General features: G+C 50.3%; 7 protein-coding genes, 1 long non-coding RNA gene and 1 pseudogene across 23 annotated transcripts; 7 read left to right on the top strand and 2 right to left on the bottom strand.

The window, feature by feature from the left end:
* Positions 1-7,722: 7,722 nt before the first annotated feature.
* Positions 7,723-28,673, top strand: WNT9B (Wnt family member 9B). Its single transcript, XM_059048988.2, has 4 exons — positions 7,723-8,222; positions 24,407-24,663; positions 26,144-26,409; positions 27,279-28,673. The coding sequence occupies exons 1-4, from the start codon at positions 7,723-7,725 to the stop codon at positions 27,750-27,752; spliced, it is 1,497 nt and encodes a 498-aa protein (XP_058904971.1). The 3' UTR covers positions 27,753-28,673.
* A 31,338-nt stretch (positions 28,674-60,011) lies between these two features.
* On the top strand, positions 60,012-78,531 carry GOSR2 (golgi SNAP receptor complex member 2). 5 transcript variants are annotated; one of them, XM_059048797.2, is made up of 6 exons: positions 60,012-60,125; positions 69,309-69,373; positions 70,998-71,106; positions 72,106-72,238; positions 74,701-74,841; positions 78,219-78,531. In XM_059048797.2, exons 1-6 carry the CDS (start codon positions 60,097-60,099, stop codon positions 78,378-78,380), a joined length of 639 nt encoding a protein of 212 aa, XP_058904780.1. In that variant the 5' UTR covers positions 60,012-60,096; the 3' UTR covers positions 78,381-78,531. The 5 variants fall into 5 exon arrangements, with proteins under 5 accessions (XP_058904780.1, XP_058904782.1, XP_066876645.1 ...); XM_067020544.1 differs by having other exon boundaries at positions 60,027-60,125; positions 71,001-71,106; XM_067020545.1 differs by having other exon boundaries at positions 60,044-60,125; positions 67,839-69,373.
* A 21,743-nt stretch (positions 78,532-100,274) lies between these two features.
* Positions 100,275-101,775, bottom strand: LOC136793151 (uncharacterized). Its single transcript, XR_010838033.1, has 3 exons — positions 101,668-101,775; positions 100,593-100,696; positions 100,275-100,436 (listed from the first exon to the last, which is right to left on the bottom strand). It is a non-coding gene; the product is annotated as an uncharacterized lncRNA (long non-coding RNA).
* A 2,833-nt stretch (positions 101,776-104,608) lies between these two features.
* Positions 104,609-105,767, bottom strand: RPRML (reprimo like). The gene has a single exon (XM_059048806.2). It carries the CDS (start codon positions 105,486-105,488, stop codon positions 105,120-105,122), a length of 369 nt encoding a protein of 122 aa, XP_058904789.1. The 5' UTR covers positions 105,489-105,767; the 3' UTR covers positions 104,609-105,119.
* A 15,648-nt stretch (positions 105,768-121,415) lies between these two features.
* Positions 121,416-121,592, top strand: LOC131747078 (NADH dehydrogenase [ubiquinone] 1 beta subcomplex subunit 1 pseudogene; annotated as a pseudogene).
* An 8,333-nt stretch (positions 121,593-129,925) lies between these two features.
* On the top strand, positions 129,926-133,507 carry LYZL6 (lysozyme like 6). The gene is made up of 4 exons (XM_059048810.2): positions 129,926-130,064; positions 131,310-131,468; positions 132,375-132,450; positions 133,438-133,507. Exons 1-4 carry the CDS (start codon positions 129,926-129,928, stop codon positions 133,505-133,507), a joined length of 444 nt encoding a protein of 147 aa, XP_058904793.1.
* A 1,134-nt stretch (positions 133,508-134,641) lies between these two features.
* LOC131746968 (RAD52 motif-containing protein 1-like) lies at positions 134,642-136,867 on the top strand. 2 transcript variants are annotated; one of them, XM_067020437.1, is made up of 3 exons: positions 134,642-134,774; positions 135,156-135,335; positions 136,092-136,867. In XM_067020437.1, exons 1-3 carry the CDS (start codon positions 134,679-134,681, stop codon positions 136,131-136,133), a joined length of 318 nt encoding a protein of 105 aa, XP_066876538.1. In that variant the 5' UTR covers positions 134,642-134,678; the 3' UTR covers positions 136,134-136,867. The 2 variants fall into 2 exon arrangements, with proteins under 2 accessions (XP_066876538.1, XP_058904790.2); XM_059048807.2 differs by having other exon boundaries at positions 134,650-134,774; positions 136,098-136,867.
* A 1,654-nt stretch (positions 136,868-138,521) lies between these two features.
* Positions 138,522-190,184, top strand: PLEKHM1 (pleckstrin homology and RUN domain containing M1). Of its 9 annotated transcripts, none has more exons than XM_067021138.1 (13): positions 138,522-138,650; positions 141,371-141,532; positions 145,279-145,367; positions 147,872-148,256; positions 150,028-150,654; positions 158,889-159,294; positions 171,237-171,498; positions 174,864-175,787; positions 178,375-178,520; positions 181,701-181,894; positions 186,454-186,517; positions 187,027-187,184; positions 187,945-190,184. In XM_067021138.1, exons 4-13 carry the CDS (start codon positions 147,925-147,927, stop codon positions 188,054-188,056), a joined length of 3,225 nt encoding a protein of 1,074 aa, XP_066877239.1. In that variant the 5' UTR covers positions 138,522-138,650; positions 141,371-141,532; positions 145,279-145,367; positions 147,872-147,924; the 3' UTR covers positions 188,057-190,184. The 9 variants fall into 9 exon arrangements, 6 of the variants coding, with proteins under 6 accessions (XP_066877239.1, XP_058904710.1, XP_066877238.1 ...); XM_059048727.2 differs by having other exon boundaries at positions 138,535-138,650; positions 148,009-148,256; XR_010838166.1 differs by lacking the exon at positions 138,522-138,650 and having other exon boundaries at positions 141,112-141,532; positions 148,009-148,256; positions 174,864-176,469.
* Positions 190,185-191,610: 1,426 nt separating this feature from the next.
* ARHGAP27 (Rho GTPase activating protein 27) lies at positions 191,611-222,527 on the top strand. 3 transcript variants are annotated; one of them, XM_067020882.1, is made up of 19 exons: positions 191,611-191,696; positions 191,885-191,994; positions 192,881-193,072; positions 194,358-195,032; positions 212,963-213,370; positions 213,617-213,799; positions 214,018-214,098; positions 214,172-214,255; positions 214,642-214,709; positions 215,015-215,105; positions 215,632-215,736; positions 218,327-218,425; positions 219,394-219,499; positions 219,654-219,776; positions 219,850-219,948; positions 220,139-220,216; positions 220,303-220,437; positions 220,595-220,700; positions 220,806-222,527. In XM_067020882.1, the coding sequence occupies exons 4-19, from the start codon at positions 194,376-194,378 to the stop codon at positions 220,981-220,983; spliced, it is 2,601 nt and encodes an 866-aa protein (XP_066876983.1). In that variant the 5' UTR covers positions 191,611-191,696; positions 191,885-191,994; positions 192,881-193,072; positions 194,358-194,375; the 3' UTR covers positions 220,984-222,527. The 3 variants fall into 3 exon arrangements, with proteins under 3 accessions (XP_066876983.1, XP_066876982.1, XP_066876984.1); XM_067020881.1 differs by lacking the exon at positions 191,611-191,696 and having other exon boundaries at positions 191,883-191,994; positions 192,952-193,072; XM_067020883.1 differs by lacking the exons at positions 191,611-191,696; positions 191,885-191,994; positions 192,881-193,072; positions 194,358-195,032 and adding an exon at positions 208,081-208,228.
* The last annotated feature ends 59,900 nt before the right edge of the window (positions 222,528-282,427 follow it).

Below are 282,427 nucleotides of genomic sequence, written 5' to 3'. Positions count from 1 at the left end.
CCGCACTGCTCCTTCCCACCCCGCTTTCTGGGATTAGCTGGCAGGGAGGTTCCTGGAATCCAGGTTTGGGGGCCGGTCACTTCCCTTTTCTGTGCCTCTGTTTTCTGGGTTATGGGAAAAAGAGACGAGTTCTATGGGTGGGAAAGACTTCCAACCACACTAGGTGTCCAGGACAAGTAGATGTCCTGCCATTTCACACTCCATGATCTTTCCCAGGACCGGGGATGCTGCTTTTACTGCCCACCAGAGCCTCCCCGCCCCCGCCGTCAGGATTACAGTTTGCTTTAAACTTTTACTCGAAGTCCTTTTATGCAAAGGTAGAAATGACTTCTGGATTCTGTATGGCGGTGGCACAATGAGTAATGCTCAACAGATAGTTGCGGAATGACTGGGGTTTTGAAATCATCTAGACCGGAGCTGTGAGAAAGTCAGACAGGAGCTGCCTCTTCTGAATGACACTGGAAGGTGCCCACGTTCATCCTAACATTTCTCACCACTGTTGTGTGAGGGAGACAGACGGGGAGTGTTATATCTATTTTATGGATGAGGAAACCGAGGTCACAGGACAAGGTTAAGTTAGGACCCAGGGTTCTCTCCGCTCAACTGCAGGTGTCCATCCCGTTGTAGTCAGCGACCCCTATTGGAGACATGTGGTATTACATCCAGGTCATAGTGGACACAATGCCTGATCATGAGGAGACATGTAGGCACAACCTGGGTGCAAAATCCAGAGAAGGAGAGACAGGAGTAGACTTTGACATTGGAGCTGGGGGCTAAAACTGAGATTCCAGAGTCAATAACACTGAGTGACAAGGTTCAGCAAGTCTCAAAGGCATTTCCTATTTCCTATTCTAAAGTCCCCAACACCCTTTCAATCTACTTCTCACTCCAAAGGTGAACTCAGAATAGCAAAGGGATGCTCCACAGGACCATCTCTTAGAACTATAATGACAACCAGTGGTAAAGCTTGATTCCTTCTCAAACATTTATGTGGCAAATCAGGATGGATTGTACCATTTGGCAAAATGAAGAAAGATGGACTGAAAAAAAGTCACTCTGCAAGATCCTGCTCAAATATCACTACATCTCAGTATTGTCCCAGGCATACCTTCCCTGCAACAGTGAATGGCTTGTCCTCTTGCCTGGGTTCGCATCTCATTTGGCACTTTCTTCTCTTTGCTGCAGTTCGGTGGTGAAACACATACTGGCTCCCTGGTTTCTAATCCCAAGCTTACTAGCTGGGCAGTTACTTAACCTCCCTGTGCCTCAGTTTCTTCATCTGTAAAATGTTCTGAGGGTAAAATGAGTTAATATTCCTATAGGACTTATAACAATGCTTGACACTTAGTAAGTACTCAATAACGGCTTATACTGATATAGAAATGTCAAAATGCTATATGTACTTATGGACATGTGTCTTTCCCAACAAACTCTGTGCTCCTCAAGGACAGGACTTGGTTCATCATCTCTTATTCCCAGGGCTTAACATCAGATGGTCAAAGTTTGTTAAATTGAATAGTATGTAATCATACTTTCTATGAAAAGGAAATTTTGTAGTAAAATGGAATTAGTCACTCTGTGTGTGTGTGTGTGTGTGTGTGTGCACTTGTGTGTGAGGAGTTAAGCCTGAGTTTACTGTTTCCCAGAGATAAATTAAGATTTGAGCCTCTCCCCAGTTTCAAGAAAGACCTCTGGCTGGGCCATTGAACGCACACATTGAGTTTAGGAAAACATGCTGTGGTCCAACTGTCTACTAGTAAGACTTTGTTAGTGAACACGTCCTGCAAACTAATGTGTACCTGTGGTTGTGCATATGTGACCTGGAGAAGGTGGTCTGTGATGGACACCTTCTAGAACTAACGCAAGGGATCGCATCTCTCCAGGCACCAGCTGAACGTTCTGAACAAGATGGGAACGCTTTCCTCTCACCCTTCCCTTTCAGAAGAAAGAAGTTACTCAGATGAAAACATACTATACAAAAAGAATATGTGAAGTGTGCCTCTGTTCAGAGTCGAATCTTCAGAATGTTATTGATAGTAAATTCTGGATGATTTCTCATTTCTATTTCCTAAGAAAGTTGTTTTTCTTGCCCTCCTCCTACCCTTCCTTCCTTCCTTGTTGTCTTTCTTTTGAGCCATGTTAGTAGCCGTGGCTTGTCCGGAACCCCCTTCTGTTATAAAACACCCAAAAGTAGAGTCTTTCATTAGAGCTTTGCCAGTGGGATGGCTCTGGAGTGGATTCTCAGCAGTCGAAGGCAGAAAGTATGCTGCTCGGTGCTGCTTGCCCGGCCATCTCACTGTGTTCTAATGCTTCTGGAAGTGGGAACCCAGGGGATGAGTATGTATATTCATGGTGAGCCCAGTGCCCAGGCAGAGCACAGGCATATATGTCACCTGACGGTTCTGAGTTCACTTATGGGGACAATGGAGCAGGCTGTTTGAAATTGGGATTGTCCATCCATATTGCCACTTCTCTACCTGCCTCTGCATTCAGTCTTCCTTGGTCAAGCTCAAAGATGCTGTTGTGGGACTTCTCTGGTGGTCCAGTGGTTAAGACTCCATGCTCCCAATGCAGGGGGCACGGATTCTATCCTTGGTCAGGGAACTAAAATCCTGTTGAATCAAGGCTGGAGAGGGGCCTGAGGCAGGGGCAGAGGCGCAAGGAAGCGTCATACCACCTTCCGTACAACACAATCTCCACTCAGAGCATAGTTCAGGAGCAAAGAAGGCTAGGAAGGGAGGAAGGAAGAGAGGTAAGAAGGGCTCGAATTGGAATTTCCATGGGTGAGGTGTGCCCTGCCAGCTATAGCACAAGCTCCCCAAGAGAGGACAGGAACCCTTCCTATAGAAGAATAGGTGGATGGATGCCATAGGAGAACGTCCAGGAATACCTTCTCAGTTCCCCTCCCAAATATTTTTCCTGCCAATGCTTAAAGTTCTACCATTAGAGATTTATTCTTGTGCCTTTGTCCCCTCCCCCTTTAAAAAAAAATTCATTATAAATGTTAAATATGCTTGCGATAGAAAATTGGAAAATACAAAGAGGATAAAAACATTTTTAACACACACTTGCAACCTCCAAGGCACCCACAAAAAAATAATATCTTCGTATCCTTCTCTCCCATCTTTTTGGCTGTTTTCAAGCATAGTTGTGTCTCCCACGTGTGGAATTCTGTGACCCACTTTCCCCACTTAGTTTCAGTCCTATTTCAGTCTGATGTTCTGGAAAGATCAAGTACCCAGCCACCAAGTGCCGATCAGTTCCATAATGCTGAGGAAGTTACTTACCTTTCTGAACTTCAGTGTCCTGTCTGTAAAGGGGGGGACAGTGATGCCCCATGTGATACCTCATGGCCCCCTGGAGCTAAAACAGAGAGAGAGTGAGAGTTAAGGCCAGTTCAAATGGGCTGGGGTAGGACAGATGGGAGTGGTCAGAACAGAACTGGTTACAATGAGGCCTTAGCACAGAAAGCTAGGTCACAGGGAGTGGGGGAGCCCAGGCAGAGGGACAAGTGAGCGCACCCACACCAGTCTGGTTGGGTCCTCCCCAGGACCAGCTCCCCTGAGCAGCCATGCCTCGGGCTTGGCTTGGGCACTGGTGCCTTCCCTCCGAGCCACTCGGTATCTCTTGCCCCACTTCCTGTTGGGTCGAGTCCATTTCCGGTGCAGCCCTGAGGGTGATTAGAGAGAGATAGCCAGCCTGGAATCCCTCATCTCCACTTGCTCACAGCCTGGTGGTGAGCACAGAGGATTGTGTGAGTTCCGGGCTCTGCCTGGGGCCTGGGCTTGACTTTGGAGCTCTGGGGGGCCTGGGGCCAGACAAGGATGAATGGCTCCTGGGGGTCTGCTTCAGGCAGGGTGGCCTGGTCTGGGGGCAGGTCTGGGGGGAGGATGAAGAGGCCTGGAGCTGGATTTGATACAGCCTACACAAGCCTTTCAGATCACTCATTTGTGACCTCCATGGTGTGTGTGTATGTGCGCTTGCGTGCGCAGGGGGCCAGGAGAACTCCATCCCCAAGCCGTGGCTGCCTTGGGCTGGTTCTTGGAGACAGGTAGCTGCATGTGGATGTGTAAGAATGCTTCTCTTGCATACCTGTGTGAACGTGTAGGTCCGGGAGCAGCTGTGGGTCTGCCTAGGAATTTAGACAGCCACGGGGGAGGTATGGGGGAGTCTGTGTGTCACTGAATGCCTGGACTTGTGTTGTAGAGTGTCAAGGTGTGTGTGTGTGTGTGTGTGTGTGTGTGTGTGTGATGGAGCATGTGTGTCTGGGCATGGGAGGGGGTGTTTCTGTGAGCATGCATTGTGTCAGAATAACACTTTCTATCTCTGCAGCCCCATAAAAAGGCCATAGTACAAGGCCTTAAGTTACAAAGGCCATAAGTTACAAGCTGACGACAACACACATTACCTGAGTACATACTAAGGGCTAGGCCCTGTGTCAGGCCCTGGAGATACAGAAAGAAGTAAAACTCCCCCTCCACCCCCGCACCCCACCCCCCATTGAGGAGCTCACAGGGCAAAGGGGGAGGTGTGAGGAACAAATCATTACGGCCCAGGCTGTAAGTCCTGAGGGCTGATCCTTGTCTCCTCCTCAGGGGTCCCACAATATCACAACTGTGGAGATAATCTGTTTTCACCATCATCTCTTCCTCCAGACTAGAGCCCCTTAATGATGATTGGCACTTAGGAGGTACATGATGCTCTGTAAGGATGAATTATGCAAAGGCCACTGTGAGTCAGGCTATGCCTGGGTGGCCCTCAGCCAGCCGTGGCCAATCATGAGTGACAAGCAGTGTGACAGACCCACTGGGGCTGGGCTTAACTCTTGCCTCCACTACTTACAGCTGGGTCACAAGCACCAGCTACTTAATCTTCCTGAGCTTCAGTTAACTCATCTGTGCAATGGGAATAATGATTGCCCTAACCTCTCAGGAGGCTTGAGGCTTCAGTGAGACATGCTGGATCCAAGGGTGGGGTTCACACCATTGGCTGGTGGAGGCTCAAGAACTTCCTTCTGAGTTTGGGATGAGCAGATGCAAACTATTACATAGAGAATGGATACACAACAAGGTCCTATTGTATAGCATGGGGAACTATTTCAATATCCTGTAATAAACCATAATGGAAAAGAATATGCAAGAGAATGTATATATACATATAACTGAATCACTCTGCTGTACAGTAGAAATTAACACAACATTGTAAATCAACTATACTTAAAATAAAAATTTTTTAAAAAAACTTCCTTCTGGATATTTCCATGTGTATCTCATCATCCAACCACTAATGTCCCCGGTGAATCTTTGTTTTCTCCAATTTCCCTGCATCACAGCTTTAACTGGCAGATGTCAACATGTAACTTTTATGAAACGTTGAAACTGTGTCACTTTGGGAGAATGTGCCTCCCCCTCCTCGCCCCCGCACTCCAGGCATGTGCATGCCTGTGTGTACTTGTGTGTACGGTGGGTGCCCATGGGCGTGAGGACAGGAGCGGCAGCTGGAGCTCCCTCCTCACCTGCCCGAACTCAGGTGCCCATTGGGGTGGCTGGCGCCTGGTGGGGGCTCTTTCACCTCTCTGACTCACACTGGTCCAGCTTGGCCTCCCCTCCTCTGAGCCTCGCTGAGCCTGGTTCAAGGTCTTACTAGTGGTGTGCTGGAGCTGGTTTGGACTGGCTTGTGGAGCCACCTGTGCAAATCTCTTCCTAACTCCTTAGATCAAGGATGATGCCACATTGGTAGCTTGAAATCAGCCACGGTGGCAATATTTGCAGCACGGGAATCTGCAAATGATATAAATCAGACTCCCACCCACCCCGCAATGCAGCACACCACTGATCATACCTGCAGTTATAACAACCCCTGATATTGAGTGCCAGCACCTGCTAGGCATTTGGCATCACTGTTGTTTTTGTTTGTTTGTTTTTTGGCTGCACCGCGCTGCTTGCAGGATCTTAGTTCCCTGACCAGGGATTGAATCTGCGCCCTTGGCAGTGAAAGCATGGAGTCCTAACCACTGGACCTCCAGGGAATTCTCATGGCATCACTCTTATTTGTATAAAAATCCTGTGAGATATTTATCGTCATCCCCATTTCATATCTGAGGTTCATAATTTACATGATTTGAATTGAGGTCTCTGCCCACCACACTGGACCGTGTGCCTCAATAAACAGAATCATGAGATGCAATATCGCTGGCAGAATTGTTAAAGATCATTCATTAGCTAACCACTCCCCTCATTGGACAGGGGAACTGAGCCCAGAGAGGCTCACTATGGCTGGGGGCTTCCTCTGTTAATATTGCAGCTCCCGGGCTTCCCTGGTGGCGCAGTGGTTGGGAGTCCGCTTGCCGATGCAGCAGGGGACATGGGTTCGTGCCCCGGTCCGGGAAGATCCCACATGCCGCGGAGCGGCTGGGCCCGTGAGCCATGGCCGCTGGGCCTGCGCGTCCGGAGCCTGTGCTCCGCAACGGGAGAGGCCACAGCAGTGAGAGGCCTGCGTACCGCAAAAACAAACAAACAAACAAACAAACAAATATTGCAGCTCCCGTCTTCCCACCAGTCTCCCAGAGACTTTGTGTCCACAAAGCCAAGGTCACTGTCACCTGATGTTCTGCATGCATGGTTGATTTTTTGGAAACTTTACATGCAGATCTTGACATTCAGTGCAAATTCCATTTTGTTTCGCTTGATTTGACCCAGTGTTCAAGACTCTCAAAAACATATTAAATCTTGCTTTTGGGCCATTTGTTGTATGTCTGCCTCCTAGATGGGTGCCACTCACTGCCTTGATCACTGCACCTTCGCTGCAGGAATTGGGGTTAAACTTTAAAAAAGAATAAGCAAGACAGAGCTTTGTGGCCCAACACTGGACATCTCCACACTGTCTGACAGAAGTTCTGGCGTCTACACTCTTTGGAAAGCAGGTTCCTCTCCCACCCCCATCCTGGCTCTGCCTGCCCCCACTGACCAGAGGTTCTGGATTTTTGTTCCATGAACATCAGCAAATGCTCACTGAGACGTCCTCCCTGACAGACAGTCTCCTGTTTAGAAACGGGACTCCCTTCTCCTCACTCCGCTCTGACCAAGGGACTCCCCCCCCCCCCCCCCCGCCGCCCCAGGACTCCCTTTGCCGTTAGACGTGCATTTCTCCTGCTCTGGAAGAGCGGCTCTGCATCCACAGCCGGCCCTGCCTTCGGAGTCGTGGCGCCTGGGCAGAGGAACCGCACCGGCCCGGCTAGAGAGCTGACGAGACACCACTTCTGACAAGACTCCAGGCGCCTCCCTCCTTCTACGCCCCCTTGTTCTTTGGGGGAAGGTATCGTGCGTGTGTCTCCACCCCGCCCGGAGGGGCAAAAACTCCCTGGTCCCCGACTCGTACCCCATCCTCGCCTCTCCAGGCGCAGGGCCTTCACGTTTCAGCCGCCGCGTCCCCAGGCCCGCACCACGTCAGGTGAGCTCTCACCTGAGGAGGGTGGGCGCGGGCGCTGGGGGCGGGGCGGGGGCGGACCCGGGGCGGTGGCCCCACCCGCGAAGGGGCGGGGCAAGCCGGTGGGGCCAATGAGGCGGGGGGCTCGCCGCCTGCGGGGGTGCGCCGCCAGCGCCGCTCGGGTCTCCTCGCCCGCTCCGCCCCTCCCGGGTTTAAAGCCCCGCGGGCGGCTGGTGGCGGCGCTGCTAGCGCTGAGCGGCGCGAGGAGATGCGACAGGGCGCCGCGCCGCCGGCATCATGCGCCCCCCGCCCGCGCTGGCCCTGGCCGCGCTCTGCCTGCTGGCCCTGCCCGCCGCCGCCGCCGCCGCCTACTTCGGGTCAGTGCCCGCCGCGCCCCGGCCCGCCTGCCTTCCCCTCCTCCCGCTGCAGCAAGGCCAACTTTTCCCTTCCGCTGGCCCTGGCCCCGGCGAGATCTCGAACTCAGACTTTAGCCCCGGTGGTACCCAGCCCCATCTCGGGGTCGGAGTTCGCTCCCAGAGCTCCTTCTCTGGCTTCCCCGACTCGGACCCGGATCGCACCTTCTGGCGTCCGAGCTCTGGTCCCCTTCACCGCCGCTTTTCTCACCCTGTCCTGTCCGAGACCTCATCCCGTCCCCTCGGCCGGGTCTCAGACCCCCACCCAAGCTCCCGGACTCTGCAGGCGTTTCGGACCTTGTCGCCGTCCTCCCCGGGGCTCCCTGTCCCTGCCTGTCCAAGGCGTCCCTCCCGCGCTCGGATGCCCTCTCGGATCCTCACTCGGTGCCCTGTCCTCCCCCATCCTGGGCTCTGTCCAGCCACCCGTCCTTGCCTGGGGCTCCCTCCCGACTCTCTGCCTTCGCCCCGCAGAGCGGAGACCCGGAGGGCTAGCTGGCTGGGTGGGGTGGGTTGTTACCGAGGCCGGGGGAGGGGATCGCGTTGATCCAAGAGGGATAGGGGGAACCTGCGGACCGTGGGGAGTGTCAGCTGGAGAGCGGGAGGGAACCGTCCGTGGGGGAAACCCAACCAAATCTCAGACCCGGCGTCGAGTGACTTCTCAGGAGAATGACGAAGAGAGTAAGAGGGGAGTCGCTATACACGATTGGAAAAGGAGGGTCAGAGTTGGGGGTGACAACTGGGGAGAGAATGGGTAGGAGTGGGCAGTGTTTGGAGAGCAAGTAACAGGGCAATTGTCCCTCCTTCTCTGACCCTGAATTTCAGGGACTTGGGGTGGGAGATGGGGTCGTGGGTGTGAAGGGACTTGCTTGACCTCCACCCAAAGCCTGTTCTAAATATGTACAGTCTCTTACTTTAAATCATGGCACTTTTTGTGATCATCACCCCAAATCAAGGTGAGGTTTACAGTCTGACCCCAGCAAAGGCAAAAAACAAACAAACAAAAACCAAAAAACATAAACCACCAAGCAAGTGGCCTGCCAGAGACTGCTCTTAAGGACCTGACAGGGAGGGGGCAAATAAGGGTCTGAGAGGTCCTGCACAGGCTGGAATAAGGGCTGTGGGCTAATTTCCAGGTCATGACCCCTGGTTAAAACATGCCTTGGCTGTGGGCAGTGGCCGCCCCTGAAATATACAGCGGGTGCCGTCAGCCCAGACCCTAGCTCAGGGCTCAGCTTGCTGGTGACCTGGGAAGATCACTTAGTCTCTGGCTTCATTGTCCCCTTTTGTACAGAGAAGGGGCTACACTTGATATGACTGAACCTCTGTATCCACTTCAAGAGTACTGTGCATTCATGTTCGTTTCCCAATGATTTCAGTCTTGAAAAGGCACTGCTCCTGCCTCAGCAGACAGGATAAAATGGTTATAGGGCACAGACTCTGGGCTCAATCCCCAATCCATCTGCTTGCTAGCTGTGTTCTCTTGGCCAAGTCACTTAACCTTTCTGTACCTCAGTTTCTTATCCGTAAAATGAGGATAATGGTGGTTATTTCATATGAGGATCATGTGAGTTAGTACATGTAAAGCACTTAGAACAGGGTCTGGCACATAGTACCTGCTCAACTAAGGTTACCAATTGTTAAGGAGATACAGTGTCTTGATATTCCAGCCCCAGCAGGGGTTTCTGAGCTGGAATGGAGAGTGGGAACAGGAGAGGGGTGTGGACAAATGGTGCCTGCATCCTCTTGGATATCAGCTCATTTTCACAATCCTTGTGTTTGCTTGGGTTTGGAGGTTGAGGATGGGGCCAGGGCCAGATGAGATGGGAGGAGAGGGGCTCCAGGAAGCCGGAACCACCCAGGCTGGTGTGGTTGGAAGGGAAAGGAGTCTGGCAGTGCACAGGGTTAGAATTTGAGGGCCGTGAGCAAGGGGGAAGTCTTGGAAAAGAAAAGGGAGATGGTGGATCAGGCATGGGTTGGGGCTGAGAGGGAACCTCTTCCAAGTCGTGAGCCCCCCTGGACAGAGCTGGCAAAATACACTCAAGCCACCACCACCCCAGTCTGGAGAGGAGGAAAAGTGTTCAGAGAATAAGCTAAAACTGGGGCTTTGTGCTGTTCTATGTTTGGTCCCAGAGAACAGACAGGATGCAGCCTGAATTCTCACTGAGGAAGCCCTGTCATGACCCAGTTAGGCCAGGTTTTCCATCGTACTATCTGAATTCGCTCTCTGGAAGGAATCTATAACCCTGTAGTGAGAACGTGAGGCAATGTGCTTCTCACCTCTCTAGGTCATTTGCATCTGAAGTTTCATTTCTGATTATAAGATCAAGTGTTTTGGCATCCTTATAAAAGAAAATTCAGACATCAGGAGAGCAGGTGAGGCCAATCTTCTTGGGGTTTTTAAAATCATAGAATCAGATTTTAGAGTTGGAAGTGACCCCCAAAGTTTCTCTGGTTTAACTTCCTGCTTCAAGCAGGTCATGTATTATTATTCCTATTTCTCAGATGAAGGAACCATCATCCCCAAATCAGTGAGCCAGCAACTGCTTCTGGTGCTTTTACTTGAGCCTAGCACCTAATTCTGGTCATGCCTATAATAACATAACTAGTATTGCAGTTTACAAATAAGTTTCTTGTTCAGCCCCTCTGCCATCTGATCCTCAGACCCATTCTTGAGGTATACAGGATGGGTGTAAATAGTTCCCAAAAGGAAACTGAGGGTCAGAAAGTTTCAGTGACTCATGCTATGTCGCACAGCAAGCTAGTGGGAGAGGCAGGATAGAAACCAGGTCCTGCCGCCAATCTGGACTCTTTGTTCTACAGAGAGTATTAGCCACCAGGGCTGATACTGTGTGGTCACCCAGGGGAGCTGCAGCTGCAAAGGAGCTGCAGAGGGTGAGGAGGTAGAGGGTTGCCCCCTCCCCTACTTGGTTAAATCTGTCAGATTCTTGGCTGTAGTGGGATGGGTGAGGTCACAAAATTCTCCTCTGTCCTCAGCAGTGAGATGGGATGCACTGAGCCCTGCTCGGGTATAAGGTGGGCTCCCAGAGGATGGCACAATGACAGTGGGATGGAAGGTGGACCAGGTCTGTCCTGGCTCTGGACCACTCTCAGTGTTGTCCACGATCGAGTCACTTGCCTTCAAGGTCTTTAGCATCTGGAGGTCCTAATGTTCTCTAACCAGCTGGTCCTGGCTTGGAAGTCTAGGATTACTCAAAAGCTCATGTTTTGGCTCAAATGGCTTGGGAATTCTGCAAATATTAAGTTCTGTGGTGTTTTATAAATGGACACTCACTGTATGATGTGATGAGCTGGGTATATGTTAGGCCTTGTCATTCAGTCCAGTCTTTAAGTCATCTCAGTGAATTTTGTATCTAGAAATAGTTCCTGTGGATGCAGCTTTTGAAATTGTAGTTGACTTTGGTGGTGCTTTTTAAATGTGTGACCTCTGCCCTGTTTGGGTTTCTTTCCTATCTAGGATGGTACAGATCCGTTTATGAAAGCACAGGCTTTTGAGTCATCTAGAACTTTGTTTGAATCCTGGTTTTGCCTCTTGCTAGCTGTGTGACTCCAGGCACATGTCTTAACCTGTCTGAGATTTGGGTGATGATAATACCCATCCTAAAGGCTGGTGTGAGGCTTAATTCAGACAATGAATGAAAGGGCCTGGTAGAGTGCCTGGCACATACTAAGTGCTCAGTACAGGCTCACTCTTGGTGGTTGCTAGGGTTCTAATCATCTTCTTGGGTTGTGGGAATGTCATCATTGTGAAGAAGCAAAGCACAGCCTTAACTTTTTTTTCCAAATCAACATTACATGCAATAAAATGCATGTATTCTAAGTGTACGGTTTGGGTTTTAACAAATGTATACCCTGTGTAACCACCACCACATTGCTATATGGAACAGTGCCATCATCCCAAAGGATCCCTTGTGCTCCTTTGCAGTCAACACTCTCCCACCAGCCCCCCGTCACCACTTCCCCACTTTCTGTCACTTTAGTTTTGCCCACTGTAGAATTTCATATAAATGGAATCATATGGTATATAGCCTTTTGTGTATGAATTCTTTTGCTCAAAATAATGTTTTTGAGATTCATCCATGTTGTTGCATGTATCAGTAGCACATTCCTTTTTTCCTGCTGAGTAGTATTCCACTGTATGGATGTACCACAATTTGTTTATTCATTCACCAGTTGATGGACATTTGGATCGTTTCCAGTTTGGGGCTATTCCAAATAAAGCTGCCATGAACATTCATGTACATCCCTTTTTGTGGACATATGTTTTTATTCCTCTTGAATACATACCTAGGACTGGATCTTTGGATCATATGGTCATTTGAATGTCTTTTTCATTGGGTTATTTGTCTTATTGAGTTTTAAGGGTTCTTTACATGTGTTGGATATAAGTCCTTTGTCAGAAAGTATTGGCAATATTTTTTCCCTGTCTGTAGCTTGCCTTTTCATTTTCTTATTGTTATCTTATGAAGAACAGAAGATTTTAATTGTGATGAAGTACAACTTTTGAACTTTTTCTTGTATGGTTTGTGCTTTTTGTGTGTCTCATCCAAGAAATCTCTGCCTATTAGCGGCTACAAAGATTTCCTCCTATGTTTTCTTCTAGAAACTTCATAGTTTTAGCTTTTACACTTGGCTCTATGATTCTTTTGGGGTTAATTTGTGTGGATGGTGTGAGGTAAGGGTTGAAGTTTGTTTTCCATGTAGATATCCACTTGTTCCAGCACCATTTGTCAAAAAGATGATCCTTTTTTCATCGTCATCTTTGTTGCAAATTAATTGACCCAATATATGAGGGCTTATTTCTGGACTCTCTGTTCTAGTCCATAAGTGTATTTTTAGGCCAATACCACAGTCTTGATTACTGTAGCTGTATGATAAGTCTTGAAACCAAGTACTATAAGTTCTGTCCTTTTTCAAAATTGTTTTGTCTACTCTAGATCCTTTGTATTTCCACATAAATTTTAGTATCAACTTGTCAATATCTGCAGGAAGGACTGCTGGGATTTTGAATGGGATTGAATTGCATTTATAAATTAATTTATAGATGATTGGCATTCTAACAATATTGAGCCTTCAGGTTTATAAACTGCCATCATCTCTCTTTTGGGGGCTTTTAAGATTTCTTTCAGCAGTGTTTTGTAATTTTCAGTGTATAGGTCCTGCAAACATTTAAAAAATTATTCCTAAGTGTTTTATGTATTTGGATTTTTTTAGAAACAGTTTTAGGAATTGACTGGGTCCTGAGAAAAACACGGTTGCAGGGAAGAAAGGGTAAAAGAAATTTTACTGCTTTGGGGTGGTAGATTGCAAGCCAAACATCACTGATAAGAATCATTGTATTGGGGGAAGGAATTTAGGCTAGCTTGTCTCTGGGCTCTGCTGTAACCCGTGAGGAGCTGGGTTCTAGAGCTGGGGTCAAACCAGCCTCCTCAATGGATGGTGGTGGAGTTTCTGAGGCTGAGTGAGGAGGAAACAGAAGAGAGAGAAGCAAGGGGTCGGGGGGACACCTGGGCTGGAATCTCCTAAGGAAGAGAGGTCCTGGTGCCTTTAGGCTTGTGTGCTCGGTAGAAGTTGGGCTCAGGAGGAGGTGGGCCAGGTGCTGTGAAGGAGACCCTCACCCTGCCATCAGCCTGAGCAGGATGGGAGCCAGACTAATGCCCTGCTGTAGTATAAGGAGCGTTGGACTTGGAGTCACACAGATCGAGTTCAAATCCTCCAGCCAACCACTTACCAACTGTGACTCAGAGCAAGTCAGTTAACTGCTCTGACCTCCATTTTGCCATCTATAAAATGGGCTAATCCTTACCTTATAGGGTCACTATGAGGGTTTTATGTATATAAAAGTGTGGAAATGCTCTTCACATGTATGGAGCCCAGGAAATCTAGTGGCCAGTCTTAGAGCATCCCAGGTTAAGGAGTATCTTTTTGACATCTGTTCCTTCCTCTCTTCATCTTTATCCCAGTCATTATATAATCTGAATCCTTCCTATTCTCAGCCCTTTATGTGCATAATCTCATTTAACCATTGTGACATCCCAGGAGGTAGACGCTGGTGGGATTATCCTCATTTACAGGTGAGTGGGGGGTGCGTGGAGGGAAGCTCAGAGAGGCCAAGTGCCTTGCCCACAGTCACAGAGCCAGTGGCGGGCAGCACCTAGATTTGAATTCTAGTCTGTCAGAACCCGGAGCCAACCTCTTCATCCCTGCCTCCTGAGCCTGCTGACTATCAGCTGAGGCCTGCCTTCCCCTGGGCAGCTCTGACCCTCTGAGCCCTCCACCCCGTAGCCTACATCTCTCACCTGGCATACGTCGTAGGTATCTCTCGCACTGCATGTCTTCAACTCTTGGTTCGTTACCTAATTTTTATGTGCTCACGTCTCCAATTCGTGCATAGCGCCCTTTAAGTGGAAGTCTTGGGGCCCGGTTGTTGGTTGACTCCACCCACGGTCCCTAGCATTGCTTCCTGGTCCACAGTGAGTGCCGGGGTGGGCAGTCCCCTCTCCCTTTTGCTGAGCCTTCCTCACCCCCAGAACCTGCCTCTCTGCCCCATGATGTTTGCTCTTTCTGCATGGCCCTCTCAGGCACATGCTGCTTGGCCATGACCTGGCCTCTGTCAGCACAGGAATGGGAAGCAAAGCAGAGAGCAGGCACGAGCCCTCATCAGACTCCGGAAGTCAACCACACCTGGCCTTCCGTGGGAATCCTGGGGCAGCAGAGATGAGCTGGGGGTGGGGCAGACACCTCGAGCCCAGACCCTCTCACTGGAGAGACCGAAGAGAGGATGAAGAGTCTCAACGAGCCCAGAGAAAATCGAACCACCATGTTCAGTCTGTCTTGGAAATTCCAAAGAGACTAGTTTTAGGGCAAGAGCAGAGAAGGTCTGCTTTCCCCATAGTGACAATCCCTTTGAGGCCAGATGTGTTTCAGATTTCAGGAGTTTTCCAATTTTAGCAAGATAATACAATACGCAGACCACGTATAACGTAATATCCCTAGCAAGGTACAGGGCAGCCCCCAGTAATCAGACACAATTACTTTTGCAGAAAAACATCTACATGTTGGGATAAACATAGACCATAAATATTCTCACTTTGGTTCAGGTCAAGTCTTGCTGCCATGAGTTCACCACAACTGCACCCCAAAATTGTAGTTGTTGGAGATTTCTGGAGTCCGGAATCGTGGATAAAATTGTGTGAACCTGTCACGTGTCATCACGAGAGGTTGGGTTGATTGAGTTTTAAAGAAAGACCTGGGCGAAGTTCTCACTGTGTATCAAAGGGAGGCTCTGGCTGCACAAGCACAGCTTGTCCCCAGAAACTGGGGCTCAGAGGGAAGCAGCCTGGCTCTCCCCATCCCCATAGGGCTGAGCTGGTCGGAGGAGTCAGGGTCTGACTGACCGAGGCCAGACTGCCCGGAGATCTGGGTCAGTCCAGATCCCAGTTTGAGGGCTGGGGCAGGCATGGCCACAGGGAAGCTTCTCCAGAGCCACACCCCTCCAGAGCCACGCCCTTCCAGAGACTTCGAGGCTTGAGCTTGGGACGGTTTGGTGGTGAGGATGGGGGATATTAGGTAACCCCTGCAGCCTGGGAGTGAGACGGCAGGGAGGCCAGTGGTTTGGACCTGGGGATGGAGGGGACTGAGGGAGAGCCTGGAGCTATACTCTGCCTGGCGTTAACACCTGAGGGATGTAGGCAGTCAGCAGATGCCTGGGCTGGGGCTGGGGGTGCCTCAGGGGATGAGAAACCAGGACCTCTGCCAAGGGGGGTTACAGCCTACTTGGAGAGACTGTCTATACGGCCCTGAGGAGGAAGAAAATAAGTGAACCGTGCAGAACTAATGGTACTACATCCGAAAAACTGGGAGAAGACAAAGAAGCTGGATGGTTAGAGTGGGATGGGCCTGGCAAGTAAGGAGGACTTCCTGGAAGAGGCAGACAAGCATCTTAGGCTACTAGAGCTGGACAGGGCCTCAGGATCACCTTTCCCATTCCCTGCATTTTTGAGTCACGTGTTGAAAAAGGCTGTGGTTATAAGAGTCTAGGGGATCCATGAGGGCTTTTAGACTGGGAAAGGCAACCCAGGCAGCAATTACAGCATGAAGAAAGGCATGGAGGTTGGACTGAGTTAGCCATGGCAGGAAGACAAGGAGGAGCCTGGCCTGGCATGAGGGGAGGGGCCCTTTGCTACAGCCCTGGCTGGCTCTGCATCCAGGAGAGTCCGAGGTGGGAAGCTGTTCTGGCCCTGCTCTGGAGGACCCTGCTGTATTCCCAAGGAAGGCATTTATAATTCCATCCGTACCCTGGGGCTGTCCTGACCACTCGGGGCCCTCACTAGGCATGTTCAGGGAGTGGCTCCTTGACCAGGCTGGAGGTTCCTGCTATCCTTAGGGCTGAGGGGAGGGGTGGGGAGGGGCATGAGCCATCCCTGGGACCTGCAGGGGGACAAATGGAATCTGCAGCATGGGACCTCTCCTCCTAGAGCCTATGTAAACAATGGAATTGTCCACATCACAGGGTGATCACACACAAGGCATTCACCAGGGGCCAGGCCCTCCAGGGCCCACAGCCCAGCCTGAGCCTGCCTCTCCACAGGGATAATGGTGACCACCCAAGAGCCTGCCAAGCTGGTTAGCTGTTCAACTTACCATGGTTAAAAAAACGTGGCCAAAGTTGGCCAGCCCACGAGCCAGGATCCCATGGTCGGGGCAGAGCCGGGTGTGGGTGTTGGTTGCCCCAAGATGATACAGCCTCAGCGACTACTTGCCTTTCCCTGCCGTCCCCATGCTGTGTCCCCGAAACGACTCCTCCCCTGGGTCAGGGCTGGGCCTGTGAACCCAAGAAGCTGGGGAAGCTTATCTTAAGCCTTGCACCCCCCCTTCTCTCCTCCCCTTCCTTTCCTCACCCCAGACTTCCCCTTTCTCTCTTCTCTTCTTGATCCCAGACTCTCTTCTTTGAGCTTCCTCTGTCTAGCAAAGTTATGTTCTCAGGTACTGGCATTATATATCAGACTCTCACACTTCAATACGAATTGGCAGGCCACTGCTCCAGGCTTTATTTCTGACTCTTGGCTGAAAAGAAACTGAGTTTTAGACCATGGTCCTCTCTCCCTTCAGCTGCTCAGGGGGCCAGAGGAGTCCTGACCAGTCTTCCTTCCCTTCAATCCTACCAGTCTTGCATTCCGATCACCCTAGACATTTACTATGGTGAAGGCTGCTTTTGCTTCCCTGAAGTGTTACATTAAAACTGAAAGCAGAGACCGCCAATTTTGATGGAAGCAATCGGGAGACCCGGGGTGCAGTCCCAGCCCTGCCACTAAACTCAGTGGATCATCTTGGACGGAAATCTTACATGAACTTGCAGGGCACCCGACGGCTCAAAGCAGAGACTTGCATACTTGGCAAACCTCTTGCCTTCCTGCCTGCACTGCAGAAGCCTCTGGGGTACCTCCCAGAAGCCATCAGGGCAAAACATCTGGACTGGGTGATCCTGAAGGTTTTCCCCAGCCCTAGAATATAATGATTCAAGTGGTGTACATTTGGACCCAGCCAGGGAAGTGGGGGAGATGCTTACCATCCCAGACTTGTGAAGGGGAGGGATTCCTTTGCACAGGAGTGATTTTGGTACCCTCCATGGCCACTGTGCCACCTGATCCATCCATGCCAGGGACAAAGACTTCTCCTCCTCAGCTTCAGCCTGAGCCTGAGTGGAGTGACAGGGAGACAGGAGGAGGAAGGGGGAAGCATTTCCTCCACAGATGTTGCACCAGCCAGGCTCTAAATGCCCGAGATTGTTGAGATGCAAAGCAAGCTTTTGGGGCGGCCTGCTCGCTGCCCACTTAGCTCCTGAGCCCCCGTCTCCAAGATGATGCCATCCTCAGCCCAGTCGGGTGGCTGCAAAACAGGAAGTGGAGCTGTTCTCAGAGAGATAAAGCCCACAGCTGGGCCAGTCTCTTTTCTCTCTGAGCCAGGGGTGGGCTGGTGGGGGGCGGGGAGGTGTGCTGATTCAGTCCTCAAGGTGGGTTCTGAGGCTAAGAGGTGGGGAGGAGAGGAAGGCTGAGACCCAGACAGGGATATAGTGAGCAGTTTGGTTTGTTTTGGTCTTCTGTGGCCTGAAGCTGATGCTCAATGTTGATATTTAAATAAAAGAGTGCGTGAAAGGATGGGGGAGGAGGAGTTGGAGGAAAAGTGGGAAACGGTACCTGCCAAATTTGCCATTAAAGGCTACTCACTAAGGACATCCTCACAGAGGAGGTGTGAGGTGACGGTGAGTCTTGTCAAGGAGAGAGGAGTCTGAAGAATGGAGAGAGGAATGTGCTTCTCAGCAGTGTAAACCTCGGGGCCCCTCAGATGACGGGAGGAGGGGAGAGGAGCCAGGGGTGTGGAGGGGGTCCCCATCTCTGAAGAAGGACTGCCCGGAGCCGTGTGCCTTCTTTTCCTGGGCCAGGCACTGTCCTCACTAACTCTCCCCTGCTGGGAAGAGGTGGGGACTGGAGAGGGCAGGTGGGGGTGGGGAGTGTAAGTGTCAGTGTGAGTGTGTGTGTGTGTGTGTGTGTGTGTATGTGTGTGTGTGTACAGGGATTTAGTGAGGGCGGGAGAGGTGGGCTGAGATATTTGAGATGAAAGCACAAAAGGTGCACTTACCATGCAAATGGCCCTGCAGCGGAGGAAGCCTGTTATCAGAGCATCTAATAGGGTTTTGCGGGGCCAAGGCCAATGCTCCAGGCAGGGCAAGGCTTTCCTGGTTCCCAGGTAGCTGCCTGCAGTTGGCACCAGCCCTGGTGCCAGGAACAGCTCCTGGTCCCTCCAGCTAAGTGTCCAGACAGGCTGGCATTACCTGGTGTCCTGGGAACCGCCAGTCTTGTCCTGTGCCACCCACCTGCTCACCCACCCACATCCCGGGGGCGGTCTCCTCTGGAACCATCAGACCCTCTCGAGCAGAAACAGGGATGGGGGTGGGGGTGGGGGTGGGAGAACAGAGCCTGGGCACCCCCAGGTGATGGGAAGTGCTCTACACCTGCCGGGCCTTCTCCAGAGAGCTCCCAAGAGCTTCCTTCAGCCCCCTCTCCACCCCGGGCCTCCCACTACAGGCAGGAGGGGACTGGCTGAGGTCAGGTTCTTACCCAGATGGTGTTAGGAGATCTGATCCGGGTCCCTGAGCAGCTATTGTTCCTCTGGGACTTGGGCTGGTTCAGAGCCTTCTCCTTCCCTGCCCCTTGGGGTCTGGGGAGAGTTTGCAGTGCTCTGAATCCAGCCAAGTTCCCTCCAGACTGTGAGCTCCTTGAGGTTATGAGTGTGTGTCCCAGCACCCAGCACAGCACCTGGCATGTAGTAGATGCTTAAGAATGACACTTACCTGGAGCTTACCGTGTGCCAGATACTGTTCTAAGAGCTCTACAGATGTTAATTCATTTAATCCTCACAGTAACCATGTGAAATAGGTCTTGTGATTATCTGCATTTCACAGATCAGGCACAGAGAGGTGAAGTGCCTTGCCCAAGGTAGAACAGCTAGTAAGAGGCAGAGATGGGATTTGAACTGAGGCAGTCTGGCTCCAGTCATGCTCTCCTACTAGTTAAGGTGTATTTGTTAGATAGAATGAGCTCAGGGGGTGAGTGGACATCTCTGGGGTCACCAGCGAGTGAGGGAAGACCTGGGACCAGACTACCCAGGCCAGAACAGCCTTGGGGGCCTGAGGTCCTTTGGTCCCCACACTCTAGCAAGTGGCAGGTGATCATTCCAGGGTGAACTCTAGTTCTTCTCAGGGGTTCATTGGTCCCTGGGGTCCTGTTGACCAAAGCAGTCTCCTGGGAGGCTTCCCCAAAGCCTGGGAGAACCTACTTTTGTTTCCTTCAAGGTCATCCCAGATGGGGCAGCTTTAGCCAAAACCGTGAATGGGGTGAGCCTTGCATAGGGTGAAAGAAGGCATGGGCGGGAAAGACCAGACATGGACAGAGGGGGTCTGGGGGGGGTGGGATGTGAGATGAAGTCTGGAGGGGCACCCTTGACTTTTCCCACTTTGGAGGGAGATGAGGTGGCCTGGGAAGTGGCTGGGGAGGCTCTGGGGTCAAAGCCAAAGGCATCTCATTGTGTGAGGGTGGGGGCTTCCAGTGTTATCGACCTGGGCCATGGGCTGAGGGTGCAAAGGACAGAGGGGCACAGGCTGGGGGCAAAGAAGGGAGGAGAACAGAGCCGGTCACGTGGGGTGGTTGCTTTCCTAATGCGACAAAAGAGGCTGGAAGTCAACCCGGGAGAGCCTGACAGGAAACAGGAATGGGAGAGATAGATCAGCTGGGCCAAAGCAGGTGCAACCGATGGGGAAGGGTTGGTCCCAGGTGGCTCAGGGGCACTTGAGTCAGGCAGGGGCCTGAAGGCGCTCTTATCCCTCAGCCCAGAAGGGTAATCAGCAAGTTTGCAGATTATTTGTCCTCTGCTCTTCAGTCCAGAACACTGCTCGCTTGCTTGACTGATAGCATCCGAGCTGACCATGGGGAGGTGTCTTCATTAAAACCCCAGATTTTGTCTGGATTCCTTAGACTCAACAAAGCTCACTCGATCTTCTCTGGTTGTACATCTTACCCTCAAGCTGCAACTAACCTGTGGAGATTTTTGCAGAAGGGCTTGGTGGGTGGGGTTCTCAGGCTTGGAGTGCCAGATAGAATGATTTCTTCAATGGGAACTGACCATGCCCATGGACCCCGGAACAGATTGGAACCTGCAACACCTAGAATTCTTCTGAGGTCCAAGAAGAAACCGTCTCTAGCAAATGCCATGGCATCCATAGGGCATGTGTCAGAGCATTTACTAGCACTGTTTAAGGAAATCAGTTGAGGTATTTTCTAAGTTTGATGTCCTGGCACTATTTCTTCAAAGAAAAAATGGTCCCAAACTGCAACATAGAAAACAAGTAAAAGGGAAACTGGGTCCTGGTATGTCTCTCAGTTGTCTTCCTAAGTCCTATGGGGGTCCCTGAGGCAGTGTGAAGGGGCCTTTTTTGAGAGCAGCCCTGGGCAGACCAGGGCCCAGTATGGCCTGAAGCTCCTGTGCGGTTGGCTGCCTTTCCTGACCATTAATCGCTACTAAGTGTCATTACTGCTAATAAAATTAACCGACTTTATACTGGACTCCTGGGGCCATCAATCACAGGGTCTATTACACGAAATTAAAAAAACAGTGGCCTGTTGATGGGGGAAAAAGTGTTTGCCGAGCCTGGCTCACAAGTGCAGCATAGGGTGTGCTGGTACTCCACAGCTGTCAGAAGGTGTTGATCAGGGACGGCATCCTTAATTAGACAAACTAACTCTCAGCCTTGACATTGTTCTACAGATAGGAGTGTCTCAAGTAAGAACAGAGATGACCACAGGGAGACTCTGGGGCCAGGGGCTGAAAAGCTCCCCAAATTCTCCCTCCCATTTTCACCTCTGTTCCTCCCTATGGGTTTGGTTCATTCTTTTTCTCTCTCTTTGGACCAGCTTTCTATCTCTTGAGTTACAAGCCCAAAGAAAGAGAAAACAACTGTATGCTCTCTTAAGTCAAAGAAAGAGAGAAAGCAAATGTATCCTCTCTTAAGTCAAATTCCAAATTCCCAGAGAAAGAACTGATTGGCCCAGCCTGGGTCATGTGATCCTCAGTGGTCCAATCAGCAGGCCAGAGCAGCAAGATCATATGGTATAAAATGGCTGACAGGGTAATCATGTAGATAGAAGGAACAGGTAGGCAGCCAACCCAACAGGTGTCTGAAAGAGTAATTTAAAGGGCTTAGTAATAAGCACTCAAAATGTGGTAGATAAGGGAATCCCCTGGTGGTCCAGTGGTTAAGACTCGGCACTTTCACTGCTGGGCCTGGGGTCAATCTCTGGTCAGGGGATTAAGACCCCACAAGCCACGTGGCATGGCCAAAAAAAAAACCTGTGGTAGATAATATTATATAATAGAATATAAATTATATGTTATATAATATAGCTATAATGATATAAAAATAATAGCTATTGTTCTTATAATGGAATTTGACACAGGCCTTGAAGGATCTGCAGTCCTGTTGGCCAAAGTTCCCATCATTCCCTGCTCATTCTCTCATCTGTTAATCACTACTACAAGGGAGGTCCCAACTTCTGAAACACAAGAACTGTGTGAACAGAAGTTGCCCCTCACACCAGCCCCTGGTGTGGGGAGGAAGACATTTGACGGGCTAGATGGCTGCTGCGCCCTTTGCTCCTGCAGCCCCCAAGCTGCCCTCCACACCGGAAGCCAGTCAAGGTGGGGTCTCCTGGGCTGGAGTTGACATTGGGTTCTGCTCTGGACCTGCCAAGGGTCAAGCTCTAAGGGTTTCCTGCCAGACTGCAGGGAGGGGTTTGGGTGTAGACCTGGTGGACTGGAAATTTACCCATTTTCCCCCAGATTAATGATTAACGGGTCCCTGCCCTCACCCTGTCTGGGAGGGGAGCCCAGGGCCAGGCTGGGCCAGGAGGAGCCCGATAGCATCTGTCTCTGCTCGGGGGGTTTCCGAGATTTGCTCCACACTGGGTTGGCTGCACCTGATGGATTTGGGATCTACGGGCACTTTCTGGGGGCACCTGGGACCTGGCCAGGACCCATACCCTCCCTGGGGTAGATGGGGAAGGTGTGGCATCCAGCCAGATGTCCTGGCTGGGGCAGGTGGCTCCAAACAGGAGAGCCGTGCCCTTGGCTCTGTGGGATGTGGGCCTCTCTGACCACTCAGGGCTTGGCCACAGGGCTTGCCTTGGCTGGTGGCACTTGAGCACTATGGGGTGCAGCCCAGACCTGGCCACACAAGTGACAAGTGCCACATTCAAGCAGGAGCTTTAAGAGCCATCGCCTGGTTCCACCTTTGATCTTTTACCATGGCCACAAGGCCAGCAAATTCCAGAAAGGGGCTGCTTCCTCCAGCCTGGGTGCCAGAATGATGTATATTTCACCCACTCCGAGGGCCACCAGGGTACAGGATAGCATATATTTTGAACTGGGAGAAACATCTCATGGACCGCTTCTGGGTGGAGGGAAGGTGAGCTCGATTTGTAGTCCCCACCTTGGGACTTCCCTGGCAGTCCAGTGGTTAAGACTCCGAGCTTCCACTGCAGAGGGCATGGGTTCAATCCCTGGTTGGGGAACTAAGATGTCGCGGGGCACAGCCAAAAAAAAAAAAAAAAAAAATCACTGTAGTTCCTACTTTGCTGCTGATCTGCTGTAAGACTCAAGTTAGTTACTGCCTCTTTGTAAAACCTTTGTTTCCTTATCTGTACAAAGGGAAGACTCTGCCCAGGTTAGAGAGTAAAGCGTCTTGCAAGAACAAGGAGTTTTGAGAAGCTCCAGCTAGCAGGAAGGTGAAACAGCAAGTCCCAGGCCCTGTGGTTAGTAACTTTTCAAATAATCCTCCCAGCAGCCCCAGGAGGTAGCGAGGATCACACTTTCCACTTTCCAGAGGAGAAAATCAGTGCTTCTAGGTTACATAACTAGGACGTGACGGGCCACTGGAACATGGCAGCCTGACTTCAGCATCCATACACTTCAGATATAGTAGAGCAAAGAGTCTGGAGCTGGCGGCCTGATGAAAATATACCTCCTTCATCTTCATCCACCTGTCAGTCCATCCACCCATCCTTCCTTCTTTCCTTCATCTCTCCATCCTTCCACCTTTGCATCCATTCAGGTATTCCCTAAGTATCTTTTTGTAACAGGCATGGAGTGGCCAGATGGTTAAAGATCTCTCTGGGGATTATGGAAACAAGTTAGGTTGGCGTGGCATTACTTGGGCAGCAACCTAATGTAAGGGAGAGAGGGGTACCAGGGAAATTGCCTGGACGTCTTTTTTTTGTATGTGTGGTACGCGGGTCTCTCACTGTTGTGGCCTCTACCGTTGCGGAGCACAGGCTCCGGATGCGCAGGCTCAGTGGCCATGGCTCACGGGCCCAGCCGCTCCGCGGCATGTGGGATCTTCCCGGACCGGGGCACGAACCCATATCCCCTGCATCGGCAGGCGGATTCTCAACCACTGCGCCACCAGGGAAGCCCTGGACGTCTTCTTAATGTCAACACCCCTCTGCCTGCCCCTCTTAGGAACATGCAAGCCAGGCAGCAGCCAATGCTATGTGCAATATTTCCCAAACTGCCCTGATCCTCAAAGCTGCCCAGGGAATGTGGAAAATATACAGATTCCCAGGTCCTATTCCAGACCAAGAGAAGCAGAATTGCTAAGTATAGATCCTGGGCATCTGTATTTTTCATAAGCACCTCAGATGATTTTTCTGGTTGGGCAAGTTTGGGAAATAAGGTGGGTAAGAAGAGCAGAGACTTTGGCTTCTGGAAAACTTGAGTTTGAGATCTTGCACTAGCTCTTGTTATAAGCAGCTTGGTTTCCTACTCTGTAAAATGGGGGCATGACCCCATGGGGCCAGCCTCCCTCCCAAAAGGGCAAATAATGAAGCCCCCAGGAAGGCCCTTCCACTCACCTGCCCCACATTCTTAGGGACTGTCATCCTTCCTCCTCCCCTGTCACGACCCAAGGGTCACTGGTCTCCCTTCTCTCTTGCCCCCTCTAGCCTGACCGGGCGGGAGGTCCTGACACCCTTCCCGGGTCTGGGCACCGCCCCTGCCCCAGCACAGGGTGGGGCCCACCTGAAGCAGTGTGACCTCCTGAAGCTGTCCCGCCGGCAGAAGCAGCTCTGCCGGCGGGAGCCAGGCCTGGCTGAGACCCTGCAGGATGCCGCACACCTCAGCCTGCTCGAGTGCCAGTTTCAGTTCCGGCATGAGCGCTGGAACTGCAGCCTAGAGGGGAGGACGGGGCTGCTCAAGAGAGGTAGGGAGGAGGGCTGGGAGGAGGAGGGCTGGGGAGGAGGGGGCTGCCTTTCCCACTCCAACGTTCCCAAGACCACGTTGCCCTTACAAACCCAGCACAGTCCTGAGTAAGAAGGGTCCTGGAGTTAATGAGGCCTAGCTTTGCCCTGTTTGGTGGGGGCAGGGGAGCAAGGAGGACACAAGAGAGGAAAGGAGGAGCACAACCCATTCCTGGAAGAGCCCACAGATGAGCTGGGTGGTCCTCCAGTCCCTTCCCTCAGCCTCCTACACACACACACACACACACACACACGTCCCCCAGTCCCTTCCCTCAGCCTCCTACACACACACACACACACACACACACACACACACACACTCACAAAGGTATGAGAGCAGATAAGGACGGATGGCAGTTAATAGTTGGCCAAGTGACATGACACAGGCCAACAACAGACTTCATTTGTTCATTCGCTCACCTGTTTCTTTGTTGATCACAAGCATCAGTCCATCCTTCCCTCCCTCCCTTCCATTCCCACGCTACCTCCCTCCCTCCCTGCCCACCCCATGTCTCCACTTGGCTATCATTTCACTAAGCATCCGGTGAGGCTCTCAGTGAGCCAGGCACTGTGCTGGATGCTGGAGATACGGAGCCGAACAAGACCCCATCTTCCCTCAGAAAGCATTCGGCCCAAGTGGGGAAAAAGGTCATCCTGTGACTATCACCAAGCATCAATGGGCTCTTGACAAAAAAAGGGAGCGATGGCGGATCAGAGCAGCCCACCCCCTTTTAGGCAACTGTCCCCCGTGGCTGGGAGGGTCTGAGCAGAGCTGATGCCCCCCCCACCTCAGTGTCACAAGCACCCCAGGTATATCAGAGAGCAGGTAGAAGGTAGCGAGCTCACAGGGGAGGCCAGCTCTGGGCTGCACCCCGTACTGCAAGCATTGTGATTGTCCTGGAAGTAAGTGGGTGGATGGTTGGTTTGGGGCCAGTCAGACAGGAGACCCGAGGTCACACAAGTCATTGGATCTACTCCCCAGTAGGTAGCAGAGGGTGACATTGAGAGGCATCAGGAAGCACAGGAAGCACATTTCAGAGGATCAGGGGCTCAGAAACGGGTTGGTCCAACTTGCTCACACATCAGCTTGGAGTCAAGATCAGTGGTTTACCCCAGCTTCACCACTCGCCAGATGCCCAGGTCACTTTTCTCCGCATCTGTGTTCTCACCTGTTTAGTAGAAGGAGCAGCCCCTGTCCTGCTGCCCTTAGAACCTGGGCACACACTCCCTCGGGAAGTGGAAGTTCCGTTTAAACAGCAACTTGCATCCTGAGTTTAAGGGGCAGGTGACAGGGAGGCTGCCCTGAGCTGTGCCCTCAGGTTCACAGGCCCTTCATCCTGCTTGCCACTGTGGCCCCACCACCCACTCTGTCCTCAGAGGGCAGCAGACAGCCCCTGAGCCCGCTCTCCTCCTCCCTCCCGATCTCCCCGGGGCCCGGCCCAGGTTTCAAGGAGACGGCCTTCCTGTACGCGGTGTCTTCGGCTGCCCTCACGCACACTCTGGCCCGGGCCTGCAGCGCCGGGCGCATGGAGCGCTGCACCTGTGATGACTCTCCAGGCCTGGAGAGCCGGCAGGCCTGGCAGTGGGGCGTGTGCGGCGACAACCTCAAGTACAGCACCAAGTTCCTGAACAACTTCCTGGGGCCCAAGAGAGGAAGCAAAGACCTGCGGGCCCGGGTGGACGCCCACAACACCCACGTGGGCATCAAGGTGAGCGCGTTCCCTGGTGACCCAAGCCCTTCCCGGCCAGAGTGCAGGGCCGGGGAGCAAGGTCTCTAGGAGGCCATTATCTGCCCTGCCCCCTATCACACACACAGAGCCGGCCCAGGATGAACCTCATCCTTGCAACCAACATTCCTTGGGCATCCATTCCGGACCATTACCAGGTACCAGGAAGTAGGGAAGGATCCTGGGCATTACTGTCAGCTGGGCAGCCGGTGGGAGCCTGGCTCAGGATGGGGCCTGGGTGAGGCAGAAACGCGTTTGGAGAAGGGTCTCCATTCCAAGCGCTGGCCTTCCTGGAGGTCCTAGGAGCCAATGTAGTTTGAAAACTGATCTGGTACAACCCCTGTCCCTTCTCCATTTTACAGATGGGAAGACAGAGGAGGCCCAGAGAGGGGAAGGAACTTGGCTGAGGTCACACGATCGTGGGAGGCCTGGAGGGTAAAAAGTATCTAGGTCTATTGGGAAAGCTGGGAGAGGCTAGGGCTCCATTGCTTTAAGAAATTGAGTTGTGTTCTGTTTCCTTATCACTGAGTTTGTGTAAACCAGGGCTGCTGTGTTCGGTTGTGCAAGCTGTCTGCTCCATAAGGACTTCGGGCCAGGGGAGGAGCTGGGGCTAAGGTCCGGCCCACACCGCTCTCACCAAGATGTGAGGACCGTCTCTGCCCGGAGCAAGGGGCGCCTATTGCTAGTTTTCACTAAGGTGCCACGTGGGCCAGCTAGAGTCTTACCTGCCCCCCATGTGGACCTTCCCCTGGCTCTTTCCCATCCTCTTGCGGCTCCCCGGCCAGAGTTGGTGCTCTAGGGTCTGTGGGCCTGGGTCTCTGACCACGCCTCCCTTCTGCCTCTCCTCGCAGGCCGTGAAGAGTGGCCTCAGGACCACGTGTAAGTGCCACGGCGTGTCGGGCTCCTGCGCCGTGCGCACCTGCTGGAAGCAGCTCTCCCCATTCCGCGAGACAGGCCAGGTGTTGAAGCTGCGCCACGACTCCGCCGTCAAGGTGTCCAGTGCCACCAACGAGGCCTTGGGCCGCCTGGAGCTGTGGGCACCGGCCAGAGCAGGCAGCTCCACCAAGGGCCCGGCCCCACGGCCTGGGGACCTGGTCTACATGGAGGACTCACCCAGTTTCTGCCGGCCCAGCAAGTACTCGCCCGGCACAGCGGGCAGGGTGTGCTCCCGGGAGGCCAGCTGCAGCAGCCTATGCTGCGGGCGGGGCTATGACACCCAGAGCCGCCTGGTGGCCTTCTCCTGCCACTGCCAGGTGCAGTGGTGTTGCTACGTGGAGTGCCAGCAGTGCGTGCAGGAGGAGCTTGTGTACACCTGTAAGCATTAGGCCCACTGCCCAGTGTGCCAGCTGGCCTCTGCCAGGACCTCGCATGGCACCGGGCCACCTTGAGGCCTCCCAGCTGTCCAGCCAGCCACCCTGGGCAGGTGACGCAGCGTGCGTGCGCTCACCCACGTGCGTGCCAGTGCGTGTGTGCTCCTCTCCCCACTGGGTCCCATCAGCCGCCCCTCCCTCAACTCGAAAGGTGGGAGCCCCACCCCTGAACCCAAGGGTCCCCAGCCTTGTTGAGGACTTGGAGCGGGAGGGCAGAGTGGAAGGATGTGGAGGGAAATAAGGGAGGCCAACAGGAGGGCAGGACTGAGGTTTTGGAGAGGAGGGGGGTACATCCTGCCATCTCGATTCCTGGGATTAGTGGTCTAAAGCCAGCAAGATGTTGGGAGGTGAGCTTCAGGGCCAAGAAGGCTCAGGGAGGCAGGGTCAGTGAGAAGCAAAGGCTGGAGTCTGCCTGGGATGGGTCAGGCCAGCGGTAAGTGTGACCGGGGTCCACTTATGCTGTGAGGCCCCAGTGTAGCTGGCATTCGTGATACACAAGACTTGGTTTACGAGTTCTGATTTGGTTACGTTTGTACACTCACAGCTACTCATCTAATTAAGATTTTTACCAGGGCTAGCGTTATAGGCGTGGGAAAGTTTTTGCTAAGCCTGGCTCCTTGAGGGACCCCTTCATTTACTAATGGTCCCCCATTTTGGCTCTTACCTGAGGAAGAGAAATGACTGCTAATTCCCTCTGATCCCGTGGACCTTTCCATTGCTGAGGCCCTGAGAGGGAGGAGAGAGAAGCTGGTACATACACACGGGTGCACACAGGCACCCCCCCCTACACACATGCATGCACAGCCCTTGGACCTGCCAGGCTGAGGGCTCTCATTCAGTGACACACACCTCTCTGGTTCAGGATCAAGACCTTACAGGGCTCACTTTGCTGGAAGCTGTGTGCTTTCCCAGAGCAGAGCCCGATGCCAGCTGGGAGGAAGTGACCTCCTTTGGGATGCCCTTGGCTGCTTTGCTGGCCCTGCCGCGCCCTCTGTCAGCTTCCTCTCTCCCGGAACCCAGAGTTGCTGACCCTTTGCTGAGACAGGAAACTCTTCAGAATCAGCCGAATGCTGAGAAACCGTCTGTGCAAACCCCAGGAAGAAGCCCCCGGGGCTCCCTGTGATCTCTAAGGGTGAGGAGAAGCTGCCCCGTCTTCGGTGGATCAGGCAGCCTCCGGAGGGATGCTGGAAGGATCTTTGGCTGCAGAGGCTCTGATGAGAAGCCAGATTGACCTGAGGCCCCTCCCGAGAGTGACTTTGCTGACCCAAGCAGCTGGCCCACATCTTGGCAGGAAGAGAAAAAGGACAGAGGGCTGTTTCCCTAGTTTCTTCCGCTTCCCAACAGCAAGGAGACTTTCTCTCTGCCAGCCCTCTCCATCCTCCTCCTCTGAGCCCCCAACTCTGCCTCCACCCTGGCTCAGCCCTAAGCATAAGGCAGCAGGAAGAGGGCTCCCAGTCCACCAACCTGCCATCTGCGTGCCTGGCTGGCAGTGCCAGGGTGGCAGGAAGATAAAGGGTAGCCTCTGAGGGACTGTGGCCACAGTCGGCCACTAACACTGACCAGGCCAAGGGCACGGGTCAGGCTCTGAGGGCCCCTCGGCCTGTGAGGTCTTCCCTGTGCAGCCCTCTCCCCTCTTCTACTTCTTTGTTCCCACTCCTTTCTCTTCCAATTGCCCCCAAAGGTCCACCTCAGCCCGGCTGGGGCCCCTGGGACCAGTAACCACTGACCTCTCCTTCTACAGCTTTAAGGGAAACACTCACAGGGTATTTTTTTTTTTTTTTTTGTCTACCTCGCATATATAGTTTTTAGGGCAAAAGAGAATAATTTATATAGCTAAGATATATGAGAAAATATTTATGTTATTTATATAGTTTCTATATTTTATGGGCAGCTGCTCTGGGGCTTGTGTATTCTGCTGGAAGCCGTCTATCTGGGGAGATGCAGCTGCCCTGACTGGGGCGCCCACCCGGCTGGACACCAGGTGGCCGGGGAGAATGTCTTGTGGGCTCCGTGCCCCTTGACCGGGTCCGTCCCAGAGCTAGTGAGCAGCATCCCCTCTGCACAAGAGCTCTGATGGGTTTCATCCGGATCCTCCTTGTAAAGTCGTTGTAAATTCTCTGCTCTTCTGGGTCCCAGGCCCCTTCCTCTGCTCTGGCAAAACCTGCCTTGCTCATGGTAATGATGATGACAAGGACGACCACACTTTGCATTTGTAAAGCACTTTTGATCTTTGGAAACACTTTTGTCCCTTTAATCTCACTTGATTTCCCCATTATCCCTGTGAGGTAGGTGCGGCTACATAACTGTGCCCATTTTACAGATGCGGCCCAGAGATGGAGGGCTGTGTTCAAAGTCACACCGAAGAGGTTCTTTCGGTGAATATTTACTGAACTTTAACGTGGGCCAGATTATGGGAGCTGACTTACCCAGAGCCTGGGAGCCCCGAGTCTGGATCCACCCTGAGTCCAAGAACCCAGGGATCCGGCTGCTTTCCTGGCTGTGTGCGACCCTGCCTTTTGGATCTCGGCAGCGTGTCAGCATTTCCTGTGTCTCAGGCGCTGGGACTGCCTGAGAGGCCTGGAGAGTTGAGGATCCCGTAGCGGCCACTCCAGGGGCCCCACCACCGGCCCCTCCCTCCTGCCTACACCGCCTGAGAGGGTTGGGTTACAACACAGGGCCCCTCCCAGCCCACAGATGGGCTTTGTTTGCTCTCATCTGTGTTTTTCTTTTAAAAATGATTTGTTTTCAATTGGCTTTCTGGCTTCTCTTGTAAAATCAGCTGCACTGGCAAATTGGTCCTGCATTCCCACCTTGGCCACGGCCAGCTAGAGAGAGGGACCCCTATCAGACAGGATGCACGGGGGCTCCCCAGTTTGCCGGGTGCCTCCCACCTCACTCGTGCATGCTGCTGCCTGGTGGTGGTGGGCACATCGTGTCTGCCCCTGGTCCAGATAAGCCCAGTTTCCCTGGTGTCCTCCACTGGCTGACAGAGAGACAGAGACACCCATGCCAGCCCTGAAGATTATTTCTTGCTTCCCAGAATTTCCTTTCTCAACAACCATGAACTTCAAACGCTTTTGTCTCAGCACATCTTAGAATCACAACCAGCGCTATCGTATATCGAGCACCTGTTCTGTTCGTCCATTCAGTCAGCGATGGTTTAGGGAGCTCCTACTGAGGGCCAGCCGCCACCCCGGGTGCTGGGGTGCAGCAGTGAAGGAGACCAGGCCCCTGCCTCGTGGGGCTGCCACTCTAGCGGGAGAGAGAGAGACAATAAACCAATAAACCACGTGTCAGCTATTTGTACCTATTTTGTCTCGCTTTATTGCAATAACCTTGCGTATTGGACACGACCACGCCCATCTCAGGGTCAAGGAAACGGAGGCTATGAGGTGTGAAGGCTCCCGAATGCCACTAGCAAGCAATGGTCTCAGGCTTAGAACACAGAGCTGCTGGCCTCCAACGTATGAGTTCTTGCCTCCCCTCAGATGTATGTAGCACGGGGCTGGGTCATCCCATTCTATGGATTCTGGGGAAGCTGAGGCCCAGAAGAAGGAGGTGACCCATCCAAGGTTATATACCAGGTTGGACCAGGCCAGAGCCTGTGTCCGCTCCTGGAGATGACAAGTATTTTTAGTGCCCGCATCCTATGGCCAGCCATGCAGGTTGGGGTTGGGGCAAGTTAAGGCAGAGCAGGAGCCTTCAGGGACTTACGGTTCCGTAGGAGAAATGAGACACATGGCCGTGCAATGGTTCTGGTCATTTACTTGTCAGCCTCAGAGTCCCTCCCTGGCCACTGCCCTCCCAGCATGCTTTGGGAAATTCAAGTGCATGTCCCCAACCAGCTGCTGCTCCTGGGGGTCTGATGGGGGAGGAGGCCTCTTTTTGGAGCAAAGGTGAAACCTTTTTGGAGAAACCTTTTCCCTGCCCTGCCCTGGCTCTTCAGCCTACTGGGATCCACACGGGGTCCCCAGGGAGGCAGGCAGAAGCAGATCCGCAGTCCAACAATGAGGGCACCTGCAATTCCACCTGCGTGCCTGTTCTGACGTGTTCCTTCTACCCTGTGTTCCTGGGCCCGGAGACAGGCTGGTTCTGAGCAGTGATGGAGGTGTTCACATGGAGCATATATATATATATATATATATATATATATATATATATATATATATACACCTATGTAGATGGGGGGTGGGGGAGAGAGAGAGAGGGAAATACATGTATATTTTGTTGATCCATTTGTGAGAACACTGCGGACACCAAGACACAAATGATTTATCACCAATCTCCTAAGAACCAGAACATTCTCCAAAAGAATCACAAGGCTGTCATCACATCTGAGAGATTTAACATTGACACAATATTATCTAGTACACACTCCTTATTCAAACTTTCCTAATTGTCCCTCAAAATATCCTTCATAGCTTTTTATTCCTGATCCAGGATCCACTCAAGAATCGGGCATTGAATGTGCTGTCATGTCTCTCTAGCCCCCTCTAATCTAGAAGAGTCTCCTTGCCTTCTTTGTTTTCACGACATTGATGTTTTAAAGAGTTCAGGCTGGCTGTCCTGTAGAATGTCTCTCAACTGAGATTTGTCTGATTGTTTCCTTATGATTAGATTTTGGTTAAACATTTTGGCAAGAGGTCTACTTGGTGGTGTGCACCCTTCTCTGTGCATGCTGTCAGGGGCTACCGTTTGTCAACCTTACTGGTGATGCTGAATTTCATCACTTGGTTTAGGTGGTTTCCCCCAGATCTCTCTCATGTAAAGTTATCTTTTTCCCTTTGTAGTTCATGACTCATCTGTAGGGTGATGCTTGGAGACTCTGGGACCATCCCGTTACCCAGCAACGCTTTACCCACTAGTTTCAGCATCCATTGGTGATCCTTGTCCAAATCAATTGCAAATGGTGATTTTTTTATTCCATAATTCCTTGCCTGTTTTTCAGTTGGTATTCTTCTGTAAAGAAGAGCTTTTCTTTCTCTGTTACCACCATACCATTCCTTTTAATTTTCACAATCACCCTGCAGGGTAAGAATTGCTACCCCCATTTTACAAATGAGGAAATGGAGGTTCTGGGAGCTTGAAACATTCACTGAGTGAGTGGCAGAGCTGAGGTTCAAACTCAGGCCTTTTTCATGCCTGAGCTCATTCCCACTGCCTTCTAGAATCTTCTCCAATTCCTGGGTTTCTTCTCTGATGACTTAGCTCTGAGCAGGGGGGAGAAGCCGTGCCTTCTCCTGATGGAATTCCTGTAGCAGGTGGGGAAGGCATTTAGAGTAGCACTGGTGGGGGGTCGGGAAGGGAGATTTCCATTCTTGCAATCACGAGACAGCCTTGATCCAGCCTCCCTGACCTGCCTTCCACCTTAGAGGCTCAGCAGTGCCTCAGCCTCCCTCTTTGCTGCCCCTGTGGGCCCCTCACCCCTGCCAGCCCCGCTCTGTCCTTGCTGGGTTCCCGGCGCTGTGGAACATGACTGTGGTGACCCCAAGTCCTGGAGCTCCTCAGATTGGCGCAAGGTTGATGACTGCTCAATGACTCCTAAAGACACGTGGAATGATCCCCTATGCCCGATTTCCATTGGGGAGATATGGTCACCGTCTGGCCAGCAAGCATATCCTGCCTAAGCTCTGCTCTAGAAGAAAGGCCAGAGGGTTGACCTGTGATCGGAGTGGGGACATTCTGGAGGGAGAGTGACAGCGGCGTCCCCAGCCTACCCCGACCCTCCCCTTTCACTTATTTTATATATTTTTTAAAAAGTTTATTTACTTTAGTTTTGGCTGCGTTGGGTCTTAGCCGCTGCACGCGGGCTTTCTCTAGCTGTGGCGAGCGAGGGCTACTCTTCGTTGCGGTGCGTGAGCTTCTCATCGCGGTGGCTTCTCTTGCTGTGGAGCACGGGCTCTAGGCGCGTGGGCTTCAGAAGTTGTGGCTCGAGGGCTCAGTAGTTGTGGCTCGCGGGCTCTAGAGGGCAGGCTCTGTAGTTGTGGCACCCGGGCTTAGTTGCTCCAAGGCATGTGAGAATCTTCTCGGATGATGGATCGAACCCGTGTTCCCTGCATTGGCAGGCGGACTGTTAACCACTGTACCACCAGGGAAGCCCCGATCCTCCCCTTTCATTTCCCACTCTTTACTTACACATCTCACACCTGGTCCCTTCATGGAAACGCTCACTCGGCGAACACTGACTGGCCACCTAAACAGTGTGCCAGGCACGTGCCGGGGTGCCGTGGTGACAAGACTTCGGCCCGGCCTTCAGGGAGTCACAGACAAAGAGACAGACAAGGAATGAGATCCCTAGTGGTTAAGCACTGTGACAGGCGCCCGACTACACCGAAACCCTTGCTCCATCTCCCTGTATTATCTCATTTAACTGATATGGCAACCCTAGGGGTACATACAGCCACGACCCCATTTTATAGAGGAGGAAACTAAAGCTCAGAGAGGCTTCCTGAGATGCCCAAAGCCCTACAATAAATAGCAGGGCTGAAAATTAAACGGCCTCTTCATGCATCCTCTCCCACAGTGTAGAGCACAGTTTGTGTGCAAAGGCCTGGACGCCAGGGAGCAGGCGGCATGGGGGAATTGCAAGGATTCTGCCTGGCCGGTGACATCTTCCTCCCTTTCCCTCGGGCCGCCTGCTTCTCATCTTCCTCTCCTTCCCTCTCCCTCTCTCTCCTCCCTGCATACCTGCAGAGCTGAGGCTGACAGCCTCTTGGGTGTCTTATCCCCTCTACTCCCATCCGTCCTCGAGTCCCCAGGGGCTGTGGGGCCCACATTCCTCCCTGGCTCTCTCGGGCCCATTAGAGTGTTTACGCTGGAGCCATCCCAGGGGAGCAGAGCCCGGGCACTCCCACCCCGCCCCCCACCACGGAGAGCAGACAGTTGCGTGGTGGTGGCTGGTCAGAGCCGCAGGAGAAGCTGACCCAGCGTCCGAATTCCTGCCCCCCTGTCCGAACAAATCCCGGGCAGCCAACGGTAGCCCCTGGGGTCCCCGCACCCCTTCCCGTGCAGCCCCTCCCCTGGCTGACAGGCCCTAATCTCAGCTGTCTTCGTGCAGCCAGCCCTCCAAGCCTTGGGGTCACCTGACGCCGACACATTTTAATTCAGAAGCTGATTTCTGCTTGTTGGCAACATGTCATTTCTGAAATTGCTTTCTCTGCCCAGAGGCAGGAGATGTCAGAGCTGTGCAGGTGTTACAGTGGTGCCGCCCCCCACCCCGCACCCAACCCCCCCAAGTTCAGGAAGGATTAAGGGGCGTGGGGGGCACACATTAGATCCTCAAGCTCTGCTTCTCATATTTCCCCAATGGCCAGGGGGGCCAGGGATGGGGGATGATGGGAACAGCCTCTGCTTTCCTCTCTGCTCAAAGACAGAGGCCCAGACTTGGGAGAATGAAGTTGCTACCGCTGCTGATACCGACAATATCAACAGCAGATCATTCTGAGCATGTGCTATACAGCAGCCAGGCACCCTGCAAAGTGCTTCTCATGCACTGTCATATCTGAATCTCATGACTACCCTCCAAGTCGGCGTCGTCCCTACTTTACAGCTGAGAAAATGGAGGCTCGGAGAGGTTAGATCACTTCCCTGAGGTCACACAACAAGCACGTAGCAGAGCTCAGACTCAAACCCAGTGAGGGCGACAGCTGGACTGGGATTTGGAGGTCTGGGAAGAGATGGGCCACAGAGCCGGGGAGGACTTGGGGCCTGATTTCTCCTTTGCCTGCTTCATGCCTTGACCTAAATATCTTCAGTGAAATTTGCCTGCTCCCCTAACTTCCCCACTCCTGCAGCCCCCCAAAGAGTGATTTGCTCCTTCTTTAAATTTTCGTAGCATTTTGCATATACCTGTATCTTGGTTAGCAATTATCACAACACTGGCATCCTTCGTTTTATTGGATGCATGAAGGAAAAGATGAACAAATGAATTTATGACTCTTGCTCTCTGTCCTGTCGCCCCTTCTCCATTTCCCTCCCCAGCGGCACCTTACCATAGGAGGCTTCCTGGAACCGTGTCCCTCCCTGACACACTGGCTCCTCTCTAGCCATGCTCCCTGCCTTTGGCTCTTCTCCCTTTCCTTCCCCTCACTCCCTCTTTCCTCCCCTACCCAATCCCCAGAATCCCTGGCTGCCTCAACCACCAGGAACAAGGCCATGCAGAAGCCTGAAGCTGGAGTTTCCACAAGATGCGGGCTGCTTGCTGAATCCCCAGGCAGGGGATGAGCTAATCTAGCTGGAAAGCAGCCTACTGGTCCCCTGGTAAAGATGGTGCGTGGGCCAACCCACCTTCCCCAACGTGGCCCTCACCACTCAGCTCTACCTGCTTCCCCGGGATGAATTTCTCCCTCCTGCCTCTCCCTCCAGCTCTTCAGAGGACCAATGGCTGTGCGTGCTTGACCCTTAACCGGGGCCAGAGCTAGGAGCATGGCCTGATTGGCTGACGAGGAGAAAACTGTCCTGACCCACATCATGCATTTGTTGCCTTGGTATCAAATATTAGCTTTAATCAAAGGACTTTCACAGCTATCATTTTATTTAGTGCTGGCATAAAACAGCATCAGCTGGAAGGGGTAAAGACAGAGAAGACATAAAAGATCCATAGAACTTCAGACCTAATGGGTCCCTTCCCGTTTTACAGAAGAGGAGGCTGAGACCCACAGCAGCAATAGTATCTTGGGGCTACAACTGGGGCCAGGATCGGGCAGGACCAGGGAGACTTCTGAAGTATGACGATGCTCTGTTTCCTGAAACATGGCTCTTTGTTCTGTGATAACTTATCGAGGGGTACTATTTCTGTTCCAATTAAAAAATTAAACTCAAAAAATGAAATCATTTCACAGGACGGTCAAAAGTCCAAGAAGAAGGGACAGGTGGCCTCTAAAAGTCAGATAAACAGGGAATTTCCTGGCGGTCCAGTGGTTAGGACTCCGTGCTCTCACTGCTGAGAGCCCGGCTTCAACCTCTGATCTGGGAACTAAAATCCCATAAGCTGCACAGTGAGGCCAAAAAAAAAAAAAAGTCAGATAAACAGACTCCGTGGATGAGCACTGTCTCGGGAGTTACAGCCAAGCAGCCAAGGCAACTTTCTTCTCTGAGCCTCATTCATGAAAACAAAGCAAAACAACCAAAAAGTCTGTATAGATATCTCTCGGAGAGAGAGAGATTATATACATAGAACTTCTACTATATGCCAGGCACTGTGCCGGGCCCTGGGAACGAAGCAGTTAACAAGACAGGCCTAGTCCCTGCTCCTAAAGGACAGAAGACAGATAAACAAGTCATCACTGTTCGGTGTGATGAAACTGACAGCCCTGGGCCTCAGGTGGCTGAACTCAGTGGCTGGGGAAGAGGGGCAGGAGAGCAGGACGAGTTTCCACTGTATCCCTTGCTGTGGCTTTTGGATTTCGAATCATGTGAATGCATTGCTTACCCCCAAATAAATAAAATGTAAAATGGAATAAAAATAAAGTGTAATGAGGGTTAACAAAGGGTAAGTACAGGCTGCTGATGGGACCCCCGAGTCGGAGATTTGAGCAGACCTGGCCAAGGGCAAGTGAGACAAGGCTTCCCAGAGGAGTGATAGCCCAGCTCCAGCCTGAAGCTTGATGGGGTCTTGGCCAGGTGAGGAGTTTGAGAGGGAGGGGGATGCAGGTGTCAGCGGGAAGGTTATGGCATGGGGTGATAAAAACAAACTTGCAGGGTCATTAGGAGCATTAGGGGGTGTCTCTAGAAAGTGACTGGCACACAGGATGTGCTCAATGCATGGTAGCCACTGCTATTATTATTCCCCAATTATAGTTGCTGCCGTTGGCAGGGGCTAGGGAGAGGGGGCCCTCATGCTGCCACTGACTCGGACATATTCCTGGGCATCTAGGGGTCCCATAGTGGCAGGAACTCCTGGCACTGCTGCAGCATGTTACGGTTTACGTGCATCCAGCCCTGGGGCAGGAAGGCAGAGAGAAGGCCTAAACTGAGGGCACATTGTGCAGGGGGAGGCCTTGGCCCTTCTAGAATCTGCCCCGCCTAAGACACAGCACCCAAACAAGCCCAGACTGTCTGACGCAGGGGACAGCTGCCCAGGTTGTTTCATTTCACGTCACGGACCAAGAAACTTCCCCAGGCTGGGAAGAGAAGGGACAGAATCCCCTCCCAGCCTCAGGCTCAAGGCGGTGCATAGCATAGCAAATGAGAACCAGTGCTGTGAGCACGAGTAACACATGAACTCCACATTCCCACAGCCACCCTCCCAGGAGCGAGGTACTGAGATTACTACCCCCATTTTCCAGATAAGGACGCTGAGGCGTGCAAGGGTTAAGGAACCTTCATGAGGTCACATGATCAGGCTTTGATACACACACACACACACACACACACACACACACACACACACACGCCCCCCCCCCACGTCCCCAGGCAACCTCTTAGCCCCTTACAGGCCCTGAAGCAGAGCTCCCATATGTCAAATGTTCTCTGCTTGTCTGCTTAGTGTGTCCCTGCAACAGGAAGAAGACCATTTCCTCCAACTCAGTAAGCCCACTAAGCGTAACTGAAACCTTCTTTGTGTCCTGGATGTAGAACCCATGATGACACCAACAAAATTATGAACATCTGACTTCTAGGGAGGCCGGATGGTCAGGAGCTGACTCCATCTAGATGCAGGATGGCGGGGTGGGGGCGGGGGTGGTACACTGCTCACTTAGAGGTGATGGTGTTCCCTTCAGAATCAGGCCCCGTGGGGCAGGACAGCCTCAGCCCAACAGGAAGTGCGTCTCTCAGGAGGGGGCTCAGCATGTCTCCCCAGGTGGCTGGGGGCCAGAGAGGAGGAGCCTTGACCCCAGGGAAGCCATTGCCGGTGACCATGTCCCCTCTCTCCGTAGTAGAAAGTGGGAGTCACATCTTAACCCACTGCTTCGACATGGCCTTGTCAGAGTTCAGCCAACTGTCACTGGTCATGGCCTCCAGCCCCTGGTTGGCTACATGGACCTCTGACCTCTGACTCCTAAGGACTAATGAAGACCTCTGACCTCTGTGTTCCTGGTCCCTCCTCTCCCTGGCACTCACTTGGCCCGCATCATTCAGGCCTAGGTGGTGGTTATGAGTGCATGTCCTTTCTTCTGTTGCAGATCCTGGACAGAAGGGTCCCACACAGCTAGCATCTCACTGACTCCTGAGTTAGGCCTTTGACTTTTGACCTTTAGACGGAAGAAGAAGGCCTCTGTGAGCAGCCAGACCCCAGCCTTGCAATTAGGATGGGTGTTCTTTATTGATGGACCTCTCTGTTCCATAATTTTTACACTGTAAAAACAGGGCAGTGATACTAACACCTACATCGTGAGGATTACAATCATTAACATGAGAGCTTGGAACGAGTCTGGCTCATTGCAGTTCTAAAGAAGCAATAGCTGCTATTATTATTATTATTATCATCACCATTGCTATTGTTATAAGACTGCCCCCCGGTCTCCTGGGTAGCCGCTCTCACACCACCTCAGCCCTGCCGGAGTCTCCATCCCTGAGGTCCTGCCTGTGGCTGCTCTCTGTCTTTTGTCCCCGTTCCTCCCCCTCCTCCTCTCTCCCCTTCCCTCCCTGCTATCCCGTTGCTCCCGTTGCTCCTGCAGCCCTCCGTTGGCTAATAATACTACTGTCAATTCAGATTAGAGCCCGTTACGTTCCTTCATCTCAGCTTAACATTTTTTGTGGTTTCCCAGCTCTGCCTTAAGTGCTGCACTAGAGGCAAGGGCTGCCCAGCTGGAGGAAGCTTTGGGAGGAAGAATGCAGGTCTGTGAGTTCCCCAGGTGGGCTTTCCTGGATTCCTGCTGATCAGAGATGCGGCTGGAGTTGGCTGGGGTGGCGGGGTGGACACCAGGAGGAGCGACCCCGCTGTGGGCTGCGCTCAGGACACCAGCGAACTGGACGTCTTAGAATCTTGGCCTCATCGCCCCAGGGTAGACTCCCAGCCCAGTGTCCCGTGACAGATAGAACCACACTGAGGACTGTGTCTTGGTCACTCAGTCTGAGACGTGTCCCAGAGTTGTGAAATTCTGCACCTGGGAGGTTCCCAGCAAAACCCCTGGGCCCGGCCCTCACTCTGGGGTCCAGCTCCTTGGGCCACTGGTGTGGCTTCTCTGCTCAGACCTTCTCAGACCTCACCACAGCCTGCCTTCCTCAGGCCCAAGCTCCAGGGATCTGACCGGCCACAGGAAACACTAGGGAGGCTCCCGGGAAGTGACGAAAGTGGGCGCAGAGGAACGGGAGGGGGCTACGCACGAGGCGGGGGAGAGGACAAAAAACCACTTTGGTGAGCGCTTTCAGAGCCTGCAGTCTGGCCGTGGCCCTTAGTTCCCACAACCGCCCCCTGGGGTCGACACTCCTGTCACGGCCGTACAGGTGAGGAAACCGAGGCACAGAGATAGGAAGTGACTTGCTCAAGGTCACACAGCTAGAAGGGGAAAAGCAGAACGGGAACTCAGGTTGGTCGGTCTCCACTGCAGAGCATCTGACGAGGAGAGACAGAAGCAGGGCCCCCAGTGGAGTCCGGGGCTCTCTCTGGCTAGCCCCAGCCCCTAGCAGATCTGGGTGCAGGGCCCTGACCTTCCATGTCTGGGTTGTCCCTGCTCTGTGACTCAGGTGTGACATGTTCATGATCACAGCTGGCTTTTGTGTAGGGCGTTCCCACTTACACAGTACCTTCCATGGCTCTTCTTCCTTTGTTGACCACCCCCCCCCACCTCAACCGTAGTTCACAGGGTAGATAGAGACTTATCATCCCCTTTTGCAGATGAGGAAAGCGAGGCTCAGAGAGGTGAAGATCACCTTGCCAAGGTCACGGGTGGAAGGTGACTGAACCAGAGCTCAACCCAGTGTGCAGAGTGGAGACGCTGCACTCTGATTTCCCCACCCTCTGCAGAGTTCCCAGCTATGCTGCCGCAAGAGCTGGGAGGCTTCCTGGGGGTACCCGAGCGAGGGTGAGATCTCGTCTGGGGCCCTCAAACCTTCTCCTGACCCAGTCCATCAGTTCAGTGGGGAGGACATCAGCTTGCCTGTAGAGAACACCAGGGGGAAAATTGCCAGGAAATATCTCCCATTCCAGTCACCCCAACAGCCTTCCCACTGGAAACGTCCTCACAGGTGGCCCCGTCTCGCCCTGCCACCAGGTCCCAGCCCTTCTTTGTGCTCTGCTCCCATGGGCCAGAGGATCACTCTCTGCAGGGGTTTCAGGGACCCCAGAGCTTTCTTGGCTCTAAATGAAATGGTCTCTGTTTGTAGTGAAGGTTAATTCCAGTCCTCAGAGTTTCTTGGTAGGTGGACATTTCACACCCCTGCTTGAAAACCTTGGCTGTTTATCTCCAGGTGAGCTCCTCAGCCCTTCCCCGCCCTCCCGGTCCACGCTTCTGGGCCCTGTTCAAAGTGCCCCACGCCCCGTTCAGCTGGGCCACCCCACCTCTCCCTGAATGTGGCCCATTTTCCCACCTCTGTGCCTTTGCCATCCAGTCCTGCTGAGAGTGACACTCCTCTGTGTCCACCTGACTCAGTCCTGCTCAGCCTTAAAGACTCAATTATAAACGTCCAACGCTCCCCAGAGTGAATCACTCTCTCCTCTGAGCCCCCCTGCCGCCCACTATCAGACTGTTTTTTCTTTTCCATTTGCACCAATCACCCTTCATTGTGGGCAACTGTGTGTCCACCTCTCTCTTTCTCTCCCCCACTGGACCGTGAGCTTCTCGTAAACAAGGCCTGACTCTCATTCATCTCAATTCCTGAAAAAGTTCTCCCCCTTCTTCCTTCCTTCTTCTCTCCCTCTCTCTTCCCCTCTGTCCTTCGATACATATTTTTCAGTCTTGCCATGTGCCAAGCCAGGAGCTGGGGTTCAGAGGTGAACAAAAAGACACAGTCCTAGTAGTCATGGAGTTTACAATTTAGTGGAGGATGTAGCTAGATAATCAAATACTCATACAATTAATCAAAAGATTGATTAGCGCTGCGGTAAGTGGTCTGTCGAAGATGCATGCAGGGTTACATGGGCCAGGACTACCTGAGCTTTCTTAAGAAGCACCTGATGGTGAAGAGCCGGTTGCTACCTTCAAATCTTTCCTAGCAATCCAGCATCCTGTTGGTTTGACTCAGAACATCCGTGTGGCCCGTGTAGTTTCAGCGTGTGGTCCTTTATGAACCCCAGATCCTTTCTATTTATTCTTGCTCATTCATTCCCCTCACCTGGCATTTCTAGGGGATCTACTAGCCCTGTCTAGACTAGGTCAGTGGGACAGTGTATGGGAAATGCTGGGAAGGCCAGGGCCTCTTTGACTTGGACCCGTCTTTACCTACACATCATTTGTGGGATTTGCTCACCATGGGTAGTGGTGAGAACAGCATCAAATTCGAAGTTGAGGTTAGAAGCCCGAAGAAATCAAACTGGAGAGGCTCTGGCTTCTAGAGGCTGGGAGAAGAGAAAGAAGCAAGGAGACTAATTCATTCTCCTGGGCAAGGGCATCTCCACAGAGCCCAGTTGGCCAAACAGGGCTGTGGATCCCTAGTGGGGCCAGATAATGGACATGATGCTTCCAGGGTCTCCGTGGGGGCGGAGATGGCTCAGTGGACATCTTTGTCAAGACACACATAGTGAAGACTAGCACAGCTGGATGGGCACAGCTGGCTGCCTCGACACCACCTGCCTATGGCACTCAGCAACCCGCTCCCCACTCGTGCCTTGGTTTGTCCTGGTGACTCCAGACCATGGTTCTCACCTACACCCATTCTTCACGGCCAGTGCATTGGCTCCGAAGATTTGCAGAATGCTCCAAATGATCTTTATGCTTCTTAGGTGCAAACTTTTTATCATCCACACAAGCAACAAATTGCTCATTGAACACCCATGGTGTTCAAAACACTGTTGGGTTCAGTGGTGTAATGAAGTCACCCTGGCCTTGATTACTCTAAGCTAATAATAACCCCAGTTCCCTTAGCCTCGATACTTTAGGTATAAAGAGGAGAATTAACGACGTAGCCCCCATCCTCAAGGGACTTACAACCCCATGGGACTAACCACATGGCTGCCTGATTGCTGAGTCCCTTTGCTTCTCTGGGCCTTGGGCTCCGCTCTGTAATAACAAGGAGCGTCAGACTCCCTGACCCTGAGTCCTTGCCAGGCCTCATATAATTCCAATGTAGGTTCTACACTTAAGGTCACTGGGTGATGTGCAGGAATCATTTAAGTCCCCCTAAGACAGGTGCCAGGAAACCTACCAATTGGATAATTAGGCTTGCCCCGACCCCTCATCCCTTGAGGAAGCAGATGTGGACCTCAGCTGCACTCCCCGCAGGGGCGGAAGCGCCGGGGCGCCGCGGGGGTCCCCTGGTGGAATGTGGCCATGGTGGGTGCTGGAACAGAGGACTCGGCTGACAGATCTAAGGCTGCCGCCTGCCACCAGGTCTCCATAGGGCGGCCTCCCTCCTGTGGAATGACGAGCCCCGCTCCCCCCCTACCTGGCGTTTAATCTTTAATGCAGCCCCAGCTGCCCTCGGGCAGGACCCATCAACCCACCCGCTCTGATAAAAGCGATAATTAGCTCTTTTTCAAGTTTTCACTTCTCCCCCGCCTTCCACTCTGATGTGTGAGCATTGGGAGAATTCCAGCTAATGGGCCTGCCCTCAGCCAATTCTCGGGCCCATGCAGGCCGGAATGCGCGGGGTCATTAGCCGGGCCTCCCGGGCAGGGGCCTGCGCTCGGACGTGCTCGCCTGCCCGCTCTGGGGCGTCCCAGCCACCCGGGAGAGCGCCCGGCCTCGGCAGAACAGACCTGCCCAGACCTGCTGGATCCCACCTTCCTCAGCAGCAGCCCCTTCCTGTACCTCGACAGAGCCCACTGGGTGGTAGCCTCAGGCTCCCACGGGGCCAGGCCGAGAGGACACGGGGCCATCCGTCCCCAGGCATTGCCCCGCTTCCAGGGCAGGGAGCCCAGCCTGGGTTCAGTCGCCGGTCAGTGCGGAGGCTGCTGGCTGGGATCCCCCCGGCTCCGCCCCGTCAGTGGCTTATAATAACTAACTTGTGCGCGGGGCCTGTCCCTTACGAAGTGCTTCCAGATCGCTCGGCTCAGAAGCGGCCGCGGCCGAGGGCTTAACCATGCAGGCTCAGGAGCTGCACCCCAGGAGCGTGGGGCGATTCTGGCCAAGCTCCTTTTCTCTTCTTCTCCAACCAGCCCAGGTTAATGCCCACAGACTCGTTGGTCACCTCGTGCCAGAGGCTGCCAGCACCTAGAGCCATGGGGCCTCCGTCACTAATGCCACAGGGGCACCAGCACCCAGATTGCCCAGGGCTACTAACATCTAGAGCCACCACCCCCTAGGGTCATAAACAGGGCCACCGATGCCTAGAATCAGAGGTTACCATTAGCCGGGGCCACCTTCACCTAGAAACCCAAGGCTAACTTTGCCTGGTGCTGTTGACACCTGGAGCCACTTAGACCCACAGGACACAGGCACCTGGAGCCCCAGAAGGGCTCACCCAGGGCGGCCGTAAACTAGACCTTTAGAGTCACCATGCTGAGTCACCAGTGTGTCCCCCATCCTTGGACACACACTGGACTGAGGAACCTTGTAGTAAGCTCCTGCTGGCACTTAGTGAATGGTTTTCCTCAGATAGGCTCTGGGAATATTTCCCTTTACTGACTCTGCTCGGCAATGAAATATCCCAGCACTCCTGGGCCACTTCTTCCACTGCCTGAACTGGAGGGCTCCTCGCTTACCTGGGTCCTGGATTCTCTCTGTGAACTTTCCAGAGGGAAAAAAGAGGTGGCATGCGTCACATAGGTGGATCCTGCACATCCAGTGTCCATCCGTGAGTGGGGCCTGTTCAGCAAGGGAGAGAGTGCATGGGCTCCTAACGTGGTCCCCTCTTTTTCCAGAAAGTACTTTGGGGAGTAGGATCAAAGGACTTCCTGGAGGAGGCAGCATTAATGCCCCAGAGACAGAGCAGTCCATTATCGGGGACTGGTCACTGGGACCAGGACCTCTCTAAATCATACCCTCTCCATCCCACCCACCCCAGGGCCAGCCCTTCTCCACACTTTTCAGCCCTGGACAGTGTTGTGACCTTGCTGAGATACCCCAGGGAAGATGTGGGAAAGGACTTTTCTCTTTCTACCTCCCCACCCTCCCCCAGCCAACAAATACACAGCTTCAAAATATCACAAATGTACACAGAAAAAGTTTCAAGCTCTTAACTGAAATCTCAGTGATATTGATTTTAATGTACATTTTAATCCCACTCCTAGGCATATATCCAGAGAAAACCATAATTCAGAAGGACGCATGCACCCCAATATTCATTGCATCACTATTCACAATAGCCAGGCCACAGAAACAACCTAAATGTCCATCAACAGAGGAATGGATAAAGAAGATGTGGTACATATATGCAATGGAATATTACTCAGCCATAAAAAGGAATGAAATAATGCCATTGCAGAGACGTGGATGGACCTAGAGATTGTCATATAGAGTGAAGTAAGTCAGAAAGAGAAAAACAAATACCGTTTGTTTGTGGAATCTAGAAAAATGGTACAGGTGAACTTATTGGCAAAGGCAAAATAGAGACACAGATATAGAGAACAAACTTATGGTTACCAAGGTGGGGGGAGAGAGAGGTGGGATAAATTGGGGGATTGGGCTTGACGTAGATACACGACTATGTATAAAATAGGTAACTAATGAAACCCTACTGTACAGCACAGGGAACCCTACTCAATGATCTGTGGTGGCCTAAATGGGAAGGAAACCTAAAAAAAGAGTGAATATATGTATATGTATAGCTGATTCACTTTGCTGTACAGCAGAAACTAACACCACATTGTAAAGCGATTAGACTCCAATAAAAATTAATTTAAAAAAATAAAAAATTTAATTGTACATTTGAAATAATTCCCATGTGGTGCCTTGGCCTGCTATCCCAAGTGTTTCCACTGCCAAGTTCAAGGGTTTCCCAGGAAGTGGGGTACTCAGCTTCTCTCCTCCCACTCTGGCCATGGTCCGTGCCCATGGCTGTTCTCATGAAACCTGGCCTCATCTCTGGTCCACCAGGACCTTCAGCCACCGTATGGTGTATGAGCAGGGCACAGGTGAGAACTACGTGGGAAACAGGATTGGGGGAGAGTTTAGTGATTAGGGCAAAGAGGAAAGTAAGAAGGCAGGTGAAGTGGAGAGACAACCAAACAAAAATAAAAGTCATGTTGGGGGTTCTTGCCTTGTAGAACCTCAAAATTCAGGAGGCTCTAGTCAACCATATATTTCAACGGTAATAACAAGAGCACCTAGCATCCCTCATGCATTGTAACCCTCCTACACTGCTGGTGGGAACATAAAATGGTGCAGCTGCTTTGGAAAACACTCTGAATATTCCTCAAAATGTTAAACATAGGGCTATCATATGACTCAGCAATTACACTCCTGGGTGTTTACCCAAGAGAACTGAAACATATGTCTATGCAGAAACTTATATAGGAATGTTCTTAGCAGCATTATTCATAAGAGTGGAAAGCTGGAAACAACTCAGAATCCACCAACTGGTGAATGGATAAATGCATGTGGTCATTAGGCCATCAAAAAAAGAAGTACCAGGACTTCCCTGGTGGTGCAGTGGTAAAGAATCCGCCTGCCAATGCAGGGGACATGGGTTCAATCCCTAGTCCGGGAAGATCCCACGGGCTGCGGAGCAACTAAGCCCGTGCGCCACAACTACTGAGCCTGCCCTCTAGAGCCTGTGCGCCGCAACAAGAGAAGCCACAACGAGAAGCCCGCGCGTTGCAACAAATAGTAGCCCCCACTCGCCGCAACTAGAGAAGAGCCCGTGCGCAGCAACAAAGACCCAATGCAGTCAAAAATAAATACATAAATAAATTTATTTTTTTAAAAAGTACCAATGCGTGCTATAACATGGTGAGCCTTGAAAATATCCTACTGAATAGAAGAAACCAGTCACAAAACACCACCTATTGAATGATTCCATTTATATGAAATGGATAGGACAGAAAAATCCATAGTGGCAGAAAATAGAGTCGTGGTTGCCTAGGACTAGGGAGAGGAGGGAATGGCAATGATTGCTAATGTACAACCTCAATTCCACCTTCTACTCGTTCAAGGATCTTGAACAAGTCCCTTGACCTTCATGAGACTCAGAGTTCTCATCTGTAAAATGGGCACACTGATCTGTGTGTTACACACACAGCACAGTGCCTGGAGTGTGTAGGCATCATTATCATTAGAGGTGCTTCCTTCACACCGTCCTCCCATCATTTTCTATTTCTCAAGCCTCCTGAAGAGCAATCACCCTTAGAGGAGAAGGAGAAGCATTTACGAGAAAGTTTTCCACCTGCCTCTCTCTGTCAGCTCACTCCTGCGTGATCAGCATTGCAGGGTGGGGAGACTATAGTTGCAGCTAATCTCTATCAGGCACTTTGGAAGGAGGTTTACATTTCTTCTTTGTTGTTGTTGTTGTTTTTCATTTCAGCCCAGAAAAGTGGCCTGGGCTGGAACATCATTAATGAATTCATTGTTGACCACTATCTACAGGCCAAGCTCTGTGTTCCAGGATAGGGTTGGGACCGAGACGGTCCAGGGTCTGGCCCTCACAGGGCTTCTATTCTAGTGGGGTGGTGGTGGTCGATAATAAAGAAGTAAATCTATAAAGAACGCATTTTCTGATCAGCTATAATGCAATTAAAGTAAATCAAACACCTTGTCTAGGTGTTCAAGGAAGATTTCTCTGAAAAGCTGGCTTCTGAGCTAAGATAGGAGGAGGGCATTTGAGGTAGAGAGAACAAGCCTGGCACATTTAAAGAACAGCAAGAAGGCCAGGGTGGCTGTAGCTAAGGCAGCAAGTGAGAGTGAGCAAGGGAAGGTCCCAGGGCAGGCAAAGGTCCTGTTACACACAGTGAGCAAGTCTGCATCAGGGACTTGATTTTTGTATTTAGTGTGCTTGGCTGCCACATAAAGGTTCTCTTAGACTTCCTGTGACAGGGAACCGAAAGGGAACAGTAGCATCCCAAGGACCATATCTAGTATGGCGTCTCTTTATGCTTATGGCAATGAGGTAAGGGTTGAGTCATTCACAACAGATCTTTGGGTTTTCTCCGCAATGTCCAGCTGCCATGCACTGTCTCTGGGCTGGATGGAGCAAAATATTTTACCACTGAGATTCCTTTTGGTGCTTTCTACAGACGCAACTGGATAAGCAGCCTCCCTCCCTGACTGCTGTCCCATAAGCATCTTCCTTCTGGATGGGCCACATAGAGCACATGAGGTTAGGTGTCGTTTTTCCTTTGCTTTAGATCAAGTCCAGTCTTTGGCTGTGAGTTGTTTATGAAGAAATGGAGGTTCAAATATGCTGACTTGTGCAAACCTTGTCAGAAATGAATGGTGGTGTCTCTACTGGGGATGGGGCAATGCACCAGAACAGGCATGTTCCCCATGTAGATGTAGGATTTAGAGTAATTCAGTGGACACCTAGATTTTTTGTGTGTGTGTGTGTGTGTGTGCGCGCGCACGCGCGTGTGTGTTGTAAGACTGAGATGGGGAGAAAGAACGCCATGGCAGGAAGTTTTCACATGGCCAAGTTTTAACAACAAACAAAGAGCAGTTTGTGGCCAAGCAGTCAGTCTAGAGGGAAAAACAAACAGATCAGGGTGCTGAGAAAGGCAGGGATGGGTTTCCCAAGCTGCTCATGGGGTGGGGGAAGAAACACAAAACGCTGGGATTTTTCTTCTGGTTACCAACAGGTACTATGAGTAGCCAGCTTCTCCTTATTCTCGGTAAAGAGAACCCCAGTTCTGGTGGGATAGCCATCCTCCCTAAGGAAGGGATCTCCACTTCAGGGGTAAACCCTGATTCACCTAAGCCTGGTGTGGTCATCCCTTTTCAGAGACTAACTTGAGTTTGGGCAGGTGAAGAAATGCCAGACAATGAGAGTTGAAGGCAATTTCTGCTGGGGTTTGTGGGAAAGGTCTCCTCTCTCTTAAAAAGGGATGCAAGAAGAAACTGTTCCTCTTACACTTCAGTAGTTTACAGTATTGGCCTGCAGTACATGGACGTCTGGCAGCCACTTTGACACCATGAGGTGAGCTGGCAGGCACTTGGAGGGTAGGCAGGTGGAAAATTTTTTAAAAATCTAAGCTCTCAGTGACACCATTGAGTCCCTAAATTGACCAATCACAGAGCCCCCTTCCTCTGGCCCTCTTGCCATGTGAGATGAGTTTTCCTTGTTGTTTGAGCCATTTCAGGCAGGGATCCCAGGTACTTCTATCCTAATCAATGTTGTCTTCCTCATTGGAAAACAATTTGAAAGTAAGGACCATGGCTACCTCTCTTCTGGATCTCCAGCACCCAACGCGAAACCTGGCTTATTGTGGGTGCTGAACAGAGGGGTGGATGGATAGACAGACGGATGGATAGAGCTCACCATCTCCCACAGCATCTTTGTTCTAGCATTTGCTCTTCTAGTTTGCATTTTATCCTTGATCAAGTTCAAAGAGCCCTGAAGAAGCATAAAGTCTCAAACTCGGGAGACCTGCATGAAGCCTCCACGTGATCACAGGACTGAGCTGTGCCTGGGCCTGCGAGGAAAACCATGATCTTCCCAGCAAAGATCTCAGAAAGAGCCCCTTGCCCAGAACTGCCTCTCCCCTGGAGACAAGGCACTCATGTCTCCTTGGGGGTCCCCTCCCAGTGTGCAGAGCAGGAAATGGCCACCCCTACCACAAAGGAACCAGCTCTGGAATCTTGGAGCTGGTCTCTATGTGTCCCAAAGCCTCTGTTGCTACATTGGATAAAGGGGAACCACAGTGGTCCTAGTGAGATGACCTTCTTAGATAGCCTGCATCCCAGCATCCAAAGGTCCCCTGTGAAGATGATGCTTGGCATAGCCCACCCCCAGCCAGAGTGGGTAGCAATAAGAAGACAATTTTCTCTTTCTGCTGAGTCATGAGCTGATCCCTTTTGGACACGTTACACACGTATGAGAGAGCAAGCTCTGGTGCAGGGTGACGTCTGTGACTATGGGAGAGAAGGAAATCCACAGTCCTATCTAAGGATTGACCCATGACCTTGACCTCTTGGGCAATGAACACTGACAGCTAAGCCATCACTCCCAACGGCCCATTTTGCATCCGGACAGTGGGGCCTTGCAGCCTGGGACAGCGCAGAGGAATGTCAAGCAGACGGCCAAGTCGACAACTGGTTGCTTCATCCTGCAGCCCCGGGACTGTGCGTATGTGTGTGTGGCGAGTGGGGCATTGTGTGCCTGTGAGTGTGTGCCCAGCCCTGCAGACCAGGGTCCTCTGAGGGGACTGCCCCAGTGTGAAGGAAAGACCCCGCCCAGCAATGACGAAGTGGCTAGGACATCTTTCCACAGCATCTGGGAGGAATGGGCAGGGCCGGATGTGGGCCACTGACCTTCTCCCTTCCTCCTAGAGAGGAAGCTCCTCCTGCAGCCACCTTTGTGCTGACCACTGGGCGGTTACCAGTGTGTCCCCTGCCTGACGGTCTCTTCCTGAGCCGTGAGAAGCAGTTTGTCTAGCCCAGCCCAGCCCCCACTCGCGAGAAAGCCAGCACAGGGAAGGAGCTGCAGGCCCTGGCTTCTGACCAGTGCTCTTGGGTGGGGTGGGAGGCAAGGACCAGTGGCCAAGCCAAGGCATTCACCCGGCTTCTTCTGGAGCTCAACTCCTTCCCCATCCTATAAGAAAATAGATACAGGGTCAGAAGGGACTTCCCTGAACAGGACGGTTTCTGCAAAAGGCCTGCACGGGGGCCAGCAGATGATTGGTGAGTATCTCTGGGCAGGGAAGGTGGTCAATAAATTTCATTTGACAGAACACTCCTGTAGTTTGTATCATGTGCCCTTTATAATTCTTACCTTATTTAAACCCCACAACAACCCTAGGAGGAAGGTGCCATCATTATGCCCATTTTACAAATGAGGAGGCTGAGGCACAGAGAAGTTAAGCCACTGGCCTGAGATTGCCCAGCTAGTAAGTGGCAGAGACCGGATTTGAACTCAGGCTGCAGAGTTATGCTCTAAACTGATATGCAACCCTACCTCCCAAAGGTATAAAAATAAGAGCACTGCCTGAACACCATGTGTATACTGGGCGCTATCACGGGGTCCTGCCTGGAGCCCACCATTCGGGAGCCCAGCATATAACTATGTCACAGTTACACTGAAGTTAGGGGCAATTAGTGTGATTGGAGCTATATTGTGAAGGTATCAAGGGAAGTAGGAGGGCGGGAGACAAGGATGAATTCCACCTGATGGCAGTACCCACTATGTATTGTGCCAGGTACTTTCAAATACGTGATTTCATTGAATCCTTGCAAAAACCTCATAAGGAAAATGAAGGTCAGAGTAGTCAAGTGACTTATTCAAAGATGCACAGCTAGCCACTGGGCCAAGCCATATCTCTCAGATAGCAAGGCCAGATGTCTTTCCACTATACTAGGAATATACTAGGAGCACACCAATTAAGGAAATGGAGCTCAGAGAATTCAAGTAGCCTGCCAAGGTCAAAGGGCAGCAAGGGGCTGAGTCAGGATTCAAACACAGGCCTTTCTGATGCCTCAATGAGCAACTGCCAAGACTTGGGGCTCTTCTTGGCCCTGTTGTAGTCAGGACTGCAGTCCCCCATTCAGGGCTCCCTTGGGAGGGAAGGAGGGACGGGAAGTCCATGCTCTTGTCCTACCTGGCAGGGAGGGCCTGGCCGTGGACGTGAGCCCTCAGCACATCTGAGGCCGGCTGACCCTTGGTGCTTCAGGGGGGCGAACCAGGTGCAGGTATTAGACCGGGTGGGGAGGAGGACAAGCGGTCCTCTGCTCTTATCTGAGGGACCCTTCCCACTCTCCAGCCCTAGCTCTTGGCATAAACAAGCTTTTGGAGACCCCCCCAGTGCAAGCCAACTCTCCTGATTTTAGAAAAAGAAAAAATAGTCAAGATTGCCTCTCAATTTGTGTGCTATTTTCTTAAAAGCAGGGGCAGACAAAAAGGCCCCACCAATTTCTATTTTGCCCTGGGCCCCTAACCACAGCTCCAGCTGCCGGGTGGCGTATAGGAGATTTGTCCCTGCACAGTGAGTAAGCAGGACGGGGCGGGGCCGGGGGGCGGCCCAGCCTGGGTTGCCGACCCCCTAATCCCCCACCAATGGAATGTGCTTGATTCCGGGAGGCTAAGGTTTGGGGGGTTGGGGTGCTGCAGAAGGTCCCTTTAAAAAGCCAAATGTTCAGGCAGGCCTGTGGCCCTACTGTTTGACGGTTCTTGATGGATGAGCCCAGGACCCTCCTGTCGAGCCTCCTCGTCCCCCCCTCCTCACGTGCCCCCTCACTCTGTGAGGTCTGGCTTGTGCAAGGAAGCCTGTCAGTGTTGGGACACGTTGGCCGCATGGCCTGCAGCAGGACGGAGTCCTCTGAGGGATGCCTGCTGTCTGGCCCTCGCCTCAGAGGGCTCCTCTAGCCCCAGGCCTCGGGCTTTTGGGTGCTTCCCTTTCAAAGCTGCAAAATTATCGCCATTAATGCAGCTTGTCTCCTGGAGCGCACTGAAAGTAGGGTGAGGAGGCCCTGGCTACTGAAGATCCGGGCTTGATCTGGCTCTTTGGGGCCGGCGTGGTGGCTGTTGGGTGGGGGTTTTGCCCACGCCTTGCGTGGGCTATTACCACCACCCTGGGACGGCGGGCAGCTCAGCTGTGGACCTCTGTGGCGATGTGGCTCCTGCCCGGGTCCCGCTGAAGGGACCGTATTGGAAGCCTGACAGGGCTGGGAGCAGGGCGAGCAGCAAGCTAAGCACCTGAGCTCAGCCCCTGCGCCACCCCGAGAGTGAGTTCCTCCTTAAAGTTTGTGCCCTGGGTACCTGGCTTGCCTCATCCCGCCCTGAAGCCCCCTTCGCCTCCAACAGGAAGCCTGCCTTGACTGCCTTCATACCCTAACTCGGAGACTCTTTGGATCTAAGCGGACCACAGAGGAGCGCACATGGAGGGGCTCTTCAGTCTGGAGAACTGGGGACACAATCTGTGCATCAGCATGTGCCGGGCCTGGGATGCCAGGCTGGGAAGGGGTGAGTTGGGTAGAGGAAGAACTACCCAAGTCAGCTCTCGGCGCTCAGAAGCCTGCAGTCTCCTAAGGAAGCCAAAGGGTATCCCCTAGATCAGCACTGTCCAATAGAAACATAGCACAGGCTACAAATGTGGGCTACGTATTTAATTTTAAATAGTCTAGAAGTCGCAATGAAGAAGGAAAAAGAAACAGGTCAAGTTCATTTTAAAAATATATTTTCGGGACTTCCCTGGCAGTCCAGTGGTTAAGACTCCACATTTCCACTGCAGGGGATGCGGGTTTGATCCCTGGTCAGGGAACTAAGATCCCGCATGCTGTGTGGTGTGGCACAGCCAAAAAAAAAAGGAATAATATATTTTATTTAACCCAAGACATCCAAAAATGTATCATTTCAACATGAATCAATGTAAAAAGTATTGAGGTATTTGACGTTATTTTGTACTAAGCTTTTGAAAGCCGGTGGATATCTTACACTTACAACACAAGCCGATCTGCACGGGCCACACTTCACGTGCCCAATAGCCACGTGTGGCTAACAGCTAGCGAGTGTGTTGCACAGGGCAGCCCTAGACCAGGTGGCTTAGGCTACAGCACCTTCATTTCAAGGGAAGAAAAAAACAGACAGGCCGCACCAAGGTATGGCAGGTTTAGGGGCTTTGGAGAGGGGCTTAGAGATTCCTTCTTGGAAACTTTTCGGTCTGGGTGGGCCTACTCCACCTCCTGGCAGATTAAAGGCTATTTCGATGGGAGAGCCTGGTTCCCAGGCCTGTACTTCCGGAATCCCTGCCTGCGGACCTTGACCTGTGTGTGTCACCCAAGAGATAGTGTGAGGTAGGGAGCTGAGCCCTGCACTGGAGTCAGGACATGCAGGTTCCAACCCCAGCTGGGCTTTGAACTCTGTGTGATATGGACAGGTCACACCCCTCTTGGGGCCTCAGTTTTTCTCTAGGAAGATGAGCAGGCTGAATGGTCATCAGTTCATTGGTTATCAAGGGCACGGAAGGAAAATTCCTCAATACTCCTGCTTCCCACCAGAATCCCTGAGTACTTATTGAATGGTGGAGATGAAAGGGGATGACACAGAGGCTCCTGTATGCTCAGGGCAAGCCCTATGGGCTGTAGAATAGAGGGCTTCTAGGTTGGTACTCTTGGCCAGGTCCCACAAAGTTGCCACCAGCCAAAACCAATCCCCGCCTCCATATTGGCCTGCCATGGCTCAAATCAACTCATGGATGTACAATGATCCCTCCAGTAAGCCAGATCCTCAAAGCAGCACTGCTCAAGGGGCTCACGTGGCAGGTTAACACTCTCTCCTGACTTGTAGATGGATGGAGTCCTGAGGACATCCTCTTAAGCTCACTGCCTCTCTGGCCTAGATTTGTTGAGCAGATTCTTTGAAAGACACAGACAGGTCTTTGTCCTCAAGAAGCTGATGATCTAATGTGGAGACTGGTTATACGTGGAAAGCCAACATGCCTAGGAAGTGAATGCTAAGGAACCGAGAATGATAAAGACAAGAGGGTGGAGAGGGTGTGACAGGATGGGTGGTAAGGAAGCCAGCTGGAGGAGGGGTTGGGATCTGAGCCAACTTGGAAGGGGGGACAAATCTCTACAAGGAGCCGACCCAGGCCCACAGGTATGAGAACACAGTGCGTTTAGACACCTCAGGTGGGATCTGTGACTCAAGCCCATGGTGGGGCAGGGGAGCAGAGGCTCCAGCTTTGGGAGTGGGAAGTAAGCCAGTTCTGGAAAGGTGAGTTTCAGGCCAAGGAAGCAGTAGCAGGGAGACACTGATGGTTCCTGAGCAGGAGACATGCATAAGGTGGTTATGCATGTGAATCTGAAGGCAGTATTCCTGGAGAGGCAGGTGGGTGAGGAGGTGAAAACTAGAGGCAACAAATTCACTCAGGAGGTCCCATGACAATCACTGTGAAATTAGCACTCAAATCACTTGCAAAGCCCTTCTCATTTAATCCTCCTTCAACCTGGTGAAATACTGAGAGTGGATATTAGTGTCCCCATCTGACAGAAAAAGAAACTGAGGCTCAGAGGAATTGATTGATTTGGCCAAAGGGACCAAGTTGGAAAATCAAACTCAGGATCCCTGTATCACACTCTGAACTCTTTCTATCCCATGCTCAGGGGTCCAGGAAAATGGGGGCCCTAAAGGAGGAGACAGAGATGACCATGGAAGGCTCCCTGGAGGGGTGAAGTATATTCAGAGAAAAGCTGAACTCACTTGATCTAAGCATCCCTTGGAAGTCTTCACACTTAAACACTGATGTGGTGCATCTGGTCCAACTGATGCTGAAGTGCCCAGACTGGGAGTCAGCAAGGCCTGAACAGCTGGTCACTCACCCACTGTTTACTGTGGACACTTAACCTCTCTGAACCTCAGTTTTCTCATCTCTAGATTAACACACCTGCCACACAGGGGGTCGTAAGGAATGAATGAGATCATTAGAGCCCAGAGAGACGGAGCTCTCAGTCAGTCCCTCAAGTCTAAATTAAGCCAACCCACTGCTCCATGCGCTGACACCCAAGCCTCCTTCTCTCCTACAATTAAGAGAAGAGCACCACTCTCCCCTACAACGGCCCCGGCCTCCTGCTACCTCTGCCTTCCTCAGACTAACTCTTTCCACAGACGCCCCCACATATGCCCTGCTCCAGGTGGCCTCAAAGAGCAGGGGCCCCAGAAGGCATTTCTTCAGTCTGGCAGAGGGCTTCCTAGAAACTGTGCTGAGCCCCACAAATGCCTAATGACCATGGAAATCACTCAGCAAGGGGAAAGGCAGACCTCTGCCCTGGCTCCGCTCACAGGTGATGGGGTTAATCGGGAATTCTCTTTCCCTCCCTCAGGGCTGCTGGTGGGGGTCCAGCTCCCCGATGACCTGGGGACACATTAGTCAGTGATAAGTGGGGCTTTCCAGCCCCTTTTATCCTGTTTACAATACACGGGCTCTCCTCGGACCAAACCCTGCTCCCCCGACCTTGCTCCTGGCTGTTATGGCTACATGAGACAATTTGCTGATGGACTCTCTGTGGAGGGCAGCTTCCCTGGAGTCCTCTCCCCACCTCCCGCAGCACCCGGGGCAACATCTCCTCCACCTGGCGGGTCCTGGAAGGGGCCCCAGATGCCTCTTGTGTTCAGCTCATTGCAGCCTCTGAATTCAGAAATGTCATCCTTTCTGTCTGCTCAGCTTTAATCGAAGGGGTTAGGGAGAAAACCCAGAGGCGGTGAGATTATGTTTCTCTGACTTTGGGGGCGGGGGCGACTAGGGTTTTGCTGCTGTCCAAAGCAGAAGCGATCAGGGGTGTTCTATTTATCTGTGCAGGGCCCTCGGAGTCAAAAAGGCAGGATGACAGAGCAGCTACCTGGAGGGCGGTGTGTGTGTGACTGCAGCCTGGACCTAGTTCCCCTCTCCCACGGTCAGCTTAGGCAAGCACGTTAATCTCTGAAGCTCAGGATGCTTGTCTAGAAAACCAGGATGGTGATGCCTGTCCCGCCTCTGACCGGGTGGTTATGAGCACAGAATGAGAAACTGTTGTGAAATCGCTTAAAGAGGAGACATTTTGTTTATCACTCTGTACTGATTTCAAGTGACAAGCCTTTCAACAAGGATGGCACTTCTGATGCAGGCAGTTTATAATTGCCTAAAAGTCAACTTTCAAATAATTCTGGGCTTCTGAAATGGCAGGCAGGTGGAATACTTAGGAGAGTGAGTTGATTAAATGGAGTCCATTTCAAGGCAACAAGATATTTAACGAGCACCTACCTTATACCAGTCACTGAACTGGATGCTAGGAAGATACAGGGATGAGAGACACACCTCCTGCCCTTGGGCTGGTGGACAGAGAATTGGGATACTTGTGATAAGTGCTGAGAAGCTGCACCAGGTGCCAGAGGAGCACAGGGGAGGAGTTCAGATCCAGCCTAGGTGTCAGAGGCCCTCCCCAAGGGACGTGAAGCCAGAGCTGAGACTTGAATGAGTTCATCGGGCTTGAGGTAGAGGGAAGGGTGTTTGAAGCACAGGGAACAGTGCATGCAAAGGCCAGAGGACACAAAGGCCCTTGAGAGAAGAACTCCAATTACTCTAGTTAGGATGGGGTAAGTGGCCAGAGATGGATGTGGCCAGTAAGGAGAGCTCTGTCTGCCAAGATAAGAATTTGTTACTGTGTTCTTTAGGCACCAGGGAGCTATCAAAAGGCTCAACATTGAAGAGAATGATTGGAAAGAGGAGGGAGTAGTTGAGGAATGATGAGGGCTTCTCTCTTAGGTTTGGTAGGGGAAGTGGGACATATTCACAGCTGGCACCAATTGTGCAAGGTGTGCACGAGCACTGACACAGGTGGGGTAGACAATAGGGGGCGGGGGGCTTAGGAGGCAACAGGATCAGAAGGTGCCCTGGGACAGGGGTAGACACCAGGGCAGGGGCAGTAGAGGGAGCAGTGATGGCTTGGTAGAAGGGGTAACAGAATTGTTCTATTCCATCTGACTGGGTTGACCAGAGAGACACAACAGATGAATGGCTTCAGAGAGAATTAAGTTCCTCAAATTGGACACATCAAAAATACTCTTCAGGGACTTCCCTTGTGGCGCAGTGGTTGAGAGTCTACCTGCCAATGTGGGGGACATGGGTTCGAGCCCTGGTCCGGGAGGATCCCACATGCCGCGGTGTGGCTGGGCCTGTGGGCCACGGCTACTGAGCCTGTGCTCCGGAGCCCACGAGCCACAGCTGCTGAGCCCACGTGCCACGGCTGCTGAAGCCCGCGTGCCTGGAGCCTGTGCTCCGCAGCAGGAGAGGCCAACACAATGAGAGGCGCGCGCACTGCAGCGAGAAGTAGCCCCCGCTCGCCACAACTAGAGAAAGCCTGTATGCAGCAACGAAGACCCAACACAGCCAAAAATAAAAATAAATAAATATTAAAAAATACTCTTCAGAGTATTGAAGTTTATCATGCCACAAAGGGAAGAAACAGGTAGAATACGGATTAGTTTACCAAATCCTGGAACAGTTGAACTTTGGGACACCTCTTAAAGTTCAGATAAATGGAGAGGGCATAAAGTCATCATATTGATTTTCCTGAAATCAGTGGAAACTTGATTCCATTACCCAAGGCTCAAAGCCCTCCAGATGTTCCACAAGGTGGAGGCAAAGCATCTTTCCTGTTTGTGTATATTCCTCTACTGCAGAAACCCTCTGCTCTAGCCAAGAGGAACCACACAGACTGCCTGGGACTACCTACAGCTTCTGAAAATTTCTCTCTCTGCTTGCCAAGAACTCTCTGTGCCTGCAACTCCATACATCTTAATCCTTCTTGTACTTCAAGGTTTAGCTGAAATCTCATCTCTTCTGGAAAGCCTTCCTTCATCACCAAATTGAAAGGGATCTCTTCCTTCCCTACGTTATGACAGAAACTAATTGTCTTTACTACTCATTACACATTCATACATTGTCTTGCACTGTCACCTTTTCATAATCCCTGTACCCTGTCTCTCTAACTAGCTGATAAGCTTTTTGAGGTCAGGTATCTATTGCTGCAAAATGAACTACCCCAAAATTTAGTGGCTTAAAATATCACCCACTTTACTGTATCTCTTGATTTCCTGGACAGGAATTCAGGCACAAGCTCAGTTGGGCAATTCTTTTGTTCCATGTGGAGTCTACAGAGGTCACTTGGTGGGAGTCAGCTGACGGATGGACTAGTATTGAGGGTACAAGATGGCTTCACTTACAAGTCTAGTGCCTTGGCTGGAAGAGTGGGCTCAGCTGGACATGTTGACTAGAACACATATAGACATGGCCTTTCCAGCATGATGGCTTCAAGGTAGTCAAACTTCTTCCAAGGTGACTCAGGATCACCAGAGTGAGTGCTCCTTTAGAGGGCTGAGAAGAAGCTGCAAGCCTTCTTATGACTTGGCCTTGGAAATCCTAGAATTTCACTTTTGCTACATTCTGTTGCTCAAGCAAGTCACTAAGGCCAGCTCAGATTTTAAAAGAATGGAATTAGACTCCACCTTTTAATCGGAACAGTAGCAAAGAATACGAAACCATCTTTATTCTACCACACAAGATTGTCCTAAGACCTAGGCAAGCAAAGTCCCTGGCCCAGGTCCCGGGCCTCAGGGTGTCCCATGCTTTGGAGTGCTATTTTAAATTTTTTCTAAGTCCTCCTTAAGTAGCTGGGATCATTCTAGTCTGTTTCTCTAGGGCTGTGTCTTACTTGTATTCCTCCCCCCAGTATCTGTGCCTGGTAATAGTAAGTACTCATTAATAAATATTAAAATAAGTGTGAAAATAATGTTAGGGAAAGAAGGTACATGGGTGGACAGTCCCTTGGGGCACAAAACTGGGTGGGATCCAGGATACAGGAAAATAGAAGTATCAACTTGTCGAAGAGGAACATCTCCTCCCTTGGGAGGAACGGTAGATAAGCCTGGGAGGATGGAAACGGATTAGGTCTACGTGGAGAGGTAAGTGTCCAAATCCTTCAAGTGCTAACTCAAATGCCACCTCCTACGTTGTCTTTCCTGAATCTCTCACCAGAGCAGACTCCAGCTCGCTCAACCTCTTCAGACTTTCAACCTCTTCAGACTTTCTACCTTGTAGATGTTTATTTGTACACACATCTTATTTCCTTCCCTAAACCAAGACCTCTTTGAGGGCAAGAAGAACCGATTTCCTCCACAGCACATGTGATACATGGTAACCACTCATTCACTCTGGGTTTATCAGATGGATAAATGGGGTGGGGGACAAGACAGGAGATGCTTGCACCAGAGACTCCAGCGAAGAGCGAAATCTTCAGACCCACAACTAACCAGTTTGAAGCGAAGCCAAGCAGGTATCCTCGCAGACTTCCTCCCGCAAAGATGAACTGCCGGCCTCCAAATTTTCTCTGAGGACCCCACGTCGGTACCTTGCGACTGCCCTTACCAATGCCTGACTCAATGCTGGAGACAGCCTCCGGCCAAAACCTATACTTCCTCGTCCCCCATCTGAGGCAGAACCTCTGACTACACTTAGCCTTCTTCTCCAGTCCCCTTTACTCGTTTCCCTTCTCCTTTCTAGCAGTCACCACCAGTAGGGCGCGCGTTGGGGCAGCCCTAGCCGGCAGGAAAGGGAGGGTCCTTAGACCGGAAGCCGGAAGCCGGAAGGGGAGCTGTGAGGACGTGTTCCCTGGAAGCCAGCGCGGGACCTGGCGGGGCCGGCAACATGGAGCCGCTGTACCAGCAAACGCACAAGTGAGTACGAGTCGGGCACGGGCTGAGGCAAAGCCGGGCTGGGGCAAAGCCATGCTGGGCGAGGCCTGCTCCCGGGCTTGGGTCTCGGGCGTCCGCCATTATGGAGGCCGAGTCCTTCCGCCCGGGCGCTGCAGCGGGGAGCAGCTTGGAAGTGCTCAGTCTTTGGCGGGATGCCTAGGTAGTGGCGGCCGGAGGGTCCGACCTGGTGCCCGAGGACATTGGGCCGAATGCCTCCGGGGGTCTTGGAGGCCATGACTGCCCGCTGGGTAGACTAGGTGAAGGGAAAGTCGCACTTTGTCCAGCACCTGCCAACTCTCTGGTCCGATTTGGTAGAGCTGGTGGGGACTCAGGGCCCCGGCACAGAGGAGTTTACTGGTTAGTTGGAAAGTCAGGACGTGTACGAGAAAAGGTCTAACGTGTGGCACAATGAGGTGGAAGGTAAATGAGCAGCACCAAAAGGATCTCCTTAAGTAATTTAGAAGGATCCATCACTGGGATAAGGTCGTCAGAAAAAGTTTAATTAATAGCTCACAGCTCCTAATTGATGTTAGTCCCTACTCTTTATTGACTCAAAACTTGTTGCTTCTACACTGTGATTTTTTTCTTTTATTCTGATTTTGGTTTATACTAAAGACCGTATTTTTATGATACAAAGAAATTGCTTAGATAGCATTCAGTATTATTACGGTACTTGTTATTCATATCTGGTTACAGGTTACCTTTAAGAAAATTGAATTTTGGTTTAGCTTCTCATAACTTAAATTCCTTGGTAGTGTCCTTTATTCATATTGTCTTGCATTTTTGGAACTTGCTGAAATGTGTAATTGAATATGGAAATAAGATCATACCTATCGTATTTGGGGGGATGACTTATCTTTTATGATTTATCTTTTATTGTGGTCAACCATGCATAACAAAAATTTACCATTTTAAAGTTAACCATTTAATTTTTAATTATTACCAGTATCCTTTAGTTTGCCATTTAAAATTATAATCATTTCTTTTTTTATATTTTATGTATGTATGTATGTATGTACGGCTGCATTGGGTCCTCGTTGCTGCACGCGGGCTTTCTCTAGTTGCGGTGAGTGGGGGTTACTCTTCGTTGTGGTGTGCAGGCTTCTCCTTGCGGTGGCTTCTTTTTGTTGCGGAGCTCCGGCTTTAGGCACGCGGGCTTCAGTAGTTGTGGCTCGGGGGCTCTAGAGCGCAGGCTCAGTAGTTGTGGCACATGGGCTTAGTTGCTCCGCAGCATGTGAGATCTTCCCCAACCAAGGCTCAAACCCGTGTCCCCTGCATTGGCAGGCGGATTCTTAACCACTGCGCCACCAGAGAAGTCCCTATAATCATTTCTAAGTGTACAGTTCAGTGACATCAAGTACATTCACAGTGTCGTGTAACCATCAACATTATCCATTTCAAGAACTTTTTCATTATCCCAGTCAGAAACTCATGTACCCATTAAGCAGTACCTCCCCATTCTTCCCCAATTCCCTGGTAACCTGTTCTGCTTTCTCTTTCTGAATTTGCCGATTCTATATATCTCATATAAGTCGAATGATATAATATTTGTTCTTTTGTGTCTGGCTTACTTCACATAGCATAATGTTTCCAAGGTTCATGTATGTTATAGCGTGTATCAGAACATCGTTCCTTTTTATGGCTGAATAATATTTTGTGGACACGCACACACATACACACCACATTTCGTTATCCATTCATCTATTGACACTTGGTTTTTTTCCACCTTCTGGCTGTTGTGAATAATACTGCTGAGAGCACTGGTGTACAAATATCTGTTTGAGTCTCTGTTTTCAATTTTTTTGGAGTGTATGCCTATACCTGTCTTATTCTAACAACTTTCAAATTTATGCTGTAGTTTTGTGCTGATGAAAACACTTAAAATCACACCTCAAGGGCCTGGGAAAGAAAGAAAATGGGGACCCACCTCTCCAATGAATTCACAACAAAAGCAATACTTTGGAGCATTTAGGATAAGAGGAAGATGATCCCGTTATTGTTTCATTTTCTAAGTTTATGTTTCATTTTTATTTATGTTTCATTAAGTTACTGTTTCATTTTCTACTTTTCTTTCTTTTTACTTTATTGATTAAGTGTTTGGTTTGGGTGGGTCAAAATGTAGAGCCTACTTTGTAATAGTATTGAAATGACAGAATTGGTCTTACACTGGGGAGCCCTATTCTCATATAATTATAGGAAGGAACTTTAAAAACTAGATCTGGGAATCAGTTGGAAAAGGAATGAAACAGGAAATTATGCTCATGTTACTAAGAAAGGGCAGATCTTTTACAATAATAAGGCTCAATGGACTGAGCAGTGCTTTGAAGTTGATCTGTGATGTAGTCTCATCTGGTTAGTTAATTTGGTTAAAGGATGTTGCTAAGGAGGCCACGACCCAGTTTATTTTTAAGAATAATTTTGTTCACAGAGTCTCAGACTACCTGTTATCATTGCAGCAGGTAGCTGATCACACAGTAAACTAGGAAGCTCAATTCTATGTAAACTTAGAGGAGCAATACTCAACGGCGCCCCAAACAAAGATTTGTGGAGTGTAGATGCCTCCAATGATTTACCCTCAAACTCTGGAGACCCTTAGAGTCTATAGCAGAGCTCGCCAGCTTTTTCTGTCAAGAGCCAAACAGTAAATATTTCAGGCCTTACAGGCCGTACGGTCTCTGTAGCAGCTGTTCAACTCTGCTATTATAGTGGGCAAGCAGCTGTAAGACAATATGTAAGCAAATGGATGTGACTGTATTCCAATAAAACTTTATTACAAAAACAGACAAGGGGCAAGATCTGGCCAACCGCTGCTAGGCCTTCTACTATGCAGTCGTTCATTCATTCAGCGAATATCTATTGAGCACCTGCTCCGTGTCAGGCACCATTCCCGGTGCTGACTGTACAGCCCTGCCCTTAGGGAGTTTACCTTGTTTCACGCTGCAGTATATTCTGATCTGCCTCCTTTCCCGTCAAGGACTGAACCAGGACTGGGGATTCTGGTTCTAGACCGCTTCACCTTGTTTTCCTCATCTGTAAAATGAAGGTTTGGGGCTGATTAAACTGTAAGGCTCCTTTCAGCTCCATAATACTGGTGATTGAGTGTCTTTAAAAGGAAACACACAGAATCCTGTGCTCATCAGCAGTTAACTTTTACAATTGCAGAAATTAATGATGCAGCTGAATTGACACAACAGTAACTGAACGTATTAATTTTACTGGAACTCTGAACCCAATTTGTAGTTATCTCTTGCCACGTCCCTGAAAGTACAGTGAAATTAGATCAGCATTTTAGAGTGTGTATCTTGAAAACGCCTGAACTACCCGAACAATTAATGAAAAGAAAAAAAGATGAAAAACAGGTTAAACATTTTGCACTAAAATAATGCTGTGTTAGGATGAACTTTATAGAGGAGCTAATAGCCAGGCTTCTATTTTTGAGATCCCAGTGCTTGGAAAGGTGCCCATATTTGTCCAGGATCATTCAGTGCCCTGGACCTTATTATCACTAGAGATTCTGATTCAATAGGTTTGGAGCACAAGAAGCTCTATTTTTAACAAGCTCTCCAGGTGATTTTGATGAACAGCTGGGTTTAAAGACTGCTACCTTATCTCAAAACCAGCTTTTCCTTTTTTTGATTTTCCCTTCTGATGAGAGGCTAAATATAGTAGCGGCAAAGTGGGTGAGTGAAAATGCCCAGATGGTTCCCACTACTTTTAAGCAAAGCTGAGTAAAAACAACAAACTTCTGTATGGTGCTGTATGGGTTACACAGCAGTTTCGTATTGCATTTGGATCTACGCTTTAAATAATTATGATTATCGGTACCCCGTTTTACAGTTGAGAACACCGAGGCACCAAGGAATTAGATGACTTGTTCAGTGTCCCTCAGCTACTGCACAGTGGCACTAGAACTTCAACTCCGATCTTTTAACTCCAAAACCCTCTTTCCTGCTTAAGTTGGTCAGAGGCAGCATGGGTGCAAAGTGGGTGTATATGATGGGAGTGGGGTAGTTCCATGGACTTTTAAAAAACAGTTCTGTTTAAAAATTCTTCCTAGATCTTCTACAGACTTTTGTTTGTTTGTTTTAATCAGCAACAGTGACCCTTGCTTATTTGGCACTAGGTCTCTGCTTGGTTATGTTTTCACCCAAGCCCACCATGGACCCCATGCTAGGCAGAGCTAGGACTTCTGATTTCTAGCGTCCACACTCCCAAGTCACGCTTGTGTAGCAGCTGTTCCGTATTGGCTTCAAATGTGTGTCCCTATTCCCAGTTCAGTATAAAACAGATCTGCCACTCGGCATGGCAGTTCCCACCATGCCATTCGTGCTTGCTTTGTTGTTTTGCATTTATTTCCTCTTGGGCAGGACATGTAGAGATTGTATCGCTTTATTGGCTCTAACTTTTTCAGTTCATTCAAAGCAAATAGAGATTGGATGGAAAAAGTCAGTAACATTTCCCTGCAATTTAAAGTTTATCCATTGTAGCTTAGAAAACAGTAAAAGCCAGCTGAAGAGTGGTTATAGGGTTTTGTGGGTATGGGCATCATCTCTCCCGCTGTCATCATAGAATTTCAGAATTGAAAGCGACTGGCAAGATCTTCCATTCCAACTCACTTTGGTTGGGAAGACCCTTTATAAAACTCAAGGTAGTTCCTGTACTCTGTGTTTAAACATGCCAGAGCTCTTTTTTTTTCCCCTCTTCTTGAAGAGAGAGTTCGTAATTGTTCTCATTTTTCCTGGAGTTGAGCTGAAATCTGTCATCTTGAAATTTGTACTTTTGGTTCTGGGGCTCCCTTAAGGAGCAGCAACAGAGAACAAGGCCACTCCTCTTTCTGTATGTCATCTCCAGATACTTGAAGAGCCCCAGCTGCCCCATTTCAGTTTAGTTTTTTCCTTTTCTTTTCTCAGAGGATCATTATCACTAGCTCTTTTGACCATTCCTCTTCATAACTTGACTTCTAAACTCTTTTCCAGCCATCCTGTTCATCTTCCATTGGGAGAAACCTTTATCTGGTAGGGTTCCTTTAGCAGATGGCTCCCAGAATTGAATGCCATTCTATATTGTGCATTTGACTTTTTTTTTTTAACCTCAAGTCAAAATGTGTGGTTTTTTTTCTTTAACATCTTTATTGGAGTATAATTGCTTTACAGTGATGTGTTAGTTTCTGCTTTATAACAAAGTGAATCAGCTGTACATATATATATATATATATATATATATATATATATATATATATCCCTATATCTCCTCCCTCTTGCTTCTCCCTCCCACCCTCCCTATCCCACCCCTCTAGGGGGTCACAAAGCACCGAGCTGATCTCCCTGTGCTGTGTGGCTGCTTCCCACTAGCTATCTGTTTTACACAAAATGTGTTTTATCCCTGACAAATTCATCTTACTACTTTAGCCTAAATGAAAAATGGTAATATTTGTTTTGTGGTACAATAGCCTAAGCACTCACTAGAGCACAGAATCATGTGCAAATTTCATAATAAAACGTTGATTATTTATTTATTTATTTATTTTTGGCTGTGTTGGGTCTTCGTTTCTGTGTGAGGGCTTTCTCTAGTTGCGGCGAATAGGGGCCACTCTTCATCGCGGTGCACGGGCCTCTCACTGTCGTGGCCTCTCTTGTTGCAGAGACAGGCTCCAGATGCGCAGGCTCAGTAGCTATGGCTCACGGGCCCAGCTGCTCCACGGCATGTGGGATCCTCCCAGACCAGGGCCCGAACCCGTGTCCCCTGCACTGGCAGGCAGACTCTCAACCATTGTGCCACCAGGGAAGCCCTCAAAAGTTGATTTTTAAAAAACACTGAGCATAACACAGAGCCAAAGGCCGTCCTTTGGTGGAACCTGGAAGTCTTCCCAGGATCCCTTGGGGACCATGGTTTTGCCTGCTATGAGTCCCTCATCCTTAAAGTTTAAAATATTTGTCAGTCGGGCTTCCCTGGTGGCGCAGTGGTTGAGAATCCGCCTGCCGATGCAGGGGATACGGGTTCGTGCCCCGGTCCGGGAGGATCCCACGTGCCGCGGAGCGGCTGGGCCCGTGAGCCATGGCCGCTGAGCCTGTGCGTCCGGAGCCTGTGCTCCGCAACGGGAGAGACCACAACAGTGAGAGGTCCGTGTACCACCAAAAAAAAAAAAAAAATTGTCAATCTAATGGGAGAAATATGATGTCATTATTTATTATTTTTTAAAATAAATTTATTTATTTTGTTTATTTTTTATGGCGTTGGGTCTGTGTTGCTGCGTGCGGGCTTTTCTCTAATTGTGTTAGGGCCACTCTTCTTTGCGGTGCACGGGTTTCTCATTGCAGTGGCTTCTCTTGTTGCAGAGCGCGGGCTTCAGTAGTTGTGGCACACGGGCTTAGTTGCTCTGTGGCATGTGGGATCTTCCTGGACCAGGGCTCGAAGCCATGTCCCCTGTATTGGCAGGCGGATTCTTAACCACTGCACCACCATGATGTCATTGTTTTAAATTTGCATTTTCCTGATTACTAGAAGAGTGTCTCTTCATATATTTATTGGCCATTTGGGTTTCCTTTTCTGTCAGTTGCCCTTTGCCCATTTAAAAAATTGCTTTGTTTGACTTTTCCTATTGATTTGTAGTAGTTCCTCATACATCTGAACACTTCAGATTATACTACAAGGCCACAATAATCAAGACAGTATGGTACTGGCACAAAAACAGACATATAGATCAATGGAACAGGATAGAAAGCCCAGAGATAAACCCACACACATATGGGTCACCTTATATTTGATAAAGGAGGGAAGGATATACAGTGGAGAAAAGACAGCCTCTTCAATAAGTGGTGCTGGGAAAACTGGACAGCTACCTGTAAAAGTATGAAATTAGAACACTCCCTAACACCACACACAAAAATAAACTCAAAATGGGTTAAAGACCTAAATGTAAGGCCAGACACTATCAAACTCTTAGAGGAAGACATAGGCAGAACACTCTATGACTATTCCCTTGTTATCTGCTGCAGGTATCTTCCAGTCTCTGCCTGTCTTTTTTTTTGTAAATTGTGCCTTTGGTGTAAAAAAGTTTTTGTTTTTTTTTGTTTTTTTTTTTCTTTTTTTTTTTTTTTTTTTTTTTTTTTTGCGGTACGCAGGCCTCTCACTGTTGTGGCCTCTCCCATTGCGGAGCACAGGCTCCGGACGCACAGGCTCAGTGGCCATGGCTCACGGGCCTAGCTGCTCCGCGGCATGTGGGATCTTCCCAGACCGGGGCACGAACCCGCGTCCCCTGCATTGGAAGGCGGACTCTCAACCACTGCGCCACCAGGGAAGCCCAAAGTTTTTGTTTTAATGTAGCCAGATCTATCAGTCTTTTCTTTTGTGGTTTGTGGGGTTTTGGGGGTAGTTTTGGTTTTTGTCTTGTTTAAGAAATCCTTCTCTAATCTGAAGTCATAATATGCATGCCTATATTTTCTTCAGAAAGTTCTAAAGCCTCACTTTTTACATTTAGGCTTTAAACCATCTTGAGTTTATCTTTGTGTACTATTACATGAGGTGTCTTTTTTCCATATGGATAATGAGCTGAGCCATCAGCACTTATTGTTGTCCATTCTTTTCCCACTGCCATTAGAAATTCACCTCACTGCCCACATCTAGGCTTTCAGGGAAGTCCTAGTTCTCTTTTCCATCTCAGCATTGCCATCCAGTCCTCTCTGGCTGTTTTCACAGTTGCCCTGATCCAGATGTTGGTTTCTTCAAGCTGCCTTTCTACATCTGCCTCCATATCTCCACGTGGCTCCATTCTGAGGCGTCGAGACTTGCCTTCCTGAAGTAGCAGGCTCTAGGAGTGATTTCCTGCTGCCCCTCAGGACCATGGGTCTTGCCCAGGAGCACTCTGAGAGTCGTTAGAGAGCTGCTCTTGCTTCTGGAGCCATGGGTCATGTTTAGAGGCCACAGGGACACCCTGGAAAAGACCAGAGGCAAGTTCAAATGAAATTTGGGCTCCTGGCTCGCATTGGTAAATTTGGGGTCACAGTTTGTGGTGCTCATGGTGGAGGATGGTTGGTGATGATGGAAGAGCTCACAGGCCCCTCTCATGTGGCTCTCACGTGGGGAGACCAGAAGCACCAGGAGGCGGTTGTTGGGGTAGGATAAACAGTATCCCCAGGACTGATCACAGAAGATGGCTCGGAAAGGCTCAGCGGGTAGGTGACCTCTCCCAATCCCCGGGGAACCTCCAAAAGATGCTCTGGGGCCCGATGTCCGGGAGCATGCCAGAGGTTCTGGGTGCAGTGTTGGCGTTTCCAAATGAGATGACAGTCGCCTCGTATTGCCAGGGAAAGATGTTGACCAAACAGGAGATCCGTATCTTTCAGGGCCTTCCTCCAACTAATCACCTCATCCCCTGCTCCCCTCTGACCCCAACCCTCAGGCAGGCCAGCCTGCTGGTAACCCACGTGACGTGCCTTGCAGGCCTTTTTGCACATCATTTTCTCCACATCTTCCTTCACCAAATCATGTCTGTCTTCTTCAAAATGATGTTGAGAACTCCCTTCACCCACAAAGCTGTCCCCAGCTCACTCTTCTGTTCATTGCCTTTGCTTAGCACTGCTGCCAGTAGCTCCTCAGCTTTCTTTTTGTTTACACTTCTATGTGTTAGTGTTCTCGTAAATCTTCTTGGGACTTTACATGTCTATCTGGCCTGTCCTTCCTAATTACACTGTTTCTCAAGGACAAGGATTATATCTCTTTTGCCCTTTGGCTCTTCCTAGTACAGACCAGTGCTGAGCACATTGGGTCAAAGAACAGAGAGTGGGATTGGCTGGGTCCAGATCGAGGTTTATCGCTTGGTGTGTGACCTTGAACAAGTTACATAACCTTTCTGGGCTTCGGTTGTCTTATTTACAAAATGAGGATGATAATAGTACTTTCCTCATAGGGTTATTGACTTTGCAGAATGTCTCAGATGCGGTAAGTGTTCACTAAATGCTGCTGGTCAGCATTATTATTAATATTAAGGTTAAAATATTAGAAACCGTGCCAAAACATGTGACCTGAAGTGCCACATACAAACTTTACAGTTCAGCGATACTGTCAATTTAAATCAGTTAGATGTTGGCATTAGAAAAATTGTCTTTCCTGACCGAAGCGCTGTTGATTACTCCTGTCTCACTCATTTCCTCCCTCTTCCTTTGATAGGCAGGTCCACGAGATCCAGTCTCACATGGGGCGCCTGGAGACAGCCGACAAGCAGTCTGTGCACTGTGAGTAATTAACTATGGAGACCAGAGTCCTTTCTCTGATGACACGGTGCTAATGGGCTGGGTTTCCTGACTGCGTTTCTGCCTCAGGGGCAGAATGATTCAGTGTGGAATGAGTTCTGTTGTTAGGGTGGACAGAAAAACCCCATGGCAAAGTCACTGATTTCCCTGATTGTGCCGTTTGGAATCCCACAGGTCTTATCCCCCATTACCCCTCCACTCAACCTGACATGGCCCTATGGGAATGGAAGTCCTTTCCTCCATCTGTCTTAATCTCATTACCTAGTCCGTAGAGGAATGTGGTCCATAAAAATTCAGAGATGTTTAACTGGAATTGGCCATTTCTTCTGAGCTGAGAACTGTGGCTTTTTAGGCGGATTATTCAGAAACGATGAGCAGTATTAATTGGTTTAGTTCCCACACCGTGATCTCCTTTTAGAAGAGTGCTGCTTTCTGTGTTTTCGTTTCTTCTCTGTTGTAAGAAAAGGTCATTTTTCTGAGTCGGTTACACAGGCATTGCTGACCCCCCACCCACTGCAGATGCGGTCCCCTCCTCTCACTCCTCGGCTGGCGCCGTGCCCATTTCTCCTGTTCTCTCGCGTCCGCTTTCTGCAGCCCCGAAAGCACCTCGTCTCTTGGTCCTGTGCCCCACCTGTTCTGAGCCATGCTTGTTAGCTGTGGGCTACCCTAGGAAGGTGACATTTCTGTCTCTACTATCGTTTCTTTTTTGGGCAAGAGGCAATCTGGATGCCTTTTTCTGCACACAGTTTAGCTGCTTCTGTCTGTTGACTTTGTTTGCCTTCCCAGCAATCTCACTGGTATATGATTAGAAGTGGAAAAGTGGTCATTTTGACTGTTTATTGAAAGGGATAAGGTAAATGACTGTATTTATCATATCGCTACCTCTGTGGATTCTTTCCTGTTGATATTCGGTCTATTCTGGGGACTCCAACATCAGTCTGCCCATTCTTAAGGGAACTCTTCCCTATGTTTCACATACTGAATCTTTCCCTTTGTGCCTTTTTTTTTTTTTTTTTTTTTTTATTAACCTCATTATGTTCTGTAGGGAGTTCAGTTGGCAGTCTTTCTACGAGATATTTATAACCCATATCTGAAAATAATCTCAAATGAAAAGAGGCCTCACTTTGTATCAGAAAATACTACATTTTGCTTAAAATATTTATTTGGACAATCTTTAAATGTTCATTTTATTTTCTAAAGGCAGGAAATTTATTTCTACAGATGTATCTTCAGCTTTTTAAAAAATTGGCATTGTTATGGCATTAACAGCTATATATATATATTTTTGAAACAACGTTTACAGTCACTTAGTATAATTTGAATTTTTTCCCCATCATCATTAGTGTATGCATTTTCTCCTTTTGAAATACATATTTTTGAGTTCATTTGATATAGAAAAAGATATGTTTGATTTATTCCAATTTAAGTTCACTATTATTATTATTATTCCAGCAATTATTCTTTGACTTTGTTTGCCTTCCCAGCAGTCTCATTGGTATATGATTAGAAATGGAAAAGAGGTCATTTTGACTGTTTATCAAAAAGAATAAGGTAAATGACTATTTATTATTTTTCCAGTAATTATTCTTTTTTCTCTTTTGTGCAGTAGTAGAAAATGAAATCCAAGCAAGCATAGACCAGATATTCAGCCATCTAGAGCGTCTGGAGATCTTGTCCAGCAAGGAGCCTCCTAACAAAAGACAGAATGCCAAACTGTGAGTACTCTGACACCTATCATGGCAGGCCTTTCTCCCAGGGGAGGCCATCACATATTCTGAAGATCCCATGTATACATTGAAAAACTGAGACTATGCAAAGATAAAGTCCCTTAAAGAGCACAATTCTGTTTGAGTGATACCCCCTTAGAATAAAAAGCCTGTGTTGTACAACACGGGGAATAGAGCCAATGTTTTATGATGACTGTGAATGGAGTATAACCTTTAAAACTTGTGAATCGCCATATTGTATACCTGTAACTTATATCATATTGTATATCAACTATACTTCAATTTAAAAAAAAAAAGGAATAAAAATCCTGTCAGGTTAGTGGCTTAGTGGCTCAGAGGCCTCATGTCTCCTTTTCTCGTTGGTGTCATTTAGAAATTTTGCCCCCAGTACTGTTTTTCTGACCAGACCCATGGCTACTTGAAACCTAATGCTACTGGGGAGTTTCACTCTGCTCTTTGGTTCCCGCTACATTCTTGGGTTGAAATATCTTGCTCTTAATCACTCCAGTCGGTGTATTTATAATAAAATACTGATCTAATGTTTGATACACCCCCATGAAATTAAAATGAAATCACCCTCACCATCTCTACCCCAGCCCCTGCTCCCAAAAGTTTTATGAAACTTAACTTTACTCCAAAGATGCCCTTGGGCTTCTTCCAGGAGAGCGATATAATCCCTAGAAGGTCAGGAAGAGGTCATCCAACCTGCTTCCTGTCACCTGTTCCCTGTCATGCATCCAGAATCAGAGACCAGCAGATATTTAAGTAAAGCTGCTGGAATCTCATGTGCTACGACCCTGCTCTACCCACAAGCTCCTTCTTTACTTTCAACATCATTGATCAAAATCAGATTATTTGTGGGGGGTGGATGGCATGGAGTGGTGTAGGGGGAGGTAAGGAAGTGTCTTCTTTCCTGAAGACAAAGCCTGGCTACCTCCAATCATGTTGCTCTGGACTCCTGGAATTTAATCTATCTGTCAATTCTAGTCGTGTTGACCAGTTAAAGTATGATGTCCAGCACCTGCAGACTGCTCTCCAAAACTTCCAGCATCGGCGATACACAAGGGAGCAGCAGGAAAGACAGCGAGAAGAGCTTCTGTCCCGCACCTTCACCACTAATGTAAGCCAGGCGCCTGGGTGGGATCTGCAGGAACTCGACAGCTTGTGGGAGCTGCAGCTCAAGGCTCTGAGCGGCGGTCTTTTAGGGGGTGTCTGAAGCAGACTGATCAGACAGGAGGAGAGCAACCGGAAGTGACGGCAGACTTTGTGCGTTACCACAGAGACTAGACCTAAGCAGGGAGTCTCTCTCTGTCACAAAAACCTGAAGAGGAAGCAGTTAAGTTGAGGGAACGAGCAGAGGTGAAAATTACCTGGTTTGACTGGTCTGATGCAGAGAAGTGGACGTTCACATGGTGGAAATGTTTTCCTGATCAGATCGAGACAGATGATTAGAACTTAGGCTATTTGCAGTGAGGGCAGCGTTTCAAAGCTGCCTTCAGGCAGTTGCCATTGTGGGGGGGTTGTGGTGTGTGTGTGTGTGTGTGTGTGTGTGTGTGTGTGTGTGTGTGTGCGCGCGCGCGCGCGCGCACCCCTAGTCTGAACGGCAGTTCGGAGGGATTTGTTAACATATTTCATTTTAGCGGGATTGCTTGACTCGAGCCTGTTTGAAAGTGGCCTGTTGGTTTGCATGTTCGATTTCTTAGAACACCCTTGTCCCTGTCCTTTGGTCTCAAGAGGATCATTTCCCACACATGGCTGTAGAACATACTGGCCTTTGTCGTGTCCTGCATAATGTATTCCACCAAATTAGGTGGGTCTTGGGAGGGGGAGAGTTGTTTGTTTGTTTTGTTTGTTTTTACAGAGAGTTTCATTTTCTAAAGAGATCTTAGCTTTCTAAGCCTATCATCAGAATTCAGATCAGCTCCCACTTTGCAGATGTTTAACTCTCTTTACTGTGTCCACACTTGGAGTAATGTCCCCAGGTGCTTCAGAATGTGCCTATGTAGTTTGGTTTCTCTAGCTCAAGCAGTCAGGTAACTGTGATTAACACTTCAGAAGTTCAATGAACATGTGTTGGTGGTATAATGGTAAGCAGAGCTGCCTTTCAAAAGAGTAGAGAACTGTACGACACACGAAAAGGTGGTGTATCGGCTTTTGCTAGCTGTGGCATTGGTTATTCCAGCCTTTTTAGGCCATGGATGGTGGCTCAGAATTATTTTGTTTCTTACCAACCTAGTGTGATGCTGTGTATACAGTGGGCCCTTAATAAAAACTGACTGGCCGAATGAACTTCTTCCCGGTCTTTCTACGATCGGGAGGTATAATACATTTTTCTGAGAGGTAACAGCCCGTCAGCTATACCTTTTCAGATGGGGGAGGGTAAGAAAGATTTGTATATAAAAGGCATTCAATAAATATTTGTCAAATAAATGAAAAGAAGTCTCTAGTTGATTTAAACACTGGAGTCTTGACCCACCGAGGATCAGCTTAGGCAGAATGCTATTTAAGGTACCGAGGGTAAAGCGTGTTTAAATTAAAAACCATGACTCCTACCTCTGAGAAGCTCCCATGTTAGCAGGATGGGGGGACGTATACCTGAATGATTGTGAACTTGAGTAGCCAAGAAAAGGTGCTTTAACCTCTTCATGATGATGGAAAGTGGTAAAAGTGGTACTGCTTGGCAGAAGAGTTTGTAATGGTCAGGAGGCGGGAGAGAAGACAGTGCTGTGGCTGGTCGTGCCCTGCTTCTGTGTCCTTCCCACTTGTGGTGTAAAAGTGGAGCCCTGGGATGGCTCTTGCTGTTTCTCCCTGCAGGATGGTTGAGAGGGCAGGCTCTGCAGCCAGCACTGGGATTCGTGCCCCGCTGGACGTCTTACCAGCTCTGTGTACTCTTGAACAAGTCATTCCACCTCTCTGGGTTTCCGTTTCTTCATCTAAAACAGGGATAATATCATAACTACTGCGTAAGGGTAGAGTGAGGATTAAGTGAGCTTAGGGTAAAGAGCATGCAAAGTGGAAAGCACTTGATCAGTATTAGTTTTTTCTCCCTTCATTTCTTTATAGACTTTTCTTCCCTGCTCAGGTGGATAGACCCATCCTGAACACCGTTAGGCCTTTAATAGAAAACAGTCTCTTCTCTCCTTAGTCATTCTGTCTAATTGGAGGGATAAGCTGTAGATAAAATAGCTGGAGGACAAAAGCAAACCTTTAACACTGCACTGAGGGAAAGCCAAGTAAAGGAACATTTGGAATAAGCTGGGTTAGGAAGGAGTCAGAGAAAGCCTTTAGGAGAAGCCCAGCAAGGTCTTAAGAGAATGATATGGAGGCAGGGATGAACAAGGCTTGAGTGGCGGAACCCACTTGCAGAGTTATAAGTCTGAGAATTCCTCTTCCTCTGAGTGAACAGAGGCCACCCCAGATCTTTGCTTTTCCTTCTCTGTTAAGTTCCTCTGATTCTCGCACCATTCCCTCTGGCTGTTTTTCCGACTTGACCTTGGCCAGGAGGCAGAGCGGTCAGATGTGGTGGGACCCCAGGAGCTGACCAGCAAGCAAAGTAATCAAGTGCCTGCGTTTCTTTCACAGGACTCTGACACCACCATACCAATGGATGAATCACTGCAGTTTAACTCCTCCCTCCAGAAAATTCATCACGGCATGGATGACCTCATTGGAGGCGGGCACAGTATTCTGGAGGGACTGAGGGCCCAGAGACTGACCTTGAAGGTGGGGGCCCTTTGGGGGGACAGGGAGAAGGCCTTTTGTTTTGGCTTTATCCAAAAGTGTGGGACATGCGTTTACCTTTTGATCGCATACCCCTAAATTGTGATACTGTGATAGTGAGACAGAGCCTTTGAGTTTGGGTTCCTTTCTGTTGGAATTGAATTATTATGAGTCCAAAAGGAGCCAAATTCCCTTTGCCAGTAGGTGTTTCTTGTGTTTGCAATGAACCGTAATGTGACATCTCTTGGTATCCAGGTCTTTTTCCATTTCCTGAACTTAATGCTAAGTGACTGCCGCAATGAGAGGAAGCAATAATGGACTGGGAAATTCTGTTACAGAATCCGCTCTCACAAGAAGGAAGACGCGGCTGTACTTGGCCTCTCGCTCTCTCTCGGTTTTCCTGTGGGGCGCACCCCCCCACACACACACTGCCGCCCCCACCGGAGGACAGCCTTAAAGCTGAGACCTCTGTACTGCAGCAGCTGAAGGGGGTCTTAGGGCTGCCTTGCTTGACTAGCAGCGGGTGCCTTCTAGAGCACAGGCTGGTGATCCCCGGTGACTCTTCACTCTCTCTTTAGCAACAGGTATTCCTAGAAGCCCTGCCCCATTGGCTGAGACTCAAAACCCCTGGGAGTGGTTTACAGAAACATTACACAGCCTCTGATGTCAGTCATGATGTTTCAGCCTCAGCCCTTTTCCTGTATCAACCCTGATGGATAATGGGGTGTGGGCTGTGTCTGTTATCAGGGTGTGGTCCCCTGTGAATGAAGCCCTCCCAGCCACTGAGCTGTGAGAAGCAGTCACTCGGAAGCGTGAGCTTTATCTTAGTTTTTGTTGGACCACGTTGAGCCTGTCAGCTCCATGGGACTTCTGTACATTTCTGAGCAGCGCCTGCCACCTTTACCCAGGAGAAGGTCAGGCGAGCCGCGAGTGACACTTATCTCTTGCTGATGGCCGCAGCGCTTCAAATGGTCTGGAAGCGTGGTCTCCGACAGCTCCATGGGTGCCCCCCTTTCAGAACAGCCACCTGCAGTAATCTAAACTGATAGATGATGGTTAATCCTCCCTTTCTTTAGAAAACTGCTGGCCTCCTTCCCATATCTCAGAAAAACAGTAAAACCCTTTTAGGACAAGACTCACCATGTCACAATCAAGTTGACCCGCTGGGGGTCAGAGCTTATTGTTAAAGCACATGTCAGCTTCCTCCCGAAGTCTGGTGTCACTGAGGAGTCCAAGCAACTTCTGCCCCAACACTGCCCCCAGAGGTGAAGCACTGGGAAGCCTGGTGGGCAGTCAGGGGCTGGAATGAGAGGTTTCTCTTCCGTTTCCTCTGCACGCCTACTATACCTGTCTTTTGCCTCTTGGTTCCCTCCACCTGCCTCCTACCCCACTTCTGTCAGGGAAGTTTCTGCCCAAACCATTTGAAAGGAACATAGGAGGGAGCGTGAAGGAGCCGGGCCTTGATTTGGGGAAATTTGGGGTGGAAAATAAATAACATTTTTGAAATGTATGTTAATTTTCAAGTGATTTTCGAAGCTTGGTACTTGCACTTCATAGAGTGATGAAATAATCTGCTCTTTCAGAGCTAAGCAGAGTCTTCAGTGACAGTCTAGTTTATACCATCATTGTTATGGGAAAAAACATGTCTCTGGTCTCTGGCAGAGATAAAGTTTGACCTGAGAGATCTCTCTCCGTGAGGCTTGTATATCATTGTCTGGGCAGAACATGGGTCTTGAACTCCTGTCCGTGATGCCTTGTGTTCTCACCTCTCTTGCATCTTCTCTCAGTTGCTCGTTACTGTGTTCATTTAAAACACGGTTGCAGGACATTAGGTTAGATGCCGTCATCCAGATGCAGTTGGTGATGTGTGTAAGTTAAGTTGGGGTCTGCCCAGCTTTCATTTATATTTGTAACTTCATACGAAATTGAATGTGCTTAAAAATGAAAATTAGAAAACAGAGAGGAAGGGTGGCCTGGGTGGTTTGGGCTGTTGCTTTAGGAATAAAATACCCTTTTGTTTTGGGTGGTGGGTGGTGACATTCATATAAGGAGTTGTAGGTCCTTGGGTTGCTGTCTGCCAGTTGTGTTTCTGTGGTTCCATCTTGCCCACTTCAAACTCTCTTATAAACGTGTACACAGACCCATACGTTGTACTCAGCAGAATCTCTGTGGTTTCTACTCTACAGAGTACACAGGCTGAGAGCAAGCATTTTAGAGCCAGGGAGCAGAGAGAAGTTTTTTGATGTTGCCTTTTTTTCAATATAAAATATTCTAGGGCTTCCCTGGTGGCGCAGTGGTTGAGAGTCCGCCTGCCGATGCAGGGGACACGCGTTCGTGCCCCGGTCCGGGAAGATCCCACATGCCGCGGAGCGGCTGGGCCCGTGAGCCATGGCCGCTGAGCCTGCGCGTCCGGAGCCTGTGCTCCGCAACGGGAGAGGCCACAACAGTGAGAGGCCCGCGTACCGCAAAAAAAAAATAAATAAAAAAAATAAAAAATAAAAAAAAATATTCTAGCTTAAAACTTTTTTTATGGAGGTATAATGTGCATATGGTGAGGTATACAGATCTTACTTGTACAGATCATTGAATTTTGACAAATACATACATCTGTCTTTGTAACTCACACTGCTGTCAAGGCAGAGACCGTTTTCACCACCCCTGAAAGATCCCTTGTACCCTTTCCCAGTCGGTCTACCCCTGCCCCCTCCCCCCGCCCCAGGCAACCACTGTTCTAATTTATTTCACCATTTATTAGTTTTGACTGTTATTGAACTTGATGTAAATGTATTCAAATTACGATTTTGTGTGTGACTTCTTCCTCGCAGGAATGTTTTCCAGGCTCATTCATATTGTTACATGGTGTCATCAGGTCCTTTTTATTGCCCGACAGTACCCCATCGTGCACAGAACACAAATTGTTAATCCATCCTCTGGTTGATATACAACTGGATTGTTTCCAGTTTGGGGACATTCTTCTGTTTTCTTCTAGAAGCTTTATTATAGTTTTAGCGTTTTTGTTTATTTCTATGAGCGAATTAATTTTTATGTATAATATGAATCAAAGGTCTTTTTTAACACGTATATATTATGTACATATATGTACGTGTATATGATACATACATGTGATACTCATTATACAGCCATTTGTTCCAGCACATTTGTGGAAGACTTTCCTTTCCCCCTTGCTTTGTTCTGCAACCTTGACCAAAAGTCATTTGGCCATAGGAGTGTGATCTGTTGCTGGTGGCTGCTGCTTCTTGTATGCTTTAGGCATGACCAAGAGACTGTCTGTTGGTAAAGCCCCATCTCATGATGACATTCGCCCATCCTTGGCAGAAGGAGTTGATCTTTGTTTTGCTTCCTCTTCTTGTCTGTCCCAGGGGACCCAGAAGAAGATCCTCGACATCGCCAATATGCTCGGCTTGTCCAACACAGTGATGCGGCTCATCGAGAAGCGAGCTTTCCAGGACAAGTACTTCATGCTCGGTGGGATGGTGCTCACCTGTGTGGTCATGTTCCTTGTGGTGCAGTACCTGACCTGAGCCAGCCAGGCCCCGTGGCTGAACAACGGTCCCACGGCGTGAGAGTGTGTGTGAGCGTGAGTGTGCAAAGAGGGGGGGCCCAGGGGCTGCCTTCTGAAATGTGTGCCCATCTGAACTGTGAAGACCACTCAGAAGTAATTGTGACCTGTAACCTGGTGGGAGTTTCAAACCTCTTGTTTTTTGTGACATCTTGGAGGGGAAACTTGTGCTGCCGAGGTGTGGTGCTTAGGAGTGAACGAGGCGTCTGTTCTCACTCATGCTCGCTCACCCTCACGGGGGCAGGAAGAGATGCAGGGTAAGGGAGGCCAGGGAGAGGGGAGGGAGAGAACGGCCTTGCTGGTTTTTGTCCTCATAGCCGACGTGCACCTGGGAAGGCTTTGACGGTGAGCTTGCAGGCAGGACTGTCTGCTCTTTGCCATCCACTGGCCTTTCTGGCTCCTAGTAGAGAGATGGTCTAGAGCGGAAGCAAAGGGAGGAGGGGAAAGAGGCCTTCTTTTCCTGCACCCACTACAGTAGGTGGGTGCTCATGTTCTTACTACTAGCCACCTTCCCCCAACACCCCTCCAAAAACTAATGACGTGCCAATGACTGTTAATACCTGTCATCCTTCCCCGGAAGCAGCTACCTAGAGGAAACAGAGGCATTGGCGCTGTTGCTGATAGCAAGATTTTCCACATCACAGTTGTTGGGTGTTTCTCCTTTCTAAAGTAAGGCCACTGTTAACTCCCTGGGAGTGGTCAGTCTTCAAACTGAAGACCCTAGTCACCGATTTTTTTCCCACTGGTTAATGGTTGGCTTTTAAGACTGCAGCCTGGCACCCGTGCCCAGGCTTTGGTGGGTGTTTGCCCCTTATCAGGTAGCTGTGAGCAAATGTTAGTGATTTGTCTTTTATAGTCTCATCTCTAGTTTTAGTATCTCTAATTAATAATTGGCTCTCTTCCCTTCCTTGAAATATATTAGCATCTGCCAGCCAAGCCTCCATTCTGCCCAGCCAGTATGGGCACATGCCATCCTAGAGACGTCTCTGGTGTGTATGTCCTTGTAAGACTCTGTTTTCAGGGACCAGGACCTTTTTCCTTCTCAGACCAACCCTAGATTAAGGCTGTATCTGTAACCGGCGTATTGTGGAATTTATTGTAAAGCCCGTCTGTTCAAGGAGACGAATCACTGAAAGTACCAGAAAGACCTGGTTAGCCTGTTTTTTCATCTGTCACAGGCCCTACAAGCCCTAGGCTCAGTATGGCAAGACATAAATAACACTCACAGTTTCCCAGAGGAACTGTAAACCTGGTCAGTATTAACCCCACCTTTGACTGTCTTGCCCTGCCTACTTCCTGTCTTTGTTTCTTGTTATTTGGACTATCTTCTGTCATCTTTCTCTTTTCTCTGTTTTCTCTTCCACCTCCCTTCTTTACCCCACCCCCACCCCCACCTGTTTCTCTAGCAGTATTGATCTTTGTAGGCACATCTGTGGCATAGATTCCTTTTGGGGATATGTTTCTTAATTGTCACAGATTTTTAACATGAGTTTCCTGGGTACTGATTTCACACTTTTGGTAGGATCTCTATTGCTCTTACCTGTCTGGGCTAAACAGGGGCCCTGGGTTTCCAAGGAAAGGGGAATCTTTGATCCCTTCATAAAAGGATTGAGGGCCCTGCCAGAGTGAAAACATTGGCCTGGTGGATGGACAGAGGGTTGGAAGCATCTTCAGACCTAGCTCTGACTTTGGGGAGGCCAAGTTGGAAATTTCCATCATACCCAGCACCCCTGTCATCCCAGGGACCCAGCACAGGTCTTTTAGCAGTCCACGAAATGGGTTTTTAAACTGCACAGACTTGGCTCTGAGCCTGGGCACCTGAGGATCCCGCCAGACAGTGCACTTTGGAAGAAGATGTACGAGGAGCAGCTAAGCCATTTGGGCTTGAACTCTGGGGAGGCAGAAACTCCCCCCACCCTCTGCCCTCTGTTGGCTGATGGGACACCTATTCGTAATGTACACCAGTCTGTTTCCAATCTTGCCTTTCTAGTGATTGTTGGCCTCGACGAACCAGAAGTAAGGCCTTCCTTCGTGCTGCACCTTCAGAGCCATTCTCCCTACTTTGTAATGAAAATCGAGGGGGCAGTTTGTGGGTCTTCACCACCCGGAGCTAAGGAACAGCAGCCACAGTATGTTTGGAGACCTGGGGCACCTCGTGTCATCGTGTGCTTGCCCTTCCCTGTCACACATTGGCTTTCAGTGCTCTGTGAGCAACACACTTTGTCTCCACAGTCCTCAGAGTATAGGGCAGGGTCCCCAGGCCAGGGAAGGAGCACCCTCTAGTGGAGTTGGGGTGAATTCTCAGGTGCAAGAATCTCCAGGAGCCACCTTTGCGACCTTGTACAGGATTTTGGTGTACCTATTGTGGTTTAAGACAGGTGGGTTGTCAAGGAACTTGGAGTACTTTCATTCCGTGGATGTGTACTCCAGGTGTGACCACCTTAAGAAAAGCCGAACTCCACGACCAAGTAAGTAGGAGAGTCTTGATTTTATAGAAAGCTTTGCTGCTGGGATTTTTCCTGTCCTTTGCCCTGATGAATTTAAATGGGTTTGATTTGCAGGTTTGGCTCTACACTCACTGTTTTTGAAACACATCAGTTGAATAAAGTTGCTGTTTATTTTATTTAGAAAATTACATTTTGTAAAGGAATTTGACATTCATTGTCATAACTAATAACCCTTTTTTTCTCAGGCCAGAGATTCTGAAACACTGTTCCGAGACCAGGGGTGGGTTGGCTGCCTCGGCAGTAGCTGGGAAACTTTTTAAAATTTATGGCTTCCTCCGGCCTACCCCAGACCTTCTGTATTAGAATATTTTTTAAGTCTCTAAGGTAATTCTGATGTGTGTCTTTTATTTATTTATTTAACAAATTTATTTAGGTATTTTATTTTTGGCTGAGTTGGGTCTTTGTTGCTGCGCGCGGGCTTTCTCTAGTTGCGGAGAGCAGGGGCTCCTCTTTTTTTTTTTTTTCTGCGGTACGCGGGCCTCTCACTGTTGTGGCCTCTCCCGTTTTGGAGCACAGGCTCCGGACGTGCAGGCTCAGCGGCCATGGCTCACGGGCCCAGCTGCTCCGTGGCGTGTGGGTTCTTTCCGGACTGGGGCACGAACCCGTGTCTCCTGCATCAGCAGGCAGACTCTCAGCCACTGCGCCACCAGGGAAGCCCGGGGGCTACTCTTCGTTGTGGTGCACGGGCTTCTCGTTGTGGTGGCTTCTCTTGTTGCAGAGCACGGGCTCTAGGCGTGCAGGCTTCAGTAGTTGTGGCTCGTGGTCTCAGTAGTTGTGGCTTGCAGGCTGTAGAGTGCAGGGTCAGTAGTTGTGGCGCATGGGCTTAGTTACTCCGCGGCATGTGGGACCTTCCCAGACCAGGGCTCGAACCCGTGTCCCCTGTGTTGGCAGGCAGATTCTTAACCACTGCGCCACCAGGGAAGCGGTAGACAGAGGCTTTTGTTTTAATCAAAGACTGTAGCATTTGAAAACATGCTGAACTAAGCATATATGAGTGAAGAGAAAAACTTACCAAGTCCAAAATAAAGTCTTAATTTGTTTATATCTTATTCCAGGAAAGAATTGAGGAGACTTAGAGGAAATAACTAAGACAGTGAAATAAAAAGAAGTGAGAACCAAGAACAAGTCAGTAGAATGTCAGTGCCAAGAAAAAGACACATGCAAGCATGAAGCCCCACAAAAACACTCTGGGGAATCCCTGATTTGGCCTGGAGCCAAAGCAAAGAGAGAGAAGCATGATCTGTTATTGTCTGTTGAAGGGTAGGATGTCATATTTGCTCAGAGGAGAGCCCAGACCTTGACTACTGCTAGCTTGCCTGTGGCCCTTACTGGAAGTCAGGCATGGTTAGTTTCCTGGGTCTTCCCTCTAATCGTCACAAACCCTCTGAGTTAGGTTATGTGTCATTTCTTTTGTGTAGATGAAGGGACGGAGCTTTAGTGACTTTTCTCAAGGCCCCGCAGGGAGTCCTGGAGGAACCAACCCCTCCTCTGTCTGGCCTCATAGCCCAAGCTCATAAACACTGCACCCGTGCTCGGGACGAGATGCAGGAGACCAAGGCAGCTTTCTGGGATTGGGTAAAGGGCTGTAACACATTTGGTGCACCTTACATGGCAGGTTCTCTGCTCTGAAATATTTTCCTTATTTGAAGGGGGAGAGAGAATTTGAGGAGGAGCTTCTGGAGTGGAGAATGGGAGGTGTACTCAGATCTTGCCACTAGGGAGCGACATAACCCTTTCTGGCTGGTCTGCCCAGAACTCGGCTCTGCCTTAGGCCTGGTGTACTTGGAAGAGGAGGAAATACCTGCAGATTTAGTTTGCTTCCCTTTAGATCCAGAAATTCCCTGCTGAGTAGCGGCTTCAAGCTGCCCCCTGGAGCTCTCAGGGTATGGCCCAAAATGCCTTCTGAAATCGTAGTTCGTTGTAGTTTCTAGGGCTCCCCTCCCCTTTCAGTGTTTCCCTCAGCACACGGGCATATTGCAAACAAGGGTGGAAAGTGTTCCCCAGTGTGGTGTCATTTCCTTCTCCCCTTTTTGTGTCCTTTCATGTCATGTGACACATGGGAGAGGAGGGAAGTGGCATGGCGGTGAGGGGACTCTGCAGGTCCTTGGCCCGCTCAGGTGCAGTTGGTAAGCCCCCCAACCATAGAACCTCCTCGATGAGAAGGCCCGCCTCATCCCCACGTCCCGCTAGCAGAGGGCTCCCAACCTTGGCTCCACATCGGGATTCCCTCCAGAGCTTTTAAAGATACCTGTGTGGGTCTTACCCTGATCCATTCTGATTTAATTGGCTTGGGTTGCAGCCTGGATATGGGGAGTTTTACGGGTTGCCCAGGCATTTGTAATGTGTAGACAAGGGTGAGAGAGACTGGTCTAGCACAGGAGGGTTCTACCCAAGGGAAGGCAGGGGACCACTTCCCCAGACCAGCTGGGGATGGGGTGGACGCTTACTTCTCCCATGTGGTTTGGGAAGGGGCCATATCCTTCCCGGCCTGCGGACCCCCTCATTGACTGATGCCTCTGTGTCTGCTGAGGACACTACCTTAGTGTGACAGGCCAACCTGTCACTGCCCCCTCCAGTGCACCTCTGGCCCTCCCTACCACCCCTGCCCGGTTCTCCATCCTCCCTGGACTGCTTGGCCTTCTGGGAACATGCCATGCCCTTTTGTTCATCTGCATCTTTGTTTCCACCCCCAACATACCTCTAGCATCACATAGTCCCTGCGGAATGGTGGTTGTTGAGGTGTCCTCACTGCAGAGACCTTTCTTGTGCATCCTGTGCACACAGTAGGTGCTCCACAGGTATTGGGTCATGGCCTGTAGGAGGGCACTTGAGGAGTCCAGCCCAGGCAGCTGACAGACTTCTGAGAATGGAGGCCATGGACCAGCTGCGCTGCTGTGGCTAGGCCAGGAGGAAGCCGGAAGGGTCAAGGCCACTGGTGGCACTGGCCTTGTGCTTGTCGGCCCTCGACAGCAGCGATGGTCAGTGTGAAGGCAGGCGAGGCACGGGAGGGGAAATGTGCCAACCAGCACTGTTTGGGGAGAGACAAGGGGGCAACTAATTTGTTCTGGCTTCAACGCTGAAGTCCTGAATCCTGGTGACCTCCTCAGGCTGGAGTAAACCAGGATGGTTGGTCACCCTGTGGACACTAAAGGCTGTGACTGATTCAGGGCACCCAGGAAGAGGGGGACTGCGGCTGTGGAGGCTGTCTCCCTGGCCTAGCAGTTCTGTTGGTGGCGTCTCCCCCCAGCGCCTCCTCCTGGAGAGCTGACATAGACTTGCCCAGGCCCAGCAGGGAAGCCCTCCACCTCCTCAGCCGTGGGTACCCAGCTACCAGAGCCCTGGCATATGCCCAGCACCGTGTTAGCTGTCTCAGGGCAGACAGAGAGGTTGGGAGCAGCCTCTGCCCTCTGCGGCTAGCAGTAATTAAAAGAGGCACGAGGCAGCAGTAAAAGCCCTGAACCTAGGATGCACACGCCTGGTCTCAAGTCGCAGCCCTGCTGGCAGCCAGCCACATGGCAAGCACCTCTCTGAACCTAAGATCTCTCCTCTTAGAATGGGAGTAACACCTGTCTGTGTCCCTTCCCAGGGTGGACATGGGGCCCAAATGACCTAGTGTTTGTAGCAGACTCCAGAGGTCTGAAGCAGTGCTTCTCAGCTTAGGCCACTTATGGGGGAGCTTTAAAAAGTCTTGATTCTGGATCTTGCCCCCAGAGGATCTGAGCTACTGGATCAGGGGTGTGGCCTGGATTTCAGGATTTTTTTTTTTTTAACCTTCCAAGTGATTCTCACGTGCAGCAAAGGTTGAGAACCTCTGCTCTGAATGCCTTCCAGGTGTGATAGGTTATTCCTGTTTAACTGGAAAGGCAAGAACTAGTCGCATGAAACAAGCAGAGGACAAAGTAACATGCAGAATCTCCCAAGGTGGAGGGACAGCAGTTTAGAGTGGCTGTCTCAGTGGGGCATTAACTAGGAAGGGCTTTCTGGGAGAGAGAGCGAGGCTGTGGGATGCTTGAAGGAGAGGAAGAGTCAGTGGGAGAAGCTGAAGGGGCGGGGGCTGGCATGGGGGAGTTAACAGGCTCTAATCAGCCTCTAAGTGTCAAAAGCGGTGAGGGAGAGCGCTGGGAGGGCTGACTGCCATCGTCTGCTTGGCTCACAGCCCATCCGGAGAAGTGGCTGATGTTCAGAGGCTCAAGAAGCCTGAAATGGAGCTGAAGCCTTGATGGGCTGTTGCTCATCAGGGGCGAGCAGATGTGGGCTGTGCAGGAGATGGTTCCACTCCCCCTTCCCCTTTCCAGCCTGGGCCATGGCCCCCCATTCTTTCAACCAAGACATCTGGGGCAGGGCCTAGCCTCTGGCTCTGCTCACCTCCTGGCACCTGTCGGCATACTCTGCTAAGAGTTCCTCATGCTAGATAGGGCCTGTGCAGGGACAGGGGCAAGGGGTCGGAGAGCTGGGACCTCTGTAGGAGCAGAGAATAATCATCGCTGTCCCTTGGACCTCTCCATGCTGTTGTGAATATCAAAAGATAAGATTCTGAACGCTCCTGGATGTTGTCAGTTCTTGTTGCTGTATGCATGAGTGGGCACAAAGTCAGTGTCCAGGAAACCATTTCTTTCTTCTCCCTCCTTCACCGCTGTGGCAGGAAACAGCCTCTTACCTCGGCCCACAGGCCTTGGGAGACCCTTGGCAGGCAGCCCCCCGGGGCAGAATTCCAGATTGGGAACCTTGGCTACCTCCTCGAATGAGAAAACATCTTGAAACAAATTTTCGGAGATAATCCATTTGGAGGGAACAGCGCTCAGTTAAAGATGTAGAAGGGCTGGGATATTTACTTAAGGAAAAAAAAAGCTCACCCCTAGTATCGTCCCCTTTTAACATAAGAAGTCGATTTAATAATTACAGGAGATGTCACAGGGCAGGGTAGATACCCAAGATGAGAGCTTATCCAGATGGGGGCGGGAGTGGTGTTGGAGTGCTTCCTGTGGGAGGGAGGACAGGGGCCGGGTGGAGAATAGGTCAGTGGCCGAGGATGGTACTGACTGACGTCCTCGGAGGACATCCCTCCCTGGGGAGGGGTGCTGCTTTGAAGGGGAGAGTGTGAGCTCAGTTCTCAGCTGGCCGGGTTTCAGAGCAGCCTGTGGGAAGAGTGGGAAAGTATTGGGTAGGAAGCTGGAGCTGGGGGTGGAGGAAGGCCCTGCTGTGAACGCAGATGTAAGAATCCCTAGTTGTCCTGAAACCGGAGCGGTGGGAAGGATCCCCCGCGCACGCCCTCCGCTCTGTGGACTCAGGAAGGAGGAGGGGGGACACTCCTAAGCCAGCTTCGCCATGAGGGTCTGGGATAAAGCCTGCTCTCGGGTGTAAGTGTACAGGAGGGAGGGTTTGCTGGGGCTCCGGGTAGCCAGTCTTTCTCGGGAGCACCCAGGTCTGGACCCCTCAGACATGGAGTGGCCACCAACGGGCACAGGTTGTGGAGGCAGCGGCTGGCACTGCTGCATACCCTGAGAGCTCACCAGCTCATTTGTGACATGCTGCTGAGACTTGGTGGAGAAGCTGTTAGTCCAACACGTGGTGTGGACAAGCTCAGCTCTCCTGGGAGGACCTGGCCACCAAGGACCTTGACCTGATCTTGTGAGACGCAGCTAGCACGACAGGGTGGTAGGATGGTATTTGTGATGGGGTTGGCAGACGTGGCTTAGAATCTTGACTTTACTACTTCTTAGCAAGATAACCTTGGGCTTAATTGTCCAAACCTGGTTCCTCATCTGTGTGATGGGAATAATAATAGCTTCCTCATAAGGGTGGCTTATGTGCCCATATTTGAGGTCTTGGCAGTCAATGGAAGTGATTTGTTAAGAGGCAGAAAAGTTTAAGTGGTTGGAATCAAGCAGGCCTGGGTACGCCGCCCATCTCTGTCATTATTGTGTTACCTCAAGCAAGTCATGTCACCTATCCCAAGACTGGGCTCTCTTATAGGGATAAATTATGCCCATGCCAAAGGGAGGCTGGGAGCCAGTGAACACTGCAGTGTATATAAAGTGCTTCTGCACAGCCTGGGACATAAGAAGATGGTAGCCGAAGGTTTTTTTTAATTGTTCATTAGCATTGTATAAGACCTAGGTCAGGTCCATTCTCATTCAGCGGATGTGGCTGTTAGTCAAGGACCCGATATCCCTAAAGAAAGTACAACAGACATTCACAGTTAGACTTTATTGCGAACAGGTTTGATGTCGTGGATATAATATTGCATTTGGCATCGGAAGATCTGAATTCAAATCCCTGCTTTATTACTTATTATCACTTGCTTACTTTCTCTTTCTCTCGGCCTCGGTGTCCTCGGGTATGAAATGGGGATGGTAATGACCTCCTTCCCAGCGCCGTGGTGAGGACAAAACGACCGATTGCGTGGGCCAACGAGGGTGCTCTGGGCTGCGAGCTCCGGCAACTCCAAGTAGCTTAAAGAACCGATGGAGCTGAAGTAGGCTGCAGGGTTGGTTGATTCGGGGCTCAGTGATGTCATCCAGGTCAGGCTTGGGACTGCCTAGGTTCCCTGAGAGCAGGGGAACTCTGGGGAGAGGATGTAGGAGAGGTGAGAGTGATGATTGAAAGGTTAGACTAGAATTGTCACCTGTTGAAGTTCAGTCATTCAGTAAATACTAATTGGGCACCCACTATGTATCACCATGGGGCGGGGCCTTGTAGTACAAACGTGATTCACGAGGTCCCACCTGCATTAGTTTTGCAAAACATTTCACCACAAAACATAGGGGCTTAAGATAGGAATACTCCACTGTTACATCTCACTGTTTCTAAAGATCTGGAACTAGGACAGGGCTGGGACGGCCCATCTCTGCTCCATAATGTCTGGGGCTTCAGCTGGAAGATTCCAGGGCTGGGGATGGGAATAATCTGAAGGTTCACTCACATAGGTGCTTGATGTCTGCTGAGCTCCTTGGCTGGACCTGTCCACTAGAACACCTGCACGAGGCATCTCCATGCAGCCAGGGCTTCCTCACAGCATGATGGCTAGGTTCCAAGAGTGAGCGCCCCAAGGGAAAGAGCCTGGGGGGAGCTGTATCCTATTTATGACCAAGCCTCAGCAGTCACACGGCATCAGTTCTGCCATACTCCTTGGTCTATGGCAGTCACAAGCCCCCCACTCCCTTTCGGAGGGAAGAATGTCAGTCACGGGAGCATGCGGGGGCAGCTGTGAGCTTCAGGAACATCTGTCTGCGTGCTCAGACACCCCCAATCTCAGGAGCAAGATGGCCCCGAGCAGCAAAGGCGAGCGGGATTGGGGGCTGCCGCAGCATCTTACCCGTCTCAGAACCTGTTCAGCAGCCTGAGAAGAGCTGGGACTGGTCTCTGTGGGGGACACCCTGTGCTGTGGTGGGGTGGTGCAGTGGGCTGAGACGTGAGGCTGATGAGATCAAAGCTGTCAGGTTCCAAATCCCAGAAGAGAGGAAAAGTGGAGCTGGAAGGGGTCTTAGGGACCTTCTGGGAGAGTGACTTGCTAGGGATCACTCAGCCAGCTGGTAATAACAGATCTGAAATCAGAGTGGAGGTCCCCTACTCCCAGTCCAGTGCTTCTGCCATTTCACCCGCCATGGGCATTCTCACCTTGCAAGCTCGTCCTAATCCTAATCTGTGGCCCTTGCCCGAGCTACAGTCCCATATTACCTGGCACTGTACCATACTCTTGCCAGGCACAGCTAACTCAGGGTGTCAGGAGCCATGCCAAGTCTTTTCTGTTTAGGAGGTATCTCCCCAGGCCCCTCAGATATTGACGTGACCTGGCACGCACATTGCCAGATTGTGATGTCCCTAAGAGAATGCAGACAGGTGGACAGAGCCCACGAACATGGCTGAAACGGCGCTTCCAGAGGTGCCCGCTTGCCGCCCACAGTGAAAGCCTGGTGGTGGGTGGCATTCTCCCCTCGGGTTACCCATTGGACCATGTTTCATCCTCCCAGAGTCAGTTTCCATGGAAACAGCAAGTTGCTTTCCCATCATTTTCATCCTTAAAGATTCCCACCAGAGCTGTCTGTGCCTGGGCTCCTCGCCCAGCTGCTGCATCAGCCGGCTCCAGATCCCAGGCTTAATGGTGAATTGTCAAGCTGCCAGGTAGAGCCGCCTGGGATGTGTCTGGTAACTAGCATAGCCCTTAAAAACGACCATATAATCACTTCTTACCTGGGTTAAGAACTTGCTCGCAGTGGCTCCCTCTTGCTCCCATGTCAGAGCCACCTCCCTTCCTCTCCTCTGCAATCTGGCATTGGAGGTCTTTCCCGTACCCCTCTGCCCCACCTCCCAGGCCAAGATAATTCTTTTTATTTATTTATTTATTTTTGGCTGCGTTAGGTCTTCATTGCTGCGCGCGGGCTGTCTCTAGTTGCGGCGAGCGGGGGCTACTCTTCATTGTGGTGCCCGGGCTTCTCATTGCGCTGACTTCTCTTGTTGCGGAGCATGGGCTGTAGGCACGCGGTCTTCAGTAGTTGTGGCTCGCGGGCTCTAGAGCGCACGGCTTCAGTAGTTGCGGCACGTGAGCTCAGTAGTTGTAGCGCTCAGGCTTCAGTAGTTGTGGCTCGTGGGCTCTAGAGCACAGGCCTAATGGTTGGGGTGCACGGGCTTAGTTGCTCCGCAGCATGTGGGATCTTCCGGGACCAGGGATCAAACCCACGTCCCTTGCGTTGTCAGGCGGATTCTCAACCACTGCTGCACCAAAGCCAGACGCTGACCCAGGTGAGAAAAGGAAGCCTCCAGTTTTCTGGGGACCAGGTACACTCAGGGAAGAACCCCACCCTCACAGCCGCAGGGTGGGCTGTCCACTCCTCCTCCCCTCTCTCTCCCAGCCAGCCCTGTTCCTGGCCTCTGTGTAGTGCTTCTCCCTCTGGACTTTTGCCTCCCTGCTCCTCCTCTCTAGCCATCACCTCCTTCACACTGCGACTCCAAGTTCACTCCCACCAGGATGTCTTCCTTTCTAAACCATTTTTCTCAGTGCAGCTCTGTTTGGTTCCTATAGTATAACTTTGTATATATTGTGTCGGGGAGAGGAGGAGATTCCTGAAGCTATTTTTCTTTTTAAAGCTATTTTTCTTTCGGTATATTTTCTTTCTATACTGGAGAATTCTTGTCGTGGACGTATGTTGTTTATCTGCCCAGCATCCCCTCTTTGGACTACAAGCCGTTATCCCCTTCTGCTGGTAACATAATCTCTCCTTCCTATGGAAAAATCTGTTCCATGGGATTCAGCTAGGTCTGCCTTCTTCAACAGGGGGAAGCCCCTGAAGCAAGCCTGGCTAATCAGAGGACTCTATCAGTAGGTCCTAGTGGTTGGTTCAGGGATGACCACATGACCATGCAGAGCCAATAAGAATCTTCCTTGGTATTCTTATAGACAGTGCTGGCTGCCCCGCCAATGTCCTTTCTCCCTTTGGTTCTCACTAACAAAACCCTAATTTTATTGGAAGTCCAGTTGAAAATAGTTGCCTCTGCAGACTTTCTTGCAGTGGGAGTAGTTATGTCACCCAGTTCTGGTCAACAGGATGTGGGGAGAAGTTGCTGGAAGGGACTTCCAGGAAAGTCTCAAAAGGAACAGACTCAGACTGGCATGGCCCCTTTAGTACTAATTCTAACTGATCACTGCCTCAGTGAGAGCAAGACATCTTAACCTGGAGCTTTCATTCCAGCCATGTGGAGAGGCTGCCTGAGAATGAAGCCCTCCAAGAGGAAAACACAGCCAAAAGATGGAGAGAGAGGGAGGGAGAAAGAGAGGAGAAAAGAGAAGGGGGAGGGAGGGAGAGAGAGAGGGAACAATATCAGTTAAGCCCCTGGATTGAGCCATGCCCTCAGAACTTCCCGATTTAGGGAGCCAGTAAATCCCTTTCCTACTTAAGCTGGTTTATACTAGGTTTCTGTGTCCTTCATTGAAGGCTCAGAAGGAAACCCTCTACAAGACCAAAGCCACGCCTTTGTCTGTCTCTGTTCTCTCCTCCCAAGCTATTTACGTTATAAGATGCTAGATGCAAAGCTGGCACACAGTAAATATTAAATAGACCTTGAGCCCCCCCAATTTTGTCTTGACAAGAGTCAAAGTAGAGCTTGGAAGGACTTGATTTCTGAACCAGACTCATTAAGGAACACACTCATCAATTCTCTGTGGACGTCTCAGGCCAGGCACACCTCCGATGCAGTGCATGGCTTGGAATCCCTTCTCTTCACCAAACCATTCCTTCAGCGCTCACCTCCTCCAGGTAGCCTTCCAAACCAGGTCTTAACTTCATCACCATTCCTCCCTTTGTGATTCCTTGCTTTTGCTAACACTTTGGTCCAGCTGTACTTGGTTAGATGTATTATTTGAGCGTAGCTGTCTGTGTGTCATGCCTCTCACCTCACCCCTGGCCAACTGACTAAAGAGCTTTTTAGAACAGGGGCTGTGTCTCGTCTCCACCATCAGTCTAGGAACCTTCTGGGGGTGGGGACTCTAACTCCCCCATTAGATTGGGGATCCAGATGCTGCCTCTCCTCACATCAGACTAGGCACTGAACAATCTAGAATCATCTCTCCATGCCTCATGAAGCCTCATCAGCAAGGCAAGAAGATACGGTCTGACCTATAACCCTGTAGAAATGGAGAATGGGAGGAGGAGGGGTAAGAGTGACCCTCCTCACTCACAGGAGGGTCCATCTTTTTTTTTTTTTTTTCGGTACTCGGGCCTCTCACTGTCGTGGCCTCTCCCGTTGTGGAGCACAGGCTCCGGACGCGCAGGCTCAGCGGCCATGGCTCACGGGTCTAGCCGCTCTGCGGCATGTGGGATCTTCCCGGACCGGGGCACGAACCCGTGTCCCTTGCATCGGCAGGCGGACTCTCAACCACTGCGCCACCAGGGAAGCCCAGGAGGGTCCATCTTAACCTTCAGGGGGAAACTGATGAAAAGCCCATAAGATTAGTACTGGATCAGAATGTTACTCAGCAACTCCGGAAATATTCTAACTCAGCTCCTGTTCCCTCCTGTGTAGCAGCGTAAACAGAAACCTCCACACACAAGGCCAGAATTCTGCCTTATAAGCCTTCTTGCTTCCCTTGTTCCTTGTCTGTTGGGTAACAATGAATCCTTTATTGGGAAGCTTGTCAAATCCGCGTAGACACCGAGGGGGTGGCCATATGTTTTCTGTCTCGTGGCTCCTGTTGGATGGCAGCCCTGGAGTAGCCTGTGTAGCTGACAGTGCTGGTGGGACACAATACCACCCTCCCGCTCTCTTCAACATGCTACCCTGTCTTTGTACCTCCTGCCCCCATTCCAACACTCAAGCCTTTTCAACAGCAGCTATGCAGTGAGCCATTGTGGAGGAAGGATGCTAACGTAAGTTCTCGAAGAAGGTGATGGATTCCCAACAAGGGTCAGAGAAAATCATTCGGGGAGGACAGAGCCTGAGTAAAGCCAGTCTGAGCACGGTGGGTGAGGCTGCTCTCGGAGAGCTGACTTGGAAGTACAGAGAGCAGAGAGCCAAGGTGAGGAGGGGCAAGGTGGAGAGGGCATGAAGGGCTGGCTCTTTTGGTGGGAGAGGAACGAATCGATGAAAGCCCTTGAATGCAAGTTGAGTCTGTATCTGGTAGAGAAAGCAATGGGGAGATGAGGACAGATCTTGGATAGGAAAGAGACGTGATAAAAATAGTGCAAGTGATCCAGTCATCTGCATGTGGGAGGCTGAGTGCTCAGGGAAACGGAGGCGAGGTGCTAAGCCTGGATTCTGCGGCAGGATTGGTGTACCTGGTGATGATTATGGAAGTGGGTTGGAGCTGGGGTCTAGATGAGTGACTCCTCATCTCTTAGACAGGCTTCATCTCTTGGAGGAAGGTGCTGGGAGCTCTGGCTTAATTCCCCAAGGGGATGGTGGCTCCAGGAATGTGGGCTATTGCTTTGGGGATCTGTTGCTGCCAAAAGCCAGTGGATCTGGGTGATCCCATCCAACCCATGGAGAGCAGGTCTCCTTGTCCTCAGCTGCACCTGGCTGAGCTCTGCCAGAGGTGTGTGTAACCTTAGAAGTCACGAAGCATTCTGAAAGTGTCTCCATTCCCACGAGGGAGAAACACATAGAACAAGAGGAATCATTCTTACTGAAGCCACTGAAGTATGTACTTAAGGATCAATAAGATTACTCTTGCAGATCTATGCTTGTTCAACATTCATGCAAGAAATATGATTGTCTGTTATATACAGGCACATTGCTAAATACTGTATATGTAGCTATGAGTAAGACTGACCTGGGCCCTCCCTTGTCAAGCATTTTGTAATTTATAGAAATAGGTGTCTCTGAACTTGTCCAGGACTTTCTTTCCATTGGTAGCAACTGGCCAGAGACCTTGATGAAGACAGGAAAGGGGTGCAGGCTACCAAGAAGCTTGGGCCCAGGTAAACCAACTTGCATGGCAAGGGCACGCCTTCAGCCTCCCCATTTTACCCGCATTCATATCACACACCAAATAAGGAGAAAGATGGGACACACTTGCACAATAATTCAAGACAGGGTCTCCATGGCAACAATTACCCAAAAATCTACTCCTGACAGCCGCAACAGCAGGAGCTAGCAAAGAAGACTCTGGGGGTGGGTGATGTGCGTGGGGGCTCAGAGGATGGCTTCCTTTTATTCTTAAACTGAAGGAAGTGCTGATGGCAGGAGCCAAGGCGTCTCAGAGCCTTACTAAGCCAAGAACCATTGGAAGGGGGGGCTGGAAGGAGACTTATTAAAGATGAGCTACTCTGAGGCCTAGCTGCAGAACACTCCAGGAGGATGTGTCAGCTCAGGGGTGAGGACTGGGCCATCAGGGCATCGTCCCTCCCACCACCCACTTCCGGTGCACAAGAGTTCTCCCTGCCTCCAGAGGTCGTGGGATGGGGACAAGGGGTGGACCCAGCTTCCTGGGAAGTCAGGGGCTCTGGGGAGTTTGAGTCTGCCTGAAGACTGAGTCCAGTCCATGAAAACCCCACACATGGACACGGGTTGAGAGAACATGGGCTCTAGCCCACTCCATCCCCCAATGTGCTGTATGACCCCCTCAGTTTCCCCAACAGTGAAATGTACAACCTACCTTGAAGAACTAGTACAAGGCTGAATGAGTAGTGTGAGATAGGAAGTGCTTTACCAAAGTAAATTCCAATGCAAAGACAAGAGGTCTCCATGTGTCCAGGCAGGACAACTTGACAAAATTAGACCTGTCTCCACAGGCAGAGCATCCTAGGACAAGTGAGTCAGTGTCAGGAATGCAAGGGGAGACCTAAGTGTGGCCAGAGAGCAGTACCAGGGAGCTGGTGGGAAGGTGGGGGCAGAGGGTGCCTTAGCAGCAGAAGCATCATCTGCTTCCTACCAGCAGACAGATGAACAGACTGACTGAGAGCAGTCAGCAAAGTGCATGACCTCCAGTCTTTAAATTTTTAAGAGGTTTGGCTCAAAAGGAAAAGTATTCAGCTTTCTTTTTTGGAAAAGCCTAAATCTCCCACTACCCCACCCCGACTTCTAAGTTTACTTCTCTTTGTCTGGTAGTGCTCAAGAGCCACTGACTATTTTTCAGATCCTGTAGATCACGACCACACTGAGGTCCCCCATTGCATTCCTGACACTGCATTAAAAACCCAGGAGAAAGGAGAAGTTCTCCATCTTTCTTTGGGGAACTAAGAAAAAAGGCAAGTTGACTCTATCTCTAGAGCAAAGAAGGCTCAGCTGCATTTGGAAATAAAACTTCTCTACCAACCCCCACGGATAGCAATCCCTTTACACTGAATTATGGTGAGAAGGGATTAAGCTAGAGTATTTCCTGAACACTTTTTTTTTTTGTTCCAGGCTCTCTTCTTTGCCCTCCCACTCTCCACCCCCAAAACTTTTCTCCTCCCTTTTTACCTCTCTAACCACGGAAAGTCCTTCCACCCCTGGGGGTCCCCAGAAGCCAATCCTCCCACCCTGGAGCTGACTTCCCTCCCTCACCTTCTGGACTGAGCAGGGAAAGAGAGATGCAAGAGAGGGGCCATCTGAGGAAGGTTGGCTGGGCCTTCAGGCAGGACCTCACAGGGTGGACTTCAGCGTGACCATCATGGTCCAGGCTTCAGTAGGGTCCAGACATTGGGCCAGGACCCTCGAAAGTGGCCAGCCTCTCTGGACTGACCAAACTCGATGACGAGCAACCAGAACACCACTTCCTAAACTCAGGATGGAAGGGATGGAGGCTGCCTTTTCTGGCACTGGACTACCCATGCTCACTATTCTGGGGACTCCTTTCTTGGAGTCAGGAGACCAGGGAAGCCAAAATAAAGACGAGAAAGCCACTTGGAGAACAGAGAGCCAGAGCAGAAGGCAATAGACCTGAGTGATGCAAAACCCAGGCCAGAGTGACTCACCTCTTCATCCACTATTATATCACCCACTCAACAGACATCTGTGGCGTCCCTGCCATGCAGCTGCTAGCTAGGTACTGGGGACACGGTGGTGGGGGTGGGGGTGGCAGTGGTTGGGGGAGGTGTGGAACTCTGTGAGAGACTCTGTTAAGAGAATGAAAAGACAAGGCATAGGCTGGGAAAAAATATTCACAAGTCACAATCGGCCAAAAGACTTGTATCCAAACTATACAGAAGTCAACAACCAGAAACTAACAATCCAACTTTAAAAATGAGCAAAAGACACTTCACTCAGGAAGACGTGCAGAGGACAGATGAGTCCATGAAAAGATTTTCAACATCACCATTCATTAGAAAATGCAGATTTAACTCAATGAGATTGCTACATACATACTAGAAAGACACATGTACAAATAAACAAAATGCAAAAAATAATAACCCTGACATTACCAAGAGTGCTGGTGAGGATGCAGAACAACTAAAACATTTGCACACTGCAGATTGGAACGTGGCGTCCACTGTGGAAAACAGTTTGGCAGTTTCTTGTAGAGTTAAGTATGTACTTTCTATATGACGCAACAGTCCCCCTTCTAGGTATTTACCCAAGAGAAATGAAAAATGTTAGTGCACATACATACAAAACTGTACATGATTGTTTGCGATGGATTTTTCATGATCACCAAAAACTGATACAATCCAAATGTCCTTCAACTGGAGATAGATAAAAATTAATTTTAAAAATCTGTGATGCATTCATATGATGGAATACTACTCAACGATAAAAAAGAACGAACCATTGATACACGCAGCAATGTGGATGGATTAAGCTAAGTGTAAGAAGCCAAACTGAAAAGGCTATATATCTTATGGCTCCATTGATTTGACATTCTGGAAAAGAAAAACCATAAGGACAGAGAACAAGTCAGTGATTGTCAAGGGTTAAAGGAAGGAGGGAGAATTTGACTACAAAGTGGCAGCATGAGGAACTGTGTTTGTCTGGGAGAACTGTTCTGTATCTTGATTGTGTTGGTGATTACACAACTCGAAGCATTTGTCAAAACACCTAGTACCATACACCAGAAAAAAATTAATTTCACTGTATGTAATTTTAAAAATAAAAACATTTATAACGACTACTTTGGGGAGAGTCAAAAAAAAAACAAGGTGGAAATAAAATCCTAGGCAAGGAAACTTGGTATATGGGTGAGGTAATCAGAGTTTAAACATTTGAAGTCTGTTTTATCCAGGATGAAGACAGAGATATTGATTAATTTCAGACTCTTTCATCAAGGATACTGTTAAAAATTGAAGGTAACCGCTAGAAGGACAGAAATAAAATGCATAACTTCCAAACCAGTAGAAGACACGAAAGAATGGGGGGGGGGGAAGAAGCAAATAAAAAGAGCAATAAAAACAGAACACTAGATAAGATGATAGAAATAAATCCAAATATATTGGTTTTCACGATAAATGAAGCCAGAGGAAACACACCAGTGAAAAGATTATATATGTTTTAATCCAGCTGTATTTTATGTACCCAAAATATATTGACAGAGAAATCCTGCAAGAAAAGGGTTGAAGAAAAGATATGCAAAGAAAATATTAACCCAAATAAAGTTGGTAAAGAAATACTAATATCCAACAAAGTGTGAAGCCTTTAGTTAATACCTACTGTATGCAGAGCCCTATCCTAGGCCTGTGGGGTGATACGTGAGAAAAACATGACACCTATCCTAGGGGACTGTAGTTAGGGCGGTGACCACGTAACTCTAAATTACTCTATATAGTCAACAAGGTACTTGTTCAGTAACTCTGTGCAAACCCAACAAGAGGTGATATTTCTAAGAAAGGGATAAGGGAGTGGCATACTTGGAATTTCAAACATAAAAGTTATTTATTGATCAGTGTAGTGGTTGGTTTCCAAAGACACTCCCCAGTGAACCACGCCTCCTGGTATTGATGCCCTTATATAGTCTCTCCTCCCACACTGGATCTGGACTGGCCCTGGGACTCATATTAATAATAAATAGGATGTGGCAGAAAAGAAATATGCCAATTCTGAGCCTAAGGCTTATGAAGGCTTGGAAACTTCTGCTTTCACACCCCTGGGAAGACAGCTGACATGTAATAAGTACAGCTGTCCTGCTGTAGAGACCATGGGAGAAGCACATGGAGAAGGAGATGCCAGAGACTACTAGGAAAAAAGAGAGGTCCAACCATTCCAGCTGAGCCCTGACTTCCAGCTGTCCCCACCAAGGCATCAGACTTGGACACTAGCCAGATGACCCCTAGATGGCTGCAGTTCCTGCTGATGTCACGTGCAGCAGGGGAACTGCCCAACTAACCCATGGTTGCCCAGTCAACCCACAGAACCATGAGAGATAATAAAATGGTTATTTTAAACCATAAAGTTTTGGGGGTGGTTTGTTATGCAGCTATTAATAACCAAAACAATCACTTTCAATGTGTGCTTACACTGCTTGCTAATCATTTTCATAAACGATGTTACTTAATCCCTTCAGCAACATTAAGAGGTACGTGTCATTAACCCCCATTTTACAAATGAAGAAACTGAAGCTTGGAAATCATGTCTTATAGCTAATTAAGGAGCAGAAACAGGGCTTGAATCAAGGGCCCTTCTTGATTATGGACTCCACACTCCCAACCATCCGATTATGTCGACAAATGGGGGAGTTGAAGGGTGAAAAACATGTTTCAGAGCTAATTGCGGTGTCTGTGTCCCTCCTAGTGTGAACTCCCTTTGAGCTTTCCTTTCTTTGTCTTTTTCATCCTGTGATACTGAGGAGTGAAGCAGATTCTGGAAAGATAATCAGATAAGTAGGCGGATGATATAAGTTGGAGATTTTATTATAGTTTTGACACATTTCATAACAAGCACTAATCATCCTCAGTGTTCAGTTGTCACTTGAGAAAATGTAAATGATACATCTGCTCAAGGCCTGGCTTTTCTTCCAGGCAAAAGAACATATGTTCCTAACAAGGGAGTGTTCTCCTTTGTTCATCATCCTCAGTCCTACTAGAGAAGCCTGAGCCTTGGGACAGGTGGGGATTGGCTGAATATGTATGGGCTCTCCCGTCCCCTGTAGCCCAGGCAAGCTTCCCAGGACTCTTCTGGCCCATCGGGCGTTAGGGATCATCTTAGTTCCCATCTTAGTCTCATTGATGAGAAAACAAAGGTCCACAGGGAAAGTGTGGCTTCATCAAAAACCCGTTGACAGCAAATGTCAGAGTCAGGCTGGGACCACATCTCCAGATTCCTCCTCCAGTGCTCTCTGAACTCCAAGACCCTCTGGAGTCTCGTCTCCAGCTGCAAGCAGGTCCCTAGACTCCTGATAGAGGTGGCCTGAGTCCGCTAGTCTCTGGGAGTGCTGAGAATAGCCATGATCTATTGAGAACAGGATGTGACCCAGGAGCTCAACAGACAGATGTTCAGCACCACAGACAGCTCCGCTGACCTAATTTACTTGAGAGGCTGGTTGCCCCTCGAGGCAAGAGTGTCATGGGAAAGAGAAAAGTACTGGAATGATCTTAGAGACCACCTAGTCCAACTCCTTGCTTTGTATGGGAGGAAACCCAGGAACAGAGAGAAGGACTTGTCCAAGGTCACACGGCAGGTCAATACAGAGCCAGAGAGGAGGGCCAGCAGCCCTCTTCCTCACACCTCTTCAGGGCCCTCAGATACCTGATTCCCATGACTTATTAACGGCACAGCCAGAGCTTGAATCAAGTCTTCAAAATTTAAATCCCTTGCCTTTCGGGATGGCAAGAAAAGAGAAGAAAAAAAGAAGAAGTAAAAAGAAACTGAAAGAGCACCTGGCCCTGATGGGAAGGTCTGTGATTTGGCCTCTAACTTCAGGTCTTTGACAGGAGCTTCCTACTTCCCCAAGGTGATGTGGCACTTTAGAAACAGTTTTGTTACCATGGCAACCTCATTCCAGGTTTCATCTCCATGGCAATTCATTGGAGTTTTTCACCCTTTTGGTAAGTACACATGTGACTGCCGACACATACATTGCAGAAAAGTTAATATAAAGCCACATGTTTAGAAGTGGAGCATCTCATTATCTAAGTCTGCAGTCAGGAGCATAACAAGGCAGGTTCCAGAGGAGACAGGGCCCATGGCGTCAAGGACCCAGAGCAGTCTTTGGGGCAGGGATGCCCTCTGACTGCCATTGCACACCTCTTCTAATCTTTACAGATCAGTGTACCTTAAGCTCACCATGGCCATAAATAATTTCTCCTTTTCTGTATCATCCCTAGTGCCCTGCTCATGACAAAGCCTCAGGGTTGCCTCTGATGGCAAGAAGTGCTGGGGCAAGGAGAGAGGAAGCTGATTTTTCTGACTACAACCTCTGCAGTACCCCGGGAGTGACTCCTCCTGCTTCCCTTGCCCATGCACCCCAGTTTGGCGCACCCTGGAACAGTTCCCACCTTTTGTGGCAGACCTTGCTTTCCTGATCTGTGAGCTGTGAGTACCCCTTCCAACCTGAGCTAATCTGACACCTATTTTCCAGGATATCTTCATGGTTTCTAACCCACTGAGGGCACCCCTTATGTTTTCCTGCAATGCTCTAGATTTTCTTTAATATCTGCCCCAGTGTTTATAATGACACAGAGCTGGATGGAGTGAGTATATAGTCAACCATCTCGACATAACCCTCTCTTTCCCTCTCTACTTTTAGTGTTTTGGGGTAACTTTTCTTGTCAACTTATAGTCTGTTTAATGATGGTGGCGAGTCGTTAATTTCTCACCATCATCACCAACATCTTCAGCAGCAGCAGCAGTACTATTTCATGACTAAGGAGGAGTCACCGTCACATTCTGCAACAAAGAAAAGTGAGAAGTGCTCCCCCAAATCTCCCCACAGCCTGAACAATGAAACAGAAAAATCAAGGCATGGTTTAATTTCAAAATTTCAATCAAAATCATAAAATGTGCCAGCATTTCACTTTCCAAATACTTTTTGAGCTCAGACTTGAATGTGGACTCTGGTTCCATGGATTCTTAACTGTGGTTTCAGAGGAATGACCTAACCGTCTGAGCCTTGTTCTCGTAAGTGGAGATGACAACAATCTCTGCCTTGCAGGCAGTATTAGATCTGGGTTCTGAAAAAAATAGAAGGGATTATGAGATGAAATATGAAAAGTGCTTCACACCATTCCTGGCATGTGGAAGATCTTCTCTAAATGGCAATATTAGCACCTAAAAAGGGAATCATTACCATGGAATTTTATTTGCATCTGACTGAAGTGAACACTTACCCTCCTTGTGTTTTATTTGATTACATGTCTTTGATCTCTAGGATGCATGACACCCCTTGAAAGCAGAGGCCGTGTCTTCACTTCAGCCGAGTTTTGTGATGTTCCTAAACAAAATAAAGCATCATGTTTGGCACCACAGAAAATACACACACGCAGAAGACAGTTCTGGTCCTCAGGGGCAGAGTCGTGATGGGGTTCTTTCACACCATAGAGCTGCAGGGCTAAGCAGATGCTGCCTCAGGGTAGGGGCCCCACACCCGCGCCCCAGCTGCCATCTCTGAGACCTGGACACTTGCCTGGTTTGGCCTGCCCTGAGCTGGGTTCGCGGATCTGGACATCTCGTGTACCTGGTAAGATCTTGATTGGCGAGAGAGGATCGTGAGCCGCACTCAAGGAATGCTGCTCAGAGATCCCACCAAATTCCTTGGTATAAAATGTGTGACACACACATACCCACACACCCCGCCCCCGCGCACACCCCATTCCCCCAGCACTGGAATGCTGGATGTGGCCATTTTTTGTCTGTGCCCACCACTTCCCAGGCTTCACCGTCCCTTCTAAACCTCCCCTGACACTCCAGGCTGCTCTTGGTCTGCTGCTGAGTTGGGGTCTGGGGAGAGTTTGGGCAGAGCGACTCGCAGAAGCCAGCCCAGCGTGGCTCTGTGTGAACTGGATTCAGACGGACAAGTGGGAAAGTAAGTGGATGTTGCGATGTAAGCCCTTCCTACTCTACCCCATTCCAGAGGACCTCTTGCTATTGAGAGCACAACTGATCCCAGATATTCCATCCCTGACTCAGAGGAAGGGAAGCAGAGGGTTTGACCTAGTCCCTGAGACCCTCAGTACCCGAGGGCTAGTGGTCCTGAGGGGCAGTGCAAGTTACCCGGGCTGCAGGCCGGGCTAGACTCCAGTTCTGCTATCGCCTTGCTCACCCCGGTGCCTGCACGGTACCTGGCCCACACGACATTCCCAGTACACACTAGCTGAAAGGATGTACCGGGGCAAGTCCGTTAAATGGAAACTTCGTTTCCTCTCCTGTAAACAGGCTCATGGGAGAGTGTGTGCTCTTACTCACCGAGCTGTTGTGGACAGCAAACAAGAGCATGTGGAGGGAAGGCTGGAGTCACAGGCAGGGCTGAATCCTAGCTCTGCCCCTTCCTGGCTGGGTGACCTCAGACAACCTCTTAGAGCCTCAGTTACCTCACCTGTAAAATGGGAGCAGTAATGAAACCTTCCTCAGCAAGGTGGGAGCTCAGTGCTCAGCTCATTAGACATGTGATACATTATTTTTGTCCTGATGATGAGAGTGCTTTGAAACCTACAAAATGCTTTGCAAATAAGCGTTACTATTTTTCTGTCCAAGATCCCTTTTCAGAGAACCAAATATATCTTGCTGGGGAAGAGTTCACACCCTAAACAAAAATAATGATAATCATAATAATTATCTTTATTGGCTGTTTATCACATGCCAGGCACTATGTCGGCTACTTTATACTCATCATCTCATGGGAGCTGTGGGTACTATGGCTTCCATTCTATGGATGAGGAAACCAAGGCTCAGAGAGATTGAGTTACTTCCCCAGAGTCACAGAGCTAGGAAGCAGGGCAGCTAGGATTTCAAAGACCAGTGTCCAGGGCTTCTCTTCTGAACCCAGGACCTCCAGAGATTTGGCCCCTGAATCCTGGGCAGCCCTTGTTGGAAGATCTCTCCCTGCACAGGGGTGGGGAGTGAGGAGAGGGCATTGGAGAACCAGGCTTTTTCTCGGTCCAGTGCCCGATGCCCCAGGCTCAGGGTTCTGATGTAGCCCTGCCTTTCCCCTGAAGCACTATGCTTCGTGCGCTCGCTCTTTCGTAACTAAGCGTGCCCACCGCCGAGGTTTTTATATAAGAGGGCTCTGTAAACGCATTGCAGGACATCAGGGCTTCGAAAGAACTAAGATGGACTGCCCATGAGATCTCACCCTCCACTCCTTCCCTGGACCCCAGTCACACTTGCTATTTTCCTGTTTGGGGCTTGAGCCTGGCTTTGTGTGCACCTGCCTGTGTGTGCATACTTGTACACATGGGTGTGTCCGTCATGGGATGGAGTGCGGAAACACGCATGTTAGTACATGTCTTCATTGTCCTTTTTTCTTCTTTACAGTGAGAAAACCCTGCACAGCTTCCCCACTAAGGCTTTCCTTTTTCAGCAAATTCAGGAAACTTAATTCTTGAATCCCCTTCTCTTGCCCCAGTCGCAGATCCATTTTATTAGAGGGAAGTCAGTCTTCGCTCCAACTTGGTCAGCCAGAAAAAACAGTGTCTAAGCTGTGTCCCCGCCCAAACTCCCATTTTTCCTGTCATTTGGGTTTTACGTGAACGCCTGCAGCTCTCTGAACTCCATTCTTCAGGCCATCGGGTCAGCCGGGCTCCAGACAGCTGTGCTCCACAGAGCCAGATCCCCAGGTCACCCCAGTTGTTCAAGGCTGCTCTCACCAGATCAAGCTGGGCTACTTGCAAGTCACCCCAAACCATCAACAGAACATTCTTCACATTGTGGGTTTAACTCTGCAAGTAGTTTCTGGCCCCTATCCTTTACTGGACTGACCTAACTGGATGAACTCTCCCAAGTCTGAGATTGGGGTGGTGGGGTGGGTGTGGGTGTGAAGATGACATATGATCCTTTTTTAAAAATATTTATTATTTATTAATTTATTGGGCTCCGCCGGGTCTTTGTTGCTGCACACGGGCTCTTTTAGTTGCGGCATGCGTGTGGGATCTAGTTCCCCGACCAGGGATGGAACCCAGGCCCCCTCTGCATTGGCAGCGCGGAGTCTTATCCACTGGACCACCAGAGAAGTCCCTAATGATGACAATCCTGGTTACACAGGAGGGCTCAGGAGCCAGGAGGATTCTGAATCCTTCATAATCAGTGACCATCTATGCTTTTGTTGAGATGCTGTGCCCACCCCCCCACCTCGTAGGGAACTAGTGTTGGAGACATGAGATGGTTCTCCCTATATACTTCTCTTCCCAAAGCCAAGAAAGGCTTCAGCCACCTTCCTTCTCATTCACCTTCACTTCCACCCATGGCAAAAGAGAGAAGAGGGGGAGAAATCCACTAGAGCCCTCCCCCCAAATCTTCCAAGCACCAGGGTGCCTGAGTGGGGTTAGCATTAGGGCTAAGGGGGATATACACAAGCTACAAAGCCCAGCTTTCTCTCCTCCTGTCCCCCAGCCCCCAGTTTCAGTTCTTCCCCAGACCAGACACTTGCAGACAACAGAGCCACTCACACTCCCCCTTGGCTGTGAGTGCCAAGATTCTAACTGCTTAATATGGCCTTAAGGAAATTCTGCACCTATAAGAGGTGCCAGGGTTCTGGGCAGCAGGGGGCATCTCATAATGGGAGGTTCCAAATTCCCTGAACACAGCTACATTGGAGGTCCTTTGCTCCATTTTAAACATCCTGGGTCCTTTAAACCACAAAGCCCTCTCCCAAGCATACATTCCCCCCACCCAAACTCTCCTCCCCATGCTGCAAGGGCACATCTTCAGAATCTGTTCAGCTTCCCTCCTCAAGGGTAGCGTCAAGCAAGCCCTTACACGGGGCTTTTGGCCCTATAATTAAAATTTCCCTCGATCTAGACCGCTGCCCACACATTAATTAAATTTTATTTGCCCACTGTCCTGATGTATTATTTCTGCTATTTTCTCCCTTTTGGACTCAAGTAACTGATTTTTTTTTTTTCCATCTCACGGAATAGATTCAGATTTTCCAGGGATTTAATTGATCTCACCAGCTCTCCGGCCAGCCTGCAGGACCTGCCTCCCTGGCTGTCCGCGTAGAAAACAGGACCCATTTTCCTCCCCGGCTGCGGCTTCCGAGTGGGGTCTCAGGAGCCCGCGACCAGCCCCGACAGCTGCCCAGTCCTGAGGCCCGGCGTCCTGTGACCTGCCTAAAGTACTTGCTAGTAGGCTACACACCGCCCACCCCCGCCAACACCCCCCCGCAACATACACACAGATCCCACAGGAGTGCGGGCGGAAGCCGCGGGAAGCCCGACGGCTGTAGCTTTATTGCAAGATTTCTTCTCAAATGCGAAATCAAGCCAACAAGCTCAGTGACTCGGATTCGTCAACAGCGGCGCCCCCCCGCCCGCACGCTGCTCGGAACTCGCCCCCACTCCACCCCACCTACATACACACAAAGTTCCCACGCCAGTGACCTCAGCCCCAGTGCATCCCACAACTTCTCCCACCCTGCCCAGAACTTCCTTTCAAAGTAACAGTTAAGAACCCCCATCCTCTACCCTCCCACCCCCCAACGCTGGACCGCACGCAAGACCGAGTCGGGTGTGGAAGTCCCTTCCCGCGGCGCCGCCTAAGGTCCCGCAGTGGCCCGGGCGCCCGCGCCCGGAGGCACGTAGCTGCCCCTCGCGCTGCCCGCCGAGAGGCGGCGGCAGAGCCCGGCGAGGGGGAACCAGGGTCCTGGGCGCCCTTCTCCGTCTTCTTCCAGCCAAGCTGCCGAGGGCGGGCCGAGGCGGCGCTCAGTACAGCCCCAGGATGGCAGCGCCCACGTCCTTGGAAGGCCGGCGCTCCTGCATCAGAAAGTTAATCATGCTCTCCGACTTGATGAGCAGGTTGCAGCCCAGGAAGAAAACGCCGAAGACCACGGTGAGCGACAACACGCAGAGCACGGCAATCTGCGCCACGCGCGACACCCACAGGCTGCGCTCATCCGGAGCCAGCCCCGCGGGGACCCCGTCACTGGCGGACAGCGGCGCGCCCCCGGGGCAGCAGCCCAGCCACGTGCCCAGCCCGTGGCTGCGGTTCCCCACGGCGGCCCCGCCGCCGCCGCCGCCGCCCAAGCCACCCGCCGCCTCCAGGCCGCTGTGGTTCAGGAAGGTCGCGTTCATCGCCGCTCGGCGCCCGGGGTCTTGGCGCGCAGTCCGGGGCACACCGGGAGGCTCTCCGGCGTCCGCGCTCTCGGAGACGCTCGGATCCACCTGTGTGCGTGGAGAGCAAGAGGGCGGGGGGCTGCCCGCGCGCCGCACCCCTCGGGCCGCCGGCCCCTGGGCGCCTGGCGGGAAGCGGCGACCGGGAGAAGGCAGCAACAGGCTTCGCGGGAGCTGGAGCCGCAGAGCCGAGCGCGCCTCGCGGCACCAACTGAGCTCCTCTCACTCCCCGCCGCCCCTCCCCTAGCAACGGCCCCGCCCCCTCCTTTCCCCCTCCCCCCCGCTCCCCAGGCCCTGCAGCGTCCTTGCGGGGCGGGAATCCCGCAGCGATCGCAGCTCCCCCAGTGTCCCAAGGCTGGAAGGGGTCGGGAGATCAGGGCAGCCCCGCCCTCGGTCGGCGAAGCTCGACACCCTCCGGGCAGCCTTGGTTCCAGCCGGGAAAAATCTCCCAAGGAGCCTCTTCTGGGATTTGGTGCTTTTAGCAGTTAAGTTCTTCCTGAAGATCTAAGTCTCTCCTCCGCTCTTTACTGAAGTCGCAGGAAGCCTTCCCAGATGTCAGAGGAGTCGCAGAGACCCCTCCCCTCGCCCCAGCGTTGCCTTGCCTTTCCTCTCTCCCCTCGTCACTGGGCAGTGTTCCTGGGTGGCCGGCCGCGCCCCGCCGCTCCCCCCCAGGGCCTCCCAGCCTTGCTCCCACCATCAAGGTGAGGAGTACTCTCTGCCTCCTTCCCGCCTCGCCCCCAGCCCTCCCCGTTTGACATTTTCTTAATTTAAAAATGTTATTGCATTTTTCCCTTCTCCATTCCTTTTTACAAATACACGTCACTGTAAACTTGTTAGAAATAACCGATTAGCAAAACGCAAAAAAAAATCTAAAAGCTCATAATCCTACTACCCAGAGAGTGTCCATGTCACCGTCTTGGTACAAAATCTTCCTGTCCTTTTTCTATGTGTGTATTTATGTGTTTATTCAGAATAGGGACGCACTGTTCATACATGCTGTTTTGTACATGCTGTTTTGTAACCCTTTGTCATTTAACAGTTTATCCTTTGGTAGTGATAAATATTCACCTACAACAGTGGTTCTGAATTGCCCAGGGGGCTTGTTAAAACCCAGATTTCCGGGGCTCAGCCCAGAGTTTCTGAATCAGTAAGCCTATGCATTTCAAATAAATGCTCTTGCTTCTCTTCCTAGATGCACTGTGAGAATTACTGGTCTGCAACATCATTTTTAGTGCAGGAATTGTATATTGTAGTCAAAGTATAGACTGTTACAATTTATTTAACCAAAGTCTCTATTTCTGGATATTTGACTTGTTTCTCTCTCTCCCTTTCTTTCTCCCGTCCTTCCTTCCTTCCTTTCTTTCTTGCTTGCTTTCTTTCTTGCTTGCTTGCTTTCTCTTTCTTTTCTTCCTTCCTCCCTCCCTTCCTTCCTTCCTTCCTTCTTTCTTTTTTGGTTCTTTCTTCCTTCCTCTTTCTTTTCTTTTCTTTCTTTCTTTCTCTTTCTCTTGTCAGAAACAAGATTACCATAAAGAACCTTGTAATGAAGTCTTTGTACAGAAACTGTAATTTTTTATTTCTATTATATTTTGAAAAACGGACCTGCAGAATCAGTAAATCACATCTAACCAAATTGCCCTCCAGAAATATACCAGTTTACACACCAGCCCTGTGGAGAAAGAGCATACTGCCCCCAGTCCTGTTTATTGTCAATATTTTAAACATCATAGTGTGAATTTAGGGGCTAGTGGATGGTTTCTCACTCTTGTATTCTTTGATTGTTGCATCAAAGGAAAGAAGGAAAGCATTCAGGACTTTTTGCAATAGTCCAGGCAAAAGATGGCTGGCTGGAGACTTGGATTCCAGTGGTGGCAGTGGAAGGAGAGAGAAGTGGATGGAAAGAGAGGGCTTGGCAAATTGGAGGGAGGGGATTCAGGATGCCTCCAGCACATGAGCATCCCAAAGCCACCCCCTCACTATTAGTAGAACACTGATGTGTGTGTGTGTGTGTGTGTGTGTGTGTGTGTGTCCTGTGAAGCTATTAAATTTCTCATTTTAAAGATGAAGAAACTAACATGTATGCACACACACACACACAGGAGACACACACACACACACACACGAGAGAGATTAGGGAAAGACCCAGCTCACCTCCTCAGTCTTAGGAAAGCAGCCTGGCACGAGGGCACTCAGAGTTTTCTGGGCAGGAGTCTCCCTGTCCTGACCACCCCTCAGAGCCAGGATAGAAAAGGATGAGAACAGGTATCTGGCCTAGACATTTTGTCCCCTGCTTTTGACCAGCTGGGTTTCTTCAGAGAAATGCTTTTATGTCTTTTGTCCATCCTTTTCCTGAGACCAACCCCCTGACCTTTGATATACCCTGGACTTGGAGCCCATGGCTTTGACCCCATCCAGCTGAGGTCAGTCAAGCTGTCTGCCTGCACAGAAAGTTTGGGGAGGTGTGAGTAAAGGTGGGGTACAGGGGCCTGCCTACTCCAGCAAGAGGCTGTGAGGAGGCTCATGGTTGGCCTTTCCTTTATTAAGCACCTATTATATGCTCAGTGCATTAAATATATTACCTCACTGAATTCTTACAGTGGATGTCGCCTTGACATGAGGAAACAGAGACTGAGAGTGGTTATTTGACTTACTTAAGACCACACAGCTAGACCACACTCTGATGCTTACATCAGAGCCAGAATTTGAGCCGAGATCTGTCCTGTTCCAAAGCTACACTCTTTTTTAAAAAAATTTCATTGAAATATGGTTGATTTACAATGTTGTGTTAATTTCTGCTGTACTGCAAAGTGACTCAGTTATACATATATATTTTTTCATATTCTTTTCCATTATGGTTTGTCACAGAATATTGAATATAGTTCCTTGTGCTATACAGTAGGACCTTGTTGTTTATTCATCCTGTAGATAATAGTTTGCCTCTGCTAATCCCACACTCCCAGTCCTTCCCTCTCCTACCAACCCCTCCCTTGGCAACCACAATTCTGGTGTCTATGTCTGTGAGTCTGTTTTTGTTTTGTAGATATGTTGGTTTGTATTGTATTTTAGATTCCACATATAAGTGATATCACAAGGCATTTGTCTTTCTCTTTCTGACTTACTTTGCTTAGTGTGATAATCTCTAGGTCCATCCATGTTGCTGCTAATGTCATTATTTCATTCTTTTTGATGGCTGTGTAATATTCCAGTGTGTGTGTGTGTGTGTGTGTGTGTGTGTGTGTGTGTGTGTGTGTAGATATAGATATATAGATATAGATATATCAATACTAGGTCCAAAGCTACACTCTTAATTATAACTGTCCCCTTTCTTTCATCATCCCTGAGCAGCTTTCTCTGTTTACCTGGCAGGAGAGGAAGATGTTGTCTGTGACCTGGGAGCAGGAAGGGAGAGAGAGAACTTGGGCTTGTGGAAATAAACCAAGACCACCCAAATGAATGAGCAAAGGCTATTTATTCACAGCTTATTACAGTAGAGGAGTCAGCCACCATTACTTGAGTTTGGCCGAGACACAAAGGCAGATAGAGGAGCCGGAGAGCTTTGTAGCAGCAAAAAGGGCCGGCTTCAGGTGTGCCCTGATTGGAGGCTGCTGGCATAGAAAAGCTATAGGTGGGTTGACTAGACGAGGGGCAGCCCATGTGAATGGTTAGGGGAGCATATTTAACTTTCTCCAATTTGTACTGTGTTGAAAGTGGGGGCAAATTTAGGGAAGCTTGTTGTTGATCAAGGCCTGGATGTCTGGGGCTGGTTGCTACAGGGGTTGTGGTTCGGCTTCCTGGGCTGTTGCTATAGGTAGTGGGTCAGAGCAGCATTTTTATATCCGGTCTGGCCGTTGTATATTCAGTCTCTGAGACTCCTTCCCAGAGTTCAGGAGTGGGGGACCTGCCTGGCCTGGTCAGCGAGGTGCTCCCTCTTCAGTGCTCCCTCCTGCTTTTCCCTTCTGCCCTTTCTGGAGTCACTGGTCCCAGCAAGTCTGGCTGCTATTTGATTGCATTAACTGCTATTTTTTTTTTTTTTTTTTTTTGAGGGGGCCACCTGAGTGGCTTGTGGGACCTTAGTTTCCCGACCAGGGATTTGAACCCTTGCCCTCGGCAGTGAAAGCTCAGAGTCCTAACCACAGGACTACCAGGGAATTCCCTGCATTAACTCTTAATTCATACAATAACCCTGAAAGAGAAGTACATTACTTATCTCTGCATCACAAATCACCCCCAAATTTAGCAAATATGTATTAGCTCACATAGCTTCCGAGGGCCGGGAAACCAGAAGCAGCTTAGCTGGGTTGTTCTGGCTCAGGGTCTCTCATGAGGCTGCAGTCGAGGGGTTGGCCAGGGCCACAGTCACATGAAGGCTCCACTGGGGGTAGAGGATCGGCTTCTAACGTGACTCCCCAGCACAGCTCTTGTCTGGAAGCCTCAGTTCCTGGCCCCGGAGACCTTTCCCTTAGGGCTGCTTGAGCGTCCTCCTGACACGCAGCTGGCTTGCCTTAGAGCAACTCTTGAAGAATGTGCTGGAAGGTGAGCAACCTGTGGAAGGGGGAGGGGCAGAGAGTGAGGTTGCAGAGTGGAACGGGTCAGCTGTCATTGTTACTTAATCTTCACAGCCAGCCTTGCAGACAGAAGTCAGGAGCCCCATTAGACGGATGAGAAAATGGAGGCTCAGGAAGGAGAAAAATCTTGCCTGAGGTCACAGAGCTGGTAACCTTATAACCCAGCCCAAGTTTGTTCCAGCACGTTGTTTGTGCTTGGGGGGTTTGGGAGGGGGAGGGGGGAGGGGAGTGTTTCTGCTGTTAGAGAAAGACCGCTCTCCCCGCAGGCCCCAGGGCTTGGGAGGGGCCTTAGGAGCCTAAGAAGGTGCCCTTCAACCAGACTGCCTTCCCGCTCTAGAATGAGGAAGCCAGAGCCTCTGGGCCCAGCTGCCACCCACACAGGACTATTTTTACCCTCCACCTCAGTGACAAGCCTGCATCTTCCAGCTCTGGGAAGGCCATCTGGGCAGTCTGGCTGCCCCAGGAAGAACCTCCACCCAGAGGCCCCCGTTGTCCCCGCAGCTGTTTCTAGAGGAACCTTTAGCTGTCCACCATGCCTTGGCTATCCGGGGTTGGTAAGACGATTCCACCCCTACATTCAGAGACTAATAAAACCTGCCCAATTAGTATCAGTTCCCGGACGGACCTATCGGAACCGAAATGTTTAAATCTGAAGGTATTTTAAATTGTTCACATATCTAAAAAGGTTAATAAAGTGTTCTATGCATGAAGCATTTTAATGAAGGGGTAAGAATGATTTTACTTGCGTATTCAACTGTACACACACACACACACACACACACACAATGTCAATAGATGACCATTGTAGAACAGTGCACTTCAGGGAGGCCCAAAAGCCCTCGAAAGGAATGTATTTTCTGAAGTGGTTTCAAACAGCTGCCCTGAGGCTCCTGTTTATGCTCTTCATTTGTTTGGCAAACTCTTCCTGAAGCAGGCAGAGGTTGCCTTCTGCACAGGTCCTGTCCAAATGATCTCACGTTTCACATCGGCAGAGGGGAAGTTAATGATTTCCTGCATCTGGTACAGAATTTAAATCAACACGGATTGCCCTGTTCAGCTTCGGCCCCTCCTCGAGACACTTCGAAGTTGGCCCCTGCTCTGTTCACCCACACAAGGTGGAGAGCAGAGGAGCGCCACTCTTCACGCCAGGCTGGCTTTGCCCAAAGCATCAGGAGAAATGCCTCAGGGGGGTCTGTGCCATAGCGGAAAGGGGGCAGTACCTGTGTAAGTACTGTGCAGTGGAGAACTTGTGAGCCGGTATCACAGGTATCAGGAACTTCACACGCCACCTCCTACCACCGGTCTGATTTGTGTTTCAGAGAATACCTGGATTTTGGAGATCTGGAATCTATTTCTGCCTCTGCCCTTAATTGGCTATGTGCCCTTTGACAAGTCACCCATCCTCTCTGGGCCTTGATTGACTCATCTATAAAATCGAGGGAGTTGAAACAGATCATCTTCAATAAAACTTTATTTATAAAAACAGGGAGTGGGCCATTTGGATCATGGTTTGCCTTCCTCCACCCTCTGTTTCCTGGAAGGTGGGGGAGGGGATGTGCAGAGAGCATGGGGCCCAAGATCTGTGCCTGGTCTGCACCTAAACCACTACTTGGGCCTCCCTCACCCCATATATAAGATGAGAAGCATGGTTAATATCTTCATTCCCCAAGCTGTGCTTTCTGGATCGGCAGTTCCGTGAGGTCTGTACAGAAGTGGCACTGATCTTAACAGATTTCTTTACTACAGGACTTCTCAGGGCCTTTAGTATGTTGATGTGCATTGTGAATTTCTGGGGGAGGGGTGGGGTTGCAGGATGCAGTGTGTAACAATGGGATTCTTTTTCCCTACCCACCTACTAATATTTTTCGCCACTGTGTCCCACTCAGCACAGTTAGGGAAATGCCCTGTAACCTCCCTAAAGCCTCTGTTTCCTTCCCTGCACAACAGGGGTGATAATGGTTTCTGCCTCCTAGAATTATTGGGAAGGGTAAGTGAGGTAATGCCTGGAAGCGGGCCTGGCACAGGGCCTGGCACAGAGTAAGTGTTCAATAAATGCTGGCAGTGATTATTTATAATGAGGTTCTTCCTTTCCAGCTCTGACTTTCTGCACTTCCAACGGCAGCGTGTAACTAGACCCCAAAGCATCTGGCTTCTCAAGCTGAAAGAACAAGGCTGGAGGAAGGAAAAAGGAAGAGAAATATCCTTCTGGGTTGCCCATTTGGCACCAGCCTCACCGCCAGTCGTCACAACAGGGGAATGTAGCAAAATGCCAACCCCTAATGACAAGGCTCAGGGGAGCTGGTGGTTCCCTGTTTAGCTCAGACGCTGTGGGGAATATCGGAAACTGTGGAGAGGAGAGGGCTAGGACCAGTGCTGCTTTGGGGTCAAGCAGAAGAACCCCACAGCATCCCAAGTGGGTCAGCCTCCCTTTCTCACTGTCCGGGCACAGTGATCTTGGCCATTTACAGGTCTGTGTGATGTGCTGGGGGAACAGTGACAGGAGTGCTGAGTCAGAAAAGGTAAACAGGAAAATGCAGACAAGGGCAGGAAGAGCAACCCACAGAGGAAGCAGCATCTGCTGTGGCTCTGAAGCCTGGGGAAGCATAGGGCTGTAGTCACAGGGACCCAGGGGTGGGGTGGCAGTGCGGAGGAGTGACAAAAGAGAAGGCTAAAGAGTGGGCGGGGAAGTCAGCGGGGAAGCATTCACATTGCCCTGGATTAAAAAAGAAAACAAACTCTTCTCTGTATTTTTTAAAAATTTGACAATGAACGTGTATAGCTCTTGTAAGAAGAAAAATAATGTTTTTGAGAAAGGAAAATGATCACCCTTGCAGCCATGTAGATCATGGTGATCCAGAGTGATCCAGATCACTCTGGATGCTACTGCAATTGACCAGACAAAAGGTAATGATGAGCAATTCTGCTCGCAGGTGTATATTCCCAAAGAATTGGAAATGTACATATACACATACATGCGTGTTCACAGCAGCACTATTCATAATAGCTGAAAGGTGGAAACGGCCAAATGTCCATCCACAGACGAATGGACAAACAAAACATGATATAGCCATTCAAATGGGATTATTATTCATAAAAAGGAGCGAAGGACTGATACGCGCTACAACGTGGATGAACCTCAAAAACTTTAGGCTAAGTACAAGCAGCTGGACACAGAAGGTCACATACTGTATGATTTCATTTATATGAAATATCCAGAAGAGGTAAATCCATAGAAGCAAAAATGAAGATTAGTGGTTGCCAGGAGCTGGGAGAGAAGGAATGAGGAGTAACAGCTTAAAGGGTGTGAGAGAAAGTCCCAGCAGTCAGAGCGCTGAAATCTCCCATAGTTTGGTAATAAGCCCTCTTTATAGCTTAAGCTACCTCAAGCTGGCTTTCACTTATACAAAAGAGTTGTATCTGGGCTTCCCTGGTGGCGCAGTGGTTGAAAGTCCGCCTGCCGATGCAGGGGACGCGGGTTCGTGCCCCAGTCCGGGAGGATCCCACATGCCGCGGAGCGGCTGGGCCTGTGAGCCACGGCCGCTGAGCCTGCGCGTCCGGAGCCTGTGCTCTGCAACGGGAGAGGCCACAACAGTGAGAGATCCGCGTACCGCAAAAAAAAAAAAAAAAAAAAAAAAAAAAGTCGTATCTAATTCACCTGATACCATTCCATAAGCCTCTTTGCCAAAGTTCTTAAATCAATAATAAAGTCACCAGGGACTTCCCTGGTGGTCCAGTGGCTAAGACTCCGCGCTACCAACGCAGGGGGCCCGGGTTCCATTCCTGGTCAGGGAACTAGATCCACATGCTGGCAACTAAGAGCTTGCATGCCGCAACAAAGATCCCATACGTGGCAATGAAGATCCTGCGTGCTGCAACTAAGACCCAGGGCAGCCAAATAAATAAATAAATAAATATATGAAAAAAGAATAACGGGTGGGGGGGAGGGGGAATTTGATGAAGGTGGTGAAAAGCTGCAAACTTCCGGTTATAAGATTAAAAAGTACTAAGGATGTAATGTACAACATGATAAATATAATTAACACTGCTGTATGTTATATGTGAAAGTTGTTAAGAGGGTAAAGTCTAAGAGTTCTCATCACAAGGAAAAATATTTTTTTTCTTTTATTTTGTATCTATATGAGATAATGGATGTTCACTAAACTTATTGTGGTAATCATTTCATGAAGTAAGTCAAATCTTTATGCTGTACACCTTAAACTTATGCAGTGCTGTATGTCAATTATATCTCAATAAGGCTGGAAGAATAAAAAAGAATAAAATGATCATACTATCGATATTTCTGAAAGCCATAATGAACATGTACAATGGGAGAAACTTGAAGAAACTTCTACAAGGTTTATAATGATGAAAAAATGGAACCAAACTAAATGTCCAAGAAAAGGGGGTTGGTCAAATTACAGTGCATCCCTTCAGCAAAAAGAATGCAAGGCCACCATGGGAAAATGATGCTGTGGCACAGGGGCCCTCCAGCTTGGCCACACATTGGAACCACCTGGGGAGTCTTAAAAGTCCCATAGACCAACCCCATCCCGGGCCCATTAAAACGGCCTGTGGGTGGAACCCAGTCGTGAATATTTGTTAAGCTTTCCTGGGGGGTTCTAATGAGAGCCACTGTTGGAGAAGAATATTCAAGGACGTAGAAATATGGCCACTATATGCAGTCATTCCTTGATATCCAAAGGGAATTGGTTCCAGGACCTGCCTTGGATACCAAAACCCCCAGATGCTAAAGTCCCAGAGTTGGTCCTCCATATCTGCGAATATGGAACCTGCCTTGTATTGAAAAAAATCTGCTATAAGGGGACCCGCGCAGTTGAAACCTGTGTGGTTCAAGGTCAACTATACTGTTAAGTGAAGAGAAGCTAATTATCGAACAGAGTATACCCTATGACTCCTTTCTGTAAATTTCTACCTGTGTGCGCATGTACACACACACACACACACACACACACACAGACTCACATAGATGTACAATAGGTGTGAAACATTGATACGCTCATCTCTGTAGGATGGGGCTATGAGAGACTTTGATATTTTTCTTTTGATTATCTGTATTTCTTATATATTCTAAAGTAAACATGATGTAATAAGTACAAAAAAGATAAAGTCATCATCTTAAAAAGTCATATACTTTTCATTTCAGGAAAAAGACAGAAATGAGCATCTAGTCAAACAAGGTGTCTGCAGGTCATTTGCGAACACAGAACATCCCTAGGGGTGCTGCCACTGCAGCCCAACCGAGAGGCAGGTCCCAGCCTCCTGGTGACACCTGGGTTCTGTGAGTTAAGCGGGTGTTCCTGCCCGTAAGCCTCAGGCTCCTCCAGGGTTAAATGGGATGAGTTTCCCCCTTCACAAGACCAAAGGCATGAATGTGCAGCAGCGGGCACAAAGTAGGTGCTGGATGCAGGTTGCTTCTTTCTCCATAAGTAAATCTCAGAGGCAGAGCCTGCAGCCAGTCAGCTCCTTGCTTGTCTTGCTGAAGGAGAAGCACTGGTTTTGTCCAAGTTCATGCACAGCTGCTGGTCCCCGGTGCTGTTGCAGCTGTGCTAGCCAGTGGCCACCTCTCATTGGCTTTGACTGGGAATCCCTGCTGCCCGTGGAATTTTCCTGGGCTCCCTAGAAAGACCCCAGCTTCTCATCAGCACAACCTGTTGACCCTCTTACCAACATAGTCTGTATCCACCATCCCCGGATTGGGTCCCATCTGCATAAAGAAAGAAGGGCTTTCAGTCTTCCTGGGGTTGCTCACCTTTAATAAAAACGACAATTGTAGCTGCCATGTATGGACCCTACATGTGCCTGGGCTTAACACCCTCTATCTCTCGGCCTTAACTCTGTTGGGCATGGGGCGATACTATTCCCATTTCACAGGTGAGGCTCAGAGAGGTGAAGGGACTCAGTCATGGTCACACAGCTGAAAACTGGCAGGCCTGTCTGGCCCCCAGGTTTCTCCACCGTACCACACTGCCTTCTAGCTGTCTCTGTTCCCTTTTCTATCCCAGTGGATTCTCACGTGCAGCCAAGTTAGAGAAGTGTTTTTACAAAAGCAGTGATTCTCAACATTGACTATGGAATTGCCTAGAAAGATTTTTAAATGCTGGTGGTAGGGGTGGGCAGTCACCAGAAGGGGACACTCAGGGCCTTCCGCGGTTGTGGTAATGTTCTACTTCTTGATCTGGGTGCTGGGTATTTGGGTTGTTCATTGTTTTGTGAAAATCATTGAGCTGTACACTTATGATTTGTGTACTTTTCTACATACCTGTTACTCTATGGTAAAATTGTTTTAATTATTTTTTTAAGTAAAGAAAAAAAGGCAGTTGTCCTCAGCCACGTCACTGCCTCCTGGGAAAAGGCAGTCTGTGGCCCTGGATTCCTCATCTTGTGGGTGCTTTTCACGGCATCAGGCACTTGTTGGCCTTTGAGTCCGTGCCTTCCAGGGCTGATGCTACGCTTAGCTGTAAAAGGCCCACTGCTGCTGCTGTGGTACTCAGGGACAGTCAGGCCCTGTGGCTGGGCTCAACACCTCCTCCCTCCCCATAACTGCACTCACATGACCTCACTCTGCCCAAGCCCTGGGACCTAGGGCAGCAGGGATGGAAACAGCTACAGCCCAGCACCTGGGCCTAAGCTGTGAGTCCCCTGCTGACTTCCGCCTTGTATCATAATTTGAGTCACTGGATACATGTTCTCTGATCTTCACTTACTGACTCTCTGATTTTTAGCTGGGCCCATGAATGTGTGAAATGAAGCCTGTATTCCCCATTGTCATTTGTGGCTAGGTCTAGTTATGGGACTCAGTTTTGGCCAATAGAATCTAAGTGAAGTAGTCTGCACAATTCTAGGAAATGCCCTAAAAAAGGAGACTGCTCTTCTCCTTCCCCGACTCTTTCTTGATACCTGGAATATGGGAAGGAAAGGCTGAGTCTCAGCAGCCTTTTTGGTCCAAGGAGCAAAGTTATGATTGAAGATAGGAGAGCTAGAAGACAGGGGAGCCTGGGTCCTCTCTCTCTTTCATCTCCTTTGTACCATGGAGCACCCTGTTGGTGGTAAACTGGCTCCCTTGGGGTGTCCTAACATGAGAAGGAAATGAGCTTCTAACCCTGTTTGAGCCAGTGATAGTTGGGGTTTTCCATTCCTCTCGACTCAGCTTAATCCTAACTAATACTCATGGCTTCTGATCTGATCCTTGACTTGAGTTCCTGCCTTGGTCACCTGCCCAGTATGAGGCTGAGGGTCCTGCCTTGCTCCTCCTGCGCACCGGAGTTCTGTCCCTGCCCCATCTCAGTGCCACCTAACGGTGCTCCCCATCCATGCTCTCGGCAGGATTGTGTGTTGCTGCATTTGCCTCTTGCCAGGGTGGAGTATAGTCTGCCACTCCAGTTGCTTTCTGGGAGTGAACCCTGCTGCTTCCCTCTTCTCTCTCACCCTCTTATTGTGGCTCCTGCCCTGTGCCTGAGAGGCTGGTAGCTCCCTGGACATCTACAGCAGGACCGATGCCTGCAGGACCTTCCCCAGTGGGCAGGTCCACGAGCAGCCAGTTCTGGAGATGTAAAAACAATGGTACCTTCATTCATCTATTCATTCAACTGCTATTTATCAAGTGTCGATCTTGGGCACTGGGGAACACAACAGTAGGACTAAGCCGAGAGATGGTGCACTGGTACAGGCACAGGCTGTAGAGCAAGAACGGCAGACACGGGCATCAGAGACCCTGGAACAGATCACAGGAATTTTCAGGGGTTTCCCTTAAGGTTATGCCCATGACCTTGGTTACGTGTGCAAGTCTGCGTAAGTCACTACGCCTCTCCAGCCTTCAGCTTCCTCACCTTCCGCATCTGAACATGACGAGGCTGAACTGGATGATGTTTAAGATTCTGTGCAGATCTGTCCTCCTATGAAGGGAGAAAAAGGCCTAGGAGTCCTCAAGCCCAAGTTTGCCACCCGTGGGCTGCCACCTGATTTAGGGCCTTAAGACAACTCCTATTTAATTATTTATTGTAATTCTGTGGGTTGATGGGGGCTCAGCTGGACAATTCTCCTGGTGACAGTTCCCTTTACCCCTCTGACCTCTGTGCTCATATAGAAGTGGGGTACACTTGTACCGACCCAGAATTCTCACAGAATTCATGAGATAATAGCCCGGGCAACTGATAGTAGAGGAGGGGAAGTTTCTCTTTATTGAAATAAACCAGTTACTAAATGAAGAAGGAATTATAGAATTAGAATGTCACCATGTTTAACTCCCAGAGAATTAATGGGTCCAGACATTGGGCATCAACAGCTGCTAATGTCACAAAAAGGAAGCCAACTAGACATTATGTTCCTCTGATGGAAGAACACAACACCAGCTTTGATCTTAATCTGATCAAACCTTTAGACTCAACTGTCAATTTACAGGAATTATAGAAGACAGAACAATATGTTAAACTACATCATGGGCTTGTAATCATCAAAACACAGACTGCGGACAATCTACAAGGTATATGCTCTGCCTTCTTTGATAATAAATTACGAAGAAAAAGAGAAAGAGGGGAGAGAAACCTGTGGATTGAAAGAGATTTAGGAGACATCAACCAATCACAACTGAGCGCATCTTATTTGGATCTTGATTTAATCCAATTGTTAAAAAAATGCTTTTTGACATAGAACAATTAGAAATTTGAACACTGACTGAATATGTGATGATATTAAAGAATTATTGTTTTCAGAAAGACACAAGATAATGAGTAAATAGTAATAGACAAAGTACAAAGAAGTGTCCAGAAGCAAGGACCTATCATTAACTAAGTCTGGGGCGTATGGGAGAAAGAGACTGTGCTGGGAGTCCTACCCCCAACTTGGCCATTATCTCACCCTGCGTGTAGCCTTGGTCGAGTCTTTTCCCCTCCCCAGTCCTCAGTTTTCCCATCTATGAAATGAAGCGAGTGGATCCAATGGGTCTGTGAGGTCTTGTTTATCTCTGACCTCCTTTTGCTTTGTCCTCACCTGTGCAGCCCTGGAGCCTTTACTTGGTGCCTGTATCACCCCACCCCTACCATGTGTCCATAAGAGCATAAAAGTAGCAGGATGGTCAGAAGGCCATAGCTGATGGGCCCTGCAGAACCTCCCTGGGGCACCTTGTCTGGAGGATCAAGCTGCATGATCCCAGGTGGACTGGTCCAAGCCCAAGGGGAAGGATGTCCAGGAAAGAAACCTCTGGAGAGGGACTTCCCTGGTGGTGCAGTGGTTAAGAGTCCGCCTGCCAATGCAGGGGACACGGGTTCGATCCCTGGTCCGGGAAGATCTCACATTCCATGGAGCATCTAAGCCTGTGCGCCACAACTACTGAGCCTGTGTTCTAGAGCCCGTGAGCCGCAACAAGAGAGGCCACCACAATGAGAAGCCCACACACTGCAACGAAGAGTAGCTCCCGCTCACCACAACTAGAGAAAGCCTGCACACAGCAACAAAGACCCAATGCAGCCAAAAATAAATTTTTAAAAAATTACAAAAGAAACCGTTGGAATACTTCATCACCCACAAACCACACACATGAGTTATCTGCTCACTGGGATGGTTTGGCTTTTCCTGAAGACTGGGGCCTTTTGGTGAGCTCCCTGGACCTACATCCTGGTCTAGTCACCTGCTCGGGACTCCAGCAGAGGTGGGGTCCCGCTGCCTTGGACACACATCTGTGAGCAGAAATGAACAATGTCACTGGATCATTCCATATCACCTGCCCCTCGATTCCTTGTTGCTGGCCTCTGCTCACCTGCCCTTCCAATAACATCACTAGGAAAGTATCAACCTTAGCACAGAACCTCACACATTGAAAATGTTCAATAAATAGAGAGGACTTCCCTCCTGGACCATCACAGGGGATTAAAATTCTCTTCAATCAACAGGAGCTTTATCTCCAGAAGTTTGAACTAAAATACCCACCACCTGCTACCAACACCAACCAATCTAACACAGGAACTAAATAATACCCCAGCCCCAAAGAGTAAGAAAGACAGTTCCATGAAAGTGAGCAGTACAGAGTAGCAGCTAAACCCACCATGTTGGTTTCAAACCTGAATTCAAATCCTTGCTCTGCCCCCTGCAAGCTCTGTGATTATGGGTGAGTTACTTAACTTCCCTGCGTCTAATTTCACAAGCGTGCTGTGAAGATGAAATGATTCACTGCATATACTGCTTCATGCTTCACACACTGGGAGGGCTCAATATGTATCAACAATAGTTTTTATGGAGAGGCCTCCGTCCCATGGGTGCTCCACCATCACCTCCCCACCCCCAATTAAACCTTGTCTCCTTTCCCTTATAAAAAATGACCTTTCCACCAGTGCTTCATTCTTCAGCCTGGTTAGCTAAGTCTGTCATGTTGCAGTGCCTGATAATGGAACGCTGACTTTTTTTTTTTTTTTGGCTGCATTGGGTCTTCGTTGCTGCATTCAGGCTTCCTCTAGTTGCGGCGAGCAGGGGCTACTCTTCGTTGCGGTGCGCGGGCTTCTCATTGCAGTGGCTTCTCTTGCTGTGGAGCACGGGCTCTAGGCGCGTGGGCTGCAGTAGTTGTGGCATGTGGACTCAGTAGTTGTGGCTGGCACGCTCTAGAGCGCAGGCTCAGTAGTTGTGGTGCACGGGGCTTAGTTGTTCCGCGGCATGTGGGATCTTCCAGGACCAGGGCTCGAACCCATGCCCCCTGCATTGGCAGGCGGATTCTTAACCACTGCGCCACCAGGGAAGTCTGCCTTGTTTCATAATAGGAGGGTTTCAGGCAAGGTGGAAGGTCAAAACAGAGGGTACCTTGAGCCTGAGCGGCCTTCTAAAGGCACCTTGAGAAACACAACTCTTTGATGCCACCTCCAACTACTCCATGTCACTTCTGTGGATGACAGACCTGGAGCTCTGGCTGCTGCCCCACTGGAGATAGGACATAGAGTAGCACAGGGAGGGCTCTTGATGTTGAGGGACCAACAAAGTGGAATCAGGAGCCAAAGAGACCACAACCCAAATCCCGGCTCTACCACTGCATAAATCGGGGATATTAATGCCCAGCTCCCAGGCTGGCGAGCATAGAGGAGGGAATACTTTTACGTGTTGGTGTCCCAGCAGCCCCTGTCTTCCTGTACCTGGACCTCTGCTGGCCTCTAGTGGCCACTGGATAAATTGCACAGAGTTGGCCTGAAAACCGGCATGGGGGAGAAACTGCCCCAACTTCTGAATTTTCCCAACACTGGGATTCTCAACCGTGACAGACCCATAACTCCCTTTTCACAAAATATATTTTGTGGGTGGTGTCGTTGTTGCTTCCGAGGCTTCAGCATTCATGATGAACTTACTTCAGATGGTGCCTGACCACTGGGTACATATTCTTGTCCCTGTGGGATTTGTTGTTGGATGTTATCTAGACAGAAAGAATGACGAAAAGCTCATTGCCTTCTGGAACAAGAGTCTGTTATATAAAAGGGAATTAAGACCCAGTGAAGAAGTCACCAGGAAGTAAAAGTTGCTGCTGAATTACAGAATGTTCTCATTTTTTAAATTATAAGAGAAATAAAAACACATTCATTACTTAAATATCTATATAGTGTAATGATAGTAATTTTTAAAGATTTTAAGCACTTTATTGAAGTATTGACCTAAAAGAAATGACATGTCTATAGTGTACAATTTGCTAATTTTTGATTTATGTAAATTCTCATGAAGCCATCATCACATCAAGATAGTGAACATCTCAATCACCCCCCAAAATTTCCTTGTGCCCCTTTCTACTCCCTAATCCCCCCAAAAACTACTGATCTGTTTTGTCATTATAGATTAGTTTACACTTTCTAGAGTTTTCTATAAATGGATTCATACAGTATATACTCTTTTTTTTGGTCTGGCTTCTTTCACTCAGCATAATTATTTTGAAATTTATCCACATTGTTGTGTGTACCAGTCATTCATTCCTTTTTATTGATTTGTTCAATCCATTCATAATGACGGTAAATTTTAAAATCAGCATAATGCTTTAACTATAATATAAAAGAGAAACTGGGGGAAAGTAATAAAATAATAGGTAAGTTCTATGAAGATGCCCAGGCATGATTACACTAAAACATATAATGATGCAGTCACATGCTTTACCTATACATGCAGGTATATGAGCCCAGTTCTTTGTCAGAAATTTTGGTTTGACTCCAAAGGCCAGCAGTTGGCCACCCCATGCAACAGGGTCCGAAGCTGGGTGAATGACGTGTGGGGACTGAGACTAAGCAGAGAAAGTGGACACAGGCAAATTTTAGCTCAGTGGAAAGATTCATTTCTCGAAGGGCTGACCATCAGGGTGGCATGCTTCTTTTTGAACTATGTGAATGGTGTGTCTGGACTGGACCACCATGGAATTTCTCCAGTCTATTAATTACTCAGACTTACGGACCCGCTAAGGTCCATATTTGATTTTTCAAAGGCAGGTGTGTATTTCACTCATCTTACATTTCACAGCACAATCTAGGCGCTTCCATTGCACTTTCCTGAGCAGAGACATAAGTCTCCCTCTTTGCCCCATGCTCCCAGGTCCAGCAGCAGGCAATGGTACTTCTCAGTCCTGCTGGGGGTCCCCCCTTGGGACAAAATATGATTTTATGGGGGAAAGTGTTTGGCAATGCTTTTGGGGTATCAAGGCTTTAGAACCTTCAGTTATATTTACTTTCTTGGATAATCTACACACTGTGTTTTTATTAAAGAAATCTGTTGCTTGCTGGTAACCCTTGGCTTCCGAGTGGCCGGTCCTTACAAGGAATTCACTCCAGAAACTTTGAAAAATTTAGTTTACACAACACTAATGCTACAGAGAAGGGTCCAGAGTCCATAGTGGGACACGTAATATTCAGGTTCTCTAGTCTTTATTTCTTAACTTCGTTTTTAACTTGTCACCCAATATTTCCCCCTGAAGCCAATTAAATACGTTACACTTTCATTCTTATGTTTTGCTTCCTTCTGTTTCCCTTGGGAATGTTTTTCTTCTACTTTTTCTAACTTTTTGAGTTGAATGCTCAGTTGGCTTGTTTTATTTGAATGAAAGCAGTTAAGATTATGAATTTACTTCTAAATAAATTTCAGACACTTAATATATTAACGTCATTTTCATTGTTTTACAAACCTGTTATTCCAGATTTTAATTTGCCTTTGACCCAATAATTATTCAGAGGGAAAAAAGTGTGCGTGTATGTGTGTGTGTGTATGTGTTTCTGTTAAAGTCATAAGAAACTGAGGTTTTTAAATTATAGCCAGAGTACAGAGCTTGTGTAATTCCTCCTTTGGGACAAATTGTGGTATTATTTGTAGCCTAGTTTATAATCAATTTCGTCACTATTCCTGAAGTATTTGAGAAGGTATATATTCTGTGGGGTAAAGTACAGGCCTAAAAGTAAAGTCAAAAATTCAGTCTTATGAATATATGGTTTGAATATGTCTCAGTAGTGACTGTCTTCTCGTGTATTTTTCCTGGAACACAGGTTACCTGTCAGATCTGCAAACTCACCTTTTTCAGCTCTGGTGTCTTTGCCCCAGTTTAAGGCTCTAATCTTTACCATCCGTATCCATCCTTCTCTTTTCCCATTGTCTTCCACACGTCTTTCTGCTCAGCATTTTTTTTTTTTTTTTTTTTTTTTTTCTTGCCGTACGCGGGCCTCTCACTGCTGTGGCCTCTCCCGCTGCGGAGCACAGGCTCCGGACGCGCAGGCTCAGCGGCCATGGCTCACGGGCCCAGCTGCTCCGCGGCACGTGGGATCTTCCCGGACCGGGGCACGAACCCGTGTCCCCCGCATCGGCAGGCGGACTCCCAACCACTGCGCCACCAGGGAAGCCCTGATTGACTCTTCTGCCATGTGGATTCTGCTCTTTCTGCCTTCAATACAGATTTCATTTCTGTCACTGGATTTTAGTTCCTTGTATTCTGCATTTTAACCAGCTGTATCATTTGGGGGTTTTCTCATATTTTATTGAAAACTCAAAGTAGACCCTTCCTTAAATTTTCCTTTGGTTTCTATAGCAATTTATTGCCAGAGCATACTTTTCCAGTATTGCCATTAAAACTGACAAGCGGAGCCCCTAGCTGGGCCTGTGCTTAGTGCACCTGCAGACGAGATAATTAAATTAAACCACAGGTTGCCTCTGTTACTCAGGATCTGGCACTCAGCACTGGCACAGCACGACTTAACCCAAAACATCCACTCTCTTGACTAACAATGTTTAGGCCCTGGGGAGATGCTTCTTTACATCTTACCCTATGTTCATGGGGAAAAATGCAACTGCGTCTAAAGGTTTGATGAAAGCTTAATGACTCCTGCTTGGTACAATTTCAGAGTCCAGAGATGCTTTGAGCAGAAAAAACTTAGGAAAGAGAAAAGAATAATTAACTTGTCAGAGCTTTCCTCTCAGGTAGCTTGAAAGTAATAGATTTGAACACAATGAAATATCATTTTCTAGTAGTGCTGAGTGTACAATTCTTTTTTTTTTTTTTTTTTTTTTTTTTTTGCGGTACGCGGGCCTCTCACTGCTGTGGTGTCTCCCGTCGCAGAGCACAGGCTCCGGACGCGCAGGCTCAGCGGCCATGGCTCACGGGCCCAGCCGCTCCGCGGCACGTGGGATCCTCCCGGACCGGGGCACGAACCCGCGTCCCCTGCATCGGCAGGTGGACTCTCAACCACTGCGCCACCAGGGAAGCCCTACAATACTTATTTTCATGTTTCTACTCATGGTTCTGGAAGTACACAGGAATTAGTACAGTATTTGCCTCAGTTGTAAAAAGCTGAGGACATTTTTGTAATATTCCATAAATCACATTACATATTACTCTTAAATTTTTATACATGTTTAGACTTCAGACATAACATGATACTAATTCTTTACATTAGCAACAAGATGGACATTGAATGCTAGACGTATGAATTTTAACATTTTCATTTAAAAAGTTTTAAATTAAAAAAAGTTTTTAAATTAATTTATAATTTAAATAAAATTTAAGTTAAATTTTAAAATGAAAAGTTACTTAATAAAATTTCATTAAGCTTTCAAAGAGTAAAATAAAGTGTTTGGATTTATATCAATAATTTTGATATAAAAATTTAATAGTCATTCATTCTAATTTGTATTTTGCCTTTTGAATTATTAGGTACCTTTCAATATTTTAAGCTAATTTTTGGAAAACAGAAAATTAATACATTTTTCACATAAATTTATATTTTTGAGAAAATATATTTAAAATGTACTTTGAATATAATTATGTTTTAAATTCTTAAATATATTGAAAAATCTTGATAATAGTGATATAATTCGTGATTGTGTTGAAAGGGAGATAAGAAAAATAAATTTCACGGAATAGTTATAATTCTTTATGAATTATGTATATGTTTATCATTCATCCTAACATTGTCAGCCCATTAACAGAGCATCTAGACATGTGGAATAAAAATTAAATTCATCTTTGACATTTTGCTAACTTTCAGTCATATATAAACCATAGCTTCATACACATTTTAAAATTTTATCCTTTTAAAGGAATGTTTGTCAGAATATGAGGATAGAAACTATTTTAGTTAACAGCTTGTTAGTTTGATTTATAACTTGTAAATATTTATTTAGACCAATGATTTGTGGCCTCCATGTCTTCTTGTCCCAGGTTGCAACATCCAGAATTTATTCTTGGGGCCCAGGTTGGGTCCCAGTTCCTTGAATGGGTAGGAATCCATTCAGGGCTCACGTCTGTCACAGTTGGGGGGTGGGTGGAGGGTCCCTCTGGTCCCCCTTTGAGTGCTGTCATCATCCCCTCTAAGACTTTTAGCTGCAGGGAGACCCTCCCCTGGCCCAATTTCCAGCATGCGGTCCTGGGCTATGGAAGCCTCTCCTCCTACCCAGGGCTCTAATTCTACACAGACATGGTTGTTTGGGGCACCTGCATATTTTTGGCCCCAAACGATACTTCGTAAAGTGGTACCCAGAGAATACCCTCCTCCCAGAGTTCAACCTCCACCAGAGCTCCGGCTGGCTTCACATCCCAAGATGCAATGCGCTGCTGTCCCACTGGGGAGGGAAGTCCAGAGCCAGAGGGTATGGGGCATCACTGCCCACTTAGAAAGCTCTTCCTACTTCCTTTCTGTCAGACCTTATCACCCTCTTCAGAGGGTGGAGTGAACATCAGTAACAGAATTTTCTCTTGCTTCCTTTTTGCTATAGTTGGTGGAAATGTCTCCCAGACTTCCTTGGTGACAAATGATACTAAGATGTGTGGCCTTCATGGGGAGGTGACAGGTTGTCAGGTCACCATTCCGTGGATGGTTGACACCATCTTTCCTCTCCTGGCAGGTCTCTTTTGGTTGTAAGTGACAGAAACTCAACTCAAATGTGTTTACACAAGAAAGGACATTTGTTGAATCATAGGGTAGCGGTAAGGGCAAAAGGGAGTTTAGGTTGCAGAAAGGGTGGACCCTGGGGCTGGAATCCTGTCTGGACTCTGATCCCTGTTCAAGGAGGCTTATTCTCTCGGCTGGGCCGTATCCACGTGATTCTAAACTGTCCACCTCTGGCCCCACACCCAAAGTCTTCCTGGGAGAAGCTGAGCTGCTCTGCTTAATTTCAGTTCAAGATACACCGGTTGGGGCACGGGCACACCCTGTCACCTGGGGGAAGGAGCCCCCTCAAAGGCGGTACCGTTCCCAGAAGGGAAGGGAAGTGCGCAGACAGAACAACCAGCCCTCTCCACCCTATCCCACGGTTGTCGCCAACCCCTCCAGGCCCATCTACCATCTCTGCCTGAAGTTTGGCCTCCAAACTGAGCCAATTTGCATGTAAGACCAGAGTATTTCCAGGAGAGTGATGACATCACAGAACTGGGGTTCCAGAAGGTGGGGATGGCTCAGCGCTCCCGTCTTCTTTAGAACACGGAGAGCGGTGAGCTGGGCGGGGCTAAAGGGTAGTCCGTGAGGAAGAGGAGGCTCCTACCCAAACGCCTTTGTTCTACGGATTCTCACAGAAAAAGCCCTAGGCCGGCTGGGACCTGAGGTCAGAGAGGGATAGGAGAACGGTAGGCTCGGGAGGGGAAGTTGTTCAGAGGGTTTTTATACTAAAAACGGATTTGTTGTTTTTCTGAAACTCTAATGTAACAGGGCATCCTGTAATTTTATTTGCTAAATCTGGCAACTGTAGGGTGAAAGAGAGAGGCAAAAGAATGGTCGCAAGCTCAGGCTGCAGTGGGGTGAGTCTTGGGAGACAGAATAGAACATCCGTGAGGAGACAGGCATCAGGCTAGCCGTGTTGTCCAAGAAGCTTCCTGACTCATGAAGCTAGTGGATGGAGGAATCCTCAGGAACATACACCTAGTTTAATGGGAAAGATACACACACACACACACACACACACACACACACACACACACACACACACACACCCCTAGTGATAGAAATAGCCTCATTCTTTGCTTTCATGGCATTGATCATTTTGAAGAACGTAGGCCACTTATTTTATAGATTTTCCTGCCATTTGGCTTTGTCTGATGTTTCCTCGAGATTAACTACAAGGTTATGCATCTCTGGCCAGAATGCTGCATAAGTGATGTGTGTCCTTCTCAGGGTATCACATCTGGAGGCACATAATCTCTCTCTGTCCCCCACTGGTGGTGTTAATTTTGATTACCAAGTCAAAATACTGTCTGGTTTCTCCACTGTATTGTTACTGTTTTTCTCATGCAATCAAGGGGAGATGCTTTAAGACCAGGAACATACTCAGTTCTTCACCAAGCTTCCCACTCCCTCATATTTAGCATCTATTGATGATTATTTCTTGCTCAAACCAGTTTATGATGGTTTCAAGATGGTGATTTTCCAATTTCATGACTACCTCCACATTTCTCAGTCAGCATTTTCTCGTCAAGAAGAGCTCCATTATGTATCTATTTATCTGTTACTGTTATGAACTCATCGATTCCTATCTCATTCAGTGGGTTATAATCTGTCACTATCATCATTTATTTTGATGGTCAAACTGTTCCAGATTACCTTGGAAACCATTATGCATTGGTTTCACAGATATGATACCAAAAGCACATGCAACAAAAGAAAAATAATACATAAATCAGTCTTCATCAAAATTTAAAACTTTTGTATTTCAAACAACACCATCAAGAAAGTGAAAGGCAGGACTTCCCTGGTGGCGCAGTGGTTTAGAATCTGCCTGCCAGTGCAAGGGACACGGGCTTAAGCCCTGGTCCAGGAAGATCCCACATGCCACGGAGCAACTAAGCCTGTATGCCACAACTACTGAGCCTGTGCTCTAGAGCCCGTGAGCCACAGCTATTGAGCCCACGTGCCACAACTACTGAAGCGCACATGCCTAGAGTCCGTGCTCCGTGACAAGAGAAGCCACGGCAATGAGAAGCCCACGCACTGCAACGAAGAGTAGCCCCCACTTGTCACAACTAGAGAAAGCCCACGCACAGAAACAAACACCCAACGCAGCCAAAAATAAATAAATTTATTAAAAAAGAAAAAGAAAAGAAAGTGAAAGGGCAACCCACAGAATGTGAGGAAATATTTGCAAAGCAAGTATCTGATAAGGTTCTAATACCCAGAATATATAAAGAGCACTTACAACTCAATAATGAAAAGACAAACAACCCAACTGAAAAAATGGGCAGAGGTTCTGAAAAGACATTTTCCCAAAGTTACACAAATAACTAATGAGCATGTGAAAAGATGATCAACATTATTAGCCATCAGGCAAATGTAAATCAAAATCACAATGTGATACCACTTCACACCCATTAGGATAGCTTTGATCAAAAAGACAGTTCATAACTCTGTTGGTGAGGATGTGGAGAAATTGGAACCTCCATACATTGCTGATGGGAATATAAAATGGTACAGCCGCTTTGGAAGTCCAGCAATTCCTCAAAAGTTTAAACTTTAGGTCACCATGTGACCCAGCAATTCCACTCTTTGGTATGTATCCAAAGGAATGGAAACATTTCTCCACACAAAAACTTGTACACGAATGTTCATAGCAGCATTATTCATAATAGGCAAAAAATAGAAACAACTCAAATGTCCACAAACCGACGAATACATAACCATATTGTGATATACCCATACAATGGCATATGATTCAGCCGTGAAAGGGCATGATATACTGATACATGCTACAACATGGATGAAACCTTGAAAACATTATGTTAAGTGAAAGAAGTCAAACGCAAAAAGACCAGATATTGTATGACTTTCATTTATATGAAATGTTCAGAATATGCAAATCTATAGAGATAGAAAGTAGATTATTGGTTGCCAGAGGCTGGAGGGGAGTGGAACGGACAGTGGCTGCTAACGGATATGGGGTTTCTTTTGGGGTTGATGAAAATATTCTAAAGTTGACTGTGGGAATAGTTGCACAGTTCTGTGAAAAATGATTGAATTGTATACTTTAAATGAATTAAGTGTATGGTATGTGAATTATATATTGTGAATTATATCTCAGTAAAGCTGTTACCCAAAAAATGCTGTTCCAGGTTTGGCCAGTGGCTACCCCTTTGAGCTGGCTCTCATTCCTATTTGACACGCCCCAGCATCGTTAATTTTAGACTAGGAAAAACAAAAACAGAAACAAAACACCAGGAGACCAAAAAAAAAAAAAGTATTTATAAGATAATACATGAGAGGAAAGAGAAACAGCCAGGAGGGGGGCAGTGGGTAAGCGAGGATATTTGGTTGCTCTCTCCACATTCCCCAGAAGACTCTCTCCTGGGAGACCCGAGGACCCACAGGCCTTCAATTGCTCATCCTCCACTGCGTCTCCTCCCCTCCGAGGATGAGGACCCTGCTGCTTATCTCCTTGGTCAGCTGTCTCGTTGCTGTGAATCAAGCCAGCTTCATCAACCGATGTGACTTGGCCAAGGTGCTGCACCAGGAGGACTTGGACGGCTTTGAGGGCTACTCCCTGAGTGACTGTGAGTGCCGTTTCCTCACACCCCCACACCCCCTTTCTCCTCCTCTCCCGCTCATGCCCTCCGTGGCCATCTTTCTTTTTCTCTCCTTTGTTTTCCAAAGTCAAGTTCAAAAAGCAGCCCTCTCCAAGAAGCCTTTCCCAACATTTGATATTTGTTCCACGATTCTTAACTGAGCACTTATTATGTCCCCGGAACTATTTTAGGCACTGGAGATACGGATATCAACACAGCCCCTTCTCTCATAGTGTTCACATTCTAGGGGAAGAGACAGCAAGAAAGAAACACAGAAATATATGAAGTGCTTCCTGGTGGTGATAAATGCTATGCAGAAGAATAAAGCAGTGGGGAGAGACGGGTGACACTGTTCTAGAGGGGGAAGTCAAGGAAGGCCTCTCTGAGGAGGTGACATTGAGCAGTGCTGAATGGAATAAAGGACCTAGTCCCCCAAACATCTGGCGGAAAAAAAAAAAACCAAACATCTGGCAGAAGAGCATTCCAGGCGGAGGGAACAGCCAGTGCAAAGGTTTCATCCTGCTCCATGGTAGAGATAGCTCCCTCTTGCCCAGAATTGTAAAGCATGTCTGCCTTAAAACACTCTCTCCTTTCGCCTTGCTTTGCGGGTTTTTAAGGTACATATCTTCATTCTTATTCTATAGGCATCTTGAAGGCAGCATCTGCATTTGAGCCAGCTAAATGTCCCTCACTGGGTTTTGCACAGTTTCTGGCACACAGTAGGTGATCATTAAGTGCAGAAATCATGCATGGGCAGATGGATGGATGAGTGGTTGTACTGATGGGTGGACGGACTGAAGAATGAGAGGAGAAGCTAATGGGTGTTTCTGGCCCACTAGCCCCATCTAACCTCTTAGGCTTTGTTCCTTTCTTCTTTTTTAAAAAATTAATTAATTAAATTATTGGCTGCGTTGGGTCTTTGTTGCTCCGTGCAGGCTTTCTCTAGCTGCGGCGAGCGGGGGTTACTCTTCGTTGAGGTGTGCAGGCTTCTCATTGCAGTGGCTTCTCTTGTTGTGGAGCACGGACCCTAGAGAGCATGGACTTCAGTAGTTGTGGCTTGCCGGCTCTAGAGCGCAGGCTCAGTAGTTGTGGCGCACGGGCTGAGTTGTCTTAACCACTGCGCCACCAGGGAAGCCTGTTCCTTTCTTCTGATTCCTCATCTCCCTTTCTCCTCTGTCTTCCTTGTCCCTCAGCTTGGCCCCCTTCTAAAAACCCTCTTCTCCCTTTTCTAAGGGCTGTGCCTGGCTTTCGTGGAAAGTGAGTTCAACATAACAAAGGTAAATGAAAATACAGATGGCAGCTTTGACTATGGCATCTTCCAGATCAACAGCCACTACTGGTGCAACGATTACAAGAGTCATACGGAAAACATTTGCCAAGTTGACTGTCAAGGTCTGGCCAGGGCCCCAGGGTGGGAGAGGTGAGAGAGATGACCAGGCTCTACTCATGGGACTTCCCTTCCCCCACACACCCTGGAAACAACCCCAAAGGACTGGTTCAAGGAATCAGGGAATCCCTTTACTGAGCAGAGGGTTGACTCGTGTCCCTAAATGCCCATAGGAGGTTCTGCAGTGTGCTAGCAGTATCCAGAAAAGCTCTGCACAGGCAGTAGCAGTAGAGCAGTGCCGCAGCCAACATTTATTGAGAGCGTATTATATACTCAGGACTTTACATACATAGCTCATTTCATCCAACTTGCCATGCAATAGAAACTAGTATGATCCCCACTTTATTGGTGAGCAAACTGAGGCTCATAGAACCAGTGCTGAATGCCAAACTGGTGGCCCTGAAGGCTCAGCTCTCACCACCAAGTAGAGCTGCCTTTGGCTAATGGTCTGACCGAAGGCCAAGTGCAAACTCCCACCTCAGGGCTAATCCAGGAGGCCCCACAGGTCCATGATTCTGTCCCCCATATCCTCCTTTGTACTCTGATTAATGGCCCTGGGCTCTTCACCTGAAGAGCCTCCCTCCTTAGGCAGGACTTTACCTTCGTCTCTGTGTTGCCTCTTTTGGCATTTCCTTTCCCTAGAATCCTCCACACTTGGGGTGAACTACCATCCACTAGGAAGTATGGCAGTAAACAGGCTCAAATCTCAGCCCTCCTGCCCCTCCTGCCCCCGCCCCCAACCATCCCCAACCTCCAGCAGCCATTGTACAGATGTCCAAATGGGCCTCTGAGGGGGAAGACTTGCCTCGTCCGGAAGTTCTCAGCCACTGGGTGGCACATGCCTTGCAGGGAGAGCCAGTCTTCGGGACTGTCCCCTGTGCTCTGACGGGTATTCTCTTTCTCCCTTTTAGAACTGCTGAGGCCCAATCTTCTTTCAATCATCAACTGTGCGAAAAAGATTGTGTCCAGAACAGGGATGAAGAACTGGTGAGCAGGACATGGTGGGACGAAGTTAGTGGGCAGAGCCTTAAGAAAGATGTAGTGACAGAGAAAGGGAGAAAGGGACAGTAGGCCAGGACCTGACCTTTTATACAGCCTAGAAAAATGTGGGATGTGGCAGGGCTTGGAACTCCGGCTTAGAAGACCTGGGATCTGGCTCTTCCTCTGACACCGTATTAAACAAAACTCTTTTGGTTGCAGGAACAGAACAACTGAGCTAGCTGGGGGAGATTTATCCTGTGAGGACAAGGTGTCTTGCTGAGCCCATACGAGGGGTGCAGCTGGGCCTCAGGAAGAGGGTGGAAGCAGGGCTGGAAACTTTCCTTTGCAGGTTTCTGCTTCTCTTTGTGCATTGGCTTCACTACTCCCTCTGCAGACCAGCTGTCTCTGCTCTACAGTCCACCAGACAGACTATGTCTGCCCTGAATCTACCGGCTAATGTCCTAAGCAACTGTAGAGACTAGCTAGGCTCAGTCCCAGTCCAAGTGCCTGGCAGGGAGGATCTGATGGGTTCAGCTTGGACCCTGTGTCCCGGTTCCATTCATTCAGCTACAGGCATGGAAGAAATTAAGCAACATAAACACGGCTGCCACTGGCCCTCTCTCCATAATTGGCAGCAACATTTTCTATAAAAAGTGTTGCTGGGCTTCTCTGGTGGCTCAGTGGTTAAGAATCCGCCTGCTAATGCAGCGGACACGGGTTCGAACCCTGGTCCGGGAAGATCCCACATGTCGTGGAGCAACAAAGCCCATGTGCCACAGCTACCGAGCCCATGTGCCTGGAGCCCGTGCTCTGCAACAAGAGAAACCACCGCAATAAGAAGCCCGCACACCGCAACGAAGAGTAGCCCCCGCTCACCGCAACTAGAGAAAGCCCACACACAGCAACAAAAACCCAATGCAGCCAAAAATAAATAAAACTGATTCTTTAAAAAAAAAAAAAAAAAGAGAGAACCAATCTTCTTTCTTTCCACAGGGTAAAATGGAGGTTGCACTGTGCAGGCCGGCCACTCTCCTACTGGATGACAGGATGCCACCTGGCATGAGACATGGGGCAGGCTTGTGGTGGAGTCATTCCAGAACTCCTCTCCTCACTTGTAAATTCTTCATTTCTTCTTCCTCTTGCCTCCACTTCATGTTATTTTCTTCCTTTCCCATTTACAAATAAAACTGACCAGAGCCCCAGGAATAAATGGTTTTCTAGGGCTTCCTCCTTATTCCTATCCAGGCCCAGGCCCCTGGTTCCTGACTGTCATTTGCAAACCAAGAAGACCACGATGAAGAAGTTTCTATATTTGGGTAATTATTAAAGCATTCCTTGTGCAAAGAATGTGTTAATTTAGTCATGATTAATCCCAAGTATATTTGAGTACCTAATAGAGTATGAGTGTGCTAGGTACTAGAAAAAGGGTGATAAATCTGTAAAGATTGTTCATGAGGTGTTCATAATCTATCTGGAGAAGATTATGGATCTTCTCCGTACACAGATAATGGATACAATGAATAAATGGATACATACAATGAATGCAATGGATAATGATATGGATAATAAATCTATAGTTATTGATTTGAAACAGTATCAAGATCCAAGTAATTCCTCCAAAGTCAACAATTTTTGACGTAAAAGAGCTCAGAAGTAGGTACTGGGTGGGGCTAAGGGTCTGATATATTGAGGTGGAGAAAGTCGTGGTGGGGATGGAGAAATGTGCTCCGTGATTTGGGGGTACTTTAGGAAAATGGGCTAGAAACCAGCTTTGTAAGAATTTCATACTAGACTGTTGATGGCTTTAATGAGTTATACCTTGATTTGCATATTTAAGACTCATGAAAACACTCAAGTCGAAGGATTGCATCTTTGGTGGTCATTTCTCACACAGAGTCAGGAAATCTAAATTTTTAAAATTCATTGGATAGTTAGCGCTAACTACTTAGTACTCTAGTCTTCTCTGGGAGTTTGAAGATGAAGCCAGCTGCTGTAAAGATGTCCGCAGCATTCGATCCTGTAAACACACACTTTGGTCTCTACGCTAAAAATACACTTGAATAGAAGCGCTAAACTCAAGAGTGGGAGGGGCGAGGGAGAGGTCCGAGCACCGCCCCCGTCCCACTCCCACCGAGCTGGCTCCGCCCCTCAGGCTCTCTTTTAAAAAGCGCGGGCGCGCGTGCGCAGGCGCAGTCCGCTTGCGCCACGAGCCGCGCACGCGCGGTGATGGTAGGATGGTGGAGTTGGTACCTTTTGCGGTTCCCATCGGGGGTGACAAAACCTTGCTGGTGTGGGAGCTGAGCTCTGGACCCACGGCCGAGGCCTTGCAAGTAAGCCGAGCCGGGGCTGAGGGAGGGGTGGAGGAAGCCGCCCCGCGCCCCAGTAACTGGGCGCCCCGGGGTACTGCTTCAGCACCTCATCTGCCTGTGGTCTCCGCTGAGAGGAATCTTAGTTCCAGGGCCGACCTGAGCAGTCAGCCCGCCCCCATAGATTTTTGAGAGATAGTTCCCAACAAGACGGCATTGCCTCCTAATGCTTCTCAAAGCTTAGGATTTCTGAGGGAACCTTGTTCATGAAATGAGAAGTGTTTGGAGTTGCAGGCTCACCACAGTTGCCTGTGGCGAAGGGCTGGGGGAATATAAGGGAGTGGGCGATTTGGTTTCCTGGGCGTGAAATTTCCTGCACTTACTTAACGTGGGACCACCCTACAGCATTCTCTGTTCACAGTCTTCTCCCAGTTTGGCCCTCTGTATTCGGTCCGAGTCTTCCCAAATGCAGCCGTGGCCGGTCCTGGGTTCTATGCCATCATCAAGTTTTATTCAGCAAGGGATGCCCACAGAGCCCAAAAGGCATGCGACGAGAAGCAGCTTTTTCAGACATCTCCAGTGAAGGTGGGTCCAAATGTGGAATTCCTCTCTCTACTGGGATGAAATGCTGAATTTAAAACTAATAGGCCGTCGGGAATTCCCTGGCGGTCCAGTGGTTAGGACTCTGCACTTTCACTGCTGAGGGCCCGGGTTCAATCCCTGGTCGGGGAACTAAGATCCCAGGTGTGGGGGGGAAAGGGCAGCGTTTGTACAGCACTGTGGTGTACAGTGTGCTCTCAGATGCACTGCTCCACTGATCCCCCAGTTCCCCAGTTCTTTCTTTCTTTTTTAGATGAAGAAACTTGAACTCAGGATGGTTAAGTGACTTACTTAAAGTTCATGACAGTAAATGTGGAAACTAGATGCCAAACCCAAACTTAACTGATGTTAAACCCCATGTCATTTTATGCTGCCCCTTAATTTAAGAAATCTTCACAAGAGTTTTCCTTATATTTACTTTTACTTTTAAGTGGATTTTAAATGTGTGAGGTTGACAGTTTTTTTTAAAATTTATTTATTTATTTATTTATTTTTGGCTGCGTTGGGTCTTGTTGCTGCGCGTCGGCTTTCTCTAGTTGCGGTGAGCGGGGCACGGGCTTAGATGCCCCTCAGCGTGTGGGATCTTAGATTGAACCCGTGTCCCCTGCATTGGAAGGCGGATTCTTTACCACTGGACCACCGGGGAAGTCCCTAAAAGGCACAACTGTTATGACCAAGGCTGTTTCTCCAGAATCATCCACCTACCCCTCCCTCAAATGGAAACTAATTCTCTTATCTAAGTTTCAGGAGGAAGCTGCAAAGAGAAAAACAAGAAGTGGTTAGAACCAACTAGGCCCAAGATGGTGGAAGATTTGACTTCCAGTAGACCTGAAGCCTCATTGTAATGAATTATCATGCTAAATGACACACCCATGACAGTTGACAATTGCCATGACAACTGGAAGAGCCCATAAAAGGACTGAAAAGGAGTATTGCATCAGTTCCGGGTCCCAACCACACCCCTGTTGTTGGATAACTCATGAATATTCCTCCTCTCTTTCCAATTCACTCCCTTTTACCTCGACCCTCCTATATATATGGTGTCTCCACCTGAATTGGGTTTATATAAGGTGTCTCCACCTCAACTGGGTTGAGAAGATGATTTGAGAAAAGTTCCTCTTCTCCATTCTTCCTTTTTCTAAAATTCATTTATTTATTTTATTTATTTTTGGCTGCGTTGGGTCTTCGTTGCTGCGCGCGGGCTTTCTCTAGTTGTGGTGAGTGGGAGCTACTGTTCGTTGCGGTGCGTGGCTTCTCATTGCGGTGGGTTTTCTTGTTGCGGAGCATGGGCTCTAGGCACACGGGCTTCTGTAGTTGTGGTTCGCAGGCTCTCAAGCGCAGGCTCAGTAGTTGTGGCGCACGGGCTTCATTGCTCCGCGGCATGTGGGAACTTCCCAGACCAGGGCTTGAACCCGGATCCCTGCATTGGCAGGCAGATTCTTAGCCACTGCGCCACCAGGGAAGCTCCTCTTCTCCATTCTTTAGCCATTGAATAAAGCTTGTCTGTTCCAGTCTCAGCATCGGTTTCATTATTGGCTGTGCAAATCCAAGCAGAAAAAACCTCCTTGGCAGAGACCAGGGGTCTCAGCTGGCTAGGACCCTGGCACAGGTCCAGTCAACCAATTCGATATCACAACAAAGTCAAAGACCAGAAGGAAGGATTTATTACTTGCTGCAAGAGAACATGGAGAAGAAAAAAAGAGAGAGAGAGAGAACATGGAGGATCTTTCCCAAAGCAGCATCTCCCCAAACAGCAAAATTGGGGCAGTTTTAAAAAAAGGGCACATGCATACTTCATGAAGGGGCTTAGGTGGTGTATGCACATTCATGAAGGGGCTTGAGCAGAGGGGAATTCAGCATAGAACAGGGGCAAAGGTTGACAGAGTCCAAGCTTTAGTTGATTGAAGTCATGAGGGTCAGAAAAAGTCAACATCATCATTCCTTAATTTTCCACCAGTCTGCAGTCTTAGCGTGTAGTTACCACCCTGGGTGGGGGCCCTTAGTTCCTGTACTACAACTCAAAGATACGTATCAGATTATTAAGTCTATCCCTTAAGGAGGAACTAGGACTCCTGTTTTATTGCGGAATTACTGTTTGCTTTCCTCCATTCCTTTGTTCCTTTAAGATCATTAATTACTGAGACCTGTTCAAAGGCAAGCATTGTGGCCAGGCTTAGATCACAAAATGGCTTAGGCCAAAAATGGCTTCTCTTAAGTCAAAAAGCTATATCGGGTTCTTTTCCTCCTGGGAACCCCCCACCCCCACCCCCCCACACACATCTGCTTACACTGGGACCTCAGCCTTCCCAGAGATATGAGGAACACCTTCCCTGGAGAGGCGGATGGAGCACAGGAATCCAGCAGAGATCAGTGGAGCTTGCTCCTAAGAACTGGCCTGCCCCTCCTCTCCCAGCTCTGTAAGCCACTCCAGGGTCCCCTGGACCTGCATGTAGTGGTACCTCTCCGCCCCTGGCCCACGCTCAGACCCTAGGCTCTCAGTCAATCAAAGCCTGCATGTGTTAAATGTCTGAAGTATGGCAGGACACCCCTGCTACTTTTGACCTTTTGCTCTGATTCCGTTTGAAAGAGACATAGCACTTACACGATGTAAAGCAAACAAGGCTGTATGAGAATTGCTTGAGCATGTGCGGCATGGCGCGGTACAGGACAATGCCCAGAGGACCTCAAGGCGCTCACTTGGTATAAGCTGTGCTCAAAACATCTACGTTTTTCCTGAGAGCAGGAGGGAAGCTCTAAGTTGGGCCTGGGCTCTGCCCACCGGGCTGCGCTGATGCCCTGGGGGAGGCAAAAAAGGGGTAGGCGTTGGTTCCATTTTACAAGTGGGCAATCTTCGCTGAAGGAGGCCATGCGTCGGCCCCAATTCTACGCAGATGGTGCTGCGGCCAGATAAGGTCAGGAACCCAGAAGCCAGGATCTCATCTGACGCAGACCCTGCGAGAGGCAGGCAGTGACAACGCACTCCGCCCGGAGTCTGTGGAGTTGCCTCTCTGCGCCCAACAGGAGAGCGGGGATCGCGAGTCTGCCAGATCATGTCTCTGCTCCGGGTCTGGGAACCCTGGGGCGTCCGAGAGCGCTGGCCCCGCCCCGCGGTTCCTCCGCGCCCCGCGATTGGCTCCGCGGGCCAGGGCGGGGCCGGACGCCCAGCCGACGTGATGGACGGCGTCAGGCGCCGCGGGAACCGCTTCCTGTTGTCAGTGGTCTGGAGGCCGCAGCGTCTGGTCGGAGGTTTAGGGGCTGCAGCGGCCGGGAGTGACCCCGCCCCCCTCCCCGCTCCGTTTGGTGAGTTAGGGGTCGGGGGCGAGGAGGGCAGCAGAGGGGCGGCGAGGCCGGAACGGGAACAGGCGAACAGGGAACAACAGCCCTCTCCGTGATCCCAAACCCTTGGTTACCTTCAGACTGTCCTGCTTCAGAGTCGTCACCCTTCCCAGCCCAAGCCCCGCGCCCCACTCCAATTAGCCTTCGGCCCGCACTGCCGCTGCTGGCCTCTCCCCTCTATTTGCCACTCGTGACCTGACCCCAGCCCTTACCCGCACCCTCTCGCCGCCGGTCTTGCGTAAGTGCAGCCTCACCCTTGACCTCCCTGTAGCCCACTTCCCACCCCGACCTTGGCCACATCGCTCCGCCTCCCTCTAACACATCTCGTCTTCACCTCTCAACCCCTTTGGCCGTGCTAGTGCTGCGCACAGGCCTCCTCAAGACCCACCATTCTGGTTTGCCCTTTTCGGGATCAGCTTTCTTATCCGAGTCTCCCACATCCCCCTGGTCAGCTCTGCAAGGTCTGCCCATCCTGAACACCCCACCTCTGTCCCACTCTCATTTAAGACCCACCACTAAAGTAGATGCCCTGTTGAGCACACCCTTTTCTTTTTGATAACTCTGATCTCAGCCCTATCCCAAGTCTTACATGTATCTTGTCCTCACAGACTCAACCCCTAACTTCCTAGCCCACCATATACTTCCTTTCCATCTCCAACCATCAGAGGACACCCCCATCCCTAAGTCTTTGCTGAACCGCCCCCAACTCTTGGTGCCCCAGTTACTACCACCCTCAGCCAATCCTATTAAAAATGAGGTCTCCTGCCCTTTCACCTCTGCTATCCCCACCTCAACTCTACACCCATTTTTCCCTTGACCCCGTCCCCATTCAATCTGAGAATTTAGTGCAGAGTCCCCTGCCAACCCCACTGGCTGCCCCTCAACAGCCAAATTTAGGTGCTTGCTGGGAGCCCAGCGGTTAGAGACTGAGCAGCTTGATGGGTGCATGCAGGGCCTCAGGTGGTAAATAAGTGTGGAGAAGTAGAGATCCGCCCTCGGGTCAGGGTCGGGGATTTTTTTTTTCCCGGGTGTCTTGTCCCCTGTACCTGCTCCCAGGGATTATGGGTCTAGCATTCATATTAAATGACTTGTGCTACTGCTGGAATGGTGGGTATCGCCCACATACCTGGAAGGTGAGGAATAGCCACTCACCTAGTTCACCCATAGCCTGGGCCAATGGAAGCCATCTCTTCCTTTTGGCTGGTTTTCTGGCCCAGGAGAAACTCACCACTGTGTGACTGTGGTCACAGAACCGCGTCCATGTGTGTTGTCCTGGCACTTGTAAAGGACCCTCCTCACCCAGTGTTCCTTCCGGCTGGAGCTGACAGCAGACCTGTCTCAACGCTTAACACAGGGAACACAGTGGATGCCAGAGATGATGTTACGTGTTGTGAAGAGTGTAGGTGAGAGGGTTCCCAGGAGGCTAAGGCTTAGGCGAGTACAGAGGCTGTTGAATCAATCACTTCCTCTTTTTGCAGGTGCTGAATCTTTGAGTTTTGGCCATTTGGTTACCCATGAACGTGGGGAGTTGAGATATCTGAGTAGCTGAGGCAGAGGGACATTCCTGAGGCACCCGGGCCCCAAGCTCAGCATTTATCATCTGGGCTTTTGGGGCACACATTCTCTCCAAATTCTAGTGACCTGGCTTCAGAGGGTTGGCCATTTGGCAGCAATTTTAAAGGGCCCCAAACAGGACCCGTTGTCTTTGCTTGCTGTTTATAGTCTTGTTCCTTTGAAAGTTGAAGCTCTCCCTTCAATATCCCCCCTGCGCCCCCCCCCCCCCCCCATTAAGGTGCAATATATCAGAGTGGTCTCAGCCTGCTGGCAGGTTGATTTAATGAAAGGAGTTCCATCGTGGCTGAGAATTGTATACCTCACCTTTCCTCGGTCTGTGAAATGGAAATAACCTGCCCCTGAGCCTTATTTTTGTTTTATTCTTCTGTTCATTCAGGAGGTAATTTTTGAGCACCACTGCATGCTATGTGTTGTTCTAGGCACTAGAAATGTAATGGTGAATGAGTTGAGCAAAGTTCCTGTTTTTAGTCATTCAGAGTTTGGTCCTTGCTGGAATCCTAACGATGGGACAGAAATATGGGGGAGATGGGTGTTACTGAATGGAAGGAAGGAGGAGGGAAAGAAAGATACCCCATGTTCACTGATTCACATTTCTGGGCTCACTCACTAGCCTTTGGTTTGGGAATCACAGGCTAGACGTTTTTTGCCCTCCAGCTGGTATCCAGTTGCTTCAAAGATGGAGTTCCCCCAGCACACTCTCTCCATCCCCCACCCTCCAGGACATTTGTCCAGAAATCCAGCTTTTTTCAGGTGGGAGGAGGTGCAGTTTACTCAGCACTAACTCGTCTGAAAGATCAGCTGCCTTTCTGAATCAGAAGATAACTTTGTCATTCTTTTCCAACTGAAAACCATGACTCATCAACTGGTACAGCAGCTGGATGGCTTAAACGTCAGGCTGTTTGTTCTGAACAGCCCAGTACAGGATTGGATTCAGGCTGTAGAGAGGAGCCTGTTGGGAATGGCTGAGAAGTCTCTAAGGAGAAGAGGGTGCTGTTTACCTATGGATGGAGTGTTTCAGAAGCGGCGAAACCAAGCCATCCATTTCTTCTTTTAATGTAAGTCTCATATAAGCCATTCTTTTCTTTTTGTTCTTCCTTGGTCTCTGGAAGAAGTGAAATTGGACATTTATAGAAGCCCAGGCAGTATAATAAAGAAAAGCAACCAGAACAATTCCTTCCTGTGTGTTGGAACATTTAAGAAAGGGCAGCTGTGAAACCTGTGTACCATGGAAAGGACCTGGCCTCAGCTGGTTGGGACTACAGACCTGATGGGTAAGATTGTTTTTTGTTGATTTTAGCCTTATTTGATAAAAATGGAGCTTTCTGAGTACTAAGTTAATTATTACTTAGTCTATAAGTAATCAGTTTGCCTGAGGCTCTTGGAACCAGAGACCTGAGACAGTTTGATCTGGTGAAGTCTGACACAAGACTTAGAATGAGAAAACCAGACAGTTTTGTCCCTTACCTGGGGCTCTTTTCTACTGAGCCTTAGTCTTCTCCTCTGTAAAACGGGGATAATCATCCTTCTCTCGCAGGATTGTTTTTTAAAATTATTTATTTTTGGCTGCGTTGGGTCTTCATTGCTGTGCGCAGGCTTTCTTTAGTTGCAGAGAGCAGGGGCTACTCTTTGTTGTGGTGCACGGGCTTCTCATTGTGGTGGCTTCTCTTGTTGCAGACCATGGGCTCTAGGAGCATGGGCTTCAGTAGTTGTGGCACACGGGCTCAGTAGTTGTGGCTCTCGGCCTCTAGAGTGCAGGCTCAGTAGTTGTGGCACACGGGCTTAGTTGCGCCATGGCATGTGGGATATTCCTGGAACAGGGCTTGAACCCGTGTCCCCTGCACTGGCAGGCGGATTCTTAACCACTGCGCCACCAGGGAAGTCCCCAGGATTGTTTTAAGAATTAAATGAGGTTAGAGAATCTAGGAGAGCCGTGTCAGGATGAATCAATACTTAGGGGGAGAGGTAGACTTCTCATGGTTAGGAGTTGCCTAAAAGGCAGACAGGAAGTCCCCTTTTCTGCTAAACTCCACCAGTAATGTTTGAAGAGCCCTTTGGTAATGTTGCCCACGTTCTCTCCTTAACTCTTTTTAGCCTAGGTCTCCTTGCAGCCACGCCTCTCTTTGCTTTGGTTTTTGGTGTCAATGAAGACTGTTCTGAGGACAGGAAGTGAAACCAGTCCCATAGGAAGGTGAACTGGGGGTCTGGAGAATGACGGAGTGCTGACCCAGCAGTCTGGAGACCAAAAGCCCCCTTATGGTTCCGTCAGCAAGTTCTCATGTCTCCTGCCCCCTGAGGCACGATGGAGCAGACCCACATAGGTGGGGTGCTTTGGCTTCTTGCAAAGAAAGGTGTGCCCTGAATTGTGGCCCGAACCACAAAGCCTCAGTCCTATTTTGTGAATCGTCAAGTGGTCATTCTCCTTCTGGACTCCTCTGCACTGTCGTCAGTCATTTTGTGGCTTTTCTGACTCTTGGTTTTCGGGGGCGATTACGTGTCTCCCCCTGCTCTGACCTCTCAGCATCAGTTTGCTTTGGGTTTTTAGCAGACCCTTACTGGGCTGGAGCACCCACTTACTAACAGGCCTCCCTCCCATGAATATTATTTTCAGTTAATTAGTTAATGAGGCCTTAATGGATCCAGGCTGTTGTTCAGATTGTCGAGGCCTAAGCCCTTCCTGGTCTGGCCTGTGGCTGGCTGAAGGAAGGGCAGTTTTGCAGCTTGAGGCTCTGTCTAGAAGGGCAGGCCGGAGGGGAGGCCTTTGGCTGCTGGAATTGCTGCAGGGGATTAGAACCCAGGGTCTTGGAGCCAGAGAACCTGGATTTGGCCTCCTGGGCTGCTCAAGGGTGGCCTGGAAGGAACATTGTCCAGAGGGACTGTCTGCAGCACATGTCCCCTTGTCTGGGGTGCTGGTGGCTGGAGTGTGGAGGAGGGCCCTGAAGAATCCCTGGTAGGCGGGAGGGGGATGAGGTGAGGGTGAGGTAAGTCAGACAAGGCCTGAGGCTGGGGGCCCGTGTTCTGGGGTCTCTCACACCCTGACCAGAGTTGGCTCTGCGGGGCTGCCCTCCACAGACCTCCCTCCCTGTGCATGTCCTTACTTAGAGAGGTTGGCTCTGGGCCCTGTTTACCCACTGCCCACTCCAGAGGCCAGGGATTGAATCGGAGCAGCTCCTCCCATTTAGGGCCACTCTGCCTCCCTCTTCTCCAAGCGTCACGCTCATGTCCTCCTGTAAACCTTTCCTGCCAGACTGACCTCAGTGTTCCACTGTGGCCCCTCACCTGGGCTGCCGGCCGAAGAGCCCTCCTCCCAGGCCTCCCCTGCCCCCTTGCCCGTCGCCCCCTTAGCCCTAGCCCACACCCGCCTCTCCCAGAAGGGAGGTGGTCGCACTCCTTCTGGAGTCTGGGGGTTTCTCCTGAGCTCGGGTTGCTGTTGTCCTGGCGGCGGGTGATAGAGTTGGCCACTTACCAGCCCTGGGATCTTGGGAATTTCCTTGATCTGGGTATCTTCAACTTCTTGTCTGTCAGACTGAGATGATAAGACACTCCTAGGATGGTTATCAGGAATGAATGGGGTAATATATGTAAAGGGCACAAAACCCATTTAACAGGTCTTGGTTTTACTAAGTCCTTTGGGCCATGGGTTCTTGAGAGCAGAGAGAGCAGTAACCTGATTTTCTCTCTCTTTATTATTTTTTGTTGGTGGTGGTGAGCCCTCATGCTTAGCTGTGTGGCCACTAGAGACTTGTTTAGTTGTGAGTGTGCCTGTCCAGTCTTGCTCTGTGCAAGGTCCCGGGGTGGGGCAGGACAGGCAGCAGCAGCCCCTTCAGGCTCAGGCCGCAGTCCTCACCCCCACCCCACCCTTAGCCTCATCCGCCCCAGGAGAGAGCCAGCTGCCCCAAGAGATTTCTCTGTGTACCGACTTCAGCTGCTGGCACACGCTTAATTCGGTAGTGGCATTCTTTGCCTGTAGATTTGGGCTGCCGCATCCACTGGGGTTAGAGATACCATTTATCCTCGGTAAATATCAGGCCCTGTGCTTAGCGTTTTCCACACTCATAGTCTCCACTTAAGAGGTCTGATACGTGCCCCAGTGTGCTAGCTGGTTAGTGGCAAATGGAGATCAGAACCCGTGTTGTTCCCCTTTAGACATGTCCCTGTGCTGCTCAAGCTAGACCTCTGCAGCCCAAAGGAGAAGCAGCTGTGTGGTGAGAGAGCCCTTCCTTTTGAAGGCGTTTCAGTTGTACTTTTCCCCACTGAGCTGGCCGACCCTGGGCTGGGACAGGAGTTGGGACAGTTGCAGAGCCCAGGCCCTGAACATGAATTGAGAGCCCCTGCTTCCTGGCCACTGTGGGTTCTTGGCACCTTCAGCTGCAGCATCCCCCCTTGCAGCCTCAGCTCTGTATGTAAATTAGCCTTTTTTTTTTCAAAATAAATTTATTTATTTATTTTTGTCTGTGTTTGGTCTTCATTGCTGCACGCGGGCTTTCTCTGTTTGCGGCGAGCAGGGGCTACTCTTCGTTGCGGCGTGCGGGCTTCTCATTGCTGTGGCTTCTCTTGTTGCGGAGCACGGGCTCTAGGTGCGCGGGCTTCAGTAGTTGTGGCTCGCGGGCTCTAGAGCACAGGCTCAGTAGTTGTGGTGCACAGGCTGAGTTGCTCCGCGGCATGTGGGATCTTCCCAGACCAGGGCTCAAACCCGTGTCCCCTGCACTGGCAGGCGGATTCTTAACCACTGCGCCACCAGGGAGGTCCCTAAATTAGCCTTTTATTCCCTGCCTTTTTGTGCCAGTATTTGGAGTGGAGTCAAGAGCCCTTTCTACCCACCCTTTGGGATAGACCCGCCCATGGCACACCCCACGAGATCTTTTTTCCTTCCTTGTTTCCATTCTTAAAATCCACTCTCAGTTTTTACTTTTGTATTGAAAGTCCTTGCAGTTGCAGGTTGAGTAAGATGGGGGTGGGACGTGGGGAGGAGATCGTCTGGACACAGTGATTGTTCATCCAGCTGTGTCTGTCCCTGCAGGTGTCATGTGATTCTTCTGGGGAGCTGCTGCTTGAGTGGAAATGCTCTCAGCGGTGGAGAATGGACTGGACCCCCGGGCTGCCATCCCGGTAGGCAACAAGGGAGAATCAAGGGTGGGGGAAGGGGTGCCGGGGACAGCCATTTCATTGTTTTTTCTCACTTTGAAATGCATTTGCACTGTTCAGAAAGAGAGGCCTGGAGTTGAGAAAAAGTTGTAGCAGAAGCAGGCTCCGAGGAGATCCTGCCCTTTCTAGGTCATCTTATTGGTGATAAAATGGAGATTTACAAAAAACAATGGAGATTGCATGTAGGTTACCTGAGGACCAAGGATTTCTCCAAAGAAGATATACAAATGACCAAGAAATACATAAAAAGACGCTTAACATCATTAGACATTAGACAAAGGCAAATCAAAACCATAATGAGGAAAACAGAAGTAGGGTCACCACGGACATAGAAAACAAACTCATGGTTACTGGGGACAAGGTGTGGGAGGGATAAACTGGGAGATTGGGACTGACGTATACACACTGCTGTATATAAAAGAGATAACCAATAGAACCTGCTGTAGAGTACAGGGAACTCCACTCAGTACTCTGTAATGGCCTATATAGGAAAAGAATCTAAAAAAAAAAAAAAGGTGGATATATGTCTATGTATAACTGATTCACTTTGCTGTACACCTGAAACTAACACAACATTGTACGTCAACTATACTCCGATACAAATTTTTTTAAGAAGGTAAAATAAAATAGTAAGAAAAAAAAAAAATCATAATGAGGGACTTACCCAGTGGCCCAGTGGTTAAGACTCCGTGCTTCCACTGCTGGGAGGTATGGGTTCAGTCCCTGGTTGGGGAATTAAGATCCCACATGCCGTGCGGCGCAGCCAGAAAAAAAAAAGAAAACATAATGTGATACTTCTTCATATCCACTAGGATGACTGTAATCGAAATGGCAGACAATAATAAGTATTGGTGGGGTTGTGGAGAAGTTGGAACTCTCATACCTTCCTGGTGGGAGGGTAAATTGGTACAGCCGTTGTGGAAAACAGTTTGATAGTTCCCCAGAAAGTGAAACATAAAGTTGCATGTGACTCAGCAATTCCACTTCTAGGAATACACCCAAGAGAATTGAAAACATATTTACACAAAAAACTATGAACATGAATGTTCATAGCAGCGTTGTAGCCAAAAAGTGGAAACAGCCCAAATATCTATTTATCGATGAATGGATAAATAAAATGTGATATATCTATGCAATGGAATATTATTTGGCAATAAAAAGGAGTGAAGGACTGATATATGCTACAACACAGACAAACTTGAAAACGCGCTAAGTCAGACACAAAAGGCTGCATATCATATGATTCCATTTATAAGAAATGTCCAGAATAGGCAAATCCATAGAGACAGAAGGTAGAGCAGTGGTTGCCAAGAGTTGGAGGAGAGGGGAATAGTGAGTGACTGCTAATAGGTACAGGGTTTCTTTTGGGGGTCATAAAAATGTTCTAAAATTAGATAGCGGAAATGGTTGCACAATTCTGTGAATGTACTAAAAACCGCTGAGCTGTGTATTTTAATGAGTGAATTTTATGATATGTAAATTATGTCTCATTAAAGCTGTTCTAAAAAAGGAACATTTAACTTTTCAAAGAACATTAATTGTGTTGGCTAAAATAAAAATGAAACAGTGAAATATTTGTCCATGATCCTATCACCTAATAATTCAAACCAGTTTTTCTGCAGTCCCTTCCAGTCCTTTTCCAAACCCTTAGGTAATTTTGACATATGTACTTATATTATGATAGAACGATCTTAACTCTGTATTTTCAAAGGACTTTATGTATATTTTATAATTTATTCATTTAGCAAACATTTACTGAGTACATGTGCCAGGAGCTAGGCCCATTGTTGAGGGCACAAGGATGAATAAAAAACTAGTCCTACCTTCATAGAGTAATACCCCCAGCTGTAAATCACCAAGTATTATTTCCATTTAACAGATGAGAAAGTTGAGGCTCAGAGAGGTTAAGTGAAATATCTGAGGTGACCCAACTGGTGACTGACAGAGCTGAGACTAAACCCAGGCTCTGACTGCCAGGTCTAGGATCTCTCTTCATGTAAAGCGTGCTCCTATTTCTGGGTGGTTTTATTGTTCTAAAGCAGCACTTTTTGCCTCTTAACTTGTTGATTCTCAGTGGAATGTTGGCCATGTGATTAAGGTGGAAAGCCTCACCCCTGCCCTAAATGGATTACCCAAGCTCCCATAGCTGTAACTCTGATGGAGCCAGTATTTAAACACAAGGTTTATATGGCTATCAGCTCACTGAAGTTTGGTTTAAAAAACAAACAGGGATTTCCCTGGCAGTCCAGTGGTTAGGACCCAGCGCTGTCACTGCCGTGGGCTGGGTTCAGTCCCTGATCGGGGAACTAAGATCCCGCAAGCCTCTCTATGCAGCCAATAAATAAGTAAATAAAAAATAGAAAACAAAGAAATTTTAAAAACACACATATCTTTGCAAAAACTAACAACACGTCTTGGGGTGATTTTCCTTTTCTTCTCTCTGCTTTCTCTTTATTTTCTACCGTTAGCCTGTACTCGTTTCGCTACACAGATATGTAGATTTGTGCATGCATGTGGACCCATGTGTTTGGCCACAAGAAGAGTCACATTGCAGGGGTCGCCACAGGAGCCTCTAAAGGCCTGTGTTATGTCTGGCGCCACCCAGGTCATCAAGAAGAAGCTAGTGGGCTCTGTGAAGGCACTGCAGAAGCAGTATGTGTCCTTGGACACAGCGGTCACAAGTGAAGACGGAGATGCCAACAGCATGTGCAGCGCCCTGGAAGCCGTCTTCATCCACGGCCTGCACACCAAGCACATCCGAGCCGAGGCCGGAGGGAAAAGGAAGAAAAGTGCCCACCAGAAGCCTCTGCCTCAGCCCGTCTTCTGGACCCTCCTGAAAGCTGTCACCCACAAGTGAGAGCTGCTGGGGGCGGCGGGGCCGGGGGTGGAGGCGGTTCAGTTGGGGAGGAGCTTCAGAGTGTGGGACGCTGGGCTCTTCCCTCCAGCCATGTGGGAGAGACACAGAGAGCCCTGTGTCCTGGAGAGGAGATGGTGGACCAAGTGGGGTGGAGGTGGGGGGATGTTAGACCAGGGCTCAGTGAGCCCCTCAGACCATGGCCTGGGGCAGCATCGAGCCCCTGGGCTGGTCGTCCTGAGCAGGAACAGGAGCCTTCTTTTTACCACCCTCTGGCACATTCGGTAGTTGCAGCAGAGGTTGTGCGGCCTGCAAAACCTGAAATCTTTACTGTCTGGCCCTTTCCAGAAGTTTGCTGACCCTGCCTTAGGGTGTTTGCACGTGTGTGTGCTACGTATCACACTTGTAACGGGGTAGGGTTTGTTTCTTTTTTTTTTAAGAAGGGTGGCATCCGGCTAGAGCCTCTGAATGTATGCTCTGAGACACTTGTCTTGCTGGCCCTGCCCTGAACCGCCCGGGCTTTGCAGCAGGCAGCTGACCCTGTTCCTCTCGGGGCTATTAAATGCCACCTCCTGCCCGAAGGCGCCTTTGTCAGTGTCTAATCTTCCTTCCCGTGCTACTGCTGCTGCCCTATCTCAGGCTCTTACCTCACTCTTGGGTGGCAGTGCCTTTCTAATTGTCCCCCTTATCTCATTCTGTCTTTCCTTTGGTCAGTCGGCCAACATTTACTGAGCTTAAGCTGACCAGAGCTCCATCACTGGGTTCTGCAGAGTACGGTCCGCACTCCCATGGAGGAGACGTGCGCAGGGGATGGCGGTAGTCAGAGGAGGGGCGTTTACGTCAGACCGAGGCATTCAGGAGCTGAGTTTGGTACACGTGGGGGGGGGCGGTCGGGTTGAGTACGAGCACCCCATCCTGAAGCCTGCGTAGCTGCGAGCACGTCCCTTTCCTGAGCAAAAACCTGTAGCCCACAGGCTCCCAAATGCCAGCCTGGGGTCTGCTTCACTTGGCTGGGGCCCCGGAACCTGTATCCTAACCTAGTTCCCCAGGTGATTCCGATGCACAGCCTGGTGTGGGGAGCATCGCCCCACTTTGCCTCCCTGTTTGATACTCAAGGCCCTGCATTACCTGGCTTTGCAACCCAATCACCCACCCTTCGTCCCTGTGCTGTAACTGGAGCACTCCCCACTCCTGTTACAGTCTGTTGCTTTCCTACCCTTTATGGTTTTCTCTCCGTCAGTCCCTCGTGCCCCAAAGGTTCTCCATCCATCTTTGCGTCTTGCAGTCCCTCAAGGCCCAGCTCAGATACTACCCTCTTCTGTGGCGTTTTTCTTACTCCAACCGAGAGGTGATTACCCAGCCCTCACCCCAGCTCTGCTATCAACAGGGCTCACCTCAGTATGCCCTTGAACGGCGGTTTCCTGGACCAAGGATAGGGACCATGACTCTACCCTGTGTCTTCACAGCTCCAAGGACCTCAACCTAAAATTTAGGGGCTTAGCAGACATGTCCTGGATGAGCAGATGATGTCAGGGGCCGGACGGGTAGTTGTCATGAAAATGGCAACAATCCTTCATAACACTAAACGTAAAAAAGTTGGGGGGTTAGAGCTGAACCTTTCTAAATTCCCCTTTGAACGCTGTTATCCAGGAGTTTTTCACGCCTATGTATATTTGCGGTCGTTACTGGCTCTTGCTAACCAGTGGATAAAATGGCATGTCCGTGATTTGGAGTTGTTTCTTGAAACACGTGTGTTCCCCACCTTCCCAGACACATCATCTCGGAATTGGAGCACCTGATCTTCGTGAGCACGGACGTGGGCCGCTGCCGGGCCTGGCTGCGGCTGGCCCTCAATGATGGCCTGATGGAGTGCTACCTGAAGCTGCTGCTGCAGGAGCAGGCCCGCCTGTGCGAGTACTACCAGCCCACGGCCCTGCTCCGTGACGCCGAGGAGGGCGAGTTCCTCCTGAGCTTCCTGCAGGGCCTGACGTCCCTGTCCTTCGAGCTCTCCTACAAGTCTGCCATCCTAAACGAGTGGACGCTCACCCCGCTGGCCCTCTCCGGGCTCTGCCCGCTCTCGGAGCTCGACCCCCTCACTACCTCTGGAGCAGAACTACAGCGGAAGGAGTCTCTGGATTCCATCTCCCATTCCTCAGGCTCGGAGGACATCGAGGTCCAGCACTCGGGCCATAAGATCCGACGGAACAGGGGGCTCACGGCCTCCTCCCTCAGTCTGGACACGGCCAGTTCGTCCCAGCTCTCTTGCAGCCTCAACTCTGACAGCTGCCTGCTCCAAGAGAACGGCTCCAAGAGTCCAGACCGTTCCGAGGAGCCCATGTCCTGCGACTCAGACCTGGGGTTGGCAAATGCTGACGATTCGGACCCGTCTCTGCAAGAGTGAGTACCCCTCCCCTACCCCTTCCCTCTCTTTCTCCTTCCTTCCTTCTCTTCCTCTTGCCCTCCCTCCCTTCCTGGGGCATGTGATTGCCTGTCAGTGAGCACGCAACTCTGTTAGGGCATAAAGACAGACGAAGGGGGGCAGGGACTCTCCCCCAGGGACTGGAATTGCTGGGAGCTGTACCTTTAGAAAGACTGGGGCCAGTGGGGAGAATGCATTCAGATGGGGCTCAGAGTTGGTTCCAGCCCCAGCTCTGTCCTGGTGACCTGTGACAAGTTATTTAATCTCTCTGAGATTTAGTGTGAAGTATGATTGTCGTCTTCCTCTGGAGAGAAGGAAACTTATAGTTCAGAGCTCTATGTACAGCTTCCAGAAAAGTGCAGTGAAGCACAGTGCATAAGGGTGATCTTCCGGGACCTCACAGAAGACCTTCTGGGGGACACAAAGCCTGAGTGATGCCAGGAAGGGGGTGGCAGACAAATGGGGACGAGCAAGTGTGTGGAGGAGGAGGACACGGAGTGACGAACTTGACTGGGGAAGGGAGCCTGGCCAGAGCCTTCCTTCCTTCAGGCTTTTTAACATTAATTTTTTTTTTTTTTTTTTTTTTTTTTTTTTGTGGTATGCGGGCCTCTCACTTTTGTGGCCTCTCCGGTTGCGGAGCACAGGCTCCGGACGCGCAGGCCCAGCGGCCACGGCCCCACGGGCCCAGCCGCTCCACGGCATGTGGGATCTTCCCGGACCGGGGCACGAACCCGTGTCCCCTGCATCGGCAGGCGGACTCTCAACCACTGCGCCACCAGGGAAGCCCAACATTAATTTTTGAATAGATAATATATTTTTATAGTTTAAAAAAAATCTAAAATATATACAGTGAAAAGTCTTTCCCACTGTATTTATGTAGCCATAAATATTAATTTCTTGCATATTTTTCCAGTTTCTAAATGCATCTGTAACAAATACGAATGTACAAATTTTAAAATTTTCTTTCTTCTTTCTTTTTTTTAAAAATTGAAGTATAGTTGATTTACAATGCTGTGTTAGTTTCAGGTGTACAGCACAGTAATTCAGTTATTTATACATATATATAAATATGTTATATATATAATATATATATAAATAAATATATATAACATATTGTTATATATATAAAAAATATATTGTTTTTCAGATTCTTTTCCCTTACAGGTTATTATATTTCTTATTCCCTTCTTTCCACGAAAGCTAGTATAAATTATAAATACATTATTCTATACCTTGTTTGGGAGATCTTTTCATATCAGAGCTTTTTTTTTTTTTTTTTTCCTATTACAGATTTTTCCATTGTATGAATGTACCTTAGTTTATTGAATCAGCCCAGAGTTTAATGGACATTGGAGTTCAGTGTTTCTATAAATAACCTGTGTATGTGGTCCTTTAGGCCTACACAAGCTATCTCTGTTCAGTAAATTCCCAGAAGCAAAATTGCTGAGCCAAGGAATAAATTAACTTGTAATTTTCACAGATATTGCCTATTTGCACTCCATCAGGGCTGTGCTTGTGTCCTCTCAGCCTTGTCAACAGAAGGTATCATTAAACTTTTGGAAATTTGCTCGTCTCATAGGTAAAAATTGGTAGCCGTCTGTGAAGCATTTCCTCCAGTAGGACCTGTGTTACATCAGCTGTGTTTAGGACCTTTCCACTCCTGCTGTTCCCCACCCTTCCCCCCACCTTGGTTCAGGTCTTTACAGGGCTCCCACCCGGTGTGGGAATCACACCAGGATTGGGTGTCATGGACTGGCCCTGGAGCAGATCTAGTTTCAAGCCCCATTCCACCACCTACAAGCCCAGTAATGTCTCGTACGTGGCTAACTCTTTTTGAGGTTCTGTTTCTTTATCTTTCTTTTTTTTAAAATTTTTATTGGAGTAGAGTTGATTTACAATGTTGTTTCAGTTTCTGCTGTACAGCAAAGTGATTCAGTTATACATATACTTATATCCACTCATTTTTAGATTCTTTTCCCATATAGGTTATTACAGAATATTGAGTAGAGTTCCCTGTGCTATACAGTAGGTCCTTATTAGTTACCTATTTTATTGTTTCTTTGTCATTAAAATGGAAATTCCTGGGCTTCCCTGGTGGCGCAGTGGTTGAGAGTCCGCCTGCCGATGCAGGGGACGCGGGTTCGTGCCCCGGTCCGGGAAGATCCCACATGCCGCGGAGCGTCTGGGTCCGTGAGCCATGGCCGCTGAGCCCGTGCGTCCGGAGCCTGTGCTCCGCAACGGGAGAGGCCCCAACAGTGAGAGGCCCGCGTACCACAAAAACAAACAAACAAACAAACAAATAAAATGGAAATTCCCTCATAGGGCTGGTTGAGAATCAAGTGAGATACCCATGAGTGAGATGCACACATAAGAATGTCTGGTAGGTCCCAGAAATGGCCTCTGAACATCAAGCACATCAGATAGAATTTTCACATGTCGAACGGAAGGATTAGACATAACGTGCTGGGAAGCAGCAGCCCCCACCCCAGAGATGGCTGGGCCCGTGGCGTGACTGAGGCTCAGTCACCTGTCTTAGCCCGTGGTTGTCTCTCCCTCCTCCCGCAGACCAGCCAGCCTTCTCTTTGTCATGTGCCTTGCCTATATCTTTCACGAGTCTTGTGATTGGAAAATTCCAGCTAAGGTCAGTGAATCAGTGACCATCCACCCTGCATGGGAAGTGTTGTCCTGGGTATTCAACGGGAACTCAAGGGAAGAGGGTCAGGATGTACAGACCAACACTGGACAGTGATGTGAGAAAGCATCAGACACCGCGCGCGCGCGCGCGCACACACACACACACACACACACACACACACACACACACACACACACACACACACGCATGCAGCCAGCGCCATCATTCTTAGAGCTGGGCTGGAAGTTTGTCTTGGAGCATTCACAGAGACCAGCGTTTCTAAGATTTAAGGGTAAAGATTCTCACCAACACGTAACAGTTTGCTGAAGTTGTTGTGTTACTTAAATGTATATAACTTAAAATTAGGCATAAACACGTTGTGCTTAAAACTCTTACAACTATAAAATCAAAACATCTACAAACTGGGAATTCCCTGGTGGTCCAGTGGTTAGTACTCTGCGCTTTCAGGGCCCAGGTTCAATCCCTGGTCGGGGAACTAAGATCCCACAAACCTCTCGGTGCGGCTCAAAAAAGAAAAAAGAAAAAATCTACAAATTAAACATGAAGCGCAAAACCCATAACATTCCAAATGAAACTTATTAATGTTTTGCAGAAGCCAAATTACAGTTTGCCTTGAGAAGAGAGGATCGACTGCCCTACACAGCTTCTTTTGTGTTCATTGGGTCTGAATTATAATTATATCCTGAATTATAATTATATCACTGAGAAGCATAGGTGCAGTCTAGCGGTAAAAAGTGTGGACTCAGGAGCTGGACTGCCTGAGCCCTCCATCAACCAGCTTTGCCATCTCGGACAAGTTACTCAACCTTTCTGACCTTGATGTACTCATCTGTAAAATGGGGATAAGAATGCTTCAAAGGAATGCTGGGGAGATGAAATGAATTTAGATCTGTCAAATGCTTAGAGCAGCGTCTGACACAGCACGCGTGCTCACTGGGCGGCGGTGTCATTTTACTGCTGTGTACCTGTGAAGTCCGTTCCCCTACTGCTTGTCCTCACGTGCACTGCTGCCAAACCTTGGTTAGTAATATTTGTCAGAGGTCATTGTCATGAGGCCTTCCCTTGGGGGAGATGATTCTTAGCACATGAGGCCACCTCTTTGCCTTTATTAGTGGCCTTTGACTGCCAGATAGTATTGTGTATCACCAACACAATAGTCTGCATGTTCAGGAAAACTGCAGGCTCAGGATCACTTGTCAGGGGTACTTTATAAGGTGGCCATTCAGATTCTCCAGGCCATGCTTTTAATTTACTTCATACATAAGTATTTATCTATACTTTTTTTACATATACTTTTTTTCCAGATTGTTCTCTAAATGAAAGCACAAAGTTTAAACATTTTCTAATAGAGGACTTCCCTGGCAGTCCAGTGGTTAAGAACTCCGCACTTCTAATGCAGGGGGGGCCTGGGTTCAATCCATGTTCAATCCATGGTCGGGGAACTAAGGTTTCACATGCCGGGCGGCGCAGCCAAAAAACAAAACAAAACAAAACAATTTTCGAATAGAAAGATTTTGGAAAACATGGCCCTGAACCAGACCAGAGTGGAAGGATTGTAGTGGTTTCAGTTTCATTTCTTTTCCTCTTTTTTTTTTGCCCCCAGTTTCATTTCTATGTTTCATTTTCCTCAAAATTTTTAAAAATGTTTTTTCTTTTGCCTTTCCTTCAAAATCTCATCTCTAGCCCTTTTTTCCACTTGATGTACATGTCTCTCTTATTCTCACTGGGTCCTTCACCAATTCTGGTGAAGCTCTGTGAGCTTCATTTCACCTTGACCTGGGTTTTTTGTTTTTTTGGAGTTTTTTTGGCCGTGCCCTGCAGCTTGCAGGATCTTAGTTCCCTGACCAGGGATTGAACCCGTGCCCCCTTCAATGGAAGTGCAGAGTCCTAACCACTGGACTGCCAAGGAATTCCCCTTGACCTTGGTTTTGATTTGACAGAAGCTCTAATTGATCACACAAGCTTCTTGCTGTTTGGTGACATTTCTCTAAGCGTTGTCACTCATTTATTCTAACACCCAGTCTACGCTTGTCATTAAAATCTTTCTTATAGGTTAGGATTCACTTCTAATTGATAACTGTTTTGGTAACGCTAGTGAATATTTCAGTAAATCTGTTCCTTTCCTTACATGTTTATGTTTGTGTACACGGAGGCTAAGCAGTCTTATCAGTGATAATGAGGTTAACATTTATTGATCACTTTGTGCCAGACACTGTGCTAAGCACTTTACCTGCACCTGTATTGTGTCATTGAATCTTTGTCACAGTCATAAAAGTTGGGTGCTGGTACCACATCCATTTTCCAGATAAGGGAATTAAGTCCATGAACTTAATGTTCACATCGTGGGGCCCACAGCCATGTGTTAACCAAGGCCAGGTGGACTCGGGAGGCCCTGCTTTTAATCACTCACCGCACCACCTCCCGGGAGCCCATGCGGAGCCGGGACCTCACAGCGGACCTTGTAAAAAGTCTGACACCCTAGTTCATTTCAGAAGGGGGCCCCGTGGTATGGACACATATAAGTGGTTAGCAAGTGCCCCTCCTCCTCTGCCTGTGGAAACTACCCCTTTCTTTCCAGAACTCATCCTTGCCTACTCGCTGCAAATTGCACTCTTGGATTTTTTGTGGGTCTGTTTTTAGAGTGTGGCTTTTAGAGGAAGAGTGAGTCCTCACCTGCGTTCCCCCCCGTAACTATTCCACAAACACATTTACACCTTTCTCTGAGAGGTCATCTGTTTGTTTATCAAGATACGGTTCACATACCATAACGTTCACCATTGTAAAGTGTACTGTTCAGTGGTTTTCAGTATATTCACAAGGTCGTGAATTCAACATCTACTGCTGTCTACTTCAAGAGCATTTTCATTACCCTGTAAGGAAGTCCCTTACCCATTAGCTATGAATTTACCTTTCCTGGACATTTAATATCAATCGAGTCATAGAATATGTGGCCTTTTGTGACTGCCTTCTTTCACTTAGTACCGTGTTTTCAAGGTTCAACCACGTTATATAGCGTATATCATGGGCAAATAATATTCAATTGTATGGATATATTACAATTTGTTCATTTATTCATCAATTAATGGACATTTTTTCCCACTTTTTGGCTATTATGAATAATGTTGCTATGAGCATTCATTTACAAGTATTTTGTGTGGACATATGTTTTGAATTCTTTTGGGTAAGTATGTAAGAGTAGAATTACTGAGTCCCGTGATAACTCTATATTTAACTTTCTGAGGAACTACCAAATGTTTTCCTCAGGGGCTGCACCATTTCACATTTCCACTGATAATATATATGTGTTCCAATTTCTCCACATCTTTGCCAGTACTTATTATTCTCTGTCCCTTTTATTATAGCCATCCTGTTGGGCGTACAGTAGTATCTCATTGTGGTTTTGATTTGTATTTCGCTATTGTCTAATGATTTTGAGCACTTTTTCATGTCTTCATTGGCCATTTGTATATCTTCTTTGGAGTAATATCTATTCAAATCCTTTGCCTATTTTTTTTCCTTTGCCTATTTTTATTTTTTATTTGTTTATTTTTTGAAAGCATTGTGCTTTTTTTAAAAATATATATATTTTTTGAATTTTATTTATTTTTTTATATAGCAGGTTCTTATTAGTTATCCATTTTATGCATATCAGTGTATACATGTCAATCCCAATCTCCCAATTCATGCCACCACCACCACCCCCACCACCACTCTCCCCGCTTGGTGTCCATACGTTTGTTCTCTATATCTGTGTCTCTTTTTCTGCCCTGCGAACCAGTTCATCTGTACTATTTATTTATTTATTTTTGGCTGAGTCAGGTCTTAGTTGTGGCACACGGGCTCTTCGTTGCGGCCCACGGGTTTCTCTCTACTTGCAGCACGTGGGCTTAGTTGCCCTGTGCCTTGTGGGATCTTAGTTCCCTGACCAGGGATCGGACCCGCGTCCCCTGCATTGGAAGGTGGATTCTTAACCACTGGACCAGCAGGGAAGTCCCGTCCTTTGCCTGTTTTTAAATTGGGTTATTTATTGTTGAGTTGTAAGAGCTCTGTATATTCTGGGTACTAGACTCTTATCAGATATATGATAATTGCACATTTTATATGCAAATATTTTTATTATATTTTTTTATTAGTCACTTATGCATTAGATGTCATATCTAAGAAACCATTGCCTGATCCAAAGATATGAAGCTTTACGCCTGTTTCCTTCTAAGAGTTTTATAGTTTTCGTACTTACCTTTAGGTCTTTGATCCATCTGGGGTTAATTTTTTTGTATGGTGTGAGATGAGTCCAACTTTATTCTTCTGAGTGGAACTGTTCACTTATCCCAGCGCCATTTGTTGAAAGACTATTCTTTCCCCACTGAAATGTCTCAGCACCTCTGTTGAAAATCAGTTGCCCAGAAACGCATGCGTTGGTCACCTCTTCTTGTCTCAAATGTCTTAAAATGTTGTTTGGGGTTATGATGGTGTAAATAAGAGCAGACCTCACCTAGGAGACAATCAGATGAAAACCTGAGTTCTAAAATCCTCTTTTCCATAACCCCATTAAGGGGAGTTTGATGTGTCTTCTGCACTCAGTCTAAGCCATTAGGGCAGATACGTGCGATTGTGAGATCTCTTGGGCTCCAGACAGCTTTCTTGCCACCAGAACCTGCATTTTTTTGCCCATGATGTCCTCACTGGATTCATAAGCAGAGGTGGAGACGGCAAATAGGTTTACTTCAGAAACACAACTTGGATTCTCGGAAGCCTCAGGAGAGGGAGAGAGGGAGAAGCAGCCACTAGCCAGTGCACATTCCAGAAGTCCCAGAACTATATGTGTGTGTGTGTGTGTGTGTGTGTGTGTGTGTGTGTGTGTGTGTGTGTGTGTGTGTACACAAAGACAGTGACATTGGCTCCCCCGGCCCCAGACACACCACTGACGGGCAGAAAGTGCCAGTTCCATCAGGAGCACACCCTGTGTACACGGGCACACCTGCTGCACAGCTTGTATACACTGTGCTCCAGCAGCAGCTTCTGGGGATTTGAGGCTTCTTTGGATCCACACCCAGCCCCTCACCCTGACCCTGCTGCTCAGTTACTGTTCCAGGAACAAAGCGGGTCCGCACTTCACCCAAGCCCGTGTCCCAGGGAGCAGAGTCTTGGAACCCAGCTCTGAGACATGCTGTTCACCGAGGCACTGCTGAGGTCGCCTTGGGGCAGGGACCGGCCACACAGCTGTTCTCTTCAGGCCCACAGTTAGCCTGTTCAGAGGGTGAAAGGCAGTCAGTTCCCCTTCGCCTCTAGTCCTTTCCTCTGCCTTGTGAGCTTTGTCAGCTGAGATCCTGGGCCGCACAACTCACCTGCCTTCCCAGCCTGCCCAAGTCCCAGCTGCGGAGCAACTTTGCTGGGAGCGTCTGTGTGTGTGAGCCGGAAGCACAGCCATGATTCAGGGGCTGGGGATTGTTTTCTTTCGTTTTTTTGTTCAATCACAAAACAGCAGTTTTCCGCTTAGCCTCGGGCATTCCAGCCGACCACCCCGTCACACAGGTTTCTTTGTTTAAAAACTTCCAGGGTGTTGTGGGAATTCAGCAAAGCCCAGGTGAACTCTGTGCCAACCGACAGGCGGAGCCGAGAAACGGAGGTTCCCACGCTGCAGGCCTTGCTCGCCCTCCGCGGCCCGGACACCAGCACACCCCTGCACTCTGAGGTGCCTGCAGAGCCCCGCCCCGCCCAAGCACCCCCTGGGACTCGAGATGGGGACCACAAGCAGGAGCCGCTTTCCCAGGCACCTGGCGCCCTGGGCTGGCCACAGCCGGGCAGTGCCCAAGCTGTCCCTTCGGGGAGCACTTCAGGCCAGCAGCCTTCTAGTCCTGTGAGGGAGGCGACCAGAGCAGTCGGCCAAGGAAGTGGCCAGCAGAAGCCTGCGGAGGAGGATGGACCTCGGCTGGGCCTTGTGGTTCCCTCACCCACCAGTCCGGTGAGTGGTACAAGCTGGGGTTTTTTTGCGGGGGGTGTTGGTGAATGTCTCAGAGGCGGTGCAGGGTTTCTCCAGCTAGAGACCCCGAGTGGCCTCTGCCGTTTCCCCCCGAGCCTCTCACCCTGCATGGTTTGGAATTAATAGCATTGTGGTGATGGAGCTACTGTTCCTTGGGGTGTGAGTGGTGGACGTGAGCCAGGCTGTGCGCCCATCTCTTCCCATGGGTGCCTCCTGTCATCTGCACATGGACCCTGCGGAGAAGCCAATTCTCACCCAACTGCAGACTCTCCTCTCTTAACCCCGCCACTCGGGGGTTATGCCCTTATGCCCTTAGGCGAGGTACTTCACCTCACTGAGCTTTCGTTTCCTCCTCAGTACTTGTTATTATTAAATTAACATTTTCATAAAGCACCAGGCTTTGAAAATACTCATTTTGCAACACGAACCAGATTTCGAACTGCACTGTCCACTTGGGCAGCCGCTAGCCACATGTGTCTCTGGAGCACTTAAAACATGGCTCGTCCAAATTGAGATAAGCTGAGTAAAATAAACACTGGATTTTGAAGACTTATTAGGAAAAAAAGAATGTAAAATGTGTCATTCATAATTTGGTTATTGATCATGTTAAAATGAAAACATTTAAAATACGTATTTGAAATAAAATATATTATTAAAATTAATTTCACCTGCTTTTTTAAACGTTTTAAAATGTGGCCACTAGAACATTTAAGGTGACCTATGTGGCTTGCATTGTATTTCTGTGGGACAGCGCTGTTCTAGTATAAGCCAATCCAGTGTGTTGATGACCCGAGGAAGCCAGCCCTGGGACTGTCCTGGAGAGAGCCCCGAAGGTAGAGGCTAGAACTGTGGACCCCGGGAAGCAGTAGTCAAGCTGTGAACCCAGGCTCTTGTGCCATTTCGCATTTGTTCTTGGGTCATGAAAAGGAGAAGTAGGAATTGGAGTGCACGTGGACACAGACACATAAAACCCAGAGCTCATCCTAGCTGCCGTCTGGGGCTTGTGTTGGGGATATAGTCTTGCTCTTTCCGTTCCATCCACACACATCTCTCCTTTGGCCTGTAGCTTCCAGATCCTATAACTCAGGATGGGCCCGCGCCATGAAATAGACTATAGAAGAGGCATATCCACTCTCTTTTTTTTAACAGCTTTATTGTGATATAATTCACATACTATACAATTTACCTAATTAAAGTGTATAATTCAATTTGTTTTAGTATATTCACAGATTTGTACAACCATCACCACAGTCTAATTTTAAAACATTTTCATCTCCCATAAAAGAAAACCCCTACCCATTAGCAATCACTCCTGTCCCTTTCCCCTCCTACCTCACCCCGCTCAACCCCTGGTAACCACTAATCTCCTTTGTCTATAGATTTGCCTGTTCTGGACATTGTACATAAATGGAATCATATAATATGTGACATTTGTGATTGGCTTCTTTCAATTAGCAAAATGTTTCATCCATGTTGTGGCCTGTATCAGTACTTCATTCCTTCTCCTTGCTGAGCAGTATCCCACTGTAGATTTCATTAGATGGTTGTATCACATTTTATTTATCTGTTAGTAAGTTAATGAACATTGGTGTTTTTCCTACTTTTTGGCTATTATGAATAATGCTACTGTGAACATTCATGTATAATTTTTTGCTTGGACATATGTTTTTAACTTTTTTGGATGCATACCTTGAAGTAGAATTTTGGGCTCATATGGTAACTATATTTAACCTTTTGAGGAACTGCCGAGAGCAGCTGCCTTGTTTTATATTTCAGCCAGCAGTGCATTCCTCTACATCCACACCAACAGTTCTTACTGTCTGGTTTTTTTGTTTTTGCTTTTATTATAGCCATCCTAGTGGGTGACAAGTGGTATCTCATTATGGTTTTGATTTGCATTTCTCTGATGACTAATGATATTGAGCATCTTTTCATCTAAATGCTTATTGCCATTTGTGTGTTTTCTTTGGAGAAATGTCCATTCAAAACATTTGCCCATTCTTTTTTTTTTTAAACAGATTACAGTTGTCACAGACTTTTTAAAAATATTTATTTATTTATTTATTTGGTTGCGCTGGGTCTTAGTTGCGGCATGCGAACTCTTAGCTGCGGCGTGCATGTGGGATCTAGTTCCCCGACCAGCTATCAAACCCGGGCCCCCTGCATTGGGAGCGTGGAGTCTTATCCACTGAACCACCAGGGAAGTCCCTGCCCATTCTTAAATTGGGTTATTTAATAAATTGAGTTATATAGTTCTTTATATATTCTTGACACTAGACCCTTATTAGATAAATGATTTGCAAATTTTTCTCCTATTCTGAGGGTTGTCTTTTCACTTTCTTGATTATATCATTTGAAGCATGAAAGTTTTAAATTTTGCTGTTGTCTGTCTTTTCTTTTGTCACTTGTGCTTTTGGTGTCATATCTAAGTACTCATTTCCTAATCCAAGGTCATGAAGATTTACTCCCATGTGTTCTAAAAATTTTTAAGTTTCATCTCTTACATTTATTTATTTATTTTCTTACATTTAAATCTATGCTCTAACTTCATTTCTTTTGCATGTGGTTATACAGCTGTATGAGCACCATTTGTTGAAAAGACTATTATTTCCCCATTGAATTGTCCCACTTTGCCCCTTTAAACATTTTTTGAGGAATGGTGTATTTAAAGTACCCAGAGCGGGCTTCCCTGGTGGCGCAGTGGTTGAGAGTCCGCCTGCCGATGCAGGGGACACGGGTTCGTGCCCCGGTCTGGAAAGATCCCACATGCCGAGGAGTGGCTGGACCCGTGAGCCATGGCTGCTGAGCCTGTGCGTCCGGAGCCTGTGCTCTGCGACGGGAGAGGCCGCAGCGGTGAGAGGCCCGCGTACCGCAAAAAAATAAAAATTAAAATTAAAAAAAATAAAGTACCCAGAGCCTCAGTGTACACCTCAGTGAATAATTATATGTCATATACACTCTGTAACCACCATCCAGATCAAGAGACAGAACATTTCCAGCCACCAGAAGCTTCCCTCATGCCTTCTCCCACTCACCGCCCTGCTCCAGAGGAAACCACCATTCTGACTTCTAGTCCATAAAGTTTGTCTTGTTGTTGAACTTCATATAGATGGAATCATACAGTATGTACTCTTTTACTTCTTTCACTGAACACTATGTCTGTGAGATTCATCTGTACCTGTAGCCTGAAGCTCTAGTTTGTTCTTTTCCATTGTTGTGTAGTATTCCACTGTAAGAATATATCACATCATAGTTATCCATTCTCCCATTAACAAATGTTTGGGTTGTTTTCAGGTTTGGGCTATTATGAAGAAAGCAGCTATGAGCATTCTTGTACTTGCCTTTCAGTGAACCTGTGTACTCATTTCTGGGTGTACATCTAAGAATGGAATTGCTAGGTCACTGGGTAGGCATATGTTTAGCTCTAATAGATACTGCCAAATGGTTTTCTAAAGTGCTTGTGCTAACTTATACTCACAGTAGCCATATATGATCGTTTTCATTGCTATTTATCATAGTCAATGGTATTATCAGTCTTTTACATTTTGGCCACTCTTGTAGGTGTATAGTGGTATCTCACCGTGGTTTTAATTTGCATTTCGCTGATGACTAATGATATTGATACCTTTTCATTTGCTTTGTGGAAGCATCCTTTAAAGTCATTGTCTCTTTCTTTTTTTTTAATATCTTTATTGGAGTATAATTGCTTTACAGTGGTGTGTTAGTTTCTACTGTATAATAAAGTGAATCAGCTATACATATACATATATCCCAATATCTCCTCCTCCCTCTTGCATCTCCCTCCCACCCTCCCTATCCCACCCCTCTAGGTGGTCACAAAGCAGCGAGCTGATCTCCCTGTGCTGTGTGGCTGCTTCCCACTAGCTATTTTACATTTGGTAGTATTTATAAGTCCATGCCACTCTCTCACTTCGTCCCAGCTTACCCCTCCCCCTCCCCGTGTCCTCAAGTCCATTCTCTACATCTGCGTCTTTATTCCTGTCCTGCCCCTAGGTTCTTCAGAATCACTTTTTTTTTTAAGATTCCATATATACATGTTAGCATACGATATTTCTTTTTCTCTTTCTGACTTACTTCACTCTGTATGACAGACTCTAGGTCCATCCACCTCACTACAAATGTCTCATTCTTAAATTGAGTTGTATGTGTTTTCCTTATTGAAAACCCTTGTCTTTATATACTGTGGATGTGTCTTTTACCGGAGAAAAATATATGTATATAGCAAATATCTTCTTACAGTCTATGGCTGGCCTTTTAAATCTCTTAATGGTATCTTTTGTCGAACAGAGGTTCTTAATTTTTAAAATTTATTTATTTATTTATTTACTTTGGCTGTGCTGGGTCTTAATTGCAGCACGTGGGGTCTTCATTGTGGCATGTGGGATTTTTAGTTGCAGCATGTGGACTTCTTAGTTGTGGCATGCATGCAGGATCTACTTCCCCAACCAGGGATCAAACCCAGGCCCCTTTCATTGGGAGCTCGAAGTCTTACCCACTGGACCACGAGGGAAGTCACAGAAGTTCTTAATTGTAATGAATTTCAATTTATCAGTCTTTTTGTTTTCGATCAATGTGTTTTGTGTCTATTTTTAAAATCTTTGTCTACCCCAAGGCTATGAAGGCTGTGGAAATCCCTGTATTTTCTTCTAGAAGCTTTCATATTTTACCTTTTACAATTAGGTTTATGGTTCATCTGGGATTAGTTTTTGTATATGGTGTGAGGTAGGTGTTTTCCAAATGAATATCTGATTGACTTAGTACCATTTATCTAGTATGACTGTATACATCATGGAATTGTGTAAGTGTGGGTCAGACTCTCAGTTTTTGCTCTCTTTTTTTTGAGGGGGGTGGCGGGCCTTGCAGCTTGCGGGATCTTAGTTCCCCGACCAGGGATTGAACCCGGGCCACCGTAGTGAAAGCGCCGAGTCCTAACTACTGGACCGCCAGGGAGTTCCCCAGTTTTTGCTATCTTGAAGGTGGCTTTAGGCCCAGAATGTCACAAGACCCTGAAGGTTGTGACTATAAGACCAGCAGCACACACCAAAGGTTGAAGAAAAAGGCTCGGAAGCCCCCACTTGAGCTAGAGGCAAGGGATGTCTCTTGTGGACAGTGGCTGTGGGCCGCAACAGGGCTCCCCAGCGTGGCCTTGACTGTGGTGAGTTCACTCCTTTCGAGGGTCTGGCTTCTGTGTTGCTGGCTCTGACATCCTGTCTCGCCAGGGTCCTAGAGCTGATGGACAGAACAGCTTACCTCGTCAACAAAGCTCCTCCTGTGCTCACCAAGCTTTGACGGTCCCCACCACCTCCACCGCCGCACTGCCTCCGTGCACCTGCTCCCAAAGCCCCCTCCTTCCAGCCCCAGCTTTTACATTTGCTGTTCCCTCTGCCTGGACCCTTTCCCGACTCACTGCTTTTCCTCACTGTCGTTTCCCCCTTCCCCGACCACCCTGTTTCAAAAGCACCATCCCCAGTGACTGTCTTTCCCATTTACCTGCTTCACTTTATGACACTCATCACTAGGTTAGATTCTGTTATCGCTTTCATTGTCTACGTGTTCATTTCCTGTATTTCTGTCCAGGATATTAGCTCCATGATATGAAAGACCATGTCTGTTCACTTTTTTTAAATATTTATTTTATTTACTTATTCGGTTGCACCAGGTCTTAGTTGCGGCAGGCGGGCTCCTTAGTTGTGGCTTGCCAGATCCTTAATTGTGGCATGCAAACTCTTAGTTGCGGCATGCATGTGGGATCTAATTCTCCGACCAGGGATCAAACCCGGGGCCCCTACACTGGGAGCGTGGAGTCTTAACCACTGCGCCACCAGGGAAGTCCCACGTTCACTTCTGTATTGTCAGCTCTGAGCAGTGTACCTGGGAAAGCATAGGTATCAGTGAATAGTTCTCAAATTGTCCAGAGACTCCTGAGATGCCAGCTTGTAAGTTTACACTGAGAAGTGCTCCACCAGGTGCCTGGGGCGGGCAGGTTGGTCTGACCAGGTCACCCTCCGCCTCCTGGCCGGCATCAGGGGAGTCTGGTTGCTGCAGGGTTGCTTGGGGACCGTGGAATCGAAGCACCGGGTGCCGAGTTCAGCGTGAGAACCTCGGATGCTCGCCCCTCCCACAGTCTGTCTCTAGAGGGGAGCTGTGGGTCCATCCGTTCCCTCCTCAGGAGATGGTCACTGTGTTGCCCCTGCGATTCGCATCTTTCTATGCGTCTGTCATTCAGTCACTGCTATTTATCTGACACTTTATGGGGGGGGAGGGAGTCACTCTCAAGTTTTATAACCCGAGAGCCATTCAGTCTTTCTTTAAAAATTTGTTTTTAATTAATTTAATTAAAAGCCCCAGCTATGGGCCAAGCATTACACTTGGTACAGCGATGGAACGGAACAAAGGCTCTGCTCCTTGGGGACAGACACTATGTTAGACAAATAACTATCTGCATCATAATTACACTTGTGATAAGTGCTGGGAAGGACAGGAGTGGGGAAACTAGGGTGACTCTGCCTTTGTGACATCTGGAAGGTCGTGAGTTCGTTTCTCAGTTTAACTCCCAGAGGACAGTCTGAATCCTAAGACTTGGCCCTAATCACTGCCCTCATGGACCACTGGCCTCTGGCATGTGGTCCCCTCCCCCAGGAGGGGGTACAGGCAGTCCCTTTGCCTGACATAATCAGGACAGACTGAACAAAAGGGAGTTTTTGAAAGTGGCCCAGAGACCTGCCATCTCACTCCTCTGCCAACACCCCTTTCTGGGATTTAGCTGTCGTACACAGTGTCCTGGTCCCTGTCGTAACTCCAAGTGGCATTCTTCTGTCTTGGGTCCTGGTGGCAGGTGCTGCTCTGGCTTAGATCCTTGGTCATTGGTGATTTCCCCCCACTGTTAAAGGGGCAGAGAATGGACCAGATATGGGGCCCTGAGTGAGCAGGAGGCAGGAAGTTTGGGGGGGAGGGGAAACGGTGGTGTGCTGCCCTCTCCCCTGCTCCATGCAATAACTGGGGGTCCTGGAGCGGGGCACAGCCACAGAGCTCAGTCCAGGCCCACGAGCAGAAGCTCCAAGGACCCAGTATTCCTGCTGTTTTTCTCTATTGCTTAAGAGAACAGAAGGTTTTCCCTAGAGTATCACTTCCCGATGGCCGGCCTGTGGCCACTGGACCACGTGTGAGCATTTCCTGGCAGTCTCCCTCTCCTCCAAGGAGAGAGAGGCCCTCACCAGTGAGCGTACACCATCCCAAAATCCACACCTGTCTCCTTGCTTCCTCACCCCATCCTTGTTATTTTATGTGAAAGATATTTGGATAGTCAAGGTGTATTCCCTCATCTTTTATGACTCTGTGCCAGGCACAAAGAAGGACGACCGTTCCAAACAGCTCTGTAGGTGCCAGGATGGGGGTAAACACAGAATGCCGTGGGAGCCCAGAAGGGGTCCCAAACCCAGCTGGGGGTGGGTAGGAGGGGGTGTAGGCTGAGGGTGATTCAGGACAGCTTCCAGGAGAAGGCGATGGATGACCCCTGAGCTGAGCCTCAAGGGAGCGTGGGCTCTCCCATTAGGGCCGTTATCCGGGGCTGCAACGTCGCCGGGTTTCCCAGGTGTGTGTGCCCGGCCCCAGGAGGCTTCCTGGACAGCCGTGTGATCGCTCCTCCAGCCCATTTTCCTTGGGGAGTTCCCCTGGCTCATGATGACTTAGACAGGCTTTGTTCAGAACCCTGAGTTGTAAATAGTCCCTAGCAGTCACCCTGCTCAACACGTTGTCCTGTCACTGGCAGAAGGAAGCACCTGCCAACCTGAGGGTTTGGGGAGGAAGCCCTGGAGGCCCAGCTCTGTGAGCCCCCCAGCCCACCTCCAAGCTCCTGACTCAGAACGCGCCACTCTCGGCTTAAGGAATTTGGCAGCATCTGAATGGATTAAACTGTCCAAACCAATCCTTCCGGGCGTTCTGGGTGGCTCCAGCCCTGCTCCCCCATTCCCTGTCTGCGGGAGCAGGGAGGGCAGTCTTAATTTAGCGGTTGGAAATAGCAACATCAGGATGAGGTCGGTGGCACTTAACAAAATAGCTGGGCTGTCCCACCCCTCGGGTGACTCATTTCCTCTGTGTAGACAGCCACTTAGGCACCCAGCCAGCTTCCTCACCTCTGCTCTTCCACACTTAGGCGTGGAGAGGCAGGGAGCACTTGAACTAGTGAAGAAAAGGAGGCAGAGTTCATTCCTACAAGCCTCCTGACCTCAGACCCACCCACTTTCCTCAGCCAGTGAGCAACTTGAGACTCGGAAAGACAGCAACAGAAGGGAAGGGGCAGGGCCCGGCTGCCTGGAGCCGCAGGGTGCTGTCTGTCCAGAAGTGGGGAGCAGAGGCAGAGGGAGCTAGTGAGGTCTCTGGGTCCTGCTCACCCGCGCCTCCCTCATCTCAGACCCTACAAGCAGCGCTGAAAAACCCTACATCCCTTCAACACATGGTGCTGGGACCACTGGATATCCACGTGCAAAAGTATAAAGGTGGATCCCGGGGCTTCCCTGGTGGCGCAGTGGTTGAGAGTCCACCTGCTGATGCAGGGGACATGGGTTCGTGCCCCGGTTCGGGAGGATCCCACACGCTGCGGAGCAGCTGGGCCCGTGAGCCATGGCCTCTGAGCCTGTGTGTCCGGAGCCTGTGCTTCGCAACAGGAGAGGCCGCAGCGGTGAGAGGCCTGCGTACCGCAAAAAAAAAAAAAAAGGTGGATCCCTGCCTCACGCCCTACACAAAAATTAACTCAGGACTTCCCTGGTGGCGTGATAGTTAAGAATCCGCCTGCCAGTGCGGGGGACACGGGTTTGAGCCCTGGTCCGGGAGAATCCCACATGCTGCAGAGCAACTAAGCCCATGCGCTGCAACTACTGAGCCTGTGCTCTAGATCCCACGAGCCACAACTACTGAGCCTGCGTGCCACAACTACTGAAGCCCACGCACCTAGAGCCCGTGTTCTGCAACAAGAGAAGAAGCCCGCGCACCACAACAAAGAGTAGCCCCTGCTCGCTGAAACTAGAGAACGCCCACGCACAGCAACAAAGACCCAACGCAGCCAAAAATGAATGAATGAATTAATTTTTTTAAAAAACCAATGGAAGACATTAAAAAAAAAATTAACTCAAAATTGATTGTAAACCTAAATGTAAGAGCTAAAGCTGTAAACCTCTTTGCAGAAAACATAGGAGTAAATCTTTGTAACCTTGGCTTAGGCAATGGTTTCTTAAGTGCAATACCAAAAGCACAGACAAAAGGAAAAATAGATAAATTGGACTTCATCAAAATTTAAAAATTTTGTGCCTTAAAGGACACCATCAAGAAAGTAAAAAGACAGCTCACAGAATTGGAGAAATTATTTGCAAACCATATATCCGACAAGGGCCTAGTATCCAGAATAGAAAAAGAAACATTGTAACTTGTATTTGTTTCATAGGACTTCTATAACAAAAGACCACAAAATGGATGGCTTGAAACTACAGAAATGTATTACGGTAGTTCCCCTTTATCTGAGTGGATACGTTCCAAGACTCCCAGTGGATGCCTGAAACCATGGATAGTACCTAGCCCTATATATAGTGTATTTTTTCCTATACATACATACCAATGATAAAGTTTAATTTATAAATTAGGCACAGTAAAAGATTAACAACAATAACTAATAATAAAATAGAACAAGTATAACAGTATACTGTAATAAAAGTTACGTGAATGTGGCCTGCCCCCCCCAAAAAATATATCTTATTTTACAAATTTAATGCCTTTAAGCACTTATCACACGCTGTGGCCATAACTTTTGCAGTTTGAGGTGCGACAGCAAAGCTGGCACAAATTTCCTTTTCCTTCTTCACAGTCGCACAGATAGAAGATTCATTCTTAACGTAGATCTTAGCAACCTCAGAATATAATTTCTTCCTTTCCTTATTAAGTTGAGAACTTTCACCTTTTCACTTAAAGGAAGCACTTTACGGCTTCTCTGGCAGATCCGAATTGCCAGCATCACTAGTCTTGTGCTTTGGGGCCATTATTAAGTAAAATAAGGGTTCCGTGAACACAAGCACTGTGGTACTGTGACAGGAGATCTGATAAGCAAGAGGGCTACTAACTAAGTGACTAATGGGTGGGATACACTGGACAAAGGGGTGATTCACGGCCCAGGCAGGATGGAGAAGGATGGTGCAAGATTTCATCACACTACTCAGAATGCGCGCAGTGTGAAAATTGTGAATTGTTTATTTCTGGAATTTTCCACTTAATATTTTTGGACCACAGTTGACTGTGGGTAACTGAAACCACAGAAAGTGAAACCACAGATAAAGGGGAACTACTGTATCTGATATTCTGAAGGCTAGAAGTCCAAATCCAAATTCAGGCAGGATTGGTTCCTTCTGGAGATTCTGAAGAACAATCTGTTCCATGCCTTTCTCTTAACGTGTAGTGTCTCCAGCAATCTTGGGCATTCTCTGGCTTGTAGATGCCTCACTCCAGGCCCTCCCTCCGTCATCACACGGTGGCCTCCCTCTGTGTCTCTGTCTTCGCGTGGTGTTCTCTCTCTGTGTGTCTTCTCTCCTCTTATAAGGACATCAGTCGCGCTGGATGAAGGGCCCACCCTACCCCAGTATGACCTCATCTTAACTAACTGCATTTGCGGCAACCCTGTTTTCACATTCTGTCACCTAACGTCACGTTCTGAGGTACTGAGGGTTAGGATTTCAACATATCTTTTTTGGGGGGTGGAGCACATTTCAACCCATAACACAAGAACAAAAGGACAAATAAACCAATTTAAAAATGGGTAAAGGATTTGAATAGACTTTTCTCCAAAGAAAATATACAAATGACCAATAAGCACATGGAAAGATGCTCAGTGTCATTAGATGTTAGAGAAATGCAAATCAAAACCATAAGATTGGGCTTCCCTGGTGGCGCAGTGGTTGAGAGTCCGCCTGCCGATGCAGGGGACACGGGTTCGTGCCCCGGTCTGGGAAGATCCCACATGCCGCGGAGCGGCTGGGCCCGTGAACCATGGCCGCTGAGCCTGCGCCTCCGGAGCCTGTGCTCCGCAATGGGAGAGGCCACGGCAGTGAGAGGCCCGCGTACCGCAAAAAAAAAAAAAAAGAAAAAACCGTAAGATTGCATTTCTTATTACAGCTATACAGGATGGCTATAATAAAAAATACAGATAATAACAAATGATGGAGAGGTGGTGGAGAAATTGGAACCCTCATATGTTGCTGGCAGGAATGTAAAATGGTGCAGCCACTTGGGAAAACAGTTTGGAAATTCTTCAAAAGTTCGACAATTGTTATCATATGACCTATCAGTTCCACTCCTAGGTATGTACAAAGGGAATAGAAGATGAGTGTCCACAGAAGAACTTGTATGTCAAGGTTCCCTGCAGCATTATTCATAATTGCCAAAAAGTGTAAACAACCCAAATGTCCATCAGCTGATGAGTGGATATGCAAAATGTGGTACATCCATACGTTGGAATACTATTTGGTAATAAAAAGGAATGAAGTACTGATACATGCCACAACATAGATCAACCCTGAAAACATTACTCTAAGGAAAAGAAGCCAGTTTCAAAAGACCACATGTTATAAAATTTCGTTTATGCATGTCCAAAATGGCCAAATCTCTGGAAACAGAAAGTAGGTTATTGGTTGCCTAGAACTGGAGGGGTTGAGCGGAAACAGGGAGTGACTGCTGATTAGTACAAGGTTTCCTAATGGAGCAGTGAAAATGTTCTAAACTTAGATTGTAGTGATGGTTGCACAACTCCGTGAATACACAAAAACTATTGAATTACATGCTTTCAGTGCGTTGATTTTATGGTATGTGAATCATGTCTCAATAAAGATGTTTTTAAAAACATCCTGTCCTGACTTCTTTCCCAATAGAAAAGCACGAGCTGGATCTCAGAAGATGACTTCTACCGGCCTTCCCGGGAACAGCCCGCAGAGAGTTCTTCCCATGCTTCCATGGCTTCTCCCAGAGGGACTCCAGAGCCAAGGCCTGGTCTCCTCACGCAAGGACCAAGAAGAAGCTGTTCCATGGAGGCCTTAGACAAAGCTTGTGTGCCTTCCCCAGGAAGCAGGAGAAGCAAGGCCGCCCCGACACCGGAGCATAAGAACTTCAGGGTGGTACATCGCAGGCAGATGGGTAGGTGACTCTGCAGGCTTCCGGGCGCTGCACTGCGTGCGGGCAGTGCCTTTCAGAAAGCAGTTCAAAAGTCCCCTTTTCCATTACCAACTGGGCAGTGTCTTCTCCCAAGAAAAACCTCATCCCAAAATGTAATAAGGAGCACCCTTGCTGAGTAATTCAGGAAAGCATTTCAGGAAGAGTACTATATTTTCTCATAAAATCTTTTATTTATTTATTCATTTATGGCTGCATTGGGTCTTCGTTGCTGCGTGCGGGCTTCTCATTGCGGTGGCTTCTCTTGTTGAGGAGCACGGGCTCTAGGCACATGGGCTTCAGTAGTTGTGGCTGGCAGGCTGTAGAGCGCAGGCTCAGTAGTTGTGGCACACGGGCTTAGTTGCTCCACAGCATGTGGGATCTTCTCAGACCAGGGCTTGAGCCCGTGTCCCCTGCATTAGCAGGCAGATTCTTAACCACTGCACCACCAGGGAAGCCCTTTTAAAACATTTATTTATTTATTTATTTATTTATTTATTTATTTATTTACTCACTCACGCTGGGCCAGGTCTTAGTTGTGGCATGCAGACTCTTAGTTGCAGCATGGGAACACTTATTGTGGCACACAGACTCTTAGTTGCAGCATGTGTGCAGGATCTAGTTCCCCGACCAGGGATCGAACCTGGGCCCCCTGTATTGGGAGTGCAGAGCTTACCCACTGGACCACCAAGGAAGTCCCTCTCATAAAATGTTAATAAAGCAATGCTCAAAACTGCCTACAGAGTATACAAACACTGTTTCATATAGTGAAATGGAAAATATCTTCCCTGAAACTCTCCTATAAATCTTTTGATTATACATAAGATACATAAGATAATCTTATGAGTATATAGACATTGTGATTCTGTCTGTAGCCCAGAGCAAACCCCCGCCTCTTAAAGGCCCAGGTGTTTCAACTGCTCCTTCCCAAGGCGTTTCTCTTAGTTTATTTAACAGCTCTGATGGGGTTTATTAGATCTGCTGTTTGTTCAGTGTCCTCTCTGTGCAGTTTACAGTGAGGCCACCTTGATCTCCACACCCTGTGAAATTCCAGAAAGCATTAAATAACCATAACCTAATTTTTCTGTAACCCTCAGAAACAAACAGACAAACATGTGTGCTCTAGAGTCAGTTTCTTTCTCTCCTCATTTTCTGTTTGCAATGACCCAGCGGGGAATTCTGGCCAGGTTCCTGGGGCCCTGGCTCGGGGAGTCTGGGCAGAGCCCTGGTCTCTGTGCTGCCTCCTTTCAGGTTTTTCTTTCAGCCCATGTGATGGTTGCAACCGTACCAGAGAAGGTGTTTTATGCCTACATCATCAGGTACCCTGAAGGGTGGGAAGACCCTACACGATGGTTTGAAATCTCTAAGGCTAGTCCAGGCTGGGAGAGAGACGTGTGTGTCCTTTGGACCCCCTGGTTCAGGGGATGGTTGACCCCAGGGAGCAGGGAGCATTGGGCTGTGTGTGGTACATAGACATGCACTCACTCACTCACTCAGCAGATACTTAACTGAGCATCTGTGATGTGCCAGGCACTGTTCTAAGTGCTGGGGACACAGCAGGAAACAAAGCAAAGTCCTTATCTTCATGAGACTTATATTCTAGTGTGAGAGGCAGGAAATAAGCAAATAAACAAGTAAATGTCCAGTGTGGACAGGTAATAATGATTTCTGTGGGGAACAGTAAATCGGGGAGGGAGGGAGGAAGGCATGAGACGATCTTTGTGTTTCGAGTGGGGAGAACATGTGCAAAGGTCCTGCGATGGGAACGTACTTGGCGTGTCCAGGAAAAGAGCAGAGACCAGAGTAGCTGGAACAGAGGAGATGGGGAGGGGGGTGGTTAGAGATGAGTTCAGAGTGACGGAGGGTCTCGTGGGCCACAGTAAGGATGTTGGCTTTTGCTCTGAGGGAGACAGCAGCCTTGCAGGGTTTGTGGGGGAGAGACGTGATCTGACTTGTCTTTTAAAAGGGGGAGTCATACTGGCTCATTTGTTGAAGGGCTACAAGGGGACATAGACCAGTTAGGAGGCCACAGCCATAAGCCAGGCCAGGGATGACGGTGGATTGAACCCCTGAGGTAGTGGTGCAGACGGTGTGAAGTGGAGGAAGATTCTGGATATGCTAAGAGGATTGGCTGATGGATTAGATGTGGGGTGTGAAAGAAAGAAAATCAAGGATAACTCCAAAGTTTTTAGCCCAAGTAGATGGAAGGATGAAATTTGTCATTTTATAAGATGAGGAACCTCAGGAGAGAGGCGGGTTTGGAGTGGGAGAATCAGGAATTCATTTTTGGACATGTCAACTTTGAGAAGCCTATTAGACATACACAGAGCAGTTGAAGATCAGAATCTAAAGTTCAAGGGCAAGGTCTAGGCTGGAGATAAAAACTGGGAGTTGTTGGCATAAAACCCCAAGACCAGGGGAGATCCCATCGGAAGCTGGTGTCAGGAGAGGAGAGAATCCAGGGCTGAGCCCGGGGCCTCCAGCATCGAGAGGCCGGGGAGAGGAGGGGGAGCCTGGGAGACAGGAGGGGGGACAGTGACGGCTGAGAAGAGCCAAGGGAAGGGGGCTCAGCTGTGTCCAGTGATGCTGATGGGCCAGGCCAGATTGGGACCAAGGATTGGCCTTTGGACTTGGTGACAAGGAGGGCCTGGTAGCCTTCCCAAGGGCAGGTTCTGTGGAATGAGGGGACAGAAGGCTGCCTGGAGCAGAGTCAAGAAGGAATGGGAGCAGGGGGACGAGAGACAGTTCCCAGACCCGCCCCCCCCGGGAGGTTTCTGTAAAGGGGACAGAGACACAGGGTGGTAATTAGAGATGCGAGTGGAGTCAAGAGGTTATTTTTAAAGCTGGGAGAAATAACAGCGTGTTTGTGGGCTGATGGGAATGATCCAGTAGAGAAGGGAGGAAACAGCAGCACAGGAGAGGGAGGGAGGATTGCTGGAGGGACGTCCTTGTCCTTGAGTAGGTAGGGGGTGGTGGGACCCCCTGCACAGATGCACAAATGGGAGGGTGGGCCTCAGACATAAGCATAGTCAGCTCATCCCTGGCGACGGTTGTTGGGGGGGCAGTCAGAGTGTGGGTGCAGATGCTGGAAGGGGGAGGGGTAGTGAGGGGCATGTGGAGGTGATTGTTTGAGTGCTTTTATTCTCTCGGTGAAATTCAAGAACAAGGTCAACAGCTGGGGTGAGGAAGGAATGGAGGCTCTCAAAAAATGTTCCCATCCGGCCCATGGCGGGCCTGTGTTCTCCTGGTGGTCACGTCGTCCGCACCCAGGACAGGACTCAGGCCCCGGAAGTTCTCCTGGGTAGTGAAGGGTCAGACCCATCATCTAAAGCACCTCTTTCTGCCTCCAGGTCTGTCTAACCCATTCCGGGGGCTCCTGAAGCTGGGCACGGTGGAGCGGCGGGGGGCCATGGGCATCTGGAAGGAACTCTTCTGCGAGCTCTCCCCACTGGAGTTGCGCCTCTACCTGAGCGGCGAGGAGCGCACCTGCGTGGAGAACTGCTCACTGCTGCGCTGTGAGTCCGTGGGGCCGGCCCACAGCGACGGCCGCTTCGAGCTGGTCTTCTCGAGCAAGAAGCTGACCCTGCGCTCCTCGTCCCGCGATGAAGCCGAGGACTGGCTGGACCGTGTGCGCGAGGCGCTGCAGAAGTGCCGGCGGCCCCAGCAGGAGGAGGAGTGGGTGACCATCCAGTACCCAGACCAGCCCGAGGACCCTCCAGAGGCCCCCCAGGGTGGCCGCCCCTCCCACTCGGACCTGCTCTCAGAGCCTGAAACCCCCCAGGGCCCGCAGTTTGACTGGTCTTCTTCCCAGGTTCCCGAGCCTGACGCTATTAAAGAATCCCTTCTGTACCTGTACACAGACCGGACCTGGATGCCCTGTATCTTCTCCCTGTCCTTGGAGTCTCTGAAGTGCTTCCGCGTGAGAAACAATGAGAAGATGTTAAGTGACAGCCACGGAGTCGAGACCATCCGAGATATCCTGCCGGACACGAGCCTTGGGGGCCCATCCTTCTTCAAAATCATCACGGCCAAGGCCGTCCTGAAGCTGCAGGCCGGGAACGCCGAGGAGGCCGCCCTGTGGAGGGACCTGGTGCGCAAGGTCCTGGCGTCCTACCTGGAGACGGCTGAGGAGGCGGTGACACTCGGTGGGAGTCTGGATGAAAACTGTCAGGAGGTGCTGAAGTTCGCCACGCGGGAGAACGGCTTTCTGCTGCAGTACCTGGTGGCCATCCCCACGGAGAAAGGCCTCGACACCCAGGGCTGCTTCTGTGCAGGTGCCGACTCGCTGTCCCGCCGCCCCCAGCCTGCTAGCCTCGCTCTGCCCGCGGCGGGGTTCCTGCTCGAGGCTCTGCACCCCTTCCTGCTCCCCCCATCCTGCCCTGGGGAAGTTGCAGCACATGAGGCCGTTCCATGATCACATTGTATTCTTTTGGAGCAGGGGCATGGTACCCTTCCAAAAAATTTTTGCAAGCTTTTGCAAGTGTACACAGTTTTTTTTTTTTTTAATTACAAAAATGGGCTCGTACTTCTCAGAGCCGTCCAACAGAACTTTCTGTGATGATGAAAATGTTCTAGATCTGTGCTGTCCGGTACGGGCGCTACAAGCCACATGTGCCTACTGAGTACTTAACATGTGGCTTCCTAGTGTGGAAGGAACTGAATTTTCAATTTGCTTTAATGTAAATCTATTTAAATGTAAATGGGCACCTGTGGCTCGTGGCCACCGTTTTAGAGGGCGCAGCTGTAACTATTGTTCTGCCACTTGGCTTTTTTCTCCTTAGGAATATATTATGCATATTCTTCTACCTCAGTACATCTGCTCTGTCATTAGCATCATCAAATCCTGTGCTGGGCACTGGGCCAGATGCTTTATTTGGATTGTCTTGTTTAATCCTCACAACAACCCCATAGGGATTTGTCTCCATTTATAACTGAGGAAACTGAGTCACAGGGCTGGTAAGTACCTGTCCCACGTCCCTACAGCGAGTGATGGTGGAGCCCGCAGAGGACTTGATGGTCCCAGAACCTGTGCTCTTTTCCAGGCCCTCACAGGGCCTCTCCACTCCCTTGCTTTCAAGGCTTCGTGATCTGCTGCTCACGTTCCGCTCGTCTTCCCAACCCAGACACCCACGTCCATGACCCTGGGCCCTCCGGGGGAACTGTGAGGAGGTGGCCTTGCTGCAGACTGTGCCACAGGGAGGCTTGTGGCTGGCTGCACGTGGTCTAGGAGCTATCCCGTCGTGGGGGAGGAGCCTGTGGGACTGGAGGGGAAAGCCTGCTTCAGGCATCTAGAAGGGAGTGGTCTGCAGCTGGTGCCCCCGGAGGATGGAGTGGCTAAAGCAGAGCAGAGCTTCCTGCAGAAAATATCCTCAAGCCGCTGCTCACCCCTCGCCCCGCACCTGCCAGACGCGAACGCTCACTCTTTGCCCTTCAGCACGTGGGAGCCAGTCTCAGGGAGGAGGCCATGCCTCCGGGGCTGGGAGGAGGGCTGCCTCGCTGGGGATGCGGATGACGGCGGGTGGCTCTCCCCACGCCTGCCACCCGCCAGCCTGCCGGCCAAACCGAAACTGGGGAGCTCGGGCCTCCTTTCTGCCTGCGAGCACAGCTCGGTGGCCGGGCAGACACCAACCTCTGACATCTGGCTTGGATTTCATACCTTACAGGGCACTTTCAAAACTCCATTTACACTTTGTAATAACCCCACAGAACAGCAAGTAGTAGGGAATTGGAACCTTGCAAAACTTGGGTGAAGGTCAGGATGAGACAGCTAGCATGCAGAAGAACCAGTCCTTCTAGTCCCCAGGAGGCCGGCGGAGGGACTCTTTCCCTGGCCCTGTAGGAGGCAGGGCCTTTGCTCCGGATTCGAGCCAGGCCTTTGTTGTGCCCTGGGCACGCCCCACTCCCGGTCCCCTCACCTTCCCCCGCCCCACTGTGGAGGGTCCCTCCAGCAGAGGGGCTGAAGCCGGCCCTGAACCACTGTCCCGAGGCATCAGGCAGCTGTGGCTTCCAGCTGGCACCAGGCCATGTCCAGACAGCCCTGCCGCTGGCTGGCTTCCCCCCACCCCTGCCCCGACTCCCTGTGGCCAGCCCCATGTCCCCAGCTCCTGCCCTGCTTGCCGAGACCCTGACTCCGTGGCTTCCATTTCTGGGCCGCCGTGGAGGGGTGGACCTAGAGGAGGCTGGCGTTGTGCAGGCAGTGAAGAGAGGCAGCTGGGAATAAGAGAATGAGGGCTCTACACCAGCCCCACCCAAATCTGACTCCAGCTGTGCCACTGTTGTGGGACTGGGCAGGTTTCCTGACCTCTGCATCAGCTTCTTCAGCTGTAAATGCCGCTGATAATTCTTTTTTTTAACATCTTTATTGGAGTACAACTGCTTTACGATGGTGTGTTAGTTTCTGCTTTACAACAAAGTGAATCAGTTATACATATACATATGTTCCCATATCTCTTCCCTCTTGCATCTCCCTCCCTCCCACCTTCCCTATCCCACCCCTCTAGGGGGTCACAAACCTCCTAGCTGATCTCCCTGTGCTATGCGGCTGCTTCCCACTAGCTCTCTATTTTACATTTGGTGGTGTATATATGTCCCTGCCACTGTCACTTTGTCCCAGCTTACCCGTGCCCCTCCCCATATCCTCAAGTCCATACTCTAGTAATTCTTAACAGTGTTTTGTCATAAAGATGAATTAATAGGGTTGATTCTGACTGGTGGGAATACGAGCGGAGCGGTGGTGGTTTTCATCTTCGTACTCTCCCTTTCAATCTTTCTATGGATACTTTCCTTAGATAGCGGGCCCGTGTGTTCAGGAGCTGACTCCGTCCCCACCGCTGCTCACCCTCTCCCTGTTTTTCTCCCCAGGCTGCTCCCGGCAGATCGGCTTCTCGTTTGTCCGGCCCAAACTCTGTGCCTTCTCTGGCCTCTATTACTGTGACATCTGCCATCGAGATGACGCCTCAGTGATTCCGGCCAGGATCATCCACAACTGGGACCTCACCAAGCGCCCGGTAAGTCTGGAGCCCAGCCTGCCGTGGCCACACGGGGCTGCCGAGTGACAGAGGAGGGCGCGCTCCTCTTTGTGGCTGCTGTTCATATGTTTGGGGGAGTTTGGCTCTAGGGAAGCCTGGGTCACTAGTTCAGGCCCCATGATGTGGGGGAGTTGACTGAGAAAGTAACTGGGTGCTGGTCTCCAGCCCCTGGACAGAGCTCTGTCAGTGCCTCCCTTGGTCCTCAGGTGAGAATCTGAGGATGGTTTGCTGCAGCTCCCCCATGGATACAGATAAAACTGTTCAAAGCACCAACAACTAGATACATAGATGGAAATGATAGATAGGATAGATTAGATATAGATGGTTGGGTGGATGGGTTGGGTGGGTAGATGTGTGCACAGATGGGTGGGTAGATGGGTGGACGGATGTGGATGGAAGGATGAGTGGGTGGATGGATGGGTGGGTGGGTGGATGGATGGGCCAGTCAGCTGGCTGCGCTTCCCCTGGGAGCATTTTTCCATGCATTTATTTTTTTCAAAATCATCTTTATTCGGTTGTTTAGCCTTTCTTCCCCACCCCCAAGAATACAAGCTCCTGCAAAAAGCTACTTTTTGTAAAGTTTGGGATCGTACTGGACTCATACTGATTTATAACATGCTTTGTTTAGTTAGTATTACATCTTGGGTACTTTTTTATGTTCACCAAATGCTTCTGCATAAGATGTATTCTATGATCTTTCAGATTTTCCTCTTCTTCAGCTGAGCTTACCCACTTACATAGCTGTGTTACCATGAGCAAACTGTTTAACTTCAGTCTCCTCGTCTGTAAAGGGGGATTCATAACAGCATCTGTCCCTCCCCAGGCTGTGTGAGGACTAAAAGAGACAGTACCCACCAGTCACTTAGATGGTGCCTTACATTACTGCCCTGAGGCCTCACCTTCTGCCCCTAATTTGCTTGAGGGTCTGCCTCAAGGGGTGCAAACTTGGCCTTCTTCCAAAGGCACAGATTTCCGCTAAGACAGGACACAGAAACACCGGGAAGAGGTTGGTTGCTTCTCTCAAGACCCAGGCCTGCCGGCCGCGCCGCCTCACTATGTGAAGGTGTCTTCACGTGTCCCCATCAGAGTCCAGGGAACATGGTTCTCAGAGCCCGTACCACCCTGACCTTCACCCCACTGGGGGTGAGAACCTCCCAAAGACATTAGCTTCACTTTGGCTTTTTTATTGGTTACCTCATCCCCACCCCTGCCCTCAATGTTAAGTATTTAACTAACTACATGGAGAAAATTAAACCTCAAGATCACCACAAATGCGAAGAACCCTCTGGCCATAAAACACCCTCACTGTTTACAACACCCAGGTACCTCTGTTGAGCCATCTTCTTTTCACTGCTGTAATTTTGGTGCCACTTCATTTTTCCAACTGGAGAATTATAACACTTCCCTTGGCATGCCTGAGGTCAGGAAATATCCAGCTCTCTCAAAGGTCCCGGGCCTGGGAAGAACACGAAAATTCACACTAGAAAAGTGGCTGATCGGCGGGTTAGGGGCCCTTTGTCCACTGTTAGCGCTCTGGCTGACCCACTTGTGCGAGGTCCGGCTGGCACTACTTGGCAGGATGTCAGCCCAGGCCTGGGGCTTCTCTCTTTGTCTGTCTCCTCCACGCCCACGGGGGAGGAACAGTCCCTGGGGAGCTCGAAGCCCAGGCCCGTCGGCCCGCACTTGGCAGTTTTCAGCGCGCATTCCTGCGTGGAATTTCATCTGAGCCTCGCTGGAAGCCTGGGGCTGAGTCGTGGGAAGGGCTGGGGAACAGCAGTTTGACCCGAGTCACAGACTCACCAGGCTTTTGCCAGTGGGCTGCCTGTTGGCTGGGGGCTGGTTCCTCAGGGCTCTGGGAAATGGGAAAAGATGGAGTTGTCAGGTGCTGCGGGAGGCAAGAGATGCTGGTGAAGCTGGTGGAGCAGCCCCCAGCCTAACAGTCTCCTGAGGGCCCTATTACACCCCCCTGAGCCAGGGGACAGACACCTGGACCACACAGGCACTCACAGAGTCTGATGGCAGCTCCCCTTTACTGAGGATATGCTTACATGGATTTTCTTTTCATCTAAGCTCAAAATTATCCCATGCAGTAGGTGGGAGGTAGGTTTTATTTTCCCCATTTTACAGATGAGGAAACTGAGTCACAGAGAGGTTAAGTAAGTTTCATAAGGTCATACAGCTGGGAAGGGGTGAACCAGGAGCCAAAGCCCGACTCCTAAGCACTGCAGGGTGGTTGACGGTGGAGAACATCTCAGCTCCTCCATCCTCATCACGGCAAGGAGGAGACTGCAGGGGAGAGGGGCTTCTCTCTAGCACGTGAGGCAGCCAAGTGTGCAGAGACAACACCTCGGTTTAGACCCGGGCTCTGCTTTCTTCTGGTGGCTTGGGTAAGTCACTTTAGCTTCTCTGAGTCTCAGTTTCCTCATGTGTAAAATGGGGATGATGACACCTTCCCTTTTGGGTTGTTGTGAGGATGTGGTCGAGGTCCTTAGCCCAGTGTCTGGCAAATAGTAGGTGCTCAGTAGTTGGCTTTGGCATCAGGGTCAGGGCTGAGGGTAGAACCTTCAAAGTCCTATCACGTGGGAGAGGCCCAGATTGATCACTCAAATCCACATGGAGACTTGGGGGGGCCCTGGTTGGTGCTGCTGGCAGGGGTGGAGGGAGCTCAGGAAACCTCTAGTTAAGCTGTGTCTGATCCGTAGCTTCCTGTGGTTGGAGCCTGACTCACACGCGTCACCTGGTTCCTGAGTCGGCCCTGGGTAGTGCCTGTTTCCTTTCAGCAGGAAAATGGGGGCAGGGACGACAGGAAATAGTGGGAAGGGTCTGTGAGGCCCAGGAGGAGAGGCATGTTGACCGGAGCAGCCCCTCCTCCGTCCCAGCACTGTCAGGAGGGGCAGCAGCTGGTGTCAGGGGGGAAGAGTGGGTTTGGAAGTCAGATAAACTGGGTTCACATCATGACTTGTACGAGCTGTGGACCTTGGCCAAGTCACTTCCTCTCTCGGAACCTCAGTTTCCTCGTCCGTAAAATGAAGATGGTACCACTTCCCTCGGCAGCTGGTTGGAGGCGTGAGCGAGTGAGTGGGTAACACAGTGCCTGGCCCTCAGGTGCTCACCAAATGGCCCTCCTGTCTCACCCTCGCTGCCTGGTGGTGTCCCCAGGTCTGCAGGCAGGCCCTGAAGTTCCTGACGCAGATCCAGGCCCAGCCCCTCATCAACCTGCAGCTGGTGAACGCGTCTCTGTATGAGCACGTGGAGCGGATGCACCTCATCGGTAGGAGCCGGGAGCAGCTGAAGCTCCTGGGGGATTACCTGGGCCTGTGCCGGAGCGGAGCCCTGAAGGAGTTGAGCAAGAGGTGAGCACCCTGCGCACGCGTGGACACACACACACACAAACACACACACACACCACACACACCACACACCACACACACAGACACACACACACACAAACACAAACACACACACACACCACACACCACACACACACACAAACACCACACACACAGACACACACACACAAACACACACACACACACACCACACACACAAACACACACACCACACACACCACACACACACCACACACACACCACACACACACACACCACACCACACCACACACACACACACACACACCACACCACACCACACACACACCACACACACACACACACACACACACACACACACACACAAATACACATACACACATGGGGTCAGTGCAAAAGCTTCTTGGGAGAAATGCCAGGGCTGGGTGGCGAACTCCTTCCCTTTGTGTTTAGGAGTGGCTTTTATTTGTGCATGTATTTGTTCATTCGTTCGTTTGACAAATATTTACTGAGAACGCGCTCACTGGGCTTGGGCCCCAGTGCTGAGCAAGGTGGACCTGGGTCCTGCCCTCTGGAAGGCATGGCAGGTGAGTAAGGCAGCAGCTACCACCAAGAGTGAGGGCTGGAGCAGAGAGTAGGACGCCCTGGAAGTCCTGCTAGAGGGGCGGGGGATCTAACCCAGACTGGAGGAGGGCAGAGTGGGGAAGGCTCCCTGGAGGAGCTGACATCCAAGGTGAGACCTGCCAAACGAGTGGGAAAGCGAGGAGAGACGCAGGAAAGACTGTTCCAGATAGAAGGAGGGATGAGCTCAGGCTGTGAATGAAGGCCCCATGCGTGGAAAGAACAGGCAGAACTTTCGGGGGCGTGAGGAGGGAAGTAGGGATGTGGTGAGAGGAGGTGGAGAGGTGAGAAGGGCTGTGTCGCCCCGGCTCCTCTGGTTCCCACCAGCCGTTCACCCCATGGCGGCTTGGCTTTGCTGCCGTGGCAGCATCCGTCCCCAAATCCTTGCAAGAGGACAGGGTTGCATGGGACCCTTAGGATGCCCTTCAAGAAGCTTCTTGGTACCCAGGGCCTGAGGGGGGCCTTCAGTGCTCAGTCGGGGCTGAGGGGTGACACCTTCTGTGGGACCCTAGGAGGGCAGACCTCAGGCAGATGAGCTGCTGCTGGCTGCCCAGTTGGGCTTCGCTGCTGGGTTTCTCAGGTCTTGGAGCGGCTCACAAGCCCCTCCCCTTTCCCCCTGCAGCCACCCCTCCCGACAGCGCTGGCCCAGAGGCTGCCTGTCTGAAGGGCTCCCTGCTCAGTCCTGGTCCCCGTCCTCCCAGAGCCGCTCCCGCTCCAGGGCGGCGCAGGGAGAGACTGCTGCGGGCAGCCCTCTCCTGGGCAGAGAGCAGAGGCTGGCCCCTCCCAGGCTCCCAGAGCAGCCGGCTGAGCCCTGGTCTCCTCCGCAGGGCCCAGAAGAACAGAAAGCCCTTTCGGGGCCACCATGAGGGACCTAGAAGGCTGCTTCTGGGGAGGCTATTTCTGTCTCCCTCATCAGCTGAGTGCCTGCGTCCCTACTCACGCCCACCCTTTCTGAGATTCCAGGACCCAGGGCTCCAGAGTCTGCCCTCCTGCCCCCCTGTCCAGGGCGGTAAATGCTCAGGTCGGGTGGGACCCTGTCACCCTCCCCAGTCCGGGGTTCTCTGCAGACCTGAGAAGACCAGGTGCCTGTAGGGTGGGTCCTGGGTGCCGGCCTTATTCACCCATCCCTGCCGTGCTGAGATTGTTTGGTCAGCAGCCTTACTGGCCTGTCCGGGCTGCCCTGCCTGGGCACTGGGGACAGTCCTGCCTCTTTCTCTCGGGCCCTGCTGTTCGCATCCTTGGACGGCAGCACTGCACGCGGTGCTCCCAGCCTTTGAGAAAGCAGGGCCAGGCCTGTGCAAGTCCCATTTCAGAAGCAGCGGGGGGCGGGGGAAGAGTTCAGGAGCAGCCCCCGCCGGGCCCCAGATCCACTGTGTGACTCAGGGAAGTTGCTTCACTTCTCTGAGCTTCAGCTTTCTTGTCTGTAAAATGGGCCAGTGATCCCTGCGTTGACGTGGCCTACCGGAGTTGTGGTGAGGGCCACGTGAGGGGCTCAGTGTCTGGGGTGGGACAGGGACAGGTGGACAAATGGCCCTGGGTCAGGGCGGCGTGTGCCATGAAGAAGGAAGGAAGGGCCAGGGGAGCTCCCGGAGGAGGTGGCATCAGCTGTGGGTTTGTGAAGTTCGTTTCTTTTGTTCTTTTAAAAAGAAAAAGTGCTTTTCTTTTTCTTCTTTACAAAGATAGTATTCAAATAGTATGAAAGAGAGTCAAGCAGAAAGTTGGGATCCCCCTTCTCTAGTGTGGCCACCTTCAGTTCTCTTAGATGCTCCAGACCCCACTTGGTCCTCACACAGGAGAACAGAGTTGCCACAACACAAACGGCATCACGTACGTAGTGAACTGGGGTTCAGCAAAAGAAGCAGAGAAGAAAGCGGAAGGGAGGGACCGCTTTCCTGGCTAAGGGAGCCCAGGGTATGGAGGCGGGGCGGGAGCATCTCTCGCCAGGGCCTTCGGGGAGCTCAGGGCAGCCAGGTCGTGGGCCAGGGGCCAGACCTCGAAGGCCCTGTGCCACAGCAAAGGCGTCTGGATTTTAGTCTGCTGGCAGTGGGGAGCTGTTGAGGGGTTTTGAGCAAGGGACGGTCATGTTCAGTCAGGAGTTTAGGAAAGACCAGTTTAGTGGCAGTGGGGCGTGGGTGCTGGTGTAGGAGCTGTCCCAGGAGGTGAGGAGGCCTGGACTGAGTTGGCCAGAGTGAAGGGTGAGAGGACGGGAAGGGCTGAGGAGAAACATGCAGGTTTTGGGTGTGGGATCCCCTTTCTCTCAGGGGGATGCCCTGGCGAAGGGGACTCCTCTGTGAACAGAGGGCAGACGACAGAGAGGACTCTCCACCCAAATCAGCCCCACCCTTCCCGCCGGCTCGGGAACAGCCTGTGCACCCTGCACCCCCTGCATTTCCCTGCTGATAAACGGTAGCGTCCTGTTTCCAGAAAGCTGGACGTTTACTGGGGAGACCAGCATGTTGAGCTGAGCAGACAGTGGCCGCATCCTCACCCCACGCAGCACAGCCTGGCCTGCCTGCCTGCCTGGTGGAACTTGCCGTCTCGGCCCTGGGTGGGGTCCCCCCTGGACCACAACTGAGGCCACGGGGTGGGCAGAGCCAAGCACCTCCTCCAGATGCCGCGGGGCCTGGCACCTTCCCGCCCCCAGATGTCCAGAGCATCCTAGGGCAGGTTCCCCCACTTCCTCAGACTGGGAGAATTCAACCCCCAACCCCAGTACCAACACAGACACACAGCAAGGCCAGACAAGTTTTTGTACCGGGGGAGTTTCTGCAGGTGTTTCCTCTCCATCTCTCAGGATGTGACCCTTGGGATCTGTGCCATTGCTGAAGTGGAAACTAGAGCTGGGTTGGCAGCTGAGCCCTCGTCCTCTGCCTCCCCCACCCCCCGCCCTCCCCCCGCCTCTGAAATGGGATCTGCTGCACTCAGGACATGTCTCAGCTCCTCTCCCATAGCACTGAAACCAGATGCTTGAATGTCTGTCCCTCCACTAGACCAGGGGCTACAGGAAGGCAGAGGCCACGTCCTGTGCATTTCTGTCCCCAGCCCTGTCCCTGGTATGTAATGGTGGCAATAATGACAATAGCTAACACCTACAGGCATTCTCTGGGTGGAAAGGATGCAGGCTCTGGAGCCAGACTCCTGCATTCGTTCAGACTCCAGCTCCGCCACTTACTAGCTGTGTGACCACAGGCAAGTTATTTAACCTCTCTGGGCCTCCATTTCCTCTTGCAAAATGGGGGTTATAATGGTGTCAACCTCACAGGAGTCTTGTGAGAATTAAGTGAGTTAATATGTATAAAGCTTTTAGTCCCGTTCCCGGTACCAAGCGTTAGCTTTCCTCATCATCCTCATCATTATTTTTTAAATAGATGTTTATTTTTTTATATCTTCAAATTAAAATTTTTGCAGCTTTATTAAGTATAATTGACAAAATTGTAAGACATTTAAAGTGTATGTTGTGATGATTTGACATATGATTACATTGTGAAAGGATTCCTCCCATCTGGTTAATTAGCGTATCCATCATCCTCACATATTTTATATATTTTTATATATATACATGGTGTGTGTGTGTGTCTGAGAGAGAGAGAGAGAGAGAGACAGAGAGAATATTTGAGTTCTACTCTTAGCAAATTTCAGTTATACAGTGCAGTGTTATCAACTGTGGTTAATAATTATTCATTGTTTACTATTTACGAGGCACTGTGCCAGATACTTTAAATTATTTCATCCTCAGAACAGCTCTCTTTCTCAGGTGAGGAAACCTGAGGTTCAGAGAGGTTAAGTAACTTGCCCAAGGTCCCAACAGCTTGTCACCTGGAAGCCCAGGTCCCAAGCCCAGACGGCTGACTGCTCCGCCCAGGCGGGAGTTGTTTATGCCTGGTCAGCAGCGCTGAGGGAATGAAACCAAACCCAGGTTGGCCCGGGTTCCTTCTAAGGAATCTCTTGTATTTTCTTTGAAGGCTCAACCACAGGAATTATCTCTTGGAGTCTCCTCACAAGTACAGTGTCGCGGACCTCCAGCAGGTGAGATTGCCGTCCCCCAGAGCTCTCTAGAGGGACCTTATTCCTGGAGAAATCAGAAAGGGACATGATGGGGTGGGGGGAGAGTGCCTGTAGTTTACTGAGGCAAGACGGCCGTCTTTAGCTTTTTGGTAGCTCGGAAGGGGTGCCCCGCCATCCACGCTTCCTGGGCAGTGGCTGAGCCCCCAGCGCCCCTGGGACAAGCAGGAACTGCAGCAAAGCCCGGGATCACAGGGCTCAGCGCCTTCCCAGCGTCTGGACTCCTCCCCGCAGGGATGGCAGAGGGAGGGGTGAGGGTTTGGGACGTGCCTTTCCTCAAGGGAGGGTACAGTGGATTCCGCACGTGCTCGGCCTGATTCCGGGAGGTTTTCTTGCCCAAGTGGAAGGAAACTCCTCTTGGGGTAGGAGTTTTTCAGGCAGGGTGCCAGGAGCAGCAGCCCACGTCTCGCAGGCGGCCTCAGGCTCGGCACAGCTGCTTAAAAGGCCCGGTGGCCCGCGCTTGCCCTCCACAGATCGCGGACGGGGTGTATGAAGGATTCCTCAAGTCCCTGATCGAGTTTGCCTCCCAGCACGTCTACCACTGCGACCTGTGCACCCAGCGCGGCTTCATCTGCCAGATCTGCCACCACCATGGCATCATCTTCCCCTTTGAGTTTGACACCACGGTCAGGTATGCGGACCCTCAGCCAGACACCCCACCCCACCCCCATTCCCACCCGGCCCCCTGGAGTCCCCGGGCGGCAGGCCCGGTGCCCAGGGAGGGGGACAAGACGAGCCCTCACAGGACTCCCTGCCTCCACCGAGCCATCCATGTTTCTGGAGAAGAGGTGGCCGCTGTCTCTCTGAGTTGTGGTGGGAGGACCTCAGTTTTGTCCTCTGTGAGCAGGTGGAGGAGGAACTGGATGAGTTTCTGGCCTGGAGTGTTGGCACAGGCCGGGCATAAAGTGGGCACCTGGTGGGTGGTACCTGCCACTGCCTCTGCCCCTGCAACAATTGTTCTTGTCCCCAGTTATTGCTCATTATCAGAAGCCTCTAAATGGAAAAATTCATCCACCAAACCTCCATTCCAACCCCTGTGGGAGTGGAAAACTGAACTGGTGGGAGCATTCATTCATTTTCAGTAGGTGTCCCCGGACCCGGATTTGACCTCTGAACAGACCTGGGCCTGAGTTTTTTAAACTGCACAGTGTTTGAAACATAGGCAAGAAATCATTTTGTGAGTCTCAGCAGTATTTATAAAAAGGGAAATGGAATGGAGTATCAGCATGCATTGCAGGGCTTAGGGGTGAGCACTGTGGCGAGAGCCTTTTGTTCCAGAACAGAGAGGCAGCGCCGTGTGCCGTGGGGGGCAGGTCCCCGTCAGGAACACTGACCAGCCTCGAGCCCCGGGAGGCCCATCGGTCCCAGCAGTGCTTGCTGCTTTCTCCCAGGTGTGGCGAATGCAAGACCGTCTTCCACCAGAGCTGTCAGGCCGTGATGAAGAAGGGCTGCCCCCGCTGTGCCCGCCGGCGCAAGTACCAGGAACAGAGCACTCTTGCCTAAGCCCGTTGCCTGTCCCCACCCGGGACCCGGGGCTCAGCCATCCCAGCTGGGTTGGCCATCAGCCTGGGTCACACTTTCAAGGTGTCACAGATGTCTCCCTTGTCAGGAAGACTCTCGGATGTGACCAGAGCATGAGCCTATGAGAGGGAGCCTTGGGAGCTCTCGATGACACCTCCTGCGCCCCACCCATCGGCTCCAGGAGGCCGGGACACCAGCAGATGCCCCTATCCGAGGATGCGGGAGGAGAGGGGCTTTGCACTCATTGACCCGGGTCCCCTCACTGACGCACCATCTCCATTAGGGCTGTTCAAACACTGTGGAAATAAGACTTGGGAAGCATTTTCAATTCCACATTCCTGATTTAAAGGCCTAGTTTTTTTAAGGCGGGTTTTTTTCCCTTCATATTTCAACAGAAAATATTTTTTTATTCTTGACCCTCCACAAGTCACCCAAGAAATCCAGGCACTCTCACCCTGAGCAAATGTGCAGGAACCGCTCAGACCAGGCCTGCAGGCGGGTGTCGGCTGGGTGGACAGGCCCCCTAGGACAGAGCCTGCCAGCTGGCGGGTGCCTTTCCTTCCCCCTTACCGAGCGCTCGCTGCCGACAGCTCCTGTACAACGTGCCAAACACCCGGGGAGCCAGGCAGGCTCAGTCCTGAGGACTGTGTGTTTCCTCTCCCTCTCCTCTCTGCTCCCCGCCCCCTCCTCACCTGAAAAGCCCATCACTTCCTCCGTGTCAGAGCCCCTGGCTCTCCTATAGCCTGGGATCTTGGTCCGGCAGGAGGAGGGGAATGACTTGGAACCAGCACTGTCAGCACTTTGAGCCTTCCTTGGTCCAGGGAAGGGTCGTCATCCAGCCCACCCCCCAGCCCCCTGCCCTCCTCACTCCTACCACCAACAAACAGCCAGATGGGCGGGGGACTGCTGCAGGCGCAGGAATGCATCCCCACCTGACTGACCCCCACCAGGACAGAGGTAGGCTGGGTCCCCACTGTGGAACAGTCACCCTCGTCCTTCCACGAAGAGTGTCGGCCCTGCTGCTGAGATGTGCAGGCACACGCAGGAGAAGCCACCCTCGTAGAAGGATGCTCAGCCTCAGTTTACAAAGCCATGGGAGTTCACAAAGCTTTGCTGGACCGGCCCAGGAGGGGTGCTGCCGAGAGACTGGACAATTTCACCGGAGCACAACTGCCTTTTGAAGGAGTCTTGGGATGGAGCCTGGAATTGTTTTCAAAGTGATATTTAGACCCTTGGGGTTGGGGGGTGAAATCTGGGCATGATTTCTCTGTTGCCTCCCCCCGCCACCTCTCCTGGATCCAGCAGGCCCCCCTCAGCCCTGGGGTCTTCTGGCCATCCTATCTGCACTCAGCTTGGATTGGGGGCCTCAGGTGGAGATCCGCCTTCACTGACAAGATACGAACCTACTCCCACCTCTCCCTTGGGCTGATTTGGCTGCTGAGTCACCTGCCCGGCTCCGTGGAGCTGGATAAATTGTGCAATAGAATCAAGGAGGTGGTAGGCGGATGGGGGAGGGGGCTGTCACACAGCTTCTCTGTCCCCATTACAGAAGATGGTGCACACCTGTGCCCAGCACACCAAAGAAAGTGGCTCCTTACCCCCACCCCACCCTCCATAGCCAGCATTAATGCTCCACCACAAACACAGCCTGATCAGAGCCGTAATTGGTCCAGATCCCTGAGTGGGCCTGGGGTGGGCAGCGCCGCCTGAGCCCAGCCCTGTTTCCTCGGGCCTGTGAGTATATTCTGTATTCCAGAAGGTCCCTAGGAGGCAGCAGGAGTGAGGCCCTGGAGGAGCTCACTTTGGTCTGGCGGGGGCCTGGCACGCCCCCACTCCCCGCCCTCCCTGAGATCAGTAGCATTAGAGCTGACCCTCCCCCATACCAAAAAGCTGCTGATGCTTTTAGATGAGTTGACTTTTAACACCCTCACCTCCAATGGGAAGCTGATGTGAACCTCAGTAGTGCCCACACTATTTTTAAAATTTCATTTTATGCAATAAACTGTTTCTAGTGAGGGGCCCTGGCCCTGAGAAGTGCTTTGCAATGTACCGAAGGAACTGCTGCGTGTGATTTTTGAATGATTTTTCAGTAAAGACCTGATCTTTCTAACCTGTGGTCTGGTTTCTGAATCTTTTTTTTTTTTTTTTAATAAGTAATTCGGTTATTTTATTTATTTAGGCCATGCCACCTGGCATGCAGGATCCTAGTTCCCCAGACCAGGGATCGAACCCAGATCCCCTGCAGTGGAAGCACAGAGTCTTAACCACTGGACCGCCAGGGAAGTCCCTGGTTTCTGAATCTTAATGCTGCCTCTGATTGGTGGAGACCACAGGCCCTCAGTTACCATCTGATAGCCGCCCTGCTCTCTTGTCAGTCAAACCCATAGGCAACGGAGGGCAGGAGGGGGGTGGTTATTGGTAAACATTTGCAAGCAGGGGGCTTGTGTGCCAGGAGTGGGCATGGAGAAGAGGGGAAGTAATTCTTCAGTCTACCCCCGGCCCTTGCCTCTCCTCAGAGTCAGCCCCCCTCCCCCACCGTGGGATAGGATTTCAGGGCCTTTGGGGAGCTTTACTTACCACCGCGATGGCTTCTCTCCTGTTCCTGAAATGTCAAAGCACAGACTCCTGACACTGGAACATGTGAAACCATTTCCCACAGGGTTACCCAAGGCAAGAGAAGGGGCTCAGGAAGGAAAGGTTTGTGAGCAGGGCCCGATTCAGGGCTCATGGTTTTAGGGCTCAATGTGGCCTTTACTTGGCTGCCAACTTTCCTCTGAAGTTCCAGAAGAAGTCCCAGGGGTGGGGGGCGCCTGCAGGGGGAAGCCCGCCCCTGCCCATTGTAAAGACAGAAGAAGGAAACAGACTAATTCCCAGGGAAATCAGGTTGCAGGAAAATGGGACTGAAAGATTCAGGTCTGCAGTTTCCTGTCCTTGAAGATGCCTCTCAGCCTTCGAGGGACCACTCACTCTCCGCCCACTGCATGAGCCCCAGCTTCCCTCAAGGGCAGGTAGTGTTGGGCTCCCGAGGAAACCTGAGGGACCTGGTGCGAGGGCTAGAGGAGGCAGGCCCAGAGGAGGGCCAGGAGCACATGACCTGTGTGCTGCCTTTGGACTCAATCCTCCATCCTTAGCAAGGTGTTTCTGAGAACCCTTGTGTCTCCCTTCCCCCTCCTCCTAAAGGAGGATGGGGGGTGGGATTGGAGACCTCAATTCAACCCCAAAGAGGAGGACAGCTCACCTCATAATAAAATTAGTGGTAATAACTAATCTAATGTGTTCTCAGAACGTGATCATAACAATACATTTGCTTAGTGCATCTCATTTAATCTTCACAACAATCCTATGAAGTAGGTGTTATTATCCCCAGTTTACAGGAAAGAAAACTGAGATGCAGAGATAAGGTGAGCGTCTTGAGTTCAAGCCCCAGGAGCCTGCTCTGAGCTTATCCTACGGACAGATTGGAGGAGGCCCTCCTCCCCCACAAGGGTCAAGGCAAGGCAGTGGGGGAAAGGGGTAGAGTAGAGCAGTGGAGGGAAATCTGGCCAGAAGTTGGTGAGAAGGCCTCCTCCCCTCTCGTCCCACCGTCCTGGTTCTGCTGCCTCCACCTCCGGGAGTCCGCCAGGTGTGGCCCAGGATCCCGGGAGGTGCGGGGGAAGGGGTGGCGCCTCTGCTCCTCGGGCGCTGGCCCGTCCCAGAGGGGACAGGAAGCCAGGACACCGGGGATTGTCTCTCGGAGCCGCAACCCCAGTCCGGGAGGAAGTTCTGCCGGGTGCTCTCCGCCGGTGCCTCCCTCGCTATTTTGTTGAACAGGAAACAGGGCAGCGTGGGAGCAGGGCGGTGGAGGAGGGAGCGCCGGACGCCGAGCCCCCGCGCGGCTGCCAGGACAAGTGGAGGCGAGGCCAGCGATCGGACACCCCGAGGTGCCAGGGCAGGGCCGGACTGGGCGGGGGTGCTGATCTGGGGCGGGGAGGGGGATCGCAGGTGGCGGGTCCTCACCCGGGAGCATCGCGAGCCAGCCCCTTCGCACTGCGCGAGCCTGAGCTGCGCGGGCTCGGAAGGAGGGCCGCGCGGGACGGATCTTCCCCTCCCCCGGGAGGAGGTGGGAGGCGAAGGGCTGCGCTCCGTCCCGGGGCAGGAGGGGCGCAGGCCCAGGCCCCCAGCGTCGACCCAGGCGTTGGCGCCGCTGTGGCTCTTGTCTGTCTCCCTGGCAGTGGACGCAGTGCACCTCCTGGTGATGGGTCCGTCCTCGCCCTCCAGGGATCCTCCCCGCTCCCCCATCCCTTCCGTTCTCTTCGCTCCCCCAGGGTCAGGGAAGGAGCTGAGGGTTGGGTCCCCTCCCCACCCAGCCAGTGACCCTGCGCTCCGGGGAGCGTCCCTGCGGTGGGAACCCCGCTCCAAGTTTTTCCAGGCCCGGCCGAGTTGCGTTCGGAAAGAGCCTGGGGAGGATGTAGATGGGACCGGAGCGGGTAGTGCCTGCAACCCGCACAGTTCAGGATGCAAATGGCCTTGCTCGGACTGGGAACGCCCCGGCAAGACTGCAAGCCCGGGTCGAGCAGTCCCTAAGCAGCGCGCCCGCGGGACGCAGAGGCTCGCGGACAACTAATCTCGCGCATAGGGGTGGGGTGGGTCGGGGCAGGGTCGGGACACTACCCTCCCTTGGATCCGCTCGCGACCCTCCAGCGCCCCTTCGGTCGCAGCCCTCCCTGCCCGTGCCCCTCCCTCAGGCCTTCTCCTGCCCCGGGCCCCGCCCCCAAAGTCCCCACCGGCCCAGGCCGACTTCTTCAGGCTCCTCCTCGTCCCTCCCAGACACAGCCGCTCTGGGAACTGAAGGCAGCCCTCTCCTTCTTTGCACTCCTTGCCGGCTCCTGCTCCCCGAGGCCTCTCCAGCCTAGCTCTTTGAAGCCCCGCCCAAGGAGATGGCAGGGACCTAACCTGCATACATCCTCCGGCTCCGCCCAGCCAGCCCATGGGCTCCGTGAGGTCAGCCCTGCTGCCGACGTGAGTGAGCGCGGGGTTCCAGGGGAAGGTGGTGAGAAGGGGTGTCCCCACCTAGGGTTTGGTGGCTTAGCTCCCGTCAGCTCAAGGACCCCGCCTCCAGGGCCCAGTGTGCTTAGTGACTCAGTTTACACCCCTTCCCCATCGGGGAAAGCTTGAGAAAGAGAAGGAGCGCTAGACCAGACCAGACCTTGTGCCTTGGATCCCTCAGACTCAGCAAGAGGCCGAGCTCCCAGCGGCTGGTCCCAGGTCACCTTTGTGGGTCAGTAGGTGTGGTCGATATAAAGGCTTGGAGGGACCAGCCACTCAGGCAGGCTTACAACTGGGCTCCGACTCCCTCCCCCAACATACCAAGGGCCAGACTGAGCTGGCGTGGAGGGGGACGTGTTGTGGTGATCACTCCAGGAGAGCTTTGGGGGCCCATGGGTACATCGCACGGGTAGTCACTGTCACAAAGTGCATTCCCCAGGGGCCATTCTCATGGGGCAAGGTAGAGATCACAGGGCAGGGGGGCAGGCCGCAAGGCCGAGCCTCTCTCTGGAGGTGGAGATGGGAGCAAGAGAGCAGGGGGCGGTGCCGGTCGGTCTGGGCTGGCCGGGCTCCGGGTTCACGTCTGTGGCAAAGCCGCTGGGGAAGGAAAGAGCAACTGAGAGAACCGGTTCCCCCGGCCTTGGCAGCCGCGGCCCCTGACGCCAAGGCCCTTGGACTAAGCGGGGCAGGGACACTCCCAGAGTAAAGCTGGGGCCGCTCCTGGAGCCCAAGCCCCAACCCTGTCCCCGCGGGCCTCGGGCGCACACGCCTGGGGAGTGGGGTGCCAAGGACGCGATTCCATGAGGGCTGGAAGCGTCGGGGAGGGGTGGGAGGGGGGTAATGGAATGGGCTATTCTTCCCACTTCACAGACGCGGAAACTGAGGCCCAGTCAACTTTTAGGCAAACGTGGTGTCGACTTTATCGCGGGCAATCACCCCCATCTCTTTGAGCCAAAGCTTCCCTGGCTGTAAAGCTGGACCAGTATTACCCACAATCTCCCCACCAAGGGATAGAATTTTACAATCAACCAAGAGAATGAAAGGGCTGTCTTAATTCCATCACTGAGTGTAAGAATGAAAACCTTAGAGATTATTTTATCCAAGTCCCCCGTTTTAGAGATAGGAAAACTGAGGCCTGAACGTACACAAACGATTGTTAGCTTCGGTACTCGAACCCAAGTTTTCCGTCTCCCTAGTGCGGTGCGCTTCCCGGCTCGGCGGCCCTGACCTCCGCGCCCCTCCTCCTCGTTGCCCACAGGGACACGCCGCGGCCGCGATGGCGGCGGACGTCGAGGGGGACGTGTACGTGCTGGTGGAGCACCCCTTCGAGTACACGGGCAAGGACGGGCGCCGCTTTGCCATCCAGCCCAACGAGCGCTACCGACTGCTGCGCCGCAGCACGGAGCACTGGTGGCACGTGCGCAGTGAGCCCGGCGGCCGCCCCTTCTACCTGCCGGCGCAGTACGTGCGCGAGCTGCCGGCCCTCGGCCACCCTGCCCCCGCCCCGCAGCCGCCCGCGCGCCTTCCGGGTCCCGCAGACCCCGAACCGCTCGCCTATGACTACTGCTTCGTGGGAGCGTCGGCGCCCGCCGGTCCCGAAGGTGCGCCCGCCGAGCCCCGGGGCCGCGCGGGCTCCATGTGCGGCCTAGCTCGGCGCGGCGCAGCAACCCATCGCCGAAGCCTGGCGCCCTGCCTGCCCGCCTGCGTGTACACGAGGCCCATGGCACCTGTGCGGCCCGCGCAGTCTTTGGACGACCTGGCCCGCACCGCCGCGCCCCCTGCCGGTCTCCTCGGGAGCGGGGCCAGCTTCAAGGCCTGCAGCGTGGCGGGCTCTTGGTTGTGCCCGCGGCCCCTGGCGCGCAGCAACTCCGAAAACGTCTACGAGGCCATCCAGGACGTGCGCGGCCAGCCGCTGGAGCAGCACCCGAAGCAGGTACGCCACGGGGAGCCGGGAGCGGGCAGAGGGGCGGGAGTTACGCCCGCCGCGAGCGGCGGCGCTAGGAGACCCGCTCACTCTTGCGTCGGGCTCCACGGAGCAGCAGTGTCCGCCCGCCGGCTTTGGACCGCTCACGCCGAGCCTAACCTTCCTCAACCACGAAACGAGAGGGGTACAGGCTCACTCACGATCTCTTACCTGAAATTCCCAAATGCCAAAGCTCTCTGGAGCCCAAAGGGTTTTTTTGTAACTCAGCTGATGGCAAAATTTGACTTGAACCGATGTGCGGCCGTGGACGGCCTTAATTTATCCCATTTAGTGTGAATATTCAAGTTTTGCTGCAGAAGTGCAAATAAACCCGATTACAGGCTGCTGCCCAAGCCTTGCTGGGAGAGTTATGTCACCTGTGGCAGGTGTGTGCGCCGGTTATCCTTCTAAAATCCGAACCATTCCGAAACGTATTCGGAATGAAATAGGGGACTGTGACCTGCCGCCGCAGGCTCTACCTGCCTCGCCTTTCTCACATGAGCTTGGGCGTCGGAGGAGATAATGGATGTGAAAGTCAGGGGTCTGCTTCCTTTTTTGACTGGTTCCAACATTTTAGTTCCTTTTTTTTTTTTCTTTTCGTAATTTCGATGGTTTTGTTTCAGAAAGAAGTCCAGTTATTGCGAGGATGTTCTTTTTGCCTCAGAATCCGATTATGTAAATTTGGGAAATTTTAAATTTTAATTTAAATATCATTTAAAATAAGAGCACCTTTTAAAAACTCTTACATTCTCAGAATCCTTCGGCAGCCTGGACTTCTTCAAGTTTAGGGAGTTTTCAGGGAGAGGTGGGGGGGGGTGGAGGGCACAGGCCCCCTCTGACATGTGCCACATCTGACAGCTGTGTAACTATGGGCAATCCACTTCCTCTCTCAGGGTCTCAGTTCATGTTTGGATCAAGGGGGTAGGGGATGGATGACCCCTGAAGCTTGTGAGTCTCTGATTTCCTTCTTTGGACCCAATATGATTACAATAAATATTGATGCCTGCCACGTGCAGGGACTGAGTCTGGGAAGAAAGAGGCACCGTCCCCATCAGTGAGTTCCTGGGTCTTCCCTCCGTCCTGTCTCATTATGGTGCAGTGTTCAGGATTTGAGGCAGAGACTCGAATTTGACTCTGCTGGGTCACCTGCCCGCTCCTGACAAGCCGCTTCATTCCCCTTGCCACGATGCCCTCTTGTGTACATGCAGAACAGTACCAAAGGATTCGAGGCGTTGAGAGCCTTAAACGAGGTGAAGCGTGGAAGTGCTTGGCACGTAGTAGGCGGTCAGCCAAGACTGGCTGAGGTCCCACTGGGTATCTTTTCTTCCGGGTGCACGCCACCTTTGCTAAGGTTTCTGCCAAGGCCAACCCGCCCCCTGGTGGCCAGAGTGGAGAACAGCATGCGGTGGGTGGGGAAGGAGATCGGGACCCAGACCCGGAGCGGGGAGAGTTGTGGGGGCGGAGCGGGAGCGGAGCAGGGATGGGGCGAATCCTTCAGCCAAGCGCCTCGGCGAACCCACCAGACAGCTTCTCTGGAATACATGGCCGGATGCCTTCCCCGGCGCCCCTCCGTTTCCTGAGCAGGCTCTCGGCGGCGCACTCCGGGGCCTCTCCACATTCTCTGTCCTTGTGATGGTGGGAATGTCTGTCTGGCCCTTGGAGGCGCACTCCTCGATCCTTGAGGTGGGGGCCTGGCCTTGCTCTCTGAACCCCAGCACCTGGCAGAGGGCCTGGCCCAGAGCCTTGCCGAATGTGTTGAAGAGGGACGGGGAGAGCCAGCCCCCCCTTACCATGAGATGGGGCTCTGCAGGTCTGCCCAAGGGGCTCCACCCATGAGCCCAGGACCAAGATGGGAGAAAGAGGGAGAGGAGACACCAGCCCCCCACCCCACTCCCCGCATCCTCGTACCTCCTGAGAAGAGAAATCACCCCAGGAGCCAGGGTCACTGCCCCTTCTTCCTCTAGCTGCGGTAGCTGCAGTGATGTATTAGGAGTATGTGGGCACAGGTGATGATGCGGGTAGGGCTTGTACAGGGAGGAACTGTGGTGTCTCCCAGACCCCTGGGTTTTGGCAGAGAGGCTCTGCCCAGTCCCACTTCTGGCCCTAATTCACTGTGTGACCTCAGCAAGTCACTTAGCATCTCTGGTCCTGTTTCCTCCCCTGTGCAATGGGTATAATACCACACTCCCTGTGACTGTGCTTTATTCGAGTGTCAGCTGTGGGCCTCCCTTGACACCCCATCCCTGACAAACTCCAGGGGTGGGCAGGTGGTTCCCTCCTGGGAAGGAAATCCCACCCTGCTCTTAGTTGTTCAAGGTAGCATTTAGAGAAGCAGTTTCCTGGAAGGTGAGCCTGCCTGTTTTCTCCTTGGAGGATGCAGGAGAAGCAGGTCCTACCTTTCCCCTCCATTCACTGCATGTGAACTGACTGAACACCTGCCAAGCACCAGGTGAGTCTTTGATCTAAAGGTGACTGAGGCACAGCTCCAGCTCTGAGAGGTTCACTGTCTGGGATGGGAGATTGGGAGGAGGGGACAGATGCTTCAGTGCCTGACACAGGCCACCTGTGATGGAGCTACACTCGGGGTGCATGGGCAGAGGTGGAGGTGCGGGAAGATGTGGCACCTTTGGGACCTTACAGCTGGGGCTCAGGAATGGGGGCTTGGGGTCGGGAGTGGATGGCGTCTTGCCGAGCAGGGGCTCATGGGCTTTCGCCAGGAATTTGGACTTTATCCTGCAGCTGTTGGAAGGCTTTCAGCAGAAAAGGGAGAGGGATTGAGGAAAAACCCCTGTGGCTGGGCCTCGGAGAATGATGGGGACCTTCGTGGTCTCCCAGGCACGCAGCGATAATGGGAGATTTGGGAGGTAGACTCGGCGGGACCTGGTGGCTGATGTGTCGAAGGGGTGGGTGGGAAATCAGGAGGAGCTCCAGTCTCCCAGTCTGCACACTGGGGCAGACGGTGGTGCTGTTCACAGCTGGGATAACTGGGGAGGAAGGGGTGGAGGAAAGACGCAGTGCCCACTTTGGCCCTGCCTGGTCCAATAGGCAGTTGGATAGCTGGGGCTGACGTCCAGGAGACCTTCAGCCTGTGATGGAGGAGCCATGGGTGTGGAGAGAATGTGGAACAAGGAGGAACAGCAGGAGGGTGCTGGCCCAGAAGCTGAAGGGAAGTGTCCAGGGAAAAGGGAAGTTAGATGAAGGCCGTCGAACATTTATCGGTAGCGGCCACCAGAAGGTCAGCGGCCACCTTATCAGAAGCTGGTCAAGGGGTCAAGGGGTTGCCGAAGGCAGAGAGCAAAGGATCAGAGAAATGAAGGTGAGGACACAGATAGCATGTAGACAACTCTCAGAAGCTTAGCGGGAAGGGAGACCCGTGTGGTCAGATGCAGGTGCAGATCTAGGGTGGAGACTCCCCCGAATCTCAGTGAAGGGCCAGGAAGAGGGGGAGGCTGAGGACGGTGAGGAGGTGGTTGAAGAGATGAGATCCCAGGAGAAAGGAGTGAGGGAGGGACCCAGAGCAGAGCGGAAGGGACCTGCTTCCTCTGAGGAGGAGCAAGGATGTGTGCATGGAGGTGACATGGGGTCATTGGCAGGGTAGGAGCAGTGTCCACTTGATGGATCATTGGACAAGGGGAGGTGGTGGCGAGGAGGGCAGGACAATTGACCGAGGCAGGGACTGTCCCCACCAGAGGAGAGGAGCCTGTACCATGTGGGGCACTTCCTAGCCTCGTCGTTAACCATTCACTTGGCTAGGGAAGCACATAGCGAGCATCTAGCGTGTGCTGGCCACTGGGACACAAAGCATGGTAAGACATGACAGTCCCTGTCCCAAAGGGGCTAACGGTCCTGTGGGCTCTCAAAGACTCATCCTCCCAGCAGCCCGGAAGGCAGGCATGGGTACCCCCCGACGTTTGTCCCGAGTACAAACAGAGGTTCAAAGAGCTTTAGTGACTGGCCAAAGGTCACACGGCCAGGAGGTGGCTGCTTCCAGATCAGTTGCAGGCCTCCAGACCCCAAACCCCACCCTGACTACCAGGCTTAGTCTCAGCCAGGTGGCTTTCAGGCTTGGCCACCCTGTTCTCAGCAAGGACGGTACAAGCCCAAGGCAAACAAGTGTTCACTTTTGGGTATTTTTTGGCGGCACCGCGCAGCTTGCGGGATCTTAGTTCCCTGACCAGGGATTGAACCCTGGGCCCCCGGCAGTGGAAGCGCCGAGGCCTGACCACGGCACCGCCAGGGAATTCCCAAGTGTTCACTCTTCTGTGTGCTCCGTATGTGCCCAGCCGTGGGCATGGGGGCACGGAGGAGGCAGGGATTCCAAACGCTCCCCTTGAGAATGAGATGTCCCAGGAGGGGGCCGAAGCACACCCTTCTGAGGCGGGCGGGAGGTGAGCTGGAGGACTGGATCCCCGCCAGCCACCCATGCATACCCGCCGGGAGGCACCCTGCGAGCCCAGGGAGGCCTGGTCAGGAAGGGGCCTCTGAGACTCCTCCCCGGTGGCTGCTGCGGGGTCACCCCTGGGCGACGGGCCGTCCTGACTCTGGGATTTCAGGGTGTGGTCACCATCGATGCCCCAAGATGACTCAGAGGTGGGAAGGCCCAGGCCGGCCACCTGGACTGGAGCCCGGCCCTGCTGCCGGGGCATTGGTCCCAGGGAGGAAGGCGTTACAGCCTGGGCCTCCGCAGCTGCTTAGGAAAACAGCCAAGGAGGTACCGCACCTGAGTGTGTTCTGGACTGGAAGGAGCCCCAGGGCCCTCGTTGCTCCCTCCTCCTCTGCCAGGAACCGTGAGTGACCTTTCACCTCCCAGGGAGTTGGGACCCTGGGGGGAGGAGGGGCGTGCCACAGCGGTTTTCCCATGCTCTCCCCGACTCCCCTCCCGGCCTTTCCCTGTACCCTAGAACCCACCCGGTGACCCCTGCCGCCAGGTGCCCCACTCTCCTCTCTGGATCCCAGCCCTGGCACGCACTCCCTGGGACAGACTCCAGGGGCAGCCCCAGGCAGCTGTGATGGAGATAAGGGAACTGGCCTTGGGCTGACCCACCTGGATCCCCCTTTGGGACCAGCCAGGGGGCCTTCTAAAACGGGGGTGGGGGGGCGCTGGTAAGAACAGGGGAGCCGGGGCCAAGCGAAGAACCTAATGAGTCCCCCTTGTCCTATACGCCCTCCTTCCAACAACTCAGCCCACCCCCACCCAGCAAGGGCCGCTGGGGTGGCCCAGCTGCTTTCTTGACACCTGGCCTGAACTTACCCTCCCCATGACTCACCTGCAGCCCCAGGCTGACCCGGGAGCCCCACTACCCAGCCTATGACCTGGTTTGTGAAAGAGCAGCTTCTTGAGGAGCTCCCTCCCATCCTCACCCCACATTCCCGCCCACTGAGAGCTCCTCCCTGCCCGCTGCTCCCAAGGCAGAAAGGAGCCACCTCCCACCCTGCAGACGGTTGTCACTGGGTTGATTGCCCCGCTCCCCCAGCCTGGGCCTCATTTCACCCGGTTCCCTTCAGCCCCCAGGGCCCCTGAGACAACCCCTCGGCAAGCCCGCCTGCCCTCCCCACTTCCTTCCTGGGCTCCGGCAGCTGGCCTCACTCTGTATCTATTTTCTCTGCCCTTCCTGGAGCTGTCGGTCCAACAGTGGGAGGGGTCGGGCAGTCGGTTCTGAATGCCAGCCCTGATGGCCAATCAGTGCGAGGTCCCGGGCGTGGGAAAGCCCCTGATCGTGACCAGGTGGCTGATGATCAGAACATGGTCAAGGTTCCACGGCAGGGTGTTGGGGAGATTTGGAGCTGGATCTGAGTGGAGCAGCGAGGGGATAGTTGATGTGGGTTGGTGTTGAGGGAAATGGGGCTCCCGGAGCTGGGTCCCGGGAAGGGGTGCTTGCTAAAATTCAGAGACTGTTTCCAAATTGAGGAAGGGTTGGGGTGTTGAGGGGATTTCCAGAGCTACTGCCTAGGCAAGGTGAGGCCTGCAGGACCCTTTGTCCGGCCCAGGCTCTGGGCTCCATGGTGCCACCCTGCATCCTCTCCTTGCCCTGCCTGGAGGTCCACCGCGAGCATGAAGGTGAGTGGGCCAGGACTCCATGTCTAGGCTTCCTGTCTGTCCTGGAGGCTGGGCCCACTGGGGCCCGAGAGAGGAAGCCCGGAAGGGGCCTGCCTCCAGACCCTGCCAGCCATCTTCGCTCCTCATTATACACTGGAGTGCTCCTCGCCTTGTCTGAACTTGTAAATTACTGTTTCCCTATAAAAATAGTTTAACCCCATTGCAAATATTTGGATAAAGGGGCGGGAGGGGGAACTTCAATCTAATGATTTAGGATTTGGGTTTCTCTCCATCCATTCTGCTTTCCTAGGCTTACATGTTGGGGAGTTTTACAGGCATCCCAGTGTGCTGACAATTATGCTGTACTTTTTCACTTCCACGTTCCTTGATTCAGTAAATGGCAGGTGATGTCACCAGGCACTGGGAGATAATGAAAAATCAGAGGTGGTCCCTGCCCTCAGGTAGCTTACTGTCCAGGGGGAGAGATTGACAAGTAAATGACAGTTACAGTATTTTGTGGCGAATGCCACTGCACGGTGCTGTGGGGGGCACGTCCGAGAAGCCCCCTCCCGGTATCTCTCAGGCGAGAGGGAAATCTACAATCCTCCTGTCCAGGGAGGGGATGTCAGAGGTGAATCCTAATGGTTTCTACAGTTCAGCCTCCTGCAAAACCTTCTGGACCTGGTGCGTTTGCAGTGACAGATTTTTTTTTTTTTCTTCTCACCAATGGTAATTAGTCTTTTCAAGTTTTCCACTGGTTCTCTAGTTAATTTTGGCCTTTTCATATTTTACCAGGAAAATAAAGGAAAATAAAAAAAAGGAAAGTATTCCTTTTTAAGTTTTCAAAGTTTTTCATAGACCTACAAAAACTGTATATATTTTCTGTTTAAGGGATGTAAGGGTCCATATGTATCAAATCAAGTTTATTGATTATTCAAATGCATTTCCATTGTATGCTTCTTTTTTGTCTTTTGTTCTGATTCTGATAGAGGTTTATTAAATCTCCCACTCAAATTCTCTCTGTAAATTTATTCTTGTACTTTTTAAAAAAATTTATTTATTTTTGGCTGTGTTGGGTCTTCGTTGCTGCGCGTGGGCTTTCTCTAGTTGCGGCGAGCAGGGGCTACTCTTAGCTGTGGTGCGCAGGTTTCTCATTGCGGTGGCTTCTCTTGTTGCGGAGCACGGGCTCTAGGTGCGCAGGCTTCAGTAGTTGTGGCTCGCCGCCTCTAGAGTGCAGGCTCAGTAGTTGTGGCGCACGGGCTTAGCTGCTCCTCAGCATGTGGGATCTTCCCGGACCAGGGCTCGAACCTGTGTCCCCTGCATTGGCAGGCGGACTCCCAACCACTGCGCCACCAGGGAAGCCCTCTTCTTGTACTCTTAAAAGTTTTTGCAGGGGATATGGGTTCGTGCCCCAGTCTGGGAAGATCCCACGTGCTGCGGAGCGGCTGGGCCCGTGAGCCATGGCCGCTGAGCCTGCGCGTCCGGAGCCTGTGCTCCGCAACGGGAGAGGCCACAACAGTGAGAGGCCCGCGTACCACAAAAAAAAAAAAAAAAATTTATGTAGTCAAATGTGTAACTCACTTATTTTATGGTGTTTAGATTTAGAGTCTTTGTTACTAAGGCTTTTTTTTTTTTTTTCCCCTTTGGCTGCACTACGCGGCATGTGGGATCTTAGTTCCCCAACAGGGATCAAACCCGCACCCCCTGCATTGGAAGTGCGGAGTCTTAACCACTGGACCTCCAGGGAAATCCCACAAAGGCTTTTATTTAAAGAGAATTTTGCTTATATTTTCCTCTCTGAGTATTGTTGTTATGGATTCACTTTTAACATCTGAATCTTTGATCCTTTGGGGGTATGTCTGAGTGGACAGAGTGAAATGTTGACTCACCTTTAATTACCTTTTTTTTCCCAGATGGTCATCCAGTTGTCCCATCCCCCTTTACTGACAAGTTCTTCTTCCTGCCATGATTTGTGATGGCGTCTTTAGCGTGTCCTGCGTCCCAATCATACTGGGGTCTGATTGTAGTGGCCAGTTTGGTGGCTCTGTTGGTTCCACCTCTCTCCAGCCCCTGGGCCATCAGAGGAGTGGAGTTTATTATGAGTCTTTGCTCATCGGGGCTGGGGGTGAGCTTGGTGGGGGGTCCCTAGAGCAGCAGTGGTCTCTGCCGGTATGAATTCCCCCTGCCTCCTCGGCAGGCCCAGCCTTAAGGACAGAGGGTGTTTAGCCCACCTGCTTGGCTCCCGGTCAGCTCCTGGGGGCAAGGGGTCTGGACAAGCCTCCCCTGCCTTCACCCTAGGTGAAGTCTCGTGGCAGGGGCAGTCTACACCAGGGTCTCCCGGGTGCCAGACTCTGTTTCAGGACCTCTCACCTGTGCCAGCTCCCACTTGGTTTGGGCGGTGGAGGGTAGCAGCTGGGAGAAGAAGAGAAGCAGGGCATGTTTAAGCTGCTGTATTTCAGAATCCCTGGCCTCAGAACTATATCTTAAAGGGAGAGAATTTCCTTTGTCTATGACAGATTGGGAGTAGGGGAGAGCTGGAAGGGCCGGTCTGTTTCCAGATAAGAAATAATGAATACCTTGTGGAGGATGAAGAGTAGAAAAAAAAATAAAAGTTTGAGGGTTTCTTTTCTTTCTATTATGAAATTTTTCAAACATACAAAAAAGAAAAAAGGAAAAAAAAAAAAGAAAAAATTATATTCACTGAAGTGAATATAATTATACTTATTAGCTAGATTCAACAGTTACTGTTTTCCATGTTTGTTCTATCTTTTTTGCCAAGAATAAAATTATAAAAGTTACAAATTCCAGAGTTCATTATATTTCACCCTTGAAAACTTCAGTATGCACCTGTTAAAAATGATCAAAAATGATCTTTTTCTCTATCACCATGATACCATTATTATATCTAACAAAATTAACATTAATGCCTTAATATCCTCTAAGATCCAAGCCATAGTCAAATTTCCCCCATTATCCTAAGACAAGTCTCTCAGAGCCGGTTCAAACCAGGATCCAATCCTATGCATTCATTGCATTTGGTTGTCTCTTAAATCTCCCTTGACAACCCCCTTCCTTTCCTTCTGCCCTGACACGGACTTGTTAAAGAGACCAGACCAGTTGTCCTGTAGAATGTGTATTTTAGATCTGAATGTTGGCTTCCTTGTGGTGATATTCCCGTGCTCCTCTAACCCTGGTGTTACCTGGGGACTGGTAAGTCTGAAAGGTTTCCGCAGGCTGGATCTCCAGGGCTCCGAGACAGGTGATACAAGGGAAGCAGGAATCAAGGATGATTCTAGGTTTCTGCTTGAGCAACAGAGGTGATGCTGAGATGGGGAGGAGGATGAAGGTGAACTCGGTTTGTGCATCTTTTCAGTGCACCAAGGACATCCCGGGGCGGAGGGAGGGGGGCAGTTGGATTTCTCAACCTGGAGATACAGTTGCAAGTTGTTAACTTAATAAAACTGGATGAGCTTTCCCAGGACAGTAGAGTGAGAAGCAGAGATGAGACCCCGAGCACCCAGGAGATGGACAGAGGAAGGAGACACACCAAGAGGCCACGGCCTGAGGCCCTCCAGGAGGGGGAGGATTATAAGGACTAAGGACCAGAGAGGAGTCAGGACGGACCAGAGAGGAGTCAGGACAGACCAGGACCAAACTAGTCATTGAGGAGGTTGTGGGAGACCCGAGCAGGGGACTGGGTGTCTGGGCGAGATGGTGGGTGAACGCACGCCTTCAAGAAGTTGGCTCTGAAAAGGAGGAGGGGAGGGCTGGGTCCAGGGACACTTTTTTTTCTTTCCAAGTTGGAGAGACCTTGGGTTTGTTGAAATGCCAAAGGGACAAAGGCTGGAGAAAAGGGGCTGGAGATGAGAGGTGAGGCAGCTTCTGAGCAACTGAGAGTCAGTCGGGTTCCCGGGCCCGTTGGGGAGGCTGGCTGGGATAGGAGGGCCCTGCACCCCCATCAGGGGAGGGAGAAGGAAGGGTGAGTACAGGGACAGATTCGCTTGAGGGGGTGGCAGAAGATGACCCCCGGTCACATTTTCCCACCTCCTGAGGTTGGCTCATAATCACAGCGTTTGCTGGCCAACGGGATCCTCAACAGACCATTTCTGATTCCTCCTGGCCCAGCGGCGGGAGACCTCCTGGGTGTCTGCCAGCCTTCCTCAGAGCACAGTGGGTGAAAAGTGGCGAAGGGGCTCCACCCCAGGCCTCACCCCGCCAAGTAACCTGGAGATACAGTTGCAAGTTGTTAAGCTAATAAAGCTGGTTGAGCTTTCCTAGCACAGCAGAGTGAGAAGCAGAGATGAGACCCCAAGCACCCCGGAGATGGGCACCAAGAGGCTGGAAGCAGAGTCCAGAGCCAAGGGCACCCAACTGCAACCCCAAACCAGAAAAGCGGAAGCACAACCCTGCTTTCTTCCCCATGTCCCCATGTGGCTGTGGGAACTCAGATACCTGCTTGGCTCTTTTGTACCAACCAGCCCCGTGAAGCGGGGAGAGACTGACAGCCCACTCTATGGATAAAGAAACTGAGGTCCAGAGATTCCAGGGGTTGCCCAGAGAGGCACTGAGACAGTCTACACAAGAAGCCAGGTCTCTGGACTCTGGCTCCATTCTTTTTTCCTTTTAGTTGAATGGAGCTTCTGCCCCAAACCCAGGAGAAGAACCTCACTTCAGGTCATTGTGTGCGGAGTCTCACACTAAGTGCCTCTCCGGGGGCGGGGCCAGGCATGGCTCCCCCCTGCACGGTGGTGCACCTGTCGCTCAGGGTTAGGGGTGGATACGGAGTGAGGCCTGGACTCTGTGCTGGAGAAGGTGTGCTCGGAGGGGAGGGACAGACGCCAGAACCGCAGCGGTTCTGTACGCGGCTAAGCCCCTGGGGACAAAGATCACGACTCATTCCCGCTCCCCCTCCACCCCAGCCCGGGTGGCACAGAGCAGGCTCAGAGGCAGCCAAGGAGTTCCTGTCCCCCCTCCCCTGGCCCCCCTTAGCCAGCCACTAGGCTCAGTCACTGGTCTGTGGGCATTTCTTTTGCCTCTGGTCCCAGAGAGCTGATAGGATTTTCTGGTTGCGCCTGGCCCGATACTTCTGTGGGAGTTTTGGAAAGATGGGCCGTATGCAGCTGGCTTGTTGGGTCCCCTCCCCCCGCACGTGCCTCTCCAGGCGTGAGGGTGTGGTGAGCCAGGAGGGCTGCTTGGGAGCCTCCTGTCCCCGGGGGAGGGGAAGCCCAGGCAGGAGTCCCGAGGAGCCAGCGTCGGAGACCGGGACAGGCCAGAGCTGCGTGGGTTTTGCTCGGTCCCTGCAGTGTACAGCCAGAGCCCAGAGGGAGAGCCCAGGCGTGGGAGCCAGGCCTCTTAGAGGGGAGGAGAGTGGCCAGGGTGCTGGCTGCCTTTTCTGTGGTCCTAGCCATCCCCCACCCCCGTCACTCCTGGTCCCTGCCACAGGGAGACGCTGCTCCCCAGTTCCTCCTGCAGGGCAGTGCTGAGGGCCTAGGTTCCCACGCCTGTCCTCCTGTTTTCCTTCCCCACCCCAGCTCCTCCCTGGTGGCTCAGCTGCTCTGGAATTTACAGAGGTGCTTCCCTTCTCTGGGGCTTGGCTCCTTCTCTCTTGGTGGCTGTGTGTGTGTGTGTGTGTGTGTGTGTGTGTGTGTGTGTGTGTGTGTGTGTGTGTGTTCCCTGGCCCTCAGGGTGGGGGCAATGTGATGTGCCATATGTGCGACAAGTGAGGACTCCAGGCCTCTCTGGGGGCTTAATCTTGCCCCTGGGCTGCTGGCTTCTGAGCTGGGGCACAGGGGATGGTAGTGAAGTGATACTGGAGCCCTGAGGGCAGAGTAGGGCATAGGCCTCAGACTTGCTCTGAATGGGGTCTCCCCAAGCGTTCCACACCCCAAATCTACACCGTACCTGGCTCGACTTGGGTGTCCCTGTCCTGAGCCCACAGTGGGTGCAGGCGAGGAGAGCCTGGGGGATGTGGGCCGGGAAGGAAGGAGAGCCAGGGCGGGGCGGGGAGGGATTGCTGAAATGGGAGATGAGGGCCCTGGGATGCAGGTGGGAGGGTGAGGGTCAGAGCGTCCTGTTCAGCCACTGCGGGCGAGCCCGCGGGCTGCCGGGTGGTGGGCACTTGGGGCTGAGGAGGAAGCACCTCTGAGGGGATTAATAAAGACGAGACGGACCCCAAAGGCTCGGAGGCGAGGCCGCAGCTTCTCATCCAGGACCTGCCGTGTCCTCTGTGAGCACCCACCTGGTGAGGGGGTGCAGAGAGGGGCGGCCAGAAGAAAGCTCTTAGGGTAGGGTGGGGTGGGGGGCTAGTCCGCATCCCCTTCTCTGGGTCCGTGGAGGGCGGGGCAGGGGCCCGGGCGTACCCGCTCGCGTGTGGGGGCACGCGGGTGAGGGTGCACGCATGCATCTTGGTGACCAAGGCTGGAGGAGGCGGACCCAGGCGGTCAGGCGGGTAGATGGTGGTGTGGCCAGAATCCCGCCTGTCCTCCGCGTGGCTGGAGGGATCCAGACACCAGCTCCCTCCGATACCACATCGGCCCAGACCCCTTCCTCTTTGAGACATTCCCCCCCCCCTGACGCAAGCTTCCTCTTTTCCATCACATCCTCCTTGGGCGCGGGAGGAGTTGACGGCCACTCGTCCTGTCTACACCAGCCCAGGCCCCAGCACCCAGCTGTCCCCTCCTGCTGGTTCCCGTCTGTGCAGCCCACCCCTCCCCCACCCACGGGCCCAGGGCCGTCCTCTGTGCAGCCTGCTCCGCGTCTGTGTCTGGGCCTGGGATTCAGAACTCCCTGGGAATCAGAGCACTGAGTGGGGTGGTCCGTGGTTTCCCTGGACATAAAATACCCCTGCCCCGACGCACCCCTACCCGACTCCACCCCACCCTGTCTCAGGCGGCCTCCTTCTCAGGCAGCATTTCCGCAGTCCTGACAGGAAATGGGCTGGAGGCTCAGCCTCCCGCCGTCGCAAGGCAACTTCTTGTTTCCCTGTTGCCCTGTACCCGCCCTGGGCTTGTGCCCCTTAGCTCCACCCCCAAAGCCTTCCCAGGGCTCCATCCCAGCAGCTCAGGGGCACAGGATGGTGGACATCATCGCCAAACTGACCAGGAGGCAGAGTCGGGGCCTGCGGGGACAGGTAGGGGACCCTGGCATTGGGGGGAGAGCTCAGCCTCTGATGGAGATGGCAGAGGGGTCTATGCGGTCAGGGGCTGCCAGTGGGCCTCCATCCTCTGGCCCCGCTAGGAGCTGAGGGAGCCTCACGGAGGTTAGGACTCCTCCCTTCTTTCCTCTTTCCTTCTCTGAGGCCCCGCCTGTCTGAGAGGGGCGGCCTAGGGATGCTGAGAGGTGGTGACCTGCTTTGGGGCTGGGGGGCGGGGAGGGGAGAGGCAAGGCCTGTCACCTGCCTGTGGGCAAGGGGAGGGGACTGGACTTGAGAGGGGCACGGGGGTGGGGGGGTAGGGCAGCTGGGTGTGGTGACAGCCAGGCCCCTCTTGGCTTTGTTCTCCGGACTGAGGTGGGAGACCACTTTCTTTTTCCCACTCGGTGTCCCCTGGGTCTCTAACATGACTGGGATCTGGGGCCCAAGAGCCCCTGGTGCCCTAGTCAGACCCGTGTTGATGGGCTGTGTCTGCACCTCACCTAGTCTGGGCCTCCAGGAGTTGGGGGAGGGGAGGCAGCCCTGCTCTAACCGGGGAGAGCTCCTCCTTGAAGGCCTGAGGGCCTGGAGGGCCTGGCTTCACCACCTGGCTTCCAGGAGCCAGTCTGAGCCTGTCTGAGGCTCTGCCAGGAGAGGAAAGTACCTCTATCTCAGCACTGTGGGGGTTCTACAGAGAGTTCTAGAGTCCGAAAGGGCCTCGGGGCTACCTCAGTCCAACTCTTTCCACAGCGCTGCAGCATCCCTAGCAGAGGTTCGACTCTGCTTGCCCACCTCCGACGAAGGCCCCGCACAACCTTCCAAAGCTTCCTTGTGTCTCTGGGGCAGCTCCAATCCTTAGCCTGTGCTTCCCTCCAAGGGGCATTGCCCTGCCCCCGTTTGGCCTGATTTGCAGTCTGGAGCTCCCAGTGTAATTCTGTGTCTTCTCTTCCTGGTGACAGTCACGTGGGGGCCCTCAACTTCTACCTCCCAAATCTCCTCTATACCGGCCGGGGGTGTTCCTTGTACAAGGTCCCGATCAGCCCAACCAGCCTGGGACTCCCCGTGGACTCAGAGCCAGGGCCAGCAGCCTGGCCACGTGGAAATCCCTACTCCCGAGAGCCTGTCTCCTTCCTTTGCACCCTTCCAGCCCCTGTCCCCGGGATGAGCAAGGCCGCTGCCTCAGTGGGTCCAGCTGGGGTGGGTAGGAGGTGTGTCCGGTCATCCACTTTCCTCCACCCGCTGCTTGCATCCTGTTCTCCCAAGGATTTCCCTGGTTCCTGTGTCTGAACCCTCATTTTCAGGAAGTTCTGGCTCAAAGCTAACCCCAGTCTCGCCTGTAATATCAGGTGTGTTTGGTTTTTGTTTGTTACTGAAGTTTGGCATGGAATTGACTTGAGTACTCATGCAGTAAGTGTTTTTGTTTGTTTGTTTTGTTTGTTGTAAAGCATTTTTAAAAAAATATTTATTTATTTACTTGGCTGCGCCGGGTCTTATTTGCAGCACGTGGGATCTTTGCTGCGGCATGTGGGACCTTTTAGTAGCGGCGTTCGGAATCCTTAGTTGCGTCATGTGGGCTCTTAGTTGTGGCATGTGGGATCTAGTTCCCTGACCAGGGATCGAACCTGGGCCCCCTGCATTGGGAGCGCAGACTCTTAACCACTGGACCACCAGGGAGGTCTCAGTAAGTGTTTTTTTTTTTTTTTTTTTTTTTTTTTTTTGCGGTACGCGGGCCTCTCACTGTTGTGGCCTCTCCCGTTGCGGAGCACAGGCTCCGGACGCGCAGGCCTAGCGGCCGTGGCTCACGGGCTTAGTTGCTCCGCGGCATGTGGGATCTTCCCGGACCAGGGCACGAACCCGTGTCTCCTTCATCGGCAGGCGGATTCTCAACCACTGCGCCACCAGGGAAGCCCTCAGTAAGTGTTTTTGATGGATCGGCTGTGTGGCTCAGGGCATTGGACCATCTCCTGGGGGTCGACTATGGTCGGTTACATCATCCTGGGTCTTGATCTCAAGAAACTCTTGCCTTTTGGGGGCAGAGAAGTTAGGCAGATGGGTGGACAATGAACAGACCGCCAAGGCAGAATGCCATCGGGCCCCAACAGAGCGACAAGCAGAGTGCCAGCAGGTTAGACTTTTCATCCGAGGGAGAAAGCCTCCCCCAGGTGAGGCTTGTGGGCTGAACACCAGCAGAGGAGCAGGATTTGGGCCAGCAGGGAATGGGGGGCGGGTTTCCAGGCTGCAGGGACATCTGGAGCAAAGGCATGGGGGTAAGACGATGCCTTTTGTGTTTGGGGGAGGGTCAGCAGGCCAGTGTGGTTGGGATACAGGATGCCACAGGAGGGCTGTTGTGGACAGAGAGAAAGAAGTGGTGTGGAAGATCCCATTTCAGCCACACAGGAGCTTGTGGAGCGAGGGAGAGGAGTGGACTGGTGTACGCAGCTCTTCCTGCCCCCTCCATGCCTGGGGCCCATCACACTGTCTAAATGGCAACACCCCCTTCTATTTTTGTTTTCTTGTTAGCAGCAGTCATCACCGAGGTGCGGTGCATTTCCCTATCACCCTGCTTGGTGCCCTCCTCACCCCACCACCATTCACACACACATGCACTAGGGTGTCAGCTCCGCCAGGGCAGATTTGTGTCCGTTTGTCCACGACTGCATTCCCAGTGCCTAGAACAGTGCCTGGCACAGAGCAGGCAAATCTTTGCTGGCCAAGTGAAGTTTTTGGAGGCGCCTGCCCAAGGCCCAGTGAGAGGCTGCCTTGAGCGGGAGGTGCTTCCCCTCTCGAGTAGTTTATAGCAGCAGTCCCCAAACTTTTTGACACCAGGGACCGGTTTCATGGAAGACCGGGGTGGGGGGTGGGGGGAGGTGGGGGATGGTTCAGGCTGTAATGCCAGCTATGGGGATTGGTGGGAAGTAGCAGATGAAGCTTCGCTGACTCACCCGCCGCTCACCTCGGGCTGTGCGGCCCAGTTCCTAACAAGCTGGGGACCACTACCGGTCCGTGGCCAGGAGGTTGGGGACCCCTGGTTTATACCTTAGTGAAGGTGTTACAGCAACAGAGGAACTCCTATGATTTTTAAAAAATTAATTTATTTATTTAGGACTGCGTTGGGTCTTCGTTGCCGCACGTGGGCTTTCTCTAGCTGCGGCAAGCGGGGGCCACTCTTCGTTGCGGTGCGCGGGCTTCTCTTTGCAGTGGCTTTTCTTGCTGTGGAGCACAGGCTCTAGGCACACAAGCTTCAGCAGTTGCAGGCCCTAGAGCACGGGGGCTTCAGTAGTTGTGTCACATGGGCTCAGTAGTTGTGGCTCACAGGCTTTAGAGCACAGGCTCTGTAGTTGTGGCACATGGGCTTAGTTGCTCCACGGCATGTGGGATCTTCCTGGACCAGGGCTCGAACCCGTGTCCCCTGCATCGGCAGGCGGATTCTTAACCACTGTGCCACTAGGGAAGTCCCTCTATGATTTTTTTAAAAAAGATTTATTGCACAAAATTTTGATGCTACAGAAAAGAAAAAAACTAAACAAGACCAAATCCAAGTCCTATAATTACACTACCCAGAGATGACCTCCATTAGCATTTTGGAGAGTTTCTAAAAACACAAAATTGGAATTGTGCTAAGTTTACATTTTGAAATCTGCTTTTCTCTTGTACCATTATGCATTCTTAGAAAACAGTATTAATCTCCTCGTGCTATTCTGCTGCCTGGGGTTTGATAGTGTCATTATTTATCTTTCTGGTGGGTGCTAGGCTGGGTGTGGTGGGCACACAGGAGAAATCTCGGGAGAGATCTGGAACCTGACACCTGAGGTGAGTCCTAAAGAAGGAACAGGAGTCAGCCAAGAGGGGCAGGTTGTGAAGGAGCAGAGGCCTGTAGCAGACACAGCAGAGAGGTTGGGGGCCTCCAGCAACCCGGTGCTACTGAAGCTTAAAGTTCAAGGCAAGGGCCAGGGGTGGCAGGAAATAGGGGGGAAGACAGGCAGGTGACGGAAGGCCTCTGGGGCCCTGGTAAGGGCTTAGAGTTTGCCCAGCAGATAGCAGGGAGCCGTGAGGGTGTTAAGCATGACCAGGCTTATATTCTGTGTGACCGGACCCTCCAGCCCACCTCACTTTACTTTGGAGGGGGACATGGGGCTCTCCTTTCTTTGCCCTCCTTCCTCCTTCCCATCTGGCTCTTTCTCCTTCTCTTGTCTGCAATTGATTCTGAGGCCTGCAAACCCCGTATTGGGGAAGTTCCAGCTCCAAATCTGGAACCGGAGGCAGTACTGGTTCCAGTTCAGAGCTTTCTTGGCAGAGGAAGAAGGAGGGCTGGGGGTTCTTCGTGGGGGCTGTAGAATGGAGCAGGGCCCTGCCCCCAAGTGTCCTGGGGCCTGGGGCGAGAAAGAACTGGGCCCAGGCCATTTCTCTGTTCCTGCACAACCTTTGATTCACACCTGTGAGTGTGCAGCTGGGGAACTTCATTATCGATATTTTACTACTATTAATAAATAATTAATCTAAATGTCCCATGCATCTGGGGCACTTCATACTTTACAAGGTGCTTTCAAGAACATTTCCTCATTCTCTCTTCACTACAATTTCCGGAGTGGGCAGGGCAGACATTTTGCAGCTGGGGGAACCGAGGCAGAGAGGTGCTGTGACTTGCTGAAAGTCGCCCAAGTGGCGAATGCCCGAGTGGGGACGATGTGACCGCGGGGCTGCCCTGAAGGTCACGTCTCCTTCCTCCTGCCGCAGGTGGATGACCTCCCAGAGCCCGTGTACGCAAACATAGAGAGGCAGCCTCGGGCCACGTCGCCTGGCGCCGCCGCAGCCCACCGCCCCGGCTCGGTGTGGGAGACGCACACGGACGCGGGCACCGGGCGCCCCTACTACTACAACCCGGACACGGGCGTGACCACCTGGGAGTCGCCCTTCGAGGCTGCCGAGGGCGCCGCCAGCCCGGCCACGTCTCCGGCTTCGGTGGGCAGCCACGAGAGCCTCGAGACCGAGTGGGGCCAGTACTGGGATGAGGAGAGCCGCAGGGTGTTCTTCTACAACCCGCTGACGGGCGAGACGGCCTGGGAGGACGAGTCCGAGGACCAGCCAGAGGACGAGCAGGAGATGCAGCCTGGCCTGAGCCCCGGCAGCCCCAGGGACCAGAGGGTGAGGGGCGGGGCCTCGTCTGAAGGGGCGGGGCCTGGCCAGGGGGCGGGGCTGGCTCTGAGGGCCTCAGAGAGAGAGGAGTCGTGGTCATGGGTGGGCGGGACTATCTCTGAGAGACTTTGACCCCGCCTCTGTCTCCCACAGCTCCGGGGAACTAGGGTGAGGGGGCGTGGCCTGGACCGAAAGGGGCGGGCCCCTGGGGTCACTGCTGGCTCTGAGAGCCTCTGACTCTTCTGCTCCCTGCAGCCCCCAACCCCTGAGACGGACTACCCCGAGTTGCTGGCCAGTTACCCAGAGGAAGACTATTCCCCCGTGGGCTCCTTCGGTGAGCCCGGCCCCGCCTCTCCCTTGGTCACACCCCCAGGCTGGTCTTGCCACGTGAGCCAGGATGGGCAGACGCTGTACACTAACAACTTCACCCAAGAACAGGTAGGGGCGGTGGGCAGATGGTCCCAGACAGCCGCGGGGTCGCTCCCTTTAACACTCTAAACTGAAGTTCCCGCGCGGGCTCCAAGTCCGCGCAAGACCGAATCACCCACACCTGCCCATGTAAACTCTTTGGGGCTATGTTGGGCTCTGGTTGGAGGGAAACTTTTGCTCCCGCATCATGAGGTGAGCTAGGTCCCTGACCATCCCTCTCCCCACAGTGGATGAGGTTGGAGGACCAACACGGGAAGCCTTACTTCTACAATCCAGATGACGCCTCCGTTCAGTGGGAGCTGCCCCAGGTAACCAAGTGGGGAAGGGAGAGTGCCAGGGAGAGGAGGCGGGTGTTATATATGACAGTGTCTTTCTCCCCAGATCCCTGTCCCTGCCCCTCGAAGCATCCTCAAATCCAGCCAGGACAGTGAGACCCCAGCCCAGGCCAGCCCACCTGAGGAGAAGGTAAGGGAGGGGGCATGTAGGACCTGGCAGGACCCCCACAGAAAAACAGGGCTGTTTCTGGAGGCTGTGGAGGCTGGGATTGGGTCTGGAGGCATGTCTCCAGCATAGCCCCAAGCACTAGCCTGGACTGAATGAACCTGGGTTCTGGGTCATCCCAGGCTCAGAGCTGGGCGAGGCGAGGCTTGGGGCTGGAAGGACGTCTCTCCTGCTGTGGGAGCAGGCATCCCAAGCAGAGGCCAGGTGCCGGCAAAGAGGGTTCAGTGGAAACTCAGGCCCAACCTGTGGGGAGCGCCTGGCTGAGAGGGAGGCTAGCCTCTCGCCGCCCCCCCCACTCCCCCTGTGGCTCCCCCCCTTAACTGCCTCCTCCTTCCCCTTCTTTCTCTAAGATCAAGACTCTGGACAAGGCAGGTGTGCTCCATCGAACCAAGACGGTGGACAAAGGAAAGCGGCTCCGGTGAGAACCCGTCTGCCCCCAGACTCCACGGTGGGCCTTAACGATGACGTTCACTGAGCACTTCCCGTATGCCAGGCTCTTGTTAACCCTCATAGCGACTTTATGAGGTCCTGTGAGGGTCCTGAGGCACTGAGGAGGTGACTTGCCCCAGGTCCCTTGGCTACCAGGTGTTAGCGCTGGGAGTCCACCCCTTACGGCTGGGTGCCCCAAGCTGTGTTCTTAAACTCTGCGCCCTGCTCCTGGAGGTAGGAGGGGGGCCTCAGCCCAGGACCAAACCCAAGCCCTGCCACCACCGCCCCACCTAGGAAGAAGAACTGGAGTGCCTCCTGGACAGTGTTGGAGGGCGGCATCCTGACATTCTTCAAGGACTCGAAGACCTCGACTGCAGGTGGCCTGGTAAGGCCCAGGCGCCCAGCAGGGACCACCCCATCTGCTCCTGACTCCTGTGGGTCTTCACCTCATCAGGCTTGCCAAAAGCTATGTCTGAGACCACGGAATATGAGCGTCAAGGGAGCTGGGCCTTGGCAGGGAGTGATGAGAGCAGATCACCCCAGGACAAGCACTTCCAGCCACCTTGGGCGTGGGCACCAGTCCTTGAGGATGGACAGCTCCAGCCTGGTGGGCAGGGAGGCTGGGGACTGGACACACCCGCTCGCAGAGATGGGGCTGCACTCCTTTCTCCTTTCCTCTCCTAGGTGGGCAGGTAGCAAACAACCAGCCAGCCTGCAGGCTCCATGGTTAAGAAGTACCAGAATCTCTGGGTTCCAGGAACACTTGGGCCCCCTGCCCCCAGAGCTGTGACCCCATTTTGTCCCTGAAGCCAAGGGAGCCTGGTAGACTGGAGCCAGGATGCTGTGACGGGCCCAAGCTGAGCTGAGGGTGCGCTGTAACCATGCTCCCTCACCTCTTCCCTTTCCCACAGAGGCAGCCTTCCAAGCTCTCCACACCTGAGTACACAGTGGAGCTGAAGGGGGCCTCTCTCGCCTGGGCCCCCAAAGACAAATCCAGCAAGAAGAATGTGCTGGAGGTGAGTGGTGGGGTGGGGGAGAAGGAGAAGGGGCTTACTGATGGCTCGGGACCCTCACTAAGCAAGCCCCAAGAAGGTGGACCTGGGGAGTTAGGGCTGGAAATCCCGGGGCTCAAAACCCAAACTGCCTCCACCTTGGGGATCCGTCCACAGTGTTTCCTGGCATCACAGATTCTGCAGCTCCCTCTCCAGGAGTGGAGTTCACTGGAGTCCTTGGTGCCAAGTAGGGGTCCTTGGGGAATGAAACTGTCGTGCCTAGAAGCGCAGTCCTCATCCCAGCTGCTTTGGCCTGAGACAGACAGGAGGCTCTGGGTCCCCAGCTACTTACTCTGGTAGGCTGGGACACCTGCTGTAGCTGGTCAGAGCCCAGCTTCCAACTGGCAGTGAATAAACCAGGGTCGTGGACACGTTTCTCAGGCTCTGCAGCAGGAAGAGAGAGGCCAGGTGGGGCCAGGCAAGACCCTCCCAAGCCGCTGTCCATGTGCTGTCTTCACCGTCCTCACTGTTGTGCTCCCTTCACTGTCCATGTGTTGTCTTGTTTTTAAACTACTCTTACCCTCACCTCAGTCCCCAAATGTTTTGAGGCAGCTCACAATAAAAATGCATATGGTGAGCTGGTAAAAGCCACTGAAAGCCAGGACTCACAAAACAAGTTAGAGGAAGAGGGCAGTGTGGAGCGGGATTAGGATGATGTATAGGTACTAAGGTTGTCGTTGCTGAAAAAAATCAGCTCCAGGTTTCCTGGTCGTCAGAGTGAAAAGAGAACGGCAATCAGTTACATGGCTCTTATTATTGGGGCGGAGGGAAACCTTCCTAGATTTTGAGGGAAATCAGTTTCTAGTGTGCAGCTCCGTTCTAGTTTAGTAAAGGGACTCTTGGGCTTCTTCAGCTAACATCTGATGAAAGCCCGAAAAGCATGACCTTCCATCTCAGCTCAGAAAAAGCAATTCTGCAAGGAGCTCGAGTGTGTCCTTTAATGATAATTCACCCAGCTTCGTTCAGTTCTAGAACCAGACTATCCACAGAGCAGAGCTGGAAACCTGTTTTGTCTCATGAGCCACTCTGATCAGTAGGTCTGGCGCCTTCTCCAGGCTTAGCGCTGTAATCGACTAGCAATGTCTGCCGTGGACGTCAGATTGAGGAGGGACGTCATATTTGCTAGGTATGTTCCTTCCTGATCTGGAGGGACATCCTTCAAACAGGGCTCTCTGAATGTCACCTCTCTGACCAGGCTTTTGATGAAAGTTTCAGAGTAGACGCTTCTGAGTTGTCTTTTCTGGCAAGGACTGGAAGGCAGATGGTGTTCTTGAGAGCTCCTCAAGCCAATGGGAAGGCTGACAGTCTTGAATGGAAATCCTGGAGCCCCCTGCTTCCCACTGGCTGGCAGCCATCCCTCCTCCACTCAGGGGTGACCTGTAGGTGACTTTGGATTTTTGTCAAGAGACCGCCCCAAATTCTATATCATTGAGGATGGCCGGTCTTTCTAGTCACCCCAGAGTCACAGAAGACTTCAGGAACAGTCCCCTGAGAATGGCTGGTTTGAGCTCGGCTTGCCTGTGCAGTCAACAGAATGAATGTCTTGAGCAGTATATTGATATGTAACTAGACAGATGTGCCTTCTATATGAAACTCAGATATGAACTGATTATGTTTTGAGACAGCTGCCAAAAATAATGGCTATTGTTTTAGAGGCATTGTTGGGCCATTCTCTGGGATAACAGCCAGGGATCCTGTCAGTTTAGGTTAGCACGAGGTTGTGCTATCTGTGGGCACACGCGAGGTGTGCCCACTGAAGGTTCTCTAGTCTTTGCAGGGAGGGGGATGGGGTAGAACTTACAGGTTTGTTTGGTTTTGTCTTGGGAAGCATTTTAAGTAGCATTCAAGTCTGAGTTAAATAGGTAGACAGCCAAAACACAGCCCTCTCTGATTCTGGAAGTTTGTACCCTGTTGTCTGAGACAGTTTTTGCTGACCCTGACTCTCATTTGACCCAAAGCTGTGGCAACAAACCATTCCCATCAACCTCGAACGCTTGGTTCTCAGAGCCAGAGGTTGAGGAGAGATCCATCCAAGTTGCCTCACCTTGTTCTTTGGAGACTTTGTTAGGGAAACAGCAGTCAGCTGAAAAATCGCCCAGGCTGTTAATATCTGCTTGCTCCTCAATAGTATAAAATAGCAGCTTTGGGGTCTCCCACCGGGAGTTTCTTTCATTGACTTTTTTGCTGGCCTGTGCTCTGGGTAGGCCTGCCGCGTTCTGTGGCTCATGCAGAGACAGGATGGGGCAGGGAAAAGCACCCCAGACCGTTGACAGGTGTGCAGATCTTCTGCACTCAGATCCTTGCTCCATCGTTCACTAGCTGTGTGTCCACAAGGAAGTTGCTCACACTCACTGTGCCTCCGTTTGCCCATCTGTAACACGGAGATGCTGTTACCTACCACTTTAATGAGGTGAAATACCTTGGCTTGGGGTGAGGCCCTTGCTCTATTAGACTCTGAGTTCCTGGGGACAGGAACAGATCACCTCTACCTCTGTACCCGCCCTGGGGCAGACCCAGCGAACCAGAGATGACTGAGTGATTTGTGTCCCACCAGCTGCGGAGCCGAGATGGCTCAGAGTACCTGATCCAGCATGACTCGGAGGCCATTATGAGCACCTGGCACAAGGCCATCGCCCAGGGCATCCAGGAGCTGGTAAGCAGAGCTGGGGGCCGCCAAGGCTGGTGGGAGGGGATGGGCAGCCATTATGCAGGGCAGCTGTGCCCACTGTGGGTGGGGCCCTCCAGCCGGGCACTGGGAGCTCCATGGCACCGGTGGGTAAGTAGCCCTCTCTGCAGATGCAGATGGGCTGCTGAAGAAATAGCCTTTCTTAAGGAAGGGAATCCAGCCTCTGGGGTTGGCCGCACGGGAGGACTCTCCAGGTTGGCATATCCTAGAGGAGTGTCCCATTCCACACCGAGGCAAGAGAAAAGTAAATACTCTGCTAAACAGCCTCAGGCTGGAAAGACAGGCTGCAACCGGAAGACAGAATTTAAAAGGATTGAACTGATGAGTCTAGCATTGTTTTTTTAAGTTCAATATACCAATTGCATAAGTAGAGATGGGGCAGGCCTGCTCTGACAGCTCTTCACCTGAAACAACCTGAGGCTTTTTGATCCTTAATTCCCTATTAAGGGACTAGGCAACACTGGGTGCCCTGCTTGGCTGTATTAACAGAGGTAGGAATCCAGATCCAGGGAGGTGATGCTGGTGAGGTTGTTGGCAGCGCTCTGGCCCCAGCTCAAACTGCAAGCTCGAACTGGGAGCCACATATTGAGGAATACTGACCTACTGGAGTGTGTACAGAGGAGCTAAGGAAAATTATGGGGAAAGTGAGCAGGGAACTGGGAGGTTGGTAGGGGTAGTCAGGATAAGAAAAGGTGGGGGAGAACAGGGTGACTGTCTCCAACACCTGGAGGGCTCCATGCAGCCAAGGGAGGTGAGCGTTCTGGGGTTCTCTGGTGGAGGTGAAGGGGGTTGACCTGGATAAGGAAACAGCAAACTCTCTGCCTGGGTGTCTCCAGTCCAGGCCTGCTGGGAGGGCACTTTGGGTCCCTCACCCCATCCTAGAAGGACCCCCAGCTGGCCCAACGCTCTGCCTCTCTGAGGCTCTGTGATTCTAGTCCGCAGACCTGCCCCCCGAGGAGGAAAGTGAGAGCAGCAGCGTGGACTTTGGGTCGAGTGAGCGCCTAGGAAGCTGGCGGGAGGATGAGGCACGGCCTGGTGCAGGTGTGCTTGGGGGTGAGGCTGGTGGAGGGGGTGGTGGGCATCCTTTGGGCGGGGTGAGGGTGGGTGGGTGGGGTGACGACCGGGCTAGGGCTGCCGGGCCAACCCCGGCGCCACCGACTGACCCAGCCCTCGCATTCCCGTTCCCGTTGGGCAGCCGTGCCCACCCCGGGGCCCGGAGGTCTGGAGAGCGACCTGAGCAAGGTCCGGCACAAGCTCCGCAAGTTCCTGCTGAGGCGGCCCACGCTGCAGTCGCTGCGGGAGAAGGGCTACATCAGAGGTACAGGAGGGACCCGGAGAGCTGGGTGCCGGTGGCACAGGGGCGAGGCGACGCTGACGAGCCTTTCCCCCAGACCAGGTGTTCGGCTGCGCGTTGGCCGTGCTGTGTGAGCGCGAGAGGAGCCCGGTGCCGCGCTTTGTGCAGCAGTGCATCCGCGCCGTCGAGGCCCGGGGTACGTACGCGCGCCGGCCGGCTGGGCCTGGCATTCCGGGAGCCTGAAGGCCTCCTTCCAGGACCCCAGACGGAACCCCCGGGGAGCTCAGGGTCGAGGGGGAAAGAACGGGAGTTCCTGAGCAGGAATCATAGCAGGGGCTTTAGCGCCATCCCACCGAACCCGCGGTCAGCGCCTCCCTCCGCTCCAGGGCTGGACATCGACGGTCTATACCGCATCAGTGGAAACCTAGCCACCATCCAGAAGCTGCGCTACAAGGTGGACCACGGTGAGGCCCGTCCCCTGTCCCTGCCCCAGGCCCGACGGCGCAAAGGGATGCTGACCTCCTCTTCCTCCCCTCCCCCCTTTCCGCAGATGAACGTCTGGACCTGGACGACGGACGCTGGGAGGACGTCCACGTAATCACCGGCGCCCTGAAGCTCTTCTTTCGAGAGCTGCCCGAGCCCCTCTTCCCCTTCTCGCACTTCCCCCAGTTCATCGCGGCCATCAGTGAGCGCCTGGGGGAGGTGGGGCGGATGGGGGAGGGGTGGGGCTGGGGTGCCTCAGGCACCCTTCTGGCTGCGACCGCCCCCGCAAAATACTGGAAGTTAGCCCCCTCTGTTTCCCTTCCTCTCCTCTCTCTGCCTCTGACCCTTCCCCTGCCCAGAGCTGCAGGACCAGGCCCAGCGCAGCCGCTGTGTTCGGAACCTGGTGCGCTCGCTGCCCGCCCCCAACCACGACACGCTGCGGCTGCTCTTCCAGCACCTGTGCAGGTGAGCCGGGGAGCCGCACGGGAATGCGGAGGTGGGCCTGATAGGACCCTCCCCGCACGCCTCCCCCCAGCTCTGGGCCCTGATTCCACCCCACCCCCACCGCAGGGTGATCGAGCACGGAGAACAGAACCGCATGTCCGTGCAGAGCGTGGCCATAGTGTTCGGGCCCACGCTGCTGCGGCCCGAGACAGAGGAAACCAGCATGCCCATGACCATGGTGTTCCAGAACCAGGTGGTGGAGCTCATCCTGCAGCAGTGCTCAGACATCTTCCCGCCGCACTGACCGCGGGCCCGCACCCCTATCCCCAATGCTGGCGCTGCGGACCTGGGAGTGGGGGCGGCGACAGTGGTCCTGCACAGAAGCGGGGCGGCTGGACTCTTATCTCTGAGACCCTCCGCCTCCCACCAGTCCACAGGCCGGTGCGAGTTCTGCACCTCTCGGTTCTGAGGGTATGGCGACCCCTGGTGGGCAGTTCTCAAAATGTGATTTTTTTTTTTTTTTTTTTTTCCCCGCCTCTGATTTGGCCTGTTTGGGGGTTAATTGGGCTCTGTTCTTTATCACAGCGCCACCTACTGTGCGTGTGCGAGAATGAGGGGTGGGGGGAGAGTTTTCTGGGACGGCCGCTGTTGCGAGGAGGAATTTGGCCGAAGGGTCAGGCCTGCGCCTGGTGGAGGCCTTCAGGGAGACCCTGTGGGTCCCCGGCCCCGTGCATGGCACTGTGCCCATCAAGAAGCAGCAATCGACAACCTCCCTGCCGCGGAAACAGGACTGAGCTGGGCCTCCAGCAGGCAGCTGAAGCTACCTTTCCCCAGGCCTCTGGGCTGAAGCTCCTGCCAGGCCCAATCACTGGCTGGCTATAGACCCTCTTCATTGACTTTCCTGTTGGGGTTCTGGGCCTCTGCCCTCCCTGATCCACTTGTGCTCTGTGCAAGGGTTCTTCCTGGTCACTAAATGTGTACCCTGCACCTGCCACTTGACATGCACCATTTCTACTAGTAATCCCGTCTTACAGATGAGGAAACTGAGGCATACAAAGGCAAAGTGCCTTGTTCAGGGTCTGGTGGGTGATCTGACTCCCCAGCTCAGGCTCCTTTCACACCAGAGCACAGCCTCCTGTGAGGGTGAAATCAATCCTTTCAGCTACCCCTCAACCCCAGCATGGCCTTATGGTAAATCAGGGAAACTAAGCTGAGTGGGTTCTGTCTGGACCTGGGGAGGTCCCTGAAGGCAAAGAGGGAATCTGCCCCAGCTGTTCTTCTCTGCAGGGAGGGGAATAGCACCGGCAGGAGCTCCTAGCTTCTCTCAGTGCCTTGGCTGCCAGGTATGCCTCCCTGGCGCCCACCTTGCCGTGAAGAGCTGAGAGAGAGGCCTGATGGGTAGGGGGAAGGAGGGTACATCCTCAGGAAAGGAAGTGTGAACGCTGCGGTCATCAGCCCCCCTTCTCTTCTTGTACACAAACCACCTCAGTATATGGGTTTCAGCCCCCTGCCCCACCTACCCGTTCATGTGTTCAAACAATCATAGCTAATATTTATTGACATTTGCACCATACCAAGCATTTTACTTGGATTATCTCATTTGTTTCTCACAGCCAATATTTATTATCTGCTCTTCTGTGCCAGGCCCTGTGCTCTGGGGCAGGGGTACCACACATTGCCTCCCTGGTGGAGCTTATGGTTCGGCGGGGAGGGCTGACCGAAGCCCACGCCTAATGCCAGAGGGGCTGGGGCAAGAGTACAAGTGGAGGCCTCATACCATACGTCAACATATTGTAAAGCTATAAATCAAGCTAACAGGTGTTCAATAAAATGTGTTCTATTCTCCTACTTTGACAAATATCTTTCATAATGACCTGGGAGGCCAGGGATTTTTTTGTTTTTTTTTGTTTTGCCTTCCCATGCGGCTTGTGGGAGTTTAGTGCCCCAACCAGGGATCGAAACTGCACCCTCGGCGGTGAAAGCAAGGAGTCCTAACCACTGGACCGCCAGGGAATCCCGGAAGGCCAGATTCTAACGTAAACTTCTTTGGCTCTTCCGAATTCCATGCCCAGATGGCTGGCATGAGAAGAGCTGGCTCTGCTCTCAGCCACACCCACCCTATCTTCCCACCCTCAGAGCATCCTGGCCCAAGGGGAGGTGCACACAGGTGGACACAGCAGTGCAATCTGCTGCTCCTTGGTTATCCCACATGGTCCACCCTCTGAGGGAATGGGCCTGCGGTCCCATGTGTCAGGAGCACGGTCTAAAGGGATGAGCCTGGGCTCCAAGGGGGCCCCAAAGATTCCTCATCCTGAGGGGAGAGGCACAGACAGAGAAGGTCCAGAGCTAAAGTGGGACCCATGGCAGGGTAGAGATCCCTCTCACAGGTCTAAGGGCGGAACTGGGTGGATATTAAACTCCCAACTACTTGGTTAACCATGTTGGTACGGGAGCTGAGAAAAGCACAGGGTGCTCTGAAGGTGTGTCACTGGGGTGTGACTGTCCCCCAGGGGGCCACGATGTCTCTGCTGAAGCCACATTTGAGCCAAGCACTAATGAATGAGGAGGAGTCAACAAGGTGAGGAATTAAGGGAAAGGTGTCTAGTCAGAGGGAACAGCATGTGCAAAGGCTCTGAGGCAAGAAGCCTTGTGGGGAGAACAAAATCTGAGCAAAGACCATCGTGACTGGAGCCCACAAAGCCAGCAGGCCTGGGTGGGAGGTGATGCTGGAGAGGCTGACAGGGGGCAGAGTGCACAGGGCTCTGTGGACCTCGATGAATGGGGACCTGTGGCAGGACATTGGCAGGAGGATCCTTGGGCAGGAAGGTCTTGGGAAGTGTCAGCTCCCCACCCCACCCCAAGCTTTTGACCCTGCCAAGAGCTTGGTGGGCGGCAAGTAACGTGGGCAGCTGCAGGCACGGAAGTCCCAGAATCATCACATACTATCACCAGGAGGAGCTTCAGAAATCACCTACCGCCAAAGAGTAAACTGGAGAGACAAGCTATAACTCACCTGAGGTCACACGGCAGGTTGGCAGCAGAGCCTGCCCAGAGCTTCGTGCACACAGTCTGAGCCCCGCCAGACAGCTGAGCTCAGCCATAAACCCTCAACTGCGAGCACAGTGCATGGCGAGCACTGCAGGTGCACAGTGAATACGTTTGGGGTGAATTGGATTTTGTCTGGAGACACAAAGCTACGTAGAAAGAGTATATATATACTCATATATAGAGAAAGAGTATCTGCCCTCTTGACGTGCCATCTGGTTGGGGGATAGACAGAGATAAGTCACACAGTTGATAAGGGCTGTCACAGGGGGGCCTCTCCCCAAGCCTCTGTCCCCCTCCCAGCAGATACCCCAGGTCCTCCGACAGCCAGGCATCTGCCCTGACGCTGCCCTAGAAAAGGCTTCCGGTGTCCACCTGGTTGCTAAGTCCCGTGGACGCGCCCAGCCCTCATGTGAGTGGACCCGTGAACTGCCTGTCGTCCTCCTAGACAAGCTGTCCTTTGCTCACAGCAACATGGGTCTTTGCCCAGCCTGTAAATGGTGATGCCCCTGCCCACTGCTCTCTCCTCTTCACCGTCCCTGACGGCGCTCTTCCATTCCACTCTGGGGATTGTCATCAAGCCTGCATGTGCATCACCAGATCTCTGTCACCAGCCTGAACTGCTCGCTTCCGGGTTCCAGGTGCAAATGTCCGCCTGCACGGGTGGCTGCCAGGCACCCCAAGTGCAACCTGCCTAAAACAAAACCGAAGCCAGTCCCTCCCCCTATTTCAGGGCACAGCACATCCATGCACCCAAGGCTCCTTCCCCTCCGTATCCAGTCAGCCTCCAAGTCCCTATCTTCTACCCCCTAAAGATTTCCTGGATCTGCCTCTCCCACCCCTGCTCAGCCTCTCATCTGGATAGACTCCTCCACTTCCAGTTCCATCGTCCACTTAGCAGCCATCTGACCATGGCTCTCTGGTGTGTGGCCTCTGAGGTCCTCCCAAGCCACGCCTCCCACCTCTCTGCACACCAGCTGTGCCCATGCCTGTAGCTCCCAGCACACTCCAGAATGTTCCTTGCCTACGTGCCTTTGGGCCCACAGTCCCCTGTCTTCCTCCCTTTCTCCTGGCTAATTCCTCCTGCTCCTCTCAGCCTCAGCTCACACCTGCCCCCACACCCCTCCTCAGATCTCTCACACGTGCCTCTCTCCCTCGTCATACTTGCCTCGCTGTAACGTAATTGTGCTTTCATAGCCTTCGCTTCCCCGCTAGGCTAAGGGCTACATGTCTTCCAGGTTCATCCATGTAGTCCATGGAGGTACAGCATTCACTCTTACGGCCAAATAGCATTCCATTGTATGGATATGCCACATTTTTTTATCCATTCACTAATTGATGGACATTTGGATTGTTTCCACTTTGGGGCTGTTTATGAATAATGCTGTTGTGAACATTCAGGTGTGAGTTTTTATGGGAAATACTGTCTTAGTCAGCATGGGCTTCTATAACAAAATAACATAGCCTGGGTAGCTTCAACAACAGAAATTATTTCTCACAGTTCTGGAAACTGGAAGTCTGAGATCAGTGTGGCAGCAGAGTGGGGTTGAGGTGAAGGCTCTCTTCCTGACTTGCAGATGGCTACCTTCTTGCTGTGACCTCACACGGCACAGGGGGAGAGAGAGAGCTCATCTCTTCCTCTTCTTTTCTTTTTTTTTTCCAGAGTAAAAATTATCTATTCATTCATTCATCAACATTTTGGGGGGTAAACTTAACAATAGCCAAGCACTGACTACCATTCGCCAGTTTCATTTTAAGGGGAAAGTGAATAAGAAATCTTGAAAATTCATTCTGGTTATCCTTTGCTGCACTTTAAAAAATGGGGACCAACCAGCTCATTATAATGTCTCACGCAACATCGTGGAAGCTTAAAAGCTTACTTTGCATTGTCTGAAAACATAATTTATTTCAGCTTTTGTTTCCCGGAGCTCCAGAGCAGCCTTTTTTCCAAGACTGATACCCACAGATGTATTTGTGATACCCAGGAGGACACCAGCATACCTACAGAAACATTTTCATATTTATTTTTGTGTTACATTTATTTACATTTATAAATAATAACATTTATTATTGTGTTACATATGTAAGTAACTTCTGTCAATAGATAGCTATACCACTCCCAAGCTGTAGTTTTGTGAAATTTTATGTCTAAATGAAATGTCTTACCGAAATAAGACTAAATATTTAGCTGGTGAAAAACTTGCCTTTCAATGCTTAATTAGCCTTCTAACTCATAGAGAGGAACACAGCCATTGAAATGATCCCGTTTATAAAAGTGATATAGAAAAGTGCTAAGATACGATTTTCATACATGACTATATCTAGACAGGAAGCTGGATGTGTCTTAAAGTTTTTTAAGTTAAAAAAGTTTGTTTTCTGATTTAAAACTTTACATGATTGTTTAAAAAAATTTTTAAAGAGAAATGCAATTAAAAAAAAAACAAAAACAAAAAACAAAGAGGCCCAGCAGTGTTAAGGGAAGGGTACTTTGTCCCCTTGGTGACCAGAGCATCAGAGGTGGAAGAGCGCCCCCTCAGGCTAGTACAGGAGGGGATGCATTGGGATTAACAAGCGAGTCCCCCCAGGTAGAATCAGGGCTGTGAGGTCCAGCCCCCTGTGCCCTCCAAGAGGGAATATTCTTTTTCTGTTGCCAGCCTCAGAGGAAGGCTTGGTATACTAAAGGAGTTAGCACTTTTCTTTCCATGAACTTCATCCTATGTGGCCCACCAAGTGCCACAAGATAAACAGATAGGTGGAGGCTTCCCTGGTGGCGCAGTGGTTAAGAATCCACCTGCCAATGCAGGGGACACGGGTTCGAGCCCTGGTCCGGGAAGATCCCACATGCCGCAGAGCAACTAATCCCCATGCACCACAACTACTGAAGCCCGCGTGCCTAGAGCCCGCGCTCCGCAACAAGAGAAGCCACCGCAATGAGAAGCCTGCGCACCACAACGAAGAGTAGCCCCTGCTCACCGCAACTAGAGAAAAGCCCGCGCGCAGCAACAAAGACCCAACACAGTCAAAAATAAATAAATAAATGTATTTTTTTAAAAAACAAAAGCTAGGTGATATGGCCAGGTATGCTTTTTTTTTTTCTTTTCATAACTTTTTATTTTGAAAGAATTATTGACTCACAGGAAGTCACATGAATAGTACCAAGAGGTCCCGTGTACCCATCACCTAGCTTCCCCCAGTGGTGACAACTTACATAACTGTAGTGTTACGAAAACCAGAAAAGTGACATTAGACACAACTAGACTACAGACCTCACTCAATTTCACCATTTTGGGCATGCACTTATTTTTTTGTATGTCTTTGTGTTTAATTCTATGACATTTTATTACATGTATAGATTCATATAACCACCACCACAATCAAGATACAGAACTGTTCCATCACCTTAAAATAAATCCCTTCTGCTGCCCTTTTATAGCCACACCCTCCTTCCCTTTCCTTAAGGCCTGGCAATCTTGTCAGTTCTCCATCTCTATAATTGTGTCATTTCAAGAATGGTATATAATGGAATCATATACGTTACCTTTTGAGATTGGCTTTTTGCACTCAGCATAATGTGCTTAAGAGCCATTTAAGTCATTGTGAGTACGGATAGTTCATTACTTGTTATCACGGAGTAGTATTCCACAGATATGTTTTAAAGAGATTCTCCCAGCTGTGGGTGGAGGAGGGAGGGAGGGAGACCAATGAGGAAGTTGCTGGAGTCCAGGTAAACAGCACAAGCCAGACCTGTGTCCTGACGGGGCTCCTCATCACTTCCTGCCACTGAAACTGGCCGTCGCTGTGTTCCGGCCACGTGGGTCAGGGTCGGCAGCAGAGAGGAGGGGTTGGGGTCGTTGAAGCTGAGCTGACAGTAGGGGGCGCCAGAGGTCTTTTACCCAAAGGGCGATTCCCAACCCCGAACACCAGGGAGGATTTGCCGGCGCTTTGGGTCGCTGTGGGCGTGCGCCAAGAGGACCTAGAGTCTTGTCCCCCTCCAGCCCTCAGCCCCCAAGTTTCAGTGCAGCCCTGAGTTCCCAGGCTGGAGGATGAGGCTGACGACCCGTAGTGGGGGAGGAGGCAAGGTGAGGCCTGGACTAGGAGGAGGTGCGGAGGGAGAGAGCTCTGGCCCTTCGTCAGCCCAGGGCTCCCCATCAGGAGGTGGCTCGGAGCTCAGGCCACCGGGCTGGACCTTGGCACCTCCCGCCCCATCCACCCTTCTCCATCCCTGACAGATGCCCTCAGTTCTCCGTCCACTCTTCCGAGAACCCTCCCAAGACCGACCCTGGAGCGCCCCATACGCTACCCGGCTCTCACATGCCTCTCGGAAAGATGTCTTCCAGCACGCGCCCACTCCCACCCCCGCTTCTCCCGGGGCTTCTCCAGGGCGCTCCGGGCTGTGTCGAGCGCGCAGAGTGGACACTGGCTGCGCAGCGTGCGAGCGCCTCCTAACCGCTGGGGGCTGGGAAGAGAAGGGGCGTTGCCAGGGTCTCTGGCTCCCGTGGGCTTGGTGGCAGGCACTCTCCTCGAAATCTGCACTGGCCCCATCACCTTCTGAATTCAGCCCACTGTCTCGGCATGATCTTAAGCCTGTCCCAGGCTTCTGGTCTGCTGGCTTGCTCCACCCCTCCTGTGCTTGTGGATCCTGGCTGCCAGAACCCACCAAGCAGCTTTCCACCTCCTTGCCCTTGCTCAGGCTGGTCCTTCTCTGTCAAGGCCCTTGCCCCCATTTTCTAGCTCCATGCCCACCCCTCCAGGAAGCCTAGCGCATAGTAGGTTCAAAAAGCAAGAGTTCCCATCCTCTGCGCTCCCACGACATACATCAACTGTGCTTCCATAATAGAATCTTTCTCATGCAGCCTTGCCTAATCATTTGTAGTTCACACAACTTCCTCCCCCAGAGACTTCACGTTCATCTCTGATTCCCCAGAGCCTGGCACTCAGAAGGCACCGAGTAAAGTTTGATTGAATAAATGAATGAATGCATCCGTTGAAAGATCTTTGAAACCCTCTTCCTGTGACCCACTTCCACCCTCCTCCTCCTCTGATGACTCCTCCGTGGTTTACTTTGAGGGTGTTTCTTCCCCTGCTGCCTGTAAACGCTGGCATTCCACCCTCCCCTCTGCACAGTTCACTCTGTCCCTCTCCCTAGGCAAGCTCACTCACGCTGACAGCTTTAACTGCTGCGTTGACTCCAACAGGCCCCCAATCCACCCCATGGCCCAGAGCCCTGAGCCACGTGCATACATTGCTGGTTCTTATCTGTCTTTCCCACCGTCCATCTTTCCCATGAATGTTAAGCTCCATCAGAGCAGAAATCTTATCTGTCTGATCCACTGCTGTACCCCTGGCACCCACACGTGTCCAGTGAATATTTGTGAAATGAATTTTAAAATGGAGACACACCCTGTGAGGTCCTGCAAACAGTTCAAATTCAACACATTCCAGATAGATTTCACCACCTCCTCCCTCCCATGATTTGCTTCTCCAGTCTTTGCTATCCCCCTCCTCCCAGCCCTCCAACTTAGAGATCCCACAGTCACCCAGACATCTTCTTTTGCTCTCTTAACACGTCAATCAGCCACTACGTTGCCCAGATTCTACCTCTTGTCTTTCCGGTCCTCACACTCACCCCCAGTCCCTGGCTCAAGCCTGGTTTAGACCCTTGACACTTACCACCTGGACTTCTTCAACTTCTCCTAACTTAGGTTCCTCACCTCTATTTTTGTTTTTTTATTCACATTGTTATCTGAACGATTTTTCTAAGACATCAGTTTCATTATGTCAACCCCTTAGTTTAAACCCCTTCGTTAAAACCCTCCTTGCATCCACATCTTCTAACTGTTGTGCAGACCTCACACAGTGGGTGGCATAATTATAGGAGGCTCAAGGACAAAGGGTACACTGGGGTGATAATTAACATGGAGCTGCAAAATGAGAAAATTATCTCTTTTTTCTAACCTTCTGAAGACATCAAGGAGAAAGTTTCCACGTGCTGCTTGAATGTCTTTAACACCTCTTTTTCACTTGCTAATCTCTTTCTTTTTTTCTTTTTTTTTTTTTTTTTTTGCGGTACACGGGCCTCTCACTGCTGTGCCCTCTCCCGTTGCGGAGCACAGACTCCGGACGCAAAGGTTCAGTGGCCATGGCTCACGGGCCCAGCTGCTCCGCGGCACATGGGATCTTCCCGGACCGGGGCACGAACCCGCGTCCCCTGCATCGGCAGGCGGATTCCCAACCACTGCGCCACCAGGGAAGCCCATCTTGCTAATCTCTTAACAGGATTCTATCCATTCTGCCAGCCATGGGATATTTAGCTAGAATATAATAACATTGTCTTATTTTAATTTTATGTATTTTGCCTACTATCTATGACATGTGATATTGGTTTTGTAGTTATAGTAGTAATGGCCCATAAAATAAATTTACTTGGGAAAAGATATTGTAAATCATATATCCATCAAAGGACTAACATCCAGTATATATAAAGAACTCTTACTTATCAATAAGAAAAAAGGAATAGAAATTAAAAATCAAATAGAAAAATGAGCAAAAGACTTAAACACTTCAAAAAAAAAAGACCATATATAAGTGACCAATGAACAGATGAAAAGTGCTCAACTACATTAGTCATCAGAGAAGTATGAATTAAAATCACAGTTTGATATCGCTGCACATGCACCAGGACTAAAAAGAAAAAGATTTTTGGTATCAAATGTTGGCAGGACCGTGGAGTGATTTGAACTCTGACTCTCTGGTCGTGAGGATGTAATTTATGACAGTGCTTTGGGAAATTGGCCATATCCACTCACGGAGGGCATTTCCATACTACCCTCTGACCCAGGAATTCAACTTCTGTGTATGATCCCAATAGATATGAGTACATGCATTCACCAAGAGTTGTGCACAAGAATGCTCATAGCAGCTTTACTCATAACAGCCAGAAACTGCAGACAAGCTACATGTCAGCAGTAGAATGGAGAAATAACATTCTGGTGTATACACATAATGAAATATTGTATAAAAGTGAAAATGAATAAATTATTAAACTACACAAGTGTTGAGCCAGACACATAAAAAGAACGGCCTTGGGCTTCCCTGGTGGCGCAGTGGTTGAGAATCCGCCTGCCGATGCAGGAGACATGGGTTCGTGCCCTGGTCCGGGAGGATCCCACATGCCGCGGAGCGGCTGAGCCCGTGAGCCATGGCCGCTGGGCCTGCGCGTCCGGAGCCTGTGCTCCGCAACGGGAGAGGCCACAACAGTGAGAGGCCCGCATACCAAAAAAAAAAAAAAACGGCCTTTATGGTTCCATTTATATGAAGTTCAAAAGCAAACAATACTAATCTATGCTGTTACAACTCAGGGAGTGGTTACCTGCGGGACTATGTCTGGCAGGTGGCACAAGACCAGCTGCTGAGGGCTCATAACGTTCTGTTGTTGACCTGGGTGAAAAATTGCTTTTTTTAACATGAGTAAAAGTTAATTGATTTGTGTACTTCTTCACATGTGTTGTATGTCAAGAAAAAATTACTTAAATTTAAGTTTTTAAAAAGTGAAACATTTAAAGACAAGCATTTAGGGAAGTATAAATGAGGAGGTTGGGATTAACATACACACACACTGCTATATATAAAATAGATAACCAGGAAGGACCTACCTATAGCACAGGGAACTATATTGAATATTTTGTAATAGCCTATAAGGGAAAAGAATCTGAAAAACATATATTTATGTATAACTGAATCACTTTGCTGTACACCTGAAACTAACGCAACATTGTAAATCAATTAAGAAATTAAAAAATAGAGAAAAAATTTTTAAAAATAAAGACAAGCATTCAGACAATGAAAGTCTGAGGACATCACAGGTCTCTTGAAGATGGAGTGCAAATGGCCGGCGTTCGGGGAGCTCTGCTCTCGGGACTCAAGTCCGAATGGTCATACCTGGCTCCTCTGGGCCTGCATCATGTCATGGGGCAGTTCAGCGTGGTGGATAGTGCCTGATGGTCCCTGCCCAAGCCCTGCTGTTTCACACCTTTTTGCACCCCTTAGTGTCTGTGCATGCTGTTCCCCTGGAACGCCCTTCTACCCGGTGATCACACTGGCCCATCCTTCAATGCCCAGCTCAAGCACCTCTTCCTACCTGATGCCAGGCCCCACGAGAGGCAAGCTCCGCCCTCTCTGCGCCCTCCCACCCATGAACACATGCAATATCCAGGCATACATCGTTTTATTGCCCTTTACACATATTGCTTTTTTTTTTTTTAATTGAAGGTTTGTGGCAACCCTATTGCAAGCCTACAGGCACCATTTTTCCAACAAATTTGCTCACTTCACGTCTGTGTCACATTTTGGTAATTCTCACAGTATTTCAAAAATTTTCATCATTATTATATTTTTATGGTGATCTTTAATGTTACTATTGCAAATAGATTAAAATAGATTAGGACTCTGAAGGTTCAGATGATGGTTAGCATTTTTTAACAACAAAGTATTTTTAATTTATTTATTTATTTTGCTTATTTTCTTTTTGGCTGCGTTGGGTCTTCGTTGCTGCACGCAGGCTTTCTTTAGTTACAGTGAGCGGGGGCTTCTCTTGTTGCGGACCACAGGCTCTAGGCACGCGGGCTTCAATAGTTGTGGCACGTGGGCTCAGTAGTTGTGGCTTGCGGGCTCTAGAGCTCAGGCTCAGTAGTTGTGGTGCACGGGCTTAGCTGCTCTGTGGCATGTGGGATCTTCCCAGATCAGGGCTCGAAACCATGTCCCTTGCATTGGCAGGCGGATTCTTAAGCACTGCACCACCAGAGAAGCTCAATAAAGTATTTTAAAATTAAGGTATGTACATTTTTTTAGACATAATGCTATTCCACACGTAGTAGGCTACAGTACAGGATAAACATAAATTTATATGCACTGGGAAACCAAAAACTTTGTGTGACCCCTTTTATCGAGACATTTGCTTTACTGTGGTGGTGTGGAACCGAACCTGTAATATCTCCAAGGTGTACCGATACACGGTTTATTATTCCTTTCGTGGTTGGCACCTTCTTACAGGAGGAGACCCTCGATACGTATTTGCCGAACGAAAGAATGATTGTAACTTCAGATGATTCTAACTTCTCTGCAGTTTCCTGGTGGGGTGGGGCGGGGGCTGGTTCCCTTTGCGTGCCTGTAAAAGCATCAGACACTCAGCCCGTGTTAGGGACCTCATCCAGCTCTGTGGAGAATGGGTACCACACGATGCATTGTGGGTGAGTGATTATCACCATGACGTCAGCCTCAAAGGTTAGGATGTCCCCAAGTCATCTCAGTTCCCTTTACCACCTTATATGGATAGGTCACTCACAAGAGTGACTACAACTTCCACTTAACCTCTTGATAGCCTAACGGGTTCCCTAATCCAGGCACTTGCTGACTGAGACAATGACACTTAGTTTTCAACTTTTACCAGTTGTTGTGCAGGACGGGGAGGGGAGTAACTGAATGGGGCAACTCATTCAGATGTGACGTCACACGTGATCGAGTCCATGGCTCCCTTGGCGGTTTAGTAAATCGGGACATAGTCCCTCGGCAAGACCCCCATTTGAAACCTGAGCAGCCCTCCAAGATCTGGTGACAACGGTCACGCCGCCTTCGCCCCACCACCCGCACCCCATGCTCTCCCCAAACATGCAGCCACTTACACGGTACCCTGCCGGCCCCTCAGCCCAGAACATCACGCCTCACCTTTTCAGCACCTGAAATTCAACTCAAAGGTACAGTTATCACCAAGTACCAGAGCCGTGGGAATAAGAGATGGAAAAGACAGGAATCCCAGCCATCCTATCTCCTAAGTGGAGACAGCTACAGACAGAAGTTCACAGAAGAGCGTGCTGAGTGCAGTGGGGGAGGGGTACAGGGGGCCAGAGAAGAGGCATCAGGTTTGGGGAGGGGCGGCTGGGGGAGGGGAAGGCTTCCCGGAGGAGGTTGATGTTTTGGTTGCTGATCGGTTTGCTTTCTGTCCCACTAGAATGTAAGCTCCACGAGGGCAGGGACCTCACACCTTGTCCTCAGCTGTTTTTCCAATGCCTGAAAGTCGGGGACAGTGACAGGCATAGAGCGGGTGTCCCAGGGGTATCGGTGAAGGAATCGGGCAAGAGCTGAGCTAAGATGTGCAGGATGAGTGAAAGCTGGCCTTTCTGCAGGCTTTCTAGGAGGGGGGTACGTTGTGAACAAAGGGCTGGAGGTGGGAAAGGGCAGGACGTGTGAGGGGAATGAGATGCAGCTGGGGTGGGAAGGGGAAGAGACCGGCGAGGGACGAGGCCGGAGAGACAGGCAGGGCAGAGAGGGCCAGACAGAACCCCTGCCCCCCCACCTCCTTTCTCTGATGAGTTCTCTCTGCCCCTGGCACTTCATCTGCACTTCCTCTACACCCTAAATCCTGCCTCGTGTTGCATGAGTTCATTCATCAGCACTTACTGAGCACCTAGTTTGTGCTCAGGCACGGTGCAGGAGCAAAACACCCACCAGGTGCAGCATGAGCCAGTTTCCGGAGTGATGGCCCAGCCAGGATCACAGCTCATCCTCACAGCATTGCTGGAGAGAGGGACCCCTCCCTCCATCCGTCCATTCATACACTCCACAAATATATATTGACAGCTTAGTATGTGCCAGTTGCCAGGAATGTAAGTTGAGCAAGACCCCTCATCGGTGTGTGGGGGAGAGTAAATGTGTACACAAAGCAGCAGGGTAATGTTAGGTGATGATAAGTTCTGTGAAAGACATGGCAAACAGGGTGAGGTGACCAGGAGTGCCTGGCGGGGCTGCGCTGGATGCGGGTGCGGAAGGCTCTCAGAGAAGGTGACATCTGAGAAGTTATCAGCCCTGGAAAGAGCAGGGCGGGCCGAGTGCACAGCAAGTGCAAAGGTGCTGAGGTGGGACAGTGCCGGGGGCCTTGGAGGAGAAGAAGGAAGGCACTCTGCGTAGCTGGAGAACTGGAATATTCGATGAGGGTGAAGTGGAGGGTGGAAGGGATGCGACAGAGGAGGAAGCCAGCAGCCAGGTTAGAAAAGGTTTGTAGATGTTGGATTAATTCTGCAGTGAGATGTGAGTCCATGGAAAGGTTTTAAGGAAGTGGGCTGATGTCTCCTGAGTGATGCTCGAACAAGACCACGGGGCTAAGCTGGAGGTGGCAGAGGTGGGAGATCAGCAACGATGGACAGTCTGCGTGGGGGGGTAAAACAGGCAGGACCCACTGCAGGAAGCTTTGGTTTCTCTTCCAAACCTGCTTCTCCCCATCTGTCCCATCTCAGTAAAGTGGCCCCACGACATACCCTATTGCTCCGGCCAGAAATTTCCAAGTCCTTCCTGCACATCCTTTCTTCCTTTCACCCTCCACACAGGTTCAGTTCTGTCCGTGTTCACACCAGGAAAATAGAACCGTCTCCAGGCCAGGCCAGCGCCCATTTGAGGGGCTGCACCCAGGCAGCCTGGCTGTGGGACTGGCTCAGCAGCTTCCTGCTTCTCCCGGGAGAAAGTGGAAAGGAGGTTTCAGCCACAGGGAGGCTCCAGCAGGCCTGGAGGGAGGAGGGAACGGGAGTTGGGGTCGTTGCGAGAGAATAATCAAAATGGTAGACCATGGACTCCAAGGTGGTAGAGACAGAAGGGAGAGGGCAGGGGAGACAGCCAGTGAGAAAGTGGGAGAGTCCCTGGTTGGGGGTTTTAGACGGTGCCCGCCCGAGAGAAAGTGAGCTGGGAGGATGAGAGGTGTTGGTCAGGGTGGAGACTTGGGCACCACACTGGCAGCAATGAGGACAAGGCCCAGGGGTGACTCTGGGAGTGGGCAGCTGGCGGAGTGGAGAGTGATGGCTGGAGGCCAGGAGGTCAGGGAGCTGAGGAGCATCTGTGTGGCTGTGGGAGTCACTGGGAACCAGGCCAGGCTGGGTGACAGGCATCGGGTCCCCCAGAGTGTTGGGGGTGGCTGGGAGGTGGTGGGCGCCAGCCCTGGCAGAGGCATGGCTGGTACAGCCGCGGTTGGTGTGTGTTCAGAGGGGCCAGAGGGTTGAAGGAGGAATGGTCTGGAAACTATAGGGAAAGAGGAGGACACACCCCTACACACACTTCCTGGCCCTGAGATGCCTCCTTTTGCAAGGGCTGCCGGGAAGTCTCCACCCTGGCCAGGAGGTTGGAGGGACACCCTGAGAACGCCGAGGCCTCCAGGAAGGGCTGTAAAGGGGTTGAGAGAGAGGCCCGGACACGGAGATGGGCCAGGCTGAGGCCACCCTGGGTGGACTTCCCAACTAGCTGGAGTAGAACAACAAACAGGCCAGCCGGGCGGACGGAGTGGGTGGAGGCCATGGGTCGTGGCGGCAGAGGGCGCTGTGGAGGAAGGAAGGTCCCAAAGAGGGCAAGAAGTTAACTAGCTTGTAGCCCAGGTTAACTATCCATTCTTTTGTAGAACTGCCTTGAACCCCCAAAACAACCAGAACTGTGGCTTCTACCACTGGTCTTTCCAGGCCAGCAGTACTGGTCTTCCCCAGACCCCTTCCTCCTTCCCTCACTCTGGAGAGAGGGGTTCCCTCCTGGCCTGGGGCCCCGAGGCTGGGCAGACCCAGGTGAAAGTAGCTGAGGGACACAGGGAGGACAGGCCCCATCTCCTCACCGCTGCTCCTTTGCAAATAATCTCCGTGGGCACCAGAGAGGCACAGAAACTGCTCTTCAACCATGAGGGGGGTTGGTGGGGAACCTGGGGTGCCAGATTAGCCAAGCCACCAGGTCCCCTGGTCTCCCTGCTGTGTTTGCTGTGGAGAAAGCAGCTGCCTCTAAGAGGCCATGGCTACCTTATCCGTGTGTGTAGCGGGACCCCTTTGACGCTACCACCGCCTTTGTCTTGACAGGTCCAAGTGGAACTCCTGCTCTGGGAGGGAAATGAGAAGAAATTGGCCCTGTGAGCCACCATCTTGGCTGTCACAGAGCAGTAATCTTTACGGTGTGTGGAGGAAGGCTGGGATTTCACAGACCAACAAGTGATCAGTGTGCCACAACTAGGATCTGGGTACACATGGGGCTCTGGGAGCCCCGAGAAGGTACCTCACCTGCTTGGAGTGTCAGAAGTGCTAGTATGCTCATAGGTTGGGAGTCTTCATGGAGCCTGGGCCGGGGGGCGTCAGGAAACCTGAATTTGCCTTTCTGGTCAGAGGGAACCCAACCAATGTCCCGGTGACAACTGATAATGGTAACAGTCCCACCAATTGTCCCTTGAGCGTTAGTGACCTGCCAGGCATGAGCACTCGTCCATCCTCTCAAGTCACCCACCAACACCCCCGATGGGTAAGTCCCGTCATGGCACCCATTTCACAGAGGAGGGAGCAGGACCTAGTCTGCAGCTGGTCTGGCCTCACAGTGACAGACACACCATCCATGCATCCATTCATTTACTTATTCAGTGAATGTTTATTGAGCACCTCCTATATGCCAGGCACTGTTTTAAGTGCTGGAGATGCTGCAGATTACAAAACAGATCAACTCCTGTGAGCCCCTGCTTTCATAGAGAGAGACAGCTAAGTAAGAAACAAAGAAATAAAGGAAACAGAGATTTGAGAGCTGGTGTGGTTTAACAGCCCAGACCAACAGTCCCTTCCAACCTGCTGATCATGAGCACGCTCTTCCTAAGCTGGAGCCCATAGGGAGGAGGGTGCTAGCTTAAGAGCTGGGAGCAGCACCCAAAGCTAGTACCTCTAGGGCTTCCCTGGTGGCGCAGTGGTTGGGAGTCCGCCTGCCGATGCAGGGGACGCGGGTTCGTGCCCCGGTCCGGGAGGATCCCACGTGCCGCCGAGCGGCTGGGCCCGTGGGCCATGGCAGCTGAGCCTGCGCGTCCGGAGCCTGTGCTCCGCAACGGGAGAGGCCACGACAGTGAGAGGCCCGCGTACGGCAAGAAACAAACAAACAAACCAAAGCTAGTATCTCTAATTGTGAGTCCGGCAGAGGGCAGGGGGGGTTCTCTCCCCTTGAGCCCATTCATCTCTGGAGACCCTTGACATTGAGTTTACGAGCTGTAAGCCCAGATTTGGGGCCAGTCAAACTTCCACCTGTTAGTGGATCCTGATTGAGAAGCTCCCAGCATCCTCGGCAGACACCTCTGGCTCATTCTTCTCTCTCTAAACGCAACTCGCCTCACTGTCTGCAGTTGATACTGGTCAGCACAGACCTTGGCTGTGACATGGTCCAGGCTTCTTCACAACATGGCAGCCTTGCACTGTTTACACGGCAGCTCAGGTCTCCAAAGGTGAGTATGCCTGCAGAACTTGAAGGAAGCTGGATTGTCCTTAAGAGCTAGCCTTGGAAGTCACATCATATCACTTCTGCCGTACCCTATTGTCACCATACACTATAAGTTTGGTTCTCTTCCAAGGGGAGGAGACATAGACCCCACTTCTTGATGGCCAAAGAATCTGTGGACGTGTTTTAGAACTGCCACATACAGCTAGGAGTCGTGGCACCGGAAGGTGAATTTGGGATGTCTGATGGCAGTGTCTACACATCAGGCCATAGGACCTCCCATGACTCCGGGCTGCCGAGAAAGAAAGACAAGGGGCTTCATGAAGGCAGTAGATGTGGGCTTGGAGAGGAGACAGAGAGGAGTGATGTTAAGAAGGTGAAAGCTCTGTCTTGTCTACCCACGGACATCCCAGTCCAGAGGATCAGGGACTGCTGGGCCGGTTGGATGGTTCCGGGGGCTCGGGGAGCCCCTTCTCCAGGGCAGGGGGCCTGAATCAGTACCTAGCACCGGGGAGAAAGGGAGAGGGGCTTCCTGCCCTCAGTGAGCCTGGCACGGCCACGGGCCAAACTCCTCAGGGTTTTTTTAAGGAGCTGGTGAAGGAGCATTAGGGATGTCAGATCTCACTGCCCAGATCGTGGTCACCACCATGAAATTTGGGAAGTGAAATTTTTTCAAGGTCAACTTTCTCATCTGTTGTGTGAGGTTGGCTTTCAGTGGCTCCCCTGCTTGGAGCAGCAGGCAAAGGGCTGGGACCTGAAACGCTCCGAAACTTGCCTGGGGGATGTGGGAGAAGAGGGGGCCACAGCACCCAGGTGACCCCCGTGGGGATTCCCAGTTGGAGGCAGGGCAGTAAACTCACAGGGCCCTTTTCCTCTGACACCACAGTGGAGGGAGGGGGATGGGGACAGGGGGTGGGTTCTGGCCTGGCTGGGAGTCAGCCTGGGTTCTGGTGGCAGCTCCACCAGGAAAGGTCTGTGTGACCTTCAGAAGTCACTTCCCCTCTCGAGCGCTCAGTTTCCTTATCCATCAAATGTCAGGTCAGTTGATCTTTAACACGCTCTCCTCTGGTGACATCACAAGCTGATTCTCCAGCCTCCACAGACCTTATTCACCCCAAACCTGTTCTCTTAGCCCCCAGCCAGAGCCTGATGACTGGACAAACACACAGGAAGGAGAAGTGCCCCAAAGATAAGGACCTGGATTCAGCCCAGATCCCCTTTGATCTCAGACTGGGTCCTCAGCCAAACCTGCCACCTCCCAACCTGCTCCATTCACAGGGAGGATGGGGAGAGAGCGTGGATGGTTTAGGGTGTGTCCATCCGTGGGTCCCCTGTGGGAGCACGGAAGGACACATCAACCCTCCTTCCCCAGGGACCAAGAGCGTCCTCGCTAAGCCCTTCTCCATTAGCACCGCCTTCCAGCCACCCACCAGGCAGGACACTGAGGGAAGAGATGGAAAAGTGTGAGGCTCGGGCACCCATCCCTGACCAGCTCAGGCCCCCATCACAGACAGTCCCTGCAGCTAGGACTCCTCAGGGCTTGTCGCAATGATTATTAATCATTTGGGGTAATTGGTATTTAATATTCATCTTCCTTGCCAGACTGGAATTTCCATGAGGACAAAGTCTGGTTTGATACTTTATCCCCAAAGCTTGGAACTGTGACTTGCATATAGTAGGTGCCCAATAAATAAAGCGAATGATTGAATGAATGAATACTTTTGAAGAGCTTTTAATCTAGTAAGGGAGATTAGGCACATACAAATACTATGATAAAAAGCCTTTCATAGTATATATATATATATATATATATATATATATATATATGTAACTGAATCACTTTGCTGTACAGCAGAAAGTACCACAACATTGTAAATCAACTATACTTCAATAAATTTTTTTAAAAGCCTTCCATGTCGTTCAACATTTATTATTAATATACTAGCTAACATATAGGCTAAAGTTGCCAGATTTAGCAAATAAAAATACAGGACACCCAGTGACATTTGGATTTCAGGTAAACAGCGAATGATTTTCTTAGCATAAGTATGTCCCACGCAATTTGGGTGTCCTGCATTTTATGTGGCAGCCCTTTGCCAGACCACTCTCCAGTCCCCACACCAGCCCTATTGTGGAGGGGTATTATTATTACGTTCCTTTACGGAGGGAACGGAGGCACAGGGGGACAAGTAACCTTCATGAGGTCACATAGCTGAAAAGTGACCAAACCAAAGCTAGGTCCTGAGTAGCTGGAGCCTCATGTCAGCCTGCTTACAGCATCTGGGAGAGACACCACCTCAGGCTTAGACCCACCAGCCCATGCCCAGCTCTGACTGACCACTCTGAGCCTTGACCCTGTTCAGTAAAATGGGCAAAGCACAGATCCAGTCTCTTATCTAAAATCCTGGGGGCCAGATGGGTTTTGGAATTCAGGATTTTTCAGATTTTAGAGAGGAGGTTCAGCATGGAGTGTACATTGGATAGCACCTCCAGGGGACCTGGGGCAGCATCCTGTAATCAGACATGTACTTTTCTGTAGCCAAAAGTCTGAGCATCTACATTCAGCGTGATAAAGACGATAACTTAATTTCACATCAGTTCAGCAGGTTCTGCCATCCATTTGGTTTTCAGGCATTTTTGCATTCTGGAATTGGGGATGAGGGAGTGTGGATCGTTTCTCTCCAAGGCCGGTGGGTCGCTGCACAGAGAGGGCGCTTGTCCCCAGGCTTCCCTGCCCTCCTTGCCCCGCCTGCTGGGGACCGGGGAGGAGAGGGGGCTGGTTGGAGCGGAGGTGTCTAAGGAGTTTCCAAATAGGAAAACCAACGGCTGCGGGGCCCCAGGACGAGGCCGGGCGTTCCCTGGCTGCCTGGGTCGTGAGTCAGCGGGGCCCCAACAGGCAGCTCTTAGGAATGTGGCCCGGCCAATCGCCTGGCAGGGGGTGGGCGGCGGGCAGGCGAGGGCACGGCTGCGCTGCTGGTGACTAAGCAAGACCCTCCCTGCGGGCCCCCGCCGGACCCCCAGCGTCTGGCAGCTACCCTGCAAGGGACGGGGAGGACGCGCCCCCTTGGACCCGGCTCAGTGTCCCCCCCACCCCCACTCCTTCCGGCAGGCAAGCGCGTCCCGGGAGGCCCAAGGGCTGTGCAGGGGCCTTCGAAGGGGATGTGGGGAGAAATAGTACAACTTACATTTCGATTCACTTATATTTCATACTTTTACATTTTAATTTACTTTTTTTTCTTCAAATACGTTGTACAAGTCACATGCTTTAGATATGTAAATATACAAGGATCTCCAAGAGATCATCTGTACACCCGTATTCATAGCGACGTTATTCACAATAGGCAAAAGATGGAAACCAAGGCATCCATGGAAGGATGAATGGATAAACAAAATGTGGTATATACAGACAGTGGAATATTATTCACCCTTAAAAAGGAAGGAAATTCTGACACATGCTACAGCATGGAGGAACCTTGAGGGCATTATGCGAATGGATAGAAGCCAGGGACAAAAAGGCAGAGACTGGGCTTCCTGGTGGCGTAGTTGTTGAGAGTCCGCCTGCCGATGCAGGGGACACGGGTTCGTGCCCCGGTCCGGGAAGATCCCACATGCCGCGGAGCGGCTGGGCCCGTGAGCCATGGCCGCTGGGCCTGCGCGTCCGGAGCCTGTGCTCCGCAACGGGAGAGGCCACAACAGTGAGAGGCCCGCGCACCGCAAAAAAAAAAAAAAAAAAAAAAAAGATTAAAAAAAAAAAAGGCAGAGACTGTGTGATTCCACTTATATAAGGTACCTAGGGTGGCCAAATTCGCAGACACAGCAAGTAGAATGGTGGTTGCCAGGGGCTGGGGGAGTTACTGATTAATGGGTACAGGGCTTCAGTTTTGCAAGATAAGAAGAGTTCTGGAGATGGATGGTGGTGACGGTTGCTCAACAGTGTGAATGTACTTAATGCCATAGAACTGGACACTTAAAAACGGTTAAGAGGGTAAATTTTATGTTATGTGTATTTTGCCCCAATTAAACACAGAAAGAGGAAGAAACATGTAAAGGTACAAAAGTAACTCTCACACTCCTGCTCAGCAGCCATCCAATTCCTTCAACCAAAAAAACCCTAATGTCTTTAGTTTTTGTGTGTCCTTCCAAAGAGAGTCTGTGCATATACAAGATAATCCATATATACATGTCTATGTATAAACATAATATGCATAAAAATAAATATGTATGAAAGTATGTATATGCACACCTTTTATTTTTTTCCACATTTTTACTGAGATATAGTTGATGTACAATATTATATAAGTTACAGGTATACAACATAGTGATCTGCAATTTTTAAAGGTTATACTCCATTTATAGTTATTATAAAATATTGGCTCTATTCCCTGTGGTGTACAATAGATCCTTGTAGCTTATTTATTTTATACAAAATAGTTTGTATCTCTTAATCCTCTGCCCCTATCTTGCCCTTCCTCGCTTCCCTCTCCCCACTGGTAACCACTAGTTTATTCTCTATATCTGTGAGTCTGTTTCTTTTTTGTTATATTCACTAGTTTGTTTTATTTTTTAGATTCCACACATAAGTGACATCATACAGTGTTTGTCTTTCTCTGTCTGACTTATTTCACTGAGTGTAATACCCTCCCAGTCCATCCATGTTGTTGCAAATGGCAAAATTTCATTCTTTTTTATGGCTGAGTAATATTTCATTGTGTATACATATAATAATATTTCATTGTATATACATACCACATCTTCTTTATCCATTTATTTGCTGATGGACATGTAGGTTGCTTCCATGTCTGCTGCTATGAACAGTGAGGTGCATGTATCTTTTCCAATTAGTGTTTTGGGGTTTTTTGGATATATACCCAGGAGTGGAATTGCTGGGTCATATGGTAGTTCTATTTTTAGTTTTTTGAGAAAACTCCATACTGTTTTCCATAGTAGCACACCTTTTCTTTTTTAAGAAATGCAAACAGCAGCATACTCTGTAAGTTGATTTTTCCATTTAAAATACATCTTGTATGCAAACTGTTATATATAGAATGGATAAACAACAAGGTCCTACTGTGTAGCAGAGGGAACTATATTCAATATTCTGTGATAGACCATAATGGAAAAGAATATTTTATTTTTTATTTATTTTTAAAATTTTATTATTTATTTATTTATTTTTGACTGTGTTGAGTCTTTGTTGCTGTGCGCGGACTTTCTCTAACTTTGGCGAGTGGGAGCTACTCTTCGTTGCGGTGCACGGGCTTCCCACTTTGGTGGCTTCTCTTGTTGTGGAGCACGGGCTCTAGGCGTGCAGGCTTCAGTAGTTGTGGCTCGCGGGCTCTAGGGCTCAGGCTCAGTAGTTGTGGTGCATGGGCTTAGTTGCTCCACAGCATGTGGGATCTTCCCAGACTAGGGATCGAACTCCTGTCCCCTGCATTGGCAGGCAGATTCTTAATCACTGCACCACCAGGGAAGTCCCGAAAAGAATATTTTTAAAAAGAATAAATAGATATGGATAACTGAATCACTTTGCCATACAGCAGAAATTAACACAACATTGTAAACAAACTACATTTCAATTAAAAATTTTAAAACATATATCTTGGAAACTTGTATATACCGATGCCTAAAGAACGTCCTCTTTTTTTAAAAAAACAGCTATATTGAGATATAATTTACATAAAAATTCATCCATTGTAAGTATACTGTCTGAAGATTTTTACTAAGCTTAAGAGTTGTGCAACTTTTTTTTTTTTTTTTTTGGCTGTGTTGGGTCTTCGTTGCTGCGCACAGGCTTTCTCCAGTTGCGGCGAGTGGGGGCTACTCTTTGTTGCAGTCCGTGGGCTTGTCATTGCAGTGGCTTCTCTTGTTGCGGAGCACGGGCTCTAGGGCACACAGGTTTCAGTAGTTGTGGCTCACGGGCTCTAGAGCGCAGGCTCAGTAGTTGTAGCGCACGGGCTTAGTTGCTCTGCAGCATGTGGGATCTTCCCCGACCAGGGCTGGAACCCGTGTCCCCTGCATTGGCAGGTGGATTCTTAACCACGGCGCCACCAGGGAAGTCTGAGTTGTGCAACTTTGACCACAATCCGGTTTTAGAATATGTCCGTCATCCCCAAAGTTCCTTCAGGTCATTTACAGTTTAACCCTCATTCCCACCCCTAGTCCAGCTAACTGCTGATCTGCTTCCTGTCTCTAGGGATTTGCTTTCTCTGGAAATTTCATAGAAATGGAATCATAGGATATGTAGTCTTGTGTCTAGCTTCTTTCACTGAGCATAATGTCCTTGAGGTTCATCCATGTTGCAACATGTTTAATTAGTTTGTCCCTGAGTAATAGCCATTGTATGGATATTTCACATTTTGTTTATCCATTCACCAGTTGATGGATATTAGGATGTTTCCAGGTTTTTCTATTATGAATAATGCTGCTTACAAACACATACAAGTCTTTGTGTGGGCATATGTTTTTATTCCTCTTTGGCTGATACCTAGGATTGCTGAGTTGTGTGGTAAGTTTATGTTTAACTTTTTAAGAAACTGCTAAGCTGTTTTTCCAAAGTGCCACACCATTTTACATTTCCATCACTGATGGATGAAAGTTCCAATTTCTCCACATCCTTGACAACATTTACTATTATTTGTCTTTTTGAAGAAGGCCATGGTAGAAGATGTGAAGGGTTACCTCATGTGGTTTTTTTGTTTTGTTTTATTTTTGTTTTAATAATTGACTTTTTTTTTTTTTTTGGCTGTGTCAGGTCTTAGTTACGGCACTGCAGGATCTTCATTGAGCCATGCGGGATCTTTCCTTGTGGCGCGCGGGCTTCTCTCTAGTTGTGGCATGCGGGTTTCTTTTCCTCTCTCTCTAGTTGTGGTGCACAGGCTCCAGGGCACGTGGGCTCTGTAGTTGTGGTACGTGGGCTCTAGTTGAGGGTGCGAGCTCAGTAGTTGTGGCACGTGGCCTTAGCTGCCCTGCAGCATGTGGGATCTCAGTTCCCTGACCAGGGATCTAACCCGCATTCCCTGCATTGTAAGGCGGATTCTTTACCACTGGACCACCAGGGAAGTCCCCCTCATGTGGTTTTTAACTTGCATTTCCCTAATATTAAATGAAATTGAGCACTTTTGTATGCTGATTAGCCATTCATATCTCTTTTTCTAATGAAATGTTCATTCAAATCTTTTGTTCAGGGCTTCCCCGGTGGCACAGTGGTTGAGAGTCTGCCTGCCAATGCAGGGAACATGGGTTCGTGCCCCGGTCTGGGAGGATCCCACATGCCGCGGAGCGGCTGGGCCCGTGAGCCATGGCCGCTGAGCCTGCGTGTCCGGAGCCTGTGCTCCGCAACGGGAGAGGCCACGACAGTGAGAGGCCCTCGTACCGCAAAAAAAAAAGAAAAAAAAAAAAATCTTTTGTTCATTTTTTAATTTAGTTACCTTATTATTGATTTGTAAGACCTCATTCTTACATTCTTAGTAATCCATTGCATGGATGGGCCATAATTTGTTTGTTTCCTATTGATAGTGCTTTAAATTTTTCATTTTATGTATATTTTATAGGGCGCATAACATTGGTGTAATATATATCACTGACATAAATAACTAAACAAATACATTTGGGGGATACATCTTCAAATTATTTTACTGAGAAGGGAGCAGTAAAGCTTGGTGACCCCTGACTTGAGCCTTCACCCCCCTTCTGCACCCCCACCAGCCCTACACCATCCTTCAGGCCTATTCCAGCCATCCCGAGATTTGTAGAAATCCTGTGAAAAGCTTGCTCCTCTGGCAGCCCTGAGACCCCAAAGAGCCTGACCGGTATCCCCTAACCAATGGGGTAAACAAGGCTCCGAGGGTGGCTACCTGGAACGTATGGGCACAGTCTGACTCTCCAGGGTCCTCTGCCATGACCCAGGGCCCACGCTTCCCTTAATTTGGGGATCTCCAGGAAGGATGACCCGATGATATTCACGTTGTGCTTCCCTGAGCCCAGCAGGGCAAGGAGAGTTCAAAGTCCAGGAACGTGGTCTGGGGCTGAGGCTGCCCTTGACCCCTGTGCTCCGTCCCGGCCTCCCCTCCCCCGCATGTGCCCGGCCTGATGACACGGCTTCACGCACAGGCTCAGCTCCGAGTGTTCCCAGGGATGGGACTCTGCTGGTCATCTCCTTCCTCCCTGATTGGTTCTTTCATCTCCTTCAGCATCTTCATAATCATCATCGTCACCATTTACTGCAGACCCTGTGCCTGTATGTGACATACAGGATCCCATTTAATCCTCCCGCCAATCTTGTGAGATGGAGCTTATTCGTTCCGTTTTGCAGAAAAGGAAACGGAGGCTCAGGGAGGTTACATGACTTGTCCCTAGGGACAACGGAGGAATTCAAACACCGGTTTGACCAACTCCAAATCCCACCGTTGACTGGATGCTGGAGAGCCTGAGGGTCCCCACAGACCCTGCCTATCCTCCAGCCAGCCTCCGGCTCAGCCTACAGGGTGGGAGAGGGGAGGTTAAGCCCAGAGTAGGGGGGATGTCAGGGGTACTCAAGCCTTCTGTACTTAGGCAGGAGAAAGCTAAACTCTGTAATCACACTTTGTGCTTTCACTTTCCTTCTGTCTCTCAGTAAGCATTTCTACTGGAAAACTCCAGACCTGTCTGAGCTGAACTGAAGGAAGAGGGACCTGTGGGCACCAAGGGCAGCCCAAGGTGGAAGGGGCAGGAGTGGAGCAGAGGGTCAGGGCCCCTGTGGCTGATGGTTTCAGCTCCCAGGACCTCAGATCTGATGACCCCAGCCTCGTCTCCTGAACCATCCATGAATGCCTCCCAAATTCAATCCACACCCCTTAGCCTGGCATTCAAAACCTTTCTCTCATCCAGCTTCAGTTCTTGCTCCTCTCTGTGCTTGCCTTCAGGAATTTGCTCACATTGTCCCCTCTGCCCACAATGCCTTTTCCTCCCCTTCCCCCTAGATCCAACACTCAAGCTCTGGTCGTCCTTCAAGGCCCAGCCTAGATGCATCCTCCTCCATGATGCCTTCCTGGATCCCCTTAACTACAAATGACATCTCCCTCTCTGAATTCCCACAGCCCTTGGCTCATACCTCTCTGAGGGCATATTCCATCATCCTACCAGCAGTATTGATTGTTATCCTACTCAGCATCTGTCTTCCTTCAGATCATAACACCCTAATCTTCCTTGGGAAATCATGTATCCTCCAACTTCAATCATGTGGTCCAGAAGAAGCTGACTTCACCCCCAGGATTCACGGAGGAGCCAGAGCATTTCATCTTCTCTAACCACCCTCATCCCCACCACCAACCAGTACAGAGATTGGCTCAGGGACGGGCCTGTGACCCAGTCAGAGTCAGTTAAATAAGGGCTTTTCTGGTGTGACCAGGGAGTGGACAGATTCTTTCAGGTGAGACTGATTATCACAGGATATAGTCCTAAGAGTGTGAGCCTTTCCAAGAATGAAGCCAAAACAGAGAAGAGCAGAGCCATGCAGATTTCATGTAACATGTTATAAGAACCTGGATCCAGCCAAGCCTGAAGCTGCAATCCCTTCAGACATGAGGACAAAATATTCCCTTTTTGAGATTGGTTCAGTTTGGATAACTCAAAGCACGGACTTAGGGCACCAGCTAACTTAGGGGACCAACAGAGGAAGAAAGGAAAAGATTTCAGCTTTGAAAAACGTATTTAGAATTTTACAATCAGAAAATCTAAAGAGTCAATGTTAATTTTGGCATACACACACACCACACACGTATTCCAAAAAATAACACTTCAGAAAATAACTTTTGAAACGGAATTACTTTCAGAAGTGAGAAGCACACAATCTTTTCTCTCTAGAGGTCATATTACCTGCAACTGAAAAATCCCAGACTGATTTACTCCCTGTGCTCTGGTTTTCTGTAGCTAATGTCCTATTTGAGCCTACGGGATGGAAGCTTCTGGAAGGCAGGGGCGAGGACCTCTTGCCTTTGTGCTCTCACAGCACCAAACACAGGGCCAGGCACACAGACATACTCAGAGATGAGTGTTTGAGAACTGCCTGGATGAGGAGTGAACATTCCCACTGTCCCGGCTGTCTCCACTCCAGCCAGGAGCCAGCCCAATGCCCTGAAACTCCCACTTTCTCCCCAGGTATGAGCTAAAAGCAGGCAGCCCTGCTCTGAGCTTCCTGCCCGCCACACCCAGCCAGTGGTTCCTGATGAGCAGGGGCCAGAAGACGGTGATTGCCCTGATTGCGAGAGCTCTACATCCCCGGGGATACATCTGAAAGACAATGTGAGGCTCAGAGAAACTTCCAGGCACTTTAGCCAGCATCTGGAGGGCAGCCAGTGGTGTCTGGGCCTTTGCTTCTGGAAGCCATCTGCTGGGGGTGGAGACAGGGGCAGTGTGCCAAAAACGAGCAGCTCTGGAAACCAGCAACAGGGAGAAGCCTGATGCCAGGCAGAGGAGGAACCAGAGCAAGAGGCCAGGCCTGGGGGTCCCTGCTGCTCAGGGGGCTCAGGAAGACCCTCAGTATTCTCCCATGTGCTTCTGGAAGCTTGTCTTTGGGCAGTCATTCTTACTCTGGGCGCAATACAGTTCACGAAACAAAGTATCTTAGGGACACTATGTTGTCAATAGACAACAGGGTGAAACTGATATATTTGGTGTCCTGTCTGGTGTATGTGTCAGGAGAGGCTATGACATGCTGCGGTAACAAATTAATCTCCAAAATCTCAGTGGCTTAACACAACAGAGGCTTATTTCTTGTACACACAAAGCAGCTGCAGGTAGGACAGCTGTCTTTGTACGACAACCAGTGATCCAGGCTGCTTCCTTCTAGTGGCTCCTCCATTTCAAGCTATGGCCGCTATAGTCACCACTAAAGGAAAAGAGAGAACAGGAAGGTCAGACACCAGCGCTTAATGTCTTGGTCCAGAAATGACGTGCATCACTTCCATTCACAGCCTGTTGATCAGAGTTAGTTACATGGCCCCAACCTGACTGCAAGGAAGGCTGGGAAATGTGGAGGAGCACATGGCTATTCAATGAGCTTCAAGTGCCTCTGCCTCGCTGGGTGTCCCAGGAGACAGAGGCACAGAGGTATAAACAGACTGTGAAGTTGTTTACTTAGGTTTCAACCCAACTTTTCTCTTCACTAACCATGTGACCTTGGGAAAGTTCATTTCTCTGAGCTCTGCTTTCCTTGTCTACAAAATGGGGATAAAATAAGAGTCCTTGCCTCATTAGATTGTTGGGAAGATCAATAAACAAGTCTTAGTGCTTCGCTATGCCTGGCACATGGTAAGCACTAATAAATGACACTACTTGGGGGGAATTCCCTGGCAGTCCAGCGGTTAGGACTCAGTGCTTTCACTCCCGAGGGCCCAAGTTCGATCCCTGGTGAGGGAATTAAGGTCCCACAAGCCTCGTGGCACGGCCTAAACAAACAGACAAACAAATAAGTAAATAAATGACACAAATTAGTCTTTTTGTTTACAAAAATTTGAACATGCTCAACATATGATGACTGAAAAATATAAAAAATATAGCTGAGGGCTTCCCTGGTGGCGCGGTGGTTGAGAGTCCGCCTGCCGATGCAGGGGACCCGGGTTCGTGCCCCGGTCTGGGAGGATCCCACATGCCGCGGAGCGGCTGGGCCCGTGAGCCATGGCCGCCGAGCCTGCGCGTCTGGAGCCTGTGCTCCGCAACGGGAGAGGCCTCAGCAGTGAGAGGCCCGCGTACCGCAAAGAAATATATATATATAGCTGAGACGTCATCAAAGCTTGCATCAGGCCTGACACCTCCCTTTCCCCAGCTGGCCCCTTTCTCCGCTCAATCCAGGGTCCCCTTGCTCTCCTTCCCTCCCCTCTAGAAGAACCTATAAGGACCTACAGGGTGTGAGAATTCTGCCCCCTTTCCCAGGGGTACGCATATCTGAAGCCTTAATGTTGGTTGTGGGCAGAAAGTCTTGGTCTTCAGTTGAAGGAATTCCAAACTTTAGGAGCAGGTGAGAAAGGGGGAGATGCGCCCCTAAATGTTGCTCCTGCTCATGTTTATGGCAAAAGGTGTCCCCAGAGAATGGAAGACTTCAGTGTGGATATTAAAGTCCCTGAAAAGCTTCTTGGAGGAGGTCAGATTTAGGCAAGTGTCTTAGAAAGAGGGGGACCTTGGGGTAGCTGAGTGAGGTGGAAAGCAACGTCAGAGACAGAGGAAGCTGTGAGGAGCCCAGCTTGGGGATGGGTTGGGGGACAACCCTTCACATACAAACAGCCCTCTACAGTTTACAAAGCAAGGTCACAAGACTGGTTAAAATGCAGTGGGACTCAGTGGCAGGGCCAGCAAAATTCAAGCTCTGCCCGTGTCACTTTGTCTCCGGGAAACAGCTGCAGAGCCAGGGACCACATTTCCCAGGCTCCCCTGCATCTAAATGTGGCCCCAAGACAGATTCTTGCCAATAGAATCAAGGCTTTTGAGAAGTGGTTATGCCTCTTTCCTTCCAACTAGATGGGTGCCAAGGATGACAGCTAGACCAGGGGATGGTAAAGCCTCAAATATGCAAAAATCCTGGTCTTTAAATCGCTGCCTGGAAGAAATGCAAACCAGGAACAGTTGCTATAAACTGGTGCACGAGTGAGAAAGAAACATACTATATGTGTGGGGGTTACTTGTTACAGCAACTAGCACTGTCTCAAAGCATGGTAAGTATACCTTTTTTTTTTCTTTTTTTTTTTGCGGTACGCCGGCCTCTCACCACTGTGGCCTCTCCCGTTGCGGAGCACAGGCTCCGGACGCGCAGGCTCAACGGCCATGGCTCACGGAGCCAGCCGCTCCGCGGCATGTGGGATCTTCCCGGACGGGGGCACGAACTCGTGTCCCCTGCATCGGCAGGCGGATTCTCAACCACTGCGCCACCAGGGAAGCCCAAGTATACCTTTTGTTGTTGTTTTGGTTTTGGGTTTCTTTTGCGGTACGCGGGCCTCTCACTGTTGTGGCCTCTCCCGTTGCGGAGCACAGGCTCCGGACGCGCAGGCTCAGCGGCCATGGCTCACGGGCCCAGCCGCTCCGCGGCATGTGGGATCTTCCCGGAGCGGGGCACGAACCCGCGTCCCCTGCGTCGGCAGGCGGACTGTCAACCACTGCGCCACCAGGAAAGCCCAAGTATACCTTTCTTTGAAGGGGGTTTGGGAGCACTGTGGGGAGTACAGAGGGGTGACAGTCCCCCTCCTCAGCACTGCCACTGTCCCCCCACCAACAGCCCTTTTGCCTTGCAAAAGGGCAGCTCCCGTGCATTCCTCTCCTCCCTTCCTCCCCTCCCACGCCCTTCCCCATGAAACAGACAAGACCCAGGATGGGTGGAGTTTGGGCTTGCCCAGTTTTCTCCTCGAAAATCGTTCCTCAGAGCGTGAGTTGGAAGTTTTGGCCCTTGTGAGAGGTCTGGGCGGCTGACTCTGTAACTGGGTGGGGCCACATGAAGAAATGGGGCTGGAAAATCCATTGAGGGTGGCAGTCAGTGGGGGCCCTGGGAAAGCCCGCCCAGGAGTTTGGCTATTTTGAGCAGTAAATCCCAGGTATTTCAGCCTCTCTCTCCTCCCTGCAGGCTGGACCAACAAAGGACCAGAGGCTGTGGCAGCTTCTCATAGAGTGGGCAGAATAGGCCACCTATACTACTGACGCCAGCTTACCTGTCCACAGAGGGCCACACTCGTCCCAGGCCATGGTGGCAGCAGTCCCACCAGAGGGCTAGTTGAATGATGTGGCCCAGAAAGTTGGGGAGGAGGGACATGAGAGCACTTTCCCAAGGCCCCTTGGCACTGCCCTGCCTTCCCTTCCCAGGAGGGCGTTAAGGAAGGACATCCCTTCTCAGGAACAGGATAGAGAAAGGAATTCAGTCTTCCACACTATATTGTGCCTCTTTCTCCCTCCCATCACACGGCCACAATATTCTTAACCTTCCTAGACCCTCTACAATTGCCTGTAAATAAATGGCACCTCCCCACTCCCACTTCCAAACCTAGGATCTCCTGATGGGCTGTCTTTTCTGTCACTGTTCTGGCATTCAGCTCTACTGCCAACAAGAGAAAATGAAATTTGAAAATTTTCCATTTGCAATAACATTTTTTAAAACAACATGAAATACTTAGGGAAAAAGTTCACAAATTATGTGTAAGACCTCTGCACTGAAGACTACAAAGTATTGCTGAGAGAAATTCCAGAAGACCTAAAGAAATGGAGAGATATGTTCATGGATTGGAAGACTCAATATTGTTGTGATGTCCATTCTCTCCAAAACGATTTTTAGATGCAGCTCAATTTCAATCATAATCCCAGCACTCTTTTGTAGAAATTGACATGTCGATTCTAAAATTTTTATGGAAATGCAAAGGACCTAGAATATCCAAAGCACCTTGAAAAAGAAGAACAAAATGGAGAATTTATCCTACCTGTCATCATGACTTATAAGGCTAATTGAGATATTGCAGCACCGTCATAAGGATAAACGACAATGGAATAGAAGAGAAACCAGACGTAGACCCACAATTAAACAGTCATTTGATTTTTTCATAAAGTCTCCAGAGCAGGGACTTCCCTGGTGGTGCAGTGGTTAAGAATCCGCCTGCCAATGTAGGTAACACTGGTTCGAGCCCTGGTCCAGGAAGATCCCACACGCCACAGAGCAACTAAGCCCTTGCACCACAACTACTGAGCCTGAGTGCCACAACTACTGAGCCTGCGTGCCTAGAGCCCGTGCTCCACAATAAAAGAAGCTACAACAATGAGAAGCCTGTGCACTGCAATGAAGCATAGCCCCAGCTCACCACAACTAGGGAAAGTCCATGCGCAGCAACAAAGACCCAATGCAGCCAAAAATAAATAAATTAATTAATTTAAAAAAAAATATATATATATATATAGCTGACAAAGGACTTGTATGCAGAATATATAACGAATCCATACAACTCAATAATAATAAATAAGAAGAACCCAATGTTTTAAATAGACAAAAGATTTAAATAAAAACTTCACAAAGGATGATATACAGATGGCCAAGAAGCACATGAAAAACTACTTAACATCATTATTCATCAGGAAAATACAAAATAAAACCCACAACAAGACACCAATATACACCTACCAGAACAACTAAAATTAAAGACTGACAACATCAAATGTTGGCAAAGATGTGGCGCAATCAGAACTCTCATACATTGTTGGTAAGAATGTAAAATGGGGGCTTCCCTGGTGGCGCAGTGGTTGAGAGTCCGCCTGCCGATGCAGGGGACGCGGGTTCGTGCCCCGGTCCGGGAGGATCCCACGTGCCGCGGAGCGGCTGGGCCCGTGAGCCATGGCCGCTGAGCCTGCGCGTCCGGAGCCTGTGCTCCGCAACGGGAGAGGCCACGACAGTGAGAGGCCCGCGTACCGCAAAAAAAAAAAAAAAAAAAAAGAATGTAAAAAAGCCACCTATGATCCAGCAATTCCACTTCTAGCTATTTACCTAAGAGAAAGGACAGTATATGTCCTCAAAAAGACTCATACAAGAATGTTCATAGCCACTTTATTCATAATCACTAGAAACAGCTCCAGTGACTATCAATAGAAGAATAAATAATTCTTCTGGTATAAGCATACAATGGGACATTACATAGCAATAAAAAGGAATTAACCACCAATACATGCAACATCATGAATGAATCGCCCATTATGCCAAGAGAAAAAAATTAGACACAGAAGAGTTCATGTAGTATGATTTGATTTCTATGAAGTCCTAGAACAGGCAAAACTAATCTATGGTGAAAATATCAGAATAGTGGCTGCCTGGCTCGGGGGAGGAAGGGACTGACTAGGAAGGAGCATGGGGGACCTCCTGAGGTGATGGTAAGGTACTATGTCTTGATGGAGGTTTGAATTATATAGGTACAGGCGCCTGTCAAAATTCACCTAATGTATAGTTAAGATCTGTGCCTTTCTTGTATGTAAATTGTACGTGAAGATAAACAAATATTGAACTTTAGTTAATTATATACCTCCTGAAGTGTTTAGGGGTAAAATATGCTAATGTCTGCAATTTTCTTTGAAATGGTTCAAAAATTCTTTTTGTTTTCGTTTGTTTTTTTTAGTTTTTTGTTTTTGTTTTTGTTTTGCCACACTCTGTGGCTCACAGGATCTTAGTTCCCTGACCAGGGATTGAACCCAGGCCTTTGGCAGTGAAAGCACCGAGTCCTAACCACTGGACCTCCAGGGAATTCCCTCAAAGATTTTTTTTTAAATGGAGGTATAGGTGAATGGATGGGTGGGTAGGTGGATGGATGGATGGATGGATGGGGAAAGAAAGAGAGATGCATAGACATGTGATTAAGCAGAACAAAATCTTAATTGTAGAACCTCAGTGGTAGGTATGTGAGTGCTCAAATGCAATTCTCTTTTAAATTTTCTGTATGTTTGAAATTTTTCATAATAAAACGTTTTGGAAAAAAGGCCAAAACAAGCAAATCTTCATCAGCACAGCCCGGACTAACTTCTGTCCTTCTATGAGACCATTGAGACTATCCCATCAGGCCTCACGCCCTTGTTCACATGGCTCGCTGCGTCATTGCTGATCCATCATCACTCAGACGCTCATTCCAAGCTACCCAATCCCGCTCCTCCCCTTTCCATCCCTCCCCCTGCGCTCTCTGGAATTCCCACTCTACCTGTTCTGGAAATTTCCCCTACGTCCTGGCTCTAATGGAAACCAAGCTCTCCCCTGAGACGCTGCCTCCTGCTCCAGAGGAAGCTATTTTTTCTCTCATATTCCAAGTACCTCAGAGCGGGGGGTGGGGCAGGTGTTTTCCTTACTCCCCACGGCTCCTTCAAAGTCATTTCTCTTCCTTCCTCCCTTAAAAACTCTAGTTCTGGGCTTCCCTGGTGGTGCAGTGGTTGAGAGTCCGCCTGCCGATGCAGGGGACACGGGTTCGTGCCCCGGTCTGGGAAGATCCCACATGCCGCGGAGCGGCTGGGCCCGTGAGCCATGGCCGCTGCGCCTGCGCGTCCGGAGCCTGTGCTCCGCAACGGGAGAGGCCACAACAGTGAGGCCCGCATACCACAAAAAAAAAAAAAAAAAAAAAAAAAAAAAAAAAAAAAACTCTAGTTCTTTCGAAGTCCGCACCAACTGGCTAAACCTCCGTGCGTCTCCCCAGTGCATCCACCTGCCTCCTGACCAACCTCGTAATTCACTGGGAACTTCCGCTCCAGGCACGGTCCACGCGTCACTCCCGCGCCCCGTCGATATTCTTGTCACCTCGCGGTCCACAGGGATGGCTTTTCAAGACGCTGGCCTCTCAGTCACTTGACCTCCTCACCTCCAAAGCTATTTTCCTTCACACCATCTCAGCCACCCATTGCCCTAGAACATGCTAGACTTTGTCCCACCCTCAGATAACATCCCCCTTCGCTCCAGCTCTCTCTCTCACTGCACCAGCGCTCCAACATCTCCGATCCAATCGCCCCAACATTTTTCCCCACAGCCTCCTTTCTTATTTCCTTCCTTTCTTGCCACCAAAATATCCTGTCTCCTTTTCCTGCTTTAGTTTTCCCTGTAGCATTTACTACCTTCTAACATCAATAACACCTACTTATTCATTTTATTAGTTGACCCCACCCAGGAGAATGTATGCCCCATGAGGTGGTGTTGTCTGTTTAATCACTGCTGTAACCTAGAACAGTGACATGGCATGCAGTAGGTGCTCAGTAAATGCTTGTAAAAAGAAAGGAAAAAATAAAGGGGGCCAAGGGGGACACAGCTTCAATTAGAAAATAGAAGCAATCCCTCAGGAGCACCCTCACCTGCCCATGTCCCCATCCGTGCCATGTTCTCCTACTCCTCGTGACAACTGGAGGGGCGTCCCTGCTCCTCTCCAAGACCATTCGCTCCACATGGGCTCTAGACGCCGTCTCTTCTCACCTTCTCAAGAACCGGACTCCTGAGCTGTTCTACCCCCTCTGCCATCTCTGAATTCTCCTTCTGAATGAGACTATTGCACTTGCCTCTACTGTCTCCCATCTTTTCAGATTCATCTTTTGACCTCATACGCACATCCAACTACTGTGCCATTCATTTCTTTGTTCCTTCTGCCTCAATCCGCATTCATTCTCAACCTGCTTCGGCAGCCATCTCAGCCCAGCTAGTGAAGCTTGGGATGGGAACTCATGTGCCAGGACAAAACGGAAAAACCTAAAAGAGCCTGGGTTCCCAGTGACGCTGAGGAAAGACGGTACCAGCCCTGGACTACCCCCCTCCAGGCTTCTATTTTTTTTGTTGTTAATTTTTTTTTTTTTTGGCTGTGTTGGATCTTCATTGCTGCGCTCGGGCTTTCTCTAGTTGCGGCGAGCGGGGGGTATTCTTCATTGCAGCGCACGGTCTTCTCATCGTGGTGGCTTCTCTGGTTGTGAAGCACGGGCTCTAGGAGCACAGGCTTCAGTAGTTGCAGCACACGACCTCAGTAGCTGTGGCTCGCGGGCTTAGTTGCTCCGCAGCATGTGGGATCTTCCTGGACCAGGGATCGAACCCATGTCCCCTGTATTGGCAGGCGGACTCTTAACCACTGTGACAGCAGGGAAGTCCCTCCAGGCTTCTATTTAGTGTGAGTGAAATAAATTCTGTCTTGTTTAAGCCATTGGTATTTGGGGTTTTTCTCTTGTATCAATGAAGTGAATCCTAAATGATAGGTCCTATCTCTCCTATGATTCTGTGAAAAATGGAAGGCAATGGCTATATTTCTTTTCTTCAAAGTGCTTTGCAGAACATAGATTCTAAATAAATGCTTCTTGGGGTAAATGAGATCTGGAAACTTAGGCAGAGGCATCAAAACAGAGGGCCACATAGAGCACCAGCCTAGGGTTTGCAACCAGGGCTCCTCTGCTAGGTCCACAAGTTGGTGGTCAAGGGGGGGCTGAGCGAGGCAAGGGAAAACATACTGAGGAAGTAAGAGGAAGCGAGAGGCTGAAGGTAATGAATGATTCATACTTGGTTTCGTTCTATATGTGTCTAAGCTGATGAACTTTATCAGTCAGAGAGTGCAATGAAGTTCCACTTCTAGGTTTCTTTTCTTTCTGTAACAGCTTTATTGAGATATAATTCACATACCGTACTATTCACCCATTTAGAGTGTACAACTGTGGTTTTCAGTATATTCACAGACTTGTGCAACCATCACCACAGTCAATCTTAGAACATTTTCATCACCTCAAAAAGAAACCCCATGCCCTTTAGCAGTTGTTCCCCATTCCTCCACCCCACCCCAACCCTAAGCAACAACCAATCTATTTTCTGTCTCTATAGATTTGCTTATTCTGGACATTTCATATAAATGGGATCATACAATATGTGACATTTTGTGTCTGGCTCCCTTCCATTAGCATAATGTTTTCAAGGGTCCTCCATCTTGTAGCATCAATCAGTACTTCATTCCTTTTTATTGCTGAATAATATTCCATTGTAAAGTCCATTGTATGGATATGCCACATTTTATTTATCCATTCATTAGTTGACGGACATTGGCTTGTTTCCACTTTGGGGTTCTTATGAATAATACTTCTATGAACATTCATTTGAGTTTTTGTGTGAATGTATGTTTTTAATTCTCTTGGGTACATACCTAGAAGTGGAATTGCTGGATCATATGGTAACCCTGTGTTTAACCTTCTGAGGAACTCACCCCTCTGGCCTACAGCTGCTTGTGCTGCCCCCAGTCAGAGGTCTGGCGGGGCCTCCATTAGGGTTAGATGAGTTTTCAGTTGTTTTCCAAAGTGGCTGCACCATCTGTGTTCCCACCAGAAGTTTATTTCTCCACATCCTCACCAATAGTTGTTATTATCTATTGTCCTTGTTGTTAGTATCCTAATGGGTGAGAAGTAGTATCTCATTATGGCTTTGATTTGCATTTATTTCCCTTAAGACTATGATGTTGAGCAGATTTTCATGTGTTTACCGACCATTTGTATATCTTTTGGAGGGAAATGTCTATTCAGATCCTTTGCCTATTTTTTTCTCCCATTCTATGGGTTGTCTTTCACTTTCTTGATGGTATCCTTTAAAGCACAAAAGTTGTTAATTTTGATGAAGTCCAATTTATCTATTTTTTTCTTTTGTTGCTCGTGCTTTTGTGCCATATTTAAGAAACCAGTGCCTAAGTTGGGGTCACGAAGATTTATCCCTGTACTATGTTCTAAGCATTTTATAGTTTTAGCTCTTACATTTAGGCCTTTGATCCATTTTTAATTCATTCTTTTTTTTTTTTTTTTTTTTGTGGTACGCGGGCCTCTCACTGTTGTGGCCTCTCCCATTGCGGAGCGCAGGCTCCAGAAGCACAGACTCAGCGGCCATGGCTCACAGGCCCAGCTGCTCTGCGGCACGTGGGATCTTCCCGGACCGGGGCACGAACCCGTGTCCCCTGCATCAGCAGGCGGATTCTCTCTCAACCACTGCGCCACCAGGGAAGACCCTAATTCATTCTTATATATTGTGTGAGGTAGGGATCCAACTTCATTCTTTTATATGTGGATATCCATTTGTTCCAGCACCACTTATTGAAATTCTTTCCCCATTGAATTGCTTTATCCATGCCAAAAATCAATTGACCATAAATGTGAGGGTTTATTTCTAGACTCTCGATTCTATTCCATTGATCTCTATATCTATCTTTATGCCAGTACCACACTGTCTTTATTATGTAGCTTTGTAGTAAGTTTTGAAATCTGGAAGGGCAAGTTCTTCAACATTGTCCTTTTTCTAAATAGCTTTGACTTCTGAATCCCTTGAATATTCATACGAATTTTAGAATCAATTTCTGGAAATAAGACAGCTGAGACTTCAATAAGAACTGCATTGAATCTAAAACATAAATTTATCATCTCAATAGTATTAAGTCTTCTAATCCACAAATATGGGATATCTTTTCATTTATTAAAGAAGTTAGATCTTCTTTAACATTTTTCAGCAATGTTTTGCAGTTTTCAGGAGTATAAAGTTTCACTTCTTTTGTTAAATTTATTCCTAAGTATTTTATTCTTTTTTATGCTATTGTAAATGGAATTATTTTCTTTATTTTCACATTGTTCATTACAAGTGTATAGAAGTACAACTGATTTTTGTATTCTGAAATCTTTTTGTACTTGCTTATTAGTTCTAATAGTTTTTTAGTGGATTCCTTAGGATTTTCTATATAAAAGATCATGGTATCTGAGAATATAGATATTTTACTCCTTCTATTCCAATATGGATGCTTTTTATTTCATTTTCTATTCCAATATGGATGCCTTTTATTTCATTTTCTTCCCTAATTACCCTGGCTAGAACCTCCAATTCTATGGGGTTTTTTTTTCAAATATAGTTTATTTATCTATTTATTTTATTTATTTATTTTATTTTTGGCTGTGATGGGTCTTCGTTGCTGTGCGCGGGCTTTCTCTAGTTGCAGTGAGTGGGGTCTACTCTTCATTGCAGTGCGTAGGCTTCTCATTGCAGTGGCTTCTCTTGTTGCGGAACACGGGCTCTAGGCGCGCAGGCTTCAGTAGTTGCAGCACGCAGCCTCAGTAGTTGTGACTCTAGGGTTTAGTTGCTCTGTGGCATGTGGGATCCTCCCAGACCAGGACTCGAACCCCTGTCCCCTGCATTGGCAGGCTATTCTTAACCACTGCGCCACCGGGGAATTACCTCTCTGGGGGTTTTTTTAAACAGCTTTATTGAGGTATAATTGATATACAAAAAAGGCAGATATTTAATGCATACAATTTGGACACATTTGATTAATTCCATACACCCATGAAACCATCACTACAGGCAAGGTAATAAATCTCCAAAAAGTTCCCTCTTGTCCCTTTGTTTTGTCTTGTTTTTTGTGGTGAGGACACCGAACATGAAAGAAATGTACCTTCTTAACAAAGATTTTAGGTGCACAATATAGTATTGTTAACTGTAGGCACCACGTTGTGCAGCAGATCTCTAGAACTTAGTCATCTTGCATAACTGAAACTTCATGCCCATTGAACAACAGCTCCCTATTTTCACCTCTCTCAGCCCCTGGCAACCACCATTCTACACTTTGCTGAGTACAGTATTGAATAGAAAAGTCAAGAGTAATCATCCTTGTTTTGTTCCTAATCTTAGAGGGAAACCATTCAGTCTTTCACCATTAAAAAACGTACTGTGGGGTTTTTGTAGGTGCCTTTTATCAAGTTGAGGAAGTTCTTTACTATTCCTAGCTTGAGTGTTTTCATCACGAAGAGGTGTTGGATTTTGTCAAATGCTTTTTCTGTATGCTTTGAGATAATCATATGGTTTGGGTCTTTAGTTCTGTTGATATGATGTATTATAAATAGATTTGGGGACGTTCAACCAACCTTGCACTTCTGGGGTAAATCCCACTTGGTCATGGTGTGTAATCCTTTTGATACGTTGCTGGATTTGGTTTGCTAGTATTTGGCTGAGGATTTTTTCATGTATATTCATGATATATATTGGTCTGCCGTTTTCTCTTCTTGTGGTGTCTTTGCCTGGTTTTGTTATTAGGGCAATACTAGCCTCATAGAATGAGTTGGAAGTGTCTAGGTTTCTTTTTCACTCATGTTTTGGTCAAGCTTATCTCTTGATCTTTACAACATTCTGAGAAAAAAGCCAAGGCCTGGGAAGATTTATCTGGGGTTCTCAAGTTGAGCATCACAGTCAACTGGGAGCTTGTTCAAAGCAGGTTCCTGGGTCCTGGCTCCATAAACTCTTGACTCAGAAACTTTGCAGCAAGACTGGTGACCCTGTATTTCTAACAAGCTCTCCCCAAGAGATTCTGAGATAAGTCTCTCTCATTCCACTTTAAAAAACACTGGTAGAGTTGCCAAGCTGACCCAGTTAAGTAGCCTCAGAGGATGGCCTAAGAAAGTATGGTTTCTTCATATAGGAGTCTCAGAGGCTTCAATGTGCTCATGTCCCTCATGAATATCTAAAGGGGAAGCTAAAGTAAGCACTGTTTCCCAGACTTATTTATCCACCAAATCTTTTATTTGTGGAAGACTGATGTTCCACAAAGCATACTCTGGGAAACACTGCCCCCAGAATTATTCAAACGTCCCTCTGAACTTTCATGGGGCTTTGTTCTAAGCTCTCACCCCTTTGGCCTGCAGCTGCTTATATATGTGTGGCTGTGTCAGACATCTGTCCAGGCCTCAGTTAGGGCTGGATAAGTTACGCGTTTGCCTCAAGAGCAAAATTTCAGGAAGTGCCAAGAGACTCAATTATCAAGATAAATTATTATTTGGAGGATGGGTCAACCAGATAGCCCATCAGGCAGCCAGTGGGATAAAGGAGGTTATAGTAGTGTAAAGGGAGCTTAATGATTACTGTGTGGGGAACCAAGAGCCACAGCCTGTCCAGGCAGGGTCAAGCCCTGGAGCAGCGGGATAGTTGAGCCAGGTCTGTTGTTTGTCTCCTCCATGGACTGCGACCCTCTCCAGAGTAGGGGCGGGTCTTTCTCACCCCTGAACCCCCAGTCTGAATCCACAGTGCCTGGAGCACAGACTGGTTCCACTCCCTCACGGGAATAATGCCCCATTGTCTTACCTTCCAACTCCTACTTGAGCCTCTAACCCAGTGCCGGACACAAGGAGACTCAGCCAATTCATATTTTGAAGTGATTGAATGGATTTCCTCTACAAAGCTTCCCCAGAGTATCTGAGCCGTCTGCATGATGGTGCCTTGCTTTGGATGTGCTCCCAAATCTGAAATGGGGAGAGGGGGGCTGGGTGCCAGAGAATTTCTGGGAAAAGTCTGTCCTTTCCCAAATACCCTTCCTCTCTGTGTCCAACAGCGCTTGACCTCAAACGTGCAAGCTCTAACATTCATAAAAGTTGGGCTGATTGGGCTGCTGCTAGATGTTTGTGATTTGTGCAGTCATCATGGCCTGACTGGGCTCTGTGACTAGGAGGCCCTCAGCCCTGACCTTGGAAAAGCATCTGAAAGCCAAGAGTGGTTGCCCAGGTGTACTTTCCTGGGCCACCCTTCAGGCTGGTTCCAGGGCATTTCCCTGCCTCAACCCTACCCATTCTTTGCCTCATTAAAACTGCTTTAGGGGCTTCCCTGGTGGCGCAGTGGTTAAGAATCTGCCTACCGATGCAGGGGACATGGGCTTGAGCCCTGGTCCGGGAAGATCCCACATGCCACGGAGCAGCTAAGCCCATGCACCACAACTACTGAGCCTGTGCTCTAGAGCCCACGAGTCACAACCACTGAAGCCCATGTGCCACAACTACTGACGCCTGCACGCCTAGAGCCCACGTAGAAGCCACCGCAATGTGAAGCCCGTGCACCACAACGAACAGCAGCCCCCGCTAGCTGCAACTAGAGAAAAGCCCGCACGCAGCAACGAAGACCCAACGTGAGTAAAAATTAATTAATTAATTATTTTTTTAAAAAAACAAAAAACTGCTTTATAGGCCTAAAATCTCATCAATTAATTGGGCAACAAGGAATAAGAACAGGGTTCCCTTTAAATAACTTGTGTAAAAATTATTACAGTGGCTCCATGTTGACCTGCTCAAGAGAGGAAACATGTTCACTCTCTTAGGCAACATCTGACTGTAAATAAGCCTCCAGCTGATTATAGAAGATTCTCGTCTATGCCATAAAAAGCTGATCCCCCAGGACCTCTACTTATCAACACCTCATAAGTTTACTATGGGTTGCTTCATAACCTCAAGGGTACAGTGATGTCTTCTGGGAACTAAGCTTTATAGTAACTCGATTGTGTTAAATAAACTTCAGGGAGACTTCCCTGGCGGTGCAGTGGTTGGGAGTCCTCCTGTGAATGCAGGGGACACGGGTTTGAGCCCTGGTCCAGGAAGATCCCACATGCCGCGGAGCAACTAAGCCTGCAAGCCACAACTACTGAGCCCACGTGCGCCACAAGAAGAGAAGGCACCACAATGAGAAGCCCACGCACTGCAATGAAGAGTACCCCCGCTCGATGCAACTAGAGAAAGCTCGCGTGCAGCAGCAAAGACCCAATGCAGCCAAAAGTAAATAAATTTTAAAAATAAAATAAAATAAGAAATAAAAATAAGAAATAAATAAAAATTTCAGGAAGCAGGGCAAGCTAGAGTCCAGGGAATCGGTGTGGATGAGCAGGGTTTAGGATGGCTGGAAAGCTGGTTCTTAGGGATTGTGGAATTGGCCCTGGCTCTAGGATGATGGCTTTCAAAGGAATGTCATCTCAGAGAGAGGTTACTGAGACCCAGGTTGGGGGAAAGGGGTGACTTGTCTATATTTACATGGTGGCAAAGCTGAGGTTAAGATGTGGGTCTCCAGACACCAGACCCTCTCTCTCTCCTTTCCCTTCCAACTCTGAGGGCCCAGCCCCTCTGCTCTAATCCCCTTCCCGCTAGGAAAGCAGAAAAGAATCTGACAGCTGACTGAGAGCATGTTTAGGAAGGAAGTTCAGCCATTTTCTCTCCTCAATTCGTCCTCTGCATTTTAAGCCATTACCTTTTATTGTGCCATGAAAGTCTTTGCGCTGTGTCAAATGAGCTTCAGGCAGGTGGGAAGAAGGCAGCGTACAGGTAGGAGGCCACCGAAGTCACACCTGAGGTAAGGCAGCAGGTCTCACCCTTTGCTGCGTGGTAGAATCACCTGGGGCCATTGTAAAAGTCCCAATGTCCAGGCCACGCCCCAGATCAATTACATCAGAATTCTCTGGAGCTGAGCTCAGGCGTTAGGATTTTTTTTTAACTCCCCTTTGATTCTAACATATAGTCAAGTTTGGGAGCCACAGCAGTGACGCCATTCTAAATCAGATGAAGCCAACGTCGGAGTGGAACAGCTGTGGTGGATGTTCACCACTGATGTAGACAAAGTCAGTGGGTCCTGGGCCCTCACCCTCACTCACCCCTGTCTCCAGAGAGAATCCCCATCGTAGCAGCCTGCTCCGTTTGCATTTGTTCAGTGCGTGCTCTGCCCCAACAGGCGTTCTGCTAAGTGCTTTATGGGCATTGCCTCACTTTCCCCACAGTTGCCGGGTGATCCGGGTGCGATTATTACCCACACTTTGAAGATGACAAACCTGAGGCTGGCTGAGACGGCACACGAACCCAGGTCTGTGTGACTCCTAAGCTTATCTCCCTGTGAATAGTTGTTGAAGTCATTATTCTATGGATTAATACTATATGCTTAGACATAATAATGGTGTCAAGAAATATTTCCCATGTGCCTCTTGGGGGCTGGGCACTGAGCTAGCGCTGGGTGTCGAGTGGCGAGCAGGACCGGACAAGTCCTGGCCCTCGGGGAGCTTACGAGCCAGCGGGGCAGATACACTCAATTTAAAGACTCTACGCCAACACTCATGCCCATAAACGGGTCATTTCCAGATGCTGAAGGCTGTGAAAAGGCCACCGGGAGGCTGGAACGGGGAGTAATGATGGGCCTGCATCAGCCGGAGGGACAGGAAGTGAGATGTGGAGAAGGAGCCAGCTGGTTCCAGCGGGCAGGGGGCATGGTCCTGCTGGGCTGGGGACGGGTACAAGCCAGAGGGGTCCCTCAGGGTTTCAGGCAGAACAGTGACAGGATCAGATCTGGGTCATTAAGAGACCACCCCCAGCAAATGGATTCCCCTTCCATTTCAAAACCGATTAGCTGGGTGACCTGCCCTCCCCACCCGTACCCTCTTCCTCCTCTGGCAAAGGAGAGGCAAGACGACACCTCAGGCCACCAAGCCACAGAGTCCATGGGTAACAGAGGAGCACATTTGTCACCTGGCCCCAGCTCAGATTCTTAGGAAATACCAAAATAACGACAGACCAGCGTGGCCTAATTCAGCTAGAAGAGCTGGGAGGTTTTAATTAGAAACATCACAGAAATAAAAACCTTAATCCAAACCAACCCCACCAGCTGGAAATTCAGTCTCTCTTTCAAGGTCTTTAAAAAGAGTTTGCTTTACACTACACAGCGATCAGTTTTTGTACTTAAACGATATTTATGAGCTGGGAATTTTTCTTCATCCTGGGGCTAAGACTTCTTTACTGAAATCTAACATGAATACCAGCTTTTCAATAGATTTCTATTTGTGAAATTGTGTATATTTGAAGATAAGAAATTATTGTCCAATAAAAATTTTAAAAATTAAAGATGACTCTAGGACTCTAACATAAAACAGTGGTATGTCTGGAGCAGCACAGCAAGAAGCTGGCCCTGGCCCAGGCCCCGAGCAGGGCAAAGACAAAAGTCCAGATCCTCAGGGACCCCGTGGGGGACAGCAAGAGACATGTTACATCTATGAACCCCCTGTCAACACATCCCAACAAGGTCCTGAGCCCTTCCACAGTCACTCCAATCCTTGACACCTCCTTGGTCCCAAGAAGCAACACACACACATACACACACTGGTTGCCATGAACACCTTGGGGTGTCAGGTTGAACAGAGTCAACTGAGGTCAGGGTTGACAGATCTAAACTCTTGTCCCAGCTCTGTCCCTGCCAGCTGTGTGACCTTAGACAAGGTACCTAATCTCTCTGTTGGCCAGTATCCTCTCTGGGAAAATGGGAGGAATGAACACATAAGACATTCTTCATGGGGTTGTTGTGAGGACTGATGGGGTTATGGGGTGAAGTGGTTTGTGAGCTGGACCCACACGATTCATTAGATTCATAGTTACCTTGGGTCTGACTCTGAAGCAGGGGTCAAAGAGGGACAGACAGGAAAGGAGGGAGAAGTTAAAGAGGTTGGAACTCTGGGACTGTCCCCAAACCCCAAGGCCAGGCACCTTGCAGCTGCTGTGGTCTCCCCCTGTGCTCTGAAATTCACGGACACTGTGAAAACAGCGGGGGGCCCCCTCCGAGCGGGTCCTGGGCAGACACTTTTCACAAGATTAGATGTTCTCATGGCCCCATTCTACAGAAGAGGAAACTGAGGCTCAGCGAGGTTCTATTTCTAGGCTGAGCCAGGCATTCCCCTCTGATGTCTGAGTGCTAATCCCTGTGTCACAGGGCCATGTGTGGGGAGCACAGCTTCTGCAGAACAGGAAAGCACTAGAAGCTTCCCCCACGGAGCTGCCTTATCTTTTAGGCACAGGGCCCACGATACTTTCAGGGGCCTATGCAAATGTTTTCATTTTAATTTATTTTAAAATCAAAAGATAAATTGAACAAAATAATGAATATATAATCATGAATCCACCTTGGATTATATTCATCTTTATACCGATGCAGTTGTATCATACACTTTTTAGTATTTTTCATGAAGGAAGGGGCCCACAAAGGCAAAAGTCATAAGTGGCCCTGGTGTCCAATAATTATGTCCCCACCAGGGAGAGGAAGGTCAGGAGCTCCTCCTCCTGACACCCCACCTTCCCGCATGCTCCTGGTCCCTGGGGGCGCTCAGCAAGGTCAGGCCAGAGCAAGCCCAGCCCCTCAGCAAGGCGGCGGGGTCCAAGCCACACCCTGGCTTGGGCTGCAGAGCACCAACCCCACATGCTGTCCTGTGTCCCGTCCCCAGCACCATCACGGTGTCCTCCAGCCCAGGGCTGAGGAAGGGTGTGTTCCGATTCCTGGCAGAGCCCAGCTTCCTGTTTTTCTTCAAGTAGACGAGGTCAGGCTGCTGCTGGAAAGGGACACGGGGACCAGTTATGGGCCAGCAGATCCCGGCCGTGCTGATGGGCTCGGCGGCTGAGGGAGGAGGGGCCGGCAGGCAGGCACACTGGGCTCCAGGACCCAGAGGGGGCCCGCTCTTCCTGACACCCCCTCAGATCCCCCACAGACCTCTGCAAGGCCTCCTCGTCCTCTCTGACCTCCTGGGCTTCAATTTGCTCATCTGCGAAACAGATGGGGAGGTTCTTCAGTGCCTGCCCGCCTGCGAAGAGGATCCAAGTCAGGCTGAGATGGGAGCAGAAAGGGCTGTGTCAACGGTAAAGACCCCATTGGCCATCCGCACAGTAGGGCTAGTGACCAGGAGCTGCAGTGTAGCAGCGTCTATTTATTGCCTCTCTGCCCCTTGTGGGGTCTGTCCCTGTGCAATTTCATCTCCACAAAGACCCTATGAGGACGGACCTACTATTCCTATTTTCTGATGGAGGAAAGTGAGCCTAAGTGCCTCAACTCTGGCCCCAGGGGCCGGAAATGACCGACGTCAAGCTGTGCCCACACCACAGCCTCCTCACTCCTCGCACAGCCGGTGTGGCCTGTGGGAACTGAGAACTGGTAAATCCAGGTCTCCTTCTGGCTGGTGGATTTCGGGGCCCTGATCAAGGTGGCTGAGGAATTGCGGGGTGGGGAAGGTAAGATGCTTCACTAGCCGGTGCCGACAGACACCAGGGATTTATGTAGTCAATTCGTAGCCTTCAGCCTCAACCCGCCTGAATCCCCATCCATTCAACACTATTCATCGAGTGCCAGCTGTATGCCAGGTGCACTCCCTCCTCCTCGGGATGCCCTGTTGGGACTTCTGCACCCTCCCGCTTCCAGGGAGTGGAGACAGACTCTGAGTTCAAATTCCAGCACTGCCACTTATAAGCCATAAGGCTTTGGGCAAGTTTCATAACCCATCTTTGCCTCCTCCCCTGTAAAATGGGGATGTGGGCTTCCCTGGTGGTGCAGTGGTTGAGAGCCCGCCTGCCGATGCAGGGGATACGGGTTCGTGCCCCGGTCCGGGAAGATCCCACATGCCGCGGAGCGGCTGGGCCCGTGAGCCATGGCCGCTGAGCCTGCGCGTCCGGAGCCTGTGTTCCGCAACGGGAGAGGCCACAGTGGTGAGAGGCCCGCGTACCGCAAAAAAAAAAAACCCCAAAACAAAAAACAAATAAAATGGGGATGATAATCGTAGTGACCTCACAGGGCTATTATGTGGATTAAGGCATCAATGTGTTAAATTCATGTCACATGTTTTTTTTTCAGCATCCTCCCTCCCTCCTTCCGTTTCAACCTCCTTTCCTCGCTTGGCCTCACTTCTTTCTTCCACTTGCTCTGCCCACTGCTCTCTCTGCTTTACCCCTCCCTCATCTCTTCCAGGGCCTTTCCTGACATCAGGAGAGACATCCAGGAAACGAAAACCCAGGCCAAGAGTACACAAGGCCAAGGACAAGGTAGGATGCGGTCACATGAAAGAGCAGGGCTCCATGCTGCAAAGGGCCTTCCCTCCCACTGAGTCCTCTGGGGTCCAAGAGGAAGGAGCCATGGGGTTTTTCGTGACACTCACTCTCAGCCAGCAGCTGAAGGTCCAGAAGGGAGGACAAGAGGTAGCTGGGTCACATGGAGACTGGCTTTACATCTGGGTGACCCTGAGCGTGTACAAGAAATGGGGGTGGGGGGGACAGGGCCTCCCATCTCCAGCAGAAGCAAAGCCAAGGCAGGACTTGTGGGATGCTCAAGTATTTGTGAGACGTAGACTAAAACAAGAGTGTAGTGGCCAGTACCATGGGTAGGAGATGGAGACCAATGAGGGTACCAACAGCCACATCTGCCATGCAGAATGTGGACCAAGATGGCAACTCACAGGGTAATACCAGTAGCTAACCCTGGAGAAGCACTTCCTGTGTGCCCCAAGCACTGTTCTCAATGTCTTACCCATAGTTCTGTTAGCATCACCTCTGTCTTACAGACAAGGAAACTGAGGCACAGAGATATCAAGAAGCTGGCTCGAGGTTACACGAACCCAGGCACTCTGACCTCAGTGGCCATGTCGCTAACCATTGTGCTCTCCTGCCTCTCAATTTACTCTGGAGAGGGAATAGCCTCAAATTTCAGGTAATGTGATGATTTTCCAGATCAAGTATCGTGTTTGTGGCTTTCCTAAAGTTTGTTTAGTTCATATGCTCTACCTGAGGCTCCTTCAGTTGTCTTATTTTATTGTTCACATGGTTACCTGTCTTTTCAGCAGCTCCATACTGTTGGCCATCTTGGCTCAAAATCAAAATAATGTCAGCAGTTAGGGAAGAGGTGGAGATGGAGAAAGGGAATAGTCTGGAGCTCTGTTTTGGAGATCATAGTCAAAGGACTTCCTGATAGTTTGGGTGCGGGGGTGAGAATAAAAATTACGCCCTTCTCGCTGCGAATCAAGTGATCCAATGCATGTGAAGTGAATGATATGATGCATGCAAAAGCCACGAATGATCCCATAAAGCAAAAGAAACAGATGAAGGAAAGGAGGAGAGCTAGCAATGAAGAGGTTGCAGACTGAACCAGCCCTGATGTTGTTCCTGTTGCCTGGAGCTTCATGCCATCCTGCACTGATACAGGGTTCCAGCTGAAACATCCAGCAGGGGCTCAGGCTGTGGGCACCCGAGACAGCCTGGGTTACACCTATTGCCTGGACGTGGCTGTCATTAGGCCCCTGTGGCAGATGCTGTGAGGCCCCATCCAAATCCCCAGCTGTCGGGTTGGCTACCCAAGCCGCCTTCAGCTGTCAGCCCTCTTTGGGCTTTGCCTCGGCTAAAGAAAACAGCCTCCCCCGAGGTCACACTTCCTTCCAGAGGCCACAAGTATCCAGTGACTGCTCATTGTTATACATGATATTATAGAAGCCAGGCCCCCTGGCCTCAGCTGGAGATGGTACTGAAGGGCCATCTTAGCTCTGGGCTCCCTGTGGGGTTAGCTGAGACCTTCACTCAGACTGTGTCACCTCTCAACTTCTCCCTCTGCTCCGTCTGGCTTCTGGCCCTTCCTTTCCACATGCATCGATCCCAAAAGCACTCCTAATCATCTGTCTGCACGCAAATCCCACTCCTACCCTCCACCCTCATCTTCAAATCTGCTTCCTGGGGAACTTAACCTGCAACAATCACTTATACTCTCAATAGTGTCCTAGTTAGACTATGAAACGGTACAGTCACCCTAGCTCCATGAGTCCTACCAGGTCACAGCACTTGTCACAGCTCATTGCAATGACTTATTTAGTGACCCTAAACTGGGAGCCCCCTGAGGCAGGCAATGTGGAGGTCTCATTCCCAATCATGCAGAACTCAGCTCTTGTCACAGCAGTGCTGAATAAATATTTGTTGAATGGATGGATTAAGCACCTTATCTGAGAGTTTATAGAGACCAGGCGAGCTGGAGGGCAGGGGAGGAGGAGCAGGAGGAGGAGGAAGCTGCTCTGAGCCCCGAAAACGCAAAGTAGCAGCAAGACACACGCATCTACCACCGTCCTCCCCAGTCTGCCTTTGCTTGTAGCTCCTCCTGGCTTTATTGCCTCCTCCCGACAACATCCCATCCCTGACTATAGTTCTTCTTGTTTATGGCTTCACTCATTCGTTCATTCATTCATTCGTTCATTCATTCATGGAATACCTGCGGAGCCCTCGCTGTGTGCCAGGCCCAGGGAAGGACACTGGGATACAGAGGTGAATACAACCAGCCCTCTGTCTTCCAGGAGCTCACAGGTCAGAGGAAGAGACAGATGGATGTGGGAAGGGCTCTTGTGATATAGTATGAGAAGGCAATAGTACACCAAGGCTACCCTTGATTTTTATTTTAGCAAGATTTCACTTGCAGTAATGTTGGGCGGAGGGAGGAGGAAGGACACTTGGGTTTGTCTGCAACCCCAGGAATGGCTCTGATCCCAAGTATACCCATCCCTAAGAACTGCCCCCGACCCCGACACCACCGCCGCTACCACTCCCTCCCCCTCCCGCCTCCTCCTGAAATCCATCAGTCCTGCGGCCCAGGCCAGGTCAGGTGCCTTCCAAGATGACAAGTACCGAATCCTAAAAATGGCCCTGGGGTCACATTTCCCTGTCATGTTGTAAAGCTGGCCTTCTAGAGACAGTGGCCTCAGATTGGTGGCCTGCTCCAGACCAGGTGGGCAGAGAGCTGGATCCTGGGTGGGAAGAGAACCTGACTTGTAGACTTGCCCCACACCTTACACAGCAGGCAGCCACCCACCCTCGTGGGTGAGGTTCTTGGGAGACCCAGGTGAGCTCCTGGAGGAAACCTGGAGCCGGTCTGCAGAGCGGGCAGTGCCCAGGAGAGCCGCCAGGCCAAGCTACCTCTCCACCCACCCTCTCGCTTCCCATTCTCATCTCTTGTTAGTCAGAGGGGCCTTGGCAGCTGAGGGAAACACATACAAAGCAGAATTCCAGGAACTCCAGGCTGAGCAGGCTCCTGGCTGTTTTCTCAGTTCCTTTTTTGCTTTTCTTAAAGGTCTCTGGTGCCAGAGCTCAGCACCATGACCTTCCAGGCAGCATCCTGGTAGATGGTCTCCGTGCTGCCTCCCTCCTTCCCCCACAATTAACACTTCTCTTCGGAGGCTTCTGAGAATCCTAGAATGTCACACTGCTGGAAAGGACCATGTATAGATAGCGAAAGAGGAAGCTGAGAGGCTCCAGCCTAAGGAGGCGGCCTCCATCTAGCTGGTTCCCACCTGCCAGGCTGCATCTCCCCGAGGTCCCCAGACTCCAGAAATGCAGCCACTAATTAGGTACCAAGAGGTATGCAGCACTGGAACAAATAATACCTTCACACTTGTATGCCTAACCCTTTTTACAGGTGATGAAATAAAAAGGTGGAACAGAAAAGGGTAAGGGGACTGCTGATAACATACAAAGCCCGGGATATGAAAGGAAAAGGTAGAGAGCTCCCCATCCCACCAAGCAGAACAGGGGGAGATGCAGATTTTTTCTGCATCTTTTTCTGCATTTTTCCAGACTACCTGGAGGGACTGCTAAATGGAGTGTCTGAGTGCCAAGTGATGGGAAGATTGAGTAGAGGTAACTCCAGGCAAAAAAGAGCATGATCTCGGGCTTCCCTCGTGGCGCAGTGGTTGAGAGTCCGCCTGCTGATTCAGGGGACGCAAGTTCGTGCCCCGGTCCGGGAAGATCCCACGTGCCGTGGAGCGGCTGGGCCCGTGAGCCATGGCCGCTGAGCCTGCGCGTCCGGAGCCTGCGCTCCGCAACGGGAGAGGCCGCAACAGCGAACAAAAGAGGATGATCTGAATTGCTTTGGAGATTTTAGGAAGAGACTTTTCTATCCTGTGATTCATCCTGTGATTTTGATGATGCAGCAGTTTTGGATAAGTGTATATAAGTGCACCACAACCCCCTTTCCCTCCCCTATCCTCACTCCTCCCTTTTTGGGGCCACACAGGGGAACTCTGGGTAGGAGGGACTCATCCTGCCTTCACATGAAATGTCTATGCATTTATTTATCCATTTCTTTCTTCAGCAAAGATTTGCAAGCACCTGTTCCAGACCCTGATAAAACAATTGTAATCAAGGTAGATGCAGTGTCTGCTCTCATGGAGTGTACAGTCCGTTGGGGACAATTAAATGATTCCACAATAGCGTGGGGTAAAGTGCTATGTGGGCAGAAAACAGTGAGAAAGCTAAGGAAGCACAGATGAGGGACCCCTCAGTGAGGCCTGTGTGAGGGAGGAAGTCAAGTCTCCTCCCTCGTGACAATGGGTTAATCAAATGACGACACCTCAGACTCAGAGACTAATTGTCTCCAAGATCACACATCTAGTGTCAGTCACCAACTGAATCTCATCTCTATAAACTGACTTTGAATCTTAACTCTGCCACTTTCTAGCGAAGTGCCCTTGGGTAAGTTACTCAACTTCTCTGTGCCTCAGTTTCCCCATCTGTTAAATCGGGATAAGAAGAAACCTGCCTCATTTGGGCTGTTTGGAAAAAGTAAATGTATTAGTGCAGCAATTCTTGTTTTTTTAAATTTATTTTTATTGAAGTATAGTTGAAGTACAATGTGGTGTTAATTATTGCTGTACCGCAAGTGACTCGGTTACATATATATATATATATATATATATATATTCTTTTTCATATTCTTTTCCATTATGGCTTATCATAGGATATTGAATATAGTTCCCTGTGCTATTCAGTAGGACCTTGCTGTTGTTGTTTTTTAATTTATTTATTTTATTTTTGGCTGCGTTGGGTCTTCGTTGCTGCACGTGGGCTTTCTCCAGTTGCAGTGAGCAGAGGCTACTCTTTGTTGCGGTGCATGGGCTTCTCATTGCGGTGGCTTCTCTTGTTGCAGAGCATGGGCTCTAGGCACGTGGGCTTCAGTAGTTGTGGCACGCAGGCTCAGTAGTTGTGGCTCACGGGCTCTAGAGCACAGGCTCAGTAGTTGTGATAAACGGGCTTAGTTGCTCCGCAGCATGTGGGATCTTCCCCGACAAGGGCTCAAACCCGTGACCCTGCCTTAGCAGGTGGATTCTTAACCACTGCACCACCAGGGAAGTCCACTTCTGTTACTTTTTTAAAAAGAGGCTACCTGAATTTATGTGTTTGTTGATGCATGAAACACATCTGGAGAAATACACAAGAAACTATATTTTTGAATGGTTGCTTCAAAAGAGGGAAACCTGGGGCCAGAGGTGGAAGAAGCACACTCTTGAAATTTGTACAAGGGCACATCAACTATTCAAGGAATAGACAAACCTGGAGGACTGGAGGTTTGAAAAACGAACTGGAGGACTTCCCCAGTGGCACAGTGGTTAAGAATCCACCTGCCAATTCAGTGGACACGGGTTCAAGCCCTGGTCCAGGAAAATCCCACATGCTGAGAAGCAACTGAGCCCACGAGCCACAACTACTGAGCCTGCGCTCTAGAGCCCTCGAGCCACAACTACTGAGTCCATGTGCCACAACTACTGAAGGAACCGTCAGGGACTCAAAGCCCATCTAGCTTTCTGCTCTGCCATCAGAGGATGGAGTTTTCATGCTTATGCTCAAACACTGGCTGCTATATACCTCCTGGCAGTGGGTCTACATTCTAGACTAAAGAAGGATAATAAGACAGAGGACAAAAGACAAAGGGTATGTGCCAGCGGGGTTGGTCCTCTTTAGCAAGTTTTCCCAGAAGCCCCACCCAGAGACTTCCATGTACATCTCACTGGCCAGAATTTTGTCACGTGGCCATCCTAGCTTCAAGGGAGCCCGGGAAGCATTTAAAAAGGAGCAGGTCACCATTACAAACAAAATTAGAATTTCAATCTTAAAGAAGGATAGGCAGGATAACTCGTGAGTGAAAGATATTATTTTAAACTGGTAGTAGTTATTAGTAGGCATAGTTTATCCACCCTGGTAGATACAGGAAGGGAAGGCAGGGAAGGTGTATTTTATTCATTTTTCTATCTTTCACACTTCTAGCATAGAATTGAAATTGAACAAGGGACATATTTGGGGGAACAGTGGGAGAATAAGATTAGATACCTAAGTTGGAGCCTGGGAAGCCACTAGGAACAGGTTTGAAGTGCTGGACAATGAGGAACCACAACAGGTTCTTGATCTGAGGAATGTTTCTTGAGCCAATTCAGTTCAACACACATTTAGTGAATACCAACTCCTCATACGGTGATTAAAAGCTGCCCTTAGGGCTTCCCTGGTGGCGCAGTGCTTGAGAGTCCGCCTGCCGATGCAGGGGACGCAGGTTCGTGCCCCGGTCCGGGAAGATCCCATGTGCCGTGGAGGAGCGGCTGGGCCCGTGAGCCATGGGTGCTGAGCCTGCGCGTCTGGAGCCTGTGCTCCGCAACGGGAGAGGCCACAACAGTGAGAGGCCCGCGTACCGCAAAAAAAAAAAAAAAGAAAAAATATCTGCCCTTAAGGTGCTGTCTGTTAAGAGAGATGAGGCAGACAATTACCTGGGAAATAATGGTGCATGGAGAGGAAGCATTTCATTGGGGCCTTGAGGGATGGGTGTGATTTGACGGGCAGAGGCAGGAGAAGACGCATTGCAGTCTGCAGGACAGCCTGTGGTCTGGACGCACAAAACGTGGCGTGGTTTGGGGCGATGGTAAGGGTGTCTGCCAGGAAGTTGTGAAAATTAAGAGCCAAAAAGGTAAGTGGGGGCGGGCCTGTGAGGACCTTGAGAGCCAGAGAAGAAGAGTGTACTTTATCAGTAGGCAATGGGCAGGCACTGAAAGTTTTGAGCAAGGGAGTGTCAGACAGACAGTAGGAAGGATCGGAATGGAAATGACAGCAAGAGGAAACCGTGGGGCATCACAGGGGCACTGGAAGAAAGAGGAGCCAAAGGGAGGCCACAGACTCAAAGGGCGTTATGCGGGCAGAATTCGTGTGGCTCGAGGTGCGTCGGCGAGAGAAGTCGGCGACACTCCCGGGGTCAGTGGTGATGTCACTAACAGAAGGAGCTGGGCGAGGCACAGGTTTGGGGGACTACATAGAGGTAGAGATGCCAGGCGACTGGCTAGATGGTGGAAATGCTCTACGGGCCCCTGGAAATTCTGGTTCGGAGCTCAGGATCGAGGTCAGAGCTGAAGGTGTTAATTTGGAGGTGAACAGTCAAGGAGGACAATTGATGGGGCCAGATGTACCTCAGCTACAATCTATCCAAAGCCGATACTCCTCTTCTTCCCAGAACCTGTCTCCTCCTATGGGTCCTGACCTCAGCAGTATCAGCCCAGACTCGCCGCTCCCACCCTCGGTCCACGCCCTACCAGCTGACTTCTTTTCTCAATTCTGAATCTCTCCATATTTTGCTAGACTGTCCTGGCTCCCCACCCCCTTGCACTGCCCGAGTCCAGCCCCCACTGTCTCTCACCTGGTTTACTACAGAGCCCCCCGACTCGCCTCCTAGTTTGTAACCTGCTCCACCACCACCCCGGCCCTTTCACACTGCAGACAGAGAAGCGTCTTTAAAATTGTGTTCCATGGACTTGAGGACACAGCGGGGGAAAGGGAAGCTAGGATGAAGCGAGACAGTAGCATCAACATATACACACTACCAAGTGTAAAATGGATGGCTAGTGGGAAGCTGCTGCATCGCACAGGGAGATCAGCTCGGTGCTTTGTGACAGCCTAGAGGGGTGGGATAGGGAGGGCGGGAGGGAGATGCAAGAGGGAGGAGATATGGGGATATATGTGTACGTATAGCTGATTCACTTTGTTGTACAGCAGAAACTAACACACCATTGTAAAGCAATTATACTCCAATAAAGATGAAAAACGAAAAAAAATTTTTTAATGAAATTGTGTTCTAGAAATGTTGTCTTTTCCCCAGCCCAGCCTACTAAGTATATAATGCCCTCTGCAATCCGGATAGAAGCCTGCGGGGCCAGCCAGAGGCTCTCTCTCCCCGCATCCCTTGCATTCCACACCCAAGTCCACAATGTGCCTCGACAGGCCCCTTGTCTCCATGCCTGTGCACATGTTATTCCTTCCACCTGAATGTTCTTCCCGCCTCATTCACCTGGCTCACTGCTAGCGTACCTGGCAGCAATGGCTCAAGGGTCACCTCCTCCAGGAAGCCTTCTTTGATCTCTTCTATGTGTTCTTACCTCACCCAGGACTTCCTTCTACTATCCACATTGTATTACAACTTTGTCCATCTCCTCTTTGAGGGCGAGCCTCATGAGTCATTCATCTCTCACTGTCACCAGGGGCCTACTCAAGTGTCTGGCACACACCAGGTGCTCAATTAATGTTTGTGGAATGATTAAGTGAAGTTAGGAATGGATGAGAACTCCAAAGAAGAAAGTGCAGAGAAGTGGGGGGCTTAGGACTGAAACTTGCGGTGTGCCTCAATCTTTAAGAATGGGAGAAAGAGGGAATGCCAGGGAACTAAGATCCCACACGCTGCGCAGCACGGCCGAAAAGAAAAAAAGAACTAGAGAAAGAAACAGAGACAGAAAGTACAGTATCTGTGAAGCCTCAGGAAGGGAATGGGCAAAAAAATACCACTGACCTTCTTACTGTCTCCAGACTTTTGCCTTTTCCAGAATGTCATACAGTTGGAATCCTACAGTATGGGATCTTTTCATATTGTCTTCTTTCCCTTAGTAATATGCATATAAGTCTTTTAAGTAATATGCATTTAAGTCTTTTCAGGTTGGATAGCTCATTCCGTTTTAGCGCTGAATAGTATTTCATTGGTTGGATGTATCACAATTTATTTATTTATTACTATGGAGATAGTAAAAATATCAGTGGCTGCCAGGGTTTGCGGTGGTGGGGTGGGAGGGGGAGGAATGAACATGCAGAGCACAGAGGATTTTTAGGGCAGTGAAAATACTCTGTATGATATTATAATAATGAATACATGTCATCATACACTTGTCCAAACCCATAGACTGCATTATAGACTGTACAACAGCGAAGAGTGAACCCTAATGTAAACTGTGGACTTTGGGTGATTACAACGTGTCAGTGTAGGTTCATCGACTGTAACAAAGGTACCACTCTGGTGTGTGACGCTGATAGTGCAGAGGCTATGAGTGTGCGGGAGCAGGGGGTAGATGGCAAATCTCTGCACCTTCTACTCAGTTTTGCTGGGAACTTCATGCCCTAAAAAATTGGTCTTTTTAAAATGTCAGTGATTGCTGGGAACGTTTTCTCCTCCAATTCCCCTTCCCCTTGCAGGTCTCAGCTTAGTTCCTCAGGGAAGGCTTCTCTGAGCCCCCTCCACTAAGTCAGTCCCCCCTCATCCTCTCCCATCCCATCCTGGTGGGGGTCCTGGGCTGTTGCCCTCTCATCTGGTCCTCACCTTCTCTGCTCTGCACTGCAGGTGACTAGACTGACCCCTGCAGGCTCCGGACCAATGAGAGGCTCTGGCAGGAGACCAGAGGGTGGAATGTGGAAGGAAAGGAGAATCTTCGTCCAGCTCAGTCCTGAGCGGTATCTGTGGAAGTGGATTGTATCTCCTCTGTGGTTCCCACTTCTTCCAAGTGACCCTGGCCCCCCTCCACTGATTACACTGTTTTCCCCCCAACCCAGGACTAATAGTAGATTCCTGGTTACCTTGCCATCTCCTCCTGGGCTTTTCAGCTCTTCCAACCTCTGTGTAACCAATTCCTTGCATGAAATTCCATGTTTAAAAACTCGGAATGAGTTCTGTTTCCCTGGCTGGGCCCTGCGTGATACAGTACACTCTGTCCATCCTCAACACCTGGAATGATTTCGGTCCTCATGTGCAGTCACTTTTCAAGGTCTGCCCACCCTTGGGAAGGGTGTTCCCTAAGGGCAGGGCAGGGACAGGTCTGGAGGTCCCACACTCCCTCCCCAGGGCCTGACACAGTAGGTGCCCGGAGCATCCCATCTGTAGCTAGCTGCATATGAGAGCTAAGACAGGGTCATCTGACTCGGAGGTGGTTAGTGGGGTGTCCATGGAGAGAAGGGATAGTGGGCAAAAAACAGAGTGCCGGGGTTACACACAAGTGGGAGATGAAGCAGACACCAGGAGTACCAAGAAGTTTGGGAGTTGAGAGGGGAAAGAAGGCTGGGCCAATAGTGTAGGGGAAAGCCAAGACAGGGGAAGGGTTTTTTTTTTCTTTACTGGTCTGTTTTTTGGCTGGGGAGACTTGATAACATTTGGAGGTTGAGAAGAAAAAGGTAAAGCTGAGGAATTGAAAGGCAAGAGATGTGGAGACACTGGGGCTAGAACACATGACCTAAGTGGTCTCTTAGGAGGATTAAATCCACCAGAAGGGTTGAGAATGATGTTGAGAGGAGACTGGAGGCAGGGAGGTGAGTTAGGAGGGGATAACCCATCAGGAAGTGAGAAGAATTTGAGTCAAGTCTTAACCCAGGGCTCCCTAAGAAGCCTAAGAAGCCTCCAAGGTCAGGAGGGGTCTCGGGTATGCCCAAGAATGACGTCTTGGTAAGGTCATTTTTGCCCAGTGCTCCAGAGGCTCTGTCCTTTATGGAGATGAACACCTCTCTCCTCAGCCGTGTCACCAGGGCTCCTCCTCTTGTCCCATAGCTCTCTGGCTCACCATGCCCCCTTCCATCTCCCCTTGTGAAGCAGAATTAGTGAGAGTCAATCAGGATCCAGAATCTGCATGCAATGGTGTGCTGGTAAATGCTGAACAACCAGTTTGTGGGTAGGTAGGCCTGGTTTATATTGTTTGCTAATTTCTATGGTGTAAATACTCCCATCATGTCTGATTTCAAGCAACATGAGCTCCTGGCGGCAGGATAGGAAGAGAGCCCCAGCACACCACTGCCTGCACCCTTTCTGTCTCCTGCCTCCCTAGTCCCACCGATAGATACCTCTGGACTGGGTGGCAGCAATGGGGCAGGTCCAAGCCTGGGAGGGCTGCAACAGCACTACAGCTGCAGCCTCAGCCAGGCCCCTGATGGAGAAAGAAAGCTGCTTCTCCTTCAGGAACATCCATTCCCACCCCCCAGTATTCTCTGATCTCAGCCTCACATGCCAGTTCTTCTCGAGCATAACTTCAGGATCTCTCAGGAAAGTGCGGCCTAAGACCCACAGACACAGAGATGATTCACTAGCTACTTTCCCACTAGACATCGCTGGACACTGTGAACTGCGCTGACCAAGGCAATAAAAACCAGAATATAATTGCCTTTCTTCCAAAGCAAACAGAAAAGGAGAAGTGATCCAAGAATGGCATTCTCTCACTGATGCACAAAATTCGCTCACTCTTCTACTGAAGCGGTTGGGCAATTTGCTCCTTGAAGCCCACAGTCTCTTTGCAGAGTTCTGCATGCAGGAGAGCAGGGGCTCTGGGTCACACCTGGTTTAAATCCCAGATCTTCTATTACAGTGAAGTGACCTTGGGCAAGTTACTTTTCTCTGAGCCTCAGTTTCCTCGTCTGTGAAGTGGGGGTGATAATAATAGTTATTATTCTATGAGGTTAGACTGCAAAGGTTCTCCACTGGGGGCAGTTTTGCTCCCTTTGGGGCATCTGTCAATGTCTGAAGACATTTTGTTGTTCTTGTCACAACTGGGTGTAGGAGGGTGGTGTTACTGGCATCAAGTGGGCAGAGGCCAGGAATGCTCTTAAACATCTTATAATATATATGATAGCCTCCCCACAACAAAGAATTATCCAATCCAAAATGTCAGTGGTGCCAGGTTGGGAAAGCCTAGACAGGAGTGAATATTTAGCGGGGTTATTATGCATACAAAGCACTTAGAAATATCTGGTTTATTTTTTATAAGCTCTCAGAAAAACAGAAGCTGCTATTCTTTTTGGAAGAGCATAGTCTTTTTTTTTTTAATTTATTTTATTTGTTTTGGCTGCGTTGGGTCTTCGTTGCTGCACACGGGCTTTCTCTAGGTGCGGCGAGCGGGGGCTACTCTTCGTTGCGGTGCGCGGGCTTCTCTTGTTGCGGAGCATGGGCTCTAGGCGCACGGGCTTCAGTAGTTGTGGCTCGCGGGCTCTAGAGCGCAGGCTCAGTAGTTGTGGCGCATGGGCTTAGTTGCTCCGCGGCATGTGGGAACTTCCCAGACCAGGGCTCGAACCCGTGTCCCCTGCATTGGCAGGCGGATTCTTAACCACTGCGCCACCAGGGAAGCCCTGGAAGAGCATAGTCTTGCCCTTCCATTTCCAGACCTGAACCATGGGAGTGGGATGCGGAATTCCTTGAGTGCTGAGAACCCAGCTCACTGCTCCAGGTGTGAGTCATCCCATAAATACCAATTTATTTTCTTTAAAGCAGAGCTGAGGCTGCACAACTGAGTCAGGGCTAAAAGACTTCCCAGGTTGTCGTGACTTAACTAGCTGGGCTGGAAGGAAATAATTTTACCCTGAAGCTCTCCTTCCAGAAGACGCCAGCATTGCAAGGCTCAGAAGTGCTCAGTGCTCACTTGCAGTGGGTGTCATGTTGTTTCTTACCTCACCTCACACACAGTTGGGCTTGGAAAGGCCTGGGGAAAGTAGCTGAAACCAGGAGTCCCAAATCTTGTCCTCACTAGTCTGTAGAGGTTTGTTCCTCTCCTGCAACCTGATGTGAAATTCCTTCTTGGGAGTTGCAACTTTGGGTCAACAGGTTCACTCTCTCCCAGTAATACACATTAGTGTTAGTGGATAGATTTAAAGACAGATAATCTTGATAGGGTGGGTGGGTCATCGTGGCGACCGAGAGAAGTGTAGAGGGAAGCTGGGTAAAGTACATGGGCACTGGGTATCGTAAAGAAGGAATGGTGAAACAGGGAGAAGGCAAAGGCAGGCCAGGGAATGTATGCAGACTCTGGCCCTGTGCCCACATCTTTCCTGAGAAGGGGTGTGCCCAGAGGCAAACAGGTGGTGGAAGAGGCAAGCCCTGCATCCAGGCTTGCTGATACTGACCTGTAACCCACCATCTGGCCAAGCTCCACATCTCCCTGAGTCACTGAAATGAAAGCCCTGTGGTTGGAAGCAGCTTTAAGGGCCCCCAGCTTCTTTCTTACCCATCATCTCCCACGCCAGTCAGTAGCAGAGCCCGTTTATGTAACAGAGACTGTCCAGCTCCAAACTACGGCCTCTATCTGGACCATGACCACAAACACTTTAGTGGCCGGGCAAATGACATAGGTTCAGTGGTTGGGTGTAAGACAACACGGGCTGGGGCTGTGAGGAACTGCAGGCTCTGCTCGAAGGCATTCAAATTCAATTTTAAAAAAACATTGGGCCAGACAAACAAAACTTATCTATGGCCTGAGTGAGTGGGTGAGGCCTCTAGATGGTTAAGTTTTCTGCCTAAATGAATGGTCTTCTGTATCCCCTGACAACCAAGGTGTCTGTTGGATGCAGATCTCCAGAAACAGACTTCAAGCTATGAACCACTGTCTGCAAAGTGGTCCTGAGCAGGTCTTTGCTCCAACACTTCCAGAGATGGGGTGATCCTTACTTCCCCAGACAGCCTTGAATGGGGCCTGCTTACCCGTACCATTAGAGCCACTTACCACACCTGCCTGTTGTAGACCACTTATTGGGGTGGGGTGCCCAGGTAGGGGCATATCTTTTATTTTGCAAACTGTTTTTAAGCGTGGAAATATTTTCTTTATTGTAAATAAAATACAAGCTCACTGTGGAAACACTGGAAAATATGGAAAAGCAAAAGTTAGAAAAGAAAAAATATCCAAAAGAAAAAATACCTCCCTTAAGCACCTCCCCTACCCCTTCCCCAACGCCCACCCCCACCCCCCATTCAGATAAAAGCATTGTTGACACCTTGGTGCATATCCAGACTCCAAGTCCTTTTTTAAAATAAGTAAAGCTCTAGTCTTCTTTCTGGATCCATAACCTGTAAACCCAGCGAGGAGATGCTTCACGCAGCGCTCACAGCACGTTGCTTCTTTGGCTGTGGAAAGGGATTGCACCACGCCAGCCGCACGCTTTCACCAGACCCGGGTTTCAACACACAGGTCTGACCTGCGTAGGCCTTTAGCCCCCCAGCCTCCTTGAGGGCAGGCACTAGAACCTATCTTATCCTCAGGGACCCTATAGCACCAGGCTCACAGCAAGTGCTCAATATAAGTGTTTTTAAATACACACGCCTGCCCCGCCCCGATCCCTCCACAACCAACACACCTGCCTCAGCCGCTACAGCCCGGAGCAAAAAGGAAACACAACCAAAGCCTGGAGAGAGAGCACGCCTCGCCGTCTCCTAGGTAACCAGGTCCTAGGCTGGGGAGGGCCCACGCATGCGCACGCTCACCCTTCCTTCCCGTAACCTCCAGAAGAAAGCAACCCGAAAGACTGCCAGAAGCCGAGCGCGCATGTGTAGTTACACTAACACCCCGACCGCCTCCGCCTTCTGTTGATCC

The sequence above is a fragment of the Kogia breviceps genome, chromosome 19, assembly GCF_026419965.1.
Source record: "Kogia breviceps isolate mKogBre1 chromosome 19, mKogBre1 haplotype 1, whole genome shotgun sequence".
Lineage (NCBI taxonomy): Eukaryota > Metazoa > Chordata > Mammalia > Artiodactyla > Physeteridae > Kogia > Kogia breviceps.
Note: the sequence above shows the minus strand (reverse complement) of the source record. Positions and strands in the feature narration are given on the sequence as shown.

Coding starts and splice junctions, on each gene's coding strand:
- RPRML (XM_059048806.2), bottom strand. CDS start 105,488: ATGAACGCGACCTTCCTGAACCACAGCGGCCTGGAGGCGGCGGGTGGC.
- LYZL6 (XM_059048810.2), top strand. CDS start 129,926: ATGAGGACCCTGCTGCTTATCTCCTTGGTCAGCTGTCTCGTTGCTGTG. Junction 130,065..131,309: donor GGGCTACTCCCTGAGTGACT/GTGAGTGCCGTT, acceptor CCCTTTTCTAAG/GGCTGTGCCTGGCTTTCGTG. Junction 132,451..133,437: donor AGAACAGGGATGAAGAACTG/GTGAGCAGGACA, acceptor TTCTTTCCACAG/GGTAAAATGGAGGTTGCACT.
- WNT9B (XM_059048988.2), top strand. CDS start 7,723: ATGCGCCCCCCGCCCGCGCTGGCCCTGGCCGCGCTCTGCCTGCTGGCC. Junction 8,223..24,406: donor CCCTCTCGGATCCTCACTCG/GTGCCCTGTCCT, acceptor TGCCCCCTCTAG/CCTGACCGGGCGGGAGGTCC. Junction 24,664..26,143: donor GACGGGGCTGCTCAAGAGAG/GTAGGGAGGAGG, acceptor GGCCCGGCCCAG/GTTTCAAGGAGACGGCCTTC.
- GOSR2 (XM_059048797.2), top strand. CDS start 60,097: ATGGAGCCGCTGTACCAGCAAACGCACAA. Junction 69,374..70,997: donor CGACAAGCAGTCTGTGCACT/GTGAGTAATTAA, acceptor TCTTTTGTGCAG/TAGTAGAAAATGAAATCCAA. Junction 72,239..74,700: donor CCCGCACCTTCACCACTAAT/GTAAGCCAGGCG, acceptor TTTCTTTCACAG/GACTCTGACACCACCATACC.
- PLEKHM1 (XM_067021139.1), top strand. Junction 148,257..150,027: donor CTGAAAGCTGTCACCCACAA/GTGAGAGCTGCT, acceptor CCACCTTCCCAG/ACACATCATCTCGGAATTGG. Junction 175,788..178,374: donor CCAGGGCTGCTTCTGTGCAG/GTGCCGACTCGC, acceptor TTTTCTCCCCAG/GCTGCTCCCGGCAGATCGGC.
- LOC131746968 (XM_067020437.1), top strand. CDS start 134,679: ATGGTGGAGTTGGTACCTTTTGCGGTTCCCATCGGGGGTGACAAAACC. Junction 134,775..135,155: donor CCACGGCCGAGGCCTTGCAA/GTAAGCCGAGCC, acceptor ACCACCCTACAG/CATTCTCTGTTCACAGTCTT. Junction 135,336..136,091: donor TTCAGACATCTCCAGTGAAG/GTGGGTCCAAAT, acceptor CTCTTATCTAAG/TTTCAGGAGGAAGCTGCAAA.
- ARHGAP27 (XM_067020882.1), top strand. CDS start 194,376: ATGGCGGCGGACGTCGAGGGGGACGTGTACGTGCTGGTGGAGCACCCC. Junction 213,800..214,017: donor ACAACTTCACCCAAGAACAG/GTAGGGGCGGTG, acceptor CTCTCCCCACAG/TGGATGAGGTTGGAGGACCA. Junction 214,256..214,641: donor CCAGCCCACCTGAGGAGAAG/GTAAGGGAGGGG, acceptor TCTTTCTCTAAG/ATCAAGACTCTGGACAAGGC.